General features: G+C 38.9%; 2 long non-coding RNA genes across 4 annotated transcripts; both read left to right on the top strand.

Annotated features, from left to right (window-relative positions):
• The first annotated feature begins 8,055 nt into the window (after nt 1–8,055).
• LOC311430013 lies at nt 8,056–34,142 on the top strand. Of its 2 annotated transcripts, XR_014688498.1 has the most exons (5): nt 8,056–8,159; nt 12,686–12,852; nt 24,799–24,940; nt 30,675–30,721; nt 33,294–34,142. It is a non-coding gene; the product is annotated as an uncharacterized lncRNA (long non-coding RNA). The 2 variants fall into 2 exon arrangements; XR_014688499.1 differs by lacking the exons at nt 8,056–8,159; nt 12,686–12,852 and adding an exon at nt 23,173–23,346.
• Nucleotides 34,143–55,617: 21,475 nt separating this feature from the next.
• LOC311444531 lies at nt 55,618–287,889 on the top strand. 2 transcript variants are annotated; one of them, XR_014697924.1, is made up of 9 exons: nt 55,618–56,070; nt 61,309–61,477; nt 71,588–71,807; nt 103,490–103,586; nt 257,907–257,978; nt 269,810–269,932; nt 275,094–275,221; nt 284,909–285,062; nt 286,995–287,889. It is a non-coding gene; the product is annotated as an uncharacterized lncRNA (long non-coding RNA). The 2 variants fall into 2 exon arrangements; XR_014697925.1 differs by lacking the exon at nt 55,618–56,070 and adding an exon at nt 59,462–59,688.
• The last annotated feature ends 469 nt before the right edge of the window (nt 287,890–288,358 follow it).

Here is a 288,358-nt window from a genome sequence, read left to right as displayed (position 1 = left end):
CTGATTTTTTATTTTTAATCAGACAACACATCTGGGTATGCTCAGTAACTGATATTTTTGCAGTAATCTTTTTGGAATTGGGCATATAAAAGTTGGGAGACAAATTTTGCAGTATGTCAGCTAAAGCATCCTCCTCTTCCATTCAAATATCTGTTTAGTAGTAGTGAAAAAAATCTCTAATTGCCTCTTTCTAATTTAAAATGGCCTGTAGTTTATTTTCCTCCTCTTCTCCCACTTAGAGCAGCTGTGGTCTATTAGGCTCTCATCCCTCCCTGCCTTTGCGCTCAATGGCTCCGTTATGATGGGGGGCTTCCAAGAAGTAGCACTGCCTCCTTTTCACAGCACCTGAAAAGAAATCCTGTTCTACGGGGCTTAAGCTTTGCTTCCATTTACGTGATTGTAAATGCAGAACAACTGCAAAGGAGTTCCTGTCACTGTATTTATACTGGGGTAGGAAGGTGGTCAAAAAAAAGCCCAAGATTGCCATTTAATCTCTTTAATCTCTATACACTCTGTAAGTTTCATTGTCAGGGTGATATTCTCCTTCAGGTTGATTTTAGCCAATAATCTGAGGCTATTGCTGTTGTAATCATTCCTGTTCCGTGACTTCATTGTTGCATGCTTTGTTTCATCATTGAATATTTTTGTGGACAGGATGTCTTTAGGATAAATTGTTTTCATTTAATATAAAGTATTCCCAGATCTTTACTTTTTCAGGCTATATGCAGTCTGTATTTTGAATACTTCTTTTCTTTCTTTCTTTTTCTTTATATTGCATCGACTAATGTCTTATTATAGGAATAAAGTTGTGTAGTTTAGCTTTGTCCCCTTCTGATTGAACCCCTGCTGTAATATCTAGTGGGTTTCATACATCTCTTCTCAGCACTAGGCCTACATCTGCATAATATATATTTACCATTAAAATGTTAATATTAAATATTGATTAAAACACACCGTTGTCTGAAGTGTGTGTGTCCCAGCACAGCAATTCTCTAGTGCCTGCATGTAAGTACTTGTATTTTTATTTCACAGTCTTCTGCAATGAAATCCTGATGGTCACTTATGATGAATTATTTTAATTGCACCATGATTTGTAACACGACGTTGCTTTAAATCCCACATCCAAATAGAGGTCTCTTGCTCTGCAGAGTCTCTGATAGAAATGTAGGCATTTGTTCCACCGAGTAATGGGGTAAGATCAAAACATCCAGAACAAATCAATATTAGAGACAGTCCAACATCACCTGGAGATATGCTCTTCACTGGAAAAGGCAACATGAAATGAGTCACCCTTTGGGTGGCTTTCTTTTCCCTTGTTTATTGGATGTGCTCTGACCTCAGAGCTGCTGTTGTTGTTTGTTCACTTGTTTGTCTGACTTTGGGATTCTTTTATCTGTGATTAGAAGATGGAGATTATTGTCATAAGCCCTAAATGGCTAAAGGTGAGTTACCCCTCAGGGTAGAATTTAGCAGGCTACAGTGGCTGGAGACAAGGAGGTTTGTCTTTTCCACAAAGGGATGGATGCAGCCAGAACAACGTGAAACAACACTTTCATTTGGGCTCTAGCTAAGAAATGAGAAGCGGTCATATTAGTTAGACCAAATGGCTTGAATCAATTTTAATGCGGCTTTCATCTTGTTTTGCTGCAGGCAGACCCTCTATGAGTGTTTCAGTTCCCAGCACCAATGCAGAACACGCACCTGTCTCCTCTTCCTGGAAAACAAGAGGTCAGGCTGGGATGCAGACATAAAAACTCCTCTTCCCTGCACCACTGCTCTCCTGAAAGCAGTTTGGTTTTCTTCTCGTTTTTTCACATTCCACACGAAAACTTAGTTTAGACAGGTTTTTTATTTTGCTTGATCACTCTGTGTGTGTTCCGTTTTTTTGTTTTTGTTTTAATAGCTGTGCCTAGTGATTTTTGCCTCAATCTAATTAATGCATTTGTAAGGTGCTAGCTATTGTAATAAATAAATAGATGGCAACCAGCAGTGTTGCTGTAGGAGAAGAGATGAGGCTTGCTATTTCCACAAGCAGCTCTTGTTTGTTACTTCAGGCTATAAATTGAGCATAGGGATTAACATACAAGATGAGATCAGCATTTGAGATGCTCCGGTATTCTCTCTCCTTACACCCTTGTAAGTCTGGACACTTCACAGGCGATCCAAAATGCCTGTGGTGATTATAAAGTGATGTGGGCTTCAGTGTTTTTGTTGTTGTTGTTTTTTTCTAACCTCAGTGATAAAGGTTGACTAATTATCTGAAAAACATATGGTTTATGGCCCGTCAAACTTATGGAGATTGTGTTTTTATTTTCTTATTTATTTTGCTTATTTTTAGCGTCCTTTTGGATGTTCTTGAGAACCACAGAGAGAGATCTATTTTTAATACCCTCACTGGGTATTAAAGGTGTGTTTGGTGGAAGAAGTATTTTGCTTCCAAAAGTCTGCATGCTGTTATTTGTAACTGGAATATTAAAAACAACAGGCTTAGAAATATTTCAAAGTTCTCTAGAGAATGGAGCCTGATTCTGGAGGCTGATGGCCAGATTTTGCTACCAGGTATGAAATAAATCAGGAGTAATTCCATTGAATGCAGGGCCATTACTCCAGCATAACCAGGAGCAGAATGCGACCCTCAGTTTAATTCCTGAAATGGCATCTGGATTTATTGGAGCTATGCACCTCTGCAGGACCTTTCCTGCCTTTGCTGCAGTGGCAGCTTGATGTAAATCAGATTTCCTTGCAGCTGGGAAGAGTGTTGATTATATATGAAGCTCTAATAATGTTTTCTGGAGTTTTGTGTTCCTGGGACCAGCTTAGGCGTTCAGCAACCTTATCCTTCTGCCTGTGACCCGAAGTAAGAGAGAAGTGTTTTACAGTAGTAATAAAGAGATTACATTAGATTAAGTTATTTTCAGTAGCTATATCAGGAAGATTGAGAGTCAATTATCCTGGTCAGGTTCATCTTTAGGACACAAGCAAAGAAGAGGGCTGAGTCATTTATATAGTACTAGAAAAAAAGATTTAAAGATACTGTGTTTGCACTAACTACTTGGACCTTATCAGAGGGGATAACTCTTAGTTAGGTCACTGCTCATATTTTGGGAGCTGAAGTCAGTCTCTTTTGGAGCGCTCCTTGATCTCTTGGTCTGTCTTGCTCAGCAGAAATAAAACAGGCTGTGTGGCTTTCATCACCTGTGGGAGCGAATATTTGGTAGGAAAAACAGCACTGAGGCTCCCAATAGTATTCCTGGGCTGTGTTTTGCAAATTTCTTGTACGTTGTGAACTCTGCTTTGGCTGATTTCAGAAAACTTTCCAATGTACTCCGCTGACCCTGAAGGCACTCTCGCAGATGCATGTAAGTTGTGTATATACAATTTCCTTAAGGGAAGATTATAGCTCTTTTTTTTTTTTTTTCCTTTTTTTTTTTTTTCTTTTTTTTTTTTTTTTTTAAAAATAATAATTACAAGGCTTGGAAGACTAGATTTCCAAAAGTAACTTTTGCTATTTAAGAGCCCTGGCTTTTTTCAGTGGAGGACAAATGTGTACTGCTATATCTATCACTTTTTTTTTTTTTTTTTTCTGCAGAGGGAAATGTTGCATGAAGAGAGGCCATATGCAACGACATGTCAATCTGCTACCTATTTTTAAATATTCACATAACCCCTACTTATTGGAAAGAAAGATGTCTATTCTGAGAAAGTGACAGCTGAATCAGTAACCTCTGCCTCTCACAATTACAAGAAGCTGATGATCAGCTGGCGGATGGGACTGTGCAGTTGGAAGGTAAGACTTGTGAAGTGCTGCGGATGTAAACTCACTGAAGAGCTTCTCAGTATGTGCCCTGGTTACTCTGTCCACGAGACTTTGTCTGTGTTTTGGCACCCTTTAGTTATCTTGTCAGGCAGCAGCTTCCTTCTCTGCATTCCTCTGTGCTTTTATTGCATTTTTTGTATGTTAAAATTTTGCCCTCTTTGGAGCACTGAACTGTTCTCAATCAAAGTGATGTGGAGTGTTTGATTTCTATTTGACAGAATGATAGAAATACAAATCCTTCCAGGATGCAGTGACGTCAGGGAAGCATTATTATGTTTTCAGCAGCTTATGATGTGCCTGGAAACATACATAATTTTTCTTTTCTACTCCTTTTCCTTCCTTACTGGAGATAGTAAGGCACTTATGAATTGGGTTGTTTATAGCGAGGAGATTTCAGTCAAGTTTTACTTCCTCTTCGCCTTGTGTGAATTGGCAGGTGGCTGCCTTTATATACTGTCTTCTGGCACAACTTAAAATGGTCTGATTATCCAAAGCATGAACCTAACAAGTGTAACCATCACTTGATCTGTCATTCTGAAGTGAGCATGTCTAATTACAACTCAATGTTTTATTCTGGTAGCATTGATTCACCAGAACTGATAGCATTTCGGTAAGCAGTACCTCTGTCTTCAGTCTCTCTACTCAACAGCCACTTCATCTTAGCAGTAGCTGTTGAACTCCTAAGGTAGCTGCCCTTGAAAACTTAAGGGAGGGGGCAACAACCCTCTAAAACTGGCATTAACTTTACTTGGGAGCATCTCACTGGTTTTGGTGAGCCTCGGTGAAATTCATCTACAACTACACCTGATGGGGAAAAGTCATGGAGTGGTTCAGGGTGTTTTTCTGTTGAGATCCAGAACCAGAATGTGATTTACCCCTGCTCTGCTTCTGTCCAGCCAGGCTGCTCTGTTAGCTGCACTTAGCAGTCGGTGTGGCATCCTATTAATATGTTTACCTGGTTCTGTTCCTAGCTGTTGTAAATCAGAAGTTGTTTCGCTGAACTTCTTACTTGAGCTGTGTGATACCAGTGCAGATGAGGAAAGGATTCTGCCTATTACATGGTCTCATTGGATGTCAGCAACAAATTCCTGTTTGTTGGCATATAAGTACCCCAAATTAAGCTGCAACTTGAGTGAGAATTTCTTTAAACAGCTTTACTGATTAACAAACAATATCAAGAAAGAGCAAAGATTCCCCCGAATTTTTGGTGTTTCTCTGAAGATATTGTGAGGGAACAGGTGACAGAGAATGGTTTCTCCTGCCTTTGAAAGGGCTTTGGTGTACCTGAGACAACTGGCTGCCCGTAACAGTGGATGGCAGACCCACTGCACTCCCAGGTAGTCTGAAAAGGCTGGGTGCCTCTGCAAGCTCATTTCTGGCAAGAGGTAAAAAAGGTCTCATTCTTTTAAGTACCTGTCCTGTTGTCTAGCACTGATTCGCAAGGCTGCTCTCTCTTCTGCCCATTTTCTTCCACTACTGAAGCGTGGAGCCTTGTTTAGGGAATTTTCTTCCCTTTCTTCACCACTGAGTTGTTTAGCTGGCTGTCAGAGCAGAGCTGTTCCTCTGCTCAAGACAAATCAAATAGAGGTAAAACAGCAAAATTAGGAGACTGCTGTCTGACATTCGGGTGGTGGCAGGGTGCTTCAAACTCCTGGCATGACTATGCAGGGTTAAAAGAGCTTAAACTTAAAAACAATGAAATGTGCATGCTTCAGAGGCTTGCTATCTACTTATCCTGTCTGTGAGGAATTAATAAGTTAGAAGCATTCAGCTCGGAGTGGTGGCTTGGTTGCATGCCTTTCATTATGTAGCTGAAGCATGAGGAGACTGTAGGTTGATGTATTTTGCACAGACTGCATCTTATGGACAGGCAGACTTTTCTTTTGATGCACTTTCTTTAATCCTCTGCACTCCAACTCATCCAGCAGGTGATAAACTGTACTTGTCTGTTGTGGTAAAAATATTATGCTTTCATGTGCTGACTTACCACTGAGGTCTCCAAATGTTTTGTCAACCTTTTGAGTAAGATGTTGTGAAGTAAATGTCTTTATCCTTACTTCCTACTTAAAACAAATGGAGGAAGAATTGGATGAATTGATTTGGCCAAGGTCAGTGTGTGAGTTACAAGGCCTAGAGCTTTATTTGGCACCCATTTATAATTATACATAGCAGTAACTCTTTCAAAATGTTTTTTTTTTTTTTTTTTTTTTTTTTTTTTTTTTTTAAGAGATTATCACCATCTTCATTTTAATGCCAATTTTTGTTTGTTTGTTTGTTTTTAAGAAAAGCAGCAGGGAGATTTTCAAAGAACCTCCATGCATCTAATTCCCCGATTGCTGGATTCCTCAGCAGTTTCTTGATTCCATCCTTACATGTCTTCTGACTTCCCATCTTTCTCCATCTTCTTCCCCTCGGCCCTGATTTTTCACTCCTACCATCCAGTCCATCTCTCATTCCTCTGTAGCTTACAGAAAACAAAAGAAGCAGGATAACTAACTATAATGTTTTAGTGCTTGTCCTTTCCTGGCTGTCTTTGCTCTTCTCTGAGGACTTCCTAGTGTATGTGGAAAAGAGGCCAAGGCAGGGGAGTAAGGAAACATGCAGGCGCAATTTCCTTGCCAGCCGAACCCAGTGATTTTGGATGACTGGAAGCCAATTACTATGGATTCTCTTTCGGTTTGCCAAAGTGCTTTGGCTGAGTTCAAATATCTGTGTCTAGTTTCTAGTCCCAAATGGGGAGCATAACAGATTTAGAAAATCTGCATATTAAAAAAAAAAAAAAAAATTACAAGACATACACAGATAATTCATGAAGGTAATTTTGAAGTGCCATAGGCTTCTGTATTTATTGCAGACAATTCCATAGCTGATGTTTCATGAATTTTTAGTGTTGATGTAACAGTTTTCAACCTTTAAAGCAACTTTAGGAATAAAATAGTATCTTAAACCACCTCCAGAATACACATTCAGTAATAAAATAAACAAAATTTTCACCTATAGAAGAGGGAAGTACTTTAGCTATTCCATACTGGAAGAACACAGTTTGTGGTGGAAGGTGTTTTGCTACTCCTGTCATAGGCAGAAACATAAAAAGGCAGAAATGAGTAGCTCCCTCAAAATGAAGGTGGCCTGCACGACACGGGTTCGATAAACTGCCCAACTGGTAAGAAGGAATTGATAGGTGCAGGATATTTTATGACAACAATGTTCTGGTGTGCCTGTAGTGAGAAATGTAAGCATCTTAAACGCGAAGGTAATGTTGCTTAAATAATTTGTGTGTTTCTGCATGTATCTGTTCGCACAGCAGCAGCTGTTATTGAAACTGATGTTAGATATTTCTGGTGTTTTCATTTGGGGTAGGGTTTTACTACTTGTAATTTTTTGATATGATGGCATTAGATGTTTCTCAAGCATGTGCCAAAACAAGCAACCTGATAATTGCTTTTTTGCTTTTCCATTGTTCTGTGCTATGGTAACTGCTTTAATGCTTTGTGTGTTTGCACTGACTCATTTTTCTTTCTTTTTTTTTTTTTTTTTTTTTTTTTTTTAGCATAAAAGTTACAGCCATCTGATAGAGCACACTTGCATCATTCAGCAAGGCTTTGCACCAGTATTCCTTGCACAGCATTTCTGAATTAATATTTATATAGCTTTGATCATCTAAAATAGTCTTGTACCTATGTATTTTTGCTCAACAAGATACTAGAAGAACACTATTACAGTCGAGAAAAACAAACAACTTGGTGTTCCTGGAAGTAAAATATTTATAGAGAAAAAGCAGGTGTGAAGTCCACTGGCAATTCTTAAAGCAGCGAATGAAACACATAAAGCAGATGAGTTTCACCACTATCTCTGGATGCTGTTCAGGGGTGCTGCTGACAGCAGTAATACTCTAAGTGCTCGTGGCTGTGTTTTGCCAGAAGGTGGGAGCTCCCCATGTTCTGCTTGGTGTGCACTCCCAGCCTGTGCAAGGTCCTCAGAACAGTCCCCTGCCAGAGCCCTCGTATTACAGCTGGGCTTTTCTTCAGGAATTGTGGCTTCTAGGTGCAGAGTTCAGTGCTGCTGCTGCCGCCTCTTTCTGTCTTCTGTATTCCCAGACAGGATGCTCCTGTGGTCATAGGTTAACTGAGTGGCTGTCTCTGCACATGGGGAATCGTGGAAACCGTGGAGGTGTTGGCATGCTGTTGCATGTGTGAAGCACAGCCACCGGGAGGTGGGGAGGACTGGCCTGAGCACCAGTTTTCATTCTTGAAATATCAGTCTGGAGAGAGCCTCAGCTTTATGTCCTGAGGCCAAATTTTGTTCTGGCTGAATTCGTGCAGCTTCATTGGCGTCAAAAGAGGTATGCAGATAGGTGCCAGAATGGGATCTGATATCTACAGTCATATCACATTAATATTAGATATGTGTTGTCTATTAGAGTATACTCAGAAGTTATTTTCCATCTGATTGAAACCTTAGAAAATGCTAGACTTTGAATATTCTGTGATGGATTTAATAACACTTGATCATCAAATGTCTTCTCTCAAATGCTAATCAAGGCAGAAGAAAAAGTAAAGCAGACATGTCTACAAATTAGTCTGTATGAAGAAATCTGTTCAATTAATAAAACTGGAAAAGAATCTAGGAATGTGGGATGAATCAAGAGGAATGACAAATTCTTCACCTCCTCATCACTGGTTTATGTGTTGTTAAAGTCATGGGGAAGGTGGCTATTAGGTGAGATGAATACTTTGCTGGATCTTTCCCTGGTCTTTGCTCTATGGAGATATCAGCATTAGAAGAGATTTGGATCAGATCTGCTTATGAGAGATGGAAGTGAAAATACTTAAGGCAGTCTGGGGGTGCAACAACCAACAGATCTTCATCACTTCTGTCCCCTGACAAGCAAAGCTAGTTCACCTAAAATAAGAGAGAAGAGCAGCAGCTTGTGAGTTCAGCTTATTAGGTGGTGAGTGATGCTCACACAGGAGGGCTGGGGAGCACACACCAGGCCTCCAGCCTCCACAACAGTGAACTGAAAGGATCCCATCTGCAGGTAGCTGGAACGTTGAGGAGGAAAGGTCTGCCCCTCCAGTCTGTGTTCTTGGCATAGGGTCTTGTTGGGTACAGGCTTTGTATTTATTTGGGTCATTGGCAGATTTCCCCCAGAGAGAGCAGATCGATCTTAAAAATCCACTTGAGAACAGCAAATGCGTGGCACTGAGCTCCCATCTGCTCCCTTACACAGCAATGTACAGCTCTACAGCAATGTTCTGCACTGCTGTATTAACACAGCTGAAAACCGTAATGGATGGGCCAATGACTACAGGGTGGTGGTAGCTGTTTTTAACAAGCACTTATGTGCTTAACGTGATGTAATTGTTAACAAAAGATGTCTACACAGAAATAAATCCACTTACTAAAGTGTCTGGGAGAACTGGCCAAAAAAGAAATACGATTTTCAACAAAGCTGCTTTTTTTTTGTTTTTTTTTTTTTTTTTGTTCTTCAGAAAGCAGATCTGCTTAGCAGACTCAAACCTCCTCAAAGAATAGCTTAAAATAGTAAATGCCCTCCCCGTATAGACAGAAAATTTCTACTAGAAGTCATTGACTGAGCTAGCACCCAAAGGACATAAATTTGATGTACATTTCCTTCTTTGTCATTTAAGAGCATCTCTTTCTATGTTAAACTGGGGTAGCTGATACAGAAATTACTCTGATCTATTTTTCTAGCTCCATCTATCACTTCAGACATGACAAGGAGTTCAGGCTAGCAGTGCTTGGAGGAAGGGAAGTACAAGATTTGAAGATCATAACCCTGTCACATTACAGTTCATGGTGAGGTTGGCCATTTATACAAATTCATTCAGATGCTCCTTTCAAGACATATTTACTGTATCATACAAAACTGGCCTACAAAATGCTTGCTCAGAGCAAGATCAGAAGATTATGTATATCTTCCCCTGGGATACTTACAGAAAACAATCCTATGGGCAAACAGAAGATTTGTTTTCTGGCTTATTGCAGTATAAACGAAAAAAGCTATATATAATAAGAAAAAAAAAAAAAAGGATAATGTATATTTGTAAAATTTGAAATGGTGTTTGCTATTTCAACAGAAAATTTCACTACTTCTCACTTCAAACTTAAGTTTTGGTTAGTGGTGATGAAAAAATGATGTATGAAAATGGAAAATCAGTGTTTACTATAAGATCAGCAAAGCCTTACAGAGCATTCAATCTTATGCAAAAATAAGACACCGATAAACTTAGCAAAAATACGTGATGAAAAGTGATGCATATATATACATTAAAATGTGCTTTCCAGTTGCAGAAGAACTGTCATAAATTCAAATTCTGCCTTTGAGTTTAGGATCAGACCTTTAATCTTAAGCCAGAATTTGAGCCATACAATTTGAATGAAATGATTCCTCAGTAAAATGATTACATTTTACTGATAGTCGTCGGAATCATCCAGTTAAAGATGCCAGCAAAGGGGATTAGTATCACAGTGATGAAAAGTAATGATGGTGCTGTGTCTGGGTCCAGGTGCCTTCAGAGAAATTTATTTTATTTTTATTTTTTTTTAAAAAAAGGCCAGGAAAAAAAAAAAAGAATAATAACAAAACCCTGTTGATTAATGTAGGTGAAATGTTGGCTGAGTCGAGCAGATCAAACATTGATTCTAAAGGCAACAGAATGTTGTCAATAGTAAACATGCTGGGAAATCCGTTTCCAAAAGTTTCATTACCAATGAAGGGTTGACATGGGTATAGCAGTTCTTGCTAAAATGTGTTATTTATCTTCAGTGGTTCCTTGCACACTGGAAGGAAGCTCCAGTTCTCTCTTTCTTTTGGCATAACTGGATTATTGCAAGAATTAATCTGTCTAGGATTTTGTATTATTTATGTGAATCAATACACCATATTTCTTAAAACCAGAGAGTACAGCAGAGCTGGTTATAAACCTTATTAAAATTCTGACCATTGTCATCAATTGGCAATTCATAAAATGATCTGTTAAAAAATCATAACCTGTAGTCTGTTGTGTCAAGAACGTTCCCCTGTTAGATCCATGCAATTTCAGTACAGCTTTTTCTTTTGTCTGTTCATATGCAGGCATAACAGTTAACGAGTGATAATTTGTAAACAAGAATATGTATTGTGCAGATAAATAGACTCCCACTGTTGAACAAGTCCTTAGCAGTTTGCATTAAAAATAAATACAGATTGGAAACTGGAATACAATATTTATTTTAACAGCAGGACTTTATCACTGGTAGCGTTCCCTGATGTTTTCAGGATTAAATAAGCGGTTTTTAAAATAGATTCAGTAGTCCAGAAGTTTGAAACAGTTTAAAACTTTTGTTAATAACAAAGGGAAAGATGATAACAATCAGCAGTTCTTCACAATATCAGGAAATAGCATCTGCATTAACTGACCGAGAATTGCCAGTTACGTGCAGTCACAGGTCTGTTTACCCACTGACAATTGCAGACATAACAAGTGAAAGAAAGTAGTCACAAAGATTTCCACTAATATCAGTACGCTGAAAAATACTGGGGAAAAGGTCTTTCTTCAAGACACAAAACAGATCTGGAGTCCATACTCTATTAAAAATTCAGAGGAAAGAAGTGTAGCTATCATTACGATGTTAAATATTTCCAGTATGTACTTTTCATTAATTCAGTAAGTGCTTAAAAAAAAACTTGTCAAAAGTTCCAAAAATTGTGAAGTTTTCTTTACTTTCCTGAGAGTATCACATCATTAAACTTGCCTTCAACAGCTATTCTCAAATTCTAGACTCAGTCCTGTTTCCCCCACTTTCGTTGATGTGCATTAGGTGAGAGAAAATATGATGTTCAAGGGATCAGTACTGGTGAACAAAACAGTTAAGCTCCAAGTTCTAGATTCGAGCCAAGCTTAGACCATAGTGGTCTTGTGAAGAGCTATCAAATAGTAATGAGAAAAGCAAGAACAGAGTGAGAAATGTTCGCAAATATTCTTTTGAATAAAATTGTAGATTTACTTTCCTGTTTGATCCACTTTTGCTTTTAAAGCATTATAGTTAAAAAAAAAAAAAAAAAAAAAGTGAGAAAAATGAAAGCACTGGAAGCACTTGGGCAAGAACAAGTTTGACTATGTCCTGAGTTCATAGTGATTGTACACTGTCAACCCACCTATTTAAGCATGCTTTGTCTTGCTCAGGCATCTAGTTAAGTCATTCTGTGATTTGGGCTACTTGTCATACAGCAAGAATGTTAAAGTCTGAATACCTCAAATATTTTGGGGGGAGGTCATGTATTGCAATGGGTTTTTGAAATAGGTTCTGTCTCCATGCGCTGAATGGAGGCAGAATTCAGGGTGACTGACCAAAAGCAAAGCAACATCAAAGGAGTAAATCCACTGAGTAAGTTCCCCATTGCTGCATCCACCCCTGCATTAAGGAGATTGAGTACATTTCTTTGGAAAAAAAGTTAAGAGGAATACTTGAAATTTCATTAAACTCATATTCTACACAAACTCCAGTAACTCAGATATGGTAGTACTTTTAATTTGCACTGTCTGACCTTGTGAGGGAATAGGGTATAGCTGCTGTTCTCCTGTACCTTTTTATACTTATCAAAAAGGCACTGCAACCTTTTATATCAGTATTTGTTCTTTGACCAAAATTTTTCATTCTGGAAAGAAAAAAAAAAGGGGGGGGGGGGGGGGGGGCGGGGGGGGGGAGCAGTTTTTAACCAGCTCACTTTACTGCAGTGCAAAGTCCTGAGATATGTATCTTGGAAGTTGTAGGGCTAATGGAATTTAGCAACATGAGAATTGTTCAAAATTTGGCCATTCTTATCAGAACACACCTAATTGCAAGCCTATGTCTTACAAACAGGAGACATAACTTACTGCAGAAGTGAAGATTTTTCCTGGGAAACCTCCTAAAGAAATCTCTGCTGCTTCCCAGTTGAGAGCTATTCTACAACACCAAAATCATTCCAGAAGGTTTAGAGTTGTAATTTGTCAGACCGCAGTTGCTCAACAGAAAAGGAATGAGTCAAGGTAAGTCAGAGCAGCTGACTGGGATCCCACATGCTTCAACCTTTCTTACTATAAGGTGACTTCTGGAAGTAATAACGTTGGAATGGGACTTTTCACATCCTGTTTATCATTTGCCTAATAGTTTGTCATTTATATGTGCTACTAAGGACGTGCATATGCTTAACATACCTGCCTATGGCTTACAAAATGTTAATTTTGGTGAAAGCACACTTCCCAGGCATCTTTTTATCTCCATTTCACACTGAACAGTCAGGGTAAATTCAGGCTTAACAAAATTGTTCGAGGGGCATTGACGTTAAAGATCTGCCCAGAAAACTTTGTTTTGGAGTGTAGCTGAGCAGTGAGTGTTGGGTTGCCCACTGACCATGGGGTTGACCAGAAGCTTGCAGCAGGACAGGACAGGACAGAGAAACTGAGTAGTTCAGTGTGGAAGAGATGGATTTGGAAGGACTCTAAGTCTCAGCTTTGCACAAAGCGTGGGGGACTGAAAGCAGGGAACTGCATGCAATTGTTCTGGTCAGGTCTTCCTGACTGTGGCTGTGCTTTGATTTTTCTGAAGGAAGTGTAATTGAGCTATGCTCAGGTGCAGGGCATTAGGAGACAGCTGGGCAAGGCATCAAAAGGGGCCTCCTAGCCTGTGAGCTGCATGTACCTAGCTCTGCTTGCCTGGGATATGCTGGAGGTAGGCCTGAGTCCAGCCAGGTACTTGGCTGATCCCAACCTTGCTTTGCTGACTTAACAGCCTGACCTTAGGCCTGCCTTATCACAAGACTTGCCTGTTGATTGGGCTCAGTAGATGTTCATTACAGTCATTGAACCTACTCTGCTTGTCTTGTTTGGCTGCTGTGGCTTTTGGCACCTGCTGATTAGGTCTCAGCATCAAACCGTGTGTTCCTGGTTGAGCAGTGGCCCCCACCACAGCCTGGTGAAATGAAGCACAGTGAGTAGGAGATAACATGTTTGAGGAAGAATGAGATCAGTTTTTGAGAGGCTAGAAACAGTTGTATTACAAAGCTATTTTGTGGAGAAATAGATTTTCTCTGCCCAAGAAATTTGCCACAAGGGATGATAGAAATAATCCTATTAACGTGAAGCCTCATAGGCCAACAGAACTTTAAAAGACCGGGTGTCCGTGGAGGCAGACGCATCATAACTGGGTGGGCTTGGACACGAGGTATTGACTTGGGTAGTGACAAGGCAGGACTTCATCTAAAACCAGCAGAAATGTTTCTGCTAACACGAGTGAGGGGAGGATTTTACCCTCTAGAATTCAGCAGATGCATATGTTTTCAGAAGGCTAAACTATAAGGCTTTCTCTTTTGTTCTTACTATTGCCATAGTAAAGTGCAACATATGGTTAAATTTTCTGTTGGAATATGTTAACGAAGCAGACACTTGCGATAATTATACTTCTTTATCCAAACTCCCTGATTTGGCAAGTTGATCTATCAGCATTCTGGGGGATTGCGAAATTTATTTATTTATCTTTTTTCCTTAGTGCTCATCGTATATGAAATATTTCGATTGGTTGGCAGAAAGTGCAGTTAAACATTTCAGAATGTTTAATTCTGAATTAAACATTCAGAACTTTTGAAGATGTTCCTTTCCTTTTTTTGTTGTTGAAGTTCTTTTTTTGAGCGATGTGTGCACTCTTTTGATTTTATTTATTTAATGATAGCACAAATAAGTTTAATGCTTCATTTAGATGATGCCAGCTGTCCATTGTGAATGTAAATGATGAGCCAGTGGAACTGTGTGGTTGCCTTGAACAAACATGTGAAAATGTGTTGTTGCACATTGTGCAGGTGTCTCTGTTGTGGGAATCTCTTTACGCAGAGGGTATTTAGTTGCTATGTTGTACAGCTGGTCAAAGAATGCCTTTAGGCAATTTAAAAGTTTCCACAGGAAATGAAATGCTTTCATGGAGTTTGCTGCAAAACATTATTTTGTAAAATCTGGATAATTTTGACAGTCATCGTCTTAGACTCATAATGAGATCTCTTCCTCTTGTATTCAGTTTCCTCTTCTTTTCTTCTTTTTATGATGTTTATACAGTACACTTCAGAGTTTTTTTTTAAGCAGGGATAGACTATTTTTTTCCCCACAGGGCAGGATGAATGCAGACAGTGTCTTTTAGTTTGTGGCTGGAAACCATACAGAGGGATACTAGGGAAAAGGTGGTGTGGACTCTCTATGGTGTGAAGATAGTGAATGAAAAAAAAAAAAAAAAAGGTGTTGTCAATTCTGCTCAAATCTGTGGTTCAGGTGGACCTTGCTGCAGTCCAGAAAGCTTTCCAGCTTGTCGCTGCTGGTTGTGGAAGGTTTGCTCTTTTTCTCCTCCCTGTTTGTGATTACTTTTCAGTCCAGTCATGATTTATCTTTATTGCTACAGGACTATTGTACTGCTTAATACTATCTGTCTAAGAAGACTGGCCTAGTCCATGGAGCATAGACTGTGGACTCAGTCAGTCTAGCTGCGCTTCATCTGTGGATTTTTTGTCTTAACACCAGTGATTTAGTCATTCATTCATTAAAGAAACATGGAAGCTCTCGGTGTTTGTTTGTTTTCTCTGAGTGATACTGTGACAATTAGCTGTCAGCTTTGGGTTACACCATTCCAGGGGCTGATAACCCACGAAATGGACAAAATGTAGGCCTTTGATCTGCTTGGGATGTGCAATTTTCTTTTGCTGCTGTCAGGTCCCCTCTTTGTCTGTCCATATTATCAAAAAGGCTGGAAATAATTTTTTTAATCTTTATGGAAATGTCAGGTTTTCAGCACAACCTAGTCCTAGGAAGAAAACATAAATTTGCGATAAGGTGTAAGTGACCAAGGACATGCTTTTAATGTAAAATCACTTTGTGAAGCTTGACTATAGTCATTGCCTGTATACTTAAGTACTAACGAAAATGAATTGCTTGCACTCTTACCCATAGTGTCGTTACAAAGTGAATGCTACTTCTTTCCATAATGCTTTGTACTCCACAAAATACTTTATTTATTTATTTATTTATTTATTTTTCCTAAAAGCCCTTTCTAGACTCCTATTCAAAGGATGCTTGGAACATGGCAGTTTAAAAGACATATGATACCAAATAGTAAGGGGGTTCTGCAGAGTAGGATTTCTGTTACTCTAGTGGGAAATGTACACTCAACTAATTACAAATGCACTCAGAGGACTGCAGATTAAAGTAACAGTATGTTCTTTCCAGCTCCAATTTCATCAGAATAATTAAATACACCTTCAAATCCTTTTGTATTCAGCAAACTACTAAGTATGTTCTTAAGAGCCATTGAGTTCCTAGCATCTTAAATGCATTCTTGAAGTTAAATGTATTTAATAGGAAGAAGTTTGAATAGAAAGAAATCTGAAATAAATGCCTGAGTTCCTCACAGTCAAAGCTCTCAAGCAACTTAACTGAGAGCAAGTTGCTTAATGAGAAGAGTGCAAAGCATGAAATCTTAGTGACTGAGATGAAAAGAAGTTCCCCAAATAAGTAGCACTGTCAAAACTTTAAATACTAAAAAAACTTCTCCGTCCGTCTTTAGTCTAACTCTAGTGGCAAAACATGAGCCATTTGAAGGAACTGTAAGAGGAGAGAAGGCTGACGTAAGGAAGAGGCAGTAACTGTGTCAAATTGTTTAACTTCTGATGTAAGAAAGCATAGGACTGCACAGGGATATTTTCTTTAGCATCATCATTCAGTGTGTAATTTAATGGCATACGTTTTATGTTGGTGCCCTTTGACTGAAACCCAATGATTCAGTTCAAAATAGAGCAGCATTTGAAAGCTCACAATATTAAAATTCAAACTGAATACAAGAAAGGTGAGGCATCCAGTTGGGTGATATAGATGACTTCCCACATAACCTCAGGTTTGGAATGCAGTATATTTCTGTGAGTGAAGGCTACAAAGAAAAGGAAAATCCCTACATTTGCGTGGAACCTAATGAACTCTGACTGGAAATACCAAGCTAAGATGGGGAGAGTTTGTGGGAGCTGCACTTAATTCCCAGGGGTGTTAAGGAGGAGAGGAAACATCACTCTCTCTCTCCAAAGTGGTTCTAGTTCAGTATGAAAGCCCAGCTTGACCTTGCCTCATGTGGGGAAATAAGATGACATAAGCAGGATTTTCAGTGTATTGTAAGGCACTCAGACACTCAGATACGTGAGGAAGAGAAAGGTTATGCAAATTAATTCTTTTTTTTTTTTGACTTTTTTTTTTTTTTTTTTTTAGAGTGCTGACACAAAACACTGATGAGATTTGTTGGGGGGTGTTTTAAATTAGAAACTTGGGAAGAGTTGACAGTTGATGAAGGGTACTGAGGTCACCCGAAGACATCTGGCAGGACTGTCAGTCACTAATGCAAAGGCAATTTTGCCAAGTTTAGGATAGGACAGAAAATAGAGCTGTGCTGGAGAAGGAATAGCTGGAGGTCAGAGTTGAATTCTTGAAAAGTAGCAAGGTTGCAGATGTGAACGACATCAAATTAGGCACAGGGCTAAAAGTACATTGTTTAAATTCTGGATTGCTCAAGTGCACATGCTTACAAGTCTGTTTAATTTCTGAGTTTAAGCATACACAGCAAAATTTACAGGGAAAAAAAGTAGCAGTGACACAATTTGAAGGGTATGTTGATTAGAGGCTTCCAGCAGACAGTGAACGTAACTACCCCTATTTATTGGGACCTCTGGTTTTAGGATACTGTTTTTCTTTTATCCCCCTGCTGATTTTCTACTTTCAGGAACACTAAGTCCATGTGCATGATATCTTTAATTTCTTGCTATCACCTTTCCTGGCTCCTAGCACAGGCTTTGCTGATAGCTTACTGGTGAGGGTTGGTGATAGAGATTTTGAAAATATCCAGAGAGGGTAGATGCATTTAGAAGTATAGGCAGTATTCTTGATTTTTTTCATTGCTACACTGACTTCAGTGGTGCAGTAGAATTTCTTTATACCAGCTGAGGACCTACCTGTGTAGGAACAGCTGGTCTGAAAAGTATCTTAAGAACAGACCTTTATGAAGTGTTGTATGAACACAGATAAACCAACCCTTTCCCTGGTACAACCTGACACAGAAAATGACATTTAGGAAAGTAAGAAAAAAAAGAAAGCTGTGATCTAAACACTGGAGTGTATTCTTTGAGCAGAACTACAGGTGCTTTTTTTTCTTTTCTTTAAAACTAAAATGGCATGTTCTGAAGTGCTCTTCCTGACTCATTAGTCTTAGCCTGGTGATACGGTCAGTTGTTCATAGTACTGCAATTCATCACTGGAGAACTGTATGCAGCTTGAGATGGGCCTGACCTAAAACACAGATCTGAGCACTTGCACATTTTGGGGAAGAGAGGCATCTGGCACAGCCTTCAGCACTGAATGCTGTCTTTATTGTGAGCTCAGGTAAACTTCAGATCCAAATCCCCCAGTGCTTTAGGGAAGCAGAATCTGGGCTTCAAAAGGCTTGTCCCTTCAAAGTGCTGGGCCATGGCAGCAGAGAACGAAATGGATAAAGAAACCATGCTGATAATAAAGCCCTTTGCTTTTATACACAAACACCTTGGAATTTGATCTAGCTAAAAACTTTGACGTGGCTACATACAATATTTCTGCAAAAGAACCCTCGCTGAGTGATTGTGCATTGCCACTTCTTAGGGGAGCAGAATTCTTGGCTACATGACAAACCTTGATACTCACAAGGACAGTCCAAAAAACGTAGACTATAGTGTGGGTGGGGAATAACTATAAAAGATTGGAGTGACATCGTAAGTGAGATTTTTTGGAATGTTCTCATTATGTCAGGACTAGTTATTCGCTTTCTAGAGGAAATGCTTACCACTTGGTTATATTAAAGCAAGGTTTTAGGTGGTATTAGCATGTTACTCTGGAGATAGCCATGCTAGCTTTCTGAAGAGTTTGTTGAAATTCTAAGTGCTAAACATTATAAATAATCTGTAAAAACTACATGTGAGTACTCTTACAGAATTTGATGATCTTCTAGCTTTATAAGCAAAGGACAAAAACATGGAATTTGTTAATGTACAAGTGACTTGAGGGCTTAGTTCTTGCTGTTTTTTCATCTTAGAATAGCTGGCTTGTTTAGGCCACCTGATTGCAAGTGCAATTTCAGTTACCTCTGAAAAGCCTGCTGAAGTCACTGGGGACTGGATGCACCAAGAATGGCTCTTGACCCTTATTGTTTAGAATGGCGCAAATCCTCAGGAAGTAAGGTACTACTTGGTAAAAGTTTCATACATGCAGAACTGCTAATGCACCCGTTCTCCAGATCTTTACCCTCACCATTTTCATGGGCTGCAGTTTAGTGGTAGTGACATAACATGCTGCTTGCAGGCCTTGTTGCCTTTTCAGGAATCATATCATAGCCTGTTACAGAGTTCCTCTTGCCTGGTCCTCCAAGCCTGTCCTATTGCCAATTCCCCTTCTGTTTCAAATTGCAAGTTGTTTATTCATGGTTATGTAGAGATTTTGGTTACCAATAAAATAAACCAATATCATGGTTTATTCATGTAAATTAGGTGGACTGTTTGCACTTTTGCCATGTACATGAATTGGGCCTGAATTCCTTAGTAATTTGCCCCAGTACGACTTGACAGAGGGTTGTGGTTTTCTTTGTTTTTTGTTGTTCTTGTTGTTTCAGCATTGTTTCCACTGAAGAGAAGTGAATAAATGTCCATAACAAAAAACTCAACCCCAAGCCAATTGGAGCTTTTTTTGTTTCCCTTTAGTCTGATAAGGAAGTCCAGACTAGTTTTTAGAGCTATTTTCCTCTGGAACTGCTAGATTTAGGCCCTATTCATATATATATATTGAGGTATCCTGAGTTAGGTTATTAGCATAGAATAAGAAAGTCCAGCATTATTGAAGAGTTTTCCACTTGTGCTATCTTGAATATTACTGCAGGCTTATCCCTACATTTATACATTTCATACCTCTGCAGTCAGGACTACTTCTAAAAAGAAGTCGTCTCTGGTAGGTCTTTAATTTTAGGTGAAATAAAAGTATAGGTGATGTAGCAAGGATAACTTGATCGTTAGCTTTCCAAACGCCCTGGAAGCTAAGCCATCAAATGTGCAGTAATTCATTCCTAGAAAATGAATTTAAGAAGTTTCTGTGTCTCCCAAGCTTAGCTGTTGGTACTCAGACTAGTAGATGAGCTTGTAAGAAGTGAAAATACCTGTCAGTATGTATGTATATAATATTTATATTGTGTGTATATACATATATTTAGTTTTATGTCGCACTTTTAATTGTCATCATTGATTAAACAATAAGACTTCATGGATTAATTTAGTAGCAAGCACAAAAGGTTTTTTGTTCCCATGATTAAGTGTTTGACTGGCATTTGAACGTATTCTTTTAAAGGTTTTAATATTTTTGGGGTGCTATTCACAGAACACAGTTCTATATTCTGAGGCATTTGTGCTTGCCTTTTCACTATATTGTAATGAAAAGGCTCAAAACAGAATTGATTAACAGGAAGCCTTTTCAAGGTACAGTGCAAGTCTTGCAAGGGATTTAGGTGCTTCCTTAACTCACGTGCCATAACAAAGCACTTCCCTGGTGATTTGTCCACAGTCACGTAGGAGCTCTAGGAAAGTACCTGACAGTGAGCTAGGAAGACCTGAATCTCACACTGGAGTTTTAATCAACAAAAGCATCCCTGCTTGTATTGTTTCATTGTGCAGTGACTTGTAATTACAACTTGTGTTGAACAGAAGTACACAAGCAGTAGGATAGAAGCTCTTGTATCTTGGTAAGTTAGGGTGAAGCAACCTAAGGACCTCATTTCGGAAAGAGTAGTCTGCTTGATGATAGTTTTCCTGCTTTTTAGGTGATAAGCCATTGCCTACAAATCATTTATATACCTGTAAAGAATACATCTTAGTAGTATGGCTGTGTGCATTTGGAGTTATAAACATGACTGTGTACTGTATGGGAAGCTGTTTAGGAACCTTATGTGTGTGTTATCCCTGTGTGTAATGTCGAAGTGAATCCATGCAAGTAAGGTTATTGGTAGTGGACAGTTGAAAAATCATGAAGAGAGGAAGAAGTCAAATTTCTCTTTAGGTAATAACAACCCTCAGCTTGCCTTAGAACTGGCAGTGCTTGCACTTCTAGTCTTTAGTGCTGATCTGGGCTGTGGTGCTGCATAATAAAGAATTAAAAAAGAAAAAAGAAAGTCTTTTCCTATGACTTCCAGAATGTGTGTGCCAACAAGTGTGTGAATGTTAAACTTGATAGATTAGGAACGCGGGTATGTGCGCCACTAGCCATGCATGGTATGAATGTTAATACTCCTTGTTTCTATTTTTGACTTGTATTGCAAAGTGTGTAAAGGAAGGTGCATGGTGTGCTTCCAGGTGCTGCACTAAGGTGTTGTTTTGTACACTGTGCCTGCTTAAGGCATAACTGGAAAGGGTAACTGATACAATTCACTTGGGATTTGGCATTTATCTGGTACCATAACATGTCAGTGCTATAAGAGGTCTAAAGCCTTATGAGCTGTAGAAGTGTTCAGATTTGTGAGACCAGAGTTCATTAATACTCTTTTTCTGTTGTGTTCCATAGTCCAGTGATTTGTGATTCCCCCAAGAAGTGTACAGACCAAATGGCTCCATATACAGGAAAAGTCTTGTAAAAAGAAAAACCTGGACCTGAAGCTGCAAGGCTGTATGGTTTTGGGAGGAAAAGGTGGGGGAAGGTTGGTCCTGTTGCTGTTTTGTTCAACACAAAGGTTCAATTTCCTTGACAAATGATGGACACAGCCTCCAAAATTGGAACTCTGATCCCAGAGGGGCCCTGTGTTATTATAACATAAAGAATGGTTATTAAACTGTCAGAGGGTTAATAGTTTCATCTTAATAATCTTGATAGATGGTGCACATTTCACCAGTGCTCCAAAAGCCCACAATGAGCTTTAAAATATTTTACTATTGGCTTGCCCTTCATTTCCCAATGAAGTCTAAGGAGAACTCTTCTTGCTAATAAATTCTTTATCATAACTTAGCTGGTTTTCCCCTTATAGAAGGGAAATATATCCTTTGCTGTGCTTCCTGATTAATCGTTCTAATTTTATCAGGAAAATTAAATTCTCTTCTTTATCTTGGAAGTTATTTAAAGAGGTCTGAGCAAAATCCCAGCCCATGAGCCTGATGACTACTTTGCATAAGCATCTCTACGCTTTATTAACTTATTACTTTTTAAGTGATTTCTGTCTGAAGGATTCCCTTCAACTTTGAGGGCCATTTGTCTTCTATTCTCAGGATTTCAGGATGACAAATGGGATGTCAGATATGACTTACCCTGAGATGTTAAAGGAGTCATATAGGATAGCTCTTACCCCATACCTCAACATGTTCTGTAGGATGTAACCTCTGAAACTGGCCAATTTTGATGACCAAAATAAATATCTGAATAGCTTTACAATGGGAGAAGTAGCTATACTCTAAACTAAAGTAGTTCTTAAAATATGTTGATCATTCAATGAAAAAAAAAAAAACACAACACTAATAAGATGTGTATATATAAATATGCATGGGAGTTGATCCCAGTCATGGAAATTCTAGCATTTAAGGAAAAAAAAAAAAAAAAAAAGATTAAATAAAGGAGTGTCTCAGTAATTTGAAACAATACAAGCCAGTACTAAGCTTTTCTTAGTCTTGTATCATGTTCCCGGGTGTGCAGAGCTAATGAAGACAGACAAACATCTCCATTTGAATATACTTATTGTAGTTTCCACAACTTGTATATGCTGAATCCAGAAATCAGGTGGATAGTCTCTGCTAATTGACTTCCTCTGTTCTATCCTCATCATTGACAAAAAGGATGACAGTTTGCAGTGAGGTAGAACTATAAAGGATATAAAACTTCATGCTTTAGGTCATAAGCCGATTTGCAATTGTGTGTGTTAAGGAAGACATTTCCCATATGGTTATATTCGTGTGAAATCACACTTCTTGTATAGAACCTATTGTGCCTTTTGGGAATTACTATTTTCAGAGATGAGATATGGGTCTGGTGTGGCAGTTTTGATACTAGGGAGTTACCTTTTTCCTGACAATGATGCCTACACGCAGCTTCTGAACAAGATAGGAGATACTGGTGAGGTGAATCAAACATCATGCTTCTGGGATTAGCTGGAAATGTTTTTGTTGTTGTTTTTTCCTTCAATCTCTAGGTTTGTGTTCTTATTATTTTTACTACAATTTTGACATCCACAGCCTGCTGATGATTTCAGGGCAATTTCTAGAGCTAGCAGCCTTCTGCTGTTTTATACAGAATTGCCATGGTATTCGGAAGAATTCATCAGTAAGAGAACATTAACTTGGGATGGCTGATACTGGAAGGTACTGCTGGAATTCATCTTGTCGAACCCCCCTGCTCAAATAGGACCACCTACAGCAGGCTGCCCAGGACTGTGTCCAGATGTTTTTTTGAGAGTCCCTAAGGATGGAGACTCCACAACCTCTGTGGGTAAGCTGTGCCATTGCTCAGTTACCCAGTAAAGAAGTCAACACAGTACAGAAGTGTTTCCTTATGTTCAGAGGGAATTTCCTGTATTCTCCTTGTACCCATTGCCTCTTTTCCTGTCACTGGGTGCCACTGAAAAGAGCCTGGTATCATCATCATCATTACACCCTACCTCCAGGTGTTAATATCCATTGATAAGATCCACCTTGAGCCTTCTTTTCTCCAAGGTTGGGCAGTCCAAGCTCTCTTAGCTTTTCCTCATAATACTCCAGGTGCTTCAGCCACTGGATCATCTTAGTGGCTGCCTCCAATATGTCCCCAGAGCTGCTTTCCAGCTGGTCAGCCCCTAGCATGTCCTAGTGCCCTAGGGACTGAGCCTCCACAGGAGCAGGAAATTCCTCCATAGGTGCAGGAGAGCTACTCACTGGTAGTTGACCGTTTTTTTCTACTCTTTGTGCAATGTATTCAAGAATAATTTGCTTTCTACTAAAGCAGATTAGGTTATGACAATAATGCAGATAACAGCATACTGTAAGGTAATTTAAGCTATAACGTTTGGAATAAGATACTAAAACACCTGTGAAAACCTTTTATTGATTGCCTTAAAGGGATCTCAGAATAAAACATAGCTACAGAAAAGAAAAACAGGAAATGCGAATGCTACAAAGTTCTGTTCTTAGAGGCTCCTCATACATGGTTCACTGCTTACTTTTAAGTTTTAATACTTCACAATCAATTAAGCACTCAATGTTTGTACATAACCATTTGAAATGCATGCATTTACCAGATTAAATTTGTACTAAAGCATGAAAAAGTCTCTCCATCTTTTTTATGAATAAGTATGAATTAGATTCAGTAGTCAGGCATAGCTATATATGATATTAAGCTTGAGGAGAATATGGTGTAGGAATGGCCACGGTGCTGCCACCCTTATCTTTAAATGCATTGAAATATCTGAAACCTCACAAAGTCTCGAGCAGCATCTTATGGTAAAAGAAGAAACAAAATAACATGTCTTTTGTCCTTCACTGTCAACATGATGACTCATAAGCATTCTTTTTCTTTGCATCTTCCTCCTATTAAAATCATTCTGTCTGAGCAAAATGACCTGTGACAGATGACAAATACAGTATAGTTCATGGACAAAAATAACACTCTAAATTGGATATATTGTGAGAGCGTTGTAACCTGCTATGCTGAAGCTTAACTGAAATGCAAAAGACATTTTTCTTCATTCTGGCACATATTCTCTACGGCATGACTTTCCATGCACTTGATTTAATTAAGTGCAGGATGAGTCTTCCTTGTATTCAACTCTTCTGGTTGAAAGGTTGGTTTCTGCGACTTTATATGGAAAATAGCAGCAGCAGGAACTGACTGGTTAAATGTGTGACTGCAGATCAGACTCAATACTGCAATACGTGTAATGTAAACTTCCTGGCTTTGTTGTTTCAGTCCCTGAAGTTTTGGAGATGCTTCAAGCTTCCATCTTCAGTGTGGAAACTGGTTGCTTGCCTCTGCAAAGCCCAGGCAGCAGCAGAATCTTGATCTAGGACACAACATAAATGCTTGAATGCTATCCTGTTGTGGAATGATGGTAAGTTTCTTTACCATTAAGAAAGGAAACTGAAGAAGAAAGGACACATGAAGTCTTCAAATGTATAAAAAGCCTCTGTGAAGAGGGAAGTGGTAAGTCTGTTCTTTGTACTCATGTTGGGTAATTTGGGAAAAAGTAGGATTTATACTGCTTCAAAAAAGATTGGTTTACACGCTAGGCAAAAGCTACACACTAACCTCCAAAGGGTTTTGGAGGTAGTGTTTTTTCTAATGGTAAGGTTTTTGGAGCAAATTGTGCAAGAAACTTTTGATTTCTCCATCAAAGGGGATATATAAAGAATGGGTTAGAAAGCCTGTCATGAATGGTCTAAATACAGTGGTCCTGTGTTGGGACTATGGGAGTTGGAGTCACAGATTTCTTAAGGTCCCTTTTTGCTGTATTGTGCTATAAACTTGTACCATCTTCTGAGTTGGGCACATGTTAAGTTTGCTGCCATTTGCACTTTTCTTCATGTAAAGCAATGTTTTGCTCCTTCACGGAGTAGGTAACAAGTCCTTCCTTATGAAGCCACCTTTTATTCTGTTGTAGTATGTTAATTTGATTCCAATCTGCCATTTGTTAGAGCACTTTGAGAAACCTGTTGTTTTATCATCTCCTGTGTTAGTTTGAATCCCTGACTTTTGTAGCCCTTCTTCTGCAGTTGAAGTGTTATTTATGGTACCTTTTAGTAATTAATAGATATCAGGCATTCAGGGGTGGGGCTTTTTTCTTTGTTAGTGAGTTCTTATTTTCATGTGATAAAGGTCTCCAGCTCTGGAATTCATTTTCTCTGAATCTCATGTTCTTTTCACCAAGACTATATTTGATGGCCAGTGCTGCATGGCTCACAGCTCTGTTGGTCAGTGGTTTGTGTAAATTTTATTTTTCGTGTGTGAGGAAAAGGTTTTATGTCCTAGGGGAGATAAATTCTCTGTTATGTTGGCACAGTCTCTATTCTCCAGTGGTTATCTCCTGCTTCAGAGGTTTGAGGGAGCTGTAAAGGCTGTCTAACTGCCTGGCTCAAGGTCCTCTCAGAGGGAGGAAACTTCAGGCATTAGAGTCCATCCAGCCATTTTGTGTCACTTGGGCTCAGGTCAGCACGGGCAGCAGAAAGAGACTATGTACAAGCATAACTTAGGGCAGCTTCAAAGGTCTGAATATTGGAAAGGGTACATAAACCACACTCTGTCTCCCTCCTGGGACTGACTGCAACTCAAATAAATGCAAAGTATTTTTGATTGAGTACTCTGATATTTGTGAGGATATAATAGCCTTAGACCTTGATGAACAGTTTGTAATATCATGGTTGCCTCAAGATGTAGCACTCTTTGGGTTTGTCACTGTGCCGTTAATTTATTGGGAACTTTCCAGATGTAGAAGTAGTAGTCAGTGGGGAAGCCATTCCTGAAAACAGGAGTGGCACTATTGATGCATCTTAGTGGCCCATCCTGTGCCCATGGTATTCAGCATCTATGGCCATCATCTGGAAACAAACACACCTTATGGCTCATTAAAAGCTTGTAGGGTGACTCAAAGGGCATTATAATGTTAAATTATACACATATTTTTTGAGGATAAATAGCAATCTTTCAGATCTTGATCACTGACTAGCTACATGTAAGTCCCATTCATATGATTCATATTCAAATGATAGGGATTTCAAATCAGCCAAGAGTGAAGAAACAAATTTAGAAACAGTGGATGGCAGCGATAGCTTTGAAATGGGGAGCCGTATCTTCACAAGTGGAAATTGTTTAGGTCAAGAATATCAAGTCTTCAGTGCAAGATTGTGTCCAAAAGGCCTGCTGAGATCTGGAGTTGTTGAAAAAGGTATTGAGGAGAAGGAGAGAAAAAAACAGGATTTTATCTCTGTAGGGCATTGGCAAAGCCTCTGTTGATTGAAGTACTTAGTTCTGATAACTGTATTTTATGATTTAATGTTAAAAATTATGGCCAGTGTAGAAAACAGGCTCCAAAGTCATCCACAAGACTCTTAGCAATGTGAAATGGAAAGCCAGTTAATTCTGTGTAGGTATCAAAAAGATGACGGAGATGATTTGATTGCAAAATATAAGTGCCTTCAAGGAGAGAAAGTACTGGGTACTAAGGGGCTCTTCAGACCGGCATAGAAAGATGCAGAAATCAGCAGCTGGAGGCTGATGCTGGGCAAACTCTGATGTAGGCATGAGGCAGTTTTAGCTGTGTGTGTGCCACCTCTGGTGCTAGCTCCCTGAGGAAGAGTTTTTAGGTGCTGTGTTTTAAATCAACACTCGGTGCCTCTCTGGAAGACATCCTTGAGCCATGCAAAAGTTATTTGGCTTGATTAATGGGTAACTGCATAAAACGTAGTGGCATGTGGTATATAGGAGGTCATGCAAAATGACTGTGGTGGTCTTGTGTGCCTCTAAGCCCTATCAATAAGCGTTTAAGTTAAACTCAAGCTCTGATCTTTCATTCTGTAGACTGATAGGTTGTTTGTATTTCATTTTATTCTCTAGTACAAGCCTTACTTTGTGGGCTCCAATATTTATATACATGAATTGAGGAGAGGTGACTGCAGTTGCTTGTCGCTGAACCACATTATGGTTTGCGTTTGTGATCAAGACAGCCTGACCTGTGACTGCTTGCTCAAGGACTGATGTGTCCTTGTCGGTTTTTGCTCCTATCCAGTGCTGTGGCTGTAAGCACCACACAGTCCAGCCCGCCGTGTTTGGGGCGAGTCAGCTCTGCCAGCTTTAATCACTCAAGTTAGCCTCGTGAAGAGAAAGGAGCAGAAAATACCACTCAGCAAGGCGGTGAGGCCATGAAATTGTGTTAAGCCACACTCCCGAAAACGGCTGGATTTGCTATTTTAGTGTCAGTGTCTAAATGTTTTTGAAATTGCAATTTTCATGTGCTGCTATGTGTAAAGGTGACCGCTCTGTGTTGGGCCCCCGGCAGCCGGCTCCAGACAGCTAATCAGCTTGATTCATTTGGCAGGGTGGTCGCTCAGCACCTCCTCTGCAGCCATACAGCAGGATGGAGCTCCTCACTGATATGCAAGGATATAATGGCACCTACTGGAAATGCAGAACTTCCTGAAGACACATGAGGGTTTAATTTTTGTGGCAGCAATATATTTAACGGGGTACAAAGATTGTAACCCTTATTTGACTTGCCAGCAGCCATTCAGGGATAGAAAGTGTGTTGTCACTTGAGAAATCCTGAATTCCTGCTGGAGAGACCGGCCTGAATGAATGCATTTGTGCAGCGAAGTCTCTCTCTATTTCACTTCCATCGTGTTTTTAAAATTGCAGCACTGAACGAAGTAAGGTTTGCGATGTTTGGGTGTTTGTTGCCGAGTTTGGCCACATGATGGCACACATCAGTCAAATGAACATTACAGTATCATCGGAGGAGCTCCTGTGAATGGAGAGGAATTAAGGCTCATACTCAGGGCTGTAGTGCTCAGGTTTGTGGTCCCTAGCCATCCCTATCAGCAGTTTTAATCTACAATTTACCAAAATCAGTAAGGGGCAGTGGTGGTGTCTTAGCCACAAGCAGAAGATACCCGGCGAGGGGTGGAACTAAAGGGGTGGGAAGCACAGGAAAAAAGCTTATCTGGAGGAGATAATAAATAAATATTTAAATAAATAAAAAGGCACCAGGTAGCAAGAAAACTTTTTTTTTTTTTTTTTTTTTTTTTTTTTTTTTTTTTTTTTCTGGATGTGCTGTTTTATTTTGCCTTGTTTTGGTCTTCACTTCAGAGGACTGGTATGAACACCTAGGAACTGGGGGAAAGGTTTATTTTTCCAACATATAGATGAGAAATAATGTGTTGTACTTGCTTTATGAGATGTCAGGTGGGAAATTTTTTTCTTAAATGGTCTTCTGCTAAATAATGTTCCTTGCCTCCCTGATGACAACCATTGCTGTGGAGATGGCTGGTGAATACATCTAAGAATACTGTATGATTGAAGTGGTCTAGCATGTTATCAGTAAGTCAAATAGTATTTAATGATAATCAGTCTCAAAACGTTACTATGAAATTTATACTTAGTTTGTTACAGCCTCAGTGGTGTTAGTTCCTGCATAATGCATTCATTGCTGCTCTCTCTGAAGAGAGTAGCACAACAATTAATAAAACAGCACAACTTTATTGGTAGTGTAGCTTTCAAGTCAGTTTATATCTATATCTATATCTATATCTATATCATCTATATCTATATCTATATCTATATCTATAAACATATATATATAAACATATCTATATATAGATATATAGATATATATAGATATGTTTAACTTTCTTAAAGGAGAACTCAGTTGAATAGAAAATGCATAAATGCATTATTTCACATTAATTCTAAAGGTAACAGCCGAAGACCAGTAGCCTATGTAGCAATGCTGCATAACCATATAACAAAAATCATAGTCACAGCTCCAAAAAGCTTGGAGTTAAAGACCAAACAGCCATGGGGTTATAGGAAATACATTCAAGGGCTGTAGCAAGCTCTGTGGGCTCTTGCATTTTGCTGTGCTGCGAATATTAGAGGACAAAATGAGATGAATATAAAAAATAGTTATAAGGATATTTGCAGAGGTGACTGTAAGGAAGCCCTCCATTTTCCATTCAGTTTCACCACAGTATGTGCTACCTGGCTTGACAAGGATAAAGAAGGGCACCTGAAACTGAAGGAAGAATTGGACTGGGATTTTCAAAGGTTAGACTAATTGCTGGGAGCTGGCAATCTTAATATTGCTGTTCTCTACCTCCCACCATCACCCAGTAGCTTTAAAACCCTCCTCACCAGAAGGATCAAATCACTTCATTTCCAGTTCACTTCTTGTAGTGGCAAGGGAGGGGGATATCCTAGCCCCGATGCCTGTCTCGTGGGGGCCAGCTCCCTGCATTGCCATCCAAAACACAGAGCTTTCTGCGTGGCCATTGGGAGAATTCTCTTAGGCCTTTTTGAACAATGTTGTGCCTTTATTAATCACAATTTCATGCATGTATTTCTGTTGTTAAGCACATCAGCAAAATGAAGGAAATACAAAACAAAACACAAAAACCCCAAGGCCTCAGCAAGTTCTTCATTCATAAGACAAAATGCAGTCAGATACCTGAGGTCAATATGAAAATTCCCAACCTTCAAAAAAGCATTTGACATCCCAGTTAGTAAACAAACCCTGCATTCTTTGTGACACCAAGTTTTGGTGTGGTGTGTTCTGCCTTGCTCCCGCTCCCTCTCCTGGTTCTTTTCTCTCTTCTCCTCCTGCCCTGTAGCTGGCAAGCGTGTTCAGAGGCCGACACGGCAACACCCATGCCTCTTTCAAGTTCAGCGCATTTGTTAGGCATCTGAGAGGGTTGCTTTACTGCCCTTGGGTACCCAGTCACGCAACATGAGAGATGCAGGAGTTCACGGCCTGCTGAGTACTTAGCTGCTGCACTTTCCTAAGTGAAGGCAACCAGTGAGCAAGTACAGCAATTAGAAATAAAAGAAAATATTTTTCTGTGGGGAATGTTTATTGACCCCAGAGCTGTTACTTAAAATGAGGAAAAAACAAAACAAAACAAAACAAAACAAAAAAAAACACAACACAAAACTGTCTCTGTAGAGAGGGGATTTTTTTTTTTTTTTTTAAAAAAAGCAAATATGCTTTCCTCCATCAAATTCATTGTATCATACAGAGAAAACACCATGGTTTGAACTCATGCTTTTCAATCTAACTTTTCTAACTTTATTTCTTACAGTTAAGTGTCATAAAAAAGGAGTTTTGAAAATGACATCCGAATTCCTAGTAGGTATCTCAATCTGTGTTTGTCATGCTTTTCCTTGTAAAGAATTTTGTAAAAATAAATAAGTAAAATCCACCAGCTTTTATATATATGTGTGTGTATATATGTGGCCTGGATTGCAGTCAAAATAGTTTTTCAAATGAGATGTTCAGTGCAAATCACATGCTCAGGATTTTATCTGTTTTGGCATTTGGACAAAACACAGGCCAAATGCTCAATCTTGTAAAAATCCCTTGGGGTTTTGACTGAACACAGATGGTAAAGACCTTGGTTTTACATCTTACCCAATTAAATTGCCTTGGGTCCCTGGCTGCCATATGAAGATACTCCATTAATTTGTATCCAAAGAAATGATATATTCCTAATAGGCTTCTCTCTGGTACCACTTCTGAAATAGTCAAGAACAGGAACTAAGTTTCATTATGGTATTTGTCATTGGGTAATCCATGTTGAGGTCTGTACTGTGTTGCTTGATGAATATATAGATGAGACCTCAAGTGAAACTAGAGTCATATCAAGTTCTGTGCTCTTGCTTAAGAATATCTGGAATCTGTAATTAAGTTTCAGATCTGGTATTTGCATAGGAGATTAATGCGGTTTGATGCATTTCATTTTGATGGTTGACATGTCACTTTAGATAGAAGTATGATGACTGGGTAAAATAGAAGGACTTCTAGAAACATTACTCAGGCTGGAAATGATGGAAGGATGCAAAAGAACAGCTTAGGTATATTCAAGCTTGCAAGGAAGGACATGTAGTGCTGAGACTGGGAGAGCCCAGAAGCTTTACTGTGAGACTAGAAAGGGTGTCCAAACAGCAAAGGAAGGCTTTAATCTCAGGGAAGTGTTCTTATTTGAGCTCTTTCAGTCTCAGTCTGCAGGGTGGCTGTGGAATCAACCAGTCCACTACCGAGCTCAGTATTTTATGTCTGAATTAGTTATTGTCTCATGGTATCCTGTCTGGCAAGGCAATGCTTCAGCTGCTGTGTTGGGCCTGCTGGCTTTTACTGGATTGTAAAGCAGGAAAGTCTCAGGAGCAGCCTACGAGGAAACCAAAACCCAGCGCTTGGTGGCTCCAAGTGGCCTACAAAACCTTACCGACCACTGTGGCAAGTAGCACTGTGTGTGCGCCTTTGGAAATGACTCTCATCTTCTTTCTCTGGCTCCACTCCAGTGGCATCATGACTTAGGCATGTGGCAGTGGGTCCAAGAGCGCATGGGGAGCTCTGTCCCTGGTGTTTTATTCCTGGGAACGCCAAGCACATGCCCAATGCCAGCTTGAGAAAGATCCTGCAGACGAGTCCTGTGGTACCTCAAGTCAACTCACAGATGCAGCCCATAATGTACAGTAATGCAAATCAAGTTGTTGAGCTCTGGTTTGGCTTCAGTTATTAAGTGAACTTCCTTTATTTCAGATTGTTCCCAAGACTCCTTTTCCCTTCATACCCTTAAAAAGTGATCACATTATTCTTGGGTTGTTGCTTATGGGCTTGAATGGAATTTAAACTGCCTGGCTGACAATGATGAATGAATCAACTCCAAATCCCTTGATGTGGATCAGCTATATAGCATAGCAATAATATTGTTGTTTAACATTTATATTGAAGTAATACCATAAGGAATCTCAGCCATTCAGGGACCTATTTTGTTAAGCACTGAATAAAGCACATAGCAAAACAACAAGTCTTGTTCTGAAGACAAGACTGTCTAAAAGACAAGATGTACCAGTAGAAAGAGACAAACAAAAAAAGACAAGGAGTGGAATGATATAAATGACAGTTGCATCTTTACAGAGCTTTACAGACCGTGTGTGCTGTTTAATTTTCTTGCATGGTTGATCTGCCATGTTGACTCTGGATCTTTCTCAGCTCTTTCCCCTTTCATCTTCTTTACCTGTGCTGTTAAACTCTTAAATCTCTTTTTTAAAAAAATAAAAATATAAAAATAAAGAATTAGATATTTTTTCACATATATATATATTGAAATATATATATATATTGAAATATATATATATTGAAAACATGAAGGAAATTCCCCACTGAACTTTACTATTACCTTTGGGCCATACTCTTTTAGTTGGCTTTCTGTACCTCAAATCCATATTCAGGCTTACTTGAACTAGTTCTTTTATGTAAGATGTTTGTGAAGCACCCTGTCAAATTCATTAATGAGATCCAACTGTACTGAAACTGCCTTGTTCCCTTCCTCGCACACTTGGTAATGTTTTCAAAATTGTAATTAGGCTTGTCTGGAAAGATTCCTTTTTTTATTTTTATTTTTTTTCCCCACCTTTTCAACTAACTCATCCTTGTTGATGTTCATCATTCCCTGTGTCCTGCAGGGGGAGGGGATTTAAATCACTCAGCTGATTGGCCTTTTTCTCTGGCAGACCAGTGCCACCAACCTTAGCAAGAGCAGATGCAGACCTTTTGTTTCAATAGTAGAGTTTTGTTGACTGCTTTTGAATGTCCCACCTCCCACCCTGGTTGTACAGTGATACAAAAATGTCTTAAAAACAGATACAACTTTAAAATACTCTGTTAACTCTTGTGTTGATATTTTCTCTCCACATAGACAAACTTCATGAATGCACTCCCATGAGCATGAAGATACTACAAATATGTAAGAGAACACTGGGGCTCTAGGGCCATAATTCTGGAAATTCCTACATAGAGGTCCTGTGTACAGGATTACTTTGTTTCTCTGTACCCTGTGTATGTTGTGACACAAAGCTCAGTTGGGTGGTCCCATGATGGTGTGTGCTGTGGTATCTCTGACTTGGGAACCTTGGGGCCTGTAGGAGCTCCTGGAGCTGAATGAGCTCCACTGGCATGTGCTCTGCTCCTGGGTCGGACAGTATCTGATTTGCCTGTCGCATCGCCTGCAAGTCCTTCATGTCTCAGTTTTGTCTTTCTTGGAAGATGTAATGAGAACGTGCAGCCTCCAGACGCTGAGGAGAACCACACCAGAGCTGGAAATTAAAATGTCTACAGTGAAAACCATCCACCTATGTAATTAGCTTTTTTTAAGGAAACTTGACTGGACTAAAAAATGTGCATAAGATGACTTGAAGACACATGGAAAACAAAATGCAGCCTCCTCCTGACCTGGAAACAGAGAAGATTTCCATCACTGGTATGACCAGGCCTTTTTGTAGCTGCTTTCTCATGAAGCAGTTAGATATGGTCTAGTCACAGGATACAAATACACAAATGTTACTTTTTGGAATGCATTCTTCTACCCTGGATGGCTTGTACCATGTTATTTAACATTATTTCTGTTACATTGTGAGCCTGTACTGTACTAAGCTGTAAGCATTACTCAACTGTTGTCAAATAGAAACAGTTTCGGGTGCTAACTTTAAATGCCCAAGGAAAATGAGTGAAGTATATATACCTAAAATACATGAATAATTCCAAACAATATTTTGTGTGTGTGTGTGTGTGCATGTGAAGAAGATACAAAAAGACCATACCTTGCCCTGAAATGACATAATAATTGGGGTTACTGACGGATTATTGTGTATTTTCTGACATGACATTAGATTAAAATTATTTAATATTACTTGAAAGCAGGGTAACGCCTTGTCAAAGGCCTCAGACTACCCTTCTTGCACTGTACTGCCCTCTGTTTAGCTGCAGAATAAATACAGGTTTGACCATTTTAGCATCTTCCTGCACTGGGGTTGTACCCGTTTAAATGTGCTTTGGTTATTGATAACTTTCTGGAGGCAGATGTGTTTCTGGATTAGCTACGGAGAGCAGTGTGTCTCTATAAAGTAATTACAGGATTGCTGCTCAGCCAATTGGATTCTGGGGCAATTCAAACAGAAATTGTATACACATGTAAAGAAGGCTATTATGTGGCTGGATTGCATTAAAGGGAAAAGCCAAAAGCAGTGGATAAAACTGAGCAAAGGAACATGAAAGAATAGTGAGAAAAATAAATATATATGCCAATAAATTGCGAAAACTGGTTGCTGTGATTATGTGAGCAGTATGTCAAAACACATTTTGAAAAATGATGATATGCCATTCTTGTGAAGACTGCAGTATTGAAGAAAAATGAAATAATGGGAGAAAGGGATAAAATCCAAATGCAGTCTCATTTCTTAAAGCATATATTGTGTCCTGCATGTCCAAGTCCGACAGTGTAGTCTTCTCACAGATGCCTTTTGGCCACCATAGGCCTTAGTCAGGAAAACATGCAGTAACATTTGACAAAATGTGCAGGAAGGGGAAATCTTTTTGTAGTTTATTGAATGATTGATGGGAATTTAAATCCAGTTCAGAAAAGCAGTTATGTTCTTGAATCATTTCTTGGCTAGCGTGCTAATAAAAATGCACTGTATAGTGCTATTGCTGAATTTCAACCAATTTAATAACGAAAAGTTGCTTACTGAGGAACAAAAGGGATTCCTCCATGAGATGGATATCTGATAGAAATTACAGTCACAAAGGATTGAGCCTTGCTTGTATTTGCTAAGTAGAGGAAAACGTTACAAAAGCTTTACTGATTTCAGAGGCAAGTGAAAGATGTGAGAGGCATTACTTCTTGACTTAAAGTGAGATTTAGGTATGGGGGGAATTTAAATGTATTATCAGTCCTAAATAGTGAGCAATCCCACCCCCTCCCCCCCCCCCCAAAAAAAAAAAGAGAAAAAAAAAGATTTTTTGAGATTGTCTTCTCGTTGAAAAATTGTAATCAACATAATTTAGGCTTCACAGTGCCTAAGTTACATCTAAGGATGCAAATGTAACCTCCATTGTCACTCAGACAGACTAGATGATGTAGTGTCTTGGTTTATGGAAAGGATCTTCAAGGGTGATGTCCTTGAAGCAGAATGGTCATCTGCTATGGGCAGAAGGTCATCATGAATGAACAGGGAACTCCTCACCAAGTTCAGAGGCACAAAGCAAGCCCACAGAGGATATAAATGGGCATGGAAGCATGGGAGAGATGCTGCCTGAAAATACAGGGGTAAAGCTAGCAAAGCCCAAATTTAGCAGCAGCTGAAAGTAGCGTGAGACAGGAAGGAAGGGCTGCTACAACTGCAGTGGAAGCAATAGGAAGGTGAAGGGAAGGAAACATGAAGCCACTTCTCTGTGGGGCAGGAGACCTAGTGATGAGCAGAGGGAAAAGATGAGGTACTTAATGCTTTTTTTTTTTTTTTTTTTTTTTTTTGGTCTCAGTTTTTACTGCTTTGTCCTCTGTTTTCTAAGGTCACTGAGCCTACTGTGTGTTGGAATGAAGCATTACATCCAGCAGCAGACAGAGCTAGGAAACACAAGCCAACAGGATGTACAGAAGTCCATACGACCAGACAGGTTGCATCGCAGGTAGCTGAAAGACCTGGCCAATGTCATCAGGAGGATGCTGTCTACTATGGTGGAAAGACCATGGTGATTACGGAAGCTTCCTGCTTGCTGGATGAAGTTAAATTTCAGACCTGTTGTCAGGAAGGGCAGGACAGGAGAATCTGAGGAGCTCTAGGCTGGTCAGCCTAACTTCAGGTCCTGGGAAGATGATGGAGCAAATCCCCCTGGAAGCCGTTCCCAGGCACACAAAGAATGAGATGGTAACTGGAAACAGCCACTGAAGACTTACCAAGGGCAAATCATGTCTGGCCCAAATGCCTCCCACAATGAGATGAGCAGTTCTGTCATTTACTTTGACATTAGCAATGCCTTTGGCACAATCTCTGGTATCGTTGTAAACAAACCAGTGAGATACAGACTGCGCAAGTGAGTGATAAAGTGGTTGAAAGCTCGGTTGACTCAAAATGTTGTGATCAATGACACAAATTGATCAAAAAATGACACTGCTGATTGCTGGTGGCATCTCTCAGGCATTGATAATGATGCCAGTGCTGTTTCACCTCTCTATTTACAAACCGGAGGGTGAAATACTGCGCACTCTTAGTAAATGTACGGTAGTAAGTTGGGGTGAGTGTTTGCTGTGCTGGCGGGCCCAGCTCCCTTTCAGAGGGACCTCAGCAGGCTGGATGAATGGTCTGGCTGGTACCTCCAGCAGTTCAGCACAAGTCAGTCCCACATCCAGCCCCCAGGCTGAAATGACTCCATGACAAAGTACAGGCTGAGCTTAGAGCAGAGAGAACACCTTTGGAGAAAAAGCCCTGGGGTCCATATGGGCAGCAGGTCAAACACATTAGCTTCCCCTGATTAGCTGTTTGGCACTGGTGAGACAGCACCTGGAGCACTGTGCCTGGTTTGGGGCTGCCTGGTACCAGAGATACTGAGTGAGCCCAGCAGCGGGTTTTTGCTGGTCAGGGGCTGAAGCACGTGGGGACAGGAGGAGATGCTGTGAGAGTGGGGCTTGTCTAGCCTGGAGAAGGGTGGGCTGAGGAGAGGGAGCCCTTAGAGCTGCCTGTGTCCATCTGATGGGAGGAACGGGATGAGAGACAACAGGCAGAAATGGGAGCACAGAAAGGTCAAAGTCGATATTAAGGATTTATTATTATTATTATTATTATTATTATTATTATTATTATTATTATTATTATTATTATTATTCACCATGAAGAAGGAGAAACACTGGAATAGGTTGCCTGGAGAGGTTGTTTTCTTCATGTCATGATTACCATATACTCCATGGCTTGTTTTAATGTACCCTTTGTCCTTGCAGAATACTTCAGCTTTATCCTTCTGAAATTTCTACGGGGAAGAGAGCATTTTGCTGTCATTAACAGCACTATGAGAATGATAGGGTTCTGAACAGAAAATGCAGTAGAATGGACAGGCAGGGAATGAGGCTGAACACTTTAATATCAGGATTTTCTAATGGATTGCCTGAAATGCTTTGCAACTGTGGAAAGGTACGTCCCTAAAGACAGAAAGCCCCTCCTCAGGGAGTAGAATTCACCTGGAAAAGAGTTTTCAAATATTTCTGTTGCACAGAAGTCCTCCTGTCCCCACTCCTTCCTCCCACCCCCAGCTGGAAACGATTTTTCTTCCTATTCAGAATTAGCTACCAAGTGTAGAATCCTGACCTCGTCAAAGCCACTAGATAACAGTATAGTGAGATCTTCACTCTGCCTTTGGGAAGTCTTGAAATATTTTTCAAAATGAGATGAAGTTATAAAAGGTGAAAACATATACAGCAATTCCTGTTAGTGGCTTCATGGTAGAAGGCCACTCAGGCTAATGACTGATAAAAATGTATACCTGGTATGTGTACAAAGATACGCGCATGCCCACATGTACAGATGTGTTCAAAAGGGCTGCCCTGATACACTGGACTCCAGCTTTGGCGAACTCTGGTCGGGGTACAGCCCTACACAGGAGGAAGTATAAGAGAAGAACCTAGAAACTCAGGCAATATCACTTGGTTTTGATGGATGTGTTTTTTAAGGGCACTGTTGTACATATGGTAATAGTTTTTTCTTATCCTCTGACAGTGAGTTTCTGCAACACAAATCTGTCATCTCTTCTGTCTGCTTAATTTTGCAGATGTGTTGAAGTACCTCAAATAAATGAGTAATCAGAGAACCACAGGATTTGCAAGATAAAGTGGGTGCTTACCTGTTTCGTTTGCCATCTGCTTTACTTTGAACTAAATACCAGTGTATTCAGTCCAAAACAACAGTGTGTATTTCTTTTATTATCTGCGCTGCCTGGTTCATATTTAATCAGATTTTTGTTATTTTATTACAGCTCTTTACTGATATGAATTAGGTAATTAAAAGTCCTCTAGAAAAAATTTAACACCTGTTCTGTGCCTTAAATATTGCTCACAAAACTCAGAAAGCTGTGAAACTTTATTTTACCGAACAGATCATTATTATTGTAATGTGAAGTGTTACACATTCTTTGCACTTCTGTTTTCTGAGGAAGCTGTTGAAGTCTGAGGGAAAGCTGGCTGCTGCTGGCTCTAATTGTTACAAATTATGTGAATATTATTGCAGCAACAGAAAGGAAAAATCCCCCTTTTTTAAATTCTTTTTTCTTTTTTTTTTCTTTTTTTTTTTTTTTTTTCCTTATTTATTTATTTATGTGTGTGAAAGTGATGTTTCCATGTTTAAACAAAGAGTTGTTAGTGACTAGTTTTTAAACTGATAATTTCAATTGGCTTTACTCCATCAACCACAAGGAAAATACCTGGTGACTGCTTAATCCCAGCCAACACTTGTTAACCTTTTGGCCTTCATGGCAACTATCAGCAGGCACCAAGTCAGTAGTACTAATAAACTGGCATTAAAACTTCCACCTGCTAATAACATCTTATTGCTTTTCAGTATTAAATAAAAGGAAATGATCTGGTTAATTACAGTCAAAGAAATTTTGCAATGGTATGCTGCCTTGGATGGTGGTAATAATAATGGAATGTTTCGAGGGTCGTGGCTACATGGACTGATGGCTATAAAGGTAAGCTAGAATGACAGTAGCTATACCGTGGTGGCTCTTTGCCTGTAGCAAATGTGAATTATTTTTAAGAAAAGATAAACTAGGGATATTTTCAAAAATATGCATAGGCAGTTTTAAGCAAAATCGTATATAATGTTTGATTGATTTTATCGTTGATGCTCCTCTTAATCACTTCACTTTACTGATATTTCTTAGCTTGGTGGCAGTGGTGGTGTTGTGTTATGATTCTTTTTTTTTTTTTTTAACCCTGTTTGTAAAAAGGCTGAGTACTAATCATTTATTCCACCCTAAATGAAGCTGCAGCAGTGCAACTTAGTTAAACTTTACAAAACCAGGGTCAGTTCAGCTGAAGTTCTGCTTTCTTGGACTTGTCAGCTCATTTTCAATGTTCCTTCACCCTCTCCTTCTGGCTGAGCACAAAGGCTGGTCCTCTGAAGCCTAGGTCCCCTGAAACTAGCACATGCACACCAAAACTTTTCCTTATGTCGTTTGTAATACTTCATTGTGGTTACATGTTACAGGCTGAAGAGGGTGTAAGAGGGCCTGTTACTATCCTGGTTTCCTCACAGAAGAGGACCCCTCTTGAGAAAGGCACTGATGAACCGTTATATTTAAGGAAGTCTCATGTGGGATGTAGGCTGAGTTAGCAATTCATTGTTTCCAGATGTTCGTGCTTCTTTGCTTCATCTTCTAATTCCTACCCAGATACTTTAAATATTCTAGGACAAAATTACCTGGATGTTGAGTCGCCAATAACACAGCTCTTTTTCCCTGGAGATCTGATCTTCATTTTGACATGGGAAATACACATACCACTTCCTTTATCATGTTGTAAGTGAAAGATGCTATGCCCTACTGATAGGTGTTCTTCTTATATATTCCAAAGTGGTAAGCTTTGCATTTTATTTTATTTTATTTTTTTTTTTAAAGCAGGAAATTATTTCATTTTGATATTACAGTCTGTCCAAATTCCAATAGTTTTAATACCTTGAAATATACAGAGATCCATCAAAATTAAGATTACCCTTTTAAAAAGAGGTGTAATGCAGCAGTACTTTGCTCTTAATTATCTGGTGGGATGTTTAATATGTGGGAGTGTTTATACCAACAAGCTCATGAATAGCAAAATAAAAGGAACAGGGAGCATATAATATCCATTGCACTGGCCACAGACCAGCGAGTTAATGGGTTACACAATGTTCTATTGTCCTGTGACTTCCAGAGAAAGAAGGACCCAGGTGGAGGAACTATGAAGTCAAGGGAATCTTGTTTCCTGTCAACCCTGTTTCATGAACTTAACTCTTGTATTTTTTTTCTCCTGTGAGCTCTGGCTGGGTTGTCAGCATTATGCAACATTACTGTGGCAGACTGTTGAGAGGCAATAACTTCAAAGACAGTAAATCTTTAAAAGGACAGAGGAAAACACTAATTCTATACATGCTGTTTGAGTGTTCATAGTGTTTTTTTGTTTTTTGTTTTTTTTTTTTTTCCTTTCATTCTGTTTTGCAGAAAAAATGTTGTTGGGAATACTTACACAACTGCCATCCTGCTTTTAAAAAGAAAAGGAATTTCTCAGCTTCTCCTTTATTATTTTTCTCTTTCTTGATCAAGAGGTAGGCAAGTTATGTTTCTGTCAGGGGCCTGTTTTAAAAGCATCTGGTGAACTGTGTGGACAGGCGAATAAAAAGCCATGATAAACTATTTAATATGAAATATATTAAATATATAATTATATATATATTAATATAAAATGTATATTTTGTAAGGGATGATTTCCAGCGAGCGGAGTCATTGCATGATGCACATCTTGTTGCTAAAGATCATCAGGTTACGACAGGTAAGTCAAACAAACATTATGATTTACCGACATCTGCAAGTGTTCTAAATAAGTTGTCTCAATTTTGCAGGGTTAGTTGTGTGCCTGTGGCTTAATGAAGTTTTTAATTGTTTCAGTCAATATCAGTGAATGAAGATATACTACTCTGAACAGTGCTCTGGTGTGTGGTCTCAGCCTGCTGATTTCAGTAAAACAAACAAACAAACAACTTTGCAGCTACAAAACTGCAAGTCTGTGCATTTTTGTATGACTCATTTTAGGAAATCAGTTATACAATTGTTGTTTTGCATGACACATCCTCTCATATTTATGTTTCATTTGTGAGAAAACTTCTAGTTTGCCTGTATGGCCACATGCCCTCCTTCTTAGTCCTATAATATCAGTAACACAGACAAAACTTGAAATCAGACTTCGTGAGATTGTATCTGCTGTGCTTGACTCTACCTTTCTTTCTGGGTCTTGTATAGCTTTATCCTACTTAAAGCCTTTTCAGTGGAGAGGCAACTTGTTTATTCCCTTTGTGTGCTTTTGCCCTGATGTTTCCAGAGGTAGGAAAGACTTTGGAGAAAGTAATATGGCACAAATCTAAGTGGAGATGAAGGGAAATTAAGTGTCTGTCTGTCATTGGTAGTGACAAAAAATTGTAGAGGTGTAGCTTCGGAGCATTGCTCTTCACTTACATGAAGTATATCACTTTCTGCTTACATGTACCTGAACCAACCTTCCCAGGAGATACAACCTCCGGTATAAACTTTGCCGATGAGCTAATACAGTTTTTCTTAATAAAACATTTCAGACACTTTGCAATCAGGTTTAATAATAGGTTTGGAAAAAAGTAACTACAATGATGTTTATAGCCTAGAGACACAGAAAAGAAAAATGTTTCAGTGCTGGTATGATGGCTTGACTTTAGAGGGTCACTGAAATCAGACTAGGTGTCAAATCTTAGAAAAGGGCAATGTTTTGAACCTGCTGTTTGAACTGATATTTAGCAACAAACTTTCCCAAAGGAGAACTCTCTGCTATGAGAGACTTGATTGTTTGGGAGACAATTGTTCCAACAATGTGCTTACAGATGGTTGCTTTTCTTTCTGAAAAGGAGGGGGGAAAAGCAGCACACTCAATGGATCAGGAAATGAAAAAAAGATATTTTGAGGACTTAGAGTTGTAGGGTTTGTTTGGTATTTTTTGTGTTGCATAGTTTTTGCTAAGACTTATGACAAGAAGGCAGAGAGAATGGATGCCTGGTCACTGAAAGTGAACATAACTTCTGAGCTGGAAATGCAAAATCCTGGGCCAAACAGATGGTTTCTTTGATGGGACTGAATACAGAACTAGTCTTGCAAGGGATTTTTTTTTTTTTGGAATCGAAGCCAAAGGCATGAATATATGAGGAAATAGCTGGTTATATGGCAATGTGTTAGGGCATAGTAACAGACTGTACGTGGAATAATAATTGGATTGGTCAAATGCCTTTCATGCCTGAGGCATGTACTCCAAAGCACTCAAATTGCAGCTAGTTAAATGCCTGTAGCATAGCATCCAGGCAGTCAAACAAAACCTTGCTACAGAAAATTTTACAAAACACAACTTTGAGCAGTTTCCCCCAGAGAGTGTCATAGGATCTTCTTCTAGCTGATGTGATGTGGCTGTTGCTCCTTCAGACCCATGTGACACAAAACTTAGCTCTAGCTGGAACTTAAGAATGGGTGTGTTTGGGGTTTTGTTTTGGTTTTGGATTGGTTTTGATTCTGCTACTAACTGACCTGTTTAAAGGGGTCAATAAGTGACATAAAATCTGCTCCTCTTTATGTGAGATAAGGTGCCTCCTATATTCTGCTCTGAAACTCAGAGAACCTAAATGCTGCTTGACTCATCAGGCTTTGCCACAGGAGCTGTGGAAGCTCGTCCACCTCAGTTTCACCAAAAGCAAGATCTGGGGAAACAAAATCTGTGCTTTCTTGCTGCAGCTGACTCCCAAGTTCAGGCTCTACTGTAAGAATGACAGAAGTGCTGGTGGTGCTTGGGAACTGTCATCAAAAATGTATTATGGGGGGAGTGTCTCATATTTTACCAAGCTTAGGCTCAGGTCACACATTTGCCAGATAAACCCCAAGAAATTAATCTCTGAACACCCTCCCACAAGCTGGGGAGTCATCAGAGAGGAGCAGGAACAGGGCCAGGGCCAGGCCAGGCTGTGGCCCTGTAAGTGACCTGTCTCTGTGAGGCCCATGGTGGGCAGGGCTGTGGGAGCTAGAGCCTCGCCTTGCTGGGGCAGGGGCTGATGGCACTGGAGATGAGACGGGGTCCTGGGCCCTGGGTGTGGTGACGGAGGGAGACAGCCAGAGCTAGAAGTGCTGTCAGGGCCCTGACAGGCATTTGTTGTCCTCTGGTACAAAGACAAATCTGGTTCAGGATCCTCTGTGTCACTCAAGGCCTCTGCCCAGGAGGCCTCTCTTTAAGAAAAGGTTTCCACTGAGATTTATAAACTCTTCTTTAACACATGTTTTTCTCCCTATCTATGAGCACTGTTGGTCAGAGGAATGCGCTTTCTCTGAACTTTGAACTGCAGCTCCATTACTACAAGGCAGTGTTGATGGTTACTTTAGGGCTGTGTTCCTGTGTGATGGCAGATGCAAATGTCCTGTCATGATACAGATCTTAATCTTTTCAGGAATCATATAATGGTTTGGGTTGGAAGAGATCACTTAATTCCACCCCACTGACATGGTAAGGGACACCTCCCACCAGAGCAGGTTGCCCAAAACCCCATCCAGTCTGGCCTTGAACACCTCCAGGGATAGGGCATCCACAGCTTCTCTGGGCAGCCTGTGCCAGGGCCTCACCACCCTCTGAGTGGAGAATTTCCTCCTAAACTCTAATCTAAATCTCCTCCTTTTAGTTTAAAGACGTTCCCCCTTGTTCTGTCGTTGTCTGCCCAAGCAAAAAGTTGTTCTCTATCCTTTATTAAGCCCCCTTTAAGTATTGAAAAATCTACAATAAGGTCACCCGTGAGCCTTTTCTTCAGGCTGAACAGTCCCAGCTCTCTCAGTCTTTCTTATGAAAATGGTTCCTGTGCTGAGATGGTGGGGTGAACAGCCTTATTTCTTCAAGGGCTTGGTGGGATGCACTGAAGAGAGAAAGGGAATATTTCTCATTTTTGACAGGCAGCTTAGCCATAACTGCAATGCCATTATGTGCTGTATCATTTGCCCTGGACATTAAATATGAACATTTCTAGTAAGCACAGGTCATCTAAGGAGCTTGCTCTCAGAGCAGTCTTCAGTTCTTACTGGTTTCATTAGCCTTTGTGAACATCTTGCTTTCTGTTAGATTTTCCAGTATTAGTCTTTTGCCAAGCTGATCTTGTTTTATGTTAGTTATAGTCTCAAGCCCGTGGAATTCTCAGTCTTTGTCTAAAACTATCTCAATGCATAGTTATCACAGTGGACTATGCAGAGCAGGGATTCTCTTATACAAGGAATTAAATCTAGAAGCTGTAGTACCTGGGACTAAAGAAATACTAAAGAGCAATCTTCACTGACGGTCTCTGGCAGGCAATTGCAGTTCTGCTTTCTGTATGTTCTTTTATTTGCACTGCCAAAGATAGACATCAAGGCAGGAAGGCTACCATGAATCTGAAGTGAACATGTATGAGCATGCTGATGGATTAATATGTGTGAAAGACACGTGGCTTCTCTTGCAGAAGGAAACACTTTTTTTTTTTTTTTTTTGTTTTTCTTCCTCCTGCAACATTGCCTATAATTGCCGTGGGAGGAGAGGGGAGAAAGTCTTATATATAAAGTTCCTAGAGCACTGCTCAGTATCCAGTGTGGATTTTCAACACTAATTTTAGGCTATTGCTTGCTGAGTTAGAATGTGGGTAGCTGTGTGCACTTAGAAGCCACAGAAGTCCATAAGGACAGCAAATAGTCACATTCCAGGAGGGAAATTGTGCTGTCCCCCTGCCTCTCCTCATGGAAGAGTTTTAGAATTTTCTTCCCTTCACTGCTACCCCACATTCAATCTATTTTTGTCAACAATATTTGAAGCCACAGTGGACATGGGCTTTTGGCTACTGCTGACAATTTTATATTGATGCAGTTAGATGCTCTCCTTGTAAACATTGGCCCATCCAAAGCAGAACTAATGCAACCAATTCTTCTGCTTGCCAATGTACAGATTGTTCCTCAAGTAAAGATCAGTCTTGAGTAGTGGGACATAAATGTCATGCTGTGTTATGATGGCTGGGGAGTAGATCTGAAAATGAAATGCTATCTGAAATTATTTATCCAAAACAGCTCATTTTTCTGTTGATAATCTTGAGGAGCTACGTAATGAATTTGCAAAATGAAAAACATAGTTTAAAAACATCAACCTTGTTCTTTGGCCCTTTATGCTAATCAATATAGTTTTAGCAACCTTCTGTACCATGTGTAGCAAAATTCTGTACTGAAGAGACAGGTAAGATATTGCTTACATTTTCATTATGAGAAGGTTATGATAGACTCTTATTTTTACATTAAGTGCATCTTGTATATTTTTAAGAGGGTTGAGAAGGTATGGGAAAGTTGCTTTAAAACTGTTCAATAGCATAATCTTTGCCCGAGTTTATATGTTTAAACAAAGCAGGGCACTTAAAAAATGTGTCTTTTAAAATTTTTAAAATTCTTAAAATTCTTTTTAAAATCTTAAAATTCTGTGCTCCTGATTTCCCTCCTGCTACAGGTATTCCTGCTAGACCTAGAACAATGCTATGACTGCTTGATCTTGCTCAGAACTTAGCTACACCAAAAGGCTCATTTCTCACATATTTACTCAAATTTGCTACCCTTTTGCCTTGGTTACAGCTTCATTATTGAAAATAAGCTCTTAAAATTCCCAAGCTGAAATAATTCTGGGGAGAACAACTGGGAGTCAGTGAAATTTAGAGGTAGCAATAGGAGAGCATATAAAGGCTCTGCTGAGGACCTTAAAAGAGAATGGTGAAGCCTTCAGATACAAATAATGTGTCTGTATTACATCCTGTATGCTGAAGTGCATCTATACATACATTTCTTGACTAAGTTTCTTGACTTTTAAACTTCTGTCCATTAACCAGCTGCTTCATTTCTGGCAGAGCCATCTTGGGTGTATGTCCCAGTACAAACACTGGAAAAGATTCTGCCTCAAGAGAACCCAGCTTTACCTCTGAGCAGATAAAGAAGTGTGGGAGGAGACCACTAGCAAAAATTTAGGGTATGTCGCTGATTTTTGTAGAAGCCTATAAACATGCCCCTTATCTGGTACCAAAACATGAATCGCTTGTCACTGTTTCTGCTGCAGTTTTCATTTCCTTTGCAAGTGACGTATAAGCATCATTTGAGAAGAAACTGCTGTTGTTTTGTTTCAGTTATAAGACAAGAGTCAATTTTTATAGAAAAATTCCAACTCTTTGAAATTTATCAACAGAGTGGGTGACAAGTCAGTCTGTGGGAGGAAAAAATAATTATGCCCAAAAATGTGCTGACATCCTATCACAGATGACTAGTATTATGCAGTCTTTCATAGCTTTTAAAGCATTGCTTGGCTTTGCAATGTGCATGTTTTCCAGGAGTCTAATTTTAAATAATTTTGTTTGTTTTGGTGCTTTAAGTTCTTGTGAGTTCACTCTAGATAATATCTCCTCACCAAAATTCCTGTATACATTGTGGCCACTGTACATATTTAGGTAACAAAAGTCTTTTGAATACAATTTGAAAAATTATCTGATTCTGCTTTAAGAAACCACCCACCTTCCAGAACCTTTGAACTGCATGAAACAGAAAAGAACAAATCTTTGACAAGTTGTAATGGTGAAGGTTAATTTTGAAGCAGTATGTGTGTTTACTGCTTCTTAAGGGAGTATCTCGCTGCTTTGCATGCTACTTAGTTGTTTCTGGAGTTGAAGAAACACTGCTTAAAAGGATTAATTTGGCAGGCACTCCTGAGACTTTGGAAGGTAAACAACTGTTTCTTTACTGTCAATACGGCAATTAAGGTCCAGAAGATTAAAAAAAAAAAAGAAAGTAAATGCAGTTTTGGCTCCTACAGTAGACCGATGGCTTAGTGATGCTTTGCATATTTAATGAGGTGCCTTAATGATTCTGGAGCAGCAAAATCCAGATCAGAAGTGAAAATTTGCATATTAGTGGACTGCAGAGTGAGTTATGTGATGTCCAGAGTTAGGCAGGCAGGGTTTCTTACTCTCAAGATTGGTATCAGATTGGTTTGGCAAATGACATTTCCTTCAAATACCAGGGATGTGCTGCAGGTGTCCAGCTGTCTGAAGGTTTTCTTCTTTGCCCTCTTCTAATAACATCCTTACCAAAACTTCCTTCCAGTACTGGTTTTGTGTATAAAGAGAATGAGGAGTCTTCCCAGTGAAGTTATTAAAATTGGTTAAAGCAGCATTACCGCAATTTAAATTGTGAATTTCAGAGATACTGAGGCAGTCCAGAGTGACAAAATATGTCAATCCCTTTGCAGCCATTAAGACTGATGGGCCATCTTCATTCTTAGCCGTTTTGTTCACTGCATAATGCACAAAGTAGCCTTAAGTTAGGCCTTAACATCCCTGGTGTTTATTTTCTCCTAGTCTCTTCTTTTGGATAGCACATTTATCCTTAAGGGGGTGACTGTCATGTGTCTTCAAATATAACTTCAGAGTATTAATTCCACTGTCTTTCTCAAGTGGGTGGGCATTTAGAGGAGGCTTAATTTGAATTTGGAGATTAAAAATGTCTAAAATCAATTCAGAATGCTGTATATGTGATACTATAGTTGATGAAACTGGCAGGGTTACCTGCACATAGTGGGAAGGCAGCTCTCCTTTCACAATTTTCTTCCCCACCTATCCCACCACCTCAATGCTGTTTCTAATCACAAGTCTGTTTTGCTTCAAAGTTGGAGTAGGAAGAGATGATCCTTTGAAGAAGCAGAGCAATGGAGAAGCAGGTTTTGAACAAGATCCTAATATGCACCTTAGGGAGCTGTTCATACCTTTATTTTGGCACACCACCACTTCTAAAGTGGCAGTGCTAGTTTCAACTCCTCTGGATTTTCTTCATGACAAATTCAGGGAGAAATAAGTATGTTTGCTCTACTAGCTAAGTGAGGAATTTAATCCGTTCTGCCTTGCCTTCATTTACCTGCCCTGCTCTATCAATTCTACCACATTGAAGAGCAATTTAAAGAAAGGCTGCCATAGTGCCAGGACAGCTCAGTTGTTTTCCAGAATGGTTGATGGAAAACTAGCTCATACTGCAGAGCTCTCTTCCTATGGAGGTGCAATCTCCTGTCCTAATAGTGATACCACCAGGAAAAAAGTTGGATGTGCACAAGTTAATGGACACAAATTGGATGCATCCAGGATTGCTGAGTTATGCTGTTTATTATCTACGAAAGGTCATAGTGACTGGGGGAGGTTCCTGGTAGCTGAATCACAGAATCACAGAATTTCTAGGTTGGAAGAGACCTCAAGATCATCGAGTCCAACCTCTGACCTAACGCTAACAATCCCCACTAAACCATATCCCTAAGCTCTATGTCTAAACGTCTTTTAAAGACATCCAGGGATGGTGACTCCACCACTTCCCTGGGCAGCCTGTTCCAGTGTCCAACAACCCTTTTGGATGAAAGCAAACTTCATGATAATTGTGAAAGGAGGAGGATCTGGTGGGCTACAGGCCTGTCAGCCTCACCTTAATCCCCGTCAAGATGATGGAGCAAATCCTCTGCCTTTCAGAGGCTGGAATGGGCTGACAGGGGCCTCCTACAGCTTTCAGCAGAGCCACGCCAGCCACGTCCTGTGGCATGTTAGCAGGAGCGAGGGCAGCAATCTTTCCCCTCTTTAGCACCAGTGAGACTGCAGCTGGAGCACGGTGCCCAGTTGGGGGCATCCCCTCACAGATGCTAAGGTACAGGGGTGAGTCCAGTGATGGGTCGCTGCTGGTTGGGGTGGTGGAGATGGAGTCAGGCTCTGGTGTTACTGGGGTAGCACATGAGAAATAGCACACGTTATGATGTGGGAACTTCAGATGGATATTAGGAAACATCCTAGCTGTGGCAGGGCTATATGCTCACTGTGTATCCTGACTCTTAGTTATTCTTTTACATTTGGTTCTGCTTGTCAGAGCCGGCAGCTGGGTTAGAAATGCATCCCTCTTTGTTTGGATACTACTGGTTATTCTACATACACAGATTTATCTGTGCATTTCTGATTTTACATTTGTGACTTTCAGTAAGGTTGAATTAGACACCTGTTTTCCCCTTCCCTGCTGACACCCTCTCCCTTCCCCTCCCCCCCTGTCGTGGTTTCGCTCGAGTGGGCAGCCGAGCTCCACCACAGCCGCTCTCTCACTCCCCCTCCTCAAAGAGGAATGGGGAGAAAATATGTGAAAGGGGCTCAAGGATTGAGATAAGGACTAGAAAATCACGCAATAATTATTGTAACGGGCAAAACAGACTCGGCATAAGGAGATAGTAAGATTTATTGCCTACAACTAACAAGCGAGAGAAGTGAGAAAACAAAGGAAAAAAAAAAAACAAAAGCACCTTCCCCCCCATCCACCCTCTTCCACCTCCTCCCCCCAAGCGGCGCAGGGGAACAGGGGAATGGGGGTTATGGTCAGTCTACAGCGCTTCTTCTCTGCCGCTCCTTCTCGGTCACTCTCGTCCCCTGTGCTGTGGGGTCCCACCCACGGGATACAGTCCTTGATGAACTGATCCGGCGTGGGCTTCCCACAGGCAGCAGCTCTTCCAGAACTGCTCCAGATATGGGTCCGTACCACGGGGTCCATCCCTCAGGAGAAAACTGCTCTAACCTGGGTCCCCCACGGGCAGCAGCTCCTGCCGGGTCACCTGCTCCTGCGTGGGCTCCTCTCCACGGGCCACAGGTCCAGCCCAGAATCTGCTCCGGCAGGGGTCTTCCACAGGCGGCAGCCTCCATCGGTGCAGGGCCACCTGCTCCACCGTGGTCTCCTCCACGGGCTGCAGCGTGGAACCCTGCTCCACCGTGGTACTCCATGGGCTGCAGGGGGACATCCTGCTTCACCATGGTCCTCACCACAGGCCGCAGGGGACTTCTGCTCCGGCGCCTGGAGCACCTCTCCCCCTCCTTCTACACTAACCTTGGTGCAAGGCTGTTCTCTCACTCCCTTGACTCTCCCGGCTGCTGTGTGGCGCAGCGTTTTTTCCCTGTCTTAAATATGCTCTCACAGAGGCGCAAAACAACATCGCTTATTGGCTCGGATCTGGAAAACAATGGGGCCCTTCCCAAACATGGGGCAGCTTCTAGATCTTTCTCACAGAAACCACCCCTATGGCTCCCTGCTACCAAAACCTTGCCACGTAAACCCACTACACCGCCCCCCCCCCCCAAATGTATAACTTTTGTTCTATATCCTTTCTCTCTCTAAAATCCTGCAGCAACTGTGCAGGGTACTCTTTGAACACTGGTTTTTGCAGGGTTTTTTGTTTTTGTTTTGTTTTGTCTGGTTTTTTGCGTCTTTAATTTCATTTCCAAAATGTTCCCTGGGAGGAATGTTTTGGTTTGGAGCTTTAATCTTTATTTGTGTATGTGATTTCTACCAATATAGTTGTGTGAGGAGTGTGATCATCTTCCCTCTTACCCATTCAACTTTTTATCCACACAGTTAAACTGTTTTCATAATAATTCCTAGTGGATATATTCTGCCATTCCTGTGTGAGGAATCTTTTATGTGCAGTTTTGCATATTTTAACTGCACTCACCCTTTTATGGATCCACCTATGTATTTTAACCTTACTGAATTGCTTGGGCTCTTTGGCTGTCACTTTTAGACAAAATCAAAAATGGGATTTATTTTTCCAAATAATTGGTTTTGAAGCAGCAACTTTTAGCAACTCTCAAAGTATAGGAACAAAATGGCCACCTATCATCTTCCTTATGTTCATCCATAGGCTTCTTTATTATATTTATTTTTATTTTTTTCTTCTTGGAAGCAAAAGCTTTGAAGACAAACATACACCTCCATTGTAGCTGTTGGCTACATAAAAACAGTTGTCCTGGACAAATGCTCTTGAAACTGAGATTTTAGTGACCATTAGGAAAGGCAGCTGAGGTTTACAGCCCTGCTTTATTAAGGTGTCACTCTAAAGTGAGTCTAAAAACTCACTTATCTAAAATGTAAAAGACAAGCAGTTAATGAAAGAGGTTGCACCAAGTATGTTATTTCTTTGTGAAGGCACTTACAGAAAAGAATGCACTTGATATTCAAGTGAAGGCACTTACACAAATAATGTTTGGACTGCTCTGAAAAGACATGGACTTCATTACAAAAAAAAAGTTATTGTAAATCTTGTATACATGAAATCATTTTTTTTTCCCCTCATCTAAAGTATCCTGGTTCACTTATTCTGGGTTCTTTCAACTTAATTGCTCTTCCCAGTGTATAAAGTCACAGTTTGCAATTTCTACTCAAGACCCATGCAGAAACACGACATTCCTTACTACCCCGTGTGATCCCTGCACTTGGCTGTGTGAAAGCCACTGCACTGGTTCTCTGAAATAGTAATGCTGAAGTGGAAAAGACAGTGACAGTGCAGCAAAGAAAAAGACAAGTCCATGTTTGCCTCCAGTGAAGTGTTCAGAGCGCTTCATTCTGCCCTCTTGGTGTTGATATGCTTTGCCTTAACTACCTTTTCCGCTAGTGTTTTCTACATTCCCTATTGGGAAACTACAGCAAAGAGAATCTTTCACATGGTGTGTGAAGATCCAGAAACTCATTATGGTAGCAGCCCCGCAAGGCAGTGCTGGGAATCAAACTGTGAAATTGCAATTCCTGAAGGGCAGTATACAGGGCGACATGTTACTGTAGCTTTCCAATGGACTGAGCCGCCCAGTCATCACAACAAATGATGCTAAATCCCAGCAGCTACCCTGTATTTATTCTGTAATTTATGCTCCAGGGGATATAATCACAGACCAAAATTCCTTAAGAGAAGTTTCCCTGCAAAGTTCAGCCTTAACAGAGCAACAACCTTTCCTTCTATGGGCAGTTAATACAAAGGCAGGGTTGTGGGTTGTTGTTTTCTTATGGTTTTCTTGTCCCCTCCTTCTTTCCCCCATGTCCTTTTGAGTCTTTCAGACCAATAAAGAAAGTAATTTAACTACATTGCAGTTCAGGAAATTGTTACTTGACATCAATACTTACAGAAACAGATCCTGCAAATAAATGTAGAGAGTTGAATGAGCTCCACACCTATGTATTCGGTGGTAATCCATGCAGGGTGACATGCGACATTGCAGGTGTGTGAAGATGCATCATGAGCACAACATGTAATGCATATATTTTAAATTCATTTATACATTAATTTGAAGCAATGTAAAAAATGTTTCTTATGGGGGTCTCCACCAAACATTAGAAATATTCATAGATTCAAAGAAGAATTAATTATCGAGAAGCTATAAATGATGGGGGGTAAATGTAAAGGTTCAATACCCCTTTTCCTTACAGAGTTTAAATAACATATAGATACTGTTCTTGTGGGTAAGTCCAACTTCTTCATGTGTCACACAGTTCTTGCATGTAGTTTTGGCATGGCCCATTTATTAATAGCTAAAAACACATTCTCCTGTACAAACATTCATACAGAGCTGGCAAGGGTAATGTCAGTTCAGATGTGTTTGTGCTCCTGTTGTACTAGGGCAGTGCAGGTTTCAAACAAACTGAGTCTGTGAATATTTTAGCTGATAAATTCTAGTGCATCCTTACCGGGGATGAATGATCCTTGAAATGTTTATAGTTTGGCCAAAGTTTGAATTAGATACTCCCTGCAAAATGGCAAGCCTCTCTTCCATTGCAATGGCTACCTGAACCTTTCAAAGTGTTTTAGCCTGTATGGATGCCTGAAAAACATGATTCTCTTTAAAACAAATGCAGGTAAGTTTAATAACAGGGACACAATACTAACACAGGCAACTTTAATTACTCGTGCTAGTAAAATACATATATATGTATATGTGTTCAGAAAATGCTGACCTGACTTCCAGTTCATCCCCTGTGGCTTAGTCTTGGATCTGCACCTTATTTATGGATGGGTCTGCTGATTTCAGTGGTGGTGTTACAGAAAGCAAAGCTTGGTGTAGGTTTCTGGCACTATGTGCCAGAAGAGACTATTACTGCATTTCTTTCTTCAGAAATTGTTTTCTTATTCAAAGCCCTTGGAAATAGCCTCCTTTACAGTTAGTGTCCTAGCTTTGCTTTACTCCAGAGCTAAATTTATTTCAAAAGGCTGAAAGAAGTTTTTAGTTACTGGCTAAACTTATTCATATCTTTTGGTCCTTTTCCTAACAATGAAGTGCTCCAAATTGCATCCCAAGGGAAAAATGCTGAGGAGTGGACATAGTATATTGATAACTGCTATGGAAGATTCATGATTCTTTCTGTTACATAAAAATGGGTCCAAATCTTCTTCCTTTTATAGTCAATGCCACTACAAGAAAAATGGTCATATTTTAATTTGTTAATTCCTGAACCTGTGTTAAAAGTGTTTTCAGGGAAGGAAAAGTAAACAAAGTTGGTAAAGCTATGAAAAAAAAGCTGTAGTTCTCTGGAGGCCTCTTGGATGACAAAGGTGTTACAGGATTCTGGGAATGCAATTAGGACAGTTAGAAAAATCAAAATAAAGAATGGACTTTTAATTGTACATGTAATTAACCACTGAAGCTATCCGTCTAGGGACATGACAGATCTGTCATCATTTTTTTCGTCTTTGAATTCAGCCATCTTGTGCAGAAAGACTATAGACTGTAATGAACTCTTCTGATCTAGTAATCTGTAAAAGTCCTAGCTGGATACCATTGAAACATGCTGTGAAGGTGACAGGAGACACCTGACAGACTGGTCAAAACTGCATTTTAAAGAGTGAAATTTTAATAGGGAAAAAGCCTGTAAATAGAATGCATACTAAAGTGTGTGGTGAAAAGTAAAGCTATGAAATCTTCTAATTTAATTTAAAGGCTACTCCTTCCATGCATTTCAATTTATCTAGCAGATAGTATTAATATAGAAATTGTGTAGTTATTAGTTTTTAGTACCATAAAATGCAACTGAATACACTGTATGTTTCACTGGTAATTGGAAAACATTAGTTAGGATGTGTTGCTAGGGAATTATGTATCAGCTATTGTGCCAAAACTCAGAGATTGCAGGAGGAGCAGTGACACTGACTAGTTTGGGGAAAGGCTGTTTCACGAATTAGCCTGTAAGATGCAGGTATTTTGCTGCTGCTGTTTTCTAGCTGGAAATGAAGCAGCTTGAAAGATTAATTAGAATTGAAGAAGATAGGGGGTTCTCTGCAGGCAGCACATGGCAGGCTTCTTTTTGGATATCAGGTGCTTTTGCAGTTTTGGATCGGAAGTAGATTTAAGCTTGTAATTGCTCAGCTTTTGAGGAGTTTGTTGGTTCAAGATTTCCTGTATTTGAAGTGTTATGGTATAAAGATATTTTGCCTCAGCTATTAGCACAGTTAGACTCTGCTTAGCAGTGATTGTCAGAGGTCTTCGTCTTTCAGAATATGCGCTGAAAGTGCTGAATATTAGGTTGCCTATGGTGTATCATATAATTGTGCTGTTGTAGCACTGATGAAAGTTAAGAGTGTGGAAATAGTGAGGTATAATTATAAGTATGGTATGTTTTGTTATTGTAGTTTAATTCCTGTGAAACTTCTCTTTCATCCCAGAAAAAGTGTCTCTCACTATGCTTGAGAAAGCTTCCGAGATTCTCATGTGTTTATATGGACGTTTAGGTAAAATGTGCACCACAGCAGAAGGAATTCAATCTTTCAGTATTGTTTTTTGCCCTTTTCACCAATTTCTCCTCCCATAGAACCAAGTTTAAAATAGCAGGGTCCCAGCCACCTGTTTCTGGCTGTGATGAAGAGCAGCTGCATGGCAAGCATGAGCCAGTCCCTGAAGGAAGGGGCAAAACAAATGATAAGGTGCGAAGCCAATCGTTCTTATATATTCAACTGATCAGAGTTTCTGTTTAATGGTTTTGTTTTGTTTGTTTTCATATTCACTTTGGAGACCTGTGTATTGTAAGGCAACTGTTGAGGAATTGTTTTTTGCTTTTTTACAGAAGTTGCCCAGTGGCTGCCCTTCACTAGCTGCCAGGCACCCGCCTGGCCACACTCTCACTCTTCCCCTCCCCAGCAGGGCAGGGGGAGAACACAAGATGAAACAGCCCACAGGGCAAGATAAGGTTAATTTATTGCCAATTTCAATAGACTTGGATGTTGAGAAAAACAGGCAAGCCTAATGCCCCTCTTCTCCCCAGACTCAACTTCACCCCTTTCATCCGGCCTCCTCTACCTCCCTGCAAAGCCGTGCATGGGGATGGGAGGCTGCAGTCAGTCTTTAACAGCTCCTCTCTGCTGTTTCTTCCAAATTATTTTCCCCCTGTTCTGGTGTGGATCCTCCACGTGGGCTGCAGTTCTTCAGGAAAAACCTGCTCCAGCTGGGGTCATTCATGAGGCACAGCTCCTTCAGGGTGTGTCCACCTGAGCAGGTCATCATGGTCTCCTCCATGGCCTGCCTAGGAACCTCTGCTCCAGCACCTGGGGCATCTCCTCCCCTTCTCATCTTCTTTTCCCCTTGATGTCTGTGAGGCCATTTCTGATGCTGTTCCTCTCACTCCTTGCTGCCATGTGGGACTGGAGCCATCTGGGTAGTCCCTGCTGTGCCTCACACCTTGCAGGCGTGCAGGCATGCAGTCTTGCAGGCCCCTGCCGCCACATGGGCACCATGATGCCCTAACCTGGTGTTGCTGCAAGGCCTTTCCTGTTAGCAAAGCCAGGTGTTTTTGTTATATATTTTGTTTTTAAAGGAAATCAGTAATGGATATAAGGCATGGATGCCTTTAATTTTTGCCTGTTGAAACCATGCATCGTCATTTTCTGTCAAGTGTTGCTGCCAAACCCCTCAGTGGGGTGAATTTTAACACTCATGGTGGAAGATCTGGGATTGGTTTCAGTCTCTTCAGTGCTTGTTCTCTGCATCATCGTGAAGATCAGTGGCACAATCCACATGGATACATGCCTTCCATGGTAACTGCTCTGTGGCCAAAAGGTATTTCCATGCCTTCACCCCCACCACTGTCCCCAAGGTAGGTGCCAACAGTGGTTTCAGAAAAGGAGAGCTTGACCAGTCTGTTCTCTTGGAATATTATGCAGATAATGTACTGCAAATGTTGTTTTAGCCTTGTAAATATATGTTCTGCAGATCTGCATCTCACCTCTTGTGAGAGTGACAGTGTTTAATGCACAGAGCTGAGACGCTTCTCTGGGAAAGGGTGGCATGAACATGCAAAGTCACCCAAGCTCCAGGCTATATCTGTAAAAAGGGATAGGGCACTGGGGAGCTCCATTCATCAGTGCTGAATTCCTGAAGGTGAAAGAACCAGCCTTTAAATAAAATGAAGGGGCCTTCACGACTAAAGGAACCGAAGAAAACACGCTAGTTGCCTGACAGTCCTAAATGTGATGAAAATCGTCCACTGTAGTGGATACTACTGTAAATCTTTGTCTACCTGACAGATTTACATCTACTAGCTTCCATAAAATTCACTGTTAATGGCACAACACCTATTAAGCTGAGGTATTTCTAGGTATACTATATCATTGTATTTTACTGTAGAGTTTACATTATTCCTAGCATTTCAGTGCTTACATTATGAGGTGATTCAGACTGAAAATACAGTAACTTTTTCTGGCTTCTCAAGGACAAGCTTTTATTTTTGAGAAGCCATTCAGAAATGACAGGCAAAATATTGGAAATAATAAGGCTGAAAAATAGCATACACCAGAATGGCTGAGATTTATTGAGACACACATTTGGCTACTTTACGGGGGCATTAATAAGGTGCCAACCAGATTCTTGTGTTTTGTTAGCTGCATTTGTGCCTTCATGTGCATGTATGTGTTTTTTTTTTTTTTTTTTTCCCCCTCCTTCTTCTTGTATGTCCAAATAACAATTGGAGGACTTCATTGAGAAGGTTGTAAATGAATTATGTGATGTATATTGACGTGAAAGTAATGTTAACAGTTTGGAAAGATACTTTTTCTTCAAGAATCCCTCCCTGCCTCAGCGTAAAATATGAGCTGATATAACTGAAAGCACATGCTACCAGCCAGTATCCTGTGCTGAAAATTTCTGAGTGGATACTGGAAGATCCTGAGAGAGTACAAGTTGATCAGTGATCAAGGGCATCCACTCTATATGTGAACAGGAGCTGTGGCATCAGTTACATACTGAATTGGTGGCTAGCTTGATTCAGCTTTCATCTGAGTTTAGCAGAGCAAGTACCAGAAATGAAAGGATAACCTCTCAAAAAGTAAGCTCGGTGTACTGGAGACTGCTTCCCTGGTATTTGGACAGCATCAGTGCTACTGAAAATGAGAAGAGCCAGTCTCAACCTTCAGAAGTTTATAAAACCCATATGCTATTGTGAGTTTTTGGAAAAGAGTTTGTTTCTTTAGTTCAGACTCTTGTAATGTGGTATTGCTTTCTAAGATTGCCAATGTGCTCTTAGCTTTTCTTGTGAAACTAATCCTGCATTCTGTGTGCCATAGTTCATACATACGTTACATGAGAATGGATCAAAGACTTGAGCTGAAGGAACAAAATATGACACCTCTTTCCATCCCTCCATCCCCTACCCCACCCCCCCCACCCCCCCCCAAAAAAAAAAAAAGCATGAGTTTGGCTGTTTCATTCATAACTTACAAACAGATAGAATTTTAGAAATTTACTTCATGTTTCAATGTTATTCTCCTTTGCAAAAATCTGTGATTTCCAAACAAAGTAGAAATGGGGAACATTTTTGCTGTAGTAAAATTTCCAACTTAAAAGCTTCAGTGGGCAATTCTTGACAAGGCCCCCTTGTGTTGCCTTTGTTCTTGGAGTTAAGTCTGGACAGTGACTAGTCTGTGCCTCAGTATTGGTGTTTCCTTTATGGTCCCTGCTGTTGAGGCCCATGGCTTATTCTGTTGACTGATTGCTGAGCCTCCTTTTTCTCTATTGGCCCACATGCCAATCATGCTTGTTTATTCATTTTATATTAAATAGTGTTATTCTAAGAATTAGCTTAAGGTTAAATGTAACTACTCATGTTTTGTCTGGATTACCAGTTTCTAAGTGAAAGACACTAATGTCCATCATAAGTTTAATTAATAGAAATCAGATCAAAACCAGTTATTATCACCTGCTATTATCATTTCTTAATTCCTTTGTGTTTTTTCACTCTTGGAAATAAAAGGTTTTTTTGTACCATTTTAGCTGATCAGCTTTTTTTTTTTTTATTATTATTTTTCTTGAGTAAGCAGCATTTGTTGCTGCATCCCACCCCCACCCCCCTTTTTATTTTTATTTTATTTTTTTTCAAACACTGTTCAGCTATCCTTCCAGCAGGATCTGGGAACTGGAAAGAAGCCCCATAAGAAAATGAATGTGTATTGGAGGGCAGCAACAGCAAAACAGCAATTTTGGGCAAATGGAGCCTCATATTTAGAGTGTGACGGCTGTTTCCCAAGTGCAATGCTCCAACACAAAAAGTAAATGTTATGTTTTCTTCTCACAAAAGCTGGCATACATAGGCTACGTCTATCATAAGGTTTCACCTCTTAATTCAAAAGGAAAGCTCACTGAGCATAAAGAGTGGGCATACTATAACAAGAGAAGCCTAAAGGTCAGAGCAAAAATGAATGCAATAATAACTGTAGTATTGTCACCTATGCACAGACAGGCTTTTGCATGACTTAAGATAAAAATCACATCCCAAAGTGCTATGCAACAGTGGGGGGGAGTCTCCTGCTGGCCCCAGAGGATAGTGTGTGGGCAAAAGCAATGAAGAAGAATTGACACCAAGATGCTGCATCAGGGGTAAGATTTTCCAAATTTGGGTCTGAATCCCTCACCTGGCAAAGTTGCATAAAATCTGCAGACAGTTTGAAAATTGGAGCATATGGAGACGGGGACCACATTCCATGGTGCCAGCTAATGAAAATATGCAGTGTGAAATGAGCTAACATGGATGTCCCATATACTAGAGAGATTATATTCTTCCTTTGGGGAGTTCAATCACTAACAAATTACAAGTTTAATTTACTTGTAGCAATGACCTTGGGAAAGATTATTTGCTCTGCTCTTCTGATAAAACTAATCTAGACATCGTGGAGGTGTGGTTTAGGATTTCTTAATCTTTAAGTCGTTATTGGTGAACTCATCAATCTGTGAACTATTTCAAAGCCATTCACAAAAGGGTCCAAGAAAGCAGGCCTGTTAACAAGAAGTTTAAATCCACTATTCTGGTTTCATTCCTCCACTGGAGAACTTTTGGAAGTCCAAATATTGGACTATGGCAAGTTCTTTGACCACTTGCCTTGCTGATTACAGTAGCCTCAAAGCATTAAGCAGCAGCAGCTGCCAGTAGCCCTGAAGGGGTCATTCCTCAAAGCCAGCTGAGTGAACTTGCATCGTGGCTGCAGTCTGGTCAGCTTATGCCTAAGATGGGCTGAAGCAGGACGTTGAGTCCTGTAGCTGCTCTGCTATGGGGCAATGCTCAGATACTACCTCCCAGGGAGGTTTGGTATAAAACCAGCACCTGGTGCTGCTGCGAAGGGTCCTGCTGAGGTCCTGGTGTGCAAGGAACACTAGTGAGAAGGAGCACTACTTAGGAAGTATTAAAAAGTGAGTTGCTGGCTTCTTCTATTTTTTAACTGATCTTTTTTTCTTTGCCGTTAGAGTGAAATTTAAGATGACTGGAGACATTCCTTGATAAGTAATAATATTTAGCTTTTTTTTTTTTTTTTTTTTTTCTGGCAGAAATCCAAGAGCACCACTGCATGGAGCTCCACAACCATGCTATCATTATTATTGTGCAATTACACTGATAGTAATTGTGCTCTATTTTACAAGTAGGGACTTTGAAAAGTGGAAAGGGAACAATGTGTTCAAATAGCATAATGGGCATTGGTGAATGAGAGTATAGTCTGTATCTCTTGAATTTGAATTGATGCTTTATTCAGTAACACCTCCTCTTTGCCCCCCTTACTCCCTTTGCACCCAGTTTTGTACAAGTTGCCAGTTCTTTATGGCAGTTACTGTGTGGATTATTTACTTGGCATCATCTGTTCCTCCCCATATCTGCTCTCCTTGTGCTTGCACTGGGAGAACACGAGTCTGATTCTGTTCTGACCTTTCAGTAAATTAACTTACTTCTGCCTGTGTTTGCCTTCCTTGAGACACGTACCTGGTTACCTTTTCAATTACCTTCTTTTCTATTCACATGATTTTTTTCTTAAAATGTATAACTCTGGTATCTCCCAGCACCCTCTTTTGAATCCATCCTACTTTGTGAACAGAGATCCTTCTGAAGATGGGCTAGCTCTGAGCAAGGTGCATCTCAGCAGCATTAGAGCCAGACTTAACTGTCTGAATATGAAATACTTTTTAGTCTGAGCTGCATCATCCTTAGAGAAATAGTAAAACTGCCTTTACTTGCAATTAGCTGGAAAACAGGTGTCTGTAACTTCACTTATCTGCCTTAATGAAAGGAAGAGGAGAAGCAAGGAGAAGGAAGATGAAATATGTGTAAAGAAAAAAAAGGAAAAGAAGAAAATCCTTTTTCTCCAGTATGTGAGGCATACTGTGTTTTATCTCTTTGTTTATGCTGCATTGCTGTCATCGGGAAGAATATATTTTGAAACAAGAAAATCCTGCCTCTATGAAGTACAAAAGTGATTTTTTCTCTTTGTGTGTTTGTATTTAGAGTCCTATATAGAAAATCTCTGAGGTCAAATTCTTTTTCCTAGTTTATTTTTGATTTGTCTCATGTGCCTAATTTCTTTTGAGACTACAAAGAAATAATTTAAGACAATTACAAGGCAAATACTGAGTACCAGTGAGGAGACAACATAGGCAGACAGTCCTATTGGATCATGCTGTCAAAGGACTCAGCAAATATGGGATTTAGTGCTTTTGTTGAAACAGACTTCTCCGTGACCTTGAATAGGTCATTCAGTTTCTTTGTGCTTTAGATCCCTGCTTGTCAAACCGATAATAGTACTTTCCCATTTGCAAGGCTGTTGTGAGTATAAATGCAATTAAATAATGTAGGATGCCATCAAAGTGGTGACATTAAAGAAAGTAAATGCAATTAAGCTCAGGGTTAATTCTTCTCACAGTCATATACGTATAAATTGAGAGTTGCTGGTTAATAATGCGTGGCAAAAATCAGCACTTCAAGACCTGTTTGCCCCCAAACCTGGGTAAACTACCTTGTTTTACCCCTCCTTTGTTTATTTACAGATATGAAACTGTACATCTTCGCCCTTCTGGATCAGTGATGTATTTGCACAGTTGGGGAAAAGCAGATGAAGAACAGCTAGCTTTGGGGCTCTTAAACCGCAATGTATATGTACAATGTAGGCAATTCCCAGCTTGTCTGGGACACTGCTTGTCCTAGTGGAGTACTGCTGTAAGTATACACAAAGCACATTGAATTTTTTTTGTTGTGCGTGGTTTCCCCCCCCCACCATCAGTCCCATTTGCCTGTTCTTTCCCCCTGCAGTATGCTATGGCATGCAACTAATGGGAAGCTACAACTTTTCACAATTTGGTGGGACTTGACCATTGCTAGCTGACAGACCACTGGTTTTGATAGCACAGTTTCCTGCCTTTGGAGAAAAGGATTCTGGAGTGGGGCAAATTATTTATTTCTACCATAGAATGTTTATTTGCATAGCATAGAACATAACAAGATTTATTTGTTGAGCTGAATCCCTCAGGTATAGTATAAATATAATCACAAGAACATATAAATATATCTATACTATGTTATTGGGCCTTTGGCACCACAAACCTTATTTCCCTGACTGTGAAAATAAATGTTTCGGAACAGAAATAAATCATTAATTTCTACTGTTGACTCAAAACAGTAGGGAAGGAAATATGTAGGTTGTTGGCCCAGAAGATGATTGGTCCACTGTCTTGGAACATCACAGTGCAATTGGTCTGTCCCAAATGGTATTTGCAGACAATTTTAGTTCTCACAGAAAGGTGGAGATAGGACTTCTGACATAGTAAGATCATAGGTAAAATATACTTCTAAATGAATACTTTGTTGAATTAATTCTACTTCTTAAAATAGTGGACCTTGGGTTTTCCAAACTGAGACTTAAGAATTCTAGAGCTCTCTTAAAAGGTGCGGGTGTTTTGTTTTGTATTTTGAATTGTCCAGTGAGTAAAGGGGATGCGTGTAGCTTTCTTCATCATTGTCATACAAATTCTTCTGGCAGGTGATGTCTGAAAATGACATCTGTTGCAGTGTGAGCTCTTTGGAAATGTTTCATCTACTAGCACAACAACCAGGAATCTGAGAGGAAGGGAATTCTTTCCATGTGTGTGCTGTATGTGTTGGTTTCTTTTTTCTTTGCCATATAGGAAAGGCTTTGATACAAAAGAGCCATTGAAGGTTCTGTTGTCCTTGCACAACTTTGTGGTCGACTGAATCAACCTAGGGTTGTCTGAGTTCTGATAAAAGAAGGGTTAACATGATACTAGTGTTAACAGTGAATTGGTTCATATTATAGGACAGACTGTCTTGGGAAAGCTGGGACTAACCTTGGTCCAAGTTGTCTCACTTTTCATATTTGCCTCCCTACAACATGAAACCTATTTTATCTTTGGAGACTGTATGTTGTTTGAGGCAGGGACTCTCTTCACCAAATTTATCCAAATTTCCTGGTGTGGCTTAGATCTTGCTTGATTTAGACCACCATGAGAAGGAATTTACAGCCTGTGGATTGGTTTGTTTGTAAATATTAAAGCCCAAATGTCTTCCACAAACCAGCAGGTCTGACTTAGTGTATAGCTTAGTAACTGTGTTGCAGAAGTCTTGTGGCCTGCTTTTGAGCATAGTAACTTGGCTCAATTAGGTGATCTTTAAAACTATGACAACAACAACAACAAAACAGAACAAAGGACACCAACCCTCCCTCCTCCCTGACAACAAAAAAAAAAAAAAAAAAAAAGAAAAAACTGATATTGATTATATTGATTCAGAGATTTGCAATAAAAGAGAAGCTGCTTTAAACAGTATTTTGCTGTGATTGATTGTGCTTGCAGCTTGAGATTTGAGCCTTATTTCTCATCTATGTTTATCTAGTTTGAACTTGAAGTCTTGAACATTGTTCATCCTTTTGTCTTTTAGACTGAAGAGGACCGTGCCATCAGATTAGATAATAGTAACATAAAAGTTCCCCCATTCATCTGCTTTTAACTTTCTCTTTGAAAAGCAAAATAAATTGTATTAGTCTAATCTCATCTTTTTAATGTATGTTTCTTTTTATGGCTCTCAGAACCTTGTCCAAACGTTTATTATCTGCCTTGAAGGCTTGGAGCCAGTTGACCTACTATTTAATTCCAACTCTTTCAGAAGTCTTGCATATAGAACACTTAATAGGAAGCAGTGAATGAGAACCATCAAGTATAGAATGCAAATATGACTAACTGTTTAGCCATATATGAGTAACAGACAGCGTACTTCTGCTCAGCTTGCCTAAAGCTAGAATGAAGTTATGGAGAAGGAAATTCTGGAGATAAAGAGACAGATGAGTCAAGGTTTTCTGTAGCTAAAAGGTCAGAAGAAACAGCCTCACAGCTACATAGGCAATGAATATAACTTTTACCCTTAGTGCAACCCTATTTCAATATAAATAAACTATCGTACTGATCATCTCATATTAAGGTATTTTATATTATAAATGAAGATAGTAAAAGAGGGGTCTCTGTAGATTACAAGAACTTCTTAAAATATTGTTGCTGAACTTGGGTAAACCAGATGAGAATTTTTAGAAAAAAAACAACATGATTTTCCTGTAAGAGTTTCTTCATAATGGTCTTTCCACCTAACTTAATTATGAATGTTCTTATTTTCATTCTGCACCCGGAGAATCATAATTTGGACACAGCTCCTGTCCATCATGGTAATACGTTTGTTTATTGTTTTATATTACATTTGTATGTACTCATTGTAGTACATGACAAAGCTGTTAAGTAGATTTTTTTTGTTTGCTACTGTGAAAGCCTACTTCCTTTAGAGTGGATGCCTACCACTCTCATTACTTCCCAGCTACCATGTTAAGGATTAACAGGCAAGATGGATGCAGATCTTCAGATGCACCATTGCTCTTGGAGTTTCCCAGACTCTTTTTCATCTTTGCTCTTGGGGGAGTACTTAGGAAAGCCGACACCAGCTTATATCCCCATTCTTCAAGTGCAATAAAAAGGAAACTGGGGTTGTGCCAGAAGAATGAAAGCTTCTGAAGTTATTCTGAATCCTCTGTGGAAGCAGAACTGTAGTGTGCATGAGTCTCCTAGGCTGAAGGCATTGTTAAAATGCCTTCTCTTAGTATTTAACCTGACATTTTTCTGTGCAGACCTATTGGTTGTGTCCCAGTTTACAAAGCTATCTCAGGTGCTGTGAATTAGTGTCTTCACCTTCCCAATCTTTCTCCTTTGCCAACTTTGCTATCTGTGATCTGGAAGAAAATAAAGTCACTACTGATAAAGTTAATTAGCAGCAGAACAGTCCTTGCAGAGATTTTTCTGGAAACACAGCTGTTCAGTGTTGTTTCTATACTTACATGAATGGTTCAGTCCTTTCAGACAACTGTCAGCAGGTTTTTGAAGTGCTTTTTTTTCCCTTCTGGGCAGGACAGTTTGTGCCAGAAGAGCATGCTGGAACCTATTGCACTGCTTTCTTTTCATACGACTAGCCCTTTAGTAATCAAAAGGAGGGAAAACAACTTAATTATGGAAACATAAGTGTGTTTTATCAAAGCATTTCCTAAGAAAACAAATGCTAGCACTGTGACAAACAGTGTCTAATTTGTCTGTACTGAGGTTTTACCTTGCCAGGTCAGGTGGCATTCCCTGGAGCACAGACAGGCTGGTCTGTCCCTGGAGGAGATACTGAGCATGGAAAGAGCAGGAGTTTCCTAAGAACATCATGGAAGTGGGATCTTGTCTTTCATAAGCCACAATAAAAAAGCTAAATATTCTAGGTGATACTGTATAGAAACCTAGCTTTTGTTTTAAAATGGTACAGTTCTCTCTGGGCAATTCACAGTATGAGATAGTTTCTGCAGCCTCCAAACTTGTGCTGTTTCAACATCCCATCACAACTGCTTTCAAGAGTCCCTGGGTAGTTTATTCTCTTTCCCTCCATCTCCTCCCAGTGCTTTCTCTTGACTTCTGTGAGTACTTTTAAGGCTGAAATTTGAGCAGACAATTTTGAAAACAAGTGGCAGTGTACCTGGCCAGTGGAATGGATCTTTATATAACAGAGGCCTCCGAACCTATAAAGGCCTGGAAAGCGCTAATCAGATTTCCTGGATTCTTTGCATCCATTATGCATATAAGGTCTGGGGCTTTTTGTTTAAGTTGTTTAATCGGTAACTGCTGTACTGAGTGGCATATTTTTCCTAACTTGTTAGAGCACTGTCTTATTTATTCATAAAGATTTGTTCTTTCTTCTTTGTTTGCTGTGTGTACCATTGATGAATTTTAAATGCAGGGTTATGAAAGCAGAAAGAAACAGCTCTGTTGTAAATAGCTTTTATGCTTAAATGCAGCTTTTAATTTTTTAAAATGTGAGATGGTTTTGGAAATAGTTTCTAAACAATTACAGCCTGACATTCATACATAGTTAACAAAAAGCTAACGCCAGATTTTGACAGCTGATACCAGTTCAAGCAGAATTATATCAATGTTGCTTCTTAATTGGTATAAGCCCATTCAGGCAGAGAAATTATATAAGGACATATGGGTAATGCACTCAGAAGACACTAGTAATAAATGCATGTGGTCTACGAGTGGAGAACAACACAACTTATTTTGGAGTGGATACTTGCTTGTGTGTGTTTAGTGACTTCATCCAAAGTGTTCAGAGGTTTCCACAGTTGGAAGCTGACACGCTAATGTTGTGGCTCCAGAGTCTGCCTCTTCACAAGAGTGAATCTTGGTTGTTTGCAGTATATTCTGATGTTTGTGCAGACTTTAGCTTTCAAATACGACTGGATTAATAAACTGGGACAAGTGTATCTAGGTGAAGTGAGAACAGATCTGTCTACCTCTAAGCTTTGTGGCAGCTATGAAATTTTAATTCAATTGTTAAATGCATATCTACATATTACAACCAAGCAACAGGATAGATATATGAGTAGATGCTTGTTTAATTTTCAAGAGTATGATTTCTCATTGCTAAGCACATTTTATGTATATCTAAATACAACAACTGGAAATTAATTGGTTGATATCTCTTTCTTACAAGACTACAAATGTTGTTATTATTATTCCATGTAGTTAACATCCTGTTTTGCAAAAGGTATCAATGAATTCCTTGTTGCTCAAAGGTTCGTTTGATTAAAGTAGGTGCTTAAATCTCATCAATTTCAGACATTTCAGTGGGTTCTCAACATTTATCAAAAATTCTCAACAGGAACACTCCCAGAAATCGGTTTTAAGAGTGCATTTATATCTTTTTGTGTATGCCACAGTCCGAAGTATCTGCTGTTATAAATGAGTGAAAATAGTTAGATTAAGCACACTCATACCAGCAGGAAATCTGATCTAGGATTTACAGTGATGAGCAAATAGGGGTATTTGTTTGAGTTTGTTTGACAGGACTGGTCTAATGTTGCTGCCCAAGGGTAGGAAAGCATAAATACCTCAACAGTGGTAGAGATGTTGTTTGACCGTGCTTGATTTTTTTCAAAACAAGCCTCAAGAGTAAAGAGAACAATTTGAACAAGCCCGTGTATTTTGGTGTAATGTACTCATTTTAGCAGGCAGATTAATCATATAACTAATTTTGAGGCTTGAGTGTCAACTAGCAAATACCAGTACACAGTACCTTCTGCATAGTCACAGTTAAGACCGTTTGCTTGACATTTTCTTCACGTAATATCGAGAACATTCCCCAATAATGGGGATAGTTTGTGAATATTTCACAACACAAAAGCACACCCAAATTTACTAGAGTCAGTATTTGGAGAACGCTGTTTGACCAGCTCTAACAAAAATAATCAATGATATTATTTGAACAGAAGCATGTTTTTAAGAAAAGATATCCTGTGTCAATAAGGGCGGCATTTAGATTTTGTATGTGCACAGAATTAGGTATATTGTGTAGTTTTCCATTTATGCAGCTCTGGCTGGAATATTTTTTCATGTTGATTGCATCAAAGTACAGGCCAGCAACCATGTATTTTGGTTCTGGCTCATCTGCCTATAAGCCCATTGAACTATTTCCAAAATAAAGAACAAGGATAAACAGCATTTCAGTGATAGCCACATAATTGTATTATCAACTGCAAATACTCAAAAGCAAGAGTTTAGCTGGATGTCTTTTTAGGAGATCCATATGACTGTATTGTATTAGATTTTGGCCAGTTTACTAGAACTTCATTGCATATGAGTTTTAAACCTCAGCCATCGTTGGATTTGTCTGGTGTGTGTGTGAAAGAGAAATGCTTATGTCTTCAGTAGCATTTAATTTTTTACTTATACATTGTAAAATTTTATGAACCAGAGCTGTAATACAACACTGCAGTGCACAGCCCATTGGTATTGCTGTAATCATTCAATTGAGAGACCTGTGTGGGCATGATTCAATAGGTAATGGACTGTATCAGTTCAGCCTGACTGTTGGGATTTTATTGCTCTACCCACCTTTGTGACAGCTGCTTATTAGTGTGCAGTGCTTTAGAGAAGTCAGAATAGGAAATGAGCTCTCCGGTATTTCCACATTATACTGTGTGGATTGGTATTTTGGTAGATAGGGGAGGTCTTCACCCTCCCTCCTTCCCCCTCCCTGCACTGTGAATTTCCAATTCTCAGGTTTGGGCAGGTTCTGTCTGCCAGACCAAACATGTTAGAAAGCCCATCATCTTACTTTGATTAACGCTAATAGGATTTGTGACCGTAAAGCACCATGCAGTGAGTTGAGAGTTTATGCCAAAGGGTTTTTTTTTCTTTCTTCTATTGCTTTATGTATTATCTTTCATCAGCAGGCAACAGATTTCTTTCCGCATAGTTGAAGGAATCAACATCAGCAGGGGGTAAGAAGGTGTCTTCATCAAATTAAATTCATTTACTTTCACGTGTGCATGTAACCATTTCTCTGCACTGACCGTGAAATACGGTAATGGGTGCAGAGCCTGTCAGCTCTAGGCCATCCGTTTAAATTGGGCCCAAGCTGGCAAGGATCATCAGTCTTTATTCTCTGTTGGTCGTACAGGACACGGTGTGGAATTGACTTGGCAAGTGCAGCCCACTGTCTCTGGGAGTGTGGTCCGTGTCATTGAAATAAATATGTCGGGTCAGCTTGCTTCCCACACGTGTTGTCTTAATGGAGATGAAAGATTTAAAGCCTGATCCTAAGCCCACTGAAATTACATGGAGGATCTTTTCTTTCAGTGGACGTTAAAGCAGGTGCAAGAAATGCAAGCAGTCTGAGTAATCCTGAGAGATGTATATAGAGGATGGCTAACCTGTGATATTAGTGTTGATGTCATCATTCATGTTTTTCTGTCAAAAAACACTGAGACAACTTGAGTAGAAGATGATGCCATCCTCAAAGCTCTGCTTTACTGAGAATAAATACACAGCTTTTGCGCAGTGCTGTTTTTGTCTTCATTAACAAGACATGCCTTTAAAGTATTTCTTACAAATATTTAAAAGATTTATTTTGCTCTAGGCCTGTGCTCAATTAAAAATCATTTATTATTTATTGCTAGAAAATAAGGAATTTCCAACAAGGAAGTTCCAACAAATTATTAAGCATTTGAAAAGTTCCTATCTACATTGAACTAACCTTACATTGTCTTTATGTGCAGGAAGGGTAAGTGGAAGCTAACAGATATCCCGCAGCCTTATTTTCATTTCAAAGACTGGTCTTCCATGTCATGTGTGATGTGCTGCCATTATTACAAGAGGCAGATTAGGCAGTCATCTTAATGAAATGGGAATAAGATGAATGCAGAAGTATCAGATGCTGTGGGGGCATACTCCACTAAGCAAAGTATTTGCAGTACCCATTAGGCAGGATGTAAGTCAATAGAGTACGTGAACAGAAGGTGCTATATATTGTTGTTCTTAGAAAATTTGGTGTAATTGCCTTTATTATTAAAATGGATGACTTCTTTTATATCTGAGTGCTCTCTTCTCCTCTGCCTTTCTTGTTCCCTGTAGTAAATGCGACCTGATTTATAGTTGCATATAAAAACTGCAAATCACGTAGCTGTCCAGGATACAGTTACTGTGAAGAGGTGTAAATGGTAGTAAAAAGGAGGAAATCAGCCCTGTGAGCTGTATCCATGGACATGCACTTTTTTCCAGATATACCAATTAATTTGGCATACTGTAGTTGAAGTAGGGGGTCTAGCAAGATTTCCAGTACCCCACATTTTACTACGATTTAGGAAGTAAGCATATTAAATCACTCTTCCACACCAACTTGACTCACAACTGATAATGGCTGTTGTGGTGCTCTGGAGCAGCCTTAAATCCAGCATCTGCAGCCCTCAGCAGGGGCTGTGATACATGGCTTCTGGCCTGAAGCTTTCTTGGAGTCCTCAAGCTGGAGGTGAAGGTCCAAAATCTTGTGGTTCCTTGTGTCTGGAGAGAGAGCAACTCTTTCTAAGCAAAATACAACACCTCCTCACATGTGCACAGCACCCTCAGCTTAGATCGTCTGCCACCTGGTTAACAGACAAGGAAAGTAAGACTGCTGCGTATTTAAAATGGCTGCAGGAGCGGTGTGTGTTTCATGGATGTCTGGCTGAAGCCCCAGTTTGGTGCAGCTACCAGTCAAATGGGGACATCTGTACCAAATCAGCCCCCGAATAACAGCAGTCAGGCAGACAAGTGACTGCTTCGTGGCTGTTTTCATTCAGAGATACTACTCTGTGAAGGAAAGACAAGGATTTTTTTTTTTTTTTCCTCTCCAGTTCTGTATTTCAAGTCAGTAGAAAATGAATGTTAAAAGATGTGGTCAACTCTACTTTTCTGTTGGTTTTCCTAAGATTTCTTTTAACTTTAGTAAAATTTCTAAAAATGAGTTCAATGTGAGTGTTGTTACTGAATCATTGCATTAGGATGTGTTAGGCATTTCAGCCTTAGCCTTCTCATTTCCCTGTGCTGCTGACTTCTTTCTACCTGCTGGGTGGTGCTCTGCTCTTGTCTCCACCTGCCCATTAGCCTCCTTTAATTCCACCTGGATTGATCATCGGCTCTCTCTTGTTTGAACTAACTGGGGACTCCTGCACAAACACACTGTTTATAGGACCTTTGATGGAAAGCGTAGAAGTTTGAATAGAGAGAGTTCTTGATGTTCTTTTGGAGGACTGATGTTTTATATCCTATATGCACCAGACAAAAAAGCTTTAACTATAAGGATGCAGTCAACTTTCCACATGATCAATCCTAATTTAACACACACACAGAGTAAACTTCTTCAAGCATTTAAGAAGTCTGCAGGCAACTTTCTTCTCTTCAGGGTTATTATGAGATCCTGTGTTGGAGATTTATATTTGTTTAGCGTAACATTTCTTACACTCTGAAGCTGACCTCACATCCCATCCAGCCCCTCAGAGTGCAGACACAAGCACTTCTGGGTGAGAATAAATTTGCAATGGGTGAAAAAGGCAGCAGGCAGAATTCCTTCCCCTTGTTCTGTTTGTACCTATCAAAGCAGGAGCCTCTCCCTTCATCCTCTTATTTCCTTCTAATTGAGTAAGTATAGAAGCTATGTTTTTACTTAAAAAACAACAACAAAAAAAAAAAAACTTATAAATTTGAGCAAAACTGTCATCTGCGTCCCTTCAGGGCTTATATGTCTGAAAATCTAAGGGTATGTGCTTTGCTCATAGTAGAGAGATTATCAATACTGATACTAATGTAACCCTGTCATGATGCTACTGTTTTGCTTTTCTGTTGTCAAAAAGACATAGATAAAATGGTAGGGTATTTATACAGTATTCCTGCATCTCCAGCAATTACAATTCCTTAGGATGTTCTGTCTTTCACTGTTCAACTGCTTTTTCTTTTGTTTATGTTCCCTTTTGTATCTTCCTAAACCTCTCAGCCTTTAGCAATGTTAGGAGTTATGAAGTGTCACAAGGGAGACTGAATACTTTTTGTTCCTAGCGGCAAATGAGTTGATATCCAAGGCAGACAGACTCTTCCGATTAATTGCAGAGTTGTATTTTAAAGGATGGAGACGAGTCTGTCCATAGTGCATGCTGACTTTAGTTAATCAGTTCATTAATTTGAGGGTGTATTTTGGAGCATAGGGATTTAGGGGAAAAAAAGGGTTCTGATTCCACTTGCACCATCAGAAAATCCAGGGATCTCTAGAGTTCTCAATTACTTTTTTCCTGTAATGCCAATACAAAAATAATATACAAAACTTACTGAGAAACTACGTATTCATCTTGCTCAACGTGACATCAGCTGTTTTATATTTTAATATCAGGTAAGGTACTGCAAATATGTACTAATTCTCTTCTCTGCTTGGTTTCAGATTTATGCAACATAAAGTATCTTACCAAAACTGAGGGACCAGGTGTGCCTTACTGACAGCAGATTGATAGCAGGTGCTGCCCCACACTTCTTAAATAGTAAAAAGGCTCACTGGAATTGTGATTGGGAAGAGAGCTGTGAGTCCACCTCAGAAGCAGAGAGATGCAGATAATGACTCACCTTCCAGAACTGAAGAGAGACAGAACATTGTGGGATCCAAGGTAAGAGCAAAGATGCGTCTAACAGAGGGTTAGGTGTGTGTTCTGCTTGGGAAAGTTAAGGAAGTATGTGCGCTGTGTGGGCTTTTGCTGTTTACGTCTAGCACAAGGAAGCTGCTCCATGGCTGTGTGATACCAGTCTTGAGGGAACTGGTGTCTGGCTACAGGTATCTCATGCAGAAGGAACATGGTGATTGAGTCTTAAGGGTACCTGTTGGAATGGATTAGGATTACAGGCAGGTTATGTCAAGAATTTAGAGGAACACAAGAAAAGCGAATGGTTGTAGAGGTGCCCCAGGCATGAACTCTTATCTAGCTTTTGGAGTGGGCTGTGCATTTCAATTTACTGCTAAATTATGCTAGCTAAAGCCCTGTTCTTACCAGGTGACCTGAACAATGGCTTCTGTTTGCTTATCTGTGATGGTGTGCTGTTTTTTGGCAGGGATAAAGTTAACTTTCTTAATATATTGTATGGTGTTATATTTTGGATTTGTGATGAAAACAATGTCGATAACACACCAGTGTTTTAATTGCTACTGAGCAGTGTTTATATGGCATCATGGTCTTTCCTTACGCTGCTCTGCCATCAAGGAGGTTGGGGTAGGTGCAGAAGAAGCTGGGAGGTGATGCCACCAGGACAGCTGCCCCTCACTGACCAGAGGGGTGTCCCATACTGTATGACTTTGTGCTCAACAATAAATACAGGGGGAAGGTTGCCAGGCCTGCTATGGCTTGGGGATCAGTCAGCTGGTGGTACGCAATTGCATTGTACATGACTTGTTGACTTGTTTTTTCTTTCTTTGTTTCCAACTTTTTTTTTTTAATTTATTAAATTTCAATGCATGATTTTTCTAAATTTTGCCTCTTGATTATCTTCACTTATCCCACTGGTTGGAGTGAGTCAGTGGCTGTGTGGGGCTTGGCTGCCCGCTGATTTTAATCCATAGCAGGTGTTCTCTAGAGAATTATATCATTGTGGCTTATGCAATTCATTAGCTTATTTTGCTCTTAAATGTCTGCATTTTCATTGCTGTGGGTCTAAATTATGTTTCTTGCTTTCTGATATCCCCTAAAAATCTTCATTTAAGTTCAAGTGTGGAAAATCCCAAATACTTGAATTGTGAATTACACTTCAGAGGGGTTGGATAAACTTAATGTTTGCCCTTCACTCTTTTGACTTGTTTAAAGATCTCTAGTCGGAGCCATAAGTGGTTGCATGGTGCACTGAGTAGTCAACCTTCCCCTCTGGGAACAGATATCGGGGGGAAAACTTAAAGCAGCAGAAGCCGATAGAGAACAAAGCCACCTGGCAGCTCTGAGGGATGTTCTGGATTTAGCTGCTGAGAGTTTTAGGTGTTTGGCTCTGCTGAGAACTGTGTGTAGCTAGCAAACTCCATCTGTGCTGCACAACTACCAGGGGCCTGTGCAGGTAATGCCCATGCATTAGGGTTACTGACAAGTCTCCCTGTAGAAACAGCAGGCTGGAATTGAGCCAAATGCAGATCCAGAAAATTTGTAGAAGCTGTGGAAAGATGGTTTGAAAACTGATAACATGTTTAAGTATCTAATGCATTCTTTAATCTATAGTTGCAATCTTCTGTCCATAGGCACTTTCTAGCTGTTCTGTATATGAGAACATAGCTTGTTCTGATAATGCATCAATTTATATAATAAAATTAGCAACTAGAACCCTGCTGTTAATATTCTAGATAACATGCATGCCATGTTTTGCACTTATGTGTTAAGATGGTGATTGTCTTATTATTTTCCATATATGCTTACAGAAATTTAAATGAGGATTAAATATCAAATATATTTATTTGCCTCTTTCATTAAAATAATTGTTGGTTATATTGATTTTTATTGGTATCACATTATTAAATATGAATTGCTGAATTCTTGTAGGTGAATCTGACATTTTAAATGTTGGTGCCTTGAAATACAGTTAAATTTACTTTCTTATGGTTGTTGCTTTCTCTGAGTGCTCTGGTATCGTGTGTCTCCTGTATTTAAACAAATCTGTCACTGAACCATGAAATTTGTATTAGACATAAAAGCATAGATATTGATATGTTATGCTAATGCTGTCCCACTTAGTTAATCCATGGTTTGATTTAATATTGACAGTTACCATGTATGTTGTAAAAGGAATATACAATAGCTATTTTTTGTTGTTGGTATACATAGAATAGAATCTAAATTATAAATTGAAATCTTCGTAGGTGTGAAATCTAGATTTGAAAAAAAGCAAGGGGATTCCAAATCCAAAGTGATTTGGAAAAAAAAAGTTTGTGACTAATGAAAGCCTGTGAAACTTCCCTACCTCCTAAGCCCCCAGAAATGAACAATAAAGGGGAAACGTAGGCAGTAGCCAAAATGCTGCTTCTTATGAGCTTCAATGGGAAAGGATGCATCATATCTCTAATTCCTGTGAATTTCCACAGCAGGGAATTAATGTCTGAAGGTATATATAGATTTCTCTCTACTGTGTTCAGAGCAGTATTTTAGGATGCACACATCACTGAGCTGGTTTTCTTTGCCCTCGCTTATTTTTTTTTTTTTCCCCTGTCCTCATGTTTGTAGTTTGAAGTGGGAGAAACACATATACAGTGAGGTGCTCCTTGTGCAGTAGGTGTGTAAACACAGATGGAACTGAGAAGTTTAACATGTGAGAAGCTCCTCAGTCATATTGCTCTGTTTCATTGACACTTCTGCACATTGGTACTCATTTCTTAACTTTCTGCAGTAAAAAAGAGGCAGTGGTAGGCAAACATCTCTGGAGGTTCTAACTCTTATTCAAGTATGGAAAAACAGATCCTACAAATTTTCAAATCCCCTATTTATCAACTTTATTCAGTCCTGAAAATATTGCAGACATATTGCATGCTGGGCAGTCAGAACGCTTCCATGTTGTAGACCCAGTGATATAATAACTGTTTCAAAACATTGTTTCATTTTAAGTGTAGAAGATGGGCTGTGTAATATCAATGAATACGCTATATAATACCCTAATGAAGAGGGAGAAGGGGAAGGAAGTGACCTGTCAGTAACTTTTTTTTTTTTTTTTTTTTTTATGAGCATGCAGAGACCAAATAAAGGAATCATTATATCTCACCACAACTGCTCTGTTATTTGTGGCTCATATGCAGCATCTGAGGGTGAATTTCAGCATCTCTGAATTTCTCTCTTCAGGAAAATTTTTAGTGTAGCTGGATTGTCTGTTCCCTGACTCCACTCCTTTCTCCTTATGCTTCTTAAAATCTGCTTTGTAATTGACTTTCTCTGTCAGCTTGAACAGCACAAACACTGAAAGTCATAGGAAATAGATTCCAGTAGGAGATCTTGGCTGCACAGTCATGGTTGAAAAACCTGACTGAGCTGTAGAAGGAAAATCACATAATAAATCATCACTAAAGGAAGAGGCTATGCTTCATTGCAGCTGTATGTACTTAATGGTGGATCACTGGAGCCACAGAAAATCTTGTACATCCTGTGAAGGCATGCAAACTCATCAGGGTGCTTGGGAGAGGAGCTTCCATTTTTGATCTAGCAAGCAGTTAACTTCTTGAAGACAGTAGTTGGGAGTACCTGGAAACATCCAAGGTTACTACTGTTTCAGATTAGCATCTCTGCTAGGGGTGACCACAAGTACTGTACTGAGCAACATCACCTTTCTTTATTGCTTGCTCCATGCAGAGTGTGGCACTAAAGAGTTCATACATTCCAGAAAACGACGTAACTGTTCCAGAATAGTGTGGCTTTGTGACTTTCATGAGATCCTTGTTATGAGCATGATGTAGAAGCACGGAAGTTAGGACATCAGCTGTGGAAAGTGCAGTCCTCCCTTTCCCCAAGGCAGTTTTTTCATATTGGTATTGCTGTTTGCCACAGCTGGTGGTATTTGGAAAAGTTGAGTTCAAGTCTTTAAACCATTTTGGCATGGGAGTGAAAAAGGATTTTTCCTCTTTTGTTAGAGAACTTGTACAACTATTGTAATTGCATGCCTGTCTAGATCCCTGTGTCTTGAAGCGCAATATTGGAAGGCTGTGGAAGAATAAATTTCTTTCCTTTCTTCAGCAAGGAAAAGGTGTGTCGTGTGGCAAGACATTCTGTTTGCTTATTACCTAGCTTGCTGAATTCTGGAAGTGGTTTTTCCTTCTGTGCTTGTGGAGGTTTCCTGGAGCAAGCATGCTCACTTCCTAGCAGTTTGTGCACAAGTATGTACTGTTTTTAATTGGTCTTTGGCTTGGAAGCATGAGTGTGAGAAGCTGGAGCAGCAAGGTGAAGGTGGAATTGCAACGAGTGCTGTGCAAGTCCATTGTAGCTATTGGAATGGCTTCACAGCATCCATACATGCAGCTGTTCTCTGAAGAAGCCCCTCTTAACATAAAGTACTTAAAGCTGGATTACAAAATGCCCTGTCTCTTTCCTCTAGTTAAACTTAAATTAAAAATGATCTCTGAAAGTTTTAGTTGCCCTTCATTAAATCTGTCTTGATATTTTATGTGTATGTATACATCTGTTTTTTCCCTATATATTAACCTCAATAAGTTTGCCTTCTAGAACAAGTGATGATAATCTTCCCTTTGCATTATTTTTTCCTGAGAAGAAACTGTATGTAGAAAGGGAAGCCATTTATGTTTAGGCTTGCTCTATTCAAGAAAGCTATGAAAAGAGCTATGAACATCCCATTGTGATCTGTGATCTGTGATTACTATTATTTTGTCTATTTTTCTTCAGAAGGAGAAGCTTAAATGTTTTTGTTTGGTTGTTTTTTGTCTATTTACTCTTCCCACTGCTTTCCCCAGTAGCCATTGCTGTTATGTTGGGGAGGAAGAGATCTTGATGTGATGTTTCAGCTGCTGTGGGGATTTTTTTGAATCCTACTTGTTGCTTGCTAAATATACATGTGATCCCTAGTGTGTTTACATGAAGGTACTGTGTCCATGCTAGGTCATAGTTTACCTATAGGTAGCTATGATGACTGACTCATCCAGCTTTGGTGAGAAGGTTATCAAATGAATATGCAAGCAAAAATTGATTTATATTCTGAGAGGATATCTGATAATAAGTGATTAGGAGCTATGGATCCTTATAGTTAAGGATCCTCCCTTTTTTTTTCCATAATTTCCATCACTCCTCAGGTGAAATTTGGGCTTGTGTACTTAGGCAAAACTCTCATATTGAACAAACTCCCTAATTCTTATGCAATTTAGGATTTAGGAAAAGTTTAATTGCTTGTTCATTTATTTGGCTTTCATTTATCTGCAGAAATGCAGTGTAACTGAAGTTTTTATTGTGAGGCTGGTGCTTCATTGACCAAAATAGAGATAGCATCCTTGTTTTGACTCCTGGCACCTGAAACAGAGGCCTCCTTTGTTCCCTTCACCCCCTCCGTGTTTATGGCAGATGGGTCAATCTTCTAAAAATGAGCATCTAACAGGATTTTTTTATTATTTTTTTTTTTTTAGGGGGGAAAGGGAAAGAGGGGGGAGGAATAAATAGGTTACCATCTACTTTCTCTACAGTGTGTGCCTCTGAGAACAGTGACTTGATATATGCAGCTGCCTGTGCAACAGCAGTCAGCACAATTAGTGTGTGTTGTGTTTTTTTTTTTCCTTTGTTTGGTGAGCACTTACAGGTCTTTCTAAGAAATATAAACACAAGGGTATACTTTCAGATAGTGGAAGAAATACAAAGAAAAATATTGAGAGCCCCCAGTAGGGCAGTGTGGTAGGTCATGGAGTATGGTATTACTGTACCATAGTCCAGTCATGAATCAATTTCAGATTTGTCCCTTCGGTGCAGTGCATCTTACTGATAACACTTGCTCTCCTTCTTCCTGTGCATCTTCCCTCCCTCCCACTCTCCTTTCAACTCAGCTCTGGTGTCTGTAGGGCTAACAATGAGGAATATATTACCACAAGTCTTTGGTATCTGATCACTGACTGTCTTAAACCACTTGCATAGAACAGGTGGGGGGGGGGGGTAAAATTCCCTTGTCTTTTTGCCTTTTTTTTTTTTTTTGGTGGGAGGGAAGTGTCTGATAAATCTCCAAAGCCCTCATTGTCTGTCTGAAGTCAAGCAAGTGTTTTGCTTTGAAAACTTTTATTCGCAGCTTGGTGCATCAGCGTAACTCAGCTCAACTACTGGAATGAGCTCAGGAGCACTTGCCGTGTGGGAGAGGCTGAGGGGAACTGGACTTCTTCAGCATGGTGGGGAGGTGGCTTTAGGAGTGTATAACAGCAACCTTGGAGGCTGACTCTTCATAGCATTGTATGGTAGGAAAATGAGAGGCAATGGACACAAAGCAAGAAGTTTGGGATGGATGCAAAAAGGAACATTTTTGCCCCACTGCCTCAGCATTCTTGGGGGTAAGTTATGTAGTCTCCAGCCTTAGAGCATTTTAAAATCAAACTGTGTCAAGACCTGAGTAACCTACTCTGATCCCATGGATGGCAGGCGGTTGGTCTGGAGACTTCTGACCTGAACTATCCTATGATTCACTTTTTCTTAACAGAAAATGGAAGCAGATCTTAGCTATCAGACTAGATTAGAAGAGTGAAATCAGGAATTAGTTAATAGATGTTAAATATGAGAGTTTTATTATTTACATTTTTTTTTTTTTCTGGTACCGTTCGGAGAGTTCACAGCTGCAACTGGCCATTGCAATGGTGGTGAAATAGAATAACACTTTGTAGGAAGTGTCTGCTTGACAGACCACGGAAAGTCTTTCTTGTTCTGTAGTCCCTGAAAATGTTCCACATCGCTTATGGACTTTCCTCCAGTGTTTCTATTTTCACCTTGTGCACCTTGCTCTGCGCTTTTGACACTTGAAGAATGGTACTCACATATTTGAACTCGGTGCAGCATAGCACCAATCACTCCTCTGCCATGTGCAAGTTATGAAGGGTTGCAGAGGGGTAGCAAGGATTTTTTTATTATTACAACAGCAGGTGACACAACAGTTTGTCAGACTGCCACCTTTGAGGACTTTGGTGCTCAAGGATTATTTTATTTATTTTTTTTTAAACTTGGTGCAACACTTGATTAAGAATGCTATTAATGTGTAGGAGAAATATGTTAATCTCATGCAATTCTCGTTCTATCTCTGCCACTGGAGATGGGGAGAGGAATGCTGGATGAACAAGGAATAGTTGAGATTATGCTTCTTCAAAATGGGGAATGCTTAAAAAGTTGTGTCTGCACTTCACTTTGGAAAGCTGTTTTCCTCTGCTTAACTAACCAAGTTAAAATAGAACAGTATTACTGAACTCGGTATTAAAATGTTATTGCTGAAATTAATTTTAATGATAAATCGATAGAGAGCATTTACTAGAGTACCTAATGGATCTCATATCAGTAAGTGCTACTAATGACTTCTAGCACTTCAAAGGGAAAAATGCTGTGTGCAAAATTATATTCGATGGTCAAAATAAATAAGAAAGGAACTAGTGTTTTAGAGGAAAACCATGCATTATTTTCCATGAGGCAATGACTTGGCTCAAATCTACTAAGTTGCATGGCTTCTTCCTTAAGAAGAGGGTTTATCTTTGCGTTTATGTACAACTTTTGATTTGGGTTGTTAACGTTGAAGAGGTTTTGGGTTTTGCTCTTTAATAACACAAAGTGTTGGGTTCAATTCAGATGACTGACGTGTAGGAAAAAGGAAAAATACCAAAACTGCGTTGTCTGGTAGATGTGTTTAACACAGTATATCAAGACATTTAACTTTTATGAGCACTTTTTAAAAAAGAATTTTTAACTTTCAACCTGAACAGATCTCAAACAGCATAATGCGAACATTTGTTTCCACAAGATTTTTTTTTCTGAAGAATTTAACAAGACTTGGTGCTCAACAGGAGAGAGCAGCATAATTTTATTCTTTGTTTAATGGCAGCCGTGTTCAAGCCTGAGGTTTCTAAGTGCTACCACATAACAAATGATAAATAACGGGACCAAAGAAGGCACTAATATCAGCAGGAATATAGGCTGTCTCTCCTGCAGTAGAGGTGCATGCCTGTTCTTTTATTGTAGTCTTCTCACTGTTTTTATGCCCTGGCTTATTTCAGAACTGTTCTTTCTGCACATCAGTTACTGAGGAACTGTTTGCTATCTTGTTTTTACCACCCAGTTATAATTCTTCTGAAAGGAGACTTCATTGTCACAGGGTGTGGAACAATTCCTGTTGAAACTCTCCCTAAGCAAGCTTCAAGACCTGTGGTAACAATGATTTCTGTTGCTTCTAATCATTGTTGCTGTGAGAATGTCTTAGGAAATTTCTTTGCACAAAGACAACATATATGATAGACAGCAGCACACCTTTGAGTTGTGCTCTTGCTGACTTCAGATAAGACAGTTTTACTTAAGCCTCATTGATGTTGTCTCATGCTAGGACAGATAATATAAAAATTACTCACAGGTGGCAGGCGTGGCTGGGCTCAACCAGATAATCAGTAAAAACCCCAAACCCCAGCACACTGGATGCTAAATTCTTCTCTGTGTCCGCTGTCCCCATTGATGGTAATATCTTCCAGACGCAAGCTGTTACACCACGATGTGCGTAGCCATGGCTGTAATAATGACCTGAGCTGAGGAAGAAATATTTTTTCCTGAACTTTTTCACTTCAAAGTCTAAGGAGACAGCTGGATCTGTCCTGGCCCTTTCTCCTGAGAAGAAGGGTTTTGGATAGAATCTAGCTGTAAGAAACTGAACCCAGAATTGAAATGCAGGCTCTGAAAAGCCCATATGTCCTTGCTGACTGTTTTCCTAGATACCCTTGAATTAGAAGTGATAACACTCTATCTGTCTCAAATCTAGCTCCTTCGTATCCTTAAAAACAACAACAAAACAGCCAGGTTTGGGTTTGAGGACAGAAAAACAACTGCAACCACGAATCGCTGTGTTGTATCATGGTATTGCCCTGGTGACACTTGCTTCCTACTGCAGGAGAAAATGTAAGAAGGAGGTTCTGCTCTGTATAGATATATTTAGATTCTAATTTTCCATCTAAGCACAACTGTGATGTATGTGTATATGCATAGATCTTTCTCCCGTGGACTCTGTTCTGCAAAGGGAGGGTTTGTGTAAGTTCTTTGTGCTCTCTTGCTGTACTGAAATTGAAACTATTTTTCCCAGGCTGGCACTTTTTTTTTTTTTTTTTTTTTTTTTCAAGGTTCTTAAGGGATTTGGGGCCAGAGGATAGTCATCATCTTCCAGACCACGGGAATGTAATAGCCACCACTGGAAGGGTATCAGTAATGTTTTAACTTTCCCAACACCTACAAAACTTTGAAGCAGATGTTAATTGCTAAGTGGTATAGCACAAAAGTGGAAAATAACTTCATTTCTGCTTTAGTTTTTGCTGATTGCCTGTCAGTGATTTTGCTGCTGCTTTGATGTCTGAATATTAAAATTACCTTGAGAGGCACACAGTGTCTTATCTACCTAACTGTTCTTGAATGATGATCTGGTATTTGTAATGGCAAGAAGCCAAATTTTTCAGACTTTATTTCATCTCTGCTCTCTATTGCTCCAAACGGTAAGCAGTTCTGAGGAGGTGTCATGTTTCTGAACCTTCAGTAAGCAGCTAAAGAATCAGATCCTGCGCTGTTCTTTTGAATAGACAAAAGTCAAGTTCAACTCGTCATCTTTGTAGGGTAGGTTCAACTGAGGCAACCTCAACCTGAAGATGTGACTTGGAAAGGGAAGGTGCCCTGGAGCCTAGCTATCTGCAGTCCAGTGTCTTTCATTTAGTACTGGCTATTTCTGCTGGCTTCTGGAAAAGCTGTGAGCTTCCTGTCACAGGCAAGAGCCAGACATACTGATAAGAGAAGCTTGTACATCTAAGCACCAGTAGATTATCTGAATTTTAAAGAAGTGATGTTTGATATTCACTATTTCTTCTTTCTCTTCCTGCTGCTGCCCTCCACTAAAAATTCAAGGATTTCTGATTTATATTGAGACCAGACTCATAATGTAAATAGGGCAAGATATTTTTTTTTCCTGTGGATTGCATTAGATACACTTATGCTACAGAGCTTCAAAACAGGAACAAAAAGCCTAAACCTTTGATTTTTCAATATGAGTCTGCACCTTCTAGAGCTAGTTTGTCAAGTTTAGCTGGCATAGAAATCCTAGGTCAGCAGGAGAGGAAAAAAAAAACAGTGTAATGTCTTTCCGCTGCTTAGTTTCTGCAAGTACTTAATCTTTTAGGCATCTGCATTTGTAGACATTATATTTTAGAAGTATTTCTTCATGTGTGATTTCTGTGCTTTAGCCCCCTTCTCCCGCAAACCCAAGAGAAACGGTATGTATCATTTCTGTAGCAATGCAGCCGAGGAGTGCTATGCTGCTCTGAGAGCATGTAGAGCTCTCTTATAAATTCCGGCAGTAGCTACATCAGCAAAATGTGTTTTAAAACACTTCATTAATAATAACTGGTGTCTTTAAACCTTAGGTTAGTCAATTATGCTTGACAGTAGTTGAATATCATTAAGTGATTTTAGAGAATCAATCATCTAAGGAGAGAGGAGAGAGAATCAGTTTAATTTTTTTGTAAGTAATTACCCTGTTTTAAAAAAAAAAAAAAAAGATATGAGAAGGAGAGGTGGGATGGACTGAGAGCTCTCAATCCACTGCTGTAAATCAATGGTAACTTTAAAGAAGCTGGAGTTGTAGTTCTATAGCTAAAACTTGTGGGCTAAAAATTCTGCTCTCAAAACCCATTTCAGCACTGTGGCTAGCTCTGTTTCATTTGAGAATAAAACATTTCAGTCCTCTTCACATGAATTTAGCTGTCTGGTGGATCTGCTCAGTGTGTGTTTCTGTGGTGTCCCTAACTATATGCATCCCCTTTGTGTTTTCTCCTGTAGAAGCAGGGCAAATTTACTTGGTGACATCAGAAATAAGAACCACCTGCCACCTCTCATCCCCCCCCCCCTCAAAACAAACAAAAAAACAACACATGTTGCTTCTCTGCAGCCTAATACCATTAAATAAAATAGGAAGCAATTATACATCTTGGGGGGCAGCTTGTCTCAGTAACAAAAACAATATTGCAGCACTTGGTGACCTGTAATTTATTAGTGCGTAAAGGTGGGTACAACAAGTGGAAAGCAATTTCTGTCCCACATCACATCTGTGATGGTGCTGACCCTTCTGGTCATGTGTCAATGGGCACCACGGGGCATTGCTCTGCTTGCCTGGCTGGCACACAAGGTCACAGCTGCAGACCCAGCCCCAACACCTTCCACTGCAGCCCAGACTTTCATAGTGTCAGGCACCTCGGTCAGCGATCCCCTGCCATCTGGCTCCCTGTCCCAAATGTGTTACAGTAGGAGTGTTTTTTGTAACAGGTGCCTAAATTCATCTATTGTTTCCCAGCATATACTGTATTATCAAGAGACCAGCAGATGCAGTATATATCTCATTTATTTGGGTGGTGCATTTGGATAGACTTCCCACTATAACCCTTATATCTACAAAAATTTGAATGCAAAATATGGCTTTTTTTTTTTCTTTCTACTTGCTGACATTCCAGGCACAGTTTTTGGCAGAGGGTGCTGCAGGAAAGCTTTCAGAGCAGGCAGGCCATCTGTGGGGATGGGAATCAGCTGCTGAGACAAGAGTGGGCAGAGATTTTAATATGATGCTCATTTTCTCAGGACTAAATCAACAGCTGTCTCTCCTTTACTTTTGAAGCTTGCCTGATGACTTTGTGAATCTAGCTTTTTCTTTTTTTTACCCCTCTCTTCTGTGGGTGCTTTCTAAGATAGGCTAAACAGTTTCCCTGTACACCCTTTGTCAGATGACTGCATCTCTTTAAATAATGACCTCAGTTTTTGAGGGACCAAGAATAAAACCATGGTGCAAGGATAGCAAGTTTCTCTAAAATAAATTGTAACCATATAAAATTACTGATGGATGTGGTATTTGCTGGCAAGAGATACACGAGTTTGTATTCTGGTTTATACTGAAACATGACTAATGCTTCCAAGAGCACTAAGAATAAGCACTGATGTTCAAAATTGGATTTGTATTTCATAAGTGCTTCTTGCCTCTACTTCAGATTTTGAAGTTGTCCAAGTTTTAGTGGACTGTTTTTTGGGTGAGACTATTTTTCATTCTCTGTTTAGCAAGTGATGCACACATTTTATTCAGCATTTTGTTTGAGAACTTAATCCTCCGTCCTCCCCCAGCAGTTGCTATTTTTCTTTTCTTAGCCTTGTACATTTGTTGCCTTGGAGTAGTTATTTGTCTTATAGTGCTGCATATTTGTGCTGGAAACTGTGCTGGGGAAAGAGATGGTGTGATGACACCATTCTGATGTGATCCCTGTAGTGCTATGTGGTGGAAGGGCACGCATGCAGCTTAGGCTGGAAGAGTGCCAAAAGCAGTGTCCTTTCTGCATATTGATTAACAAGGGGAATAGACAGATATCAAGTGTTTGAAACAGGCATGCTATTTTTTTCCTTGAGATGGGATTTGTTTTACATAAAAGCTGAAATTATTTTTAAGTTCTACAAAAGACATCAAATCTTATTACCTGTTACCTTTCTGGTGTACTCTTGCTTTGCGTGTATGAACTTTAAAACAGCTTGAGCTGATTTCTGACTCCTGGATCCTTGCTTTGTCTTATGTTTACAGACAGAGGTTAAGATCTTTGGTCTATAAAGCCTTCCCTGGCGAGAAGAGTTAACTGCATCCCTGTAAAGCCTTAAAAATTCACTTGGCAGTGTGTTTTCCATCCAGGTCATTCAGAGGAGAGGAGACTATTTAAAATGTACTGCCACTCGCCAGGGGATTTCACAGGGATGCTAAGCATGCTTTACAGAGCTTGTCTTTGAACCACAGGTGTTTGGTATGTGGCCTGTGTTATGGCAGGTCAGAGCCACGGGGATTTTTGAGTCTTCTGTTGCTGAGAATTAATGACATAATGCCTGATTTTTAAATGGGTGGAATTTATGGTCTTGTCCAGGAAGGGGACAGGGCAAGGCAACTGCCCATATGAGAGCATGGTGTGCCGAGGGTGGTATAAAAGGGAACTCATGAACCCGATGGAGCATTTTACTTGTTGGTGAGACCTGGGAGTTTAATTTTTGGAGAGTACCAGGCCCTCACTGCAAAAGAAGGTAGGATCACAGAATCACAGAATTTCTAGGTTGGAAGAGACCTCAAGGTCATCGAGTCCAACCTCTGACCTAACGCTAACAGTCCCCACTAAACCATATCCCTAAGCTCTACATCTAAACGTCTTTTGAAGACTTCCAGGGATGGTGACTCCACCACTTCCCTGGATCCTCTCTTTGTAGAGGTAACTATTGCTTTCCTCTGCTATTTGTGTGCTCCACCAGTGCTTGGCCACACAGGACGTGCCCAATTTTGTGATTGCCATTGTCTGATTAGACTGGACAAAAATCACTCTAGACTAAGGTTGCCTTTCTGTAACAACCTGCAGACAGGTTCTGCTCCTTGCTCACTCTGCAGCTCCCTCCAGGGGGGCCAGGTATGTTCCCTATACCTCCTCAGAGGCTTTGGAGAGTGTCAGTCTCAATGCGTATCTAAATACATGTATTATTAAAATGTAGAATTATATTGGAAGTGTCATCTGTTGAGACGGCTTTTTTTTTTTTTTTTTTTTGAACTCTGTTTGAGCCACTGGAAAGTCTGTGGTTACTTCTGGTGGAGTCTTGCATAATGTCTGTTTCACACAATGCTTTTATCTCTAGATAACCTGGGCCGCTGTAGCTGCTTCCCTATCCCATGATGAACTGCAGTCCTCAGTAAAGCAAAACATCCCAACAGTTTGTTTTCTGGGCCACTGGCTTTGTGTTACTATTCATGTCCTAGAACTGTTTTTTGTGAGAATTGTGAAAGAAATGCGATGAAAACGTGTTCTAGTGACTGTGTCTGTGGTGGTAAACCAGGGCTGAAGTCTGGGCTCATTCGGCATGGAAAAAGGACGGCCTTGTGAGGACCTAACAGTAGCCTGTCCACGTATATCAAGCAGATGGGTCCCAGCTGTTCATAGCAGGAGGATGAGAGACAGGCAGAATCTGAAATGAGAGGTTCAGATGGGATATAAGGAAAAATTGCCCCCTGCCATGAGGACCATCGGGCAGCTATGCAAGCTTCAGCCTTGGAGGGCTTCAAGACTGGACTGGATCAAGCCCTGAGCAACCTGGTCGGATACTGTGACTGACCCTGCACTGAGCTGGAGTTATGCTAGAGGCCTCCTGAGGTCCCTTACAAGCTGAATTCCGTTGTCATCTTATTAGTCACAGGCCTTCCTCTGAGGACAACATGAGGCACCTGGCTTGCTAGCCTGTGTGGTTTGGTTTCCATGGTTTGTGAGGGGGAGTCCATGTGGCCCCCTTTGGGAAATCAGACTGCCTAGACAGTGTAGTGTGGCCTCCCAGTGGGATGCAGCCCATCGCGCCACCAGTGTGGGGTCGGGCAGCAGCAGGGCTGCCATGTTGCTGCGCTGCCGCCTGAGGTGGCCTGGGGAGGTGAGCCCCTGGAAGGCAGCTGGGGGCAGCTGGTTACAGGAGGGTGCTTAGAAATAAATGTAGAGGTGTGTGGTAACATTTGTACCTGTCTAGTTTTGTGGTCTCTGTCGTGTTGTTGATATCGACCCTGAAACATATATTCTGCTTCCTGCTTAATTACATGTCACTAATAAATCAGTAAGCCCCTTTGATCCTGCTGTGATTTAATCCTGTGAGCTGAGCAGGTTTTATTTTTTTCCCGAGACAGTCACTTTCTTCTTGATTGCTGCATTTTGACCAGTTTGGTTGCATCAGTGTCAGAGCATTTCGGTGGTTCTGCTCATACGGTTTTCTTCAGTGAGCACCCCCAAAACAGTTGAAGGATGACAAATTCTGGAGGCTAAGCTAGACTATTGATCTTTTAAAGAAGTGAAAAATTTTGCCATATGGGAAGAGCAAGTATCTGCAAGCAAAAAACCCCTTTATTCTGTGTTGTGTCCTTGTAGGAGAGGGTCTTTCCACTGTTTTCTCTCTGTCCAATTACTTGGTAGTGACTGTTCAGCACTGCAGATGTCACAGCGTGAAGATGCAAGGGGACTGGACTTTGTCTGCTTCTTGCGGAACTCTTCCAGTCTAGATCAATACAGTAGCATCCAAGTGAATGAGTCGGACTTTCTCCCTTCCTGTGTCATCTGTGCTCAGGGAAAGTTTAATGCACCTCTTTACCTGATCCATTTGCAAGTAAAGAGGCAGCCTTTTTCTGTAGTGACCAGCTGCATCTTTTTAGGGGAGTATGACATGGACTAAATTAAAAGTATAAATCATATGCCATCTGTCAGTGCTATTTTATTTTTTCTCTCTGAAATATATTTTTCTCAAATCATTTTTTGCCATGTAGGGAGAGGAGAGAAAAAACCTGACCTACTTTTAGAGGAATTGTGGAATGAACAAACTTGTTTATGCATATGTCCCCCCTCATAAACAAGCAAATGTTGAAAAGTTGATTTTGCTCTTGTTCTCCCTAAGCTGAGGTTTTTCTGAGCTATTTCTAATTCTTCCACTGTAATTTTTATGTGGCATTGTTTCTATTGATTAGCACAATATGGCTTTACAGCTTCCAAAGTAACCAGACTTCTGCTGCAATCTGAAATGACTGATTTGTAGATGAAGCATAAACTAAAATCTTTTTCTATCACAAAGTCTTTGCAGTGTTGCAGGAGGAGCATTTGTTCTTCTGTGAGCTGTGGTTTTATATGGATATGCTGTTCTATACTTGTACTCAGAGTAATTCTTCAGTGTGTCAGAATTAACCTCATCTTTGGAATGGTGTGCTGAGGCGCATTCAGCAGTTACAGCACTTGCAAAATACTCTGATTCCAATGAAATGAGTAACATAACTTCCAGTTAATAAAATTACTTTAAGTTTTAGCCCCCGTTAAGAGGCTTGTATAAATATCATCTACCTAAAGTGTTATATTGCTCTATTTTATAATTTCTTATTCTTAGATGAAATCAAAGAAAAAAGACTTACTGCTATTTATTGATTTTATTTTTTAATGGTTGTTGACTTAAAGGTTTGAAAATAATGACTCTGGAGCTCACTTTTTTTTAGAACAGATTTGTGATTTTTGTGACTTCTGATTTCTGCACCCTTAGGGCTTTGACTTTTCCAGCTGTCTATAACAGAGGGCTAAAACCATTTCCATACTGAAACAGATTCTCGCATAGCTATGTCAGTCAGCACCTGAGGATGAAGAGAAATGCCAAATTTTGCAAGTCTTTCAGTGAGAGTCTGAGCTGGTAGCGTTCTGTTCAGTGTAGATCATTTGTGCCAGCCTATTTAGCCTGAGGGTTGAACATATTATTTCAAAAAGGACACAGGGCTCAAAATCAATACCTTGGGGCCAACCTGCTGCCCTGCTATGCTCCCTGGGCTTGATCCTCCTCCCATTCAAGCTGCTGAGAAAATTCCCAGTGACTTGAATAGTGTGAGATCAAACCTTTTATGTTCAGTTCTTTCTCATTCTTGTGTAGAATTTTGCTGAAACGGATTGCTGTATCTAGCCTTTTTGAAGTTTCAAAAAGGTTTTTTTTTGTTGTTGTTGTTTTTGTTTTTTTTTGTTCCATCAAGTATGGGTTAGCATGATTTCTTAGACTCAAATATGTCAAAAAGGATTAACTTCTCCTCTGAGAGTGGAATCCAAGAAATCTATTCTGAATGCATGAAGGACTATCACTTGTCATAAGAGGGGTAAAACTACCCACAAAGTTTCCTTTAGCATAGACCACAGCTTTAGTGTCAGAATGTTTCATATCAGCTCCTGTAAAATGTCCTTGGAGAAACTATAGCATATAGTCTGTCCTGGTGTTGTGAGTACACAAATCTGTATGCCAGTGATGGCAGGAGTAATAAATTACAGGAATCATTTTGTGCTCTGCAATAGTCAATCGTAATTTAGTTTAATAGGAGGAGGAAAATATTTTATTACCATGAAACAGCTTGCTCAGTACCTCTGTCTATTCATGTGAGAAGATGCAATCTGGATCATTGTACGCATGTAGACGGAACAGCACTTACCAAAACACCAGCACTTGTGAATGGTAGTTGATGCAGATTGCTCTGGAAGCTTGCTGCTTGCCAAACTGGCATGTATGTGGCAGATTTTGCTGAGCTGTTCTGTTCTTTCTGTTTGAAACTCTTGTGAACTACATAAGGAATGAATCTCAGCTCTTGATAGGTGGTGGAGTGGAAGATCCAATTCTGAAACTGCCTGTGTGATAAATGTTGGCATACTCCACCTGTCTAGGTGAAGACTGCAGCAATTTTATTCATGCCTTTCAACTAACATTTGTGTTAAAACAAGATGTTGTGCCCTTGATTTCCTCCGCATTCATCCATTCCCTGGCAATGTTCGTATTTCGATCTCTATCTTAGAGCATTTCTTTAATACCCTTCTGTAATGCTCATCTATTCTTTCAGAGTGAACAGAATAAAACTCCTTAACGCTTGGGTTAATTAAATCACTGGCCAATTTTCTGCATGATAATGGAGTAGTCCTTACATCATAGTTTTCAAATGCCAGTGTCTGCTGCTGGGGCTTATATAGCCAAACCATTTCTTGATACATAAAAAGCCTTCTGGGATGCAGTGAACTTTGCATTTGTAAATTGAAAAGGTTTTGGATTTGCATAGGACATCTTGCAAATAGTCTTCTATTCAAAATTGTTTGGAGACTAAACAAACAATGAAAGGTGTTTGTATTAACATAGCTCAAACTGGACCAAATTCCTTCATCACCTGATTTAAGACTTTTAGTGAAAAGAAAAAAGTTCTTTGGTCTACATGTGCTATTCAGAAACATCGCATCTATGAAAAGAAAGGCTAGGTTCAACTGACTTTCCAATACTAGCTCATGGGATGTTACCAGATAACCGTATGTTTCATTTCATTTGTCCATAAAGTGCTGAAAATATTCTCAAAAGATGTTTAGGGAATGTGTAGCTCTCTTTCAGATAGAAGGTGATGAGGAAAAATATGAAAACAAAATCAACAAGACATCTTGACTGAGAGGGGATCTTATCAATGTTTACAAATAATGTTAAGTGTGGGAGACAGAGGGATTTAGCCAACCTCTTTTCAGTGGTTTATGGGGACAGGACAAGGGGCAATAGCCACAAAACAGAGCACAGGAAGTTCCACACAAACATGTGAAAGAACTTCTTCACGGTGAGGGTGACGGAGCGCTGGAACAGGCTGCACAGGGAGTTTGTGGAGTCTCCTTGTCTGGAGATATTCAAAGCCCATCTGGACGCCTACCTGGGCAACTTGCTCTAGGGAACCTGCTTTGGCAGGGAGCTTGGACCCAATGATCTCTTGAGGTCCCTTCCAACCCCTACAATTCTGTGATCTCCTTTGCACTGCTTTTACTTCCGTCGTGTGGATGTTCAGTAAAGGGTGCACATTCAGGCTGGTGTACCTGACCATACCATGCTGCCCTCTACACTGTCTTCTTCGTTGTCCAAGGAGCAGCACTGCTTAAGCATGTAGTGTCTATTTTAATTCCTGAGCTAAACTGTTACTTGCTTTTGGCTGCAGAGCTTTTAGTACGGGGGTGCTATAGTCACAGTTAACAGGAAGAGTTTTCTACTGGCAGTTTGGCAATTTCCTATGTCCCTGCATCCTGACATCTTTGCATGATTACTCCTTCCTCCTCCGTACATTCTGCTTAGAAGTGCTTTTATTATTTGTCTCAATCCTTCGCTTTTCTTCCATGTTATTGCAGACTGCCAACATGTAGCATGCTGCCAAATGAGCTAGCTGCAAAAAGAAGCATATGGAAAGCCTTGTGAAAACAGAGGGAATAATCTCAAGACTACAGTTTTAACAACTGTACTAACAGTATGTACTGCTACAAAGCTTTTGTGAAGTAGCTGTCTTCACCAGGGAGAGATCAGCCTTGGCTCTAGTGCTAGGAATGAATGAAATTCTTTGAGCAGTGTGACCAGGGTCTTAGCATGCAGAAGGTCCTGTCTTGCTCTGTTGTTTAGCTGAACTCAGCAAAATGCCTGACTACAACTCACACCCAGAAAACAGCTTGCTTTCCACATGGAAGGAATTTGAAGAATGTCTTATCAGAGCTTTCAAAATTGCAGTCCTATCTAATTGCTGCCCTATCTACTTAGCAATGTGTTTCAGAAAATGTCCTTGGGAAATTCAGGTGATGTATCTTGAGATAAAAACCCAAGTGATCCCTGTTAAACAGAGGAATAAGAAAATGTAAAGACTATTGCAAAGTTCTGATAGCTTTTTTTGGGGGGGGAGAGGTGGGGGGGGGGGGACGAATGTGGTTTGGTGAAGCAATAAGTACTGCAATCACTATTTCAGAAAGTCAGGCGTTCTGTAGGGTGTAGTAGGCTGCTTAAATAATTCTGTTAGTCAAACTTAGTGACTTCTAGTTTCTTTTTTCTGTTCAACTGCTATGGTCATCTAGAGATACTCAGGAAGTGTTGAGAATGTGACATTTTATAGATTTTGTTGTCACTTTTTCATTTTGTTTTCAAATTGGAACTGCAGTGACTGGGATATGAATTTTCCATAGCTGCTTCAAAAATGTCTTTTCCATGACTACATCAATAGAAAGTGTTGCTTATCAATATCTGTGCCTCAAATATTTGATTACATGTTGATAGTGAAACGTTGGTTCTGTTTTTTCTCTAACTATATGGCTTGTTTGACAGCTAGTATTTTCTATGGCTACATCTACCTACTACATATATTCTCTCTGCAAGCTCAGTGTATTGAAAACTGCCCAAGGCTGTTCAATGGTCATTGCTTTTCAAATAGTATATAAATTATAAATATTTTTTACCGTCAAGGAGATCAGACACTGGAGCAGGTACCCAAATAGATTTGAAACATCAGTTCTTGGAGACGTTCAAAACTTGACTGGACAAAGCCCTGAGCAACCTGTTATAATTAGACATGCCTTGAGCTGGGGCACTGGCCTGGGTGATCTCCAGAGGACCCTTCCCAACTGAGTTTATTTGTGACAACTGAGGGTCAGGGTAAGACCTTATAAGCTGCAGCAGAGAGGGTAGGAAGTCCTTTAAAGCAAAAGTGCTGTCATTGAATGTAACTTCTTCCACCAGGCTGCTCTTGTTTGAATAGAGCTTTATGCTTTTCTGGTATCCCCACCTTGCAGTATCTCAATAATAAACCAATTCTCCTTCTAGTTGGCTTTGTTCGGCTTCTCTTTTTCTTCTTTGAATCAAACAAATGTGGACAGTGATAATTTTGATTTTTCACAACCTGATGTTCTTGGCAGCTCAGGAGAGAGGCGGTTTTAGTTGGCAGGTTGCTGTTCAAAGCATGTGAAGCTCAGACATTAGAGAGTGCTGATAAAAACGAGTAAAATCCAATTAAACAATAGAAAACAGAGCAGGCATGTTTGGCTGGCAGTGAGAGTTCCACAGAGGTCGGTGCTCTGACCTATTCTATTTCCAGCCAACTTCAATGACCTAGATGTGGGAAATAAACTAATTGAATTTGCTGATGCCACAAAATCAAAAATTGAGGTCACTGCTGAACAGCAGGTAAAATTCAGAAAGGATTTAGATCTGCTATTTAAGTAGTCTCAGAGAGAGCAAATGAAATTGTATGTCTACAAGTGGAAAGTAATACACATTTGGCTTCAAAATAAATTCATGAATGCGAATTAATGGGATTGAACTAGAGTGGGAGAAAATTGAAAGCGACTTTGAAGTAATAGCTTACACGCGGTGCTGTCAGGCCACGCGACAAGGTGGTGCGGTGCGCCTTCGAATGTCAAAGAGAAGATCCCTTAAACTTCTTTAGTATTTAAAAAAAGAGCCTCAAGAGAGCAAGTAAGCCTCAGCAGTGTGGTGATAAGTGCAATGCCATGAATAACCTTTCCTTCTTTGCCTAGTGGGAAGGCTCTAGTTTACTATTAGTCAATGGGGTGTCTGTAAGAACACAAAGAACAAGTAAAAAAAAAAAAAAAAGTGTATGTCTTACTGGGGAGAGAGGAAAATCTCATTGGGGAATTATATCGAGGACAGTTTCTTCTTGAGATATTGTTGGAGGTGCTTCTGGAGGGATGGAGCAATTCTCTAATTTAAAAAAAAAAAAAAAAAAACAACAACAACAAAAAACAACACTGTAACAGTGGAAACTGCTGTAATTTGGAGCCGTTGTCTTTCAGGTCAAAGATAAACCACAGATTTCTAGAAACTCACTATAAATCATTTTCTTTCCATCTCTGAAAAATACTGTTTCTTGGACACGCAAATGCTGTAGCTTACTCGTCTGTATGCACCTAATACCTCTTTTGTCTCTCTTTTGTCGAATATATCGACAATATCGAAGCAAAGCAGAGCACTCGAGGTAAGGTCTATTCCTAACGAGCAAAACCAGTGTTATTCTCCCAGTTCTACTCTTGCTCTGTGCCCTCTGACAGTAACCTGTTTCCATCAGGGCTTGGCACAGCACTGGCACTTCCTAATGGGTTCCTGAAGCCCCTGTCAATGGTCAACAGCATGCTAAAAGCCTGATGCTCCTGACGTGCTTCTGACGTGTTTATATATGGTTGTTACATTTTTGTTTGTTTTTGAAGTAATGTGTTACAGCTCATAAAATTCAAGCTACTTCCTTGGTTCCTCAGCACTATCTGAAGAACTATCTCTCTGGCTGCCATATCACACAGAATCACAGAATCACAGAATTTTCTAGGTTGGAAGAGACCTCAAGGTCATCGAGTCCAACCTCCAACCTAACGCTAACAGCCCTCCACTAAACCATATCCCTAATATCAGTACAATTGCAGCCTTTACAGTTGATGAAGTTTCATATTAAAGTGATTTAGGTTTTTGTCCCTTCTGTCTTGATTGGAAATTTGTACCAGAGTATCATTGTTCTAGTAAGTAGGAAATGTCTTCAGGTACTAGTGTATTTTTTGGTTTTATTCTGTTGTTGGAGATGCCTTAACCTAATCTACTGAGTTAAATAATTCCCTCACTTTCGTTTGCTTCTTTAGTGACGTTTACCTAGTTGATGGGTTTATAAGTGCAGTTATTCCCCCTCTGTTATATTATGAAATTAAGTAAATGAGAGATTAAATCTTTTCATTCCTTCTTTACATCTTCCTGGTTTCTTCTGGGAATATGGGCAGCTGGAACTCCATGTGCTTCTCCAGGTGAGGCTCACCAGCACTTTGGGCAGTAGGTTATTTCTGAGAAAAGTGAGACCTTGGTAGTGATTTTGTGGTTGTCTCTGTCACTGCATCACATAGATAATTGCTGGAAAAATCTATGAAGCAGTTTTTTGGGGGTCCTAAACCTCAGTTTTTTCCACTTAAGTGCTTGCTGTTTTGCTGAAGTTTGTGGTTACAGTTGTGATTTTGCATTTAGAGGTTTGATTAAAAAAAATAATAATAATAAATCCTATTCCAGTCTTTGTGGTTGTTCCATCTATTGTGTGCAGTGTTCTGCCTGTGTCTGTTCATTACTTCCAGCTTTGTCTCAAAATGTTTTTTTACTTTGGTGCCCAGGTCAAGCACTGGTGGAAGCATTAAGTGACCTGTCCTTTCTTTCTATCTCTTTTTGATGATCGCCGCCTCTTCCTAGACTGATGTTTCCATTCATCACAGGGTTTCTGAGCCCCTTGTTTTTCTAGGGCACAAACACTTCTGTGGATGGGTTTACTCAGGATTGCTGTTCTGTGTGGTTTGCCAGACCTGAGGTAAAGCTGCTGACCATCTTTTGCCATTGTGTTTGAGAGAAGGATGCAGGTAAAATTCAAATGCCTGGTGAGCTTCAGGAAAGCAGAAAATTGATATACATCATATTCCTTCGTATCTGTTGCTATAATAACAGGCAGTAACACACTTTATAAGCTGTCAGGCACTTCATCAAAGATTATGTGATGTTGTGAAAGTTAGCTGTAAATTTTCTCTTCGTTTTTTTTTTTTCTTTTTTCCATGCAGAGCTTCAGTAGCGTATGTTTTAATCGGAGCTTTTAGCAGTGGAAACATTGCATGCCATGCATTGAATTCCTCACATGCCTGAATTCTTTACATCTGAACAGTTCAGGTTCAGGTTGCACATGCAATATTCATCTCGTATCATGGTGAAGAGAACAAAATGTTTGTGTTGCTGATGAACAACTCAAGCATGTCTGTTTTGAAATAAATGCTGCAAATCAAGGACACAGAATAAGTAATAGGCTCTTGAATTATGATACTTTGTTAGCCCTTTAGGATACGGTAGGCCTGTCAGCAATTACCTGTGGAAATCCCAGATGATTGCATCTGTTGTTCTGAAGTAACAATTGAACCTTGGGTCCAGTTGTTGACTTGGTCCTCTCTTGTATATGTGGTAGACTGATATGTTAGGTTTCTGAAGCCTTTGCAGAATATCCTTTCCAGATATTAATTGCCTGTTCTATTTTAATCTCTACCATGGAAAGAGTTTAATTCCTATTTCCTTGGGTTTCATCACTGTTTATATGATAGTTTTAGACTTTAATTGAATTTTAAATGTCAGTGGCTCCATCTGACCTGATCTCCAGTAGTATTTCTCAGTTTTTGAAGTGTAATCCAATCTCACAGAAGTGAGGCAAAATTCTGATTTAAAAACAGATCAGTGTCCTTTTTGCATGAGAGAATGGAACTTAGTTATGTAGAAGAGGTAATTAAACTCAAGAGCATCTCAGAGCACTGTTACTTGCTCTCTGTCCAGTCAGTCAAAAAAAAATTTCTCAGATGTTAATGTTAATATTCTCCATCTCCAGGTGTTTGTTGTTAGATGAGCAAATCTAGAGGCTAACTAGCTTTCTGTCTTCACAGCAAACAGTACATCACCTATCCAATTTGATGTGTGTAACTTGATAAGAATAATTCACCCATTTTCTGATAAGTAATTAGTTGAATTTTAACTTGTCATATTTTTATTAATATTTATTTGGATATGTCATTTTTGTCTGTGATAAGGAATAGTGGTAGGGAAGATCTGTCTCTCCCCATTTCCTTCTGCCCCTGTCCCCGCTTCTTTGATCATTTGCAGTAGTAGACTGAGGAAAGCTTCCCTTGGAGAAAAGTAAAAAGAGTTGCAGCAGGTCATGTGGACTGATATGCCAGAAAAACCTTCTTCCTTAAAGAGAAGAAAAAGTGTGTGTGTATGTATACATTCATGTGTGTGAATCTAATTATTTAGGAGATGTGAAATAGGCTGAAAACTTTAGCGTCCTTGTTACCATTGAGGGGTGAAGGGCTTTAAGCTGTTTCCTGTTGAATTGGTATGTGGCATAAAAATATGGTTATATAACCATCATGGTAACATCACTTTGATCCGAAGTGGACTCCGTACACAATTATTTTACATGTGCCTTTCAATTACTGCATTCTCTGTTAATTTATTAAGTGCATTTTATGGATGTAATCAATGGGACCAAGCAGCCAGCTCCTACCTCAGCAACCTCAGTTGTGCCTTGGGGCATAGTACTGCACGATATGAGCCAAGCGGATTTTCTGCTTGTGTTCTTCAGGGTCATTTGTGAGCTGGAAATGTTCTGCTAGAACAAAAGATGAGCCTGCAATATAGTTTCCATGTAGAAGAGTATTAGCTTTTCCAGGAATGTAGGAGCCAGTCTTTTTTCATTGAAAATACTCAGTTTGCCCAGTTTACCCTTCAGTTGCTAGCACTGCTGTGTTTACTATATCTGTTAAGTACCAGGGGCAGTTCTGTTACTCTTCTAATATTATTAAGGGAAATAATACAAGTAGGCTGATCCTTCATCCCTTCTTCTGAGACCGATCCTCAGAGCACAAGTTGAAGTGATTTGTTTCTGTCTTCCAGGTAATTATGCTCTAAAGTACCAGTCATATGCACCTTGCTGTTATAGATCTTTGGATTATTATTTCTTCTTTGTGAAGTGTGTTGTGCCCAGAGATATGGTGTATATACAGTTTAAGAACAAATTAATACTTAAACAGCGCGTTAACATTAATGTTCTTCTTACGTTGTGAAGTACTTTTAAATTCCCTTTGGAATAGTTGCGAATGCAGTTTGTACACAAATGCATTTGGTGTTGCTGTAGAACAAATAAGTGTAATTTTATTCCAAATGTGCTTTGGCTACTGTTAAAGAACGTAGCTTCTAAAGAATAAAATAGGTGAGGGGTGATGGCCTATATGGTGTTTGTGTGTATTCATTCAGATTTGGGGCAGAAAGTAAATGTATTCCTCACTAGCCTTATGAGTACTACATATATTCCCCTTAAAATACCCTGGTGTTGCAAGATGAAAGGTGTAAGCTGCTATAATATTCCTTCTGAAAGAAGGCTCAGACTTTTCTGTTAAAGAGTAGGGTTTCTCAGGACCATACTGAGAAATATTCCTAGTGTGATATTATCAGATATAAACACTTTTTTCATTTATGTGAAGGATACAAAAAGAAATCAAGACTTGTTCTGCACTGTTTTCCTAATGCTGTATTTGTGATCAAAAAAGAGGCTCTGCAAATGCAAAGGTAGCCTAAAATTGTAAACATTATTCACCTTTTTCTCCCCCTTTCGTCTTCCCAGAATAACTGCTAACAAGCAATCAAAATAGCTTTATGTACCCAGTCCATTGGAAGTTGTGGAGGAAGGGAAGGCACAAGCAAATTTATTTTATACTGCCCTTTTGTTTTAAGAGTTCAGTCACTTCAATCCACTTGGGTCATCTGGAGAATTTTGCAATGCATATATCTTTCTAAATTCCTTTCGTCTGCAGGTTTTTTTTGGAAGATAAGGATGTTGACCCACCACACTCTGCAAATTCTTTATAGTTTTGATTTTGCACTCTTTCCTTCCCGCACATACCCTGCCTGGATCTAATGTTGTGGTTCTGGTTTAGACTTGATCCATTTCCCTTTGCTGTGCACAAACTGTGGAAAGCTTTGAGCTGCTAATTCTTTTGGTGTCACTTTTGATACTATGAACAGATTTTTGCATTTGCAATAAAGCTATAGTTGAAGGCAAAATTTTGTGTATTCCATGGTATGCTTTCCTTAAAACTACCATAATAAATTTGGGTATCACAGCTTTTAAAAAACAAAAAAACAAACTGCACTCTTCTCTTGTTGAAGCTCCCTGAAAGGTTTGTATTCCAGGAGGCACAGGCGATTTAACACTGAGTACTGCCCTTTCTCTTTTTTCTACCCCCCTCTCCCCTTCCACTTACATTGCGCTGTGAACCAGCATGTATCTCGGTTTCTAAATGATACACTCTTAAATGTGGGTACAGATGTTTCAACTTCAGTTACTACCTGCAAATGCACTGTCCTGAGAAGTTGTCTTATTGCTTGTGTTTGCTGTTTAAAGAAGGTAATTACAGATGTGTGTGTGCAAGGGCTTGTAACATTAGGTTTCTGGCAGCCTCGGATCACTTCAGCAGCAGATGACAGCAGCAAACAGTAACAGGTAGTGTATTTACAGGTCATGCTTTTGGATTTTAATTTTTGGGCCACAGTTCGGAACGCTTCTTAATAAGATCCTGCACTACTTCTTGGTTATAAATGCTGTTGTAACAAATTTGAGGCATCAGAAAACATCCCATTACAATTGTGGTGCAAATAAACCAAGCATTTCATAGTGCACTTCTGTGAACACTCCTCTTTCTGTGAAATTTTCTTAGATCTGACATTAAGTTATGACTTCATCGATTGGTATTAAAAATTATGGGCTTAAGTATGAAGAAATGTATTTTAAATGGATGAAATGGTATACCTTGACTTCAACACTTATAAATGCAAACATTATCTCTTGAGAGGGTGTCGTCTTCGATTCTTTCTGAATCCCTGGAAGTCAATGAATATTACAAAGGCCAAGTATCTCTTGATCTTGATCCAGAAGGACTGGTGGAGGACGTGATCGTCGGGAGCTGTCTAGGGCAGAGTGACCACGCAATGGTGGAGTTCACTATTCTTGGCGAGGCCAGGAAGGGGACCAGTAAAACCGCTGTATTGGACTTTCGGAGGGCTGACTTTGAGCTGCTCAGGACATTGGTTGGTGGAGTCCCTTGGGAGGCGGTTCTGAAGGGCAGAGGGGTCCAGGAAGGCTGGGCGCTCTTCAAGAGGGAAGTCTTAATGGCGCAGGAACGGTCTGTTCCCACGTGCCCAAAGACGAGCTGGCGGGGAAGAAGACCGGCCTGGCTCAACAGAGAATTGTGGCTTGATCTTAGGAGGAAAAAGAGGGTTTATAAGCTTTGGAAAAGTGGGCAGGCCACTAAGGAGGACTTTAAAGAAGTAGTGAGGCTGTGCAGGGACAAAATTAGGAAGGCCAAAGCTCATCTGGAGCTCAATCTGGCTACTGCCGTTAAAGATAACAAAAAACGTTTCTATAAATACATCAACACAAAAAGGAGGACTAAGGAGAATCTCCATCCTTTACTGGATGCGGGGGGAAACTTAGTTACAAGAGATGAGGAAAAGGCGGAGGTGCTCAATGCCTTCTTTGCCTCAGTCTTTAGCGGCAATACCGGATGTTCTCTGGATACCCAGTACCCTGAGCTGGTGGAAGGGGATGGGGAGCAGGATGTGGCCCTCATTATCCATGAAGAACTGGTTGGTGACCTACTACGGCACTTAGATGTGCACAAGTCGATGGGGCCAGATGGGATCCACCCAAGGGTACTGAGGGAACTGGCAGAGGAGCTGGCCAAGCCGCTGTCCATCATTTATCAACAGTCCTGGCTATCGGGGGAGGTCCCAATCAACTGGCGGCTAGCAAACGTGACGCCCATCTACAAGAAGGGCCGGAGGGCAGACCCAGGAAACTACAGGCCTGTCAGTTTGACCTCAGTGCCAGGAAAGCTCATGGAGCAGATCCTCCTGAGAGTCATCATGCAGCACTTGAAGGGGAAGCAGGCGATCAGGCCCAGTCAGCATGGCTTTATGAAAGGCAGGTCATGCCTGACGAACCTGATCTCCTTCTATGACAGAGTGACGCGCTGGGTGGATGAGGGAAAGGCTGTGGATGTGGTCTACCTTGACTTCAGCAAGGCTTTTGACACCGTCTCCCACAGCATTCTCCTCAAGAAACTGGCTGCTCTTGGCTTGGACTGGCGCACGCTTCGTTGGGTTAGAAACTGGCTGGATAGCCGGGCCCAAAGAGTCGTGGTGAATGGAGCCAAGTCCAGTTGGAGGCCAGTCACTAGTGGCGTCCCCCAGGGCTCGGTGCTGGGGCCGGTCCTCTTTAATATCTTCATCGATTGATCTGGACGAGGGCATCGAGTGCACCCTCAGTAAGATCGCAGATGACACCAAGTTAGGTGCGTGTGTCGATCTGCTTGAGGGTAGGAAAGCTCTGCAGGAGGATCTGGATAGGCTGCACCGATGGGCTGAGGTCAACTGCACGAAGTTTAACAAGGCCAAGTGCCGGGTCCTGCACCTGGGGCGCAATAACCCCAAGCAGAGCTACAGGCTGGGAGAGGAATGGTTGGAAAGCTGCCAGGCAGAGAAGGACCTGGGAGTGATGGTGGACAGTCGGCTGAATATGAGCCAGCAGTGTGCTCAGGTGGCCAAGAAGGCCAACGGCATCCTGGCTTGTATCAGGAACAGCGTGACCAGCAGGGCTAGGGAGGTGATCGTCCCCCTGTACTCAGCTCTGGTGAGGCCGCACCTCGAGTACTGTGTTCAGTTTTGGGCCCCTCGCTACAAGAAGGACATCGAGGTGCTTGAGCGGGTGCAGAGAAGGGCGACGAAGCTGGTGAGGGGCCTGGAGAACAAGTCCTACGAGGAGCGGCTGAGGGAGCTGGGCTTGTTCAGCCTGGAGAAGAGGAGGCTCAGGGGTGACCTTATTGCTCTTTACAGATACCTTAAAGGAGGCTGTAGAGAGGTGGGGGTTGGCCTGTTCTCCCACGTGCCTGGTGACAGGACGAGGGGGAATGGGCTTAAGTTGAGCCAGGGGAGTTTTAGGTTAGATGTTAGGAAGAACTTCTTTACAGAAAGGGTTGTGAGGCATTGGAACAGGCTGCCCAGGGAAGTGGTGGAGTCACCATCCCTGGAAGTCTTCAAAAGACGCTTAGATGTAGAGCTTAGGGATATGGTTTAGTGGAGGGCTGTTAGCGTTAGGTTGGAGGTTGGACTCGATGACCTTGAGGTCTCTTCCAACCTAGAAAATTCTGTGATTCTGTGATTCTGTGATTCTGTGATCTCAAGTGTGATAGAAAGATAGAATTTGGAAGTTGTATCGCATTTACTTTTCTGACAGCACTGTGAATAAGGAAGTGTCTTTTCCGGTTTCTTCTATTTTATTCCTTATATCTTGAAAACCACAGTCTAGAATGAATGAAAAATTGTTGTGACTCATGGGTTGATTTGGAGAACTGTAAATCTGGAATTCATCGAGTTTATTCAATTTGTGGGAAATGCTGCCAAATATTCTTATGGAAGTAGCTGTGTTTGTTATCCCACTTGACTCTTTCCTCTTTCTATTTCAGTTACCAGATATATTTGTATCAGAGCAGACTTGATGTACGGGAGGTGTTCAGCAGTTCTTCTCACTGAGTTGTTTCTTAATCTGTTTGGTCTCAGTCCAGTCATCAGGAATGATACCTATTTGAGCTTTAGCAGATTCGTTCCTCACTCTTGTTTTTTTTTTTTTTTTTTTTTTTTATGTACTTGCACCTCACCTCCTACTCCCAGCTAATCTTTTGGTTGCTTTTCTCATCCTTTTTCTTCTTCCCATCTCACCCCTGGAGGAGCTGTGACTTGCAGGGTTCTTGCCCTTTCTTTGAAGGGGAATCCCCAGGCTTTCAGGAGCTGCTTCAGCATAGAGATGGGTAATTTAGAAAAGCGAAACAAAACTAACTATGAACGGTTAATGTGGAAATTGTCCTTCTAACATCTGAAACTGTCAGTATTAACATCTGGAATGGAATAATTGGGGAGTATGTTCAGCTGTCTTGATTCCTTTCTGCCTTTTAAATAATTACTTTGCTCTTGCTCGTCTACTCAGCTTTTACATGAGATTCATAGAATGATACAGATAAGTTGGAAAAGACCTTCAAGATCAAGTCATAAATACTTGTGTATACTGCGTGTATATCTCCATATATACATGTATTATATTTCATTGTATGTATTCACATTGCAGCAGAGAAATAAGTTAAATAGAGAAAACAAAGTATTGCACCCTGTTTCAAAAGGAGAAAACTTTCCACGTGAAGTGCATTCTTGCTGTTCAGTGTGTGGGGATCACTTTTAGCCTTCTCCATTTTTTTTTTCCTGGCCTTATGTAAATAAAACAAGAAAAAAGGGAAGGAGAGGGAAGATGTTGAGGCAGGACAAAGGTGAAAAGGATGATTTCAACTACTGGCAGTAAATATTATAACTTCTGTATCATATTTTGTGATATCTAGAAATGTATATTTGTAAATTTTTTTTGCTTTCTGAGACAACTTTTTGGCTCATCTAAACAGATTTTGTTGTTGTTGTTGTTTATTTACTGGTTACTTCTTACCTTATGATTCCTTGTTCTCTTCCTGCTTTATGTAATATATCAACAGATTTTACATTTTTACCCAACTTGCGTAGGCAAATGCATCCTCTTGTTTTGCTCCTTAAACTATTCTGTATGAGGTAAAGAATTTGTACCAAAAGTTCTATCGATTTCAAGAATGACAGTCCCTGTCTACTGCCACCCTACAGAAGACAAAGATGCCATGTAGAAAATAGTGACTTTTTTTTTTTTTTTTTTTTTTTTTGCTTTTATCCATCAGATATAAGTCAATTTTGGCAGAAATGGTATTTTTAAATCCAAACAGTTCTGCTAAAATGGTGAAATACAGCAGTGGCTGCTAATGATGTGCAATGGCAGTGTGGTGTCTTACAGCTTATTCCACATGAGCTGTGCTGTTGCTGATCCTCAGGAGTTTTCTGTGTGTATCAAGGAAAGTTGCTATATTTTAATCCCTGCTGTTTTTACCATTGGTTACATAGCAGACCACCACTGCCAGGTTTATGCTGTATGTTTTTTGTTTGTTTGTTTTTTTATGGTTGCACTTTTTTTTTGTTTAAGCCTAGATTTTTTTTATTTTTTTTTTTATCCACTAAAAAGGCTATAGGTGACTCTTCCTGTTTCAAAACCTGTGTGTATGTTTTATTTCAAATGTAACTGAGCGTGGTATTTTATTCTGAATCTGGACTGAGAAATAATTTAGTTTTCACAGTTTTAGAAAAGAAAATGATGAGGCATTCATTCAAGAAGCAGAACATAAAATAGAAGTACTTCATCTCAAGCCATTCTTCTTTCAAGCCTAATGTCAAAGTTGAAAGAGTAGTTTCTCCTACAGGAAACCATGTTTTCTTTGTGGTCATAAATATCAGTGGTTTGGAACCTTTTCAATTCTCTAGCACCATAAAAATGATGAAATGAGACAAAAGAAGAATTTTCCATTTAAACTGGTGCAGTATTGGTAAAATAAACATGAGTTGTAATGCTCCTGGGTTATCTTATCAGTGATGTTTCTACTTGACACATTACTGAGTACCACAATCTTCTAACTATGGTCAGATAGATTTGAAAATATTTTCCAATAAATATAAAGGCCAATGTCAAATGTTCTTCTACAGGTTGTAAATAAAGATGAGTGAAAAACAATACCAGCAATCACGTGTATGTAAATTTCTCTTTTCAGCCTGCTTGACACAGTACTGCCGAGCAAAGGCTGATGGAGCAGAGCAGACTGAGGCTGAGTGCAGTGCAGTCGTGCTAAATTCCCTGCATCGATGCATGTGAGTAAGTTCCTGCCTCTGTTGTGAAATAATTATAAGCATTTTCTCCAAAGTCTTTGGTTGTTACAATTGGTTAATGTACTTCTTTCTTTTTTTCCCTCCACTTAGTCAAGCCAATCCTTTGATAGAGGCTTCTAAAAATCAAATAATATTTGATTACAATGAATTAGCCTTTCATGGGTGATAACTACATCAAGGTTGGGGGTGGGGTTACATGCCCTATTAAAAGGGATTGTGCCTACTGTTGTGGTTTAACCCAGCTGGCAGCAAAACACCACACAGCCATTGCTTCACCCTCCCCCCTCCCTCTGGGATGGGGGAAAGAAGTGGGAAAGTGAGGCCTGTGAGTTGAGATAAAGACAGTTTATTAAGACAGGAAAATAATAATAAAAATAATAATAACAATACTGATGATGATGATAGTACTACTACTGTGTACAAACAAGTGATGCACAATGCAATTGCTCACTACCCGCTGACCGATGCCCAGCCTAACCCCGAGCAGTCCAGCCCTCCTCCCCCTGGCTAGCCACCCCTATATGTTCAGCATGATGTCAGATGGTATGGAATACCCCTTTGGCTAGTTTGGGTCACCTGTCCTGGATCTGTCCCCTCCCAGCTCTTGCTGCACCCCTAGCCTGCCCGTTGGCAGGACAGAGTGAGAAGCTGAAATGTCCTTGGCTTGGTGTAAGCACTGCTCTGCAACAGTTCAAACACCAGCATGTTATCAGCACTGTTCTCATCCTAAGCCAAAACATAGCATTCTACCAGCTACTAGGAAGAAAATTAACTCTGTCCTAACCAAAATCAGGACACCTACCAAACAGCAGTCTGGATAGGGAGATGCTAAACATCCATCCTTTCTACTTGACACCAGGGAAAAAGCGAAGATGAGGACAAATGACATCTAGTTGCATAAGTCATCATGCTAGAAGCTCAACACACAGTGATGTGAGGCACCCTATCCCTTGCATGGTAGTATTGAGTGTGCTCTTTTTAAAGAGAATCAGTTATCCTATTTTACTGAGGGAGGAATTGGTGCAGTAAAGAAAGCTTAGAAATAGAGATTTGGCCAAGAACATCTGGGGGCTGCTGATTAAACTGGCAGAATACTCCATGTTTCCAGAGGTGCAGCACAGTGCTCTTACAGAAAATACCACCCCCTAAAAAAAAAAAAAAATCCTACCAGTGAAAAGATACTTGATGCAGCTGATACTACTAAAACGTTATGGAGACCCTCTCATAACAATTATTAAAATAAATGTGAGATACCCAGTTAAAGTGGAGCAGGGAGAGTGCTCTGAAGTTCAGTAGTCTCCATTCAAGGGAGTATTAGGTGCTGCAGTTAATTCTAGTGAAAGTGAATGAATTAGTCTAGAGATTACCATTCCTATGTAGGCTTGGTACTAACAAATTTGAGTATTTGGCAAGGAAAAAAAAGGATGGCAGTATTACCTGACACTTGCAGAATTTTCTGGCGTAACTAATACATAAAATTAGTGATGGATAGATTCATAACACTAAGTTTCCTTTGCTCTCCAAGCCATGTGAACTTGATGAACAAAGCTGAAGTAGGGTAATGCAATGTCTGCTACAATCTCAATCTTTGTATAGCATTATGGGTAGAACTACCCAAATACAATTTTATAATTGAATCGATTATGCCAATTTTTAATTCAGTATTCTAAATCTAATTTTCTCTACTGCCCAAAGGCATTCTTTCCAATGTTAAAGCCAACCCAGAGCCCAAGAGTGAAGGTGAGAGGTGTGAATTTTATGTAAAATTTTACTTCAGAATCTTTAACGTTTTATTAGTTCTTCCATCAAACTAAACAAACAAACAAAAAAATCCAATACTGTTTTGCAATTACATAATTATGTCTTCAGTTGGAAATCACCTGGAGCCAGTCACAAAGACGATTTTTTATTTGAAGAAGTTGTAGCTTTTTGACCAGTTTGCCTTGTTTTATGATCTCCAAAGGCAAAGAGGTGGAAAAAAATTGGGGATAGTGCTTTTCTCTTCCTTCATTTATTTATAATAAATTCTTTAAATACAATTTCAGAATCAGTCCCAGGTCTTACTGAATAATAAATATGCTTTAAAATGCCTTTTTTTTTTTTTTTTTCATTTTATATACATTTTAGTTTACTCTCCATTGACTTCTGAAAAATCAGCATAATTAAAAAAGCTGGAAATGCACATGTTAGGTCACTAGCCCGTACTTAAATATCACCTGCTGTGCTTTGTTCCTTACTGGAATTATAGGAAGCTGCTGTTTAATTAGGATGCTGGCTAAACAGTACATCGTAAATTAAGCTAATTGATTTCAGCAATGGTTTAAATCTCATGAAATTTCAGGTTTTGCAAACCTTGCAGGCTATTTTCAGATCTGAGAATTCATTAAAGTAAACTATAGTTGTGTATTGAGTTTTCTTTTTTATTTGCATGCCTACCTGCTGGGTGCTAGGGACTGTGTTGTGCTTTGGTGACCCTGTCCTATCCCATCTGTATGAGGATTTGTTAAGAAAGTGCTTTGACTTAAGCAGTGCTGCCCAATGGTAGGTGAAGTTGAGGGCTAGTGCCATACTGTACGCCATACTGTATGCCATACTGTATGCTGTTCAATATTTTAGCCCTTCTCAATTACCAATATATCCATAAATGGACTAAAACAACTAAAGCATGGTATATGGTGTGCCTTACCTAATGCTCAAACAGAAATTCTGTGCCCCCGATACTCATTGTTTGCTATTATGTGTTGTGCTCCCATGATAGTGACAAAGCTATCTTACAACTGGGGAAATGCTAAGGCATGACTACCTGTCCCTCTCTCTAACAATGCTTTGGGAAAAGCTCTGTTTCTGGCTTGATTCACAAGATAGGTTTCATTTCTTGGTTCACACTATGATATGGAAGAAAACTTGCATTTGCAGCTGACTTTTTCATTCAATTGTTACAGAACTGTAAACCCATAGCAGACGTGAGATTTGGGAAGCATTGGAGTTAGGAAGCCTGTTTCGTTTTATGCAGAACCCTAAGGACGCAGGCTAGGATTGCTGCAACTTTTGGTTGCACAAAAGCAGTACCTCTGTGCCTCTGCCATGTGGGAGACTGCATTGTTGTGTGTGGCTTTTACCTGCTGTTAAGAGCAGACAAAACAACCACTGCTGAATGCTCAGTGCTTCCTGGCCATGTCCTCTTCTCTGTGAGGGGGGGGGGGGAAGAGAGTAGATAGCAAAAGACAATCTGTGATGGACAGTATTTTTAGCCAAATGCCTCAGAAGATGCTCATGGCCTGATCTGTGAATGCTGTTGTGCATGTTCTGTTGTTAGTTTTGATCTGTTTGCCTTTATTTATAAAAACTACTTATTTTGTTTCATAGTGGCTGATGAAAATGTAGCACCCTGAAAAATATCCTCTATTTCATAGTGGCAAGAAGAGTTAAGAGTGTTTAAAGCCAATCCTTTTTGTTTAATTGCTAATGGTAGAAAAGCATTGGAAAGCCTTTCAACTGTGAATAACAACTTTATTTATTTATTTTTTTCATAAAATCAGTAACTACAAAACCTGTACTCAACATCAAGAACGTTGGTACACAGCAGGCGTACTCTTCCATATTTCATTTTCTTCTGGAGGCCACACAGAAATAATTGTCTGCTATCACTGTGAGCCAAATCAAAACTGAACTGAAGCTGAGCGAGAGTTACCTGATTGGCAAATAACTGTTATCACACATGAATGGGCTAAAGATGTCCCAGGAAGAGCCCAGACAATTTATGAGCCCTAGAATGGTCAGGTCAGAAAAGAGCCTGCAACCTTTAAGTAATGGCAAAATAACATCCACTGTGCTACAACTTTTATATTTGCTTGTTTAGAGAAAGCAGAGGAAAACTACAAGTATTAAATACGTTTTTTTTCTTTTTTTTCTGTTTTATATATATATAAATATATATATATATTTATAATATAATATAATATATAATGTAATATATAATATAATATATATTATATATAATATATATAATATAATATATAATATAATATATTTATATATAAATATATATATTTATATATATATTTTATATATATGATATATATATAAATATATATATAATATATATATAATATATAATTATATAATAAAATATAATTATTATATATATATATATAAAGCTCTATTCTATGTTGGAGACATAAAATCATAGTAATACGTTTCTTATTTTGAAATTCTTCTAAAGCATTGCAATTGTTTTAAGGGGTTGTAGCAATACATTTTTGTGTTTCTTCACTCAGTGCTTTTGGGGTGATAATAAATAACCAGATTAATACCAAGCTGTAGTTGTAAACCTCATCTTTCAGTGCACCCACCTCCAGCTGAATGTAATCTTCTTATCACTGTGTCTGGATAGCGACAGAATGTTAAATGGGAATTGGTGTTCAAGGTTGCATTTGCCATCAACTTTTAATTTGAAGGGTTCTTAAATCTGCAAAAGTGAGCAGTTTTTCAAATTGATTTGGATGAACCAGCTCCAAGTTAATAGTTGGGAAATATTTAATAGTTTGGGCATTTTACCATCACATGCAATTTCATTTCCTGTTCCATCTTGCTGTGTTCCAAGTGCCTGCTTCACCAGTTCAATCGCTATTGAAGCATTCAGAAAACTGGGTTGACTTGGAGGATGGGTTTAGTGTTTTTTTCTTGTGCTATTTTAGTTTCAGATTTTATTATATTGCCCTTGATAATACTTTAAATATTTTTTCACTGTTTTATACTATATTGGAGAATTGTTTTTTTTCCCCTTCTGTTGTACAGTCACAGTCAAGTTTGAGCTTATACTTTTAAACATAGCTGCTTTCAGGGCAGAAGAGTTTGAAGTACTCCTTCCTGTCACAGAATGCAGTCTTGTTTAATGATAAAAAAAGGTTATTTCAGGAAGTTTAAGAAATGCATAGAGTGTGAGGCAATAGAACGGTGGCTCCTGTTATCGTGCTTATATTAAGAATGTCTTCAGAACAGGCACTTCTGCTTTCATATCAAAAGTAAAAGTTTACTATCATTTATTCACTGAAACATTTTAGTTCTGTGGGTTGTTTTTAAATGGTCTTTGAAGTTTACAAAATTTCAAGAGGTATAACGTTCCATGAATATTAATATTTTAGATGCAAAGAAGCCTAAGAAACCATAATTCACAGAAAGAAATCCAGGAAGTTTAATTCTTAATGCTTCTAAGAATCTTCAGCATCTGAAAGAGTAAATTATTTAATTAGATGGCTATATATATATATGTATATATAGATGAGGAGTCAGCTGGGGAGGGGGGAGCTGTGTTCAAAATCAGCAGAAAACTGTATCTCACAATGAAGAATAGACTTAATTCAAAACCTGTGTGGAGGTTGCAAGAATAGCCTTTCTGCCTTTGCATATACTTTCTCTCTCTGCATTGAGAACAAATGTCAGGACTGTAAAATGCTTTTGGGTAGATGAACGCATACATTATGGAAGGGGCTTTCTTCCCATTACAGTGTGAAAATGCATCTCATCAACTGTTTGCATCTTTAATAGCTTGAATTGCATTGGGTAGTGTGATCTCATTACAAAGTACTGCTCTTTTATTGTCCTTTAGAATATGCAATAGCACCGATAACAGGCTTTTTCTTATATTGTAGGCTTCTTCTGGCAGTCTTTTGCCAATGTAGACTTTGGTTAACAAAATATTGAAATGGATTTCTTCCTGAAATGTAGTTGGATAAACTTAGTTGTATAGAGATGATATTTTTTTCTGTGACGCATATTATATACAGAATTAATTAAGGTACTTGTGTAAAGGATGAATTTTAGTCTATTTTGTAACATCTATCTACTGATTGACATTGCAAATAGTACATTTACATGGATGTGAGCAGAGTTTTGTTTCCACTCCGTTCTGACAGGATGTACTTTCCAGAACAAACCAAGCCACAGGTGTGTGGGTCACCTTGCAGATTTAGGGAGAACAGTGGGAATTTCATGCAGTCGGTAGCTAAGTCACATTACATGTTTTTGATTCTTCATGTTGTGATTTCCACAATATCTCTTCTTTTTTTTTGTGTTATCACACAAAATGGCATATCAGCTACTGTTGTGTACTTACTGTTTTTCTTCCCTATTATTAACGTAGAAGATGTTCTGTGCCAAATACCTAACAGGTTCCCTAAGGGAGTTTCCCCTCGCATGCCTCCATTAGTTACTAAGTACATCTGTCTTTGCTATCCCAATAAGAAATAACTTTGCTAAGTTCACTTTATAGTTTCAGTGATGTACAAGAGGACAGCATTGCTTTTCAGCTCCCAGCAGGTGACCACCTGCTTTCACTATTCTTTTCTAATTTTGTTGCAATCAGAAATTCAAGCCTTTCTGCAAACAACAGAACAGACCTTGGTTTGCTGTGACTCTTCCCTATGTGTATTTTCTACTAGCTAGTAAAGAGGTTGAGCTTACCACTGTAGCTTTTTTCTCTGAGCACTTATTGTAGTCTTTTCTCTGCTTCTAGTCTATATTTATGAAAAAATAATAATAACAACAAACAAACAAAAAAAAATAAAAAATCACTGAAATCTTTGCAGCATTTCTGCCAAGTTTAGTTGAAAATGTACTAGGATTTCCAAATTATTTTAAGATAAATGGATTAAATGAATACCAGAGGATGCATTGATTATATAAATGTCTTTTATATGCGACAATTGCCTGGAGAAAAGTACTCTTGAGTACTCTTGTTATATTTTGTTGTTTGCTTTGCTGAGCTTACCTGTGAGTTACCTGCACAGATGTATTGAAGACTTCTGCTGTTTGAGAGATCGCTGCCTGCTTTTAATGAAGGCTTGTAATCGTTTCTAGTTTTCTTTAGATAAAGTGAGACAAATAGTGTCTTTGTTTTGTCATCTTTAAAGGTAAATCCACTGGTATTATAGTGTTTCAGATGTTTAGGTAAATCATAATTTGAGGGATGGTGAACACTTTGAACGCTGACCTTATTCGCTGTTTCACTGGTATCCTTTGTACAGCAGACTGAAGAGCCTCTGTAGACATGCTGTCCTATAATACAATACTCTGGTACCGAAAGAAAAAGCAAAATAGACTGTAGCAAGAGCTACAAGCAGAGCTTACAAAAGCCTCTTTTCTTCATTATCTCCAAGCATAATTTGGCCTTATTTTTCACCAAAGTGTAAATGACGGTCTGTGTTAAACTCTCTTCTTGTTGGTAGTCCAAAGATGAACTGATCTTAAATGGACATTTTGGTTAACGAAACATCTTGAAGTAGCTTTTCTTCACCTTTGACATAGACTATGGAGACATATACATTGCTGAATTCAAAAGTATCTGAATGCATTTGAATATTTTAATTTTTAAAGTTTGTATGATGCAATGATTTCTGGAACAAAACAAAAAATTGATATTCTAGGTGATGCTACTTTTTTTTTTTTTCCTTCCAAAATGTTCTCCTTTAGATTTCATGGCATGATCCTTTTTTTTTGTGTGTGTGTGAGAGAGATTAGTATGAGCTGTGGAAAATTCACTAAAGCAAATCAAACTCACATTTTGGTGGGAAGAAGATTTTGGAGATAAGTTTCTGGCAGGATGGTAAAATGGAACGTGGCATTTTGGCCTAGCAAAGATATTGCTTCCTTTTTCTGTCAGCTTCTTGTTTTCTTTCAATTAATTTATTTTTCTTTGAGCAGTGAATAACTCATTTCTATTATCCACCTGCAAGTGGCCCTTTGGAAGATGGTTGAATTACTCCTGGCTTGTAAAGAGCAAGCTGTGTTTTGTCACTTTTACCATAAGCACTATTTCCTTCAGCCTTGTTTTCATTCTAGCTTTATTACTATTTACAAGCATTCATCTGCACAGCTGTCATTTAATGGAAATGAAGAACTGAGGACTTGTTTGCCAGGGGCACATAAAGAAGACTCAGTCATAGTTTGTGCGTGTGCATACGCTTTACCACTTTTCTTTCTCCTGTATTACTGTGTTGGTTCATTGAGGTCAACAAGGAAGAAACTAATTTCAAAAAATCATTTCAAACTGGTTGACTTTTTGATCCCATAGTAGATTTTGGTTGAGAAATTTCTTAAGTACCCAGCAAAATATTTTTCTTTTGTTTGAGAAACTACAGTAAACTGAAGAAAAAAAAGTGGGTACAATGCATGTTCCTGATGAATACGTTTGCTAATTATGTCTAATTACTCAAAATTGAAACATGTTAGCTCTAGGTAATTATTTTAATCTTATAATTTCAACTACTTCCAAGTTCTATTCAAACTTAAATGGAAAGTTTTCTGTAGCACTTCAGTGTTTTACCAATCCTTTTTTACTTGTTTGTTCATTATTTCTGTACGTGATTTCCCCACCCCTTCAGGGTTAATTCACATAATATTTGGAAAGGAGGTCTGAAGATCACCCAGTCTAACCCCACTGCTTTGTCAGGGTGAGGTAGAGCAGGTTGCCATGGGCTGTATCCAGTCAGGCTTTTGGGTATTTCTGATGATAGACTCCGGAGACTCGCTAAGTAGTCTGTTCCAGTGTTTAACCACCCTCACAATAAATAAAGTTTACTTAAGTTCTGATTAAATTTCATGTATTTCAGTTTGTGCTGTTGCCTCTTGTTCTGTCACTGGGCACTGATGAGAAGAGTGCTGACTCTTCTTCATTCCCTTTCCTCAGGTATTTGTTGATAAGATCCCCTTCTGCCTCCCAGACTTCTCTTTACAGGCTGAACATCCCAGTTCTCTCAGCCTTTCATGACGCAAAAAATGCTCTGGATGCTGTCTGGAAAATGCAAAAATTTTAGTTTTGTGGAGCAGAACATACAGTTAATTTAGATACTTGTGATTTAAATTTTTATTCATTTTTAATTATGCCTTCATAGGTGACGCTTTCCAGATGGAGCAGTAAAATAAGTATGCCCCAAAGGTCTGAGTGTTTGAATATCACCCAGTCAGTAGCTCTCTAATAAAAAGGACGTGTTGAGATAAATAAACTTGTGCTTCTGTATGTTTTTGTCCTTTGTAAGGGCAATAAAAGTGGACAAGTTATGATGCCCTTAACTTACAGAACTAATATCTGGAATGCAAGAAGGTTACCTTACTTGCCCAAAAGCTGTTGAGACGGAAGTGGTGGTAGTATAAAGAGAACTGCTTGCAAATATATGTATTCACATATAGCAGCAGGAATTGTGTCTTTACTCAAAAGTCCCTGAGCCAGCTGAAAAGGAAGAACTTTATTATCTAATTGTACACTTTGGATCAGCTTGACTGTAGGGTTAAAAAAAAGTTTGAGCTGTGTTTATTAGGGAGTCTGCTGTTTCTTAAGCAATGAAATCAGACAAAAAATATTGTACTTTTATATATCAGGTAATCAGTTACTTTTGAGAATGTAACCAGCTGATCATAGATGCTATCATTAGCTCAAATTAGGATCCAATTAAGGAAAATTGTCTGTTCAGACCATATTTCAGCTTTGTGGCATTCACTCCTGCAGGAGGTCACACAGAGACAAATACTTGTGTTTTGAAGAGGGCTGATAATACTATGATTGGTGACATTTCTTAAGTGAGATAAAATCAGTTGTTATGCTTTGAGATGAAGTGATAATGGGGTTGAAATTCAATCCTGATAACCTGAGAGTGTTTACTGTGTGGGGTTAATTGTAGGAAGTTCCCAGGTACAATATTTTCCTCTGTTTATAGGGGGTAACAAATTTGAATTTTTTGGGGGAAAAAGTTACTTTTGAGACTGGCATTTTATTTTATTCATCAGGATGAAAATGAGTCATTTTAAGTCTCTATGGGAAGCTGGAGGAGGGTGGAGTGAGGGACGGTTGGACTAGCTCAGGAACCCACCCCAAACTCATTTAATTTCCTCAAAGATGATGGCACCTTCTAATGATACTTAATTTACAAACTCTAGATTAAAATTTCAGAAATTAAAAAAAAAAAAAAAAAAAAAAGGTCTGCCTATTGAAAAGGTCTGCATATTGAAAAATTGTGATTTGAAAGAACAGATTATTTTGAACTTATTTCTTAAGGAATCTTGCAAACAAAAAATTATTCCTTCCAGGTTGGTGCTTCATGCAATTAAATGTTCATTCTCTTTCTCCTTTTTTCCCTCTCCCCCAGTTCTTTCCTCTCTCTGAGCTGATGTTGTGACAGAATAATGTCAGTAAATTGCATCAAATCATGACAAGGTGATATCTGAATGCAGAATAGTCTTTGTCAGAATTATTTCAGGTGGCTCTTTTAATCTCTGACTGGTAGCATTTTATGATTGATAGTTGTTGCTTTGAGGTTTGTTGATGAGTTGAGTCACCCAAAAAGTTTGGTCTGTTTCTTGACCAGGTGACTGCTCATGTACTTCTGGCACAAATACTGACTGAAGAGGCTTGGAATTGAACTTTTGAGAGATTTGTGCCAGCAGGCAGACTTATCACGGGAACCAAAGGAGCTGATTTCTCCCATCACCACCTCTTAGAGTGACAGGCACTCTCACAGTTTTGTGATTCATATTGCAACTTCCTCTACCCTTGGTCAGGAAAGCACAGTCACTGCAATGCTGTAATGAAGTGTGCTGAAACGCATGTTGGGATTCAGTATGATGACTTGAAGATGGTTATTAACAGCAAAGGTTCCAGCTTTGCTGATGACTATAAAACGAAGCCTATTTCTCTTGTTTACAACATATTGCCTTCCACTTAGGTTTTTAGATGTAATTAAATACATTGACTTTGATTTGTAATGCTTTATGGACTTTATGTTCTGGCTGCATGAGATGTAGGTTGATTCCATAAGGCACTGTCTGTACAGGTCTCATCAACGTGGAGTGTCTCATGGCAATCCTGAAACCACAGCAGATGACAGGAGAGCCAGAGCTGGGAGGGGTTTTTCAACTACAGACTTGTATCTTGTCTTTTGTTGTTTTAAAAGGTACTTGAGATGACATCTGTGTTCTCTTCCCCTTCAAAAAATGTAGGCAAAATAAGGCTTAGAGTAAAAGACTATTTATTAAACAAGGTCTGGTCCCTTTTGATCCAAGCAACTATCAACCACGGGGTATTGGCTGTCCTTTTCTTTTGCAGAGGAACTGATTCATCCACAGAAGCTAACAAATGCCAGGCTCAGAATAAAAAGTCAACTACTAGCAGTGCTTTTTCAGCATGTGGAATGCCTTGCTTCAGGATGTGGGCACTGAATGTTTCCAAGAGTTTAAGGACAGACAAGACAAATCCATGACTCAGACATCTCCTGAGGTCTGTGAAAATACCTAACCATAAATTGGTAGAGGTGGACGAGTACTTTGAGGAAACATTAGTACGTTTTGTGTCCTTTCTAGATGTCTCTCTAAGCATCAACTTCTGCCTACTGTCAGAGGCAGGCTATTGGGTTAAAAAGGTCTTTGTTTAACACACCGGTGCTCTTGTAATCCATCAAGGCTTCAGCCTGCTCATTTTGCAGGCTATATTAAAAATAGCGTGGTCTTGTAGCCAGAACCATCACTTCAGGGAAAAAAATGTAGGAATCCACTCTTCAAGCATGCCTCTATTTTATTTTATTTTTATTTTATTTTTATTTTTTTTTTTTTCAGCTATCTTATTCCATAATAACCGGATTTTAATTTATATCATGTGCCTGGCATGATGATTGCTTCATGAAATGTCCATTTTCAGTTGTCTCCAAATACCCATAAATCAAAGGCATATTTTGTTGTTATCTATCAGTTTTTCCCAGCATAATAGTAAATATGGAATAGTCCTTGTAATGTTGTTTTCTATCTATGGCATACTGGAAACAGTATGAAAAAAAATTGTTGTTTTTTTTTTTGTTTTTTTTTTTTGTTTTTTCTGGATGGGGTAAGCTACACCTTTTCTTTGTGTGAGGTTGAAATGGAGAAAATAAGTGTATAAATTCCCACTCAGTTTACATCTCCTGATCACCTATTTGGTGTAGGCCATTGCAGGAGAGCCAGAACAAATTATGCATGGTTTAAAAACTAAATTTTTAGCTGTCTGTAAGTAGTTGTCATGACCTATGCATGATAAGATTAGCTGGGACTTTTTGTATTTAAAAGCTTTCTGATAAGCATTATCCAGGAATCTAAATATAGAAGCAAATAAAAACGATTGTCCGTTTCCACTAGGAACAGTTTTCTAAACAGAAACGTACCATTAGTGAAGCCAGCATGTAATGTTTAAGTAGCAGTTCAATTATAGTGGATTTGGACTTTTAAAGCAGTGTATTTCCAGCTAAACCACAGTATGTCTATGTAGCCTTATTACAAAGGCTTAGTCCCTTCCAGCGCCGCCCTTCCCCTGCCCTCCCTGCCTCTTTGTAACGGGAAGGCTTCACTGTGTGGGAGCAATGTTCCCCCTCTGCCCTGTAAGCATTAATCTCCTGTGGGTGAGACAACTGCTTTTAGCTTTGGTAAACTTAAAAATAAGACTCTCTGATGAAGACTGTAGAGGTTTTGGTAAGTGACAGCAATCTCTCTCCTGAGAAGGCTTACAGCCAGAGGGAAGGGAGAGACACTGCAGTGCTGCCCTGCTTTCTTGTGCCCGCTTGTGTACCCCGTGCTCCTGGGCAAAAATGTTGTTTGCCAAAGATCTGACAACCACCAAGTCACCCCTCTGAGAGGGCTGAGAGGAGATGGGGGATGATGCCTGTCTCGGGTTGTCTGGCTGCCACTTGAGCAGTCTGGTGCAGGCTCCCTTCATCAGCCGAGTGTTGGCTTCTCGCCCTTGCATTGCAAGACAAAAACATGTGGAGACCTCTGCAATCCCATGCAGGGTTATACCAGTCTGCTTTTCTTTAGAGTGGTCACTGCCTAGCACAGTTTGTTTTTGCTGTGTGCCTACATACCATTTCACACACCTTTAGTTGCTTTTCCCTCCTTACAGTCCCTGGCAATCACTTTGGTGTGACGTACACCTGCTGGCCAGGCAGCTAAGTGCTGTGTTTTCTTTGACCTTGCTGCAGTAACTTAAAGCTTTGCCACATAAATAAAGCATTGGTTTCACTCAATTATTTGCTATAGTGGTGTCTGCATAGCTAATATACACTTTAAAAAACGAGATCTTTGGAAGCAGCCATTAAGTTTTAGCATTTACCCCTAGTATGAATGCATAAGGAGTTCATATTAGAAACTGCAATTCACTTCTTTTAGAAACTGACTTGGTAATCTTAGGGTGTTTCTCCTTCCTGGGAGGTGTGTAGTAGAACCCTTCTGCAGAAAATAGCAGAATCTACTTTAACTTAACAAAAGACAAGCAAATTTTATCCAGAAATGGTATTAGAAAATTTCTGATGTAGTGACAAGCCAAACAACCGTTATGAGAAGGAAAAATGTTGTAGTGTACGCTGTACATGAAATAAAAATAGTTTTTTTCAACATCTTGCAAAAAAACAGTTATGAGTAGGAAGCAACGGGGTGACCCAAAATAAGTGTATGGAGGTTTGGTGCCCCTGGCTGGTATAAACAGATGCCAGAAAACTTCTTTGAAAAATGCTATTTTTTTAGTATATGAGCCCAGTTAGTGCATAGAGCCTGGTGAACAGGTTTTGAAATACTTCTGCATCCATTTCCACATGTTACGAAAATGCTTAACAAATTAAACTTCTGTGCCCACAGAAAGAAAGTAGTGGCTGAAGCGGCCCCTGAGGGGTATGGCTCTAGGGGTTCTGACATCCTGTGAGCTGTGCTTCTTGGAGGTGAGAAGAAAATGGGCTTTTTTTCTAGCAAAATTATTCATCAGCCACTTTCTTCTGATTCTAAAAGAAAATTGGACTGAATTTAGAAAAACCTAAATATTTACAACAAAGCTTTTCCTTACAGTTTCAGATTCCCGTCCAAATTTTTTCCAGTCTGAGGAAGACTGCAGTATTTGTCACCCTCTTTCTTTACTTGTTGATGTAAAAAATGAAAAAAAAAAAAAAGGAAGAAAAAAAAAAGGCAACATGCTCTGTAAAGGCAAAAATAGAAAGTCTGTATTTTGCAATCTGAAGAGAAATTGGCCTCTAACTTCATATATTTGTAGTTTCAAAAAAGTCATACATACATTTTGAAAAATAAAAAATTAACCTTCTTTGAGAAGCGTGGAGCTTTGCACAGGGCTTATTTTAGATATCTCTGTCATAGTTCTTCAGGAAAAGTAAAGGCAAAATAAAATTCAAGCATTACATCAATGTAAGGCTAGAGTTCGATGTCAAAAATATTTTTTTTATTCATACAGTTGCACACTCAATAACAACACAAATTGGGGTTGCTGAAAAATGTTTTTTGCTTTTTTTTTTTTTTTTTTCTCCAGATGTTAGGAAGTGAAGTGAGATTCCTACACCAAACTTCACACAGTTGTGCTTTCCTTCAGTTCAATCTCCCATCCAAAGTTGATAGTACAAAACAGAAGGGCTATAAAAAGTAATTTCATGTATTGTCCAAGTTGCTCTTCTCTGAGGAATTAAAATACTCTCAAACCTTCCCCATCTATTTATATGATGCTATTTTAATTGCATGTCAGTGGCTTGGAAAAGGGCGGGTGACGAATTGCGCCCACAGGAGCTTTTGGCACATAATTTTTTGGACTTTCAATTTGATGCAGCTCACTCGAGGCAATAAACATGACATTCCTGGAAAAGGAGTGTATTACAGTCAACTTGATGTCACGATTATTAATCCCCAGTCAATCACAGGACTTCAGGACTTTCTGTGACAAACTAAATTTATTAAATAAATAAAAATTAAAGGCAAGCAAACATTTAGCCTCCCCACTGTTCTCCCATCCAGCTCCAAATCTCAAAACAGTACAGTGTACTTGCAGGTGTTATACAATTTGAGCACAGACAATACAGGTATAATTACAGTTTATTTATCTCTTAAGGAGAAAGTAATGTGCAGTAAAAGACTATTTATTTATTTATTTATTTTTATTTATTTATTTTTTTTCAACCAAGGGAGAGTGAAATATCATGACTTTACTGGCAGGAATGATCTTGCTGAACACAGGAGAGAGTACTGGAATAGTTAAAACAAAGGATAAGGAATCCAAGATTTTTATCTGTCATCGCTCTTTTAACTGATTTATTCTATTTTACAAGTCTTTTCCAAATAAATGCCTTGTTTGCCTTATGTCATAATGTGTTTTGTAGTGATGTGCACACACATTGTTTTTATGCTGAACTCCAGAAGCATGTGAAAATCACTTGCTTTTGGGCTTGTAACTAAAATCCCATGCTGCCCTTATTTGTTGTGCATTTAGCTGGTGAACTTGTTCATGTCTGTCTGATGAAACTAGAAGCACCTATAGGTAACTGTACAAACTGAGTCTTGTGCAGAGGGTTATTTTAACTCATCAGTTTTACTCAGAGTCAGATGCAGCTTCCAGGGACCACGTTTCTTTCCAGGGAAGATCAGACAGCAATGCAAACTTTACCTTCTCTGCAGGTAGATATATAAAAAACAAAACAAAACAAAAATGTTCTGTCTAGTGCTTTCCTATTCCTGTCTCCCCATGAAATTTTTCAGGCTAATTTATCTGAAGATTGAATGGGGTCTCAACTTAAACTGAGCAAATCTTCACTGGCAGCTGCAGCTGATGAAACTTTCTTTTTATATGAATATCTCTAACTTGCAGTGTTTTCTGTTTTTCTTCTATTCCCTCTCCCCTCTCCCCCACCCAAAAAAAAAGTGTCTGTGTGTATAGTGAATGTTTTCTTCTAACACTGCTGATTTCCCCTGTGAAGTTATTAGAGTTAATAATAAATAAATACAATAAATGAACAAACAAAAAACAAACAAAAACACCATAATAATTATCAGTTTTATAAAAATTCACAATTTCATATACACATCCCAAATTCTGCTTACTGATCTGTATCTGACTCCTTTTGATAGTTGGCCTTCCTTTGTACACCCCTCTTTAAAGGGGGGGAGAGCAAGACAGGAAACTTTCCCTTCTGGGATGCATGAAGCCTTGATCAGTCAGTTCTTGATGTCTCCCTTTTTAAGGCAGAAGCCTTGGGACTTGGATTTCTTAGGCTTCATTTGAGCTCTGGACCTGTTGATAAGGTTGCAAGCTTGCTCATTGCACAAGTGCCGCTGCACGGCTCAGTACAGCTACCCAAGCAGTTTACTGTTTTCCTTGATAGGAAGGACCAGCTGGCATTTATAATAATTTCCCTGTGAGTGACCCACAGCAGTCAGCTTTGACATGCAATAAAATTAATCAACTGCCCTACTTCCCGCATCCTTGGGTAGTGGGAGGATGGGCCAAATGAATCTTGGTTTGTCTTCATGAAGAGTGATCTCAGGAAAGGTAATTGACCTTTCTGATACAATTATTAAATGTCTGGTCAAACCTCAGTCTGATAAACAGGCGCTAGACATACAGAGTTCATTATACAGAAATGTGCTGAAGTGGAAGCCTTTCAGTTAGGGTACAAGGGTACTGTACTGATCCATGACTGTGCACTTAATTCTCTTTTATCCAACATTAGTTTTGGTTAAGGGGTAAAAGAGTCACACTGAGTGAGTTTCAAGGCAGAACAGGACAGACAATCCTTGTCTTGCACTGAGGGGGTGGGATATGCAGAAAGTGCAAGAGGAAGGAGTACGTTTAATTCCAGGTAACCCAAAAGAGGAAATAATCCTTCTTCTCTTTTCTGTGCTTTGATGCTGATAAGTAAATGCTCTGGTGTGTTCCGTTTTGTTTAGTTTTGTTCTAGTGTTGTGACCCTGCCAGGTTCTCGCATGAAGGGAAGCTGCTTAAATGATTCCCAGCAGTTGGGATGGTCCTTTGCTTATTGCTTTTGGAAATGAAAAATATGGCCTGACTTTTCTTTAACTGCTGCCAGATATTAAGCTGTCATCCTCCCAGTGTTTATTCAGCGCACGTTTTCAGCAAAGTGCAGAATGTCACAACTAACTGATGATCGATCCAGAATGCCACAAATGCCTTGAGTGAATAACACCCTTACCAGTAAATATGGAGGGTCTTAATCTGACCTTCCTTACATTGATTTTATAGTTCTATTGCCTTCTGTGAGGGTACTTCTCATTTATATTGGGAGATCAGAATCAAACCAGATGCTTCTGTTTAGAAGATAATGCTATCAGTTTGGCAACTCTTTTAAAAATAAAACTAGCAAATTAATTCTTCTATATTCCTTGTTCCCCTTTAGGTTAAATTCAGTCGTGAAAGGTAAATATACTTTATGGCTGTATTAAAGAGGTTATAACTGATGGCTAATGCAGTTCTTACAGGTCAGTCTTTGGACCTTTTTGCTCATGTCTTTTAGCAAATTTGGGAAACAGATGCATACAGTAACTTGCTCTGACACACCAGGTGTGGAATTTAAATGCATGTAACTTTTAATTATATGTGGCACCTGACCAAAGCCTGGTCATGGAAGATCTGGTGGGGATACAATCTTAGAAGGTGGCTTCTGTTCTAAGGAGTTCATGTCCTGAAGCTTGCTTGTCCATGTGTATTGATAAGGGTAAATCTAGAGCAGAAACCAATCGAATACTGTATTCTGCAGATGCAGAGCCTGGAAAAAGTGCAATTTAGGATAAAGCTTGATCACTTGAATTTGGAAGCAGAAGGTGGGAAAATGTTTCATAAGGAAAAAGGCGCAGTAGCTCCTCATGAGGAAGGAAATTGTGGGAGTCGAATCTTATCTGTTCACATGTATTTCTGTGAAAGAAACTACGGAGATAAACGGGGCTAATTTTTATGGCTTCCTATGCAGACGGCTATCTTGATCTTGCCAGCCCTCTGCATGCCCTACATTGGGAGTTTCATGCGATCCTCAATTTTCTCTTACAATCCAAATGCTGCCAGAGAATAGCTGATATATTACTCTTGCCCTATACTGGTCTTAAAACAATTTTCCTCTCCCTGTGTGAATCTCTTCTGGTAATGTTTTATTCCATGAAGGCTTTTACTTACAGGCACAAATTGGTTGTGTAATCTCCCCTCATACACGCACACATTGTTTTTCTTCCTGCCGTTTTTTTATGACAAGTCCCTTATTTGTTTGTTTGCTTCTAAATTGATAGCTGAAATGTCTTTGTCTGAGAACAGTATCCAGATTTTAATTTCCACTAAATATTCTAACTAATCCTGCAGAAAGGGTAATTTTTCTGGCATTAGAAATCACCTCTCTGATCTCCAGTGATCAAAATCACTGTCATCTAACTACTCTTGTAATTTAATCATATTCTTTGTGGGAGAGGGGATCCTTATTTGATTTTGCTCAATGAATTCTTCAAATGCTATGAACAACAAATTGTGACTTCTGAAATTTGTAGCCTTCACCTACTATGTAAAATGTGCTGTCAGATTCGGCAGAACTGGTTAATTATCCAGGTAAATATTTGGCTAGTATCGGTACCCAATAAAAAGAAGCTACTGTTGCAGATAGTTCACAAAATGCTCTCTCCTTGCAAGAAACAAATGTTTTAATAGAGACTAAGACAAACACACTACAAAAATGGTGAAGCTCTGTTTTATTAAAAGAAAAAAATCCCTAATCAAAACCAATCAAAGCAGGTGCATCTAAAAAACAAGGGAATTTTGAGTTTTGTGACTGGCATGTATGAGATAACAATGGGTGATCCTTATTTTATGATTGCCAATGTTACTTGAATAACAAGAAAAATCAAAATGTAGGCTTGGAAGTACTTCTTGTGATTATTACAATGACTTAAAGCATTGCCCTAACCTCTGTAGAGCCTGAAGAAGGATGGGCTCTCATGGGCTTTCTAATGGTCTGGTCATGCACTTCTGTAGCACACGAGGCACTCTACAATACCTTGAGGGAGTATGATACAACTTAGTGTTAATTATGCACTATTTGGAAGTATTCCATGGGCTTTGAAGGAGGTAGAATTTCATCCACAAAGTTTAATGGAAGTTATAAAGTAAGTAATCTCTCTGAGATGGTGATCTCTTTTCATTTCAATGACAAAAGCCTTCATTAACAAGGAATAAAGGTTGACTTCCTTCTTCCAGTCCTTCTAGGACTTCAACTTCAGCAAAATTCAATTATTTGTTGTCTCCAGTCTCCATCTGAATTCAGTTTTCAGCTGAACTAGTAGTGCAAAACATAACTAGCTGCATTGTATGAAAGAGAGATCAAGTCAGATAAAATTTCAGCTGGGTAGAAGCTGGTAAGGTGTTTAGAAATGCTAGGTGGCAGAGACTGAAGGATGATCGAAGGGCTCCTGACCACCCCGAGGTATGTTTTATTGTAGTATTCTGTTAGAAGATAAAGTTGGGATGTAATTAGGCATGGTTTGTCAGTAGCAAGGTCAGGGATATGTATATATATGTAATGGAAAACCAAAAATGTTATGTGATATTGTTGCCTTATTTGTGAAATTAACAGTCCTTTGTGGAGATGGGATTTTAAAGCATGATGAGTGAGGTTCTGGACAATGATCTGTATATCTTCATACATTTACTGGAAAAGTACTTAAAGCAATGCTGCATTTTGATCTGGGATGTGTGAATCAGTTCAGAAATTGAGTATGACTGTTAGTCTTACACTTTTGCAGAATAACCAAGTCCTCTGGTTGCACTTGGTCATCTTTCCTTTACTGAGTTGTAATTGCAGACTTGCAGCTGGACTGTTCTGTACAAATGAAGAATGTGGTGTGATTTCCTAGTGATTCCCCCTACCTATTTGTATTGTCAAAGTGGAATATCGAGATTATGATTATTCACTGAGTTATGATTGTACAAGTAAGAAAATCTCAGATATAATGATGTAGATACAGAATATCTATATACACTGCATTCCAAAGCATTCTATGCTTTGCATTCAACAGCATAGCTACTTGAGTATCTGGTCATTTTGGTAACTGTAGGCATGACAAAAAAGCTTTTTTTTTCCCCTCACCATGAGCTTTACATCTCGCACAATGTTTTTAGTTTCCATCTTTTTCAGTTTACCTTCTTTGCCTTGTAAACTTAGTTTTCTAGGAGTGACTGTCATGTGGAAACTCTCCTTGCTGTCTGAGAAGTGACTGTTGCTGAAAAGAGGCATGGACCTGAAGCTGGTATTTCCTAGTCCCCCGGCAAACCAAGCTCAGCTCCAGAAGGTGTTCATCAGTGCGTTGAGTCAGTAATGGGCTAAATTGTAGATGTTCCTCTCCTAAGAGGAGCAGCTGAGGGAACTGGGGTTGTTTAGACTGGAGAAAAGGAAGATCAGGGAAGACCTTATTGCTCTCTAAAACTACCTGAAAGGAAGTTGTGGGGAGCTGGAAGTCAGCCTCTTCTTGCAAATAACTAGTGAAAAGACTAGAGGGAATGGCCTCAAGTGGCACCAGGAGAGTATTAGCTTGGAAATTACGAGACATTTTTTCTCAGATAAAGCAGTCAGGAGTGGGAACAGATTGCCCATGGAGGTAGTGACGTCACTGTCCCTGTGCATGTTTAAGGAAAGGTTGGACGTGGTGCTTAGGGAATGTGGTTTAGTGGGTGACATTGGTGGTAGGGTGATGGTTGGATCAGATGATCTTGGAGGTCTTTTCCAACCTTAACGATTCTGTGATTATGTTCCTCAGGTTTGTGTCAAACTACATAAAAGGGGCTCAGCCCAAAATCCAATTCACTTTTAGAGCATTGGAGCAGAGAGCTCTGATGTTGGTTTTAGCCAACAGCTCTTTAAGTGCTGCAAGTACATTTCCCAAATGCTACAGATACACTGTTAGCAGGCTGTTGTTTAGAAGATGTTACCTCTGTTGATTGACCCAGAATTTGCCTCCATCTTTTTATGCATCATTTAAAAACTCCAATATCCACATAGTGTAGTTATTTCACTGTAAATTTGGCAAAAAACATCAGCTTTCTGAAATGTTTTTTCAAGCCATCCCCAACTCTACTGTGTGTTATCAAATCCATTTTAATTAAAGCTCAGTTTCAGTTGATAGCCTCAAGCCATAAACTCCATAACTCAATTCTTCTCTTGACCATGTTGAACAGATTCCAGCTGAATGTTGAGCTTAGTATAAATCTGCAGAGATTTTCTGAAGCTGTTCAGAGGCTGTTTCTTTGTACTATTACTTCTTTCTGAAAAAATGTAAAAGCAGAAGGTGTAATCATGTGTTTTTACACAACTGAAGCAAAAACTTTGCTAAAAAAAAAAAATTACTCTGAGCTACTTAAAGTATTTATGTCCACATCAATAATGTACTTTTTCATAGAGCGAAACAGATAGTCCTTTGAGTGAATAGATGGGACTGAGTTACTACTTCTTATTAGTTTTGGAGGTAACAAACAAATTTACTTATAGTGCTAGGCATTTTATATAGAACTTAAAATGAAAAAAAAAATCTGTCTTGCTGGAAAACAGAAAGTTAGATATCAAATAAAGATATAGTTATTTTTTCAGAATAGTGAAGAAGTAGTTGATGACCATTTTCAGGAACACAAAGAGCAAGGTATTTGGGAAAACCCAGCTTAGATTCATCAAGGGCATATAATGGCTGACCAATCTGGTTGCCTTCTGTAATGAGTGGTGGTGTTGACAAGGCATTGAACAACGTATGCTGTTTACCCTGCCTCTAGCAAAGGACTGGCTAATTGCTAGTGGTATTTCGTTGGGGGTGTTGGATATACCGATGCTAATACCATATAATTACTTCATTAACAACCTGGATGATGAGATAGAGGTGTGCTCATAGCACATCCATGATAGCTACTGAACTGGGGGGATGTGCTTGACGTGCTGGAGCGTGGGGCTGCTCTTCAAAGGGACTTGGGCTGGAGGAACAGGCTGGCATGTAAGGACAGTATTTTGGTATAGGCAAGCACCATGTCAGGTCCCTGGGCTGGGGTGACCTTGCACAGCACCGTGGACTGGGCTTGCAGCAGAGAAAGCAGATTTGGAGGAAAGGAGCTAGGGGTCATGGGGAGAGCGAGGTGAACCCAAGTCAGCAGTGTGCCCTTGGGCAATGACAGCAACAGCATGCTGGGCTGCATTACTGTTTTTATGTTCCCTTTGGTGCTTAGGAGATTGCATGTGGTCTGGTGGCTGTTCCAAGTTACAGTCTAGTCCTTCAAATGTTTGGAAATGGCTTTGAGGAGGATTTGCCCCATTACTGTGATAGGCACAGGAGCTGGGCTTCCACGAGATCCTCCTCTGAATGATGTGAGATGGGGTTAGCAGCTGTTACATAGTGTGTACAGGAAATCAGTAAAAGGTGGGTGAATTTCGTTTGGTTTATGGTAGACTTAAAGTGGGTGACATCTTATTGTGACACAATGATGCTATGCTGATTTACCCATTAACAGTCTGCTTCCTTTGTACAGGAACTGTAAAGGTAATTCTTGTCTTGCTCAATATTAATGCTGCCAGTGTAGCTCAAGAAAAAGTCTCAAAAGCAAACAGACAAAATCACCCAAGCAAAAATCTCACTTGGAAGGTGAACTGAAATGTGGGGGAAAAAAACATAAATTAAAGAAGTACTGATGTTTTATGGCCAAATATAAATTACTGTTTTGCAATAGCTGTTAAAGTTACTTGCAAAATATATCCAATTTCTGAGTAATTTTAATACCATTTTATTTTTTTTAATAGATTTATGTATGCAAGTAGGTATTTTACAAATGATCCTGGCATGGAAATGTACTGTACTAGGACATAGGTAAGGATGTAATTAAGATCTTGTCTTTAAAGTTTGTGAATATCCCTGCTCATCAATCTTAGGAAGAGATCTACAAAATAGTCTTGCCAGTGTTTGAAGCATATGCCAGAAAATGAAGTGGGAGGCAAGATATGGAGTTAGGTTTGATGTTTTCTTTTCTAGTCTATATGTTTTCCACAGATCTTGAGTTCTGTGCATTCCACTGTGAATAACTGTTACTTTAAAGGCTAGTCATCCTTCTAATTGTAATCTTCTCTTCCAAATGGTTGTTGGCTCGCCATTATTTCTGCTACTCTAATTCCAGAGAAGTTCAACTTTTTGTTGTGCTTTCAGCAAAAATTTTATATCATGTTGTTGTCTTTGACTTCCTTTTGCATAGACTCTAAGCTAAATGATAGTTTATGTGTGTGTGTGTGTTTGTGTTCCTGGAATACCATGAAGTAACATACAGCTTTCTATCCTCTCGTGCCTTCAGTACTAGCATAATGGCATGCTAATACACTTGGGTTTATCATCCTCTCTGTGCAGGTGAAAAAATAAAACTAGGCAAGTGGGAAATTCTTTAGGAAAACCCCATTTGGTTCCTGGCACCCTTGCATCTTCAGAGTCTGGTTTTCACTGTTAACCTTTTCAAGCACGACTGTAGAGATATTAACAGACAATCAAATACTAACCTCTGTCTACATAAATGAATTATCAGGATGGCAACCAGTAAAATAACTGTAAAACAGTTATTTAGTTTCTGGAATGGGGCAAGTTTCATGCTGTGAATAACTGTATATATATATAGCTTGTTTCTGCCCAGATTACTCGCATACCAATTTGCTGATTTGTGCTATGGAATAATTATCAGCATACCAGAACTTCAAGAAAGATGCATTGTTTTTCTTCAGTAACCAGTTCAGAAACTGTTGAAGTGCATTTTTAAGCTGTTTTTATGGAATACGTTCCATAAAAAAGGAAAATAATTTCAAGGACTAATTCTGCTAAACAACTGAAAAACCCCTCATTGATGTACCTGTGAGTACTAAAATTCAGTATGTGCTGGTTAATTTTGATTAAGTAGATTAAAAAAAAAAAAAAAAAAGTTGAACTATTACCTTGATAGGTAACAAAATATCTTAAACTTCATTTTGATATAAAACATTTGCATTTGTCATTAAGCATGTACATTCTATCAATACTTTTTAATATTTGTGTTAAATTTATTGTTGAATTTTTTGTCAATTAATATTTATTTTCTCAGAATATATGGAAAATCAATACATGCAAAGCAGCTGAAGTAAATTATGCCAGCTCACATTCAGTGACAATTTTAGAAATGATTTGGCAATTCTAGTGGTTACCCTTTCTTGAAATAGGATCCTGTTCCGATTCATCCCTTGTAGCACCTTCCTGATGTCAGAGGAGCTGCCAGAGCAAGGAGCTGCCCTATGCTTTTGCATTGCTGTTACTCAAAGACCTGGTTATGGCTAACTCAAGCTTCTAGCGCTAGTGATGCAAAGCTCCCTGTTGACCCAGGGGAAGTCAGTCCACAAATTCACAGTCCTATTGTCTGTCCTAAGAACAACTCACCTCACCTGTAGCTTTTCCTCTTGGCTCTCACCAGAACAGAAGTGCTTTCCCCTATGTGGTAAGCAGGCATGCCTTCATTGAACCCGAGACTAGAGATTGAATGGTGCCAGGGCATGCCTGTTTTGTAATGGGCAGGTCTGTGTTCGTTAACTCAGTAGCCTCTACCTATTGAGATACATTGCAGAAGAGAGGAGCTGTGGTATGAAGCTTTCAAGGGTCTTTCTAAAAGGGTATGTAGCTTCTCCTGTCTTAAAGCCAGACGTCATTGCTTTACTACTCCAGAGTTCATGGTACAGGTGCAGGGAGGCACTGGAAGTAATCCTTTCTGACAAGGCTATCCTGTCGCATGTGGAAAGTGTTTCACCAAAAAATAGATACAGTCTGAAATTTCCATTTGATTACATTTGATTGATTATGCTTTCACTTGGCAATATTAGTCAATAAGTGCTGCCTTGTTAGAAAAGCATCATGTGCTCTAAAACAAGCAACACAAGCAACTTTGTCTCTTCAAGTAATGATTTTGTGCTCTGTGAAAATGAACAGCTGTTCTCTAGACACCTGATCAACCAGCCCTGCATTACATCGTGCTGGCAGAAAGTTTTTTTTACTTTTCTGTTCTCCTACCAGTTCTCTTATCATTTGCCTTGATGATGAATATCCGTGCTAAACAGGAAAGTGGTGTTGTGTGAGCAAGGCAGGAAGCCACACGTGCTGTGGCTGCTGCATCATCCTCAGGTGGGCTGCACTCAGTTACCAAGATAATTTGGTTGTTGTTTAAATAATAGCTTTCTCCCAACCTATCAGTAACCAGAAATTGCTAAAATTCAGTTAGCATACATAACACCTGTGTTTCCCTTAGTGAGCTCTAGTCAACGCTTGATGAAAGCTGAGACATCTCTGGGTGTAGTCCAGGCAGTTTATGGCTCTATTTTGTGAATAAATATGCCAGTTTTTAACTATATGTTCCTGCATTTTCTCCCAGTCCCTTCTATTCAAGTACTTATAAGCATGATTTTAAAACTCACTTCTGACAGAGAGTAAGACTTATTTGCAAGCTGTTTCACTTAATTTTCCTTGTGCTGGGACACCTCCATCCGAAATGCTGCTTTAGCAGAATTACAAGTAGCAGGGCTAAATGGGCTTTAGTCTCAGAAGAGCTTTGGTGAATGAGGTCATCTTAGCTTCTGCTGTGAATTAACCATATTTCACTGTCATGTGATCAGAGGCATCACCTTGACCAAACAAATGCTGTAGAAGAAATAGCAACATCTTAATCATCTTCTTGTGAAGAGGATGCTCAGGAGAGGAGTCTCAGAAAAGCACAGTGCTTCTGCCTTTGGTGAGCTTCCGTGCTCTAAGCAGAGAAGCTGAAAGTTAGAAGGGGCTAAAAATTCAGCCCACCTGCTCTGGGGGTTCAAATATCTCATGCCTGAAGGGTGTACTCTTGGGAAATAAGGTAGCAGGTAATATGACTATGTGCAGATACAAAATGGTTTCATGAACTTAAATGTATTATCCAGTGTGTTATACCCGATGGCTCTTCATCAACGAAAATGGTTTATAAAGCAGATGACACGTATCTCAGTTATTTATGAATAGATGAATCTTTAATTATCAGATCAAGTTTCTTCATAAGTCTTCATATTTAGTTTGCTGTTACCATTGTCAGATGTTCTTGGGGGGGAAAAAAAAAGGCCAGGTTACCCCAAATCATGAGATTTGAAACAAAAAACGCGTGCTTTTTTTTTCTTGGTTTCTTGGGTTGAGACCAAGAAACTTGTTCTGCTAAATATGTTGCAGAATCTTTTGGCCATAGCAACTGAAACGTCAGGTAGGCAAGCTTTCCGAAGCTGAGACTGGCATTGCTGAATTGGTGATCCTCGTCTTTGTAACACACAGGAAGGAATTACTGATTGAGAACTGTGTCCAATAAGGTTGCCCATTGTTAATTGTAACTTCTACCACATGTATTCTGCTCAGAACTTCTGCAATGAACCAAAACCTGGGATTAATGATGTCCAAAGTTACTTTTAAATCCTAATCTTAGTATCCTGTGTCTGTAAGAATGTAAGAGGAGATTTTTTTCTTTTTTTTTTTTTTTTTTTCTTTCAGAATTAGGTCTAAGGCACCATTCTACTATGATGAGCATCAATGCTATAGTTAAATAAAAAACAACTTGTCTTGCATCCTTATGAGATTATCACGGTGTTCATAAATGTTGCCCATGTCTAAGCAGGGGAATATTCAGGGGAATTTAATCTGCTAAAGGGGATTAAGTTGCACTGATTCAAGAACAATTTACCTCTAAATGGAAGGAACATGTAAAAGTTTAATGCTCTTTAACTAGTGCTCTGATTGCCTTCACATCTTCAGATTATTTTTCCCTATCTCCATGTTTAACCATATAACTACAGTTGTTAGGGTGGGCTTTTTGACAGCACTGACCCAGCTCAAACTTGCTGCTACTCACTGACTGCTGGTGGCACTGAGGCTGGCTTACCCAAGCACTTTTAGAGAGCCTGTTTCCCTACCATTACTGTACGTTGCCAGTACCACCAGAAGGGAGTCAGGATTCCCAGTGCTCCTGCATAGCATAGTGGTACTATACCTTGGGGTTGAAGGGGCTGGCTGTGTTTTTTTGTTTTGTTTTGTTTTATTATTATTTTTATTTATTATTTATTCTTTTTTTTTTTTTAATGTATGGCCATGGTTTATGTACTATCTTAAAACCATCTGAGTCTGTCTATTCTCTAATGCAATAATAATACTTACTAGTGTGCATACGTGTATAGCCTGAAATGTTTTCTCCCAAGCTTCTTTCATCAGTCTTCATCCATGCTGTGAATTCTGGGTAATTTAGGGATGGAGAAACTGGTGCCACTTTGAGCTGGTGTTTTCCCCTTGCATTGAGGGATTTAGCAGAATTTTGTGCCCTGCTCTCTTCTTCATTGACAACACTCCAATGCTGTTCAGCATTTTCATCCCTCCTTCTAAGCTTCTCTTAAAACAACTTTTTTTCCTTGCTTTTGTGAGACTTGAGATGCAACTCCTCAAAAAGGAACTTAATTGTAATCACTCCATGATAACAGTGGGTATATCTCCAGGTGCATAGCTAGCAAGGGCTAGAGGACAGTGTGGCACATGAGTACTCTGAGTGAATATTGCTAATGGGGGCAGGGGGAGGCATATTTCATCTATCCTCGTGGAAAATATAATGAGAATCTACCTCTATTGTTTCTTATTTTTTGTACAGTTGCACATTGCATGGTCTGAGCAATGCATCGTTCTTGTATCTAACACACCAGTTTATTGTAATCTGAATTCATGGGAAAAAAATGACTTCAGTTGTTGACAGTTTGTAAAACAAAATGTTATGTCCTGAGATGAGGGAGACAGAAATATTATAATGATGTTAACAAGAAAAGGTTGTTGTGTGTTATGCTATTTCTTAGTAAGATCTGTGGGGTAGTGAATGGTTACATATTGCACGTGCTGCCTCAGGGAGGATGGAGGTCACTGTTGGGCTGTGATTAGCCAATTCCAACTAAAACTGTCTTAATTTACTTCATTTGAGTTAATTGTTCTAAGGCCAAAAGTTTGAATAATTTTCACTTAGTAATCTGAATTACAGAAGAGGCAAATAAGTCTAAAGGTTTGCCAAGTATGATTTATTTTCACATTTGTGGTGCTTAATGGTTTTTGTAAATTTCAATTTGTGGTAGATAATTTATATCAGCTTCAATTTACATCAATTTTGCTAGTGCATGGGTGTCTCTTTATGGTTAAGGGAATTAATAATCTGAAATTACCAGACACTCGTATTAATCAAGTGTCTTATTACAAGGAGAATGACTCTTATTATCATACATATAAGACCAAAAGAAACACTAATTGCTTTCGTTTGGTGCAATTATTCAGTAGTTATCTAGACAATGACAGTCTAGGCAGGCCTTTTTCTGTGTTATACCTCTTTTATCATTCAGGTGATAACATTCATGGAAGTTGCCCTTCTTGTCTAAGCTTGGGCAGCTCTAATTAGGTTTGTACTACAAACATTTTAATAATTTTATTAATATCTATATAAGTGTTTGAATCTGATCACACAAATTTTTTTAGCTGGATTGTAAATTGGAAGAGAATCTAAGGCATTTTATTTGTTTTTGCCTTTATTTTTGTGTTTCTAAAACTGTAGCAGTTGTCTATCATTTATTTCTTCTTTTACATCAATAATGGAATACTACAGAGAAATGACAAAATACAGTTCAAATTAGGTAGCCTAGTGCATGTTTACTCTTCCAGATTCAAGTTTTCCATCCCACATGCACAGTGATTACTGCTTGCTTGATTTAGTTGTTTTCACATAAAAGGGCCTGGATTTTGTTACTAAGGATGCAACTTGCAAAAGTTTTCTATCTCTTCTAAAAACAGAATAACCCAATTTCCTATAAAGGATTCTGGTAATGTGGTATAGCAACCATTTTCTATGTTAAAACCAGCTATAAATGGAACCATTTACAGTGGTTTGCTGCATTAGCTGAAGAAGTGATAATGGAAGTACTTTGAGCATCAGTAGTTACAACATGTGCGTATAGCTGTGTTATGTGCACTGAGTGCTAATACAGGTACTGCCTAGAACTCGCACTTCTTCTCATCACACTTAGTTGTTTAGAAAGTTTTTTCATGGAAAAATAATTGGAGTGAGGGGAGGGAAAGAGGGGGAAGGCAAGCTTACTTTGTTTAATAGGCATACCCTTTCCCAAAATACAATGTACTTGTGCTGTTTTTATATTAACACTTATTTAAATAGGACAATTTTCTCTCTTTTATTCCTACAAGAGAAGAGAAAAAGGAGATGGAGAAAGGCAATAAATCCATCCCTCAACTCATGCAATGTATTTCTTTAAACAAAAATTGAACATTTTCCAAAAAATACATCTAGCAATTTTGATGAACCAGTCCAATATGTATGGTTTTAAGTGCTTGTCTGCAGCACAGCCATCTTCTGTGCTACGCTTCATGTTTTCAAGAAGGCATTTTACATGAAAATATATCGTGTTATTATTTTTCTACTAATGTTTTTCCCTACAAATTAATTTAGACTGTTATACCTGTATATTAAAATAATCAATACACAAAAGTAATTTGAAGACCTTTAATATTTAGATGTATGTTTAATATCTTTTCTTCTGCCATATCCCTGGGAAAACCAGTTAACTGAAAAATCCTGAATCAATTGCATCAATCTGTTTCCTAACTGTAACAAGAAACTTTAGTCCAACATACAGAAGAAAATATTAATGTTTCTAATATTCCCTTGTTTTAAAAAGACTTGGTTTCTGTATTTTTTTTTTCAGTCCAAAAGTTAGTTTCTAACAAGTTGAATTAGTTTTTAATAACATAGTCATGTTAGAAATCAGAACTTTGGGACTTTTTTCCGTCCGCTTACCTCCGTTTATTTATTTTATGTATTTTTGTTTTGTTTTGTTTTAGAGCACAGTATTTCATATACATGGTTCATTCTGACCCTGATTCTATGCATAGCACTTGGTTTTCCATTTCTGGGTCTTAATTCAGCCAAACTGGTTGCTGCTATTCTAATTCAAATTAGTATAGAGAGCTTTTGATTGTTAGTGTTTTAATATGTTCTCATCTTTTTCCTAATGTCCTGGATTAGAATAAATCTAGATGATCCTAAAAACCTGAAATAAGCTTGCTACTCATGGAAGTATTAGATGAAAAATGATGTTCTTTTACTGAAACATAAGGCACGAGTAACCTCCCGACTGATTTTTCTATAGCTCATTACCAGATATATCCAATGTCACAATCTCCCTGAATAACTTAACAGGCAACTGTATATTGGAATATGTGGAATGCGTTTACTTTTTCTTTCTGAAAACTTCATGTCAACATAATTGCTATTTATCGTTCCATTTGAGAACATCTTTCCAATTACAACTACTTAAGTACTTGGAGGAATCTTGCCAGTTATGCCTCCTCCCTGCTCTGCTGCATCTTCCCTTTTACAGAATAAATAAAGTCAGTTCTTCTAGCCTCCCTGCAGAGGTCATGTTTTCCAAACCTCTGTCTCTTGGTTCTTCTCCAAACGCAGTCACATTTATCCTTGTCCCCCTAGCAGCACTGTTCCCAGAGCTGGATACAGTGAATGCTCCAGGTGAGGTCAAACAGCCAGTTTTGTCCTGTCATGCGTATCCAGAAGACAAAATAAAATCTGTGCTGTGTGCTGACAAGGTCCCTGTGTTATTACATGCTTTACTTAATCAACAGCAATTCTTACATCTTTTTCCTGTAATGCTGATCTAAAATAATAATATTTAATTTTATGCTAGTGATATTTTTTTCTAGTATCTCAGGGACAGTGACCCGCAGAACCCAATTTAAAATGCCCCAGTTTGAGTGACGTAGTGATGACTATTTGTTTTGCTGTACGTGCCTTACACCATACCTCTGTAGGCACCAGTAGTCTTCAAACATACTAACTTGTAGATGGTGCAAAATGCTACCAAAGGAGCAAAATATATATATATGTACCTGGGGGAGATGTGAGCTGCTGTGCCTGCATGTGCCTGCATGTGCCTTTCAGTCTTACAGTTTAGGGCAAGCAATCCTCATTTCCTTCCAGAAACTTTCTGGGTCAGTTCCGTGCCCTCTGGAGACTGCATGCCACCAGTTAATGTACCTGGGACCTAGATAGTTACGAAAGATGGTTAATGAGAATGCTACACAATGTTTGTGTCAGAAGACTAGATGAAGTTGTTCCTGCCCTCTGAACTATTCAACCTATGTGTTCAAAAAAATGAACTGGATTGATGTGTTATCCCTTACTTATTATTTGTGTTGTTTTTTTTTTTGTTTTTTTTTTTTTTTTTTTTCTATTTTAAGCATTTAGAAAACTTGCTTGAGTTTCTTTATAAATTCAGAAGTTAAACCTTTTTTTTTTTTTTTTTTTTTTTTTTTTTGTGTCTCACTTAAGGCTAGGTGTTTGTCCATCAATTCTTTGGGAGCTTAACCCTTTTCTATAACTTCTCAGAGCAGCTCCTAGTGGTCCAAAGATCAGTTTCACTATTTACCAACTTAGATATACCTAACCTGTCTAAATATTCTCTAGACTATTCGTTGCATTTTGGATTGCATTTCTTGGTCCTTATTGTTAATAGTAATTGTGCCTTGCATTTGTTCACTGCTCAACTTTTAGTAAAAAAGTAAAGGAAAAAAGCTATTTAACACTTCAGCCCGTGTCACCCACTATGTGCTCACCTTACATGCCAAGTCATGGACTTGTACTTTCCTTCATTTTTCTCTTATGTGTTAGGTATTTATAAAACATTCTATTACCACCTTTCATGTCCTCTGCTAGTTGTGATTCATGCAATGTGTGAGCCTTTCTGGTTGTGGCTGTGCAATTGTATCATTTTCTTTCTCATCATTAACATGCCCTTCTTTCAAGTCTTTGTACCATCAGCCTTGATCATTGGGAGAGTCCTATTGCATTGACATGTTGAAAAAATTTAGAGATGTTTTAGAGGTTATGTACTTGCTTTCTAGCCCTGTCTGGGCAAAGCATTCTGTTGCTGCAGTTGCAGATTTTGCATGTTCCTTATCTATCATGGTGTGAATAGAGTCATATGTATGTAAAAGCACATACTAGTTTTAGGTGGCTTATCAATGTAAAGGTGGGATAAGCTGTGCAAGCACCAAGTAATTTTATACCAGTCTGCATGCATTACAATTTGTATTCTTTTCCCTTTTTTGAAAGAATAAAACTAATTTTAAACTGAACTAAGTTTTCAAGCTAAACCATGTCTTTGATTTTAAACAGTAAAGGACCAACTATTTTTCATGCATGTCCATGAAATTGCTGTTGATATTGGTAACAGACCTACAAGGACTTTTCTGTCAGCAGAGCTGTTTAAGGCATGGAGGACAAAATGGTTCTGAATCCTTTGGTCGTCCCAGTTCAAGGCTGACTTGGACCAAATCCAGAGAAATCCTAGGATTCGGATTTCTATAGCTTTCTTACAGTAAACATAATTTTCTAAAGTCTTTAGGTTTGCAGCAGTGTGGTCAAAAAGAGGTCATCTGGGTTGCAGAAATCTTCTGATTGTGTTCTGATCCTGTAGGAAAACAATGTCATCTAACAGCAGGTAAAGAGGGTTGCCATCTTGCATTACTATAAGTATTTATTCACATGAAAGACTGAAGTTGAGAGAGTGCCCGTCAACTTAAGTGTTGTGAGGGAGCTGATACTGTTGGAGGCCAAGTGCAAAACAGTCTCTAAAGCTCTCACCTATCTCTGATGTCCTTTGGTTTTCTGTTGCTAAAGGAGATAGGTTGTGAATGTTTTTCATGTTTTGAGTTTCATTGCACCAATATACATTAGCAACCCAGAGGTGCTGCTTTTCTTGCAGGTCACAAAGAATATTTTCCCCAGATTCTATATATGATTTTTAAATCAACAAACAAGTCTTCAAAGCTTTTATTTTCAATTCCTGGCTTACTAAAACAGCTGACTGAATTTACAGAAGAATCATTATTAGAAGAACTGATATCAATGAAAACCTTTACGAGAAGGGGTAGAGCCTAAACTGGTTAGGGGACAAGAACTGCACCCATCAGGCTGTGATATATGAGTCAGTAATGCTTGGCGATAGCCCCACAGTGCATACAGCTAAGCTGTCAACCCTTCTTTAAGGGTGGCTACATTTGCCATGCTTCATCTGACAAAATGTATTTGGTGTTTAATTTAAAGCTCTGCTCTAGTAATAGAAAAGGGCTCTTAATACTGCATTAGTGAGAAAGCACTGAGCATCTAGTTCAATAAAATAGATTTTTTTTCCTACTTTACAAATAAGATGAGAAAGTAGATAATGTGCTATTTACAACTTTTGTTATATGAATAGAAAGTCTACCCTGGCAAATGCTTGCTTTACATTTCCTTTGTTAAATGAATGGAAGGTACCTAGAACTTTTCATTATTTTAAAGATTCATCTACAGATGGTCACGGTGGAAACTCTGCCAGGTTATTCTCAAGTTTTTCAAGTTCTTTTTGCTAACAAGCACTGCTAGTAATAAGAAAGATCATGGGATCAGCATGTAGTTGCAACCAGTAATCCTTCTGATGCAAAAGGAGCAAATTATTTTGTAGTGTAGGATAACGAGGAAGGAAGGAAGGGCTTCTGAGTTGAGTACCAGTTTCCTGTAAAAGAAAAGCTGTTGAAAACAATGCTCATCTCTAACGGTGCAAGGTGCGTGTTTGCTGTTAAACCTGCAGTGCTGCAACAGTAGTCAAAGTATAACCTCCACCACATTTCTGAGACAAGACTATTGATATTAATGAGTCTGTGCTGATGTCAATAGAATATGCTCTTGTGTAGATCTTGATATAAAGAGGTGGCCTTTTAAATTGAAATTGAAGCACCCGGAAATACATTTCTGTGACACGTTCAGGTAAAAGGAAAAGTGTTTTTTAATAAAGGCATTTGTATCACGTGTTCATACACATGCAAGAACGTGTGAGAATCTTGACACCTACACAAGAGTTAGAAGAGTTGTTTAAAAATTTATTTGGACTACTTGATGACAGGTTGCAACATCTCTTCAAATTGTCTGAGTTATTAGAGGAGCTGTTAATTTTATGGTCTTTATAGGTTCATTAGTGATTAGGACTTCAAGATATAATATTGGGTGGGTATCACCTCATGGGATGGTTTCTTTATATGCAAAAAGAGTATCTCCACTTTGCAAAGCATTCACTTTAATGCACTGAATGAAGGTTCACTTTGATCAGAGATTCTTTTCTTACTGGTGCAAAGTGGAGAGTTGCACTCTCCACTGTCAGGTTCCATAATCACAGAGAAATAATGCCATGGGCAGAAAAAATAGAAGACTTTTTCTCCTTTCACACCTTTTATAAACTTCCTTGTGTAGGGACCTAGAGAACTACTTTTGTCTGATTTAATAAGTCTTTGTCCAAGCTATCTCGCGTTATCTGTACAAGTTTGTCGAAGTGATAAAAAGAAGTTGCAGCAGTGTAGTAGAAGGTGTATGACTGAACTGCATAAATGTGAAGATACTTCATAAAAGCTTCAAATCCCTATTTCTAATTTTTTGTTTTTGTCTAGCACTTGTAAGCGGGGCATAATTTTGGGATTGTGGGTGAGGTTGTGATTTCTAATCCCGTGTTTGTCTGTCCTGCCTTTAGTTTAGTCTGTGTGTTCCTTTTGTCATTTTTTCCTGCTGTTGCACATACAAATGCATGCACACTCATGTGTTTCTGTTGTCTTGTGCCTGCAATTCATTTTAGTATTCTTTATAAGGAGCTTGAAATAGATCTTTTGCCTAAATTTTCCAGTTTCTGCTTCCCAAATAAAATGGCAGGTAAAGGCTTGTGATGAAGAAACTATAGGACCTGCCTCTTTTAAGGGACACTTATAAATAGGAATAACTTAGCACTTAATGTTCAAAATTTCAAGGTAGAAGTCAGAAGTGGGCAGAGAAGATGGCACAAAGTCCCAAGCACCAGAACAGAAGATGTAGATAGGTGCAAATCATATTGGATATATTAGTCTTACAGGGTAACAGTGACAGTCCTGTGTATTAATTATGACAGACACTGTACTGCTAAGGGAAGGGCAGACAGCATTGTATCCTATGTGATGCTTTCTTTCACTTTCTTGGAGTAGTCACAGTGGAGAAACAGTGCTGTGAGAGCAGTTGCTGGTGTCAGGACAGTTTTTTGTGGTACTGACCCTACAGCACAGATGATATTGAGACTTCTTTTGCATGCCCTGCACGAAGTGTGTGGTTTGCTGAAGTCATCCCATAAGCTGAGCTGAAGTAAGCTTTCTGGCATCGCACTGTGCAAGCTTTGCAATTAGAGGGCGTGTGGATCCTTGAAAAGTGCTCTCTTTCCTAGCCTTGGGCAGTGCTGGCTAGCCAAGCTAGTGCATCCACATGAGGAAATAATGTTTTGTGCTTTGCAGTCAGTCCCAAATTCCAGCTGTGGTCAGTGCCACAGTTTGGTCTTGTGCTCCTCAACCTTTCTAGTAGGCACCAATTAAAATGGTTGGACAAGCACATACATTCAGGGCAGAATCCTATGCTTGACCTGGCCCGGGTCCCCATGGTGACCAGGATTTGGGCACCAGTTGGATGAGGTTTTAACTGATCCTTAAGGTTTTAGCAACCAAAGCTCACTCATTGGCCAGCATTAGCCGTTGACCAGGAGCACGATACCACTGTAATTCCACAAAGACAATAGAGCTGAGTTTTGAGTTTTTAGAAAATAAAAACACCTTTGAACACTAGAAAAATGCTTGCTTGCACATCTTGGACTAATTATTTGCGTGCTAGCTTTTTTTCCTATTCCTGATAGCCATGGGAAATTAATCAACTCCATGGAGTTCCTTACTAATTTTTTTTCTCTCACTCCTTAGAAATCATGTTTTTATCCACCAAATGTTACACATTTTCTCTCTGGAATTCCACTCTATTTACAAGCCAAACATTACAGTTCAGAATAGCCTGAGGTACAACTTCCTAGCAAAACAAAACAAACAAACAAAAAAACACTTGCTTTGTCCTTTAAAGGTTGGTAAATGGTGCTATGCAATGCTATTGCCTGCCTTCCTGCCTCAATACCATAAAGCAAATGCATAAATATCACACAGATGGGACACAATTCTTATAAAATTAATATTGTACTGGGATTCCTCAGACTCACTGGGGGAGAAAGCATGCCCTAAATTCTCTCTTGCTCTTTGTTTGAGGTGAAGTTGATGTATATGCAGGGTGAATAAGTTGTCCTTGTCAAAATAAGTTGAGGTACTTCAGTATGGCTATACATGGTTGCAACTTTTTCATACTTTATTGATTGCAAGCCTATTCAATCTACATATAACATTTTTCAAGAAAACCTCTTCACACTTTCTTCCACGTGTCCATTTATTCCTTTATTTTATTTTTCTACTCTGCTGAAGAAATGGTATCTGGAGGAGGTGACTGGAATACTTCCCTCCCCCACCCCCACCCCCAAAGTGATACAAGAACATTTAACTTATTCTTGCCCTTATATTCAGAAACAAAATGGAAATAAAATAATGGAAAGGGAGAAAAAGATGCTTAAACAGTTTTAGTTAGTTCATGAAAATTTGGGGAAAAGTCTCAAAATCCTTGTCCCAGGAGGAGTCATCACTAGAGTTCATTGTACAAAAGAAAGAAAATGGAAAGGGAGAAAATCCCCACTGCTAAATATTTTTAAAGAAAAATTTTATGTGTTTGTGTGTGACAGAACAACCCATGGTTTAGATTTGCAGTGCAAAATGTCTGGCATCAGTAGGGCTCTTTGGGCACCCAGTCTCTTGGTATAAAGTGTGCCCTGATGCCCCAGGAGAGAGGGGTAGAGGCCATTTTTGGTGATCCTCATGCTTGCTGTTGTAAAGTGTAGAAAGATGCCACCAGAGTTTTTTAGATGCATCCCTGCCATGATGCATCGTCTCCCTGCTGCCCTGCACCTCACCGCTGGACCTGTCTCAGCCCAGCAAGGCCAAGGGCCTGGCAATGGCACCTATCCCAAGCATAGCATTGTCCAGGCTGTCAGCTCTTCCCCAGCGCCTTGTGGCTTGGCCAAAACCAGTTTCTAGTCCCTTTTCTGCAGCACCGTGGCTGTAGATTGTCCCTGCACTTGGGACCACAGAAAAAATTTCCTCTGGAGTCCTCCATCACCACAGTATGCTGCCCTTGCATATCGACCTTTGTGTCCAGGAGCCAGCTGTCTGGCTCTGTCCTAGAGCAGAGTTGCATACCCTTGATGTGGCTGAAAGGTTGTAGGGCCAAGGGCACTTGGCCTTGGAGTATCTAAGGGCAAGCTGAGTCCCTCCTCCTGTTGCAGAGGGACCCTGAAGTCCCAGTGATGTTGTCCTGTGCAGGTTCATGTGAGAGAGATGGCCCCCTAAGGCCTCTCATCTCAGACAGATGGCAAAAGGAAGGGATTTTCTGGTTGATTGCTTCTTAATTTCCTCTCCGTTATTTCAGACCCAATTGTGCAGTTGCCTGTGGACCCAAGCATGCAGAGCCACTCCTGTTCAGTTCCTCAGGATATGTTTTGCTTTTCACCTTGAGAGATAATGAGACAGCACCCTGAGAGCTACTGCCCCAAACCACCCCAGACTTAGAAAAACTGAGATATCATCCAACTTAAATTTTATTTTATTTAAGGGGGGATGGAGCATAAATCAAAATGTCTTTCCTTAACCCTTTGTAGCCATTTCCATGTGTCACTGAAGGTGATCTTATTGCTTATGGGCCTGCTCAGTCTTTTCAGGTGGTATTGTGGAGGACTTGATTATAAGTCTTGTACTACCTGGCAAGAGAAATCAGCGGGTTCTGCAAAGCCAGTGGAGTCTGAAAATGATCCACGTGATCCTAATGTAGACCCAGTATCAACAGACTTCTGGTATTGATGGTATCTAGAATTAAGATGCATTATTCAGATCCTGATTTGCAGTTGTTTGATTTGCTTGCTTACTAACAGTGTACGTGCCCCTGGGACTCCCAGATTCCTTCCAAGTCTACAGTCTCTGTGAAAATTTCTGAAAATATTCTGTCTGCAGCAGGGATGACTTCAAGCAAGTGAGCAATATAGGTGCACATTTGGGAAGTTTGTCTGATGCATAGCTCATGGATTCTTTCACTTTTCCTGCAGTTGAATTTCACATCTTTAAAAAAATAAAATGAAATCTTATAAATAAATCTTATTCTCATGTTGAATATAATTGTGTATAGTATGTTAATTAGTGCACTAAGTGGATTGGATTATATCAGGGCTCTATTCCCAGCTGTGCTGTTGTCATACAGTGTGATTTAGAAGAAGGAACTCTTCGCTTTTTCCTACATGTCCTTTTCCCCTATTTGCCCTTGTCAAGCTCACATGCAAATTGTTCATGAGCTTTGCAGTAACTGGGAATACTCTTCAAGGTTCTGGTGCACCAGCTCAAAAATATTGTGTTAATGTGTGAATACTAAGGGCTTGTTAATTCCCCTTTTAATGTTCTGAAAGAAACCTATTTGTTAGTCATTTTTTTTGCAGCACTCAGTGTATGATTTAATCAAGGCACTTGGTCAGAGTACCAGCCTGGTTTTTGGCAGTGCTAGATGTGGTATGCTGTCTTCTCTGTGGAGCTAACTCCTATTATTTAAACAAACAAAAAAAACCTTTACACATTTCATATAACTGGGACTCCTTTATTGAGCCAGGCACAAAGTAGACTTTTTATTTATATTTGCAGGACAGAAGGATATTACAAATAGTATATCATTGGGTTAAAACACATCAACACTTTATAATATGTTTCAGGTTGTGACAGAGGAGTGAGGATTGTCAATTGAAAATCTTATTACAATATCACTGAAATGCTTTTTTTCCTTTTTTTAAAACAAACCATTGTCAAGTGCCCTCTTCATTCCCTATCCATTCTATTCTAAGAGTGTCAGTCAAGATTAAAAATTTCTGTTCTACCAAATCCAGTTAGTTCCTACAGAAAGCTTGTTTTTGAAGAAACCCTTTTCCAGCAGAATAAATGACTAATCGTAGGGTTTTCTTGAGCTTTTACATACCCCTTAACTCTCTCGTGGTTTGTACTCTAGTTGCCCATGCTATTCAGCCATACAGCTGGAGCCAGCCTAACATAGAACCTGTGGACTTTTCACCTGGACTGTTGATTTCCCTTTTGAGCATTTAAAGAGGTCCAGTCAAAATGAAATTTTATGGAAGGATGATTATGCAGAGAGATTTGCACCAGAGGCAGTCCAGAAAATCTTGGTTTTCTCATCTCTTCCAAAAGGGAGAAGTCTTCAAGAAGCAGGCTTTAGACAAATGAACTGCCAGAAGTGTAAATATCAGGATAGAAGGGCAGAACCACAACTGTTATAAATCTATTTAAGCTTTATTGATTTCTGCCCTGCCTCCCCCTCCCAGCTGAGGATGTGGACCAATATACTTAACATCCATTAGTGGTAAGTTTAAACAAAACTAAATAAAAGCTCAGAAACACACTTATAGTTTCTAAAATTTCAACCCCCTCAGCACTTTATTTTTATGCATTTGATGCACCCGTGTTTTATTAATGTCCTTCCTGTGGTATTTTATGCACTTCGGGGTACTTCTGAAGAAGATAGCAACTGTCTCTTCAGAGCATTAAAGAAAATATAAAAATTAAAATCTGACCACATGCAAGACTTCAATGGTGTATGTAACTGCAAACAACATTCCTGTTGTACAGGGATGGTTCGGACTCAAAGGTTCAATTTTCTCAGAAGTATTATGGTATTTGTTAACACTAAAATGATTTCTGTTCTTTGTTAAAGTTCATGTGTCTGCACAGCAATAGTTGACAGGAAAGGTTAGATATCCCTTTTTTCTAGATCAGTTTAAATGTTGAGAGACAATTGTTTTGCTGTTACCCAGAATACATACATGTGAAATAGCTACGATTTACAAACCTGAGTAAATGCTAACACTGCAGTTTTCACTTTTAGATGAACTACAGTGTTGAAAATGGTACATAAATTTAGTCACCAAATCCATACTTAGGCACCTGACATTCAGGATAGGAAGAGCTGACTGAAAATCAGATTATTTTTACATATATTATACAACTTTAAGAATTTTGATTAGCATATGTGGAATTACCTGTATACTGTTAAGTATAATTACAAGGACGAGCTATGTTTCTTCCAAGTCAGCCTTGTTAAACTCTCATGGTTTTCAGTCTGTGGAAATGTTAAGAAATATGATCTGGATGCAGACTATGAAAAAGCTGTTTTTCTAGTCTCTTTGCATGATGCTTTGCAGACTGAAAGAATCTGCAAAGGGGGAAAAAACACTACTAGAGACTAGCTTGCTAGCATAAGAAATGGTAAAAATGAAAAGGGAGTAGAATGAATGGTAGCAATGAACACATTGCAGAAAATAAAAAGGTATTCTTTTGTAGGAGGGGAAATTTAGCTGTAGGGCCATCTGAGGATGAAGGAGCTGTTTGCAGAAAAAACTGCAGAAGAGAAGAAACCATGCACTGAACAAAGAAATCTGGACTATTAAGATAGGTTTGCTCTAAGTACAAAAACCAGTCAAGGTTGACAAAGAAATTGAGGCAGAGCACTGAAAACTTTTATTATTTGCATTTCTTGTACTATGTATGTCAGTGACTGGAGTTTTGGAACCTTTATAGTCTTTGCATCACTTTATGTCAAACATTCTGTGCCTTTAAACAGGAGAACTAGCCTGTCAGCAGGTCTGCATGTTTGAGGAAAAAATATGCTTAAATAACAGGGTGGACATGGGGTTCAGGAGAGATCCTGGAGCTCCTGACAGATGGGATTTCAGGTACACTTTCCAAAAACAATAAAGATTTGTGCTCATAAAGTGAGCCAGAGAAATTAAGCTAGTGCTGTAGGCATTTTCAGGAGACCAAACCCAGGGGGTGAGCTTCAGTTACAGGATGTACATTTGAGCTATATAACCCAAGGTTTGTCTTTTAAAATTGTTTTTGCACAACTATCTATTTTGGTTTTGTTTATGTTTTTGCATAACTATCTATTTGTAACTCTCCAAGTTATGAGTTATTTGGAGATATTTACAAATGAATTTCAATAAAATCTCTGCATTTCTGAAGTACATATGTGCAAAATACATAAAAATTCTTTAGGAGACACAGGGCAGATGCTCTGCATTGACGATGACTGCAAAGCCAAGCCATGAGATTCACACAAGCAAAGGGCCATTAGTTGCTTTGGTTTCTTCAGAGATTTACTGTAGATTTCAGAGTATATTTTAATGGCAGATTCATCGTGTCCATTACAGTAGTACTTTCCTTTGCGTTTATTGTTTACATAATTATTATGCAATTAATCATTTAAAGATAATTTGTGAGACTTAAAATATTAAAAACATCTAATTACTGTATACATTTTTATTTCTGTACTGCTATAACTTGCTTCAGTATGTATTTAGATTTAGGAAATGATAATATACAAATATTTAAAATCAGTAAGTATGTATGTGTGTATGATCGGCAAATAACTGGAATTATAACCATGAACATTATAATTTATTAAAGACTCTATACAGACTCTTCCATCTTCCTCTTCTGTCTCTTCTGGAGGGGAATTCTTTGTAAGGCTTGCTCTACTTGACGAAAAAAACAATAGCTGTTGAGAAAAATTGACTGTTACTCTGGTGTATTAGTGACATTGTTTTGTGGTTGCTGACTCACAGAATGGTTATCCTGAAATGATATTGAAATGATATTATGGAACATTTACCGCCCTGGGTGAACAGTTGTGATACAGCTGAAGTTACTTTGGAAGAGCATTCCCTCTGAAGACAATCTGTATGAAAGACCTACTTTCTAATAGTTGTTGTGGAAGGCAGAGGTGACCAGGGTGGGTATTTTCAACCACAGAACCAAGTTATGGTGCTTGATTTTATTTTGTACTGTTGTGTGATGTGGAGAGTGTTGGCAGTAATACTACGTTACCATTGTAAATGCCTGTAGACTGGAAGTCTTGCTCCAGGTGAAAGAAAAACTACTTTCTGTTGTCCCACTACCTACTGAAAATACCTGTCTTCCTTGTTAATCTAAAAATTCCAGTGCCTTAATCTTTAACAACTAGATTGTTAACAACTACGTATTCTGATTTTTTGTTTGTTTCGCACTTCTCATGGCAGAATCCCAGCAGTTAAAGTCTAAACTGCAACAGAACTGGGCAAGTACTCCAAAATACCGTTTGGGAACATTCCACTTCTGAATATTTCTTCACTTTGAACACATTTAATAATGCTAGTGCTTGCTTTTACATAAGTGTACATACCTAAACAGTGGTTGTGTATACTGTCATTTTGTAACTCTTGCCTTTGTTCAAGTGCATCTGGAAAGTTGTTCATTTATACAGCATTTTCTTGTCATTCACACCTGAAGTTAAAAACTTGCTTTTTATGATTTTTTTTTTTGCTCGCTTTGTCTAAGGATAGGAACAGGAGTGGTGCATACACTGCATAGTTCTCCTGAAAAAATATGTTTTGCTTTTTTTTTTTTTTTTTTTTTTTTTTTTTTTTAATGAAGGAGAGGTCTCATCACTACTAAAATCTGCTCAACATCTCATGAGTTACTTTGGGAAATATTGTTTTTTTTTTCATTAAGTCTTGGAGACAACCCCAGAAGACTGTAGACTGTTCAGTGTTTGTAGATTCCAGTGTTTGTAGCTGTAATTTGCTGAGCTGGGCAGTTTGTTTCCCTGCCTTGTATTGCATTATGTCCTTTATGCAATAGCAAGGCATGGGTGAAGTATCGCCAGGATGATCTCAGGAATTACTTCACAAGGTTCAAGGCATGGGAGACTCAGGCCCATGCTTTGTAATTGTTCCTCACTAATTGCTTTCCTAATGCACCATTGTCTTCAGTTCTCCAGTTGTCTCTCTTTATACTGGCTAATTTGCCATTTTTCTTCCTGATCTTCCACTGCAGCAAAGAAGCAAGCTATCTACTGATGCATAATCATGGACGCACTGTTGGCTTGTTACAAAACAAAATGTTATGTTAAAACGAGAGATGTCTGTGGTGAGTCTCGCGTATCTTTATCTTTAAAGCACATCACGGACTCAGCAGCACTACTACCAGTGCCTGCTATGTTATTAATGCTACTCTAATTAGGCCAATCAGTTTTAATTAGTATACTGTCATGTAACAATCTCATAAAATACTTTGTGTAAGAAAATTGATCTGGCTCTAATGCTAATTAGTTTGCTAGACTCCCTGCCTTATAAATGGGAATTGATTGCTTCTCTTCAGCTCCTCCTTTCTTTTTCAGTAATTCTCCCATAAACTCTGTATTCTCTTCCAGTTTCTTTCATGATTTTTTTTGTGTGTCCCTGTGTCTCCCTCAATTAATTCTGCCCATTACTCCATCTCTAGTGCAACCTGAAAAGAACAGGGTTTTATCACTTGTCAGAGTGAACCTTCCTCAGTTAAATTTTTTCCTCTCAGGAATTTGCAAGATCAGAGACCCATAAGCCTAAGTACTGTCTCAGAGCTAGAGCTGACAAGGTTAGGCCCAGGTCAGCCCACTAGTAAATCAAAGCCAGTGAGGAGCTAAGGCTGTGGCTGGAATCAGAGATTTATGAAGACAGTAACATTAACATTACAAAAGAAGTATTTTATTGTCTTTCACATGGGACTTGTTTACTGGTAGTAACACACAGAAGACTGAAACAATAAGGTTAATAAATGGGTGAGTGAGCAACAGATAAATCAAATACTCCTTGATACTCTTTGAAATTAGGATTAATTTGGTTAATTGTGAACATAGCAATAGTGCGTAAAAAGTTGGAAAATTCTGTCTCTGTACATTTACAGTGTTCTGGTTCAGTTATGCTGTCTGGCTTTTAATATAAACTAAATTAGCAGGCAGAGGCAAAGCTGACTGCTAAAATTGTATCCTGTTTGATGCCCTGTTTTCAAATAATCATGAAAATCACCTCTTTGGGATATTGGGGGGAGGAATGAAGAAATGAAAGAAATGTGGGGAAAAAAAAAAAAAAGAATGCTTTTTAAAAAAAATATTTTCACGTGTTGACTAAAACTAATATAAAGTTATGTGCTAAAGCATATCTAGGTATCACAGGTGAAAATGGATCTAGAGTCGATATAAACAGTCTGATGTGCTATGTTGGCATTCCATATGGGTATTCATGCCTGGATATCTCAAGGATCTTTTGTTATCAGTTGTCTCCACTGTGGGAGAAGTATTTATGATTTAATATTGAAGTCTGAAAATTACATGCCAGGTACTGTGCACATGAGTGCAGGAAGGATGTCTTTGCAGCACATGCTTTCACTGGAATTCGCTGAAAGTATGGCTGACTTGTTAGTGTTTCCAAAGGCAATCATCTTAAACTTGGCTATGTGATCGTATTATATCTGTACATAAGTCTGTTGTGGAAGGACCTTCTTAGTGCATTAGACACATGCACGCATAAGTTGTCTTTTCATGGGCATCTTTATGCCTGTGCTTCTGCTGTTGCAGTACAGATGATGGAAATGAAGCAGGAGAAGAAACTCTGGTTATTGAGTGATCAGTCATAGTCCATTTTTACTTATAGTGACATTTATCATGTTCAAAGGTGAAGTTTTCCACCTACTGTTTAATGAAATAAAAATCTAAAGGCTGATATAATTTGATGAATGTGTCTGTGACAGAGAAATACTCAGAGACATTATGTATGATGTCAGATTAAATTAGTAAATTGACCAAAAATATAGGAAATATATTTTTCTTAGCCTTCAACTTATTCTTTGTTCATTAGAAGTATATATATTTTTATATATATTTTAACCTGCGGCTACCTGCTTAGACATGTCACTGCTTCATGTAGCTCTCTGACAGTAATACAGTAATAGATTTATTTATTTATTTATTTATTTATTTATTTATTTATTTATTTATTTATTTTGGTGGATGCATGAATGTGCCTTTCCTTATTTGGGTTCCTGAAAGACTTTGTCATTTAGAAAGGAGGGTTTCTTTAATACACGTTTTCGTCATGTTACATGGTGTCTTTAAGCATTTTATTTTCCTATATTAGCAGAATATTGCAAATGATACTGGAGATGGTTTTTAAGGTGTGCATTCACTGACAACTGAAAATAAATGAGCTATTTGAACTCAGCTAAAATAAATTTGTAGAGTTTGTAACAACAGACTTGACCATGACAGTCTTTCTCTCTCGTTAAATAATTACTCTCTCATCAGCATCATCTTTCTTTTCAAGTTCCAGCAGAGTTGCTGAAGGAGCAATTTGGAAAAACCTTTGCTAGCATGAAATGTCTAAAATAGTTGTTACTAAGTTGATTTGATTACATCAAGATCTTTATTTCCTCTCCATCAGGACACATCTCTATTCCCTACAGGTTCTGAAGGGTGATTATCAATTCCCAGCATATCCTACCTCTGAATATTCAAATACCTTCAAGGGTTATGCTGAAAATATGCTGATTTATATTAGTCTGCAAATTGTGAGATGACCCTAGGCACAGGAGAGATAATGTCTCTGGTCGTAAAAAGGAGGGGGCATACTAAGACATTGCTTATTCATTGTCTTGTGTGATGAAAGTTTCCCACACCCAGTTTGTCCAGGAGGAAAAGTTTATTGCTGCACGAGGAGGAAAGGAGTGCAGGAGGAAAAAGGGTGTTGCTGCATGCTCTCCTGACATGTTTCATCCCAGAGGTATTTCAGTGCTGCTACATATGACCAAGAATGGTCAAATTTTGCCAACTATTGCTGAATGTGACTCTTACCTGTGTGAAAAGAAGTGTTAAACTTGGATATCACTGTGTAGTAACTGTCAGCAAATTTTGATTTTGACCACAGGATATCATTAAAAATATTTTCCCTGCTGTGCCATATGAGGCTTAATTAAATATTTGTTCAAACCCTCCATGTTTCCCCAAATGAAAGGATGTAGTATGAATATATTAGTATAATTTGGATAAATGAACCTCTGAAATTCTCCAGTGCTCAGAAGTACAAATTGGACTTTGAAAGCATTTTCATCAGGGATTTCATCAACTGAGATTGCAGATGTCACCAGGGCATGCCTGGACTTCACAGAAACTGTAATAAGTGTATGTGGTCTTTGCAGCTGGCAAATACTTCTCTACTGGGTTTTTACCCAGGCTGACCTTTGGGCATCTTCTGAATCCTGGTTTGGGTCTCTGCTCTTAAGTCATGGGCCCACCTGCCATCAGGGTGAAGAATATTGTCCTTTTGATGGCCTTGTGCTCCATGTTGTCTTCCTGTCCTGTTTTCCTTGTGACATCCTCCAGTTTCATTAACAAAACTGTTTCCACAGATAGATTGGTCTACCCAGGAGATCCATATAGTGTATGAGTGAAGCCATAGATTTGTGTAATCTCTCCTGCTAATTAAAAAGAGCAAAGGTAGAAAGTACTAACAAAGGAAAGGCTAGCCTCCTGCCTACGGATGCAAAAAATACAGACACACACAGAAACACATGCTATTTGTATATGCACATCTTTTTAAATGAAAGCAAAGCAGGACAGTGCAGAGAAACAAATCCCCTTTTTACTTGAAATAAGAAAATGATAAGGTGCGCAGAGCTTGTGAGGTTTTTGTTACTAGCTATGTATGCTAATTTGCACAAGAGTTTGATTTTTCACAAATATTTGGTAATGTGTTTCATGGCAAAACATACTGGCTTCTCAGTTTGAATATTGTACACCTATGTTTTTTTCTAAAATACCTCATTTACTTAAGACCTTTTTAAAATAAGGAATGATCTCATGATGAAGTGAAATGGAGATTTTTATTGATCTACAGCATGTTTGCCCAGAACAGGTCAGAAGGAGGGAGGGGGAAAGAAGAGACAAAAATAAAACCTTGGGCTAACGTTCAACAATGCTGATGTGGTGACAAAGATAGAGTGACTGACTCTTTGAATACAGATGTTAGGCTGCGGAGGATGCTAAATTCTGTTAGTGTGAAAATAACCTGTGAGTATCCTGCGCCTGAAGCTCTCCTTAGCTCCAGATTGACTGCTGATAGTATTTTCTATATATATGCTCCAATATCTGTCTAATCTTTCTGTCTAATGGATATAGCAAAAATTGCACCGCCAGCTAGCAAAAGAAAAAAAAAGTCATATCTCCTTACTGCAATGTCATTAAAGGGTCGTATTTAGAGTTATGATATAGCTCTGAACTGTGACTTTATCAAAATGTAAAGGACTTGTGCAGAATGCTAAAAACAACAGATCAGCTGAGCACAAATGAATTTGCTGCCATTGTGATGTCTGGCTGGGTCATCGCTGATGTCATAATTCTGCCATTTAATGAAATATTCACAGGTTTCAAGTTCAAACAGGGAACCTGAGCAGAGCAGAACAATTCCTCATTTGGGCATCCAGATCAATCCTGGGATGCGTAAATGCTGGGGAAGAAGGGGCAGGGGGCCTTCCCTGCTGTAGGGCTAACGTGCTGCCTGGGGGCTGAATCTGTCAGCTGCCTGCGCTGGGGCTTGGATCGTGCCTCGAAGTGGGATGTGAATACCAGTCTTTTATAAAAGAGAAAGAGGAGACAGAAGAAAATTCGTTTAAAAACAGCATCTGAACAAATGGGAATAGGCGACTACTTTGTTTTGGAGAGAAGTAGGTTGTTGCTGCTCTGACAGCAGGAGGGAGTGGAGTTGCTCAAAAATGGAGGAGAATGGCTTACAAAAGAAAGGGGAGAATGGGATTCAATTGCTGCTTCGGCAAGTGCAAAACATTTGTATTGTTACAGCAGTGGGGAGGCCAGGGAGCAAACATGTTGCTCTATTCTGTTGCTGATTTTATTTCATCCTTTCTTCAATAAGAAAGAATTGCTGTTAAGAGCAGTATCAGTAGTTGCTCAAGCTGGCACATAAAATGTCTTTACTTCTTTCAGTTTTGATTCCAGATGAGCTGGTTTAGAGGTAATACTGATAAAGGCCTTGAGAAAAGTAAACCAGAAACTTTGGGGGCAGGTTGAGTCCATATCTAGCTGGGAACTGACCTCGAGGCTGCGGGGCAGATGCTCAGCACAGATGGCATTTTCCATCTGAAATCACCCGCTGCGGAACAAGGAGCCGGAGACACCTTCTGTAGCATCCAGTTTATGCCTTAATCTCTTTTTCTTGGTTCCCCAGAAAAGAGAGAATTTATATTTAGTAGGTGTTGGCAGATACTGATTTAACAAGAGGGAGAATCTTAGGCTATAATTCTGCACTGCAGCAATATTTTTTGTCATTTTGGCATTAAATTTTTTCCTTCCTCTGGCAGCATACTGTGTTCCCTAGGATGCAGCATGCCCTGTGTCTGTTAACTTCTTGTGGGCTGTCCTATTAAACACATCAAGAAAATGTTCTTTGATCAACACAAACAAAAATCCTACCTAAAGAGTTGTTTTTCAGCCTGGGTCATTTAATTAACCTGATTTAAAACAGGTTGTAGCAGTGCAATTCAAGGACTGATTCAGTGCTGAGTAGGTCCAGGAATGAGTAGCCAGGGCAAATTAGTCTTAATTAAGGCTAATTTAGGCTTAAAATTAATCACATTACTGCAGTTTCCATACCATGAAACTTCAGTCTCAAAGGTCACATTTCTGATCAGTTGAAAAAGGTCTGGTGTAACAATTGGGGTTAGTATAGGTGATTGCATTGCTTCATAAAAATGCAAAACTGCTTGAAGAGGTAATTTGGAAATGATCATTAGTGCAAAGTGAAACTACCAAAATATTTGAGCTTATTTGGGTCACCCATAATTTAACTGGAGCTGACCCAATTAAGAGATCTTGTTGACTGAAGTCTAATGGTCAAGAGCTTTTTGTACTCCAGCATGTGGTGCCATTAAATCAGTTTTCTGTTAATGGCAGAGAAATATGGAGAACAGATCACTGGCTGTTTCATTAACTTTACCATGAGCTGAGTAAAGAAGACTTCATTGAGTCCTGCGTGACCAGTGTCCACCACGAAAACTGTGCTTACTCAGTGTAAGGAAAGACAGCAATCTCGTGAGTACAGCTCAGTGCATCTTGGTCCCACAACATTCTCAGTATATTCAGAATTCTTTCTGTGTCTCTAATGAGACAAAGAAAGTGAATAGGATGGCTATTTTGCTCTGTGCTTGCATAATTTGCTCTCATTCAGAATGCTGTCTTTGTATTCCTATCCCCTTCATCATTTCTGTTCCGGATTCATTCAGTTCAATCTTTTATTTAATCAGGTACACTAATCCTTGGGGCTTTTTCTTTTTATACCAAGATAGCCTCACTCACACTGCAATCAAACTTTCACTGAATTTGGCATTTTTAGAATGTTAAAAGCAAAGATGGTTATAAGCATAACATATATATATATATATTTAAATATTTTAGTTAGAAATTCAGATTACACTTGTTTGTTTGTTTGTTTGTTTAACCGTTATAGGCAAGACATGGAAGCATAACATAGCTGGATTCTTGTGTGTTTGTGTTTCATGATAGGGAAAAACAACAAAATTCAAGTGTATGTTGTGCAGCTCTTCTCCAATAAACCTCATGCAAATAAATTTAAATGTTTGTATGCAGGCCCTCTGACTGCCACTTGTCCAGAAAATGATAAATACCCAGAGTACTGGCAATAAAATGTCAAAGTTATAAAGGACATTACTCTTATGAAAACTTGCATTTGGAAGAGGAGAATAAATTACATCCTCATGGTCATAATTGGAAAAAGAGACTGCATCTATTACTACATTAAAATAACATAATAACATCTTTGTCTTAATATTCGCTAGACAATATTTTTTTTTTTTTTTTTTTTCCTTTCCTGTCTAGTAAGACAGAACATTAAAAGCAATTCTCTTTTCAGGGAGTGAAGCTGTTACTAGCCTACATTTTCAGTTGCTCAGTGCTAGAATGTGAGATATAGGTACAAAACTATATATATATGATGAATATAGAAAGAGAAAAAAAAAAAAAAAAAGAAAGCCTAGTCTAGAACCTATGTAACTTAGAGGCTAATATCTCCAACTGCATGAAGATGTAGATTAGGGTCCTTTTGAACATGGCTTTACAACTTTTCTGTCATCTAAATAATGTCACCACTTCAGTGCTTTGTATATGGCTGTCATTCAATATGGAAATAATCCCACGTACTTCACCAGTGTCCTTCCTCTTTGTCTTTGAATGGTGCTGAGCCCCTTGCTGAAGTTCATGTATACACACTTGCGGTTCTCTTATACGTTTCTTTCTATGCAATCTTGTAAAGATGAATCTCAAAGCCATGCTATGCCTGGGAAGGGGCCCCACTGCAGATGGTTGGTATTGAAGGCCAGAGAGAGAATGGAGCCTAAGTCAGGGACGCGGCTCCAGTTTTTAAAATGAACTTGATATGCATGAACATCCAAGTGTAGCTTACGCTCATCCCCAGATGAAATCATTCCCTAACTCCCAGCAGAGAATTATTTGAGCCCTTTGGTTGCAGACCAGTTGTGAATACGGATCTTCTCAGCAGATCAGATAAAATTAATGTCTTTCTGTGTCAACTCTATCATGCTTGAGCAAAAGCTTAAACATCCTGTTGTTTGACACTACACAGTAGTGCTTACCTCTTTCTCTCATATGGCTGAGATCCCCCATTATTAAAATGTTTGCTTCACTTTATTTCTTTGTTTCTTTTTCCAGCTTTAGATTTATGAGCCAGTGTAAGCTTTTCTGACTGTTTCTGAATGGGATTCATGTCTACGTCATGCTCACAGCATCCAACAAATCACTCATTTCACAATGTTCATTACTATCACTAGATGAGTATTCTTCATTTTTTTTGTACATCCCTCCCACTTTACTGTAGTAATTTGAAGGATTTTGCACGCCGTTTTCAAACAAGGGGAATTTATTTTCATTTGGTTTGAAATGTGGATTCAATCAGTTCTAATTTTTTGTCACCACGGCATTTAAAGCTGTGAAAGCCACCTGCATGGTAAAGTGAGGGCCAGTTTTCAGGTTCTGTTTTTTTTGGAACAGTTGATTTTTGCCTTGAGGAAGGAGGATGGACTAACTAACCTAGTGATGTCCCTTCCAGCCCTATTTTCTTTGATTTCTGTGATTAGCTGAATGTCTGGGGGGGGGGAAATATATTTTATTTTCATATCATATGCTTGGGATTCAGCAATGGTTTATTTGCTTGGAATTATTTGTGTTTTAGCTAAACAACTTGCATTTCATTTCATGGTGAAGCTCCTCCTTTGAATGCAGGCTCTTGTGGTGAGGCAGTAGTGCTAGATGATAATGAGAAATGGCTGCATTTAAAATATCACTTATGGAGAGAAAATGTGCACAAAAACAAAAAACAAAAACAACTATATATATATATATATATTTTTTTTTTTTTTTTTCTTAGAGAAAGAAAAGCAGATCTTCAGCTTTTCCCTTGGGCACATCTCTGTCTAGATTTGGGAAGACCACAGCCTTTCCTGTGTCAATCTGTCTCCTTATGTGGGAGATGGGAGACCCCTAGAGAGATGAACATCTCAAGACTCTTAACTATTTAATATTCCTTCTGATGTCTGAGTTGGTAGCCAGATAACATTAGCTTGCATTTTCTCTGAGGCACACTCATGGCAATTTTTCTCTTCAATTTCTGGGGTGTAACTTGATGGTTGAGTTTGGCATGTTCTCTCTCTAGGAGAAGGACATCTGTGGTGGTGTGTGAAAGAGCCTTCTAGCCCAATTTCACATCCCTCCTATGGCCCATGCCAGATGCCTAGGGAAGGATGCGGGAAACAAACTGTGTCTTTTTCTTGGCACGTCTCTTAATTTCCACCTATCAGCAGAAATGAATGTTACATCCCCATTTTCTTTCAACCACCCATGGTAAAAGTTAGAGCAGGTGTTTGTGTTTGTTTTACCTATTTATGATGTTACGTTCTAAACACACATTTAAGACATTTGTTTTTGTGATTCTAACTGCAGTGCTTGTGGATGCTGGTTTGGTAGCATAAGTGCCAGACTTTTGGGAAGGTCCCAGAAGTCAAAGTGTAGTGTCTTACACCTGGCTTTGTCGGTATGCCTGAGAGAGCCCATGAGCGCTGTACTCTCACAAAGAGACCTGGGCTGCTCAGGACTTGTCTATAGAGTGCAGATGTCTTCCTGGGAATTGTGTGAAGCAGGACACTCCATTTTTTTTTTTTTTTTTTGTTTCTTTTCTATTAATGATCTTAATTTGTTCTTAGCTACTGTCCTAGATCTTTATTTATTTTTAAAAATTTCTGCCACAGCTACCTTATTCTTGTGTTTTATACTTTCATTTTGTTTCAGATTTGCCTTTCACAAACAACATTTTTTTCAGAATCAGAATACATGTATAATGCTTTATTCTTCTATGTACAGTGTCTTGTTTTTCAGCTACAAATCATGCTCAGAATATGCCCTAGTTCTTGGTGTCACCAGGAAATGTAATTAATGTGATCTTGCACTCTTTCTACATCCTTCAAATGACAAAAAGCAGTTTCTGCAGGGAGAGTCAGTAAATATCTTATTGCAACCTGATATCCTACTGTTTAACAGTTATTTTACACCTAGAGTTCTTTGAGCAGCTCGTAGTTTGGGTCTTAAGTTTGTTTGAAATAGCCTTTCAGTAAAGATTTTGTGACTTCAGTGAAGGGGCAGAATAATTACATGGTCTTTGCTTCTTTTTGTTATTCCCTCCACTGGCTCCTCCTTATTGTGTTCAGATGAACTTACCCTCAGGTGTTCAAAACCATCCCTAGCTTAGTCCCTGCATCTCTCATATGTGCAGCCCTTGCTGCATGCCTCTGTGGCCTGCTGTAAGGCAAAAGACAAAGATGAAGGAAAGGAGCCGCTATCTAAGATGCGGCAATCCCAAGTTCTGTCACATCCATGAGAGTAATGACCTTGTGAAGGCTGCCTGTATTTTTATTTGGCAATCAGTGTTGCAGGTGGGTGATGTTTTTGATAACAAATGAGCCAGTAAGGCACCTTCCTTTCGGAGACACTTTGAAGAAAAAATTTAACCTTCAAAGAAAACCTTTCCCTTTGCAGGTTTACCAATGAGGAATTTGGGTTGTTTAGTGGCCGCAGCTGTATTATACTTCTGATATGAAGAAGTGGCTCTAGAACTGAATCTAGAACCAGCTCTGGAATGCACTCTGGGATCTCTGGAGAGCCTTCCTGGAAGCATGGCCCAGTTGTAGTACCACTTGCTGTGAGAATTGTGAAGGTGTTTCATACTTCATAGCATGAAACTTGGCAGAGATGCTCTCAGCCAGAAAGCCCAGCAGGGGCTGGTAATAGCAGAAAGCAGGTGGGAAGGATGCCCTTGCTCCTTACTGCCCACTCGGGTCTTCCTTGAACATTTTGTCATCATGTGATGCTGGGCTGCTCTTGCTTCATATGTCAGAAACTGCTTACAGCTAAGGTGGAAGATACTTAACCAACTTAGTAGAGTAAAGGCAGACAAGTATTAGTAATGATCATTTTTTTTTTGTCTTTCTGATTAGTAGTAAAGCAAAATGGAGCCTGTTGCCATTGACTTGGACATGCTGCCTTGTCTTGCTGCAGTTTGGAAGAACACATTTCTCCCTGTGTTTCTAATACTTGTGTTCCAACCACCCATATTCTGAATTGAGCACAAAAGAAAAAAAAGACCAAAACTCTCCTTCCTATTGTTTCTTGATAAGTATACGTATATAAAGCTTATGTATTTCCATTCATTCCAGCAAAACATCTGAGTTTTCCAACCTAGAAAGGCCTTACAAGAAACATTTTTTTTTTCTTAATTTGATTAAGTTTATGCCATAATTCAAGAACTCTACCACTTTTCTTTGCAGCTATTACACTAATGTTTGTGAGATGTTTCCTCATTCTGTTACTGAATCGCTTCTTTACATGAGTGCAACTCCCAGGTGGGCCACTACACTGGTTCTTTTAATTGCATTTTATTTACTTTTGCTACAGAATTATCATTTTGCTTTCATCAACACTTATGAGTAATTTAATACTTACAAACTAAATTCATTAAGATCAAAGCACTGACTGTAGTGCTTGTTCTATGCCTTCATTTCTATGGCAGTTTTAGCCTTTAGGTTAAAAACACCTAATTATATTCTCTGCAGGAAAATTATATATTGACCTTATTGGTAGGTTTGCCATTTTGTGAGATCTCTTTACTTGTTCAGTAGAAAAAGACAATTTTATTCACTATTAGCACAGTGTAAAGATCACATGAGGTGGCTTTAGGAAGCAGCTATGGAGAAGTATCCTATCCCTTTGTTATCTAGTCTGAAAACCTACTTGTGCTGAATGTGGTACACAGAGTTCATCAACTGTGAGTGGTTCCTTGGAATCACAGAATCACAGAATTTTCTAGGTTGGAAGAGACCTCAAGGTCATCGAGTCCAACCTCCAACCTAACGCTAACAGCCCTCCACTAAACCATATCCCTAAGCTCTACATCTAAACGTCTTTTGAAGACTTCCAGGGATGGTGACTCCACCACTTCCCTGGGCAGCCTGTTCCAGTGCCTCACAACCCTTTCAGTGAAGAAGTTCTTCCTAACATCTAACCTAAAACTCCCCTGGCTCAACTTAAGCCCATTCCCCCTCGTCCTGTCACCAGGCACATGGGAGAACAGGCCAACCCCCACCTCGCTACAGCCTCCCTTGAGGTACCTAAAAAGAGCGATAAGGTCGCCCCTGAGCCTCCTCTTCTCCAGGCTGAACAAGCCCAGCTCCCTCAGCCGCTCCTCGTAGGACTTGTTCTCCAGGCCCCTCACCAGCTTCGTCGCCCTTCTCTGCACCCGCTCAAGCACCTCCATGTCCTTCTTGTAGCGAGGGGCCCAAAACTGAACACAGTACTCGAGGTGCGGCCTCACCAGAGCCGAGTACAGGGGGACGATCACCTCCCTAGCCCTGCTGGTCACGCTGTTCCTGATACAAGCCAGGATGCCGTTGGCCTTCTTGGCCACCTGAGCACACTGCTGGCTCATATTCAGCCGACTATCCACCATCACTCCCAGGTCCTTCAACTTTTTACTCAGGCAGATAATGATAGGTTGATAGCAGTATGTTTTTAAACTAAAAGAGGAGATTTAGATTAGGTATTAAGAGGAAATTCTTCACTCAGAGGGTGGTGAGGCACAAGCTGCTCAGATAGGCTGTGGATGCCCCATGCCTGTAGGTGTTGAAGGCCAGGCTGGATGGGACCTTGGCAACCTGCTCTGGTGGGAGGTGTCCCTGCCCATGGTAGGGGGTTGGAAGTGGATGGTCTGTAAGGCCTCTTCCAACCCAAACCATTCTATGATGATATTTAAGGTGGAAAGCACTGGATCAAGCAGAAAATAGTGCAAAACTGGATAGCTGGCACACTGATAGAACTAAGATGGGATGTTGAAAAAATCAATGCTCTTGTGTAAGTACTATGGTACTGAATATTTTAAGTGGTTCTGGTTTGCCCTCCTGCTTACGTTGTTGGCTTTCGAATAAAGGTGAATAAAGCTCTACTGCATAAAGTCATTCCTGTTCCCCAGCTATTGGTTTTATGCTTGCTGTAGATGTCCTTTGCTCAAGAAGTGGCTATTTGAAGGAAATGGTGGATTTGCTGAAACTAATCCCAGTGTTTGAAAGTCAGCACTTCGGGTTGTGTGTACCAATGGGTACTTGAGGGTCTGTGGGCATATGGAAAATGATGTGCTTTTAGACATGTTGGAAATGAATTCAGTGAATGACAGATCCAGAGCAGTAGCACTGTGTATGAGCATCCAATGGGAAAAGAAAGACTAGTTAAATTATAAATGAGAATGACCGTTTGACTTGAGAACAAAATAAGCTGACAAAGCAGCCCATAAATACATGGTCAGAAGTGAAGGGAATGAGCTTGTACTTCCTTATAGTTGTCTTCAGAAAACATTCTTTAGCACATACTCCCAAAGGATAAAATAACAACAATAAAAAAATCAATATTGAGACAGCCATGGATCCATTTTGGATGGTAAGCCACCTGGAATAGGAAGGAGAAAAAGAAGGTTTGGTATCTTGGCTGCCAAGGGAGAAACAGAACCAGCTATTTTGTTGGTACAGCAGAAGAGATTTTCATTGTATGTAGAAAAAATGAAACTAACAAAGACACAGAGGACCATAGATAAGAGGGAGAGCTGCCAGGACACTGAAAGAAGGTAGCTATTTGGCAGTGATACAGATTTTCTTTTGATTGTCACTGAAAAACATACTCTGACATGGAACATAAGTCCTTTCAGTGAAGACATTAACACAGCATTTGCAGGGAAACTTAGAAGGCTGAATGCTATCCACACCTACCAGCTGTGTTGCAAAGGGAGCAATGCCATCTCTTTTACATAATGGCAAATGAGGCACTGGACAGCTTTAATAGGGGAAATAATCCATCTTTGAGTGGTACTGAACAAGGTTTCACAGACCTTGGACAAATTGAACATTGCTTGAAACCATGCATTCATCTGCTGGCTGCTGTTCCCCCTACCTGTTTCTCGTGTTCACTGAAGTCCGGCTTGCAAACTTCTTGCCAGTGGTCACAGCTAGCACTGTCCTGTTTGTTGCTGTATCAGGCTGCAGCATGTGAATGCCTGTTGTGAGGTTTTCCCATTATTGCAATTAGCTGTGAGAACCATAACTTGGGGTGACCCACTCAGTTGAAGCTCTTAGAAAATATTTTAATGCCACTGCATCTCTTTAGAAGTATGGGCACAAAGTAGCAGGTGACTTGCTGGCTGTAATGGGGTATTTCTTTGCTCAAGTCCCCAGGGACCTTCTGAAGTCCCTTCCAACCTGATTTATTGTGTGATCGAAAGTTTGTAGTCATACTTCCGTACCAGACGCATTCCTTAGAGTGGTACCATTGGAAAGGAATGGGTTGTCCTCATGGCCACTGAACAAGGGATAAGTTTCATCTTGAGTTCCCTTCTTTTTGTGTTTGGCAGCATAGCTGATCCCTTAATTTAAAAAAAAAATATGGAGGGGGGGGGAGGGGAATAAGAGAAAAAAAGTCTATCCATTTGGAGAATGTAGCTCTGTTAAAGGCATGACTCTGATTGTTACATACAACAAAAGATCTGTTCCATCTTCATCCATTGAAGGCTTGTTTTTATTGGGAAGCTGTTTGCTTCATGTCTGTGGCACAGGGCACATCTGGTGTTGCTCTAGCGTGACTTTCTTTGGGACTAGGGGAGATTCCTAGTGATGTGGACATGTCTCCTTGGCAGACCAGTTTCCTCAGTACAACCCAGCATCAACTCTCAGTTGCAGCCTCAGCTTGATGTGAATGGATGGCAGCACCTTTGAAGGCACAGGTTGGAACAGCATTGCCAAGAACAGTTCTGTTCTTGTTCTGCAGTTGCTTTGTTCTGTAGTTGCCAGGGCCAACTGCAGGGTTAAAGAATATCTGACTTTCTGGAACATCTTTATATGGACCTAATTTTGAGTTTTCCAGTCTATGACTGCTTTATTCTGGAAAGTTTTCATGTCACTACTATGTTGGCTGGAAGACTTATTTTTGTAACTGATGTAATTGGATTAATAAAAGTCCTAATGTAACTGCAGTTCAACAGTATAAAACATGCTTTATTCCCTAATAGCTCACTTCAGTTTTTAGATCAACTTACTTTGATCTAAGATTATTTACATCAATTTCAGTTTGCCCTTGTGGAGGGTAAGAGAAGAGGGAAGAAGGAATATTACTTTAACTCTGATGGCTAAGTTAAAGCAAATCCTCACCCTTCCTAAAAGCAATACCTTACATGCTGAATTAGAAACCCTATTAATGTATCAGCCACATTAAAAAACAAAACCAAACAGCTAGGCAATTGATTATTTTTTGGGGCATCTCCCAGCAGGTTGAGCAGCTCCCATAACTCATTCTGCTGACAGGTCTAATTGACTTTGTTTAGCAAATATAAAATGATTTCACCCGAGCACTTTGCCAAGCAACCCACCAGTCTAACCTGCTAATAGTGTCTGTCTGGATTTAAATGTAGGTATAAAGCCAAAAAATTTGTAAGTATGCTACAAAAGCCTGGATGGCAAAAACAGTAGACAGCCTTTGCATAATTGCTTCTGTGCTAGGCCTTTGTTTTTGAAAAACATGTTGAGCACACGTGTTCACGACAACACAAATAATCGCAACCTTATCCAGGAGGATGACGTGAGCACAAAAGCCTCATAGGAACTGAGCCTCTGCATGAGTGCAGTGCAGGTGAGGCTCATTGTAACAGCCCAGTTGTCTCTGCTGCCTTCCTTTATGAAGAGCACAAAGGCAATTCATTCATTTAGGCTGCTGATGGACACCAGCGGGGAGAAAGGGTAACAGCATTATCTGTTAGGGTGTTGGTTTGGCAGACAGTGGATTGTGTTTTCATCTGGAGGCTGCCAAGTCCTGACAGAGCCCAGGTTTCAGGCTTCAGTCTGCCACTGGCAGCAAACAAGGATTCCTGTGAAGAGGTGCTTGCAAAGGGTCAAATGCTGTGCCAAGAGCATCTCTTTTATGTCCATCATTACAGTTTCTGTGTTTTATGAGATAAATATTTAGTGACAGATATGAAGGAAAGAAACATAAACATGTTTAGATCGTAGCTTGGTATTTCAAATACTTCCCTCTCCAATCCCCAAAAACCAACCAAATGAAAAACCCTCAAACCCCCAAACCCGGGAAATTTCTTCTTGGAGAGAGAGATGTAGTTGCCAAAGTAAGGCAAGACTGCATGAGGTACTGCAGGTATTACAAAGATGTGCTTGACTGGAAATGGGCCACTTTCTTGGACCAAAGTGGGTGCACAAGGGTAGAAGCGAGGCAATTCCATAGATTTGTCCTTCTCTTTGAGAACCCGCCTTGCTGCATTACCCTGGTAATTTGCTCTAGAAGTTGGATGCTGTTCTTGTTGACTAATATTTCTGCACTTACTATATTCTGTGGTGCTTTATGTGTCTGTTAAGAAACCTAATGTCATATGATGCCTTAGCCAGTGTCCCAGCTTTAACAAAACTACACACAATTTGCTTGGAGGTTGTGGTCCTTACAGTCTTTTATTCTATAAAAGAGCCCATGCAGGACTGAGCAGCACTGTTTGTCAGAAAGCAGGCAGCAGAGCTGTCTCACCTGGGTCAGTCACTTGTACAGTTCAATGGCAAGAGTTGGGAATGCCTTTTTTTTTGTTGTTCTTTTTTTTAATGTTACAGGCAAATATTTATTGTCCAAGATTGAAGTTATGAACATTGTGTTTAATATCCCTGATTATTTAACATTGGACGACCATATCATACATGTATTAGAGCTCGTCCTAGCGAAGGCCTGTATGACATTGCCATGTGGTGTTGCACCTTGACTTGTAGCTGTGCCAGGTATGGCTGCACTGTGGGGGTTTGTCTGGGTTTTATGTTTTGTTTTATAAACCATCATGCTTGCAGGTAGCTTCATAATAACTGACTGCAAAATAAAATAGTGGCATGTGAATATTGGCAGTTATGATGAGGGAGTTTTTCTTGTAGTTGAACGTTATAAAGGCATGAGAACTAAGTTTTATACAGCAATTCTACATATGTTTATGGTGTATATATATTGTATCTAACCATTTACTGTTTGTTGGTCCTGCTTTGAGTCTACTTCGGTTAGCACTAAAATTATGTATTAACTCAAACCATGTACCCCTCAATCAGTAATTAAAAAATCAAAGTTGCTCATGATTGCGTGAATCCAATGGGACTTGTATCACAAATAAACCCTTGATCTTAAATTTGGCATTTACTGAATATGTGCAGCCACTTCTGCTTTCTTTTATGTACTTTTCAAATCTTGTGTTAATACGTTACTTAGTAGAAAACTATTTCCTACTGGTTTTATGTTTCTTTATTTCTGCAATGTGAGTGTGACTCTTGGATGTATGGCCTTAGTCTTCACAGAAGACAAAGTGCCTTTGAAATGGGAAGTACAAGTACACTACAGCTCCTGGGAGAACTACTCTGGCTTTCCCTTTTTTGTAAAGGTCGTTGCAAATTGGGAAGTTTCATTCACATCCCGCATGTTTTGTGCCACCATCTACAGTCCCTAGTTGGTAAATAAAAAGAGCAAATTTTGAAGAGAGAGAGCTGTACAGGTGAACTATATGAACTTACCCAGGCAGAAGGTTCAGGCACGTCTTTGGCTGCAGTATGTTTTTTTCATCAATTTTGCAGTAGATGCATTTCTAAGCTATTCATGACTTGGGTACAAAGTATGACAAATAATATACTTGATGAGAGATCACAGGGATAATATAGGAAAAGGGAGACAAAATGCATGATGACTATTTCTAGGTTGATGGATAGGCTGCTAAATTTGGACATAGTGAGTGGAGTCAAGAACTAAAATTATGCTTGGCCAAAAGATGCAAGTGAACCTGATTTGTTTCTACAACTTAAGCGCCATAGTACCTCTTTATGCATTTAGGAAAAAAGTTGTTAACATGTAATTACTATAAAGAATCCATGTTTGCAGGTCATCAGCTGAAAGAAAAGGAAGGAAGGAAGGAAGAAGTCAGAATGTCTTCATAAAGAAAAAGGGGTTTTAGAAATCTCTACTGTACGTGAGAAACAGACATTTTCAGAAACTTTGTTCTGCATTCAATATTTTTTTCTCTCCAGGAAGAGCATCTAAGAAGTTGCCACAATGCCTTTATGCAAGTGATCAAGAAATAAACCTTTATGTTTTTTTCTATAGTGTTGCTCACACATTAATTTAAAGGATAGGAGAGGCATTTTCTCTTTTTCACTTTCTCTTCTGTGACCTACATATATATTATACGTAGAAATACACATGAGCAAGAGGGTGCATGAAGAGAGGAGGTAAGAATTTTTGTGCAATGATGTTTAGGTATAAAAAGCTGCTTCTACTGTAAAATGTATTAAGAGTTTTTTCTTCCAATGATAGCAATTAGGCTTCCTTCTAACAAGACAAAAACCTGCCAGCTCAGGGTAGCAAGTCACCCCTCTGAATTTAGAAGCTCATCAGCTCTGTTATGTTTGTGTTATTTTGGGATATATTTCTGAGTTGTAGCTCAACTATATTTGTCCTGTGGGAGTTATTTCACTGAGGGTAGAGTACCTGTTCTTTTCTCCTTCTTTATGTTTCAGCCACAGAGATCAAAAGGTTTACTGGTTACTACCATGCCTTTGTCCTGGTGCCTTACAAACAGGGAAGAAGCATGAAAGGGATCTTTGTGCCTTACAGAGAAATACAATAAGCTGAAGGAGGAGCTGAGTTAATGCTGATATGCAGCACGAACAACTAAAATACTAGGAAAAAAGCATCATGCATCCTCTATTCTTTACTTTCTATTTTCTTGCTATTAGACAGATGTCCCTCTTTTTTTTTTTTTTTTTTTGTAATTGTAACCCAGGGTTCAAAATACTTACATACCAGGTTTAAAAATGTAGTGAGAACATGTTTATAGGTTCTACCAGCTTCTTTTCTTTATCATGTGCTACTTCAAAGAAGCTATGTGTGAGTCTTAAAGAAAAAAGGGATATATTCTATGCATAAACTTTATTCCTTCCTTCATTAGTATCCCCTCTCCTGCCTTGTGGGGCTAGCTCTTCAGGCAGAATGCTTTGTTTTAATGATAGTTTCCCAGAACGAGTCCTCTCCACACTGACAGTGCTGTATCTGATGCTAGCTTCAGCCTAAAACAAGTTCTTGCCGTAGAAGCTAAGCCAGAGATTCAAACAGACACAAGCCTGAGTTTTTCAGGAACATACTGAATGGAGGTAAAGACCTCAAACCTGCAAGGCTTTCCTCTGCCTTGTGGAGCCAAATCACTGTTTAGGCAGGCAGCTTTTGAAGCCTGGCTCAGCAACCTTGTACAGGCTGGTAAGGAGCAGCTGTATCCCTGGCTCTGTTCTGAGCACCCTAAGCCTTGCTGTCTGTGCTCCCCCAAATCCTGCCCAGCAGGGGACAAACACATACTCAGGCCAGCAGGTCAGGGCTGAAGCAGTTCTGCTGCTGCAATCCCTTGCTCCCTGTCAGTTTTCCACCAGCTTTGCCCCATCCTTTGACAACAGCTCCCTGGCCACCTCCTCGCCCGCGGTGGGAGAAGGGGAGGGATAGGTGCTTCGCAGGCGTAGTGGTTCAAATACAGTTCAAATCTGACTTGGTAGGTTTGACTTAGGCTTTCTTCCAGGCAGATCTTTTATTTTGGTATCACCCTCTGAAAATAGATTTGGGAGTCCATCCCCTCATCACCTACTAAAATGGAAGTAATTTAGCACAAGCGGAGCTTGCAGGATCTAACCCTGTGGCTTTCATCTACATTATGTTCAAGTAGATGTACTACCTATTTAAGCATACGAGTCTATAAAACATGCACTTCCTTCCCTCAGCATGATGTATGGCAGCTCCCAGGACTACATTCAGTGTGCATCACAAATCAAATTTCTAGACAACCAGATCTGTTCCTACTTCACTTGGTTATGAACCAGTAATTCATTTTTCAATAACTTTCACACAGATTATGCTTTTTTTTTTAATATTACCAAGAAGTGGGGGAGCTAGAATCAAAACCTAATTCAGAATTTACAGCAAATAAAAATAACAGCTTTTTTTCCCCTTTCTTTCATCATTGATATTTTTAGTCAATAATACTCATAAAAGTAAGTATCTGAATAAGAATTTATCTCACAGCTTGAGGCATATGCGGCAGATGTAGCTCTAGACCAGTTTCTCTCACCTGTCACCACCTTGTTAGTGCCAAGAAACAAGCATTAGGAAACAACTCATCTTAACCTCTTTGGGCAGCTGATTTAGTTGTAGGAGTGATGCAATGGGCACGCAAATGCCTGTTTCTTTCCAGTGACCACAGTGGCAGTCCAAGCAGATAACCTCAGGCAGTGATATGCACGTGGAAGAAAGCTTTTTAAAACACAACTGCTTCTTTGCAACTTGCACAGTCTTGCTGGCACTGCAGCTGCCCTGATAGTCACCTCCTGCACCGGACAGGGACCTACATGTAAATGTGTACGCCTACTGACAGATCATTTGCTTTACATTTCTGATAACAATTGTTTAGATTCTTGCTTATTTGATATTTTTATCTGAGAAAGTAAAGGAGAAAAAATGACAATGAACAGGTTAATAGTTCATCATTCACTTTAAATATGCATTTTTTCTGTAACTAGAATAAGACTAGGAAACATCCAATAATTTTTTTTGCTTCAAAACAAATATAGAGTATAATTGAAGGGTAATAGACTTCAAAATGTTTTTTTCAGGCACTATTATGGTAAAATTCCTAGAAAGTAAATATGTTTTTGTCTTCTGAGGGTCTCAAATGTATTCCAGGAAAGACTTTATTCCTCAAAGAATAAAAATATTTCTCCATTCAACTAGGCTTAAAAGTGTTTCCCTCAGGAAGACAAACTTCTGCCCAGTTTTAAGATTTCTGTTCAAGACCCATTAGATCTGAATATGTTAGCTTATCAATTTCCCATCTGTGAGTACTATAATTCACTGCTCACCCTTGCTTACTCGATTTCTTATATGTGTGATGTGATATTTTATTTGGATGGTGATTAATGACCCCTCATTGTTTTAATGAAATGTTTAAACCAACAACAAATGGCACTGAAACACTACTTGAATTTCAAGCTTATCTGTTCTAGCTCAGGCCTCAGGCTTCTACCTCACAAGATAAAATCATTATTAGTCCATAGAGCTCTGCAGAAATACTGTTGCATGTATACAGCAGCTGCAGGCATATTTTGGCTTAGGCCACTGTTCTTAAATGTATTTGTTAAATGGGAATTTGGGTGCCTGTGTAGATTAGGATATATGAAACAAGGGATATCCTGTTTTTTCTAATTGAGAAAAAAAAATGTATAACAGCAGCACTGGCATGGTACCCACTTGATGGGTTCTGAATTGCATAGAGTTAGAGCTTCCTACTACAGTGCTTGTAAGCTCTGCAAGCCCCTGCCTTCAGGTTTCAGTCCTTTGAAGCACTGCGGGACTAAACCTGAACTCCCCTAATCAGCAGAGCAGGAGATCCTTCGCAGCTCTGCTCCTGAAGTGGGTTATAGGAAAGAGAGAGATGTGTATATATATTTATTCCATAACAAATTGAAGCTAACATTGCAATCTGTCTGTGGTGGCAGGGGTGTGCACTTTTGCTATGGTGTCAACAGTATTAGTTCTGTGCATCATGACTGAGTTTGTATCAGAGAAGCCTGAATTCTTTGTCATTGAATTTAATGTGCTGTTTTTATTATTATTATTATTACTATTATTTTTTTATTATTCTTTTTTTTTTTTTTTTTAATAGGAAATAATTAAACTAATTCAACCAGAGCAAGTGGGTGTTTTCAGCTGTTCCATGCAAAGCAGAACAGCCCAGGACAGTTGTAATGGGTTAGTTGCTTTCTGTATCATTGCAGAGTGACAGGTTCAGATTCTCCAAGAAAAGACAGAGGACTCGAACCAATATCTCTGCTATTCTAAACTGATGTATGAATGGGCTGAAGGCAAGAATGGCACTAGAAGTTGTGTTTGGGAGGAAAGAGAGTAAATTCAAAGCTTTGGTTTGGTGCTAAGGGCAAGAAACTCTCCGTAGCCCAGGTGCAGCAGAGAGGTAAATCCTTTTAAAGATTTTACTGAAGGATGTCCGCTTGCAGAGCTGTAAATGTAAATTGCACAAACAAAAATGAATCATTCTTTGTTTTAGGAGCTGCTAATAATAAACACTAATTAATAATAAAAACATGGATCAAGTGAAGTTAATATACATACCCATCAGTAGAACTTGCATTTAAAACAGTGAACTAGACAAAGAGAAAATGTACTTAGGCATCAAGGTCACTTTCGTTCAAGAAGTTTGCTAAATTTTCTAGGTCATTGGGGAAATAATTACAGTCAGTGGGAAGAAAAAACAAAGAAGCTAGTGCTTGCAAGCCCAGATGGGCAGGCACTGAATGGCAGTGAAGGGGCAAATAGCAGTAAGGTGTTTGCCAATAATGTAATACAAAGCTTGTATCATACTGAACAAAGGTTGAGATTATTGGCATTTGAAACACATTCATCACCAGTATCCATTTGGGGGAAGATTGCATCAATAGTACTTGCCCTTGCTTTATTTCCAGTCTTTGGTGACTTGAGCTTGGCTGCTGAGCTAGACGGTGACTCCTCTGTCTCCCAGCAGAATTCAAGTCTTATATGCAGCTCAGTTATGAGATTCTGTGCAGTCTGTCCAACTTTATGAGGATCCTGCTGCAACTTGGAAAAAGAAGTCTCTTTGGACCATGCTGTATTATCAAAACTACACAGCTGAACATTTGCATTGCTCCTCTGAATGCCCAGAGGATAAGGAAAGCTGAAAGTCTAGGCCATGTATTTTGCCATTTTCCTTTTCAGAAATAAGTTGAGCCTTTGAAAGCAGGTAGGAGGAACAAGCACATTGATTTAATTTTAATGATGTCTGTGTATCTAAGTTGCCCAGGCAATTTTGAAAATGCTAATGAATATTCAATGTAAGTGTAGGTCTTGGGAGTGAGAGGGCAATGCTCATTGCCTTCCTGGGGCATCCAGTGCCCCTTTGTGAAACCACACCTGCTTCTGTCCGTTTTTAATAAAAACTGCTGAGTTTGCAGGTCCATAGGTGTTGCACATCAGTGCTGCTACAGCTGTATTCATGATGCTGTGTCCTGCACCAAACCCCTTTAGGTGTTTGCATCCAGCTGCTATCCATGAGAAGGGGATGTGCAGGCCAGGCTTACTGCGCTCAGGAGGCGAAGTGCTGAGAATAGGTCTCTGCAGCTCCTGCTTGTGCACGCTGAGTCTTATTGAAATCCTCCAGCAGCACTTGGAAACCCTTCCCTTCCCCTGAGTGACAACTGGACTGAGCTGTGCTGAGCAGAGCTGCCCAGTTCCTCAGGTGTCTGTCTCCCACCTATACCTGCCCACCTGTTAAAATATCAAATGTTCTAGTAACAACAATCGTGTGGCTCTCTTTGCTTCTCCTGAACATCTGCAGAGCGTTTCTGGCACAGCATGGAAGAGCATTATCTTGGTTTACAGCTTATCTTGTTCTAACAACATCAGAAATACCAGCCATCAGTATGCTCCCTCTTGAGAGCAAACCAATCACAGGTGTGTCAGCTGGCTACAATTATATTCACAGGCTTGTACTCATCTTGTGTCAGCTCATCATAACTGCAAATCCGTGTATTTTTAAAATTATTTATTGCCATAAGGATGAGCCAGATGACCTAATCAGTCTGGGTTTTATGATTCATATGAAGTATAGTAACTGATGTTAGTCAGAAAAGAAACGTCTGAGGCTTTGAACCAATTTCCATTAAAATGTTTTTCATATTATGACATTTATTTCATGAAGCATTAACTTCATTTTCTGCAGACTATTTTAATATTTAGAGTTAAAGGTTTTTCTCTCATTTTCGCATTACTAGATAACTATAATAATGCAGAATATATCATAAAGTTTACAGAGGGATGTAAGTCTGAAACAATGTCACAGCTCAAAAATAGAAATGAAACACAATCCAAAGAGCAAACTGTCAATGAAAATTGGTAGAAATTGTATATATATGTAAATTACAAAAACTAATCTACCGAGATTCGTAGGGCAAATAACTCCAGCTACTATTACTTGGCACCAAATAGAAACATTTCATTGAAAGTGTTGCTGCTGGAGAAATGAACTGATGAACATAAATTGAACATAAATGGCTGCAGGCAAACTGGAGTACCAAACAGAGAAGGAACAGAAAGAAAATAAGGGTGAGTGTTTGTATACGTACGTATGTAAAAGTATGTCTATGTACATGGAGCTTTATATACATGCAAGGATCTACAAGTCCCAGGAGCAGTTTGGATTTAACACCCTCACCAGGGATGGAGTTGCATACATGCCTCAGGTGGTAAAGCCCATCCAGATCAGGGTCCTGATGCTGGTCGGGATGGGACATGGTGTACTGTCAGAGATCAAAGGATCTGAAGGATGAAATTAGGCTCTGAATTGCATGCACAGCTAATTGATTGATTCATTATACTGGGTAGCTAAACAAGTTCTTATGCAAAGTCTTAGGCCAACATCTGGTACTATTTTTATATTATATAAAATATTATATATAATATTATGCTTTAAATGCAGAATTTCCCCATTAATTCTAACAGTGTTGGGGAAAACTGAGGTTGATGCCTTATCCCCCACTCTCCTCCCATTCCTTGCTGTATTTCTAGCTGTAGCCGCTTCTTTGAATGAGAGCCTTTCCCTGAGGATACCCAGTAGTAAACATTAAAAATTTCATTTGTATATACATATGCACACATTAACACCCCTCTTCCTCCCACACGTGTAGATGACATAAATCATTCCATGCAGTTTCCTAGAAACCATACTACAGATGTGGTATTTAAGAGTGAATATGGCTAACGTTTATTAGACTTGAACTGTATTGTGGGTAATTGTCCAGTAATAACCTTTGGTAAATTATATGAAGACTTTACTTTACTTAACAGGGAACGCAGGCTCCCCAAACTCTAATATTATCATCATTCAAGATAATGAGCAACACAAACTATTCTATTACCAATCTAAAAGCAATAAATGTCAAAGTAAAGAACTATGCAATATTCTGGACTGGAAGAACAAAGGACAAAAGTAATGATAATGCCTTTTTATATTTGCAGTCTATTATATCATGCATAACAAATGACCCTGTAATTGTAGACAGTGTTATTTTAACAGGTTGTAAAGAGAAAATAGTGGGGGTGGGAAGGGAGTGTTTTGAATGGTGCCCTGACAAATGTAGAGCTGGTAAATTAAAAACCCTGGTGTTTTTTTTTGTTTGTTTTTTTTTTTTTTTTTTTAAATATATATTTGGTTGTTTTTATTGCTTGTTGAATTTTGTTCTGGTGAGGATATTGCTGTATTCTGAGGCTGTTTTGTTTTTCACACTGATCACTCATGGTTCTGCAATATGACACCAAGATCCTTGTTTGACAAGCTGATGGTTTTAATAACGACTTCATGATAGCCTAAATTTTGCCCTGAGACAAACATAAGGAAGGATGAAAATACATTTTAAAACACAGGTTATTGATTTTAAGGATATTCTTAATTTGGGCATTTGTAGAACATCCAGAGATCACAAAGCATTTGGACATTCATTACAAAGCGGAGGGTTAGAAGACAGCAATGGGTTCTTTGTGTACTGCTGTGTGCAGTGTGCTGGAGCTATAGATTTCAGGTACGTGTGGACTTGTACCACAACTTTGCTTTGAGCTATCTCAGTCCAAGTTATTTATTTATTTTTTTTTAAATAAAAATAAAAGCTAGTCAGCTACTTGACCAGCATTTTGGGTCAATTTTGAATGTTTGGGGGTCAGGTAAAGTGCCTGAAAGTCAGGGAACTTCAGTTATCTCTTCACAGAGGGAAATTCTCACTTTCTTGCATTTAATCTCCAAGAACCAAGGAATGTAAACTTTTGGCAGAACCAACATTCCCTTAGTTTGCATGCACATCACATCAGCATGCTAAGGGCTGCAAAGCAAAGCATTTATTAAAATAAATATTTAAATGGTAATATTCTCTGTGTGCTTGAAAAACTTTATTCATGCAGTTTGATACTAAGGATGCAATTAGCAGAAGTGGTGATGTTACTTTATATTTGCATGGTCAGATTCTGCTTCCACGTAGACCTGAAGTAAATCCAGCCATCCTGCACTTTCTCTTGATCTGTGCTTGTGGGCAGGACAGCAGGACTTAGCTGTAGGGGGAAAAGGGAGAGTTCTTTGTCTGGAAAGGGACCCTTTGCTGACATTACGTTGCCTTATAGCTTATGTAATTCTTTATACCTTCCCTGAAGTGGTTATTTTACATCCTGCCTTGTACAACCAAAAAATATTCCATCAGATATAAGGTCTTTAAGGGTCAAGCCCTGTGGGATTTCATTAGGTGAAATTCTGTTTTGACTTGCACTGGTGCTTTTTTATCAGCTGACATACAGACCACAAACAACAAATATGTTAAACTAAACTAACCTTGCTTGTATTATCTTTACTGAGTTGGTTTAATAAGTTGTCTTTAGTGTGTGTTTGCTGTTCATAGGTCATGTTACTTTGCAATCTCAAAAATTAATTCATGGAAGTACTTGTCAGATAGGAAACAAGCCCTCAGAACAAAGCTGTAAAATTTAAATTTTTTCTTACCACTGCCTAACACAAGTCATAGGAAAAAAACAAACAAACAAAATACAAACAAATAATAATAATAAATAAATAATAATAAAAAAAAAAAACAAGCAGTTATTTTACATATCTCTTTCCTTCTCAGAGAAAACAAATGATTAAACTTCTCAATATTTGCATTTTCCCCATCAGTATACATCCCAACCTGTCAACCGCATGGTAGGGGGTGGCAGTGCCTGTCATAGCTCTGCTTTTGGAAAAGATCAGAACCTGAGCTTCCTGATGGCACAACTAGGCTGCATTTCCCATAGCAGATCTGAAAAAGATGTTCCCCCTGAGAGCGAGTCTGGAACTTACCTGAAAATAGCTGTATAAATAATGAACACAACTTGCTTTGTGTTTTATTTTTGTTCCTTCTTCCTCATATCTAAATGTGTGTCATGCATGTATCTATATGCTCATCTGTTTCTGTTTGTCTGTAATTTTATGAGGCAGCATCTGTGAGTAGCACTTTTGTATAATAACATGGATATAAGTGAAATCTACAGTTGGGTTTAAGGACTGTGTTCAGTAGGCAGAGGAGTCTTGGATGACTGTAGTTGCTATGGATTGACTACTACATAGCTGAGATGCACAGAGATTTAGCAAAAAGTTTGTCAAGATTACTGTCCTCTTTTCTTGGGTTATTAAAGAAAAGAAATTGAGCTAATTTTGGTCTGAAAAAATTATTCACATATACAACAGAATTGCCTTTCAGCTCAGTACCGACTCCCTATCCCAAATGGCATTTGGTTGCTCATCAAACTGTCAGGCTCAGAAGCTGGTTCGGGAAGAACATATGCGGATACATCCTCAGACAAGAGCATAAATGCTCATGCTGCCACTGAGCTGCAAGCTAGTGAAGTGACTATGTTCAAGGTAGTCAGTGTGAAGTAACGATACAAAATATTTGTAATAGCTTATGTGTGTTGGGTTTTAGCTTCTGATGATACATTGTTGAAAGTGAGTGGGGAAGCTGTGTGAATGTTACAAGCATCAGGCCGAAGGCAGGAGTGCGAGGCTTCAAATGGTACATCTGAGGCACTGGAAGATTTGGGAAGAAGTGGAAATACCTAGAGTCTTCTCCTGTGGGAGGAAACAAAACAAAACAACAACAACAACAAAAAAGCAGCATGAGTAGACTATTGCTAATCCATCTTTCAGCCTGTTTGACACGGCACAAATGAGATTTTGCACATCACTAGTAAGACTATAACATAAGACTTTGCACAAAGTAATTTACAATATTATTTACCCTTCCTAGAATACCTCTGAAAGGCTTAGGGGTTAAAGATTGCTTCCAAGTCACCAAACAAATTAATAGTAACATTATTGTAGCCTGGGAGAACTTTACTATTTTCAGTCCTGTTCTGCGTAGCAATGCTCGCTCATTAAATCTCAGCCATTTTGTGCTGGATTTCAATATGAGCAGGGAAGCAGTCACTGGAATATCCGTTCCACTCGTTGTGCTTGCAAATTTCTGATAAATCAGTGTTTCACCTTTCCAACCTCCCACTGTACTCAGGAAATAGTGGAAAATCGCTCTCAGTAGTTCGCCATGTTGATCATAAGCTGGTCCCAATAATTATGCCTCTGACTAGCTGTCCTGAAATTAATGCAAGTTTATTCATGCAGACGTGAGAGGCACTATTGGAATTCATTTTTACAGAGGCAAATTGGTTGCTCTTGGTGCTTATCTTATCACAGCATGGTACACAACCAATCACCACAGAAAGTAACTACTCTTCTTAAACCTGTTTTCTGCAGTTTACTTTATCCACATTTAAAAATCAATATGTAAGCATCTCTTATACACATTTGTGTCACAGAGTACAGGTTTGTCAAACTGAAGAAAAGTAAAGTGGCACAACTTTAACTTGTACTTTTTCCCTAAAAGAGGTTTGAGTTAATTCTTCTAAGCAATAAGATAGCTTCTATCTGTGAATATGCTATAGTTAAGTCCATTTATGCCAAGCAAACTTTCTAAGCCAACATTTTTCCTACCTGTACTTCTGCAAAGCTTAAAAACCTTCAGTAGTCAGCAGATATATACTAATTTTCTGCATGTAGTGCATAATTGTGATGAATAGTGCTTGAAGATGACAAATTCTGCCTAATTGCCTGTATCTTTTACTAAACATTTCTAGTTATCTTCTTGCATCAATAATAAGAAAGTGTTGGTGGGAAAAAAAAAAAAAAAAAAACAAACTTGTGTTTTTCTTTCATCAGCAACAATACTAAGCCATAGAATATTTTTATTTTTCAGTTTCCTATATTATATAAGTAGACAGTACTGTGCATTTTAGCAGAGAATGGTTGAATAAAGAGGCAATGCCAACAGGAGCACATTCCTGTCTCTCCCTGTAGCAGGTCCCAGCGAGTGTTAGGGAACATCAATGAAGACAGTTTGAGTGATTTGTCCATAAAGTGTAATTTTTCTTTTGGCTTAGGCTATTTGTACAGTAAGTTTAAAACAAAACAAAACAAAAACAAACAAAAAAACTGCAAGCCTAGAGGTACAGCTAATCAGCAAACTGAATTGTCTTCAGGGAGATGGCTGCATTTTGAGAAGTTGTTCTGATCTAGAGTTCCTCTTCACCCATTTAATCTCCCAGAAATAACCTGTAAACAAAAATTTAGGATTGAAGACAGTTGATCTATTTTAATGTGACAATGTTTTGCAAGTTATATCAAAGCAATATATTTGTGCATTATTTTGTACCTGCAAGTAGCCATCATAACACATGAAAGGTCAATATTTCATCCTGTACTGAAATAAGCATGCTGCTATGCAGTGCTTACTTTTCAGATAAGGGTGATTTTGATCAAAGAGCCTACTTGATCAGTTTTCCAAATATGTTTCCCACACAGAGGCCCGACACCAGGAGGTGAAAACCTTTTGGACTTAATTAGTTTTAGTGATTAGTATTCTGCCTGTTCTTACCTACAGAACATCTTTAAACTCTTTGTGCCACTGGTGTATGACAGTGACCACCACTGGTTAACTGTGCTGTCTAATCTTTCTGTTATGGAAAAGGTAAAATACTACGCATTTTGTCCAACTACATGTTTATTAATTAATTAGTAATGCAGTAATTAGGAGACATTGTAGTCAGTACTAGTAAATTGCTAACAAGGACTGTTGAAAAGAAGTGAAAGAACTGTCAGAAGCACATCCTATGCCTGTTGTATGCACCATAATGTACTGCTTCCTTGTGCTGACTTCTGGGCAAGGTTTGCATCGTTCCTCTCAGCAGGACTTCCCCACCTCCAAGCTTCACCCTGGGTTTCCACCCAGGCAAATTAAGGCAAGGTCTGAAGATCTGGAATAATTAAACAAAGGTTTCCTATAGTCATGTCATCCAGGTGATCCTAAATCCAGAGCAAAAGCTGTCCTATTAGAAGGGTGTATTAGAAGGATTTTTCTCTCTGGGAGGGATCCTACTGTAGTACTTAACCTGCATGAACCCCCCTTTTATTACCAGTCAAGTTCGCCGGGGAAATTTTCGATTAAAAATATTTTTTTTTTTTTGGTGAAAATGTTTCTGATGGTTGAGAAATTAGATTCATCTAAACCAGTCTAGATGTGGGCTGGCTAGTATACAAATATGACTTCTAGCATCTGCGAACCCAGCGTGTGCTGCAGTGTGGTCAGTGCTGCTCCGTGGGCGATCCTAGATAGAAGGCTTTAAGAAAGCCCACACAAACCATCTAAAGAGCTGTTCTTCCTCTTATCCCTGTGCAACTGGCCATGCATTTTACACTTTAATGGAGGACTCCTGGGGTTGCTGATACATCGCGAGGGTAAAGGACTCAAGTTGGCAAGGAATGGCACAGAATGAGATACAGTGCAGGGTCTTGTGGGACTTCCATGCTTTCAAATAATCCCGTCACATATACTTCAGAAGGAAGTGCTAATTAAAAGTAAAAAAGTGTGTGTGATATTTGCAAAGCTGTTATCCAAAGTTGTACTGCTGCAGCTGTTATACACAGCAATTAGTCATAGTTCAATGAGAAAATAAGATACCTGAGGCCTGCACTTCTGAAAGTACAACCGCCTCCCCCACACTTCTCCTCCTCCAAAAAGCAGTCACTGAGTACCTGCAATGCAGTAGAGGAAAAAGTATTTATCATTGCAGCAGGTGCGTGAGGACTTTGTTGTTGTAGTTTTGCTTTGATTCAAATTCATCATTGAACTGCTTTTCAAGCTTTTAAAAGTGACAGTGTCAGTAGAGCTTTTGGTGTGGAGCACAGGGGAAGGTGAGGTGAGATGTTATATATAGATGCTCTTTGCATGGCTCACATTAATATGTCTCTTCATATGACATACTGCCATAGGTTCCTACCCTACTGGGATTTTTGTCAGTAAAATTGAAGGAAGAGTATGAAAGGTGCATCTTGTGAATGTAATGTAATAATAGAAGATCCTGCTGAGATAAGGAGCTAATTCACTGAACATTTTTGAGATTTACCCCCCCAAAAAAACAACAACAACAACAAACAACCAATACATTTCTTTTTATAATGATAGTACCTACCTTCAGATGGTCTATATGCCCATGGCTTTGGTATATATCTTTGTATTAAACACTACCTAACAATTATAATTACTTTGGCTTTACTCTGTAGTGATGGCTGTATTTGTTGTTGTTTTGTTTTGTTTTTGTTTTGCTTTTATTCCCAGTATATAGAGAGTTTAAGTAACTTAAAAATGTGAAGTGTTAATTATCATAAGTACAATATCAAATTTTATTGTCAGGCTTCATCCAAACCAAGATTTCCTCTGTAGTATTTCACACTTGCTGTCTGCAGTGTAGAGCTGTGATAAGGCTCTGGATCAATAAAAGACTCTTGGCCACCAGCAGCCTGCAGGAATTCTTTCTGTTTCAATGTTACTAAAAATTACAAGAAATCTATTTAAAAAGTAGCATCATTACTGGAAAAAAAATGCTAATATTAGGAAAAATAAAATGAATGATATTTTTCAACATTGTTTTTGTGCTGTTACCTGTCTTAAAACTTGAACTATAACTTATAGTGCTGCAGTGAATTTTTAGGGGCACTCAAGATCAGCACTCTCCACTGATCTTTCCACAGAAGGTGCAGAAAGGGGTAGAAAAACAGCGATGGTACAGCAGTTCCTTAACAGCTGTTTCACAGTTTTGAAGTACAGAAGGAAAATGTCCTTTGAAAAATGTTTTGAAACCCCGTGTTTGATAGTGACCTACCTTAGCAATGCTGATTTTTTTTAAACGTTCACTTTTTGTTACTGTGTACTTACTGTGGGCTTGGCAACATTTCTTGGTCCTTATTCTTGCTTATTGGATTCCCCTTTTCTTCATGTTCTTCTCTTTCCTTTTCAAATATTTTGCTGTGTAAGTAAATGAGACAGGCAGTTCTTCCACAAACAGGGACCCAGGCCATAGGGAAAACAAGTGACCTCTCCAGAAAGACCCTGAGTTTTCCATATTCTGGTACACTTTGCTGCTAGACAGTCTTCTATTTCCACATGCATAAAATGCATTATAGAACTCCTACATAGATGGATAGGAGAGTACCTATGTGATGCTGTTTTTATTAATATAGACTTTAGGACTAGATGTACCAGATTTTTTTTTTTTTTTTTAAGCTGTAAAGAGCTTATGGGATGCTGTTCATGAACAGCATTTCAAAGCACTATATGCATGATTAGGGCTGGGTGAATTCTTCATCCCAAAGAACACTTACTGTGAATTTATGGTCCTCATTTCCTACAAGGGTTCTAGCTCTTGTTACACTTACTGAATAGAGCAGGATGCTGGTTTCCAAGGGCTCTCTGTGTCTGGGTTACAGGGTTCACCTATGAAATTCGTATGCTGAATCTTTTGTTTTCCCTCCAAGATGATGGGAAACGTTGTTCCCTCAGGAACAACACCGAGGTTCCTCCTGCCTACTTGCTCTGACTGGTCAGCTGGAGCAGAGGAGAGGTTTCTGAAGGCGTGACCTTTCCCCACAAGCAAATATCTTGCATCAGAATAGTTCACAAGCGATCAGTTTGTTACTCATACACTTCAGCAATTCACTGGTGCTGTTTTGATCTGGGCTAACTTTGGTTTTATGAATATTACTCACTGTAATCTTAGCCTCCTCTTGAGGGAACCATTTTTTTGTTGTTGTTGTTACTGGCTTCCAGTGTTTGCAAACCAACCTGACCTTATGTAGAGGTAGTAATGTGCCTTTCTGTGGATGATTTGATTCATGCATGTATGTGGGTAGTGAGCTATTGCATGTTTCCTGCTGCACAGACATCTAATGGTGTGTCTCTGACAGCCTCCAGCAGGGCCCTTAGCCAGGCTGTGGGAACACCACTGCTGGCTGCCCTGGGAGCTGTCAGTGCTGCACGGGGAAGGCGTTCTTCTCTTCTTCTTGTTTTGCTCAGCAATGCTCATTTCTCACACCATGGGGTTACCTGTTTAAATAATTTGGCTTTGGCTTTTTTTTTTTTTTTTTTTTTTTTTTTTTTTTTTTTTTGGGGAAGGCAAGTATTTTACATGAGAAAGAATTGTTAGCGTTGGTTCTGCTGTCACTGCAGGGAAGTGAGCTCTCACACTTGAATCATGCTTCTTGAGCTCTGTGTTATACGGAAATTCCTTTTCCTGGAAAAACTAAAAAGTTCCTGGCTTTCATATTTGCAGAGATATGTTTACAGTGCAAGACAAGTATGATCTAAAAAGTCTAAATACAAAAAATATGGCAAAGAAAATAGAAACATTTACTTCAAGACTTCAAGAGAATGATTATATAGTGGCTGTGGTCTGTATTTGTGAGACTTGTGAATATGTTTTTTCTTTCCACTATCTTCACAAACCATCACCAAGGAGGTCTGAACCATGTTTGGGTCCCAAGACACTGTGCTTGGGTGCTAATACAGAATCACAGAATCACAGAATTTCCTAGGTTGGAAGAGACCTCAAGGTCATCGAGTCCAACCTCCAACCTAACGCTAACAGCCCTCCACTAAACCATATCCCTAAGCTCTACATCTAAACGTCTTTTGAAGACTTCCAGGGATAAAATACGATGAAGATTATTTTCTTTAAAAAAAAAAAAATATATATATATATATATATACACACACACACACACACATTTTTATTTTTTTTTTTAAATACATTCATTTCCAAAATTCGTGAAAGTTTGGGGACTGCTACATCTTTACTAATGATCTGTTTCTTTTACCCAGACTCTGAAATGCCAAGGAGAAACAATTAAATGAAACCATTGGACTCACTTATGTTTAAATTCTTCTTAATATTCAAACAGATCAATTTGCTGCATGTAGTAATTATTTTATATGAACTTTAAAGGTCTGGGTCTGGGTTTTGTTTGGCTGTTTTTTCCCCTCAGCATTGCTCAGTCTACTAAAAATCTTAAATGGAATGTAAGCAGATCCTTAATATAAAAACTTAAAGCAAACAAACAAAAACAAAACCAAACAAAACAACAAAAAAAAGAGGACAGCTATAGTCCTGGTACTTTGAGTAAGACTAATAAACTGAACACAGATTGCCATCAAAGAAGGGAAAATTGCTCTGTGCTTAAACTTCGTATTCTCTAGGGAGCAGAAGCTGCTTCATAGCATCAAAAAAGGCTATTTCTTCCCCATATGATGCAGAATATTCAAATTGTCCTAGAGAATTTATGTACCTTTTAAAATTTATTTAGCTTCTTCATAAAAAAGATTTTATAACCTCTCTCTTGTAAGTAGCAGCACCTCTGGAGATGTTGCTACATGAACGTGGAGTATGTATTCTCCCACAGACAAGGCAAATGTTTTGTACACGAGAATTTCAGCTATGTCTATGAGCCACTGTGGTTACAGTAATACTACTTTGACATTCTTTAGCCAAATCTGTACTTATGGGTACCATGTCTTGTAAGAACTGCAATTCAATCAGGGAAAGAATGGAAAGGAATGACAGGAATTCTGGGGGCCAGGACGTGGAATAAAATCTTCAACTTTACAGAAGATCAAGTGACTTTTGAAAACCTGAAAGAATAGAAAAAGGCTTTCTATTGCTTTCAGTGGAAGACTGTGTGATAAGTTATAAAGGGGTATTCAGCCAGCTAGCTGAAAAAGACCATAGGTTCTATTCATCCTGTTCATCACCAAAAGTTAAAGCTGCAGCAGCAGGAAATTCACTTTTCTTTCTTGTTTTATCTTAGCAGAGATGACACCTGAGCTGCAATACTGGAGACATGAATTTTATTTCTGTCTTCTTCCCCTGGCCTACCACGGAGAGATCTTATGTGACCTGTTTCTTTACTTCCTCTGTCTTGTTAACTAATATCCAGGAAAATGTCATCTCCTACTGTATTTAATATAACACCATCTTACAAAGTGATTCTGATCTCAGTTGATGCCTCTACACATTGCTCTAATATAAACGATAAAGAAAGTAAGGATAATCCCCAAATCATGAAGTCATCTGTCCTCTGACTCGCAATGACTCTGCAGAGCCCCGATCCCCTCACAGGTTTGATAAAACTGTGGGGACTGACATGCAGGGAGTAATCTGTGTGCAGGAGGGAAGGAAAATGACATAATGAAAGCAGGGCTGAATGGCTTCATGTCACTGCAGGTATTTCAAATGAGGTAGCATGTTTCAGCAAATAAGCCTCTCTGACCGTATTAGTGTTAAAACTGCTGTAATAGGTACAGAAAAAAAAAAGTCTCTACTTATGTCTTTTTTTCTTCTTTTCTTAAATTAAAGCAATGCCTCAATGTCTCTACCTGCACACTGTAAAATTAACAAAATCACTTATGTGTCTGAATGCAAGCAAAATCAGCTGTATTCCTTAACACTTTTTCTTTTCTTCAGATAGCCTTCCAAAGCTGAGCCTTTTCTCTTCTTCGGGTAGCCTTCATTGCCTCTGAAATTATAGATTTTCCTTAGTTTGGTCTTTCTGTTTTCCTTGTTAAACTATTTCAAATAAATATTTTACATGAAATGAGGAATAAGAAACAGGGAGGATGTGGCCTACTTTGCTTCCCGTTAAAAGAAGATATTTTCAGTAATTCCTAACAGGTTTTCCTGAAATGTCCTTTCTAGCATTTCTCTCTTCCCTAAGATCTCTTTATATTTTATATTTGTGGAGAATTTGAAGTTGGCCTGAGATGTAGATTTGTCACTTCACTCCATAAAGTGATATGAACTCAGTGTGCAGAAATATATTTGCTCAGAACATAGAAATGGATTATGTGTGGGAGGGTTAAATGAGTGTTTCAGATAAGCTTTTACTGTCTCTAGGTAGGCAAAAAACTAGATATTGTGAAGTAGTTGACTTAAAACTCAGATTTTTTTTCCTGTTGTACCTCACAGTATATGGAAGCTATAAATGAGAGCAGACGTATTTTGTCCTGGAGGTAGTACTCTATTTAAACTAGCGGATAAGGTTAATCACAGTGCATATGATAAGACAGGTTGTCTGATGTTTGTAATGCCCCCTTATCATCTTGAAACTTTACTGAAATAGTGACAATTATTTATTTATTGCTCAGAATGGAAGTTTGAAGCAAAGTCTGTAAAAACATGTTTACCATTTTAACCAAGGTGCAGCGACTGAGTTAAAGCCAGGCCCCCACTTTAGAGTATACTTTTATCCACAGGAAGATTGTACTGTACCAGGGACAGAAGTATCATTTATTTTTTCACAGGGATTTTACTTTTTTTTTTTTTTTTTTTTTTTTGGATCAAAATCTTAAAATATGGAAATTATCTATAAAATGCAAAACTATTTATATAGAACTGTGGTACCACTTGCAAATGTTATGTTCATCTTATTCCCAAATGACTTTTTATATCCTCCCAAATTTTAAAATCTTAAGAATGGTATCTTAAACTGCCCTATCTGAATCTAAGCCACAAGTTACAAAAGGAGAGATCTAAACCCCTTACAGTATTTTGTTTTATCTTTCACAGTAAGAAGTAGTATAACATTTAAATGACAGTGATGTTTCTAAGTTGAACTGATGACCTACACCTCTTCTCTTTTCCTTTTTTCTCTTTTTTTGTTTTTAAACAATAGTTCCTTTATTAAAAATCCAGAATGTCATCATTCTCTTTTTCACTTTTTCTCTTTCCCTCTTGCCTTTATCTGCTACAAAGATTCTTTCTCCACTCCCTGTGCTTTCTTCTTCAGACCTCTCTTTCATTCTGCACCCACAGCCTTTTATTTTTCTGTGGTGGCCATCTCCTGCTTTGCCCCTTGACAAGTTTTTGGGCATTGAGGATGCCATCTTTCCTCAGCACAGTGCCCAGATTTACCTGCGTGTTGCTGCTGGATATAGGGAGTCTTATTGCAAAAAAGCAATTTTTCTGCTTCATGAGCAGCAAGTGGCTTTATCCCACCCTACAAAAAAAGGAGTATACACCTGAAAGCAGCCAGCTGGGTATGGGGACCTGAAAAAGTTGCTGGTCCCCATGGGGACCAGTCTTGCTAGCAAAACAGTGTAAATTCACTGGGCCTGCAGGCACTTCTATACTTGCTTTGCAAAGGTATTTTTGTAGCTGCTGTCAAATTATAGGGAACTATTTCTGCCAAAATGAGAATGTTTGGACTGTGCTCTTAAATATAGGTCTCTGTTCTGAAGAAATAAGATGTAATTTATTTTTTTTTATACCAAGAGTTGGAACAGAGATGAGAATAATAACTTTCAAAGTAGCACTTCTTACAAAGTGTTTCTCATTTATTTTTTTTCCTCGATGCATGACAGGAGAAAATCCTAATGACGTCATAGAACTTGGATCTAGGAAAAGCTAAATTTCACAAGACAGCAAATATTTTATTGGAAATATTTGCTGTCTTCTGAAAATGTGGAATTCATATTTCATTTGATTGTTCTTCTTTACAAGAACATCAGTGAAAGAAATATACCTATTTGCTAACTTGACTTGGAGCATAATGTAAATAATTAGCTTAGCATTGCCTTAGGAGACATGCTTAAAAATGCCAGCAAAATGGGTGTGATGTAAGGATTTTGATCCTGTCCTAAAGCTTCTGCATGGTTCAGTTTCAAGAAAAGAAAGCCTGCTTCCTGCAGGCCTGATGCTCTTATCAGGAATGAGATCTGCTGACAAACCAAGCATCTCTCTGGAGAGTGACAAGCTCTGCTGAATGCCAGCAGCGTTTTTTGTTTGTTTTTTTAAATACAAGTCCTGAACTTTACTGTATTGTTGAGGGAAGCCACAAATGTTGGACTTCTGCCATTTGAGGATTTTGCAATCCACAGTCTCTGCCAAACTCTTACTGGAACAGGGCACTGAGTAGGAGTTGGGTATGATAGCTGTCAAGGCTTAGTTTGCCACCAACACTATTTTACAATGTACTGTTAATGAGTGTAGTTGTTTGATAAAGAGATTTCTGAGCTAGCACACAACCAGAGAAACTCACATAAAACTGCAGCATAAGAACTGATTAATTCAGAAATCACATGGATAGTATTTGTTGCATATGTCATCTTGATTGGGATTGGTTTTCCTGCAGAGCATGAGCAGGTGTGTCTTCAGTGATGGTGTTATTTTCCAGGGAAGTGTCTGATGTAAACGAAACTAGAAGTGATCAAATTCTTATGAAGAGAACTTTTGTATGCTTCCTTCCAGAAATGAAAGGGAGTATTCTCCCTTATTATTCTGGGGACATTTCATCATGTTATCTACAAGTGGCAATTAATAATTAAATTTTTGAGAAGGGCGCACACAGAAGAAGACGCACCAGTGTTCCTCGCTATATACCAAGTACGAAGAGCTCAGTTCTATGAGCAATAAACCAATGGCTTGTTTGAAATATAAACATGCAGGCCAAAAAGTGTTGACTTTGGTGTGAGCTACATAGAAAGAATTAAATAGAAAAAGTTCAGCTCTATCTTATATAAGTCTGCACTGTCTGCAATACTCTCTATAACCTAGCAAGGTTTGTTTGTTGTTTTACCTTATTTCTGTAAAGGCCTCAATGTTATTACAAAATATACTAGCAATTGCCTTCACCGCATTTTTGAAAGGTTGTTGCAAACTTTTGTCTTTTCAGTTCAATTCATTCTTGTGTGTTTGCATGGTGGTTTGTTGATTTTTGTTTCTGTTTGTGAGTCCTCCTTTTCTCTTTCAGGTTACGGTTCCTGTTCCCACATTTCTTCTCATGCCCCACTGCAGGGGAGGAAAGGTACTCCGGACTCTGCAGCCCGGCAAGCCATCAGCCAGGCAGGGAGATACATGTTGGCTCAGCCCAGGCCTGTGAAGGGCTAGGCAGGGTAGTAGCATTCAACATGGAAAGCAGTAATTGCTGATTTTCAAATTTTAGACTGGAAGAAATGCTTGTGTCTATGTGAATAATATATATGCGTGTATGCAGGCATACACAGATATGTATGTATGCGTATACCTACCTATACAAATATGTATACAGGGAGAACTGTAAAGGCACTTGGGCAGGGCTTAAAGAGCAAGTTCAGATAATCTTTCCCGAACTGGATCTGTAGCTCTGGCAGAGCAGTAGCCACAGCAGAAGTCCCTGCAGCATTGCTGACCTGTCAGAGCATGGACAATCACTCCTCAGACGTTGTTAGCTGGGATGTGTTTCTTGCCCTGACATTAAACAGGCCTCCCCACTGGAGGCCCTGTCAGAGACGTCTAGCACTTACTGCTATTGCCTGCACTTGGGCTGTTTGTACAAAGCTTAGCATACTTATTTTTGTATCTGGAGGAAACTGTGGTGGTGGTGGTGGGAGGCTTTTAAATGAAAATGAGTGTCTGTCTGGGATAGGTCACTGGGGTCCACCATATGCCTCATGGGCTGCACCAGGGCATGGTGACCTGGCAGCCTGATCCAATCCCCACTTTGGGGCTGGGGCAGTCCCCCACAGGAAGTGCCCAGGGTTTGTCCTGGAGCTGGCAGGGGATGTCCCCGGCTCATAGTCCCTGTAGCAGCAGCCCAGTCTTCAGCTTTGCAGGGCTGTGCTGTCCCAGCCCTGGGTGAGGCTTACCGGGAGGCCTGTCCCACGCAGAGCTATGAGTAGTGGTTTACAGTGATGGCGTTGTCTGTGTGGTTGGCTTGTTACTGAGATCTCAGAGGATGAAACCCCAAAATAAGTGTGTCTTAGTCTATTCTCAGATCTGGAACATAACACACCTTTTATACCTTTTCAAAGCACCCAGCCAGCTCATCTGAACTCAGTTTGTGCCATGCCCATCAGCGGTCTGGCAGAAACACTGCTTTGTATTAACTTTGCTCAGACTGAGCAGAATAATCTATTTCTGTTAGTACAGAAGAGCATGCAAACTATTCAGTGGTGATAGCCCTTGGTGTCAGACTTTTTCTGCAGTCCAGGCAGAGCTACACTTTATAAAATCAGCCCACTGGATATTATAGAATATAAATGCACAAGAAGTAGAATGGTAACAAAGTTATGGTGACCAAATAATTCAGAATGCAAAACCTATTTTTCCATAGAAGTTTCTCCTTGCTGCCAGAATACCATATCTTGGCTACTGAGTTAGAAAAAGTGAATGGAAGATGACTAGGAAATGATAATAGTTGGGTAAATGTCATCTTTACCTTGACTTTGTATTTCCATTTAGAAACAGTATTAATATTCAAAGAAGATAACCCTATCACTTAGGGTATTAAAAAGCAATTTAAGTATAAAAAGGCTGAAAATGTTCATTATTTTAGTTTTACTCTGCACTAAGGATATGTTTTAGCAGTGGACTTGGTACTATTAGGTGATGTTTGGATTTGATCTCAAAGATCTTTTCCAACCTAGATGATTCTGTAATTCTAATAGCATAACAGCTGTTTTGTAATTCTGGTTCTTGTAGCTTTTACTTTGATACATTATGGATATAAGAAAGTCAGTATTTTGCCTAGCTTTTGCCTCAACAGACAAGAAAACATAGGGGAAAGGGAGAGGATGTTCCCCTAAGAGTAGGGCCCTGGATCCTTTGGAAAATGACTCTGAAAAGGTGGGAAGACTCTATAGCCCCTATATAAAATAAACAGCATTTTCAGTTTGCCTACTGTGATATCTTTATTTCCACAAACGCTGAATTTAAGACAAAATAAAAAATAAAAAATAAAGAAATTTAAAGAATTTAAAGAATAGGGGAGGAAACATATCCAAACAGCTACCGTGAATACAAGAGATGATGTTTACAGCAGTTGTGCATTTCACTGGGGGATGGGAGGTTGTGAAGGTAGCTAGGAATGTATTTATTCTATTCTGACATGGTTGAATAAAAGAAATAAAGATAGAGGTGCTGGGCCTACTTTCAGTCCTTTGGACTAAGGAAATAATGATTACCTTCAGCAGTGTACCCCGCATGAGGTTTGATGGTTCTCTTTAGGTTCTCCTATAACTTGTTGCTTCTAGGTTTTTGCTTGAGAGTGTGGAAAAGTAGTATTTCAAAATGGAGCTAATTTGACATTTCTAGAAGAGCAGCCTTTTGTGAGATGTTTTGATTACATGGCAGAGCAGCTTCTGTAAAGAGCTATTTGGCTAAGGAGAGCTTTTTAACTCCAAACAGGGATAAAAAATACAAAATGACTACTCAAGTATAACAAGAACAAGATAAATAGTCTTAACAAGCCCTGTGGGATACAGACCATTAGCTGAAATCCCCATGTACATGTATATATGTGCCACACAACTTCAACATCGTCGATGTTGGGAGGGTGGGAGGTGAAATAGGATATAAATATTTCCTAGTTCTGCTCTTCAATTTGTGCCAGGGTACACTTTCCTCTTGTAAAGTGTTACTTTTTAAGTATGATAAAAGAGGTGGCAGCTGTGGAGGTGTACAAGGGATACTTGTATACGTTATGCATAACAACATATGTTTATGCATGTTTCTTTGTGGGCTTGTGCTAGCTCCTGCTATCAATCTTCATTTACATAATTGTGATCTGGAGGGATGTCTGGTGTCTGTTGCTCGATTCACAGGTCACTACGTTATCCTCCTCAGACTCTTTAAATTGCTGTGTCTGGTCTGTTTTCCATTTTAGAAAAGCATCTCTTTTTTTGCTAGAAGGTACATATTTAAGAAGGCAGAATGGTTCAGTATGTCTGGAGGAAGGAATATAGGGCTGTTGGTGATACAAGTCTGTCTGAATTTTCTCCCTTTTCCAAATATTTTATTCATGCAGGTAGGGACAGTGATGAAAAGAGCACTGGAATGATTTTTTTATTTTTATTTTTGAACGTAATTTGAGTTCTTTGTTTTTTATTTATTTGTAGTCATCAACTTGAAAAATTAAATCTAACAAAATGTATCTAACTATTTTCAAATTACAGGAGTAGTTAAAGAGATACAGAAAAATGAGATCCTGCAACAACTAGAAATTTTGTTTTGTAATATTGCTAAAAGGATGTGTTTTGGAGAAAATTGGTTGAAACCTTCTTAAATATAAGTAACCAGATTAATCTGAATGCACATCTGTAACTTTAGATATTGACAATATTAAAATATGCGTATTGCACACAAACAAACTAATTCTACCTCCATGAGTTCTCAGTATTTCTCTTTCAGTATGGAACTGAAAGAGAAACACAGGCTTTCAGTTTTGTAGTACTTAAAATCAAACAGTCTAAAACCATTAAAGGAAAAGGGTTTTTCTCGCTAGGTCACATTAATATTTTCTCAAATAAAATAACAGTTACTTCAGCATTCAGTTATCATTCCTAAATATTAAAAGGAATATATTCAAATGAATATCAGACCTTCGGTTCCAGCACCCTGTTTCTAGTAGGAGTCAAAAACAGATGCTAGGGGAAGAAGAAAAGAATATGGTGATCAGTCAGTGATCTTTCCCTTGTAAGCTTGCCCAGCCTTTGTCAGTGTGCACCTGAGAACCCTTGATGACTTTCTCTAATTTATTTGCCCCACTGCGTATTGAACCTACAGTTCAGATAGTATGTGAACTATCTTGTGTTCTAGAGTTGAACTCTGTGTTGCATACACAGTTGCGTAGCAACTCTTTTGGTTTGTTATAAAGCTGCTACTTGCTCCCTTGATTGGGTGCACAGCTAGCTGTCACTCTAAACCAACCCATGGTTAAATGACCTCTTAATTCCCAAAGTCTGCCAAAAAATCTGTTCCTTGCAAGTGCAGTAGAAATTAATGTAAAAATTATGTATTCACGTTGGAAACTATGCCTCTGAGGTATTGTCACATGTAGCAGAACTCAGACCCGGAATCATACATGTAAATACATGTATTCAAATACATGTTATATTTTTGTACCTTTTCTCCAAAAACCAGAATGTCACATCTTTTACTCATATTATTCTCTAAGTTTTCTACAACTCTGCATCCTATTCCAATTCCTGTTACACTATTGCAGTGCTTTTGCTCTTTTCGTCTGGCGCTCTGTTTCTGATCTCTCAAAATATTCAGAATAGAAAGAAGGTAAAGGAAGCTGGGAGTGAGCTGGTTAGGAGAAGGAGAAGTTTACAGAAAATTAATTTCCCTTTCATTTAATCTTTTATCCTCTATGAAAAAAAAAAAGTCAGTGTTGTACAGTAAAGCAGTGTTTGGGTCACAGTTTGCTTTTCATTTTGTGTATTTCTGCAGTAAGAGAATTCTTACCGCCAGTATTTGTCATGCAGGATGACTGCTCTAAAATTTGACTATGAAAGCATCGTTGGGATTAAAATGTATCTTTAAGGGATTATTTTTTTTAAAATGCATATTGCTGTTTGAAAAAAAGTGATGTGTGGCTGCCCCCTGGAAACTGAAATTCATTTTTTTTTTTTAATTTAATTTTTTAGCTGTTTTGCTGTTGTTTTTTTTTTTTTTTTTTTTTTTTTTTTTTTTTTTTCCCCCGTTAGCAAATATAGGCCCCTCAAGATAAAAGCAAAAGGTTAAATGAACTCCATTGGATATTCCAAATGTTATTTCCTGGTTATCTTTTAGATTAGTTTTTCTGTGTATTGTTAGAAAAAGTGATAAGTCATAGGCACAAAGAATTAAATTTATGAGGAAAAGCCATATAGAAGATTCATATACAGAAAGCCTTACACAGCATTATAATGTGCACATCTGTGGAGCTATGATCAATAACAACCTCTTTTCAAAGAATTTGGCTGTCCTTTGAAGTTAACATCAGATCTTTTTCCTCAATAGAATACCAAAAGGATAAAACAAAATGAGGAAATAGCCTCCCAGGTGCTGTTTTGATATCCCACTTGTGGGCATCTCCTTGGTAATACCATCCAAATTAGATAGGAACAACACAAATCTATATGAACTTGATAAATGCTGCAATTATGGATTGATTTCTTCAGCAGGCCTTTTACACGTCGTTAATGGCTGTGGTCGAAAGAGGCTTACCTCACAATTTTTGGTCAACCGTAATTCATGTTCTGGCATTTCTTTAGAGTTGATTGACTCTTGCCTGTAACTATGGCTTACATACTTTTTACACCCCAGGTTTAATGTGTCTCTACGTGATCCAGTTACACAATGCAGGCAAGCTCACAACAATAAATTTCACCTTTACAGCAGTGCAACTTTATGTGCCCCATATGCACATCCATAATTTGCTGGAAGTCTTGAAGTCTCACAACAAGGCAGCACCGATTCTTTGAAAATAATGAATTCTGTCTTCTGAACTTGCTTAATGTAGTTAAGATATAGGATATAGGAGCAGAAATCTGAGGAATGGGATTATTGCATTACTGCCTAGACTCATTTCACTGACTTCAGCATTCTAACAGTGTTCTGCATCTTCCCTAAGCTAATGATATGTTTTTTTTTTTTCCCTTTTTTCTTATTTGCTTATTTCCTCCCCCCCCCCCCGCCCCTCTCTATACAAGTGAGAGATGTCAGTGGAGGCATTTACTCTCCTTCAGCAGTGGAGGGATCCTAAATGAACAGCTTTCACCAGACTAACCGCTCTTCCACCACACCTTGGATAAATTTCTTGCAGAAAAATATCACTGGGAAGGAACTGGGAGACAACTGGATTGGGGTGGGGGGGGGGGGGGGGGGGCGGGGGAGGGAGGGAAGAGAGTGAGAAGGAGAAAGGAGGAGCAAACATTTATGGTAAAATGTCTGCTCATCTATTCTCTTCATACATTAATATGATGAAGAGGAGCTTTCTCAGTGTCAATTTGTAAACATCTTTTGTCCCTTGAACTGGCTGGCTTGCTCTCAGCCTCAGTCAAATGAAAGACTTGCTTTTGTGTGTGTGCAGAACTGGAAGTCTTTCTTTCAAGAAGTCTTTCTCCCTGGCAGAACCTGAAGCGTTGAACGGCTCTCCACTATCACTGATGTATTTTGGCTAAAAATGATGCTTGTGATGCTTGAGAAGTTGTCCAAAAACTACATCAGAATAGAGGAGTTCACCACTCACAAGGGACTCACACAAGGATAATACTGATGATAACCTGCATCCTCTTTATATGTGAAAATGTCACCTTACAAAGGGAGGTGAGAGCTTTTGAGTAAATGAGCTCTGCAAACTCCTGACTCCTAGTTTGTGCAGAGCTGACATTTTGAGAGCACAGGGCATGGAGATTTTCAGGGCTTAAGAGTTCTCATCAGATTCTTGTCATTTTAAAGAACCTCGTAAAATGAGATTATATTAAAAGACAAAAATATCAGAGCTAAACAACAAGAAGCTCAGTGTAATTTTGCCTTTTAAGATGAGTTGCTTCCTGGAGGGGGGGGGGGAACAAACCAAAAACACACAAAAGGCAGATATACAAAGTGAGACACTGTAAGTATCTTTAAATAATACAGAAACATTTAGGAGCTTAGCTTCTGGGATACTGGGGAATAAAGCAACAAGTGAAACATGAGCAGCTCCAGAATTCATGGATCATTCTCTTTCAGGTGATAGCATCCTTATTAAGAAAATAATAATAAAGAAGTATGGAAGTACAGTATTCAGCTGGCAGTACTATACTGCTGTAATTTCCATTACAGAAATTAATCAAAAGGCCGTGTGGAAATTACAAAGAGCAGGAAAAAAAAAAAAAAAGAGCATACAGGATTGAGAAATTAGATGAGAATATAGTGCACTTTGTATCACTAGTTATTGAAGGTTTGTGTCCATAAACTCATTACCTTCCTTTGCAGCAAAAACTGCACAAAGCACAACATAAATTTTGTATCTGTTTGGTGAAGATTTCACCTGCTCAGACAGGAGGATAGAAATTGAGTTTTCTTTTATTTGGGGATTTCAGTTTATTTTCTATTACAGAGTCTGCTGTTATTTTGATAATGTGAAGTGAGTGCAGGAGAGTCCATCGTTCAAACAGCTGTGGTTTAAATGATCAAGAAAAACATAAAGGAAATCTTAGTAAACCCCTTTTCTTATTTACAAAATAGGGGTTTGCCAAATCAGTTTGGTGGTGTGTAGTAAGATTTGGAAACTCCTAGTCATGTAATGATCCAAGACTGGAACTTCTTTGAGATGCATTCTTCAAAAATACGTGTTTTTTGTTTCACTTCTAGCATGTCTACCCTATACATTTGAGGTCAGAGTCAGGTATCAATTTTATTTGTATTGGGAGTACATTTATATCTGGTGAGTCCTTCATCTTTGTAGACAACACAAAAGTTGTAACATTCCCTCTTTTCAACTAAAGGTGAGAATATAACCTCATCAGCTATGGCAGGATACCATAATATAGTGAAGAAAAATGAGATCATGGAATATATGGGTAACACATAATAGAGAACTATAATTGCTGTGTACATAGATAAATTCCCTTATTTAGCGCACTCCTTATATGTGTACGTATATATATGTATGTATGTATTTTACATTTAGTGGCTCTAAAAGTGACTTTCCTTGAGATCAGTATTTAGTGTCTAATTAACAAAAGACTGAAGTACAGCTCTGTCAAAAGCATCCCCTAGTTTTGATGTGTCTACAAGGAAAGGGCATTTGGTAAAATACGTATTGATTTCCTTGGAGCAAATATGCAATTGTCTGAAATGATAATTCTTTACAAGGAAGCTACTGGGAAACTGCTTGATTCTGTATCTGAGGTGTAGGTTCGATACCATCCATCTTACAGCAGGGCTTGGAGCAGCCAAGCCTTGAAGTTGTAATGCATTGACCCTTCATTCTCTCAGCGATTGCTGCAAACAAATTGCAGGAGGTCTGATAGGTTTAGCTTGTTGCAGGTTAAAGATCAATGTTCAATGAACATATACGGCAGGCAGGCTAGCTTCTCTCTTATTCCCATTAATTTTGAAAAAGGGTTGTGTGCAGGTGAATTGTCTGGCTTATGTGAGAATCCATAACAAGTTGGAGCAGAAGTCCAGATGTAGTTAAGAGACACTTCAATAATACAAAGAAGATGTCTGATGAAGACAACTTTTTCTTCAGTCTACTTCAGTGTGGGATCAAAAGAGCTTTGCATAAGCAGAATTTGTACATCACTTTCTAATGGGAGAGAGAAGAGTGAAAAGGGGTATTTTCGAGGAAATTAGACTCATAAGAATGATGGAGAGAAGAGAAGACAGTTTAGACAAACATAGGGAGGGGTGAATTATTTTGGTAGTTTTTTTTTTTTTTTTTTTTTTTTTTTTAAGTTACTCTCAACCCATCTGAATTTGTTTAATTCAGTTCTGTCAGCAAGTATTAGCAGTGCTATCTGCTGCTTTTCCCACTGCCTGTATTCTCCACAGATCCATTGGGGTGCAAGGGTCTCAGGTTTTCAGAACTCCTGTGTTCTGTAACACTTCTCTTCTGGTGCTGTACAATCGTCCCACTACACAGCTAGAAGTTGCACGTTTCACCTACAAGAAGCCTGAAAAATCATAGCTGTAAGCAAAGAGAAAAACTTTCACTCATCTCTGACTTGTATAAATTGAAATGAATTCTGTCTCCTGTCTGCAGCTGTGATTCACCTTTCCATTCTCCTAGGTTTACTTCCCACCCTCCCCCTCTTACACAGTAGCTATCTTACTCATTTTCAGCCCTCTGGAAAGGTAAAGGCTTCATCTTCTGTTTTCTTCTAAAACAATAGCTGCAGTTCCTCTGTGTATCCCCTTTTTGTATCCAATGTAATTTTTCTTGCATTACTTTCTCAGAAGCGTTATTAGATATATCTCGATCTGTTTTGGTTTCTAGCTCAGTTTTTTTTTTTTTTTTTTTTTTTTTAACTGATCCAGCTCTATTGAAGCAAACCAGGTATTTCCTGTTAACCACTCTAAAAATGTAATTTACTTATTTTCACTAATGACCAGTAAGTAGGAAATTAAGTTCCATTATTCTGCAGGTGGTTTTGGTGGTGGTGGGCTGGTGTGTTGTTTTTTTTTGTTTGCTTGTTTTTTTTTTTTTTTTTTTTCTTATTTGTTGATATATATACATCTATATGTATTTCAGATTTAATTTAAACAGAATTTAGTTTTCTAAGGGTAAAATAATAGCCCTTCATTTTGGGTGATTTACCTTGCAAGTCTCTCTCATTTCTAGCTATCTGCTTGTCGTGGTTCCGTTCGAGTGGGCAGCCGAGCTCCACCACAGCCGCTCTCTCACTCCCCCTCCTCAAAGAGGAATGGGGAGAAAATATGTGAAAAGGGCTCAAGGGTTGAGATAAGGACGAGAAAATCATACAATAATTATTGTAACGGGCAAAACAGACTCGGCATAAGGAGATAGTAAGATATATTGCCTATTACTAACAAGCGAGAGAAGTGAGAAAACAAAGGAAAAAAAAAAACAAAAGCACCTTCCCCCCCCATCCACCCTCTTCCACCTCCTCCCCCCGAGTGGCGCAGGGGAACGGGGGAATGGGGTTATGGTCAGTCTACAGCACTTCTTCTCTGCCGCTCCTTCTTGGTCACTCTCGTCCCCTGTGCTGTGGGGTCCCACCCACGGGATGCAGTCCTTGATGAACTGATCCGGCGTAGGCTTCCCACAGGCAGCAGCTCTTTCAGAACTGCTCCAGATATGGGTCCGTACCACGGGGTCCATCCCTCAGGAGAAAACTGCTCCAACCTGGCTCCCCTATGGGCAGCAGCTCCTGCCAGGTCACCTGCTCCTGCGTGGTCTCCTCTCCACGGGCTACAGGTCCGGCCCGGAATCTGCTCCAGCAGGGGTCTTCCACAGGCGGCAGCCTCTGTCGGTGCAGGGCCACCTGCTCCACCATGGTGTCCTCCACAGGCTGCAGCATGGAACCCTGCTCCACCGTGGTACTCCATGGGCTGCAGGGGGACATCCTGCTTCACCATGGTCCTCACCACAGGCCGCAGGGGACTTCTGCTCCGGCGCCTGGAGCACCTCTCCCCCTCCTTCTTCACTGACCTTGGCACCTGCAAGGCTGTTTTCTCATTCCCTTGACTCTCCCGGCTGCTGTGTGGCACAGCGTTTCTTTCCGTCTTAAATATGCTCTCACAGAGGCGCAAAACAACATCACTTATTGGCTCAGCTCTGGAAAACAATGGGGCCCTTCCCAAACATGGGGCAGCTTCTAGATCTTTCTCACAGAAACCACCCCTATGGCTCCCTGCTACCAAAACCTTGCCACGTAAACCCACTACACTGCTTTAGTATATCTTATATGTAACTGCAGAATTAGATACAGAAGTTTGATTTGCTTTGGTTTTCTACTGCTGCTTTTATTGACAGGTAGGAAAAAAAGGCATCGGCCTTACTGTGAAAAGAGAAGAGCTACATTTTCTAACTATCATAGTGATGAAAGTTTGGTGATATACCATACAGTTATCCAGAATATTATTACCAGGAGAGACTGAGAGAGAAAGGTACAAACCAAGAGAGATGCTGGGTGAAACAAACCGGTCGGTTCACAGGTACTATCCTGAGTTGGTGAAACAAGTTTTTATCTACAATCATCTTAACTGTCTGAAAAATACAGAGCTGTAATGCTCTGTATTTTTCAGCAGACTGCAAGCAGCTGCCTTGCAGTCTGCTGAATTGTCTCCAGCTTGCTGATTTACATCGAACAGAATTTGGTGCTCTAAGGATGTTTGATAGCCCTGTAGCACTGGTGATTTCAGGTTATGATGTTTTTCTTCTTTCTATTTACCTTCTGTAATACCTGTCATGTTTATCTGTGAAATTAGTTTGGGGGGGGGGGGGGGAGGAGGGTTGGGGGGTTGCACACATCTCAGTGCACTCGTGGTCCATTATCTGTCTGCCCCAACACCCCACAAATTGATCTCTTAACACCTTCAGTTTATCTTAGGTACACTGATATTTCAAGACATAGCTCAGTAATTACCTGCAATTCATCAAAAAATGTTTTCATATATATTGAAAAAACGCTAACACTAGTTGAAAGCACTGGGAAACTGCTTTCGTGGAAGCAATCTGTTATGTAAATTTCTTTGTAAAAATCCAGCAGGGATCAAGATTGGAAAATAACTTTTTTTTTTTCTTTTTTTTCTTTTTCTCTTTTTTTCTTTTTAAGGTTTATTATTTTTTAACTCCAACCCAACACCTTTCTTTCTCAAGTGTCAATCTCTTCCCTTTTCCGAGGCATGTTTTCCTGGCGCTGGCACTGTCTCTCTAGGTTGCATAGCTTGCTTTATTGTGTCTGAAGTAACATGGAGGAGGAGATGAAGTATTGTGCTAGCTGGGTATGCTGTAACGGGGTGATTTACACCTTTCTCTTCAAAGTGTTTCTCATATGCCAAGATCAGACAGAGACTAGTTGAATTGCTGACATCTAGTGAATTAATAGCTGCAGGATAGCAGATGGCTGTTCAAGCCACTTCATGTTTGTGCTTTAGAGAGCTGTAAATGCACATGGCTGTGCTCATCATCTGTTGTAGGGTGGCCTTACTACAGAGCAATAGCAACACGTAGCCTGATAAGTAATAGTAAATAGTAACACGTACCCTGATAAGGGCCAATTTTACTCTTGACTTACTTCTTGGTGCTTTATTAAAATCAATTTGTTCTGGCAGGTCAGTTCTTAAAATAGATCCACAGTAGGTTCCACCTTCTTCAAGACATTTCTTATTGCTGGGGAACTCATAAATCGAAACTGGATTAGTTCAAACAGTGCATGAGCTATGTAGCATAGCCTCTGTGAACTGAATGCAAAATTTTGAAACAATTTTTTTGAAGAGAGAGCAACTTGCATTGCTTTCCTGTCAAATATGTATGTACTAAACACGTAAAGAGATTGTGCTGTTTTCTGTCTGGCAGATTAACATGTCATTAGCACATGTATTTTTTATGTCACTGTGTCACCTGGATACAACTGTCGATGGACAGCACAGCTTAATGCAATGGCAAAGTGGTCAGTGTTACTGTATTGCCCAACTGGCACAAACTTTTTTTTTTTTTTTTTTTTTTTTTTTTTTTTTTTTGTAACCAGGTACCTTTCCTGCTTTTTCACAAACAAAAGATTTCTGGGCATATAACATCTCAATTACTGGCTGATACTGCCTTATTTTCTGAGAAGATTTCAGAACAAGGTGTGTATTGTCAATTCCTGCTACAATCAGATCTTCTCCCTGCTCTTTTTCCCTGGCAGTGGGAATTCTTGCACATAATTCTGGCCAGCAGACTGGGCTAGCAAAGTGTAGTCTTTTACAACACAACAAATTATTTTTTGTGCTGCTGCATAGGTCAAGTCATATTGTTTTCAAAAGATATTCTCAAAACTAAGTGTTTCACCTCTATTAGGTGTCATTTTTCTCCTGTTGGCCTCAGTCTCTGGAGCGGAGACTACTGATTATGACAAAGTCGAAGTTTTGGTGGTTGTAAGGTGCTAACTGCAGTTTAGCTCCTATTGCTAATTTCACTTCAGCCCATCTCCCTAGTCTGTTCCTCTATGACATCAGCTTGAGATAGTTTTTGTTCCTAGGATGTTCCTCCCTTTCTGCCTGACAGGGATCAGAATGAAAGGACGTTCCTTCATCTGTTCATTCATTACTTATTGCTTGTCTTAAAAAGGTCAAGAGCCAGTGACCAACTCCAAAACAATAGAGTTGTAAGACCTTGAAAATAAAAGTTTTGTTTTGACCTGTCACATGATTTCTCTTAAAGCCCCTATCTCAGCATGATTTTAAGGGCATATGATAGAAAACTGGCCCTTCAGTGCACGGAAGAGTGCAATTTTAACTGCTCAGCACAAGGCTTCAGTTATTTTCTCCTACTTAGCAGATGTCACCATCTCTTCTTCTGCTCACAAACATCTGTCAGACTCGGGTCTCCCCCATTCATCACAGTTGCTCAGTTCCTCCAGACGTGGCCCTGCTTGCACACACCTTGTCTGCAGCACAGCACTGCTCTCACTGTGGCTGTTAGCAACATCTTGAACTGCAGAGGTAGCGTGCGGTGGAAAGGAGAAGGTTTCACCAGTGTCCTTATATCTTCTTTCAGAACAACATAAATTAACTCAGTAGAGATTCTTGGTGCCCGAGCCTAACTCAGGGCTTCTAATGCGATGTTCATTAAAGGGCTATGTTCTTCAGTGAAATTTTGGTATGTTTCTGGTCTCAGAGCTTCAGCCATGACTAATCTCCTTCCCATCTCATGCATGCCCTCTCCTTCTCCATCCCACCCCATTATTCCTAGCTGTTCCACTGCACTGCTTTGGACATTTGTAAACCCACCTCTTACACTGTGAATTCCCTTCCCCTTTCTAACTTTCTCTCATCTCTCTTTGCCCCATATTCATTTGTGTTCATCTTTCTCTCTTCTATGTCTAGCCTGCTTTATGACCTTACTTTCCTCCTTAGACTCCTCCTCTGCCTAGTCTTACCCCACAAAGGTCTTAATGCAGACATCTCTTCCTCCTCCTCTTCCTTCTGTGTTGCTTCTCAGTACACGCTCAGTCATGCCGCGTTTAATTTTGTACCTCAAAGCATTTGTGTTGGCTGAGGTGCTCTGCTTTTAGGTACAATAGCAGATCCTGGCCTTCTTTACACACGGCAGGCACAGCGTTGCTTCTGTTTTCATCTGTGTCAGTGTAATGTGGATGATTTTGAGATTTCCAGTAATATCAGCGATGGCTGCTTTTAAACCTCTTTCAGTGCTGGTTCACTTAACTTTTTGACTTTTTTTAATTTATTTTTTTCTAGCATTCTGCTCTTTTTGTTTCTCTGTTTTACTGTTTCTTCTTTCTTCTTTGCTCTGCCTGCTGGAGCATTGTGTAATCATTATTGGAAAGATAAAGCAACTGAAATGTTAGAAGTATAGATACGGTTCTAAAGAGAAAATTATCAAAGGTTTATGAAACATACAGATCTACTGGTTTAATATTTTCATATTGTGTTCTTTGTTAGTTTGACAGCAATTTATTTTATTTTATTTTATTTTTAACCACTAGGAAAAGGAAACTAGTAACTATTAAGAAGGACAAAAAAAAAAAAAAAAGGAGCAAATGCTTGTTCTTGAAAATAAGCGTATGCACACGTGCACAAATCTGGTTGATAAACTTCAAAAGTAATTTTGGTAATTGCAAAGGTGTGTTGTGTTTTACAGAAGATAATGTTTTTTACCTGTAAGTTTGATAGTACATTACTGCAGCTATGCAAAACTCTAGAAGAGGGAAAACTTTATTCCAACTTTTTTTTTTTTTTTAATTTACTCAAAGACATTAAATTGCTTTATTATTTCTAAAACTGGCTAGTGTAGGTTAGAGAGAGAAATGGAGAAGAAAGAAAGAAACCTACTCTAGATACTAAAAGACAAGGGCATGCTCTATATTGTAAGGACTTTTTATTGTGATTACACAATATAATTTTTACTAGGGTTTTTTTTCTGACTTTCCTCTCATATAAGAGGTTTTACTTGGATTAGTAAACCAATGTTCTGATCCCATCTGCTGCTTTTATCTTTATTGTCTATGTTCCACTGACAGCTAAAACATTCTTCCCAGAGAAACATGCCAAATTATATCTAAGCTTTTGAATGTGTCATTCTGTCTTTGGCTGCTAGCCAAAGGTATGTGTATAAATTTCATCAGTAGTTGAAACACCTTGATGATACCTTTTTTTGTTCTGCTTTTTTTTTTTTTTTTCAGCATTTCAAATACAATCCAGTTCTATGCATCTTTCAGGGAAAATCATGATTTTTCTTTTTGGAAAAATACTCCTTTTGGGAACACAGACTTTCTAAATTTTTAGCCCAATTGATTGGCATGTCAATTTGTTTAGAGTTAAAAAGTCCTTGAGGAACTTCCTGGGCTTTCTAAAATTAAGATTGCAGCATGTGTATTTTCACAGTTCTAATTAATCCATAAGTTCCATTACTTTAGAGAGCTATCAAGTAATTTTTTTAATAGCGGAATAATGATACGAATTTATATAAATATTATTATATGTGACAGACATAATGATGATTGTAATAAGTACGTATATCTTTTGGATCATTTGTTTTCCATGCTGGTTGATTTCTTAGTAAATTCAAAATTCAACTGAAATCCTGTAGTAAGCTATTAGTTCATCACTCTAGTGTCATCCGTTATTGTCCTGCTGCCAGAGAGAGAGGCTTTGACAAAAACTGCAGCACTCCAGCAATGGGAAATCCCTTTCTACACAACAGAGTTGTCAGAACCTTGTGTCTTAAGACAAACAACTTAATAAGATTACAAAACCATATAATGTGATCTGCTCCAGCTGTGGAAGCAGACCAAGCATCATCATGTAAAGGTTACAGGAGGGTGTTTCCTTGGAAGCACAGTGTTGTTGTGAAATGTACCTTGTGAAGCGCTCCCTCTCTCAAAACATTCTGTGCTAAAATGCAAAGGCAAATCCAGATTCTCCAGTACATAACCATTCAGATATTTTGCTCTCATCTCATCTCTTCTAGAATTCACCCCCAAAAACTTCACTTCAGTTTTCTGCATTGTGCCTGTAGCGTAAGTTGCTTTTCTGCTAAAAAATACCCTCAGACCACCAACACCGTGGTTCTATCAGAGCATCTTTCCCATCTTAGTGTGTACGCTTTCCTTTGTAACTGTTTGTTTACATACACCATCAGATTATTTCTGCGTACCTATTTTTTACTCACAGAATCACAGAATTGTCTAGGTTGGAAGAGACCTCAAGATCATCAAGTCCAACCTCTGACCTAACACTAACAAGTCCTCCACTAAACCATATCGCTAAGTTCAACATCTAAACGTCTTTTAAAGACCTCCAGGGATGGTGACTCCACCACTTCCCTGGGCAGCCCATTCCAATGCCTCACAACCCTCTCAGTAACTCAGTAAAGAAGTTCTTCCTAATATCCAACCTAAAACACACCTGGCACAACTTTAGCCCATTCCCCCTCATCCTATCACCAGGCACGTGGGAGAAAAGACCAACCCCCACCTTGCTACAGCCTCCTTTAATGTACTTATAAAGAGCGATAAGGTCATCCCTGAGCCTACTTTTCTCCGAGCTGAACAAATCCAGCTCCCTCAGCCACTCCTCGTAGGACTTGTTCTCCAGACCCTTCACCAGCTTGGTCACCCTTCTCTGCACCCTTTCGAGCACCTCGATGTCCTTCTTGTAGCGAGGGGCCCAAAACTGAACACAGTACTCGAGGTGCGGCCTCACCAGAGCCGAGTACAGGGGGACAATCACTTCCCTAGACCTGCTGGCCACACTGCTTCTTATACAAGCCAGGATGCCATTGGCCTTCTTGGCCACCTGAGCACACTGCTGGCTCATATTCAGCCACCTATCCACCAATACTCCCAGATCCTTCTCATCCTGGCAGCTTTCCAACCACTCATCTCCCAGCCTTTAGCTCAGCTTGGGGTTATTGCACCCCAGGTGCAGGACCCGGCACTTGGCCTTGTTGAACTTCATACAGTTGACCTCAGCCCATCGGTGCAGCCTATCCAGATTTTCCTGCAGAGCCTTCCTACCCTTGAGCAGATCGACACACACACCTAACTTGGTGTCATCTGCGAACTTACTGAGGGTGCACTCGATGCCCTCGTCCAGATCATCGATGAAGATATTAAAGAGGACCGGCCCCAGCACCGAGCCCTGGGGAACACCACTAGTGACCTGCCTCCAACTGGATTTGACTCCATTCAACACGACTCTTTGGGCCTGGCTATCCAGCCAGTTTTTAACCCAATGAACCATACGCCAGTCCAAGCCAAGAGCAGCCAGTTTCTTGAGGAGAATGCTGTGGGAAATGGTGTCAAAAGCCTTGCTGAAGTCAAGGTAGACCACATCCACAGCCTTTCCCTCATCCACCCAGCACGTCACTTTGTCATAGAAGGAGATCAGGTTCGTCAAGCAGGATCTGCCTTTCATAAACCCATGCTGACTGGGCCTGAGATCACCTGGTTGCCCTGTAAGCACCGCGTGATGACACTCAAGATAATCTGCTCCATGAGTTTCCCTGGCACTGAGGTCAAACTGATAGTCCTATAGTTTCCCTGGTCTGCTCTCTGACTCTTCTTTAAAAGGTGTTTGTTTTTTTTTTTTTTTTTTCCTGTCAATCTCACGAAGTCAAATTTTCATTTTAGAATAGAAGAGTAAAGCCAACTTCTATGGCCTATACTAACAGTATATTACAGACTGCATATTTTTCAACTGTGTAATCTCAGAAAATCTTGATGTGAAGATTTTTGTGATAAGGAATCTAGCATATTCACTTTTTAGCTATCAGATCTCATTTGCCTTTTAGCTCACCTAAAAGAGTTTCTTCCTGTTAAACACCTCTTCAGTGTTTAGGTGCTCATGGTTTGTGATAAAGTTGCACTTGAACCTTTGCTTTGATAAAGTGCACTTTGTAGCTTAAACTTCTTCTTATGGAACTGCAAGGCAATGTGGGGTAGGGCTTTGCAGGCATGTCTAAGGATATTCCTTAAAACTTAAGTGATTTTCAACTCTTTTCTAAGGTCTTTTCAGTTATACTGTTCCCTTTTGTTTCACATTCCAGCTGTCTGCTCAACTAATACGCAGGAGAATATAGAAGATATTTCCCTGCCTTTTGAAGCATACATTGTTGTCTTTTTATATATCATAGGATTCAGTAGTCTGCTGTTCAGCAGGCAGAGGCTTGCAAACAAATAGTGTTACTTTCAGGGATTATATCATGTCCAAAGTTAGGTCTTCACTTAGTGGGTTTAAAAAAAAAAAAAAGATAAAATTCTGGTGCTTAGAAAATCTCAGTCCTATAACCTTAGTACTATAGTTTGAGAAGTCAGTACTTAAAGACAACATTAAAAGTTTTCCTAGAGGTAGAACTTTGCCAGTCTGTGTGCACAATTTCTTTGGCCTAATTTTTCAATGTTCAAACTTATGCTATCAGTAGTTGTTTATAAGGGGAAGGTCAGCAATAATTAAACAGTCCTAAAATGTAACATTAAACAGAGAACATATAAATAAAGTACCCTTTAGATTTTAGAAGTTCTTTGGGGCGTGTTAGTAGTTCAATAACTGGTAACCTGTGCAGTATGAAGCACAACTCTTCTGTTTTCTCTTAAGATTAATTAGCTTTGTAGCATATTAATCAAACCAGGTTGGGAAGAAAAATCAGAATGCGTATTCCTGCGTGGTTCTCAGACATCTCATTTGTTTAATGGAGCCATTTGGATAATTAAGATCAGTACAGGTAATTTAGCTAAAGTGCAATCTACAGGAAAGATTATCTAGCAATTTACTTGTGTTTATCTCAGTTTTTTTGTCTTGTTTTTCTTCCTAGTTATTTATACACATAGTTCAGTAGTTTAAAAGGCTGCTTCTTTTCTGAAGTGCATGTACATGGAACATGGGAATGGGAAATATTCCTTTGTACTGACAAAACTATGCTAGGTTGTTTGCCTCTAGGAAAGCCCCCTCAAAGTGAGTAGGCTAAAGTGGATCCCATCTGTATCCCTGAAAAACCTCCTCTTTTGACTTGCATCTGAAAAAACAGAGTTCATCTCAGTGTTGGACTCATAGCTATGTGAGGTCCTACACTCCCTGACACCTTTTTCTTTCTTTTTTTTTTCCTTTTTTTTTTTTTTTTTTTAATTTTCTTTCTTCTTTTCTGTAAGAGGAGTGGTATTAGACTGACAAATGATTATGCTGCTACTATTATTGATAAGCATGGGAGAAAGTTGTGTTAATGGGCTATTTGGGGCTGCACCTACAAAGAGCAAGGATGGGCTGCAGTTGAAATTTCAGGCACCCACTTGGAATAAGACAGTCAATACAGTCCTTTATACGTGGCTTAGCTCTCTAATGGGCTCAGGTACAATTGTTTTCTTTAAATATATGTATCTATGTATGTATATTTCCGTTGGATTAATTTTGGTTGCATGCTACCTTAAACAGCTAACACAAGCGGTCAATCTGTCTTGTGTTCACAGATTTTCCCTATAATCAGTGGTGAGATACAAATTCTTTTAGAGTTTAGTCTTGTTTGATGACCTGAACAGGTCTCCAGAAAAGCATCTTTTCTTTTTCCTATTTAGATGGGAAATAGGCTAGTCTGCCATCTAATTTATATGTTAAATTGCTCGGTGTGAGTATCTCCTTTTATATTGTATGCCCTTATTCCTAAGGAGAAGCTCTCCACACTAACAGCATATCCATAAATTCAGCAGCATTGGCCGTTGGCTAAAATACCCATCATGAGTATCAGTAGTAGCATCTGGCCCATGACAGATTTGAGTTGCAAGAAACTCCCAGCAGCGAGCTGTATTTCATTAGGGGTAGACTCAGTCACTGTGCATTTTTTGCATTTGGGGGAAAAAAAATAAAAATGCTACAGCAGTGTGTGCAGTAAGGCAAAAATTCATTTCATTACTTCTGGAAGTGTAGTTTTATAAAGCTTGCCATTACCAACCAGCACACTGCGTCTGACCAAATATTAGTAGCTTTGAAAATCATATGAAAACATTTTGCATGAATTGGACGTTAACGTTAAAATGAAATTGAATTGTGTGATTTGACTACTTGCTGAAATATGGATATATTAATGGTCCAATAATTAACATCTTAGAACTGCTTGTACTAAGCATCTCTGACACTGAATGAGATGATTGAAAAAGCCACTGTGTTTTGAAATATGGCATATTAATAAATTAGAGGAGAGATTAAAAAACATTGCAGTCCACAGAGCACACCGTTCCAGCACACTCAGGTATTACATTAGTAGCTTCATCTTTCAAAATTAGCAAACGCACCTTGCAAGGCAGGGATTTGAGACGGTACATACGGATCTGTTATTCCAGTTCAGAAATTCAAAACCTACTCAAGCTAATGGATCCATAAAAGCTATTAGCTCGAGGCTTGCTGCTGCAATTCTGAGTATTTGAACAGAATTTTTTTAATGGTCTGTTATTAAATGTATTGTATACAGCTGTTTGTTTGCCTTTCCAAGGTTCAGAAGTTGTTTACGCTGCTGCAAAGAAGAGAAAATTGCTCACACGGTACTGGCAGGCAAATTGTTTTGTTAAGTTGGAAGCTAATATTCCTAGAAATGGTACCTGCTAAATATCTGCTTGTGTAATCTTTACCCCAATACTACTTAATAATGCAGTGATTTAGTGCAACAAGTGATGGCAGTGCATCTATGCTGGGAAGATTTCTGTGGGACTATTATTCGTAGTAGTCAGTACTTACAGATGCAGCAGTAAGTGCTGGCAAGATTAGCTCTTTATATTTTAAGTGTAATCAGAGTCAGATGGGATACTGGGCACCTCTTAGTGTTTCCAGAGTGCTGTTCATTCGATGCTTCTCAGAGAGGAGAGCTCAGCTGCCTAGAGATCATATATCAAGCACGAGGCAATAACAGAAAATCCAACTAGTGGCTAGGGATGTGCATTTGGGCTGTTAAATGAGGGAAAAAAAAAAAAAAAAAAAAAAAACAACAACAACAACAACAACAAAACACATCAAGCTTGGCACTGGGGGTGTATGTTTGGGCTGCAAAGCATCAGTCACTGTGGAAGTAATAAAGATATAACTGACAGCAGTTCTCTGTCTCTCTGTGCATGCATATATGCTTAAGCTTGGACGGTGACACAAGTGGGCTATGATTACAGCTGTGACATTCGTGCTGCCTTAGTAACAATGTCAGCACTTCCATTTAAAACCACTATATTCACAAGTTTTTAACTCTGCCAGATAAAATAGCTAGGAGCTTTGGAGCAATTTTTTTCTCCTCTTTAATAAAACTCAACCAAGGTTTTACAAGATAAGTGTAATTCACTTCCCCCACCCCCCCCAACTGCATTGTCCTTCAGCATGTATTGAGTTGGATGCCTTGATATCTACAAAACGCAAGTTTTAAAATATTTTATGTGGGTATTATGCATTTAGGGCACATCACTGATGTTCTTTAGGCAAAAGTAAAAATGGAAAAAGGAGTAGTAATAGTATATTTTAAGTCAAGGTATAGGCTTTATATTAGCTGCCTCAAAAAAGGTGTTGTCCAGCATTGGAGATATGTGTTCAGTGGAGTTATGAACTCTTTCTAATAGCCACACATTATTGCAGTATTAACTGCTGTGCAGTGACACTACATGACCCAGTATTCAAGCATAAATTGAACAAAATGCAACGTGATTTCAGATGCTCACCCCTATGAACGTGCCTTACCATCTTTGATTTTTGTTTTAGTGCTCAGATGTGTAGCAGCACAGAGATTGAAGTAAATGTTTCTTCTCTGAAGAACTTCCTCAGCTGATTGAAAGGTGTGGTGAAAACACACAAGACTGTAAGAAATGTAAACAATTCAGGTTTGTAGGCTCTACTTCGTGTTATTAGAGTTTTAATAGGGAGTTGCCTTTTTTTTTTTTCCCTCAATAGTGTATTTTTTTATCAGATAACTGGAAATGTATGATATTTAATATCTGTAAGGTAAACAGTCAAAGACTGAGGAAGTGTGCAAAAGTCTGAATTAGGCAGGCTAATGTGTGCCTTACTACAACCAGGTAAATATCAGACAAACATTTAAGTTCTGCCAGTAGAAATTGGTTCCGAAACAAAAATGAGTTACGCTGATCATGCCAGCAGTCTTTTATGCCGGCATTGTTTTGGATACCCACTTCTGTTCCCAGCTGGAACTGGGAACTACAAAGACAGAGAGTAATTAAAAGTAATGAAGAAGCTGGAAAAATAAACTTTGGTGGGTTGTCTGCTGGTTTAGGTTCTGCTTGGTGATTTCTGCTTTTGTTTTGCTCTTTGGTCATGGTGCTCACATGTAAGGAGCATGCAATCTTTCTAAGAAGTGCTCCACTACAGAAGGCAAGTCAAGCCCTGTGCTCTGAAATAACTCTCACTAGCTTGGGAAATGGACTGCCACATTACAGAAGGTAGATTGGTGAACATTTTTGGTTAATGCTCAGTAGTACTCAAAAGCCAAAATATGATAGTTGCCAAAAAATAAGCCTAGAGGAGCATGTGCTATAGAAGTACATGTCAAGTACTGAGATGGCTAGGGAGGATTTGCCAACATGGGAAAGAGACAGTGGTGTTTGTAGCGGTGATAGAAGCACATCAAATTATGATAAGCACCAAGAACTGGAATTAAGAAATAATTATTCATTGTTTCTCACAATGGTGTTGTAGAGACGGTGTATGAATCAGTCAGCTGGAAGGCTCAAACACACAGCATGTGATACAAGAGAACCCAGCTGTCTCAGGGTGTGGAGGCTCAAAGTTTGCATAGGTTCAAATGCCTTCATGGAAAAGAAGGCAAGTTATGAAGGCAGTTAAACTCAGCCTTGCCTCCACAGACCTTCAGGAAATTCTGAACAGATTTACAGATGCTGCCAAAGATGGGAGGAGTATCTTACGCTGTTCCCAAGGCATCTGACATCCCTCTCCTTTTGTGTGTGTTGGCCAGAAAGTAGTGCTCTTAAGTGGAGTCCCAGTGAGGACTGATGCTGGTTAATCAGTCACTTGGTTATGGCCAGCATTGATTTCACAGATGTCCAGAAGGAGAGGGATTTCAATGTGATTTAGTAGGAGTATGGACACTTGATTTTGGCAAATACTTCAACAGTTCTCATGCGTGGCTTTGGCTGTTGCCCATACATTTCTACTTGGCAAGCAAATTACGTCCAGATATTCACCTGGGCAAAAATTACCCAGCACATAAATCATTCTGTCGATCATGTTCTTACCATCTCCCTAATACTTACTGCTTGCCTTCTCAGGTCTGAGGGCCTAGCGAGCTCCCTTTCTGTGATAATGCAAAGCTTTGCTGATGCCATGACCCATAAAAATATTTCTTTCTTAATCAATGTCTGTAACTCTGTCTGTCATTCATACTACTAGCAGATTTTCTCCTATTTTGGGGGCAGGGGAAAAAGTCTAGAGATGACAGCAATCACTGTGGCTTGCAAACATGTCAGTTACTGTGACAACTAGGCCTTACTTATTCTGTATATTTTGATGCAGTGCTAAGAAGTTTAAAATAGACTTCTCTCCCCCCCCTCCCCCCAGCATAGACTTAAATTTGATCAATTTTGAAGCCTTGTGTGTGATTGGAATGTGTGTCAAAAAGCAAGGAATATAATAGGCTGAGGGTTCGTGCGATAAAGTGCTACAGGTGTGTGAGTTATAGTGTAGGCATAACTAGAGAGGCTAAACTGAGAAGAAATCCTAGTCAAGAAGGTGCCAGGAAATCAGACACATTGAATTTATGCCGTAGGAAGCCATGGACTCCACATCTGCTCTGAAAATGAATTTCCCACTTTTCTGGGGCCCAGCAGCTCTCCCTAAAGCGAGTGGTAATAGAAGGGGCAGCTCCACTCCCTGCCACCTAGCTGCTGACTTGCAAATTGCAAGTGAGTAAATAGGAAGTGCAGAACAGGTAATATAGAAGGAAAAGAAAGGGGAAAGCAGGAGCAGAAAAGTCAGGCTTACCTTTACAGCCTTTTCAGGCTTTCTACAGAAAACAGCGGCTACAAGAGGAAGGAACAGCAGGGTAATTATCCTACAGCAGAGGAAAAAGGGCCTTAAGGCAGACAGAAATCTGGGCTGGGGATGTCCATGCGGAATAAATGAAGTAAAACCATCATTTTTCAAGGAAATGTCAATATTTTGAAACATAGGAGAACAATTCCAATTTGAAGAACAACCTAGTGCATCACATCTCTGATTCTCTGATTCAACTCTGACTCAGTTTGAACTGTGTGACCAGAATCATATGACACAGTCCCTGTTTAGATCAAATTATTTTCTTAACTAAATATGGAGTAATTGGCTGGAGGTGAGCAGCAAATATCATCTAAGAATGTTGTAGTGTGTGTAGCTTTAACTGCACTACTTGCTTCGGTGCTCCATGTTTTTCTTCTAAGACAGAGTACAGAAATCATACATGCAGGACTTCACCAACTGTCCCCAAAAATAATAACAAAAAAGTTAGAAATGGAAACGGCATTAATAAAACTTAATCCTGGGCCAGTTTTCTAAATAAGTAGTTCAACTTGTTAGTTCTTGCCCACATTTTGCTACAGTGATGCTGGTGACTTATGGCTGGAAAAAGCTTTGTAATTCATGCAGATAGAAAAGAGAGTCTAACACTAACTAGGTATGGAGATCAATTAGTTAAGTTTTAATGACAAACATGTTTAGTAAATTTGTACAATGATTTACGAGGAGACAGGAGAGCCAAGTGTCAGGCCCTCTCAAGGATTTACACACCTTTTTTTGGCTGTACACCTATACATATAATGTACCTCTCTGAATTAGGTAATCGTGCTGCCCTGTAGCAGCTTACTGCCTTCAGATGTTGTCAGCTTTGTTACTGGTCATGATAGTTTCAGTACCCATAAGCTGTGGAAGAATAAACCATTTTATCTTCTACCATTGCTGATTTACTTCAGGCCCCTGCTCTCTCAGAGTTTGAAACTGGGTGGGTTACACCTGGATCTCTTTTGACTTCCTCCACTCAAGTGTTGAATCCATTGCAGAGCTCAAATGATCCTGAGATGCATCCACGTGGGACGTTTTTATTAACAATGAAAAATTAAATAAGGACACTATTCTGTACATAAAAACATGACCTTCTGGATATTTTCCAAGAGTAGCTCTCAGTCTCAGATTACTCTTGCATTTCAAATTATTAAATAAAGCTGAAGCATGAGTGGGTTTAGTGCCAAGTAGGCTTTGAAGACTGAGAAGGGATAATTTGGAAGGATGGACTTCAGTAAGTGAGGCAGATGTCCCTAGGCTTTCTGTTTTGGACTGTGGAGGGAGCCTTGACTCTCCTGAAAGAGGATTGAGAGCAGAAGCTGAAGTATCAGGGCTCTGAATTGCCTGAGGGAGGATGAAAGATTGGAGGGTGGAGGGGAGTTTCTCTTTTGACTGCACAAGAAAAGGAGCCCATAAGCTTTCTGTCTGCTTATAAGTGTCTTGAAGTTTTTCACTGGCCCTTGGAGCTGTTAATACACCTGAAAGTCTTTGAGAATGATTGAATCTGGGGACCGTCCTGATACCTCTCAGCTGAGAGAGAAATTGCTGTTACAGTCGTTCTGCTATAAACAGAGTGGAACACCTGGTTTGTTAACTAAAGACAAGGTTTCTTTTCAGGTTGCATGTGAATATAAGTCAATATCCTTTCTGGTGTTTAATCCATTTCATATTGAAAGCATTATACCAGGTTAGTTTTGCACAAATCTCATTGTGTTTTCAGAAGGAAGGCTTCATAGGGTTACTGTGAGAAAAATAAATGCAAATAAGAGTCTGTGTTTTGCTGATGGTTATAAATTCCTTTGCCTTTTAGTGGCATAGCTGGAGAATTGGGTTAAGCTTCTGGGCATGAGCACAGTAGGTTTCTGTGTTTATTCTGTATAATCTAGTTTTCCTTCTCTTTTTAATCTTTGCTTGCTTGCCAGGCTTTCCTTTGCAGCCTCCTTTCTACTGCTGCATGCTGTTTTTTTTTTTTTCTCTCTCATGTTTTCTGAAGCTTAGACATGAAAGGACAATGAAATGGATGTTTTAATCAATTAACTGTAGCTTGATCAAAGTTTCATTCTTCCTTGTTGTTGTTTATAGTTCTTATTTACAATAGCTTCTAGTTGGGCTTCTGATTCATGTGGTGTGACAAAGTCACTCTTGCATAGTACAGCAAGCTAAGAGTCTAAAAACTGTAATTGATCAAGGCCTTGCTTTAATCGCAGATCATGTCAGAACCCTGAGCAGCAGCTCGGCTTTCCTTGTGGTCTAATGCTGAAGGCAGAATGGGAGTGTGCTGGCATAGCAAAATACACACCAAGCAGCAAATACACAGAACATTCCTGAATGTCCATACCCTGGCCCTTTATTCAGTTCTTTTTGCTTTCAGAGGCCACCGGCTCTCTTTTATTCCTTTTAAAAGGGAATAGCAAACACCTTCACTCTATCTTGTCAAGAGTTTGTTTATCCTTTCTGACTCATGAGAAGTAACTATCCAAACCTGTTAGAAGTATATACAAAAAATAAAGTCTCGTTTTATATATGAGGCTGTTACGGCCTGCTTGTGGTCGCTTAGGTTGTTTGGCTGTCTTAAGTGCTGGGGTAACTTTTTTCCCTTTTCTCCTCACCTCTGTCTCTTTAAGGGTGCTACTTGCCTTAGACACCTTTTTTTTTTTTTTTTTTTCCTTTTATTTGAGTACTAACAACAACAACAACAATAAAATCCTATAGTAGCCTACCCAAGCAATTCAGACTTCAAATTATTTATTTATTTATTTTTAAGTTCTGTGTATCTGTGATTTGCAGAAAGGATGTGAAATCTGGGAATAAAGATGTGTTTGGGTCAGGTACATCCCTCAGGAAGTCTGACTGACTAAGGATAAGTTGAATATGTTTGGAAAACCTGCTTCTTGTACGTAGCCAGGAAAGCCTTTTGTATTCAATGGCTGATTTTAATTGAATTATATCTTCATTGAACATAGCCTGACCATGTTTGAGATCAAGCTGTGGGGAAAATATGGGCTTTCAACTGCTGGTGGAAGCTGATGCTGGTCATATCAGCATCATGAGCACCTGAGAGAAGACCAAGAGAGCTTTCCTGTTGCTACCCTGGTTCCTCTTTCCCATGTTGTGAGTTAGGCAACATCAGGGAAGAAGTTGATTTGATTGCAAGGGACACTGCAACAGTTGGATATATGTCAAATCACTGGGGAGAGAGGAGAAGTGAAGGGAAAGAAGTAGTGGCTTGTGTCAAAGTGAACTGGCAGTTTTGAGGACAGGAAAAAAAGAAATTGGAAATGTACCGGATAATCAGTAGATTTTACAGCTGCTGGTCCACAGGCAATTAGTGTGAATGTCTTGTACAGTAGTGGTGTCATGCAGAGGAGCTTACCATTTGAGCTCAGGAGCTTGGGTTTCTTGGAAGTGTCTCCAAAATGGCTGAAGGTCATGCTCTGAAATAAGATGTGAGTGAGGTTCAGGAATGGCTTTTCAATCAAAGTAGTGGAGTCAAAGCTCCTGGCTGCCCCTTCATAGCAGGCTCTTAGAGTTCAAGCAGAGATTCAGTTGGGGGCTTCATGGGTCGTCTTAGAAGGACCTTCCTCTCCCATATCCCAGTGCTATTTAGGAAACTTGACCTGCACATGCAGCATTAGTGACAACCATGTATTCATGCCGATCCCTTTATATGGAAAATAAATTATAAGTTTTGCTCTTCGGATTTCTACATATATATAAATACAAGTAAGGAAGAAATGTGTCTGTTTTGTTTTCTGCGTGTTTTTTCCAATCCATTTTCCCCAGTGGCAATGGTTAATGAGAAAGATCATTTTATTAATTAAACATTCAAAACAATGCAGTTTGTTGCTGCCAGCCACTTGTTTGGAATAATCTTCTATGCATCATAACCTTCTGTCTCTGTGTTTAATTGCTTTCCACCCCCCCCCCCCCTTCACTATCTCTTGAGCACTCTTTCAAAAATCTCTGCTGACCTTTCATGCTGCTTTTGCATTTCATGTAATTTCAGTTAAGAAATGTTTAATTACTAAAATAATCACTTTTGCTTTTAATCTGTTTATGCTTTTCTGCCTGGCTCTTGTACTTCCCATGTAATTCTTACTGATTACAATGATGCGTGTGTTAAGGTAAGAGATGATCTCCTACACTTCTTAGGGAAGGGCTCCTTCATAATTATAGGTCATCCTTTAGTCTAACAGACATTTTAATCAAGCACCCGCCAAGACAATTTCATCTTCTGATCGTCAGATTTGGGCTATTCTTTGGGCATTTCAATGTTTTATCTTGTTATTTTTTGCCATTCACTGACTCATCTCATGGAATCAGATTTGGGGCCATAAAAAGCAGATGTGAAGCCAGATACAAGAGCACTTGCCTAACTCTAAGTGAATGATCCCACTAATAACATCAATGGGGACATCACCTTGCTATCAAGAGGAGCATTGCAAATGGAGGCAATAAGTTGGTAGAAATAAGCAGACTAAGTATTTGCACCATTCAGGTTGAAGTACCAATGCATGCCATCATGTTCAGCTCATCTCACTAGGTTCCCTGTTTCATGAGTGAAGAGGCTCACCCAGAGAGTGACCAAGGCTGCCTAAGCTAGGCATTGTCCTTGTGAAGAGAACCTGGGGAAAGCAACTGCAGCTCCTTTAGCTCGGCTTGTAAATACTAACCCAGCCCTGCTTTTGCAGGCTTGCCTTATTGTCTCTGAGAGGAGTCACTCACGTGGAGCCTGATCCAAGCCCTCTGCAGGCAAAAGAGAGTCTTCCTACAGCCTCCTGTATGCATGGGGCTTGAGGCAGATTGACTGGGACAAATCCTACATGTCTTTACACTCATCTCTGATGAAGAGAGTTACCTCAGATTTACAGCTTTGTCACTGTCAGCAGAAGGTGGCTCTCTGATATTAACATACTGGTGACAAAGGAGCTCACCGAATGAAGTCCATCAGAGTAGATGGATGTGAAGGAGATTAATTATACATGACAGAGTTGAGTTGCCATATCTGGAATAAAACAGATTTAACTCCCCTGGATTTACTGTGGTTACGCTTTTAACTGCTACTCAATTTCTCAGAATTTCTAGGTTGGAAGAGACCTCAAGATCATCGAGTCCAACCTCTGACTTTACAGTAACAGTCCTCCACTAAACCATAATTTGATCAACCAAAGTAAATAGGTTTTCAATTAGGGCTTTTTTTTTTTTTTTTTTTTTTTTTCCCAGTCTTGTCAGAGATAAGAAAAAATGATGATGAAAAAATTATGAAACTAATTGGGATGCCTTCCTCTCCATCTGCTCCTCTGCTCAAGAACCCAGCTGTTCCTACCCACATCAGTTAGCTAGCAGTCTTTAAGCACTACCATTACATGGATTTCAGCATAATGCATGTTTTCTGGATTCATCTGCAGAAGCAAGGAAATATGTTCTCAGTGCAGGACTGCAGTGTTAGAGCAATCTTCGATTTACTGACCAGTTGAATTTGCTCTCCCCATTCCTCATACTGCTGCTGCTGCAGTGGCACTTATATGACAACCTCTCCTTCTCTGCTCCCTCAGCAGGAGGAGGCGGCTGCTGCTGCTCCCCGCCTGGGACTGTGAAGATCTTGTGGGTTTTCCATGCTATACTACTACTAAAGCCATGACAGCCACCACGGTTTAAGATAAATATGTATCAAAACCAGTTCTTTACCTTTAAATAAGCTTCTTTTACATAACTGGTATCTCTCGTCATTCCACCCACCCCTTTTAAAAGTGATTTTTGTTGTTGTTGTTGTGAGTTTACTGAAAGCCTAATATGTTATATTCATCCAAGCACAGATTTTTAGCCCCAAGACCTCAACATTATACAGAAGTGAAAAAGAAGCATATTTAGACATCTAGCCCTGCATAATCAGCAAAGTCCTCAAATTCCTATACAGTACATAATTTGAATCAGTGAGTTTTCTGAAGAGGTGTATTTGTCTTCTGCATTTTGTTACCTTTCCTCCCACATAGGCACACTCTTTTTAACCTTCTGAGCTCTGGTCATTTTTTTCTCTAAGAAAGAACAAAGTCTGTGAAATGAGCAAGGTACCTAATCATGCATTCCTGTTAGTAGGAACAGCAAAGCTATGCAAGTTTTAAAAGATGGGAGCAATCCTCATTATCTCTTTTCTGTGCCGAGAAGTAACAACAGATACATGACTGAAAACCCAGAAAATGCTTGGCAGAGACTGAGGCACTGCAAAGAGGAGCAAGGTGCAACATCCAGCCTGGTATGAGGTGGGCAGCTGAGGAAGTAAGGGGGTTTGTGTGAAGGTGCTGGACTAGGTGCCAGTCTGAGAGAGAGGACCAATCCTGAATAAACACAAAAGTAAGTGGGGAAATTTGTTCCCACTCAGTGTTTTTTTTTCTTTTTTTCTTTTTTTCTTTTTTTTTTTATGTCTGTTTCATTCTGAGTTGCCTACAATTTTTAAGAAGTCAGGCATTACCCGTATTCTTAAGAATTTTCTTAGCATCTTGTGACATGAGTCCCTGACTCATTGGAGAGAGAGTACAGAAGAGAACTGCGTGGACACTGACTTCCTCTATACTGCAATAGCTGATCTGACCCTGCTGTAGAGTGTGGTGAATCTTCTAATGAGCTTTAGCTAATTGATCACCTCTGGAGTATAACTGTGGAGCAATGTGGTAGGGAGTTTTGGGTCTCTCAGGGTAGACATTTCTTTATGCCTCTTGTCAAGGCTATGACTAAATGTGACAAATTAGCTTTCAGTTTTGCAGCTTATTTACAGTTGAGCTTAATTAGAGCCAGAATTTTTGAGGTATTTTGATGTACCGGTACCTGGGATGTAATTTCAGTAGGCAGAATTGCTTGTAGCATATTATGCTTACTGAGGTTATTTTCTCACAGTAAATAAAAAAAAAAAAAGTTTGAAAACTAAGTTTGTTAGGCAGCAAAAGAAACTGGTTGGCCTTGGCAGAAAAGAAGCCATGATCCCCTTGTGAAGTTATTAGCTTCCTGTAATTTAGCTTGTAGAAATGGATTTTCATAATGTTTAATGCTACTGTTCATTTAGTGCGTCTTTGTTTACCACTGAGGACGGTCTACATTTTGTTTTAGATCTCATCTTGGGTAGTCTAAAAGTGATTATGGAGTAGTAATACAGCAGCAGGCTGATGAAGCAGCATTATTACTTCCATGATATGTAGAACCATGATGATCTTGGTCGCACTTATTTCCCTGTGCGAAGAAAACAAAGATCTGCCTACCCTCAAGTACAACCTTAATTAAAATGATGTGTGTTGAAAATTATTGTCAGCAGGCAAAGAAGCACAAAAATGCTGGGCGAAGGAAAATCCTCCAGGTCTGTGAACTTGTATGTACTTCAGTGGTAGATGCTCTGTGAGGTGTCTGCCAGGTAGATGTAAAAGAGATGACTAGGGAGCAGAGGGATCCATACTTGTCTTCCTGTGTTCCGAGAGCTTTTCTAAGCCATCCCATAAAAATAAAGTCCAACAGAGAGAACAAGGTCATATGAGAGGTGCAGCAGAAACCCAAGTCTTGACACCACAGTTACAGAATCACAGAATTTTCTAGGTTGGAAGAGACCTCAAGATCATCGAGTCCAACCTCTGACCTAACACTAACAGTCCCCACTAAACCATTTCCCTAAGCTCTACATCTAAACGTCTTTTGAAGACTTCCAGGGATGGTGACTCCACCACTTCCCTGGGCAGCCTGTTCCAGTGCCTCACAACCCTTTCAGTGAAGAAGTTCTTCCTAACATCTAACCTAAATCTCCCCTGGCTCAACTTAAGCCCATTCCCCCTCGTCCTGTCACCAGGCACATGGGAGAACAGGCCAACCCCCACCTCGCTACAGCCTCCCTTGAGGTACCTAAAAAGAGCGATAAGGTCGCCCCTGAGCCTCCTCTTCTCCAGGCTGAACAAGCCCAGCTCCCTCAGCCGCTTCTTGTAGGACTTGTTCTCCAGGAAGAGATAATGCGTCTTATACAGCCCACTGCAGCAGTTCTTTGTTAAAAGGAAGTTATTTGAAAGTATAGTACTGCAAGTGACTGGACCAAGAGACAAATTCATTTGCATGTCTAGTCAAGTCCTTAAATTGTCATTTTTATGTTTCATGCCAGTACGTAAAGCACTGTGCTAAATGTGAATGTTTTGTTCAGAGGGAATAGCATTAAAGCTGAAGAGCTCCTTTTGTATGGGAAAAGATGGTTGTTTACTACCTGATTAACTTAGTCATAGCTACTGTAGGACTGGATTGATTTTTTTTGTTTTTCAAGTTTCTTTTTGTCATTCTCATTGGGACTATACAAAGAGAACATCTGATTTGTTGATATTTCTGATTTTGCATATCCACATGACTTTGACCTCCTCAGAGGAAATGCCAGAAATCTTCTGAGTCTGTCTAGCTGTCGTGGTTTAACCCGGCTGGCAGCTAAATACCACGCAGCCGTTCGCTCACCCTCCCCCCTCCCTCTCTGGGACAGGGGAGAGAAATGGAAAGTGAAGCCCGTGAGTTGAGATAAAGACAGTTTAATAAGACAGGAAAATAATAATAACAAAATAATAATAACAATAATAATAATAATAATAATGTTACAATGGTGATAATAGGAAAGTAATAATAATATGTACAAACAAGTGATGCACAATGCAATTGCTCACCACCCGCTGACCGATGCCCAGCCTAACCCCGAGCAGTCCGGCCCCCTCCCCCCGGCTAGCCACCCCTATATATTGTTTAGCATGACGTCAGATGGTATGGAATACCCCTTTGGCTAGTTTGGGTCACCTGTCCTGGGTCTGTCCCCTCCCAGCTCTTACTGCACCCCCAGCCTGCCTGTTGGCAGGACAGAGCAAAAGGCTGAGATGTCCTTGGCTTGGTATAAGCACTGCTCTGCAACAATTAAAACATCGGGGTGTTATCAGCACTCTTCTCATCCTAAGCCAAAACACAGCATTCCACCAGCTACTAGGAAGAAAATTAATTCTGTTCTAACTGAAACCAGGACACTAGCCCACTGAAATATTTGGTAGAAGATGTCTGTCTGTTTGTTGACAAACAATGTCAACAAGAAGCAAGTAGATCATAATGTAGTATTTTTAGAATGTGGTCAGTTTAGATTCACTTGTAGATGTTGTTTATGGTAAGAACTGTCATGACTCTTCCATACAAGACAGGTAAACATTTGCACTGATGGTTAGTTGTTCATTTTTCTAGGTCACTGCCTGATTTTCATGTATGACTGCTATTGAACTGAAGAAGTTAAATTAGATGCGTAAGGCACAATTTGAGCGTTCAATCGAATTTAGGTAAAAAATGAGGCTATGAAGTCTCCAATGTGTTTATGTAAACCTGTCGTCTGTCCAATGTTGTCAAAAGGGAGAATACTTCCCACTAGGGGGAAAAAAAGTCACTATCTCACTTAGTGGGATTTCCCAGGCTTCTGAAAATCCAGCACATCCAATTTGTTAGCTAAGCACTCCTGTTCTGTTAGATTTACAGCAATTTATTTTCAGTGTCAGTAACAGCATCATCATTACTGGGAGATCCAACTGTACCGAATGTTACGTTAATAAATCATCAACCCTGAAAATCAATACTCCAATGAATTGAATCAAATGAAAGTGTTTCTGTTGCACAGTTTCACCCACAAAGTCGAAACCTCTGCTGTCCAAGTTCATAAAATTTCCATCAGCTGGCTAGGCCAGAGCCATCAGACCCAGCTCCCCAGACTCAATGTCAGACAAACCGTATCAGCTGATGGATTATTTTTTTTCTCATGTCAACCCATCAATGTGTCTGTGATATTATGTTATGATATTTGCTTCCTCTGAAATGACGTGAATTGCTACTTTATTTCATAGCCTGAAAAGATACTGGAGATTAGGTCTGACCTGCCCTTTCCTCTTTTAGAGCCCTAGCTATTCTTTCCCAGTGGCATGTTTCCTCTTCTACCTCTTTCTGAATTTACCCATGCAGAGAAGCTAAGAACTCTATTTTGCCAAGTTTGCTTATCAATTAAGTATGGAGCATATTGAAATCTAAATACCTGTAGAAACATGCTTGCCATTTGTGACAAGGCTTTTACATGCTCACCTTTGAGTAGGTAGAACATCTTTCCTTTCAGGAAAAAAAGTATGTGTTTTGTGGTTGTTACATTTACCTGTTTAGTTCTCCTGTATCAAAGTCTGGTGGAATTGGTGGAACTGGATTTTCATTCTGGCATTATTCTTACACGTGATAAGAAAAAAAATCTTTTGTGATAGAGAATTTTTCACCGTGGGTAGGTAGGCCTTCTGCCACAAATATAAATAAAGTTAGTTCCTTATGAAACTCAAGGATGGCTACTCTAAGTCTAGCACTAAGGCCGAATCCAAATAAACTAGCTAAGCAAGAATGAAAACACGTTACTTTTCTGATGTGATAATGGAGAGTTTCCTTTCCTGCTTTCATCATTATTAAAAGCAGTCTAAACCTTATAGCATGTTTGGATATGCTACTCAAGGAGTTCCTACAGTCATAGTAACTGGAAGCTCTTGTAAAATAAATCCAATGATTTCAACCGTTTCTTAAAGTGAATGCAAGTATTCATGTTGTATTGCCCTCAGTGTAGTGATACCATGACTTTATCGATCAAGGACTGTTTCACGTTATGAAGAATATCCAGCCAGCATTTCTTTCTCTGTACTCCATGTCTTTCTTCTTTTCTGCCTCTAAACATTTCATTTATATCTACTATTGTTTTCAGCAAGAGTACTAATCCAATTCTGAATCTAAAACCATAGACAGAGAAATGATTTGTTGTTGTTGTTGTTCTCCTGGGATCAGTTTTCCAGCTTTGGTTTTAATTTGACAGGAAGTAACAGGAAGTTTGGGGAATGGTTTTCACTAATTCAGAATTACTCAGAAATGCTGAATGCAGAATGCTCAGAAATACTGATTTTTTTGATCGACTGGTGCTTGCTTGCTTGCGGTCTGTCTCTATGCCCAGAACTCCTAACAATGCTCAAGTAGCTAAGAAGAGGCTGGATTCGTCAGCTAACGGTGCTTGTTTTATTTTAGTATTTCTGCTTTCTTGTACTCAGCTATCAACTCATTGCAATGTCTTTAAAGCATAAACTCTTGAATACTCTGGTGTTGCATGAATGTGCTTGGTGCAACTGAGGGAAAGTTGAGGAATCCTTCACTGTTTGTACTGTGGTGGTGTTAATAATCATATATGGCATCTTTTTCTTCCACTTCTGTGTGTTTTGCCTCATGAGTTCTTTGTATCAGACCAACCACAGTAGCTTCAAATTTTAATTTCACCTACTTTTTCCTAATTGCTGCAGCATTTTGAATCAAACTGTATCCTTTTATTTTATGGTTTTTATCCTGCTTATGGTGAATAGAGTGAGTGAACTCTTTCTGCCTTGAAGATAGGCAATGAGAAGCACACAAACTCATGTCCAAATAAAAATGTGATAGACTGTTTTGTACGTGTCACAGTCAATATCTCTGCTCACAGGGACAGGGATACCTACAGCATCTACAGATTCCATCGGTGCAGGCACACCCATTCTTCACCACCTGCCTCATCCCCAGTGCCAAGCCTTCCCCATCTGATACCCTGAAGGCTTCCTCACTCCCTCCATCATCCTGCTTGTTCCTACTGGCCATTGTGCCTTCTGGCCATGCTGTGATGGAGAAAGCTGCCCTAGGGCTATATGAACATTAAAGAGGTGCCGTGAGGCACTGGAGCCTTGCAGGTTTATACAGTTGTCACTGGACATGAGAACTCTGTGAACTTGATAGAGTTTGCCTTAGGGCTGTGTGGGTTTAAGGGCTTTACAGGATTTTAGGATATAAAAATGCTTTTAATAACTATGTAATTCACCTTCAAATCTTAATGGATAAAAAAATAGCCATGCAAAATCCAATAAAAATCTTCAAGTTGACCAGCTACGGTACATTAATATAAAATCATGTATTTCTTCCTAAAATTTTATTTGAGACATAAGTCTGTCTGCACAACACTTCCTATCAACATGTAGATTTATTTGATGCAATTCAAATGCAGCAGTATAATTGAGAGGATAAAACTCTGTTTCTATAACAGGGTAGTAGCAATCTAAAGTAAAGATTATTTTGGAAAAAAAAAAAAGAAAAGTGAAACCCTTATACCTTAAAAATAAATAAATAAAAAAAAAATAAACAGAACGCTGTGTTTATTTTCTTCTTAACCCACATCTGTAGTATGCATTTTGGCTTTGATATTTCCCAGGATAGCAACTATCACAGTTATTGTCCAATGGCGAGTTAGAGAAGAGATCATTAAATAATCTTTGGTACTAATTAAATTTAGAGGTTAGTTTAACCCAAGCTAAGGAGATGGAGATCATCAGTTGATGATGTGTCTGAGGACCAGAGTACTCTTGCAAATTAACTCTGGTCAGGAGTGTTATGTTAGAATAAAGCCGTGGCTCAATATGACCTACTGTGGCTGCTGAATTGCAGTACTGTATCTGTATATCACAGCTGCTAGCATTTCTTGATCTGTACTCATACTGCTGTTACTTTCTTATTGGTAAAGATTTGATTTAGAGAGGCATTATTTCCAAACACCATGAAGTTAAGAGTACAAAGGAACAGAGGTCATTTATGTTATTTAGACAGAGACCATCTCAAGCTCATTACAAATCGAAGAAAATAAATGTGCCCCTTTCTTCTAAGTGTTTTGGGCAAAGGAACCAAGTATGATCAAAGAAAATCAACTATCAATGGTTAATTATAAGAATTGGGTTAAGATTGCATTGATTGATGAGTCTGGTTTCTGGATACTCAGACAAAGCAGAGAGCTTTGTTACCTTGGACAAGTAAATACAGGAAATGAGTTTCAGTTTTTAACAATAACATTTTCACACATTCCAAGGGAAAAAGGGGTCCTGTTTCAAAGCCATACAAGAAATATTTTGGTAATAAGTTTTCTGAGGAGTTATTACTTGTTACCTCAGAAATGCCACAGAAAAAAAAAATAAAATCAAACAGTACATAAGATGATGTAAAAAATCACCAGCATACTTTCACCTCAAAGAAACACTTCTGTGCTTTTTTTCCACATGCTGAAAAGGAAACCCTATAGTCAATTATGATCAAAGAGATCTTAGATCTTTAGCTCTCTCCAATAAGGAGCTGATTTTATTTACCTGCTCTTCCAGTGTAGGAGGTAGTAATGAAATAAAGCTGCAATTGAGGAATTCTGTCACACATAGCCTTTATGTCCTACTTTTTGAGCAGTTATAAATGCATAGCAGGCTTTCTTTATTGTCCAAGGCAGCTTGGTTTCTGTAAGAGCCTTCGATGAGGGACTTTGAAAAAAAAAATATATATATATGCTGGCTGAAATACAAATATACTTTTGCCTATTACATTTGGATTTCAGTTCTTTTATATATATATATATATATATGTATATATAAAGGTGCAATACAGACGTTTCTATAATTCTAAATATGAATTTGGAATTCAGGTTTTCTTTAGAGGGAGAGAAGCAGAGAGGAAAGCAAGAGGAAAGGTGACCTTAAAGGTTTTTTGATAAACCAGGTACCATATAACCGCTTTGTCTTTTGAAATTTTGGAGGTATATGTTAAAGATGTCTGTCTTTGTAGGAGGCACAGAGTTAATTGCTCACTGAAGGAGCGCCACCATGGGGTGTTTGCTTTCAACCAATAGTTCTTAAGACTGCAGTCTCTTATAGCTTTGCACACAATTAGAAGTCAAAAAATACCATCAAGCAAAGAAATCATGAATATTCAAGTATTTCTAATGTCATATCAGAAAAATGGTATGGGATATTACAGTAAAATTAACATTTATGCCACTCTGTTCCTCAATCTGCTAATGAAACCTGTAGGTAAGCACAGACTTACGGGAAGGAGAAAACTGCCTTGCACTGCCAGCAAAGCTGTGATAGGAAAAGGGTATAAATCTTCATGAACAAAGTATTCTGTTCCTGTCCCTGACTTTCTGAGGCCTTCCTCTCTTGGCAGTCTGATCTCATCTCTACTTGCTTCCTTCAGGCAGGCAAAATGGCAAGAATCTGAAGAACCTAAAAGCCCTCATACAGTACCAGAAACTCTTCCACCAGCATGGCCCTGCTCCTAGGACACTTCTGACTAGTGGGGAAAGGGTGTTTGTGAAAGCACTATCAAAACATTGACTGTACATCTTTCCAGTGATGCTACTAGTTAAATCATATGTGTATCTCCTGCTAAAACCCAAGACAATTTCAGGTACAGATTCCTAAAGAAAAAAAAAAATGCAAATCTTGCAATAGGAGAAGCATGAGAAATTAAATTTGAATGTAGAGTTCTTAAGATACATTAATGTCCCCCACAAGACAACTCTTTTCATGGTGTCTTTTAAACACAGGAGATAGCTTGTCTGGTTAAGATTATTCACAACTGACTATTTATGAATTCTTTGTATTAACCAGGATTAAAGCAGAGCATTCAACTTGTCTTTGGAAGAGTCACTTTGCACATTCACTGACTTTTACAAAGCTCTCAGAGTAGTTGAAGTAACTATTACTTTTTTGTTTCCTCCTCTGCTGCCTTCTTCCTTTCTGCACTTTTCTTTAACAGAGGCACATCTGTTATCTTGATACTTTTCCCCATTTGATTAAGGTTTCCTACAATATGGTCTGTAACAAGTGTGGTTAGTTTCCCAGTAATTGTTTAAAAATAAATAAATGTTAAAAGTTTCGGTCGCACTTCTTTATCTTATTATGCTGTACTTCTGTCTATTCATTTCAGAAATCAGCAGTAGCACTATTAGATCCCATATACTCTTTTCCCTATCTGATATGGCAAAGTATGTTTCTTCTCTCTTGAGGGAGTGGGTTAAACTGGACTCTAGATGTGGCAAGAGAAGGGGAAATGTGCAAACTGGCATTGACTTAAGGGAATGCAAGTGGTTTGGAAGGTCCAGAAAAAAGAAATTGATTTTAATTATTATTTTATTATTATTATTATTATTTCCCCACAGCACCTCATTTAATATTAGACAGACATATTTCTGAGGAGGACAACGTCATGCTAAATAAAGCAGATATATCTAGATGTAGTTTCCAAGCTACAAATGTGCGCAGACACAGGAGATCCAGAACTTAATGTGTCAAGGACTCATTTAGTAATGTTGCCAGATGCAGTAGCTAAGGATTAGCACTCGTTACGCAGGGTTTTTCTGCTGAGAGATGGCTTTTAGAGCTGGATGGAAACCAGGTTCCTTTGGGTGCCTGGAGGACTACCATTCCCAACTTTTCTCTCTCTTTTATTTTATTTTGTTTTGTTTTGTTTTGTTTTGTTTTGTTTTTTGGATTTTCTGTTGGCCCATAAGAGTCCTGGATACTGCAGCTGCTCAGTGAAATTATTGCATTTGTCAAAGCCATTGCTTCCAGCAGCTGCAAAACTAAGGCTGTCAGCTGCAAAGACCAAATGGAGAGTTTTGTGTCTGCAGGGTTATAAGCAAGGGTATGTCTGTCCTTGAGTCATGGACTTCACAGTTTTCACCGTTTGGTGCTCTGGAGCAAATCCCTCATGATTCCCTCCTGCCATTGATTTGAATGAAACATTTCAGTGATCTAGTGTTTTCTGTCAGATCTTTGTTTTGCCAGGGAATTGCAACCAGCTCTAGCAACTAAATTACCGTCAATCTTGTGAAATGTTTATAATGCTTTTCTAAAATGTTTGTGACATTTAATCTCTGAAATACAAAGATAATAGAAGGGGGAGGTCTCACGTGCCATTGCAATTATTTGGCATAGATAAAACAGAAAAGTTTCAACAGCTACTGCTTTTATATATATATATATATATATATATATATATATATATATATATATATACACATATATATTTAGATTCCTTCCACTTCTCAGAATGCTTCACTTTTTCTTCCTTCATGTTAAGAAGTTATAGTCAGAAAAGTTATAAAAGTTATGTTCAGAGAACTAGGTTTTGTGAAACTTTATTGAAACTGCAAAAAAGATACAGATTTTTATCTTCAGTTCACAAAAGCTACATAGTCAGGAAAGCAAGAAGTTGTGCGTGGCTTCTAAGTTAGCACTATGCAAACTCACCTGCTATGTGGAAAATTATGAGAGTATATCTTAGAATAATTATTTATATAGAAGCTTCATCCCCTTTCATTGGAAAAAAATGAGTTAGTTTGGGGTCTTTCAGTTTTGAAGCAAATAAAGACAATTGAGTCTCAGGCCTTCCACAAACTATTCTGATTTTTTCTGCTAACCTAAATAGATATTAATGCTTTTCCACTGCTGAGTCTGTATGCAACATGCACCACAGTGCATATGATTTCACACTTTCTAGGTACTCAGTTGAAGACATTTCTTTCCATACAGGCAAGGGCATTGATTCTGCAGCTGGAAGAAACAATGTAAAAGGAAGCTGTAGTTTGAGGATTAATCAGCTTTAGGAGGGGTTGTCTGAGGGTACATGAGGAATTCATACCTCTTTGAAACTATGGTTTTGTGTAATAATAAGATAAATGCAATATCACAAGTAGTGTGACATACAGTATTCCTGTTTGGGCAAGCAGAGAGAATTGTAAAAGTCACAGAAGTGTAAATATTCATTTCTTTGGTACTAATGAGCAGTAGACTTGGCCTGGAGAGTTTGTATCATGGAAGCAAGTTCAGATAATTCATTTTTATAGCTCTTGTGGTTGGTAGGTAAGTTAATTTATGAGTTCTGATAGACAAGTTTCAGCTTTGTATAACATTTTTACAGTGACAGTGATTCACAAAGCTGTCTTTTTTTTGACCAAACATTTCTGTCTAATTTGGAAAACTTTTCTTGGCACTTTATATGTATGAATTCATCCACTATCAGCTCCTGTCAAACTTAGGGGTTTACTTATCAAGTAATGAAGTCTCAGGAATAGATGTAGTGACCAACTAGCTTATTAGAAAACCAGGCTGATGGCAGTGAATGAGGAAGAAGTATTGGTATGGAAATCTTCAGGGAAAGGTGGCTGATTTGACAATACAGGGGATCACAGAAGGTCCTTCTTTTCCGTTTCTGTGCAAGGCTAAATACAGCCTCAGTCCTTCCAGTTTCTGGGTGCAGTGTTAAGAACACTCTTGCGAGCACTGATTCTGAGTGGAGGAGACTTTAGCCCCTCTTCACTTTCTTCTGTGTTTCCACACTACCTTGGGATTTGAGAAATGTAATACACCTAGGCACACGTCCTAGTCACAGTGTGGAGTGAAGGTGTACTGTCCCTTTTCTATGGAGGCACAATTGCTGTGATGTGTCAGGACCTTCTTTGCATAATTTCACAGTGAAAGAAAAGCAGAAAATCTCCCACATTTCATTAAATATGCCTCTCCCCATTTCTGATGTACAGAGTATCAATGAGAGGATCCCATCTTCTTGAAACCATTTTTAATATTACTTGCATACACACAGAAATTACAATTCAATTCTCATGGAACCTAATCTGTTGCACCAGCTTTAGTTAGTTCGTTGCAGTAGTGATATTCCCAATTTACAGGTTGGTGAGCTCTGAATCAATTATTCTGTACGAAGGAAGGTTTTACAAACACAAAGAATTTTCAGTAACTGTGGTAACATTTTATGATAATTTGAAGAGGGAAATGGTTGGGTCTTAGTTACTGCTTTTCTGTTTTAATTTTCAATAACTCAAGAGATGCTACTCCATTCACCTGGTAGTAGCTCACTTTTAACTTTAGGATGACAAAGATCTGCATGCAAGATGCAAAAAGTTAGCAACTCAGGCCCACTAGGTCTCAGAAAAGCCCTAAGAGATCTATAGTATGCACACAGCTAATACAAACCTGTTTAAATAATGCTTTAATTACGTGTTAATTATTTATTCATTAAATTGTTTATCCTCATGTTTCATCAAGTCTCAGGTGTCCCTGTCTAGAAGCCACAGTTCTTTCAGTGTCTGAGAAGTCTTCTGGCAGTGTTGCACTGTTGCATGACTGCATTTAAGCCAAAGTTTGGTAAGATGACACTATTGTCTAGAGGAGGAGGCCTTTGAAATTTCTCCACATCCAAATCTGTGAACTTTAAAACTTATACCGTAGATGCAAACTCAATGTATAATTAAGGAGCAAGTGAAGTTTACTTGATCAGATTGTATTTAATTTTCAAGTAGTAGTAGATATGAAAAAGAATGAGTCTCAGAGACACTGAGCAGAGGCGAAGGTGACAGTAACCTAAGAATGGTAGGTGGCCTTTTAAGAGCTTTTTTTTTTTTTTTTTTTTCTTCCCTAAACATGAACAGATTAAGCTCATCCTGAAGGTCCTTCAGCGTGTTAGTGCCAATTGCTGTTGTGCCTCAGCATTGCATAATCAAACTAGTCTTGTTCTGAAACGTTGCTAATCATGCGGTATCACTGTGCCTTCTAAACTGTGTACTGAACGCTTGTCTATAATCTGTAAATAATAAGTGGGTTTTGCACCACTGACCAAATCAAGCTTGTGTTCCTCCCACTGGGTCCTTTTTTCATTCTTTCTTGTACTGCTTTCTCTTTTTAAAGTGTAATATGCAAAAGATGCTGGGACATTAGCGTAGTAGGTTACCTTGTTTTTCTGTATAGTCAGCACCTGAAGCAGTATGTTTTGAAATAGCATTAACTTCTGTGTGTTCAGAATTTAAAAGCATCTACTGCTCTTACCTTTTTATTGTTAGCACACAATCTCCAGGCTACCATTTCTTTTAATACAGGTTATTAAATAAGAAGGCCAGAGTAAAATCTTGGAAACTGAGCTTTACTCAAAAAACTGCCATTTTGAATTTTCCCCCATTATTGCCTATATTTACGCCCTGCCACGTTAAATTTGGTACAAATCAGGAGTCAAAGATGTGAAAATAATAATGCATTTTAGTTTATAAACATCAATTGAAATCTTTGAAAAGAGTTTGTTGTTTCAAGGTTTGTGGGTTTTTGTTTTTATTTTTTTTATTATTATTATTTTATAGAACACCCTGGCAATCAGATCTATGTATTTTGTTCATTAATTAGCAAGCAAGGTTTTTCATGACCATGATAACTTCATTTCTGGGCTAGAACAAGGTTGTTTATGTAGTCTGTAAAACTGCACCTGTCTCTTGCAGAGACCCAGTGGGTCCATGATAAAACTGTTCATTTGTTCTCTACTGGGTCTTCTTACAGATTTAATATTTCTTCTTCTTTACTACCGTAAGCTACCGTTTACTGTGATTTCCTGTGAGTATTTCCTCCTTCTGAAAGAGGCACAGGAGTGATTGCTGCCATGATGTTAAGCAGGCAGATCTTTAAGGAGCAGAAACTGGTGCCAATGGCATCCTGTCAGCATACACGCGACATCTGCATGGACCTGCAATGATATTCAGGGACATCCCGGAGTCCTGGGTAAGCTGGCCCATAAATTCTTGTGTGCTTTCTTACCAGAATGGGTTTGCAGGCATTCTTCTCACCCCTATTACATGATAGACAGATGGCTGTTTATGGAAGGTTCAGATTCGCTTCATTTCCTCTACCTTAAGTTTTATGAACGTCTGCAGGTTTTTAATTGCTTGACAAGCAGGATGTTGTAAACAACCCATATTTTATGCATATATGAAATGTAATCATGAGTTTAATGACTTTATTGATTGATGGCCTTGAAAAGTTGAATAGGGAGGATGAGAAGATATGAGACTTGGTAGGAATGGATAGCTTCTTTGTGATACTTGAAGAAATTTGGAGTCTTTGCAGTATGTTTTACGTGTCCAAAGAGATTCCTTGAAGTGAATCAGATCTGTGACTGCTCTCCAATGAGCCCTAAGTTGTTGGTGAACACAGCAGCAGAGCAGCAGCCCTAGCTTTCAATGACGGAGCTCCTAAGAGAGGTGTCAGAGGTGATGCTTGTTTTTTTTTTTTTTTTTTTTTTTATTGTCATGTCAACAGTGGCCTTTTGCCATGTTTTATCATATAATTATAATTCTCTTCAGTTTTCTTTGGAAGGCTACCTAGTTATCAAACTGTGGCTGACTGATATAGTCATGACCTGTCAGAGGGAAGTCCAGGAGAGCTCTAAGCCCTTTGCCTGTACCTCAGAGGATGGTAAAGGTTCAGTCCCAGGAGCCCTAAGCATGTTCTATTTCTGCAAAGGGTGAGAAGCAGATTAGCTTGTGTTGTAACTTATACTACTTGTAAATCACAGGACTGTGGTTCATTTATAGACAATTCACAGGCTATGTATCTGAAAATATGAATGCCAGGGCTGGTCACATAAACAAGAGTTTTGTACTGTACAGCTGCTTAGAATGAGAGCTGAGTGGAAATGCTAGAAAATTACATCTATCAGTTTTGGCAAGTGTAGATGGAGGAAGTAACTAGGGTATTTTCATCTGCTCTCGAGCAAAGGATTCTGACATCTCTCTCAAATCTCCATAGAGAGACCTGTCCTTGCTGAAAACTGAGAACCAACTGAGAGCTCCTTTGAAAATGTCATAAAATCCCAAGTGGGGTTTCTTAAGCCATGTCCCTAGATAGTCTGAAACACAAGAAGCATGATGGACTTGCATTTTAAACCTTTCAGTCCCTTTTGATGTTTTGGGTGGGGAAGAAGTGACTTGTTTGTTTAAACCAGTCCTATGTAAGAAGAATTGTTTAAGTTTGAATACAGATAGTTTCCTGAGGTCAGTCTATTTTTCAGGCTTCAGTGAGACTGCCTACAGGCATTGCAGTTATGTGCCTCTTGGTAGTAAATAAACGGCGTTCTTCTGCCATTCAGGTGACCCTTCATACTTGTATTAATGCATTTCAGTGCAGAGGGAAGCAATGCTGAATTCACTTACCAAGGGGTAACTAAGGAGATGTGTTTAGGACGGCAGAGTGAGTACAACTAAGTACAGCAGTTAGATGTGAACATCTTACTCTTTTCTCAGCAGAAGTGTAAGAAAGCTGACTTTTTTTTCCCTCCAGAATTAGTTTCCTATGTTTCATCATCCTGCAAACCCAGCAATTGTTCCTTTTCAGTTACTAGGATGGTTTTGTTGGGAGGAGGAGGGAGGAAAGGAAAGGGAAAGGCAAAGAAAAAAAGGTTCAAGTTGGTTTAAGAGTATAGCATAATTGCATTCTCTAAAAACCCTTTTATTCCATGACAGTCTATTGTTTTGTCAGAGAACTTCACTAACTTTAAAGAGATCTGTGCTTAACTGCAGGTGGTTTTTTTTTTTTTTTTTTCGTTGCTTAGAAGTATTATCTTTTCAAAAGAGATTTACCTACTATTAAGTTGCTTTAGTCTTTTTTTATTCACATTTAGTACAATTGGAAAAAAAAATAGGAGGATGAGTGTACCTTCATGCTTTAGGTGAACAAAACCTGTGTTCACTATTCCATTGAAAAATTGTCTTCAGCAGAGCACCTATTTGGCAGTTTTGGAATGCAAATGTAGCAGATTAAAAACATTTGGTCCTAGTGCCCTTTTCATTCCATTAAGAGCTAACGTGCATAATTATAAGAGCAAATGTGCAGTAGGCAATCATGTAAATACCAATAAAGGTTTCTTAGTAGCAAAGCTGATTTCATGTAAATAACTCATCTTCATCTGTTTTAATTAAAAAAAAAAAGTCTAATTACAGACAGCAGATTACATTCATCAGCATGTTCAGATGAATGCTGGTATATGTCAGCCAGAAATAAATAAATAAGAGGGAAATAATCTATATAAAGAAATCCAAAAATAGTGTCAGATAACAAGAGTCAATTCAAAATACTGGCACTGAGGATGTACTGCTGGGTTCGTCCCAGCCAGTTAGAGAGTGAAAATGCGTCCAATTAAAAAAAGAAAGGAAAAGAAATCTACATTTGGAAGAGTATAAGAAATTCCAAATGCAAGCACATGTGACTGGCTGCCATCAGATCACATCATGAAGCCTTGTCCCCGGGTTTGAGGAAGGTCACCACCAGGGAAGGAAAGGAGAAGGGCCCCTTCCTTCTTTCCTGGGACCCAGTGCAGCAAAAATCATGTGTGCAACCACATACTGATATCCAGTACTGAGGACCTGAAGAAAAGGCTTACCCTGGGTAATGCAGATTTTCAGGTATTTAAAAGAAATAATAATGAAGTAGCAGCAAAGAGATTTTGATGATTTAAAAAACAAACAAACAAACAAACAAACAAACAAAAAAAAACACGAAAGAAAAAAAAGGAATTTTCCAGTTACTCAAAGACAAGAAAAAATATTTCAAATAAGAGTGGACTAAACATTAATTAAGCAGATTGTCTAATTCCTATTCTTGTAAAATAATATGTAATGAATAGATCAAGACAATTTTCTTTTTTTCCCAAGGTGGATTAAGATCCCCTTAAGAACAGATAAGAATTGGCTTTTACACTTTAAATGGTGTATTTTTTCATGCTGTCCTTTGAAGAAAAGATTTATGCGATCACATTGTCTGTTCATCTCCTGCTCCAATAAACTTTTGACCTCACTATCCATTTTAATCCAAATTTGACAAAGGATTAGAGATTTCAAAGCCTTTACCATGTGCTTTAAAAAAAAAAAAAAATCAAACAAGGATGGCAAAGAAGAAGGGAGAAGATCGTGAGCTGTGAATTTGATGCCATTGTTAAGCATGAGAGAATCTTAAGTGAATGAGCAGAGCGCTTCTCAAGTTCCAAAACTCTCATGATTTTGCTGGTCTTTTACTATACATACTATTAAGGAGAGGTGAAAATCCAACAAACTATTCCAAAAAATACCGTGAACATGTATGTTAATGAGATTTTTTAAAAAGCGTACGTGTTTTTGCTGCAGCAACTGTGGTTGATATTAGGTCGCATTCAACAGAACTTAGAGTTTCTCAGTTCACCTCTAGCACTGTCCAAGGGGAAAGGTTGTGGAAGCGTCATGTTCAAATTCCTCTTTCATTTTGGTTCAAACCAGGTGTTTTCCCTACACATGTTAAGTTACCTGGCTTTCTAGGCTGTAAAGTCTGTCTCAGCACTAATGAGCATTTAATTGTTCACTGGGGATAGAATAGTTGAAAGGTACAATATGCAACTGTCTCCCTAGCTCCATGGGTACAGCATCACAGGAAGCAGCCTGAAATTGCTGACAGGATATCACAAAAGAAATCTAGATTTTTATTTTTATTTATTTATTTTTTCTAAAGTGGTACAGAAGTTTAGAATTTCACAGAAGAAGGAAACCATTACCAAAAAATGGCAACTCTACATTCAGCTGTATCTCAAGAGTTAGTATCTTTATCAAACATTGGAAAGGAAGAAAAACTTGTGCATTTGCACTCCCTGAGTGGTCACACCTGAAGAGTGTGCATGTGTGCATGCATACGTGTTTGTGTGATGCAGCTGCCAATGAGAGGAAGTTGTGTTAGACTGTTTTAGGAGACAAGAAAAAATGCTGAGCTAGATAAGATGCAATTAAAGGTGTAAGCAGTAGCCTAGGGGTGTAAGCTCTAATGGGGAGCTTCTTGGCACATCTGGGAGATAGTAGTAATTGGGGGAAATTACCAAAGGGGAAAATTTCAGATATCAAGAAAAAATGTGTGATGATCAGATGAACAGAAGCCTCTCTGGGAGGCCATAGCTGAGTCTGTGTTGTTCAAATTATGCCAGACTGCAATGGAAAAACAAAACAAAACAAAAACTTTCAATCAGGGCCGTGGAACAGGTTACTCTTTTAAATCTTCTTCCCAGGTATTATTATCTTCAGCCATATGTCACCCTTCATTTTTTCCACACAAAACAGTTGGTTTAACATTATTTAGGAAGTAGATGGTTGTTCAGTAGAGTGATTGCTCTGGTAGACTCATGGACTGTTCTTAGGAACTCTGGGAAAAGATACAACTTGCTAAACACATTGCAGGTTCACTCTCTTAGGTGGGTTTGTTATCAGTGGCAAGGAGAAGCTGTGCTTTCTGATTTCAGTCACTGTCTTCTTTTAAAGTCATAACCCTTCTTCCCCTACCCAAATAGGTTCTGGCACACTGAGATTCATATTTGTGGTTAAGTGCAGGTGTATCTACAATACACTTGCATGCCTCCTTCCTTGCAAAGTAAAAGTTTTCTTGTAGTGCCCATGAATCTGAGAGCCATTTCAGTGGGACAGACTGAGAGTTACACTCTACTGTGTAGCAAGATCAAATGGTTTTATCTTTGAAAATGAAGTCATACAAAAGCACAGCAGTGTAGTTCTTCTGTGCTTCATAGTTTTGCTTTACTTTCAGCAGAATCCTGTTTACAGCAAGCAATGGATTGAAAAGAGTATCTAGCTGAGATCAGCACCTTCAGTGCTTGCTTGCAGACCAGCCTCCTGGCTGATGGATGGAGTACAAGTTTCCTTAAAGGTTCAATAAGAAGGACTTAAATTGATGTCTTCACCCCTGTGGTACCTTTTGGAACATTCAGCTGAAAAAATAAAATATGGCTTCCTATTCTAGAAAGCATACAAAGTACATACATCTGATCCAGATTTTAGAACTAACATTTCATTAACACAGTGACAAAATACACTGTGTCTTTAAAGGCGTCATCTGGAAGAGTAAACACAAATGAAAATTGTTTAGACATTGCTGAAAAGTTAGAGCTAAGTGGTCAGAGCTGGAAACAATGTTACCCTAAAATTCTGGGCTCACCAGGCTTTCAGTTTTGGCAAGAGGTGTCAAAATTTCTCAAGGAGAGAAAGGAAGTTAAGACAAGGTTTTAGCTTGCTGGCAGAGTTTTCACATCAACCTTTCCTTGAATTATTTGCTAGAAATATGAGGACTTTCTTTAAGGCTTGAGTTAGCAAGTCAGTATGCTGTAAGCACAAATGTATTGTGGATAGCGGTGAAATGAATCTTTTGACTTACTTAAAATAGCATCATAGTTATTCCCTAGGAGGGGAAAAATAAGAGCTGACTCTCAAAAATATAAAATAAAAATAAAAAAGCCATCAGCATGTTCTGCAAATATATTTGAGAAATGTCCAATATAATAACCATAAACATCCTGTGCAAATATAGGGTTGCAATCCTAGCAAAACAGCCTAAATGCTAAAACCATAGTACAGATGAAAAAAATCAATTTCCATTTTTCCCCATGAGTATACAGCTATAGTGAGTGCTGTCTCTCAGTACCTATCACCTTTCAGAGCTAGCTTGTGTGGGCAAGGGCGGATGAGGAATGTGCTTTGCCAGTAAGCTGCACATTACAGGCATTTAAAAACACCAAGGATGAGATTTATCTCATTCATCTAGCTAGCTGTCAGTAAAAAGGCAGTTCTATTTTTATGTTTTACAAATCAGATCTTGTAAGAGCTGACAATCACTTACCTGCCTAAGGAACCTTATGGCATTTGGTTTGTTCTCAAGAGTACACAAAGAGCAAACAGTGAACAAAACACAGGGGAAGGTGCATTTAAGGGGGATGCCAACATGGAACCCGTGGACCCTTCCAAAAAGCACCATTTTGCCTCGGTCAGTAGCACTTTGTTGTACCACATACCACCTTTAATTAAGTACATGAACTGTGTCTAATGATGTAGTAGTTTACTGTTTGAGCAAATAGTCTTGCAGCAACTGTTGGACTCAAATTGAGCAAAACATATCAACATAACTCCTACGTAAACATCCCTCTACCCAAAGGACTTTTCTTTTTTTATAGATCTCAGGCATCAGAAAGGTACCAACTATCATCAAGCAGTAATGGGCTGTGAGTCCAGTACTAGCCCCTCACACTTGTGACCCTACTGGATAGGTTTTCAGCCAAATCAGATTTAGTGTTCTTTGACTGCCTCTCAGCTGTGAGTCTACTGTCTACTTCTAGGTGAGATGAATCATGCATTTTAAATGCCAATTTCACCCCACTGAAGAAGTCATATTATATATATATATATTCTCTATACAAACAAAAACAAGGATGATCTGTTCAAATGCAGATGTCTTCATTTGGACTATGTAGAGTTAAATAAACAGACTCCTGTTCCCACATGCTACAAAACCAAAAAATATATTCCTTTAGCTATGGATTCAAATGTATAGTGTCCACAAATGTTGGATTTACAAATCTTTTAATACAAGTGTGAGCTCAATTTGAATATTAAGTCAGTTATTTTATAGTCTAAATGGTAATGGCACTCTTCCAAAAGTCTGTCCCTCCCTAGGAATGCTGAGCCCATCAGAAAACTTAATTGCACTGATACATCTAAGTCTGCATAGCTTGAGAAAAGCACCAACTGCACAAAGGACAGAAGTACTAAATAAAAGCTCATTTGATCGATTGCTATTGATTGTTGGAGATATATCTGAACAATTATCTCCTCTTAAACAAGAAGCTGATCAATACAAGCAGATAAATTTAACACTGAATAACTTTGAAGACACTAAAAAAATATTTAATAGACATGTCTGGAAGAAATGTGTCTCTTTCACATTACAAAGAACAACTTCAACAGAAACAGCCATGGTTGTGAAGAGCTACATTTGCTCTTGCTTACGAAGGGACCAATGATATGGGAATTAATGCATCTTGGCTGAGGCTGATAATAAAATATCCATGTGTTAACCAGGATGGACAGTTCTGGCAAGGTTCACTTTCTCTGTTCATTTTCAAAACTTCAAGAGAGTTTCAGGCACATTCTCCATTGATCATCGTTATACTATTGAAATCAATGGTTTGTCACCAGTGGCTCTCTGTTGATGCATTACTTTTTCTCCATCTCAGACAGAAGGTTTGATTTCTTCTTGTTCAAAATCATTTCAGAAAGGCTATATAATTTATCTGTTTTTATTACTTAAGCATTTTTCCTCTTTTCTTTGGAAAAGCCATACCAGAAAAGAAAAAAATAAATCAAAATCTCTCTTCTCAAAGTGATCCTTCACATCCATCTATAGATGTGTTCCAGTCTTAGGATATATTTTATATGGAGGCCTTTTTTAAATGGAGCATATATCACACAGTAGAATAAAAATCAAAGAGTGCGGGGGAAAGCAATAAATAAAACCACAAAGGACTTATACCCAAGCTAACAGGCAGAGGTGGGAATATCAAGATATGATAGTGATCTGGATCTGAAAGTTCATGATTGCTTGAGATTGCTCATTCTTAACTTTTAACATTCATGTCTTTTTCTTCTTCTTTTTTTTTTTTTTTTTTTTTAATTATTATTAATATTGTTTTTTCTTCCATTCTTGAGAAACTTCCAGGGTATAGCATATCAAAAAGGCATTTTACATTACTTGAGTTATAAATTTCATCCAGATTTTTCTCTCAGGATGCATGCACTTCATAAAGTGAAACAAATGAAGCGTACCCCAGCACCCATCAAATTCTGTCTAGATCAAATTGAAGTCCAGACATAGGCTCAATTATTATTAAAATGGGTTTGCTTATTAGAAAATGGCACATAGTGTTTACACTTTGCTTTCTGCTCTTACTGACTTCTCCAATTTATACTGAAGATTAAGGATATGCAAATATGAAATGTCCCATCAGAAATGCTTTCTGTGTAATTTATTTACAGATAAATGATAAACTAATACTGAAAGTCATATGAACATTCATTAATACTGTATTGTTTTTTATTTACTCAGTAAACAAATTGTAGTGCCAGATTTGTAATTCATAGTCTCATTTCATAGATCATAGTCTTCTGTCGAGATGCATCCACATTACCAACAATAGTATTCCTTTTCTCTAGAACATCTGCTTGTTTGTAGGATTTGTTTATTTGGTCAGTCTTTTTTTTTTTCTTTTTTTTTTCTCATCTCACCCAGAACTTCCCACAGGTAAAATAGTTACTTTAAAATGAAGTCATTCCATGAGAATCTGAATAAGGGTCTCTCAGCTACTCTAATGATAGATCAGTCTGTCAACATTTTTTTTTGAGAAGTTTTGGTTATTCATTTGGTTATTATTTGGTTCAGCCTGAAGAGAAGGCTCTGGGTTGACATTATTGCAGATTTTCAGTACTTAAAGGAGGCTTATAAAAAAGATGGAAAAACAACTTTTTGCTTGGGCAGATAATGGTAAGACAAGTGGGAATGGCTTTAAAATAAAAGAGGGGAGATTTAGATTAGAGGCTAGGAAGAAATTCACGCAGAGGGTAGTGAGGTCCTGGAACAGGTTGTCCAGAGAAGCTGTGGATGCCCCATTCCTGGAATTGTTCAAGGCCAGGCTGGGTGGGGCTTTTGGCAACCTGGTCTGGTGGGAGGTGTCCCTGTCCATGGCAGGGGGTTTGAATGAGGTGATCTTTTAAGGTGCCTTCCAACCCAAGCCATTCTAGGATTAACCTGTATCTTGTCAGGCACTGTTTTCTCTGAGTTGTTTCTTCCAAGCAATCTTTGTGTCACTAGCTCATTCCTGCTACCTTTTCAAAGCAGACAAAAAGGTTCTCCTAGGACCCTAAAGGAAACACAACTAAGGAGGAAACCTCTAATTTTACTGTAGTCTGGAATAATTAAATGCTGCTAATGGTTACTCCTCTGAAAATGAATATCAATGTGCTGCTAAGAATCTTAGGGGTCAGAGTCCTCAGCTGAAGTAAGCAGCATTCAATGTGCAAGTGCTTCCTGTAAGTTGTCCATTCTGCTTATATTTCTCTTTTCTGGGGGGCATATTTAAGTTTTTTGGAATTGGAAACATTTAATTCAAGTTGTAATAGAAAAAAAGAGATGTATTTATTCTAATGAAAACAAATAATTTTCACAGTAGATATTTACACATAATTAACACAGCCTTTTCCAAACTTTCTCTCTAAAACTCAGGGAACTTTACCTTTCTTTTAAGTGTCCAATAAGAAACCACAAAATTAAAATGTAGCTTAGATATGTGATCTTCTTTTTGTTTTATTTTAATGGACAGGTTACCCTGTTATGCCAATGGAATTAGTGGAAGTCTGTCCTTAGGCTTACTGGGACTAAATCGGTCAGGGCACACGTCTGATTTCAAGACGGGCTCACAGAATGTCTCAGTAAGGACATTGTCAGGCATCCCACTGACTCTTACTCCATTCAAAAGCTGGATGGTTGCTGGCTGCACTGTGTTATTGTGCTTGTAAACGAGGTGAAATATAGCATACACTTTATCAAAATTATGTGAGCTTCTGATGGCATAAAACAGTACTATACTCAACATTAAAAACTGATTTCTGTCTGTGTTGCAAGAGCAAGTCAGGAATACATTTCATCTATCCTGACCTGTTTTCATAAAAATGTTTTAAAGTACATTAAAGGTCTGCTATAGAGTGGAGTTACTACCTTCATCTGTACTTGACTAATCAAGGATATCCCCACTTTAGTCACAATGTAGCCAAATATAAATGTTTACTTGTAGTAAATTTTGCCTTCATTAGGAGTTCATGAGATTTTTGAAGATATTCTACTCTGTTAAGTCATGCTTTCATGAAGTATTCCCCCTGTATTCGGCGTGGACAAGATTGCTTTTGTATTGAATTAGAGACTGTTCCATGCACTCCTTTCTTTGGTATTTACTCCTATCAGTAATTTGTTTCTGATCTATTCTTATTTTATCATTGTGAAGTGATAAACACTGGCTTTGCTGCCAGCGATTCCATTTGTGTATGAATTCTTTCACTTTGTAAGTTTGATTTATGACTTGCTGTTGAACCTATTCATTTTATCTTGTGCTAACTGTGAATTTGAGATAGAGCTGTACTAATTTGTCATCTTTTGCTACATAAAGCCTTCTCCTCCACACTTCCCTTTCATTTGTTGCAAAATGCATAGCCTACAGACTGTCCACTGTGCCAGCTAATGACAGTTAATGAAGCTAATGAATAGATCTGATGTTTGTGTGTGCAAATAAAATTCTTCATCATAATGGCCATGCTGAATTTAAACTTCGAGGGAATTCCTAAATGAGAGGAAATATAAAGGGACTTAATAAGCCATGTGAGCACCATTTTCCAGTTTTGCCTGGCTGGAAAAATACCCAGCATCAAGAGAACAAATTCACCCTAAACTCCATTACATGTTTTTCTTCTTTTAATATGTTTGATGTAAAACTGTATTCAGACTCTTTGAAAAGAGTTAAAAAATTTGGTCACCCTAAAACCTTTTCCTACATAATTAAGATCAGTTGCTAAAAATAATAAACATGAAAATATGAAAAAATGTTTTTTACAGCCCTATTTATTATATCTGAATGTAAATGCAGTCAAAAGTAGTTAGGCAATAGCTGCATTAAAAAGAAACGCAACCTCTAAGATGTGATTTAAAACACTGTTTATATCCTTATCATCAGCTGTAGAGTAAGCATTATTTTTCTAAATTCATTCTTCCAGGAGTGTGTTCCTTTGTGTTACCTTCTGTCTTTATCAATCCCAAGAAAATTAATTCCATGGTTTATTTTCTGATTACTTATTTGGACAGGCTTTACTATCAGCCTTGTTACTTAGATAATAATAAGATAGTAAATTTAGTCATAGACATGCATGAGAGATTGAGTGTAAGGAATACTAGCCTAGAGCTAGCTAGGATCATATTAACGTCAATTTATTTAATTCAGTACAGTTTAATAGCAACAGAAGTTTTAGCAACTTTTTGTTTGTTTGTTTGTTTGTTAATACATGTATTAAGATGCCCTTACCTTGTCCCAGGGAAGGTCTTTGCTCAGGTGTTTACTTAAGGAGGTGTATTCCAGTTTGGATTGCGGACTTGAGTAATCATCAGATATGTGCCACATGAGAGGAGGTGGTATAGGATTGCCCACAATCAAATGAGCCATGAAAAGTGAACAAACAAACAAACAAACAAAACAAAACAAAAAAACTATAAGAGATGAATATGAAGGAAAGTGGAAAGCAAGAAACTTTCCAGGACAGAAGGCAGGAGGAAAAAGATTAAAATAAAAGAAATTAGTTCTTCTAACTTTAAAGATTCTGTGGGAGGAAGGAAAAAAACAAAAACAAATGTTGATGTAACTGAAAGCTACTGAAATTGAAGTGGCTTTGGTATTAGGATGTTCATGAGCAGTTCCATAACCCTGGAGACCAGCACTTTCAGAAGTGCCACAGTTGCCACCTTGCCACAGTTCTGCTATGGGCAAAAATTCTCTTTAAAAGCAAGGATCAGACCACAACAGGGTCAGGCAAACAGTTGTTTGTTACTGCTCCTTTCCTGACGCGGCTTTCGGTGTTTCAAAAGCTTTAACGTGGGATAAAGAATTGTTGGAATTGACTAAAAGTTTTTCAAAGTTAGGCAATAGTCAGGAAAAGTAAGGAAGGACAAACAAAATGAAGAACAGAAGTATTGGTCCATTCATCTCAAAATCAGAAATAATTATCAATATTTTATAACTTTAAACTCCGTTAGAAAACATTTTATAGAAATAGAAGTCCTTGAGAAAGCTTTGCTTGATAAGCAGGCACGCAATTAAGGAAAACAGTTTGTTACAGTAACAGCTCATTATTGACCCTTTTATTGAACATACAAGTCTCAGAAGTACTATATATTTAATGGTATTTTACAGAGTTATAAAGTGGGCAGAGGAAGTGATACATAAAATCTGCTTTTCATTTTTAGGTTGAAATACTACCCATTCAGTTTATGAAAAAAAAAAAAAAAAAACAAAAAACATTTTTGTTTATGTTGTATGTAAGGTCTTTGCCCTTTGTTGAACACCAGCAAATGTTAAGAAATAGGAAAGTATTTGCAGCTTTCCAGCTCTGTTCCAGATTTCCTCTTCACTGCATGCAGACAGTGAACAGACTTCCCTGCTACTTGTCAAAAAAAAAAAAAAAAAAAAAAAAACAGATTGTGAAGGTTGTAGGGTCCTTGCTGAATCCTTCTTGTGCTCTAAAAAGGGGCTGAAGGGAAAGCTCTTAACCCAGAGACATCTGTAGGTGGAAGAGGCATCAGAGAGTAAAAACTGGAGAGTGAAAAACTCTACATGGTGTCTTGTCTTTAAAATCAGGTTGAGGCCATTCTTGAAGAGTCTTGCCAGAACGTTGCTGTGCCTTTTAACATACGTCCCTCATTATACACTGATGCAAAAGTCTGTACTTGATGACCATGAAACTCTCTAGCTCTGTACTCAACAGCCACGCACCATTATCAAACTACTGTTGAAAATCAAATGTTAAGAAAAGAAACAAGACCCAGAAAAACAGTCTTTCCAGTTTCTGCAAAAGAGTTCAGCGCATCATGATGACCTTCTCTAAAGCACAAAGTGTGCGTTTCTGTTCCCAGGCATCACACATTAGAAAAGCATTACAATCAGGGATGGTTTAATTGGGTTAGGTTTTGCCTAGGTCTAACACAGACATGTTCACTATGTGTTTAGTTGAAACAGCCATGCTAGGTTTTTCAGTTGCACCAGCGAAGCCCCAGGGGAGCAAAGAGGCTTGTGCATGTTTGAACAGGATTTTCTGCAAGGTAAGGGAACAAGGCTGATTGGATCTGACAGTGCCCAGTGGGGACAGGGTAAATTCACGGACAGAAGTAGAATTTGAGGTTTAGTCACAGAATAAACAAAGACTGTGTCTTAAAGCACCTATCTGTCTTTCAGTGCGACAGGTCCCCAGAGATGCTTCCCTTCACTTTTGTTAATCACATGCAAAGGATCAGAGTCAGACAAGCAGATAACCAATCTTTGCTGGCCACAAACTAATGCCTTCAAGGTCTGTGGTGCAGTTGCTTCTCCAGCAAATCTGTTAAGCTTATTCTCAGATTCCCTTTATTGGCATTTAGTTCATTGCTACTATCTGTTGGATTATCTGTTATTTTTTTTCCCAATTAATGCAATCATTAACACTCTGTGTTGGGTTTGAAGGGCATTAGGATATTTTTGCATCCTGCATGTTTCAGGACAATATTAACCATAAACGGTCTGAGTGCAGATGGAGATTTCTTTTTCCAGACTTAACATTATCCTTTTTTTTTTTTTCCTATTTTTTTTCCTTTTTTTTTTTTTTCCTTTTTTTTTTTTTTTCTTTTTTTTTTTCAATTAGGGTCAGGTATCTTACACATCTTGTTAGTATTACAGAGATGCTTTCTGTCTCTGCCAGTAGTGCTGGATCAGGACCACAGAAAGGAAGAGAAGCATCTAACATGATAATGAGCAACTCCACAAATAAGTCCTGACCTTTCTTTAAGTGTTGGCATGTGTCCCACAGCCAGTCTGTCCAGAGCAGGTTGCAGAGTTGTCAGAGAAAAGATGTCAAGAGCTGATCCCGTTTTGCCATTGCCCAAATTTTTACTTCCATCATTGATGATAAGTAAAAAGAGGTGAGAGGTAGGATAAAGTCTAGTTTGGGGAAGGGAGAAGGCTGCAACAAAAACTGGAAAAATACTAGACAAAATTTTACTGAAATCTTCCACCTTGTGGAGGCTGCTTAGTCTCCCTCTATAGTACTTAAATCTATTTTTCTATGAAGTCAAATATCTCAGGTCTGATTTACCCTTCCTGAACATATTATAGGATGGCACAGACCCATGTATGCATGTGCCATAAGAACAATACAACAGTATAAGAAAGAGTCTGAAATGCCTGATAACACAAATTTTATATTGGATCCTTACTATTTATTCATTTTTCTATTGGACAAGTTCCCTTCTTCTGCACTCTCCTTTCTTGATGGCAGTGTAAGATATGTTGAGTTTCTGCATCCATTAATGTGCCAAGAGGTGACAAATAGGATATTACCAAGCAAGACCACACTTAATGATCACATTAATGTAGAGTCTTGAGCTCAACGTAATAGTATAATAAAATTTACTTCCTAGCACAGCTGCCTTTCATCATGACTGTAGTCCTGAACAGCAACCACTTACTGGCATGAGGTCCCACTGCCACAGGGGCTCCTTTGGGAACCTGGGAGTAGCCATGTGTCTCCTCCCAGACAACCACAAGCCTCTTCAGTATATTTGCCTCCCAAAGTGTAAAATTGTAGGAGGGAAAGCACATGCAAGGTTTGTCTCCTGAGCTTCCAGGAGGTGAGCTACAGCTGTAGCACAGGAGCCATAATGAGGTTAGCCTGTACACAAGCCTTGACACCTCTGCTCCTCTATATGGCTGCCTCTATATGGCTTGCCAGGCAAGCTTGTGTCTAGAGTGTGTGGTTGTGGTGGTTTTACCCAGATGGGTAGCTGAGCTTTGCCACAACCACTCACTCACTCCTCCTTCTCAAAGGGAAAGAGGGAGAAAATGTGATCGAAAGGGCTTGAGGATTGAGATAAGGACAGGGAGATCATCTACCAATTATCATCATGGGCAAAACAGACCCAGCATAAGGATATTAATGTAATTAATTACCTACTACTAACAAACTAGAGCAGGGAGAAACTTAAAGCAAACCAAAAACACCTTCCTACCCATCCACCCTCTTTCACCTCCCCCCGTGTAGTGCAGGGGAACAGGGAACGGGGTTGCGGTCAATCCCTGATGCTTGTCTCCACCACTCCTTCAGGGTCATTCTCTGCCTCTGCTTCACGTGGGGTCCCTCCCACGGGATGCCATCCTTCCTGAACTGAGTCTGCAGGGGCTGCCCACAGGCAGCAGATTTTCAAGCACTGCTCCCACACGGCTCTGTACCCTGGGGTCCATCCCGCAGGAGCAAACTGCTACAACATGGGTCCCCCACAGGTGGGCGGCAGCTCCCCCCAGACTCCATGCTCCTGTGGTGGCTCTCCATGGGCTGCAGTCTCCTCCATGCTACATCCACCTGCTCCACCAGGGGCTCCTCCATGGGCTGCAGCATGGAGATCTGCTCCATGTGGGACCCATGGGCTGCCCCTTATCTAACATGGGGTAGGTTCTGGATCCTTCTCATAGAGGCCACACCCGCTACCAAAACCTTGCCATGTAAACCCAATACTGTGGTCTGGAAAGGTCTGACTGGGCTTGCAAGTTCTGCCATGGTTCTAGCAGATTTGTGGATTTTGGTTTTCTGTCACTGTGGAGAAAACTGCTATCCTCATTGGCATATTTTCCGTAGTCATAACAGCAGTTCTCCCTCCTTGACTCTTATTTCAGAAGATGAGTTAAGAAAGCATTTAAGAGCTTTAATGAGGACAATAAATGATCCCAATGGAACTGATATGCAAATCTTTTTTTTAGTACCTTGCTGAATCGTGTTCTCAAGTCTCATTTCTAACCACTGCTGTAGAAACATGCTTTTCCTGCCACTAACCACTTCCCTACACCAAAGAGATTTCATTTGAGAACAACTAATGCTCTCCCAGTAACCTACTGAGTACTCCAGTTGAACATTTTTGTGCTTAGTAAATATGCTAGTCAGTTGCTAAGAAGAGTAATGAATCCTTAAGTGTACATAAGAATGATTTATGGCATAATGTGAATTTACAGCCCATTACGGGAAATAATTACATTCCACTAATTACAAAATTTAATAGTCACTCCGGTCTAGGAAACAGCAGTATGAGCAAGCAGATTTGCAGCCATGCACTCAGAAGAGAGAACTACAGGAGGAGCAGTTAGCTGAAAATCAGTTTGCCATTTAACCCTAGCTCAACTCAGAGATCTAATTCATGAGAAAGTTGTTACTGCATTATTTTTTTCCAGTCAACTTTTCTAAAAACTTGGAGGAAATGGAATCATTATGGAGACTGACTAGAAATGTATTAAGATACTTGTTTCATCAATCTTCTTGTCCAGCATGTGTCTGATAAGAGTTCTTTGGGAGGAACAGCAAGACCTTTACCCACAGTGTGGGTGGTTTTGTAATGGGTATACAATAAAATACTATGGGGTGCAAAACTGTTCCTTTTGCACATACCATTGCTCACTCTGGGTGAGCAATGTAGAATTTGCTTCTTTGAACTGTAGGAAAGATTAGTAACTGTCAGAATCAGTTTTTGTAAATGTGGAGAATAAAGCCTACCACGTCTGCTCTGAGATTTTCAGCTGAAAAGTAGACAGTCTTTGTTTTACTCTTTGATACTTGATTCACCTGTCAGGCTCTTGACAAGGCTTCACACAGTGGTGTGGTCTGCAGTCTACACATGTGAGATATGGAACCTAGGAGGCAGAGACTTTATGTTAGGATGTGTTTAATGAAACAGAAAAATCGACAACGCCAATTTTGGTTTGAGAGTATAGCATCTAATGTGAAGTGGAGCATATTAACTGAAAAAGAGGTATTTGATCCAGCTTGTGTTATATCTAGGGAACTGAAAGTGTTGGAACAAAAAAAGCCACCCACTGTACGTATGTGAAATGTTCTGTCTAACCTTCATAGTGACTCTCGTGGGTTTTAAGAATAGCCTTTTGATAAATTATTCATTCTGTATTGGACTCGGGAAAGTAAAACCATCTTTCACTGTCCCTAAAAAGTTCGAACTTAACAAGATTCAGATGGGAAGAGCAGATTGTAAGCAAATTGTCAGTCAGTGGGCATATAATGAAAGTGTGTGGCAAAACTGTTATTTTGGGATGTGTGCATGTTCCAGAAGAGATGTTAAATGATAATACTGTCCAGAGTTGATGAATTTTTTGGGAGAATAAGATAACTGCAGGAGCACAGTCAGTTAAGTAAGGGCTCATTTAAACACGACTATAGTTTTTTCTTCTCTAACTTTACAAATACACATAAGTGTGAAACCAGAAATGCAATACTTCAGCTAGTAGTGGATACCAGATGCTCCTTTCACATTCACAGGGTTGAAAATGATGCTCTTGATCTTACCAAGACAGAGCAGAAAAGAAGCATAGTTTCTTTCAAAAGCAAGACTATATAAAATCTTTCTATGTATTTAAAGTCATAAGCATAGTGTTAAATCATAAGCTTCTCAATTGTTTTTTTTTTCAAACAGCTGATCTGGAATTAACTGGTACCACTTTTGTTTCACCCCCGACTCCATTGTTCTGAATTTTTAACTTAGGTCTGTCTCCATTTTGAATCGTATGGTAAAGCTGAAGAAAAGTACAAGTGGAATCACCTTGATTTACTACGGAGACAGTCCATAATAATTTGAGATATTTGTTTGGTTTATGGCTTTGTTTGTTTGTATTTGATACTGCTTCTTTAAACCATATGAAGGTAGAAGTATACATGTTTTCTTTGTCAGAAGGAGAGATATTGTCTTGATATTTTTGTGAAAAGAATACCTACCTATCAAAAAAGTGAAACAATTTCTGTTTTGTTCATGTCTATAAATGGCATGGGTCTAACTTTGGAGGAGTTGCAAGCAGGTGAAAGTAGCATCAGGTCCACAATGTGAGTATGTACTACCTTCCACGTCCAAATTGTCTTTTCAGAAGTTGGTGTATTCTTTGCTCTTGATTTGGCATTCTCTGTCACCTGCCGCTTGACTAACCTGTTTGTCATAAAGTTATCAGTAAAGCAGGGATGACAGATTAGATAGTTATTCCTATTCTGTCAGGTCCCAGGATTTACAGATTCTCTGTGAAAAATGCATTAACTTCCTTTTCTAGCCGCTAATCCATATGCAGATTTAGAATGCTGCACTTTTCCTTCTGTGCTGTCTGGCTTTGTATATTTTGTATGTTGGTTGATTTTTTATTTTTTTTTAAGGAGCCTTTAAAAAAATAGTGAAGTAAAAATGATGCATAGAAACCAGAAGCATATTCAGTTATAAGATGGCACTTGAACTTCTGTTTTGGAAATACGTTTTTTTTTTTAATACAAACATCTTTCCAGGATTAAAATCACAAGCCAGAAGTTGTTTGATTTCTACCTCTGTTTACAAAGGGGTATTTTTTTTTTTCTGTCTGTAGCAAATTGCAATATACTTGAGAACAAACAAACAAACAAACAAACAAAAAAATTGTTGCTATTAAATAAATAATTCTTGCATTTAAATAAATATTTGCAAAACAAAGAGGCCTGAGCCTGAGTTTTTCAAAATAGCTGGAATGTAATGAGTCTTGGTCTACATTCTGGCCTGAGATTAGCAGTTCGCAGCTACTCAGCCTTTGAAATTCAGATTGTAACAACAGCATGAAAGGTCATGTAAGAAGCTTGTTACAGTATTGGGTAACCTTGCCACTGAATTTCTTCTAAAACTTCATTTTGGCATGCCAAAGTTTTGAGTGGTTGATATTGAACTCTTTATATTCCTTTTAGTGCTCTGTGCAATAAATTTTACTTTCTCCTTTTGGCTCATTGCACAGTGGCTCTTACAGGTGTGGCTATACTCACAGCCAGACTTTTAGAAGCCTTTGCTGATAGCATACTATCAAACTAGCGTTCAATATTACAGCAGTATGCACACATTATTATTAATAAAATATTAATTAGTTGCACTTATGAGAATTACTCTTTTGTTTATATGATCTTATTCCTTGAACTCTACCACAAATGTAATCATAGCCACAGGTCTTCAAGTACTATTATAATATATGTTACCAGCACGTACTTCTAGTCAAGAATTGTTTGACATCAATCTCATATGTAAAAGTTCTTTGTGCTGTGTTGTGGTGAGACTCAGAGTCTCTGAAGCTCCTTGCATACACATATTTGTGCACACATACACACACAACAAATAGCACAGAATATGTAAGTTTTTGGAGGTGATTATAGAGTTATATTAATTTGGGACAGAGATTTAGCTGATTTAGAGAGCTCCTTTTTCATTTTATATTTATTGGAATGTATAAGGGTTTTGATGTGTAAACGATCAGTGTAGTAATTTACTGTAAATTTGCAACTTATTTCATACACTTTCTGAGGTAATTGCACCTGGGAAAACATGTCCTTACATAGTATGCATCCTTAAGTAACGAAGGTAAAAATGGAGTGTTGCTCCATGGGGTGAAGGCAGATGTATAATGGCTTAGAGAAGAATTTTAGAGGGGTTTGAAGTTAATCTTCTCTTTTATTGCCCATAAAGTCATATACCCCAAGAACCATCCTGTAAGGTCTCCTTATTTATGAAACATTAAATTATGTATTTGCAAATACACTACCTACACAGAAGCGGATTTGCTTTTACCCTTTCCTGAGGTCACAAACTCAACCAAACTGAACCTTCAGTAGACCTGAGAAAATTCATTCTTGGTGCTCATTCAACTTTACTTTAAGAATAGAAGTGAAATTATTAGCTAGTTTCATATATACTTCCAGGCAAGCAGCAGATGGTCAGTATAACTGCACTCTACTGCTAAATAAAATGGATTCAAGGACTGTTTTCTTGTGGCTAGATCAATGATGTCAAAATAACTGCAGGTTCTCTAGCCCAAGTATTTGTATGTTATTAAAGTATACAGTATTTGTATATACATGTGTGTGATCATTTCAGTCCAAGGTGATGTTTTCATGGCATGAAACTGAGACACTACATCTGTGCATAGATGTGTGTGTAGGCAACTAACTTCTGTCTCTGGGCAACAACAGTTTGGGCAACTTTTAGCATAAAGCAGTTTCTGTGAGGAGCTGAATACAAAGCTATTTTTGTATTTATGAATGCACACAGTCACTAACTATGACTAATGAGCTACTAGGCTAAGCATTAATATGCTCATCATCGCCTGATGAAATGCCTGATGGGGCTTTACCAGCCAGGCATTTGTCAATCAGGTGGTGATGGGTCAGTCTCCTTTGCTTCTTAGAACGAGCTGATCCTCTGTTGTTCCTGAATTTATATCTTCTGAGGCTCTACTTTTTTTTTTTTTTTTTTTTTTCCTTATAGCTCTATACATTTTTGTATATGTATTTTTCCTCTTGTATTCTTTAGCTGCTCACTGCTTTCTGAAAACTTAGGCAGCTTTGTTTTTATCTCATGCAACCTCACCTTATGTACTTTTTCACACCTTTATATATTTTTTTTCTCAGTAAAAGAGAACTAAGATCATGCAGCTACCTGGCATGAAGGTGGATGTTGAATCACAGACCCTGAATCACTGGTTGAAGATTTGGGGGTACAAAGTATGTTGAGATACTGTTGAAGAGTGGTGTGTGGTAAAGGGAGCTAACCCTGGTGCTGTCTTGTCCACACAATGGGAATTGCCTCTAGCACGTCTCTAGAAGCCTGGCAGAAAGTATCTGAAGGCTAGTGCACTTTGCAGGCTGTTAAAATGGTTCCAGTTTGGAGAAGCAGCTTATTTCTTTTGTAGATTGAAGCCTTTATTTTCCAGGGTGCAGCTATAGCTGCAATTGCATGCTGTCCTGTAAACTTAAAAATAGAAGATAGTTTATTTTACACCGAGAATTTCTGAGTGATATTTACTTCAATTTGAGAAATGCTAACCTGTGTGCTGTTAAATGTGTGTGCTGTAATTGGATTATTACCTCATAACGTTTTCAAATTCTCCCTCCTGTCAGTTGACACATGCAGCAGGAAATATTTTTCAGCTATCCTTTCTCAGATACCCTGCTCTTGCAACCTGAAATGTATGTATACAAGCTATCGATTGTCTCAAAAATCCATTATTACTAGGTAGATCTCAGTAGCATTACAGCTGTAGTTGACATGCAGATGATGGATTGTGCTCATTAAACACTGATCTTTTAATGGTGTCCCAAACTTTCGGGGATTAAAATTAGGATTCAGATTTGGGAACAAAGGAAGACTGGAAAGAGTAAAGCTTTCCATGGCTCAGAACTACGGTGACTAAGGCATGAATTCTTCTCTAATGTTTCTGAAGGTTTGGGTGCTCCTTTGCTTTCAGCTGCTCTGGCAGGGAAAGTTACAGATCTCTTTGTTGTTCTACAGAGTGTGTCTTTCACATATAGCAGCATGGAAGAAACTTCTGCAAGTCAGGTTAAAACTTGTAAGGGTGAATTAATTGAGTTCCTTATTGCTGTGTTAGGGATTCTGCTCTAAATTTTCTTACTAGTTAGGTGGTTTTGTTTGTTTGTTTGTTTGTTTGTTTTTATATATTACATTGAAGCTTGCAGTGTAAATGTATTTTAAATGATTAACTGACCTTTCTTTAGTGTGGGGTAGGATTTTTAAATTATGATTTTTGCAGAAAGGAAAAAAAATGGTTCTAGCCCTGAATGGAGTTTTGAGGGATGAATTGTTATTTCCTCAAATCTTGTTTGTGCTGGTGAATTGTGTCCTCATGAATTTACCTGAACTGGCACAGTGCCCCCAACACACTCAGGTATCTCATGGGAGAAGAAGTCTAGCTGGAGACCCCAGCTCCCTGGGGAGAACTTGCACACGAGGCACTTAAACTGCAGCTCTGATGATGCACTGCAGTGCCACAGTGCCAGCCGTTGGATCATGTTAATGTCAGGTAACCTGGTTTTGACTGAAAAATGTCAGCATTGCATCCAGCATCAGAGGTTGTTTTTTTTTTTTTTTTTTATAGTTGATAACCTGAGGGCTTTGGAAAGACTTAACCATTTTAAATTTAGTTTTATTCTACCACTGTGATGTGATACCACTTCCTTGCACAGTGTTGCTGCACTGTTCTTGAGGCACTTTTATAAGCCACTGTAGCTGGACTTCAGACAGAGTAAGCTGTAATGAAAGCTTATTTTGGACACAATGCCAGCAGAGCAAAGGAAAAAATGCAATTTTCTTTCAGTCTTTTAAAGGAAATCCACTGAGTGGGACTTTTTTCCTTCCTGATTTACTGCTATGTTTGGTTCTCTGTAAATCATGATAGGCCAGCTCTGTTTCAAAACTAGGCACTCACTGACCCTTCCTAGCTGGAGGGGCAGGTAAGGCACCTGATGCGGAATGAGGGAGGCTGTGTGCTCCGCATGACATGAACTGAGTGAGCATTTGTCGTGGGCCAGGGTGGAAGGAGACCCTTGTAAATGATCCAGTGCTCCTAAGGTATGTGACATGTCTGTGAGTGGATGGCCATCTGCACACAAACAGCTTTCAGTGCTTAGGGAGCACCAGGTAAAGGCTGGATATAACCAAGCCACACACAGTAGCTTATATAGTTGAAAAATTTTTAGATTCAATCACTGGCTGAAGCTTTCCCTCGTGTAGGTATAAACACATCCTGATATTCTGGCTAATTGAGGGGTTGACAGCTCTGTGTTTAGACTCCAGTAAAATCTCTTTCTTTATCCTCCTGAATACACCTTATGAAAGTGTCTTCATCTGTATAGCATTACCTGCCAGGCAAGGTACTCTAACATTCCCTCTTTTTCCCTTGAGATGCATTTTCCCCTTAAAGGGACATGGAGGACAAGGTATCAGAGCTATGCTTAAAACGCCACACTTCATAAGCACGATATGCTTTGATAACCTCTCTCCCAGCACCTTTCTCAATTGAATGGTCATCAAGCCCCTGTCAGAAAGCCCCCCTTCAGCACAAGGCGTGCCTTCTCACAGCAGGCGCTCCAGCCTTGACGTGGAGGAAATAACAGCTTGCCACCTATTCAGAGGTAGAGTCACCTTGGAGGATCCGTGCTACCTACCTTTATTTTTCTTCCTTGAAAATACTGTCTTGTTGCACATAAGCTTATTATATATATATATATATGTATTTTTCTCCGAATGACTAGCAAGCCACAATTTTGTTTCACTTACCATGCTGTCAGAAAGGGAAATAGTTTGGATGCAAATCTTAACCTTAAACCGTGTTGAAACAAAATGAAATAGTACCAAACAGGAACAGCAAATTAAAAAAAAAAAAAAAAAAAAAAAAAAAAAGGCTAAAAAAGTGACTGTCCTGTGCAGTAAAGTTATATATATATTTATCTAGAGTAGTTATACAGATATTATCAAATGCTAACTTTATTTAGCTTTTGATTCCTTTCTACTTGTGAATTATGTAAAGCTTTATCCAAAACTTTGACTTTAAACAGGGAAGGCTAAAAATAGAATTTAAATTTGTAATTCAAGCTTACAATTTAACAAGAGTCTAAGCTTTTTGCAGGCATCATATTTCAGGGTAAAGAAAAAAGCTCAATGCTTATTTTAAAAAAGGCAAGTGTTATTTTCAGTTAGTGAGTTGAGTTATCTTTATCCTGGATTATGGGACTACTAGCTCCCACTCCTCATTGACAGCCATGCCATGTAATAGCAAAAGAGTTTTCCCACTTTCTCAACTCCTCAGACATTTCTCAACTTTAAATTACTCTCTGAATTGAAATACTTGAATGAACTGACACAGAAAAAAATCTACCTGTAAAGCGAGTCTTTCTGCAAAGAAGCTGTGGCTGTAAAAAGTTGGTTCTGTTCTTCTAACTGTTTAAGCTGCCTGCTTGTATTAGAAACCACTGTCTCTAGGACTGAACTGGTTCAAAAATCCTTAAAGGCCAACAAGTACTACCTGAATTATTTAATTTTTAGAGAATAGAGTGAGTAACAGGTAAGGTTAAAAAAAAAAAAAAAAGTTTTATAATTTTTGAAATTAGCCTGATAAATGTATGTCAAATGAAATCATTTGTTTTTAAACAAAGCCATGTAAATTATAAATATTGCTTGTATTAAAACTAAATGTTTCTTTAACAAAGCTTTCTTCAGAAATAGGTCCCATACTGTAATGGCATATCCATGTTATACTTCTACACTGTCACCCAAAAACATCATTATTTTCAGCCCAGTGGCATCCATTTTTGAAGAATTTGGAAAACCATCTTCACACAAAGAAAGTGGTTTATATACATACATATATATAAAAAGATATAAAAAACAAAACAAAACAGAAACCTACAATTCTATTTAAATTAATCCTACAGGAAGACTAAAGTACACAAACTCTACCTGAAAGGTGCTGATGCTTTTATTTTAAATTTAGATGAACCTTTGCATAGCAATACCGTTAACGGATTAACATTGCATAATGAAGTAGTAGCGTTTTGCAGTGCAGCAGAGTCATAGCCTCTATAGTGAACGATCGCTATGGTTACTGAGGATGGTATGCACTGTATGTATGCTGGAGAGGTTATGACAGTAAAGCAAGAAGTCATAGGAATTAGTGAGCTCTTCATTATTATTATTATAATGGCTCCCCAATGGGCAATGTGCAGTACTCTGCACATTTCAGTACTCTGAAAAGTATTTAGTGTGAGCACGCTGCTACCTCTCCCCCAAGGTTAATAATTCATCTATATACACGTGAAGTACCAGAAGGCCCTAGTCTATACTAAACTAAGCAATTTCACTTTGTATCTTCTTTGCTTTATAGAAAAGCTTCTTGATAAAAATGTGCTAGCTAAATTGAGGCTACGTTCTTTTTCTCTTTGAGTGACTGGCATGAGATAGGAAAGAAGAAAGAATCATGAAAGACCTCCCTGAAGGAGAAAAATATTTAAAGTGAAAATGACAGTTGGAGAAGTAAAGTTTAGGAAAAAACAAAACAAAAACAAACAAACAAAAATGAAGCAAAAATAGCTTTCTTTGCCATCACTGACCACACAGTTCATGCCATTCTGAACAACAGTGTCGGACCTTTCTGAGCTCTCCTTCAAGCTTAATGTTGCAGATACTTTTGGAACTAAGGTGAAGTAAAAAGAGGTCATGTGCTAAGAAAATTCACTTGCATAAATTCAACAAATTTTTCCTAGTGAAACTCTTTTCAGCATTTTAGCCTCATCATCTCTGAGACCTGCAGGACACGGGACCAGGAATAAGCTCAAAATAAATGGAATAATTCAGTATCCTCAACCTTAACACTTCAAAGATCATGACTGATTCTCCCTCCTCCGCTATTCTCTGCATACTGCAACACCATTATTTTTTATGTAGTGGTATTCTGTTGTTTGTTTGTTTTATTTTTTTCCCCAGCTAAATGTGTGGACTCCTGTATTTGCTTTCACAGCAATTTAGTTCCAAAATGTATTCAGTTCATTGGTCTGGAAATGCTTTTTTTTTTTTTTTTTTTTTTTTTTTAATTAAATAATGTCAGCAGAGACCCTCACAAGCATGTGGGAAACAAATAACTTTCAGGAGACGTAGAATAATCTACCTGTGAGACTGCCACATCACTCATGGAATGGCTCCTTTGTATTTCCTACAATGTCTTGAAGCAGTAAAGGATTTGCCTTGCTTTTATTTTTCACATTAAGTCTTAAACACCAGATCTGTTTATTCTTACATTGAAGTGTTTGCCTTTTCCCAGTTACAGTGGATGTGTGTGTTTGTGAGGTGAAATCAAAGCAGGAGCAGCCATGATCTGAGATAGCAGGGTGTCGGGGTGCAGTCCCTGGGCTAGTTGCTGTTGAGCCTTAGGAAGGACTTCACAAGGAAGATGTTTCTTTTACCAGGAAGTTTTAAAGCAGAAGGTTGGTTTAGCCAGCTAAGCTCAGACGGGCATGATAACAACAGAGCAGTAGGTGGTTATTAAAAGATTTATAACAAGGTTAAGTAGCGGTAGTAAACGTGTTAAGCACAAATTCCTGTTTCTCCTGCATCTGTTAGGTTTCTGTAGCTGCAGTAGCAAAAACAAAAGCAGCAGAAATATTTAGGATGAACCAGGGAAAATAATCTCATTATCTACCAAAAATGGTGGTACTTCTGGAGTAAGTATTGCAGACATTTATATCAGGCTATCCCTAATTACTTTGTTAGTACTCATTTCAAGTATATCAACAGAGGACACTCCTCCCCCCCCCTCCCCCCCCCCCCCCCCCCGATGAATTTTAAAATCACTCAAATGTTGATTTAAAGCAATCCAAATAGAACAATTCATTTTCAAAGGTAAAGCAGGCTGGGCAGTGTACTTTAGCAAAACCCACGTTTTGTAGAGGTAGAGCATAGTAAATATAGCAAAACACAGAGGAAAATATGTTATTGAGTCAAAAGATGTAGTTTGAGGTCTCCTATCAATCATCAGGACAGATACTTCAAGTTTTTTGGTGCTGAAGTTATGAATTATAATAGAAAGCACCAACAACATAATAAAATCCCCCTAAGAGAATGGTCTCTTTCAACCCTTATAACCAGAGTGATTCTGTTTTCATAAGTGGGTGGTGGAAACTCTATAAAACATTTTGGTCATATCTCGCAGAGAAGCAGTCAATGTTTTCTGACACAATCATTCCAGATGTCCTTGTCAGAAGTTAATGTCTGGGTTACCATATTATAAAAATCCTGAGATCAGAAATAAGCCATAGAAACAGGGATAATGTAAATGTTTCTCATACCATTTTTCTTCAAAAGTCAGTCTTTCTCTGAAAAATACTGCAGTTTATAAAGGTAATAAAGGTAATAAATTATGGTTAAGGGACTGACTTAAATCTGCAATTTCCTTTCTTTTGCTATTACTAAATCCCAAAAGGCAGTAACTTCTTTTCTACCTAGGTGTTGTCACTTGCCTTATTTCATACTGCTCATCACAGCTGCACTCACTCTGGAGTACAGTAATCAGAAATACACGCGACTTCTATGCCTAAGATGGAAGTCAGTGCCAATCATCTCTGTCCAGAAATTGAAAACTGAATTTCAAACTGAAGCAAATTCACAAGCTTCCAGGCAGAAATTTTGTGGCTTGAAGCCTCCAGCTCCTTTCTTGCTGCTGGTCTCATTGGAAGCAGAAAGCTGTCCCTTCCTCCTTCCAGGGGCTTCTGCATTCCTAGCAACTCCTGTGTCTGCTTTCCACAAGCTCATCACTCTTCCCACCTTTTCTGTTAGGAAAGGCATAGGGTGGCAATTATTTAATTTTTAGATTTTTGTAGTGGTGGGATTCTGGTTGGTGTGTGAGGAGAAGCACTGGACACGATTCTTGGTGGAGACTGGTGGGAAGAGGCGTAGAGGCAGCCATGCATCCTCCCAATGGAAGCTCTGCAAGGGTTCATTTAACATCCCTTAAAGCATGTCTGTAGTAGCTGGGCTAATTACCTCTTACATACAAATCTGTCTAATTTTGGACTGAAAGAGCATTTTGTAGAGGCCTAAGAAAAAAAAATTGCTGCTTGACTGCATGGAAGAAGTGTGACAAGGCAAGGCTGTCTGCTAAAATTTAAACCTTGGAGGTGAAGAGGAGGGCTTCCTCCAGACTGAAAAAGAAGCTGTAAATAGAAGAATGGCACACATTTATAGAAGTATAATATTGCTGAATGCAGGAAAAGATCCGTGACAATGAGATTTATTATGCTGTGTGGCAGTCTCCTGGGGGAAGATGTGAAAGCCCCGATCTTTTAGTGCAATTTGAAGCACACTGAACAAAAGAAGATGTATTGCATGGAAAAGTCTTGCTTTGACAGGAAGATAAAACAGATGGACCGATAGATCCTTTACAACTGCAAATCTCTGATTCTCTGGCTTGGAGGTCCCTGTTGCTTAATTAGTTCCATTAGTTTCAGTTGAACTGTTATGATGTGATAGTTATTGTGCAAAGTTAAATCAATAGACATGTGTCTGTACCACACTGTAGTCTACATTGTATGGAGTAGGAAAAAGATGGGGAATTCACTGGCTATGTAAAATTTTCACCTTTGAAATTTAAGAACAAAAGGGAAACTGCTAAAATGTAAAAAGTGGTACACTATCTCATATGCAGCAAGGTTATACTGGAGAACATAAAACCTTGCAGCTATGCTAGCCAGTATCACTGGGTTGTGGTATCACTCCTTGGAGAGAAATTACAGTTAGCATAGTGGATATCATAAATAGTATGCCAATTGCTGACCACCAGTTTCCAGGGAGGAAAATGTGGTGAGCGTATAAACAACCATGACTTTAACATGGACTTAACTACTATATAGTGTTTCTAATAAATACAAATTAATGTATAGTGGCTGAGCAAGTTTATTAATATGGTAATTGTAGTTCAGTAATCTAATGTGCAATAGCTCTGTTTAGTCCCTGTTTTAATTTCCAGTGGAAAACTTCAGGGGAACTTAATGATCATATGTCACTGTAGTGAGATCTTTATGAAATACTGAGAGTCTGCTGAGTTCCAGCTCTCCATTTCATTGAGCTTCAGCTCAGGCCAGTGAGGACTCTACTGCTTACTATCTGGACAACGAAGGCAGGCACAAGCTCTGTTTCAGACTACAACAGGAAGACCACCATCAATAGAAACTCCTTATCTCTACACCTCTCCCCTTTCTTTTTTTTTTTTTTTTTTTTTTTTTTTTCCTCCTCCCTCTCTCACTGTGTGTAAAGAACAAAATGACCTCAACACACCTTTTTGATTCTGAGGCTCCTCAATCAACAGGGCTTTGCATCAGGAGAAGATGGTAACTGGTGTTAACAGTCCTCAGGTCTGTTTGGTACCTGGCTTCTCAGTTGGGATAAGTACAAGGATGGTTTTGATGATGTGAACACATCCACAAACTGATAATTGGATTTACTTCTATATATTTGGAGATTTCTTTAATATTCTAGACTACCTACTTCATTGCATAGTTCTGTTCTTCACAAGTACTGACAGGACAACTATATTATTCTACTTCCATGGAAAGGAGAAGATAGAGAAAGCAGAGTGTATCCGTCTCAAATTTGGGTTGAGATTTGGTTTCTTTTCTTGTTTGGTGCACATTTCTTGTGGAACCCATGGTCAGCCTGTGTTAGGTCTTCTAATAAGGTACATTTAATGGCTACTGCAGGGCTCTGTGTTTCTGAAACTTTTCAGTAACTTTTCATTACTTGAAAAACACCTAGAGTACTTGCAAATAAGAAACAGTATTATAAGGTTCTCTATCAGGTTTAGTCACATCACTTAGACCTTACACTGTTGTACAGATGTAGCTTGTCTGAATTACAGGTCATAGATTCCTACTGTCCTATAGAATTAGTTTATTGATGATTATGTTTTAAAAAGTGACTTAGACAAATAATGCAGAAACTGAGCTTTCTTAAGGTCACAAATTTTGCCGTTCTTGCTCTCAGAAAAGATTTATTTCATTCACCCATTTGTGAGTCAGTATAATCATTGTAAAAAAACTTTCAATATTTAAAAAGTTTTCGTTTAAAAACTTGGATTTTCAGCCTTGCATTCTCATCACATTTAACATGCCATGAGAATTCAATATATCAGTGGATACAGATCTTTCATGAATGTAAGTTATTTTTCCTTATAACTTAATTGCCCAGATCATTTTGATGCTTCAAGGCAATGTTTGAGCAGCTGTGAAAAAAAATTTGCATGTCCACAGAGTACGATATTGTACACAGTACAGGCATCTGCAGGGAAACCAGCCTGTCTGAATGTACTTACAGCCCTGCTCAATTAAATAAGGTATGTATCTATTCTACAAAAATACACTATTCCACAACAACTTAAACAGCTTTCCAAGATGGATTGGTATGTAAGGAGATAACCTGCTTACTTATCTTTGGGCTTCATGCCAAAGGGATCTGAATATTACAAACCATCTAATATCTTTTACAATGTTTGGAAGGTTAGAATGGCATCCAGTTTGAACAGTTGTTTGGAGAAAGATGCCAAATTTTGTCTTGGTGACATAAAATGCCCTAGCACAAAGAAAGAACAGTACTAAAACTGGAGGAAGAAGAGATAAACTGAGACCTCTATCAACAGGAAAAAATGACATCTCTTTTCATTTACTGCAGGCGCTGTGTTTGACAACTCTTAGCCTCTGGAAGATGCTCTTTTTAAGGCAACCTGTTCTTAACTTTAATTAGGTAAGTGGCATATCCTGTTCTAGATAGGTTATTCATACCTAGTTCACGTATTTGATTTGTGTCAGTATGTCAAGCAGAGGCCAGACACCTTTAATAGGAGACAGTAGAGATATATAAAGTGAATCAAAGCTTTACTCTTACTACTCTTACACCTGCTTCTAACAGGCTATCCTGCAAAAATGGAGGTGCCCTAGATTGAGCTGCTGAACAGTTTTAAGAATCAGTGCAGGCTTCTTGCCCAATTCTATTTAGCTGAGGTCATGGACACACATCATCCCCCAGCCACACGTGTTTGCTGACAAGGCACCATAAGCTTTCTTTCAGCCTAACACCATTTCCCTGAATCTGGTTGACATTACAGCAGGTGTAACAGGTCCTGTGAGCGCACTCTACTTCCTTTAATTGAAGAAGAGCTGCATTACTTTAAATGGTCAAATGAAAAAGTTTTGCTGATACCAGCAAATTTTCATGTCTGCATGGAAGGGAAGGGGAAGAGAGGGAGAGGGAAATTCCCCACTTTTTTCAGTACTGTACATCCCCAGTAAGCTGAATTGAGCTCCAACAAGGGGCACTCCTAGAGACTGTAAATGGCAATAATCTGAGGTATTCTACGTGACAAGGTTGAAGTACTCCCTGCACACAGCAGTCATCACTCATTTTTTCTGTGCTGCTCCCTTCTCTACTGGTTCTGTTCACAAAGGCTGCAAAACTTTCAAAGATGGCAAAAAAACAGTTCTAGAGCCAAATGGTAGAAGGAAATAAAGATAAAAGAGATGAAATAACCAAAGTGGCATAAAAGGTACAGATAAAGATGGATATTACTTCTGCAATGTAAACAAATGTAACTTCCATTTGCATCTAATAAAACAATTGACTAGCCCAAGGAAACATAAATGGCTCAACAAAAAGTATATCCTTTATGAGGGATGGAATTTGTAGTAGGAAAGTAAGCATTTCACTTCTTTGTTCATAACATTATTTTTGGTGACTCCAAATTTATTTAGACTTCTGTAAATTATGATTTTTTCCAAACGCTTTGTAGAAAGGAAGATAAGTAACTTTCTTTTATTCTTGTAGCTGAAAAAATTGGCTTACCTCCACTTGCAATATTTCCAGCTTTTTTCCATTTATATTACTTTCTGTTTCATATGCTTCTGACCATATTTACCATAATTGCCAAACACCAGTGCGATATATTAAATGAATCTTGAAAACCATCTATTTTTTATATTTTTTTTTGAGCTAACATTACAACTTTTGGGTCTGATAGTTCTTAAAATTACTTTGTTTTCGAAAGCATAAGGAAATATTTTAAAGTACTATAGACACTTCATTTCTATTGTTCTTTCAGTGAGTATTATGTTTTTAAATATTTAATAATATTAAATTGATACTGGTTTTGATGACATGCAACATTTTCCAAATAGTGCTTTTTCTATTTATCCTTATAGCTTTTGAGAAAGTATACAGAAACCAAGGCAAAATGGACTCCAGTTTTGGTGTCTCCATTTTTGACACTCTTTTCTGATCCATGCTAAGTAGGTTAATTCATTTTGTTTCAGAACATTATTGTGAATGGTAGCATGTCATTAAATAACCTTACACATCAGAAACAATGAGAATAATGGTATTGCCTTTACAAACACTATTGTCTTGACACTTCACAGATTATATTTGCAGAGGTACTATGGTTTTGGTGCTTTCAGGATGTTCTAAACACGGTGTTAAATGAAAGCATTTCAATTCAATTCTCCTAAATAATTCTTCAGATATTTTTCAGCAGTTGAAAAAGTAAATTAAAACGCATGAATTTTGCTGTACGTTGGGCTACTATCTGTGCTGAAGAACAGAAGCTCTGCCTTCTGGTTTTGACTAGGCAGAGTGGGAGTTTCATTTGCAGCAAGAAGTCTACAAAGCCAGAAAATAGATACAGCATAGCAAATAATGTTAATAAAAATGAGTGAAAGTGTATGGAAGTAAAATTTAGAACTATCATCTAAGGTTATGTGAAAAACAATAGCATAGCATGCTAATTATACAGGAAGTAGCAATAAAAAGGTTACCTCTTTTTATTGTAAATGGCTTTTGTCTAGTCAAATATCCAAAAGAAAAGAGAAATCCACTTAGGAATACCAAGCATTTAATGTTAACAAAGCCACATCTGCAGTACTGTAGAGTACAATATACATTTTAAGAAATATCTGGTAAATGAGAAAGGAGTGGAAAAAAGGGTGAAAATGGATGGCTGTCTGCTGAAGGAGCTAATTAATAGCACAGCCTGTTAGGAAAATATAAGCAAAAATAATGTGACCTAAGGAAGATTTAAAAAAATAAAAGGATTAATGTTAACGATAAGCTTGCTCAACAAATAATTCTCCTTTGAAAACTGTTTTCTAGAGTGCTTAGTGAACACTGAATACTTAGCAGCTCTCTGAAACCTGCTGGTCGGAGTGTCATGAAGTCATTTTGGTGTGCACAGCAGATTGATTAAGTGATTGATCAAGCTGAGAACTGAACTCTGGTGTCCAAAATCATATGTACTTTGTTATCAAGAAAATTATCTTGTATAAAGCTGTGTGCTACCATGTCCAAAATGCTTTAAATGCTTATTCAATCCTGCATGTCTTTATTCTACACTGCAATTTAAAAGACAGATCATCCTCCTGACCCATCTGAACAGGGTATGTTTATCATCCAGCACTCTGCAACTTACAGTCCTTTTTCTGAGACATTTCAGTGACACCATTATAAAGAAAACAGGAAATAAAGCATGTGCATTCATTAACTATTTGTCAGCTTACAAATGGAATTTCTGCCATTTGGAATTATGTGAAAAAAAAAACAAAACAAAACAAAACAAAATTCAGGAATGCAGAGGAAATGAAGAACTCAACCTCATTTTGGCAAACACATGCTCATGTTTATTTATTCTTCTTTACATAATGTAACAGGGATGTAGACAAAGCAGTGACATTTAATGCCTTCTTCGCCTCTACCTTTAACTCTGATAATGGGCCCTGGAACCCCAGAGCCCTGAGTTGGAGGACCATGACTGAGGTAATGATGAACAGCCAGACAACCCCGAACTTTTCCAGGATTTGCTGCTCCAGCTGGATGCATGTAAGTCTATTGGGCCTGATCAGATTCAATCCAGGGTACTCAGAGAGCTGGCTGATACACCGCTCGTAATTATTTTTCAATGATCTTGGGAATCTGGATAGGTCTCAGTCAACTATAAACTGGCAAATGTCCCAGTTTTGAAGAAGGGCAAGAAAGAAGACCCTGGCAATTAAAGGCGTGTCAGTCTCACTTCAGTGTGTGGTAAAATTATGGAGAAGATTATTCTGTGAGTTATTAAAAAACACCTGAAATACAACGCAGTCATTGGTCACAGCCAACATAAATTTACAAGGGGAATTCCTTTTTAACGAAATTAATTTCCTTTTATGACAAGGTTACCCACAGAGTTGACCAATGCAAGCCAGTAGATGTAATATTTTTGTTTTTCAGCAAGGCTTTCCATACTGTTTCTCACAGTATCCTTCTGGACAAAATGTCTGTCATACAGCTAGATAAATGTATAATGTGATGGGTGAACAATTGGCTGATGAGTCAAGGATTATAGTAAATGGAATTACATCAGGCTGGCGGCCAGTCAGTGCGGTTCCCCGGGGCTCCATTTTAAGTCTAGTTTTCTTTAATGTTTTCATAAATGTATGGATGTAGGACTTGAAGGCATACTATGTTTGCAGTTAACACTAACTTGGGAGGAGCTGTTGACTCTCTCAAGGGAGGAGAGACTTTACAGAGAGATCTTGACAGATTAGAGGGCTGTAAAAGCACCAACTGTTTGAAGTTTAACAAGGAAAAGTGCTGGGTCCTGCACCTGGGGTGGGGCAACCGTTGCTATATGTACAGACTGGGGGACGAGAGGCTGGAGACCAGCCCCACAAAAAGGGATTTGGGGGTTCTGGTTGGCAGCAAGTTGAATATGAGCCAGCAGTGTGCCCTGGCAGCCAGGAGGGCCAGCCCTACCCTGGGGTGCATCAGGCACAGCGCTGCTAGCTGGTGAGGGAAAGGACTGTCCCACTCTGCTCTGTGCTGCTACAGCCTCACCTTGAGCACTGCATGCAGTTTGGGGAGCTACAGTATAAGAAAGATATAAAACTATCAGAGAGTGCCTAAAGGAGGGCTACAAGGATGGTGAAGTGCATAGAGGGCAAGATGTATGAGGAGCAGCTGAAGTCCCTTGGTTTGTTCAGCCCAGAGCAGAGGCGGCTGAGGGGAGGCCTCATGGCGGCCAGAAGCTCCCTCACGAGAGGAGCGGAGGGGCAGGCGCTGAGCTCTGCTCTCTGGGGACAGCAACAGGACCTGAGGGAACAGCATGGGGCTGGGACAGGGAAGGGTCAGACCGGGTGTTAGGGAAAGGTTCTGCACCCAGAGGATGGTTGGGCACTGGGACAGGCTCCCCAGGGCAGTGATTATTTCATTGAGCCTGATGGAGTTCAGGAAGCATTTGAACAATGTGCTCAGATACAGGGTTTGATTTTGGGGTGGTCCTGTATGAAGCCAGGAGTTGAACTTGATGATCCTTGTGATCCCTTCCTGACCAGGATAGTCAGTGATTCTAAGGAACCCCTGAAAACTCTTCCGTGCTTCCAATTTCAGACTAATTTTTTCTAACTTTGTAAGTTTCATAAAGCTCCAGCTATAAATTATAGACAGTTGGTAAATGATTCAAAGCAGTTCAGGTAATTATTGCTCATGTATCATAGAACGGTCAGTAGCATGCAACATTAAGCTGAGTATAATCATGTATCATAATTGGCTAATTCCTTGTACTCTTTCCTTTCCTTCTTTAAATAAGCTACTCGCATGTGTACTTCTTCATAAAATCTATCAGCTAATAATTAACATGCTATGGAAATATAGATCACATTTTGTATTAAAGTTTCATTTTCCATGAAATCTAATTTCTTATTTCTTATGAAGAAAACACAACTGTCTACTTAGTGGGACATCACAATATATATTTTTATTTTAGCAAGCGTGACATGTTTGATTATAGGAAGTCAAACATGCTGTCTTTGTGCCAAAAATTAATAGACCTTTCTGTTTCATTTCTTTTTCAAGAAGATATTTTACCTTTTAGTGCATGGGAACCTTGCATGTTTTCACAATGTATAAGAAAAGGTGCAAAAAGAAAACCTTCATATGCAGGTAAAATTTCTTGTATCCACAAGAGCCGCTTGAATGCTCCTTCTGCATTTACTTTTAACCAGAACAGATTGAAAATGTTAGCCCTGAAGTAAACAGATGGTGTCAATAATGACTGATACTCACTGGAGTTCTATAAACACACGCATATTAATAGGCCGTCAAACAGCCCATATTGTAATCAAATGATACAAGTTACCTACAGGAATAAAACATGAGTAAGACCAAAGTGTTTTAGAGTCCAAGTGCCTAAAATTGGTCTTTTCATTGCATACTCTTCTAATGTAGCTTGTTTGGGTTTGGTTTGGATTGTTTTCAATGTTTTTAATAATCATGTAACAGTAAGGTTACATTAACGTGCCAACTGCTCTGAATGTTACCAAGTCTTTAAAGAGTACCACCCCCAAACCAATGTCATGTCTGTGCTGACAGATACAGAGTGTTGGGCAAGTGAAACTTATGCATTAGCATCCCTGCCTACGTAATGACTCTATTCTAATAAACATTAAGATACGGAAATAGACCGATTCCCATTCTATTTACAGCTTGTTCACCTCATACTCTAGATGTCAGATTTCTAAAAAGGAGTCAAACAGTCTGTTTTTATGGAAGCCTTTAGGACAGTGCAGCGAGAGAACTCATGGTAAGCCATGGAGGCCCTAGTTCATGCATGTCACTGAAGTGGATGGACATGCATGTGCTGTTTGGTAAGGCACTAGTTACTGAGTCAGTAGTTACTTAAACAATGAAGTCATTTGACAGTGTTTTAGGAAAGGCAGCTGCTAAATTAAATTAATTTATAAATTGATCCATGAGAATGTTTTAAAATATATCTCATTTAGGATTCTGTTGTCTCAACTGATGTGACAAGTCCTGATTGCTAAATGAGATCTCCTTCCCTCTCACAAGTATAGAAAAAACACTTGCTATTTTGATACAATTAAGATAATGACTGCATAAAAGCCTACATGAAAATATAGATTATGATCAGTGATTTTCATTATTAACACAATTCTGTGTAACTAACATTTGCCTAGATTCCCAGCACCACAGTCCTGCTGCTTACCATTCATAAAGCTAACCTATGTCAGCAGACAGACTCATTCTGCAGCACAAGGTTATATATGATATTCAAAGACAGGATATAAGAGAACCTCTATGTATATATGCATTTTGGATGTGTTAAAGCTGCACTGTAATCAGAGATGTAACAGAGTTTAGATTTTCATGCGGGATTAATACAGTAGGATATGTCTTGATAGCACAGTTGATAATGGATACAGAAAATTCTTTGCTGATACCTACTTAATTTCTATCGAGTGGATTCTGTTTAATAAGTGCACAGACTGATACCTGTGGACTAAATACTTCAGTATTCTTCTTTTTGTGAAAGTGTGGGGACGTGTGTAAAATTAGATGCTACCAAAACAGAACTCAATGCTTAAGTCTTAGTTTCCAACTTAAAAAGTTATAAATGACTTCACAAGAGGCTAGACAATGGAGTATTCCAGATAGTCAGATCAAATGACTTGCATAGTGAATGCATGAAGTAGAAGAGCTTAATTTGATTCTTAGTACTTTTATTCAAATGAACATAATCTCTGTTTTAAGCAGTCTCAGTGGTTGTATGTGCTGATTGCTGAAATAATCTGATTTATATAGAAAAGAAGCACTGGCTGAAGCTTAACAACATCAAATCTTATTTCAAAAGACATCTTTGTACAAGCTCACAACACCATGCTCCTGTCTTTACCTTAACATCAGTTTTCTGAAGTTCAGAAATATAATCTCCCACTGCTAATTGGTTATATGTGCTTTTTACTACTTGGATTATATGAATTACCTAATCTTATTATTTTTTGACAGAACCAAGGATTTACTGTCAAAAACAGTAAATCTTTAAAACTCCTTGAAAAGCATGATACAGTGGGGAAAAAAAAAAAAAAAAAAAAAAAAAAAAGTTCTTTAATGATCCTAATACAAAAACAGAATTTGGAAATGATCAGTCCTTCCAATTTTTAAGTATCTACCTCATGTGGTGCTTGGGGACATGGTTTAGTGGTAGACTTGGCAGTACTAGGTTAACAGTTGGACTTGATGGTACTAAAGGTCTTTTCCAACCTAAATGATACTATGTTTATATGATAATATGAATTAGCTTCTATATAGCAGTGCATCTTCTTTGTTTTTATAGAAGTGATTACATGAATTAATAAGTACCTCTCTATGTTCTTGCTCTTCAATGTATTTAAACCCTGTGATTTTTTGAGGATCTCATTCTTTTCAATATAATTCAGAGGTTTCGGTTATCGTTTTCTAGAACATTTCTTCAACTTTCTGGGCAAAGGCAAGCTGGGCAGGGAGGTTTACTTTAATTTATCCACTGGAAAGGCTGCACTATAATTTAAGCCCAGTGCTAAGAACATTAATTCTCAATATTCATTAAAAATTCCCTGCAGGTAATGAGTCAAATGTCTGCCAGCTAGGGTTTTTAATCCAGTGATAGCATGATTTTTGCCTTTCTGTCTGAAACAGACTGTGCAGATTTCATTCAAAGACTGACAGTTCACTATCAGACATCCACAGCAGTGATGAGTTCACTGAAGAACCTATATGGAAGAGCAAATACTGATGAAGTACTAGGTAAATCTAGGATATGAAGCTAAATGAACTCTTGTAACAGACATTGCTCATTTTAATTTCCCTTTCTTAAATTTGATTTTACAATTTCCCTTTATAATGTAGTAAAAGGGAGGTATTTTCCAGATTTTATTTTATTACACATTTTCCATATTATTAGGGCATTGGGTAGAACTAATTCCTTCATCTACTGTTTTTCCTTCATTTTCTTCTGATGCATAAATAAAAGAATTCAGAACATACGTAATTCCCACTTCTAAGTGTCAAATATTTTAAGTATTTACTAGTGTTTCATCTCATATTACTGTGTGCTTAGAACTGTCATGTATATTCTGCTTTTCTACTCCAGTTAAATCAATTACTACAAAAAAGAAAAAGCTGTATATGTTTCCATGGGTATCACTTAAGATTCAATATTCAAGAAAACATAATTTTGGTTCAATATATATTAGGTAATGTAAGGATATATAGTCTTTGAGGAAAAAATGGAATTATAATTTTCCAGTTAAAATAACATATTAGATCAGCACAGTGTTAAATTAAAGGACCAAGCCAAAGAAAAATCATTTGAAGTTCCTGGATGTATATATTACTGCATACATAAACTGTAGACATGGTATATTGATCTATATTGGCCTAGAGGCTGACAAGAAATTTTGGGAACAAAACTAAAGGTCTTGGATATCAGCTAAGTTCAACTGACATACTAGAAATTGTCTGAAATGGTGGCTCAGCGATCTGGATAAACTTAGAGTCATCAGCACAAAATGCTTTTGGTTCAGAGTGAAATTGATGAGGAAGAACTTCCATACTGAGATATTTTTTTTTTCTATTTGTAGCAGGTGGTGCATAGGTCAGTGACATTTTTAAGCACAAGACTCATGTTCCCTTAAAACTAATTAAATATTAATTCTGGAAAAGTTGCATTACCTTTTACGTGCCTCTGACTGAGCTGGATCAATTCTAACTGTTTTTCTTCTTCGCCTTACTTCCAAGCAAAAGGTTGGCTTGGAATAAATTCATCCACTTGGGTAAGACCTTTCTACCCACCACTTTCTTTCCCACCACCTTTTAATTTCTGAGACTGCCAAAACCTGTCCTGGAAGAGAGACTTGGGTAGTAAATGTTAAGCATGCCTCACTGTTCTTGCTCCTATGAGATTTTGACTGTTTTTTGAATGAAGGTCTGCCACCTTCATTCCCGAAAGTGTTGTAGTCATTTGTAGTTGTACTCAGGCACAGCTATTTCATTTCTGTCCCATCTTTCCTGGAGAACATTGGTTTTATATGTGCCATTGAAAACAAGGTGAATCTCACTGTGGTTCTTAGATTATAGTTACTTTGTTAATGCATAGTAAAAGCATTTTAAAGATTCAAAATAGTTCAATATCTCTGTACTAGGCAATGGTATCTGTCACTTTTTTTTTTTTTTTTTTTCCCTCTGAATTATGCAAAGAGGTTCCAGTCAGGATTGGGAATCCATTGCACAAGTATTTTGAAAAATTGTACGTGACCTGAAAAAAACTAATTATAAAGTTTTGGGGCCATTTCCTAAGTTAAGGAAATAATTATCTGAGGCAAAAACCTCAGGGTATTTGTCTTACCTCTGTGTCACATTTCCCTATATGTTCATTCAAAGTGTATCTTACAGCTTTCTTCTTTTTAATGCTAGGGTTTGCTTTCTTTTATATTTTTTCTACAAACATTTCACTGTGCACATATTGTACTTACCTCAATCTAAGATTTTGAGGCATGGTACTTTCATGCTTTGTAAGAATTTCCAGAGGTTTATTTTGAACCTTGTTATTTTGATAGTTCTTTATTCTGTCAGCAGTGACTGGAATAGGATGGTACTCAGGGGAAACAGAGGTATGCACCACTACAAAGTCTGTGTATTTTCTGAGATCCCTTATGCTGGGGTTATGACTGTCTCTAAATAGACTTGTCTAACTTCACATTCTGTCAGTCATTCAAAATAAAAGATCTACATTCAGTCTTCATTCAGTCCCTAGGAGAAACCAGACCAGACATCCTAAAAAAATAAATGTAGGAAATTGCACTGTGTTGTGCCGCTTAAGTCTGAAAAAGGATAGAAAATCCATAGCTTTGTATTGTTTTTCTTCTTTCTGTGCAGAGATGGGCCTTCTGTATGCAGTACTATCAGCACGTGCAGCTTCCCCAAAATGCTGTTGGCCAAATTCATCCTTAGTGCAAGGCCACCAATTATTGGAGACTCACTTTGGATTAATGTGATACTATACCTAAAACCGATAATAGTAATAATAGATGTTAGGGTCCCATAGTGAAGTCATACTGTTTTCTCGGACAAAGAAATCATGTGTAGATGGTAAAAGTTAAAACAGAGTAAATTACATGACTAAATAGACAAGGAACTGTCTTTGCCCCAGAGGACTGACAGCAAGATTGATTTTACCAAAAGCAAACATGAAGTCACTTTTGTTTTCCTTCTGTTCATTATACATTGACTATAGTAGGGACAGGAATTTTACTGTGTCTCCTTCCACGCAGTAGGTGCAAAGGAGGAACAAGGCCAAGATGCTCCATGGATTGTTGCTCCAGCAAATCCAACAGATCTCAGAACTCATCTCTATGTGTTTTAGCCCATGACAAACTAGTACCACGTTATGTTGCATGGGTACACATGCAGAGTACCCATTTCTTCCTCAAACATGGGCTACTGAGTAAAGACCATCTGCTATTAAATAATACCATATCAAAATAAAATTTGAGCATATTTTAACTGTTCTCTCAAGACAGAAAAAGGGTAATAGTTCCCCAGGTGCCAGTGGCCTGACCCAAATCCAGCTGAGGAGATGTCTTAAGATCTGATTATCTTCACATCAGCTGGATAGAAGAGCTCCATCCTGTTCAGTGTCTGATGCAAGAAAGATTGAATTAAGGTGAGCAAGGATTTTGGGAAAAAAAAGAATTTCCTAAAGGAGAGCAAACTGAGGGAAAAGGATAAGGTTAGCTTGGTAAGCTTTTTAAAAGCTACCTCACAGTTGAATCCTCATCGCAGTAACCATCAGTGAGCACAACAGAGAATATTACCATTATCATTTTCTGTGTACTGAACAGGTAATGCTGTTTTAAAGTGATCTTTGCATAGGCTTATTGCCAGATGACACTGGGAAGTTATTGCTTTGTTCATGTTTGACTGGGACTGTTTTTCTCCTTTATTTTTTGCTGGAGAGTCTCACTGGCTTATTATGTATGAACATTTTCCTGCATGCCCTTCCAAGAAGCATGGGAGCCTTGTGCTTATTGTCTTCCTGTCTGTATGTCTCTTCTTAAAGGTTTCTCTCAGTGAAAAGCATATCAATAGCTGTCACATTATTTCCATCTAATTCATTTCTGGCCCATACTTGCGAATCTATGCTTTCTCACTAGAAAATAAATTGCAAAATCACTGACCTAGCAAAACAGTCAGGAGCTGAATAAGGGGTAAAGCGGAAAAGAAAAAAAAAAAAAAAAAAAAAAAAAAGTGACTTATAAGTTAAGAAAAAGAAATAAAATGTACAGTTTCAAACTGTTATTAGGAACCAAAGGCTCTAGATTGTCATATGGGTGTGGTGTTGCTCAGTTTACATGGTCAGCACATTTATGTGCATGCTTTTGTGTACCAAGCCAAACACATTCCAACTCCCTGTTGGCAGTTCAGGTCTCCATCACCTATATCCTAATACAGATTTACAGCCCCACTGTAAAGCTTTGCACAAATGTGATGCAACAAAGCTTCTAAAAGTGTTTTTCCTTCACCTGATGAACACACCACTGACAGAATTTGAAAGGCTTTTGGGCACAATTTGTAGTAACACTCAAACATCCTGTAGCTTTGCTATTTATAGCCCTGTATGGGCAGCTGTACAAGCTGCCTGCCCTGCTTACAGCTGGGCAAGCTTTTTGGCCTCCTACTTATGTCCACCTGAGCCTTCTCTGCTTGTTGGCTTCCAGGCAGCTTTTGGGAGCTAATGGAAAACAAAGAATGGAAAACAAAGTCTTGAGAGAAGAGAGGGAAAAGAACGGAGAGCTGGCCTACTAAAGAACAGCAGAAACCTGGGCAGCTGTAATCCTGAGGTAAGGGTCAATTCTGCTCCTCCCTCTTCTCTCCTAAGCTGAGCATAAGGCACTGGCCTCACTCCTTTGCTGGCTGAAGGCTCCAAAATGAGTTTACGTAAACAGAGAGGAACATAGGCTAAATACAAGGCTCCCAAAGCTGCTAACCAGGAGCTTCCATCTGACAGGTGTATCTGCATGATAGCAGGCACGGGCTGCTTGAACCAGTTGCAAGGCAGCACCAAGCTATATTATCTGCCACAGCTGAGAGACCCACTGTGGAACAGCAAGTTCAGGCAAATACTTGCAATTTACCTGCAGTCTAGAGACATGAACTGAATTGGGAAAAATAACATTGTCTTTGAAATAGTCACATTTCAGTGAGTGAGAACTTTCACCCATCTCTCTCTATAAACACAGGGTTAAGAGGCTAACCTTTTGAAATTCAGAGGATGCTAAATATTTTCTGCGAAGAGTGACAGATGTTTACATGTTTATTATCCTGTATTTTTAGCTTACTTGTTGACAAGCCTCAAAATAAAAAATAAATAAATAAATAAATCAAAACAAAACAACAACAACAAAAACACATTTTGCATGTTAGTCCACATTTAAAAGATACTTGCTTTAGCCTCTGTTTTACTGTGTGTATGATCCTCATTTCACACAAGCTCAGTTTTCTTTATCTATTCCCTCCTCCAGAACTTTGAGCCTGTTTTAGCAGTGTTGCTACTAATCACTCCTTTCTATAAAGACACCATCTCCCAGAGGATGTTGAATTATGGGAAGAAGTAAATACCACTACTTGGAAAACTGTTTAGAGAAGCAGAGTGATTTTTAAAGTGATTACTGGTAATACTGAGTGTTGAGCAACTATAGGGTTTATCATCTAAATTACTTTTAACTTACATTCCAGGTCATTCACAAAGTCTAAATCTAATACTGCTTTGTCTTCTATGTCTGAAACATGTTATACAACTTAAAGCATGTATTTAATTTTGCTTAATTTAATTTAATTTAATTTTGCTGGGTTAAGAGTGTATTCTGCCTAGTGAAAGAATAGACTTTACCATGGGAAGAGAGCTTCTTAAACAGAAAAACAATGCTTTGGTTCTCAGACATTCTTACTGTCTTCAAACTGAAATGCCATGATGGCGTATGTGTTTGTAATTAGATGCTATTTCTAACCTGTTTTCTATCATTCTCAAAATTTCAATTCCTGAGATAGGACCTTCAGTGAGTTAAGTGTGAACTGCGAACAGCTTGCCTCTGTGCAATGCTTTTATCAAATAAGACCATAAGTCTTCTGGTTGATAGATATGGTACCCCACATATCTTCCTGTTCTAGTGAAGGTTACTCAGTCAACTAATTTTAATGCTATTTTGAAGTAGAAGAAACTACACTTTTTCCACTTGAAAGCTGTCTCAGATATTTTACATTTGAAGTGATCAGTTCCTCTGAGTTGATTCACTTTCCAGTATTTATGGTTGGTGTTTTCTTTTCCCTTCCTTTTAGGACTATTCAAAAGAGAACTGTTCTGCTTTTACTCAGTCAGTTTCTAATCAACAGCACTATCAAATTCTCACAGAAGGCACCAATCAGGCATTTTTTCTGTATTGAAATTAGTTGCTAGCAGCAGTTTAATATCTTTTTAAGGTAGTGGCTTAAAGCAGAAGAGACAGACAGAGACAAAGAGATTGCAAAACAGCAAAAGGACATTTTGCCATGCAAAATAACCTTCACATGTAGTGAATATGGGAAATGTGGCTGCACAGTAGTGTGAAGCTTTTCTATTATACTTGCAACATCAATGACTAGAAAGAAATTCAGAAAATAGATAACTGAAAGTATATAATTTTTGAAGGACAGTGTCTTTAATCTTAGCTTAACAGTGAGACTTTTTATAGTTTCAGACTAACTTAACTAAATGGGAGAAGGTAGAATAGAGAAAACAAGATGGCAATGAAGCTGAGAACAGACTGCATAGTGATTTAGACGAGTCCCCCAAGCAACATTAGCCTGTAGGTCTGTGGTGTCTTATTGGTAATAAGGATTCATAATAGATTGGATCCCACGATGTCACATGTTGTGTGTTGCAGGCACTACACAGTGTTGCAGTTGAGTACAAATAAAATCTAACAAAGTATGTGGGACTTGTGTGCCTGGCTTTGTAGGATGTTGAAATGCTGATCGATTCCTTCCATTACAGTGAAGATGTCAGGTGGAATGATTTGGGGGGGAGATGCAAGTGGTATCTCGTTCAAGGGTGGGATCTCTGTTATGCAAATCTGACAGGGTAATTTCATCTGTTTTCATGTGGTCTGGAGTTTAGATCCTTTTTACCTCTCAATTATGTGTATATATGCAGCATGGCACGGCTGTATGACCCAAGCCACAGTGCCAAGTACCATTGAGACCATTACATAATTGTTAGCTGTAATATGTAAAGAAGACAGGTTTACACAATTAAACAAGGCTTTTGACACCATTTCATCACCTTGTATACTGTGTGCATACATTTAATGTGGTTGAATGCTCCTTCTGAGATGAATGTGCTACTTCCGTGCCTACACATGGAGGATAAACCTTGCTTGGATCATGGTTCTTAAAGGTGGATTATAAAAAAAAAAATTAAAAAAAAAATTATTATAATTAGAGAGAGAAGTGGGCACTGGGCCTAGTGATTAAAAGTTCATTTTCTGTAAACTAAGAACTGTAGTCATCAACATGTACTCTAGCCATGCATTATTCTCTGTCATTTATCCAAACACATTTTTAAAATAATCCCCCTTTTTATAAACATGTATGTGTACACGATTTGTTACTCCAATTGCTCTAATTGCATCTAATCTAGTCAAATTCATTTTTATTAAGGTTCATACTGTGAGACTAATGAACCTAAAGCACTGGAATCATTCTCATTACACATGGTTTGATATGTTTACTGAATCTGCACTGTCTCATGCCCAGAAGAAAACAGCAACAATGACAAAAATTACCATGATTCAAAACGCATCTTCTCTGTCACTTCCCCTACAGGAAATATTTTAAATTGATTGTGTTTTAACAGGGAAATGTAAGCAATATTTCCACTACAGAATTTTAATATGAAAGAATGTCTGACTAATGAAGAGTGTTTTAAAGGGTTATGAAACTAGAAGGAGAAAAGCCAGCTGAGGTGATGGACAGCTAGGTAATACAGGCAGCTGATATACCCATAAAATTGATGTATCCAGAAGCTTAAGAAATGATCGGTGCCTGGCTGACAGACACTAGTCCTTTCATATTTTTTCCCGGTGGCCTGTAAACAGGAAACAATCTTCTAGAAATCATTCATAAGGTCACTCTTCCCTTGTTCACTCCCCTTCCAAACATGTTCTTCCATGACACATGCAAGTACCTGGTCAGCAAACAACAAAGAGACTGAGTGGACTTGGACTGTGTAGGGGATACATATGTAGAGAGGAACTTAGTTTTATTTCAATCTCTACTAGTCTTCACGACAAAATACACCTATTCTTTGAGGTACTTCCAAATACGTAACAAAATAAAGTAAAAGAAAGTCATGCTTTTCCACTACATTCATCCTGGACTCTTTGCTCAACAGCCCAAGGAAATAGATCTTGCTGTGTGATGGTGAACAAACTTTTTGAGCTTCAGGGAGATGTTTGACTTCTCACTCCAAAGAAGGCAAAATAAGACAAACCAGACTTAAAGACTGAAAACCACTGTCAAAACATATCTTAGCCAGTCTTTTCCCCAATCAGGGGGATGCACACTTATCCCACCTCTGTACCACCACTCTCTTTTGAAATGGGAGCACAGACAGGGTACACAAGGCCAGAATTTCTGAATGAAAGCTCGTCCATGAGTAGCAAAATAAATTTTACCACATAACCTATGAGAAAGGGTTCCTTCTTGTGACAATGACGTTGCTGTATCTGGCAGAACAAATAAAGACCTCTCCTAACTCTGTCCTCTTGGTGCCTCCAATACAATATAATTTTTATTTTTTTTCTGTGTCTTTAAAATTGTGATAAAAGCTATCAAAATAGCTAATCTCTCCACCTGCCCTAAGGGAATGGCTTTTATATCACATTTAGAGTTGGGCAAAACGCAGAAACACTTTTCCATCACAATTTTCATTGACTTTTTCATGATAGTTTTTCAGCCATTTTTAGCCACTGATAATTATGCATCATCTAACACAAATACCTCAATAAAGTATTCCAGATAACTCCTCAGTAATGAGAATACATAAATCCCTTGCTCAATAGGCTATGCAATCAGTTCACCACCACCACCCCAAAAAAACACCAACATTTATAATACTGCAGTCTCTATGACAATCCATTTAAAGTGGAATTTGTTAATGTTGGATGAGATCCTCTACTTCAGTAAATCAACATTCCTTGAAATCAATTAAATAACTCTGAATAGCACAAGATGGATGTTAGTCTGATGCTTTTTGTAAACAGGGGTTCCTTTTGATGAGTTTTGTTTTTGTAGTTGCATCTATTGTAAGTTTATTTAAATAAGTTTCTTTCTTTCTTCAAGAAAATTTTACTTGTATAAAATATATGAAATGGCAAAATATTACTTCTTTCCATTTTCAGGAGATAAAAGTATAAAGGTTTTACTTGCATGGTTTGTGTTACTCAGTTCCCCTCTCATATTTGGGTAGGAATGAGTAAGAGAAGATTTAAAATACTGACTCTACTAAGAGGTGGTCCTCTGATCTCCCTGACTGGGGACCTAGTCTGGCTCACAGTCAACTGTGGTGGAGGGGAAGAGATAGGTCTTCTACTGAGTGAGGACACTGATTTCAGTTCTGGAGCTGAGACTCCTTGCAGGTTGTACAGTTTAAGCATGGTCTTTATGTTCTATCTCATCTTTTTCCCCTACTGCCAGCTACAGTACTCAATCTCACTTCACTTTGTTGAAACGTTAATGTTCTCTCTTTGGGTAGCACATGGCGATTTTTCAGTAGACTGTACATTTTTCTGGCACAGGCTGATTCACTGCTCATCTTTCAGAGCTGTAAGTCCAAGAAAAGACTTAATTTCATTAAGTCCTTAAACAAATGCTAAAACCGTGACAGGTAGGATATGTCTTGATAAGGGCAAGGAAAAAGGTATCTTTGAGTGATGACCTTTTAATTTCTCATGTCCTGTGATTAAGCCTCAGGAAGAAGATGAACATTGGAAGAAGCTGGAATAAAGAATCTGGAGTGTTGTCACTTGGCATTCTGTATTTAGCATTTTCCATTTACTGTGCTAATGAAGTGCATGTAACAAGAACCTCTATAGGTAAGTAAAAATAGCAGTGAAGGTTTGGTTTTGATATTTTTGACACATAGTCTGGTATCAGATCTAATATACATATCCCAAAATACATCACAATATGTCCCACAGCATGTGAAATTAATAACATAATGCTTTCTTTTGTTAGCCCTCTATGTATGGAGGGTTACAAAATTGCCTTGTGTATGTGGGTTTTCAAATAAAATTTCCAATTTCTAGATCCACTGCTTTGTCTCCTCAAGTTCAAAAGACAGCCAAAAGCAGGGAGAAATGACTCCATGGAGTTGAACCTCTGTACTCATTATGATCTGGTTAGGAAGCACCTGCTATTCACCAGCTTAGAAAACAATTTGAAATTCTAGTAAGTCTCAGCAAGCACCTAACAAAGAACATCAGGAAGCTAGGCAGCTAGCCAGTTTCGTATGCCTCATCTCTCAGGATTTTGCTCTCATGCTCTCCCCCACTACCACATACTGCTTTTTTTTTTTTTTTTGCTTTTTTTTTTTCCTGCTTTTCCTTCTATATTTGAAGTAAGTGGAAAAATGCTACTGTTTAAAATGTCTCCTATATATTTTCTAGAATGGAGATTTTAATGCTTTTTAATGACAGAAATTATGTAGCAAGACATGGCTTAGGAATAAAAGAATGTGCTAATATAGAAAGCCAAGTCAGATTTTCCTTTCAAAGGAGCAAACACGTAAGTATTAGTGAAAAATGTGCTTGGGCCAAATTAGGTTGAAAGCCTGGCACATGATATAAAGACTCAAAGCACATCATTTGCAGCTTTCCTAAGGTATTCATTGTAGCAACAATGTGAAATTAACTTCAATTGTATGCAATTTTGGAAATGCTTTATGATGATGATCCTTTCAGCATTTCTAACTTCTTAGGAGATATTTTTGTTAGTTTACAATTTCAATTTTCTAATAATCGAGCTCAGCAGAGAGAAACGTTAAATATGATGTAAATTCATGCTTTTTGGCTATCACAATTATGGACATGTTAGCAGAAAGAGATGTTATCTGTGAGTTCATGAATGTTCACAAAAGCTACATTTGGTACTGTTTTAAAAACACTGTTGAAACAGGCTCAGGCTAAGCTTTCTGACATCCCTGGATCTATAAGGCCAAATCTTTGCAAGTTCAGCTGAGCCTTTCATCATTCCTAAGGATTAGATGCACAAAGTTTCAAACTTTGGGACCTGTCAAAGTGTCAAAGGTTTTCACTTAGAGGTGGGAAGGCTACACTTTTGCAGCCAGTGTTTAGTTTTAACATCTCCAAATTTGGATCTTTCTTTGGTTTCAAGCAGTAGGGTTTGGATATGCTTGTAGTAGTGATGGTTTGAAAATTTTAACTTTTAACTCATCCTGTAACTTCATGAAGGATTCAAGAGAATGAGAATCCATTCACTTTTTTTTTTTTTTTTTTTTTTTTTCTCCCTGTATGTGTTGATTTACCTAAATGTTACAACTCCATACCACTACCATGCAATGTCTACCACTTTGGCTTTCTCTTGCCACTGCAGATCTGGGTGTGTGGTTCTGTTTTGATGAAATGCAGAAACCAAATTACATTAAGCCAGTAATGGCAACTGTGTGAATACCCATGAAAGAGAATGTCTAATTCAACCAACATATTGAAAACACATACAAGAGGAAAAATAAATCCAATACTCTGAGTGTTAACCATAGATTGAACAATGAAGTGAGAAGGTTTGACTTCATGATGTGTACTGATGTGGGAAATTAAATTGGTCAGGGTGGCTCCAGGGAGCAAACAATATTTTTCCTTAAGGGTATATAAAATGTCATCTTTTCATCCAAAAAATGCTAATACATTGCTTCTCTGTTAGCATTTTGTATTTAATATTAACCTGCAATTTATTGCAAGCAAAAAAAGAAAAAGTATACTGCACTCTAACGTGTCTGGAAAGCCAAGTGTTGTGTCTATATCTGAATAAGCACAGGACTGAACTTCCTTATTAACTTAGCCAATCCAAATGATCTGCAGCGTTCAAGCATTATACTTGATTCCTTGTTACAGTGACAGCAGACAGCAAGTACACAGTAGTGCTGCACTTGCTACGATTGTGCATATGCCCATGTGGTGCACTGTTTCAGAAGAGGTCAAATGTAGTGATTGACCAGGAATATTTATTTATTTATTTATTTATTTATTTATTTATTTATTTATTTATTTATTTTAACCCAGTGACATACAGTTTGTAGTCTCAGAATGCAAGGATTACCAGACCCTGGCACATTAGCTATACTAATGGCAGAGGGTGCCACATGGGCCATGAACTTACCTCAAGTATATATCAAGATTAGTGTACTGTGTTCAAGCAAGATTAAAATATGTAACATATTTGAGTTTGGTAGGGAATTTCAATTCTCTATCAGTCTATTAGCAAACATTGGCTCTCCTGTGTAGTGGATTGTCTGGTCAGCTTCTTACAGCTATTCAGGGTAGTTTTATTAACGGGCTTTCCCAGGAATATAGAATTCCTCATCCTTCCTCTTTTCCTGAGACACGTTACAGTTGAGATTTGGGTCTTTCACTACTGGTTGAATGAGTATTTGGAAGTGTTCTGTGACTTGCAAAGTACCTTAGTCTGTGAAGTTGCTTCTGAATTATATGTATATATAGCCCAGTTGTCCATATCTGCAGGGGACAGGACTCAATGATCCAAGTAATTGTTTCCAATCCAGTGTTCTCTAGCATCCAAAAGTACAAATTAGACGGTAGATGAAGGATGGCATCTATCTAGCTGAAAGCAGTCACACACACTGTAGGTGAGTGCCTACATTTTAGCTGATCAGCCCGTGATCTCTATATGATGAACGAATATAAACAGGCAATTCTGAGGTACTGTTCAACTCACCTAAAGGATATAGATAAGATACTTGTATGAGTTGCACCCTGAAATCAGGACATTTACTCCACAGGAAGTTAAGGACATGCAGGTCAGATGTAGATAGCTAGATAGCTACAACATGAAGTTAGATGGAATTATTTCAGCTAGTGATACTTGGTTGAAATAAAAATAAAACATGTAAAAATAACTCCTGTGCTGTTTACTGGCAAAATACCAACTGGAAGACTATATCTAGTTGGTTTTTTTTTTGATATTACACTTCAAGAAAGGTGTGGACTAATTGTAGAAAGTCTACAGATGAGTGAGAATGATTAAAGTCTTTAAAACCAAGAACTATACAGAACGACTAAGTGAAAGCTAAATACAGATTGAAGGAGAAAGAGACAGGCAAAGCAAAACAGAAGAAAAAATATATTAATTTTCCTCAGGTATATGACAAATCATTATAGAGATGGCATTACCCTTACCCTGTTCTCTTACTACACCAAGTCCCATTTCTGCCTCTGTCCCCTTCTGCTGCAGCAAAAGGCAAAAGCTTGGTTCATGAATAGAAGCAGTAAATGTGTTTGGGACTCTGCCAAGATCTCAGTCATGGCTTCACCATGCCGGGGCAACTAGAAGATGTATAACCCAGCCTACTAGTGGGACATCAGAAATGACTTGCATTCAGACTAAATCATTTTTTTGCTATTTTGCACACTTCTGTTAGAAAGCTCAAGGAATTATGAAACAGATGAATTTTGCTGCTGTTTCTCAGTCTTTTCAGGTGCTGCAGCAACTTCTTATGTTGAATATTTAACCACCTCACTTTTATAGATCCCAATTTACTGATTTCTGACAACTTTCCTTTCTCTCTCACCCTTTCATCATTCAAGATGTAAGACAGGTAAGACAGAAGTGTGGAGAAAAAAAAAATCAGTCAGCATGCATTAGGAGCCCACAGAAATGCAAAATGAGAGAGTAGGAAAAATATGCAAATAAGCATGTTTGACTCCTTGCCGCTAGTATGCAAGACAGAGTGAAAACAGCCTGAAGCTCCTCAAATTGAATAGGAGGATTTGTTAGAGGACTGTGGCTGGGTGACTGAAAGGGGGACATTTAGTGAGGCCTGTAGCTAGCTAACCTTATTTTGTGAAAACATCTGCATATTTTTAAAGCCCATTTTAAGCCTGATGTTCTGAGTATATAATTGAATAGTGTTTTTGTTGTTGTTTCTATATCCTAAGAAAATTGCTGTTAGACCATCCCTCCTTGAGCATAACCTTGGAGACCTTTCAGACCCTTCTCTGTGAGTTTTCCAACAGTCTGAGTGATGTGGAATCTGCCTTCCCATATTGTCTCCACTCCTAAATATGACACAATCTGTCCCACCCTTCCCTGTCCCTTCTTGAGCACAGGACCCAGAACCTCCTTCTGGTCTCATGGTGTGTCATTGGACCTGTGGTGTCTTCCCATTACTATCGTGTCACAGACATTGACAGCTCAGAAAATTCTGCTGTTGCTATGGGATTTGGCCTGACCTACAGTGCCTCGGCTGGTACTGTGTGGGACCAGAAGTTACAGAAAGGTTATCATGCCCAGATAAGTCTCTCCAAGCCTTCTCAGCTGAAACTTCCAAATCATTTAATCTGATGGCAGATGTGCTCTTTGTCATGCAACCAGTGAGGGTGATTCCTTCCTGTGTTTCGTTAATGTCAGTAAATATATAACGTAGTCCTGGTTTCTGTGGCTACAATACAGGCATACCTTTCTAATTTCCAAAATCCTCTACCCATTTGCTTCAGGAATGTGTACAATAACTCTTCAACCTTATTTTAAGATTAAATAGGAAAGTTGCACTTTTTAAACTCACATAGCATAAAGAATGAGAAAAGTTGCCTGTCATTCATTTTAATGAAGATTGAGATGGCTGTAGCACACAATCACCAAATTTAATGAAGTAATTACTTTTCAAATTGATTTCTAATTCTCTACAAAAAAAAAAAAAAAAAGTTCCCATTGTTATTAATGAGATAGTAATAATTAACAGTACCTACAAATTAGAATTATTCTTCTCATGCTATATTGCATGCTTTGAGATGTTGTACAAATTTGCTGCATTTTTAATGTGGTAACTGATTCTGAGTTGAATAAAACTCAAACCATTCATTCCTTTCTGTTGATGTTATCATCTTCCAATATCAGTTTATACTGTCTTCCCCCTAGTCTTCTGTGTTCCTGCTGCTGACACTCTGGAAAAAGCCCTCTCTGTCGCTGTGGACAGCATGGTGAAAACATCTGCTGACATGCACAATGATAAGAAAAGCAAGCAAAATATTCATCTCTGTAAGGCCAGAAAAGATTGCTGAAAATATTCAAGGATCACTAATCACTTCAGTGATATGTTGTCAAAACTGTCTTTAGTTCATTGTGTAAATACACGACTGTCATATTGAGCATTTCTGTTAGAGAGATGTCATGTACTTCAAGATGCAGCCTGACTTTACCTATAAGTTCACATCTAAAAGCTGCAGTTTGAAGGAGTGATAGTATCTCCAGTTAAATCCATTGGTAGAACTAGGAAGGTGAACAAGTTCCTGAGCAGGCAATCATCTGCAGTTGTAGGCTAAAAAAAGTTATAGGACGATGATAATGGCTGAGTATGGAAAGGCTTCCTCTTTCACTTTTGCACTTGGAGGTGAATAAATGAATTAGTGAGTGCATTTTAAACAACTTCTCTTATTTTGTTTTAAGTTTGCACCTTCCTCTGGCATGTCTGATGCTGCTGGCTGATCTAGGGGGACTGATGTGTGCAGGAAAGTCCTGTGAACTCCATTTCCATTGTGTGGTTTGTTTGAGCAAGCGTACCTGCAGCAGGCTGACTGAGTGTCAGCCTACCCCATGGGAGCTGCGGTTCTGCCCAGGGAGTTTCTTCCAATCCAAACCAATCTCTGTGTACAATCAACTATGGGATCTTTTTGTCCATTCCTATTCTGTTATTTTATACCACAGGAGCTCAGTTCAGTAGCAGTGATGGACATTTATTTGTCCAATTACGTTGCTGTGGAATGATGCTTATTCTGCGTTGAAAGTAAATTTAATTGATTTAAAGTCTAAAGCACGGAAGGAAAGTGTTACACTTTTTTTTTTTTTTTTTTTTTTTTTTCCCCTCTTTCTCTCTCCTCTCTCTCAGGCACAATGTTATGCCAATTGCAGGTTGGATGAAATGCAGGATATAGGCACTATAAGTCTCTTCAAGAGATACCAGGCTTTGTTTCGGCAGCTTTCCTTTCCCTGCAGTATTACACATTTGTGTTACCTGTCTGGCACTTCTCTTTGGGCAAAGACTTGACTTTTTGCACTAGCTGATCTTGTCTGATATTCAGTCATCTGTGTCACAGTGTCCTTTCATGCTAGCTGAATTATACTTTTGAGTCTTCTTGTCAAATTATAACATCAAACAGACATAGGCTCTCCAGAAACCAGTCATCTTCCCAAGGGAAGATATCTTCCTCAGTCATGTCAGAATCTTCCCAATATCCAGAACAACATGTTAATATGACACTCTCACCTTTTACTTGAAACATGAGTTTTCTTTTAATCTTCATTGTCAAAATTCAAACTGAAATCCAAAAATGGGTTAAAGGCTTAGATATTAAAAAATAGCCCAATATACTTACCATTTTAAAATGTCAAGAATTTTCAAGACTAAGAACTTGTTGTCTAAACACCTAGGTTTGGCAATACTGGAAAAAACAAACAAACAAACAAACAAAACAAATGGACTTCTTCCACACAGATTTGTTAGAAAATAAATGTTCTGAAGCCAGAGTGTCCATTCATTTCCCCCCTCCCTCCCCCCTCCCCAATGAAAAGAGTTAATGTGCCACTCTCCTTCATTATCATCAGAAGTTAGCATATCATATAATAACAGGTCAATGAACTAAACACATTCCAATTAATCACTTCAGGGTTACTTGATTGAGCATGTAGTTAATTCCTTTAATAGATCAATGAACGTTGGGTTAGAAAGCTAAGTTAAGCTTTTGGAGAACTGCAGGCTGGAATTCAGGGAAAAGGAAAGCCACTTGAAACCACTGCACTAGAAGGAGCAACTGCATTGCTCTTTTCCAACAAGTTTTGCATGTTTGGCATTGCAAATACTTGCTGCCTCTTGACTTTGATGCTACTACTTTAGGAAAAATCACTTGGTCTGCAATAATTAATGTTATGATATTTTCACCACAATACCACGTTAACTGTAATCTATACAACTGAGATTAGGAATCATTTCCTAAAGCGACAGAGAACCAGGTTCTGCTGCAGTCTTGACAGCTTTATAGGCACAATCGGATCACAGAAGGTCACACTGAAATCCTGCCAGCACAGGCAGAGCCTTAGCCATGTAAGCTGTGATTGTGGCCTTAGCTCTTTGGCTAGCCAAAGCACTGGTTGGATTGGATTGTGGTTTCTTTGCCCAGAACACTGACCTGGACAAAGGACTCAGCCCTAAGACCAGCCCCAGGGGAAATCCTGGTGTGGAGGAGAGGTTCAGTCACCTTCAGACACTGCAATTTATGGGGAAGCTTGGGATTGTATTAAAGAAGGGAATCATGGTGAACTCCTGCTTAGCTTCTTTTATCTCCTACTCTAGGATAGACTACTGTGAACCAGTGCAGAGACTAGCTCTGGTTTGTGAGGAAAAAAGGCTATTTTGTTATCATGGTGCCTTACAGCTTCAAATCAAGAAGGAAAAGTGGCATATAATGGAGGCGTACTTGCCCTCCTTTCAGCTTCACAGCAGCTTCTGAGACAAAGGAAAGTGACTAAAGTGGCAGCTTTAAAGCATGTCACTTCATTTAAAGGTGTTATTATGCAAGTAACCTTTTCTGAAATCAGCTAGTACCTGCATGACTCTCAAGTCAGCCGCTATGGCATTGGCTGTTCTCTATGTAACTCCAAAGGGGTGCCAATGTGCACAAATCTGCCAGGCACCATGTTTCCAATGCTGACAAAAGTCCAGGTGTGTGGTGAGAGCTGCTGATCGACAGAGCTGGTCATTCCATTCCCACCAGCAGGTGGGCCATGCTGGGGGACATCTGCCATCAGGGGAGAGCTGTGTAGCTTGCAAAAGAGAAGGCTTGGGGGGATCTTAGCTGCAGATGTAAGCACCTGATGGGGCAGTAAAGAAGATGGATCCAGGCTTTCTTCTCGTCTCAGGGGTACACAGTGAATGTACAAGAGGCACAGTGGGTACAAGCTGAAATATAAGAAATTTCATTTAGATGCATTTTTTTTATAGTTCTTACTTTTTTGCGTTATCAGACAGTGAGAGTGATCAAGCAGCAGAATGTGTTGTCCAGATGGTTTGCAGACTTTCCAGCCTTGGAAATTGTCAAAATGTTACTGGACATTGTCCTCGGCAATCTGCTCTGAGTGACCCTGCTTGAGCAGGGAGGTTGGTTTAGATGATCTCCAGAGGTCTCTTCCTACCTCAGCTTTTCTCTAACTCTGTCATACTGTGAAATAAATTAAAATAACTATAGTAATTTTAAAAGTAAATGGCTATTTAGAAGCCTTAAAAAAGAATGGTAGCAGGTAAATTTCTTAAGGATAGTTCAAAAGATTTTATTTTTGTTTCCCTTTTTCTGCCTACCTTTTAACAACAGGGACAAAACACGAAAGAAAGAAAAAGGAAAGAACTCAATGGTTTGCACTGGTTTTTTTGAATATATATTTTGTCTAATCATAGGATTCTTTTTAACTGAAACAATAATTAGCAATTGCCTTTTTTTTTTTTTTTTTTTAATTTGAAGAAACTGAAGAAGCACCATTCTAGATTAGGGCATTATTTTTTTTTCAGAGAGATTCCCTGAAGATGATTTCTGTCAAAGGGATGGAGAGCCCACAGACCGAAGTTAACCCCCCAGAATAAATCTGTCATGCCACTCCCCAGTACATAGCCTGTAAGCCCCTTGGTGATCCTCAAGAGACAGACTATTTTCTCTTGCACACAATGACACAGATATTCCCATATCACATGGTGAGACAAAATATTTGTTAATTATAGGTTTCTCCTATGATGTGGTCAGTACCCATAGGGGAATTTCTTGGGCCCTACACTCTACCATGTGAGCACACCATTTTAAAGCAAGGTGCAGATAAACAGGGTCTCAGAGACGTGAGGTCCTCTACATGCTGCTTCCTGCCACTTGTTGCATCCTGGTTCCACAGGAGACAAGTAGGCTTGAAGGATCATATTCATCTGACCAAATGCAAACATGCTAAGTTTATGCTGATGACACTGAACTGTAACTCTAGATGTAAAAATACCTCCAGTTTGAATATCTTAAGTCAGTTTTTTTGATTTTTAAAGTTGGTAGAGGGAAATACAGGATTTATGGAGTATGAGTCCTCTCATCTTGAGATGGATCAGACGACCATCCTCCCTACCACTATTTCTTTGCAAACGGAGAGCAGTATAAAGAGTTCACAAGTTGTTGTCTGCTTTATGGACAGATGCCCTGACACATTTGGTGAGGTGAATCCCAGTAAAAAAGAAAACTGTGAATGGCATTGAATTTAAAAACAAATATTTGCCTAGCACATAAAGCATTCCAAGGAGAAAGAAAATACATCTTTCATATTACTGGAGAGGACTAAAACATGTAGAAATTGGCGATGCTGGGAACATGTGTCTCACCAATTCCCTTGAGATCTCCTGCTCATTTCCCCCTTCTGTGTCACTAACCTAATTCATCGGATGTGAATACATTTTGCTAATTCAAGAGAAAGAAAATGGCAGACTCTTACAGTTAAATTTACCCTGCTTGTAGGCTTTCCAAGGCATGGAAACGTCGTGACATATATTACTGGTATTGCAGATTAAAGTGGCTGTGAGGGAGCTATACGATTGTTCTTCTGTACAAAAGTGTGTCTTCAGAGCTGTGCAGGAAAGCATAAAAGGTTGGGCAATGATCAGTCTCTCAGGTAAGAAGATAAATATTCAGTCTTTTTCCTTTTCTAATTGCACTTAGCATCTGTATTTATTTATTCAAGAATGGCTCTTTGGGAGCTTGTTCTAGCCCCTTTGATAAACAAATGGGGTTCTGTTTCCTTTTTTAGAAACTAATTATGCATTTTGGGAAAGGAGGAGGATGCATCTTAAAAGAAAACAACTTAAAAGAGCAAAGAGAGCATGATGGAAAGTGCATACTTAAAAACACTAGTGTCTGTTTTGCAGATTTGTAAAAGCTATGAAAAATAGAGGCTGGCCAAACCATTTTGCATTTCGGCCTCCATTTCATTAGCTTCTGGGTTACATGGCCTTCCCTGGGGTACCTGATGCTCAAGGCACAGGAAAAGACACCTCCATTTATCTTTCTGCAGTCAGAAGAGAGTCACTGTGCTTATTCCTTCAGCATCCAGGCACCAAGAACTGCAGAGAAACTGCAGCCAAGCACATTCCAAGCACCCCCAGCAATTTTCAGCTCTCCTGGTATCTTGGTCATTTTCCGAAGGGGTATTGCATCAGTTCTTTTTAAAAGCAGAAGTACTTCTTGAGAACATCTTGGGGAAAGAAAAACAACAACAACAAAAAAAAATCTGGGGAAGAACACAGATTTTAGTAAGAAAGAGAAAGACAAATGGCTAAAAAGGAATTTAAGAAGTGATATTCATGAACTAGGGTTCATTTTCAAACACTCTCAGAAGTCTATGTAATTATTAAGGACTTGGTGTTAATTTACCTACTCTCCATTCATTTCCACTGATCATGCTCACTTAGAGGCCAGGATGGAAGACAAGTAGCTAAATGTGCCTAAGGGAAAGTGCCTGTGGAAATTGCTCTTTCAAGTAGGTGGAGGTGGGGAGGAACAAAGGAGAAGTGTAAGGTTATCACATGAAACTGCTAGTGAAACCTTATGGGTTGTTTTCAAGTCATCTTTCAGAGTAGATACCAAATAGTTTATATCAAGATCAGAATACAAAGTGCACACACATTAAAAAAAAAAAAAAAAAAAAAAAAGTGTGAGAGAGACCCTACAGTTATCTCTGAATTATATATTCATATATGTGTGTATATGTATGTATGTATGTACTTCTTACATATTAGTGTGGGCATATAAGCACATAAATAGCTGGAAAACTAAGAGGACCACCACCAGACAGCAGAAGAAATGCCTAGCCCTGAAGCTGTGGGAGAGTAGCAGTTGCTGTTGCAGCAGTCCCACAGCAGCATCCGCAGGGTGAAATCCCAGGCCTTTGCCCAGGATAGACACAGGCTGGCTGCCCGTGATCTCTCGCAGCTTTCCATTGCTTGAGTGTTTCCACTGGCATGAGTCTTGCTAAAAAACATGCAGTTTTCCTGCTCAGCCAAGAAGATGCCCAATATGAAGTTAGGTCATTGGCAGGTGTATGTTACAGCTATTGACTTTACACCATCACAATGAATTTGCAACCCCTGAGGACAAAAGCTTTTGACTTTTTGCTATAAAATTAAGTAGTTTTATATAATGTCTTGTAGAAAATGTATGTGTAGTGGGCAATATCTGCAGTTCTTATGGAATGATCTGAATTAGAGTAATTCAGCTATTTCAAGCATCTTTATTCTGCAGTATAAAGAAGATTTCTGCAGCTGCGATACATTGGATAGAAAGAGAAAAATATTCCTGTGCCTTGGTAAGAGGGGAAAACATGGGTTAAAAAGTCATTGAACTTGCCAGTCCTCTCCCCTGTTACACACACAGCAGAGAAAAGGCATTTCTAAGAGGAGCTTAAAATAAGAGCTCTTCAGTGATAAATTATTAAAGTGCAGATTGTTAGGCTGGAATTCTAATAACTATAATTTGAAGTCATCTGTCTGACACAGTTCATTCTATCATTAAATTCTTTCTAAAAATTGTTATGTTCTTCAAAAAACAGATAAAGTGCTAAACGGATGGGATGGAAGGAAAGGAACGTGTAATGAAATCTGTCCTTCAGACGCGCTCAGCCCCAGGGCTGCCTGGGCTGCGTGTGCGCAGTGTGCAAGCTAACCAAACGTATGGAGGAACCGACAAGCCCTGCATGCATCACATTCTGTGTCACTGCCGCAGCCGTCACTGGAGGAATGCAGGAGGCAGCAGCCTTCGAGACAGGAAAGGACTGGACAGCAGGTAGAAAGAAAAGTAGCAGGAAGGAGGCAACTATGTGAAGGCTTTAGGCAAGCAGAGTATGATTTGTAATTAAGGTCTAATAAAGGATGTGACACACTTAGTATCTCCGGCGGTAGGAAATGCTGCCACCTAATAAGATATTACTGTAGAGCTTGTACTAATTGATGTTATAAGGGATCAAGAGAGTGACTTCATTTCTTGCATCTAGGTGACTTTTGACAGCATTCATTAATGCTGAGCTACTACTGCAGTCATGTTTCAGAATGAAAATTATAATTAGCCCAAGGAACAGTATGAGTGAAAACAAAAGAATTTATAGAGCCATATACACACGGGCATATGTACACTCCAACACATGCTGTGCATACAAATAGTTTTGTACGATGGTTTTTAATGTATCCCACTTTGTTTCAGCTCTTTTCAATCGTGTGGGAATGTGTTTTCTTCCTACTCAGCTAATCACACAATCCACATACTCACCCTCAAACTCTACAAGCTATGATAATAAAATACAGATCTGCTATGGTTTTTGGAAATATTTTACCTACATTTGCAGTGTTCTCAGACAAGTAAACCAGAGAACAGGTATAATTTTGCATAAAAACTTTGTGCAACTGGAATCACAATAATAAAGACAGTTTGTTGACTATAAATCATTTAAATACTGTGTTTGTTTATGTATCACAAACAAAGACAGTCAGAAATGATAAATCAAATGCAGAAGAAGAAAAGCCTCCGTGATAACAATTATAATAGGAACAGAAGGTCAATTCGGAGCAATTTCTGCCCTGGTAAAATACTAAAGCCTTCAGAAATCAGTTCATATCTGATGCTGGAGGCAGGTGTCTTGCAAGGATTGTGAGATGAGTATGTCTGCCAACAAGTGTAGAAACAAACGGTACAAATGTTACTTTATCAAATGGCTCATTTACAGAAAGTTTAAAACATCAGCAAGGCAACTAACCCCTTTGAAAACAAAACCTTTGAAAGTAAGAAAACTTTTTGCTTATAGAAGGGAAAAGTTGGTAACATAAGAAATACGTACTGCCTATTACATATAAAATATGTAACAGGTAATGAGTTTATAGTAGTTTGAGTTATATTAGCTTTTGAAACAGCAGGATTGCACAT

Source organism: Aythya ferina (genome assembly GCF_964211825.1).
Source record: "Aythya ferina genome assembly, chromosome: 1".
Classification (NCBI taxonomy): domain Eukaryota; kingdom Metazoa; phylum Chordata; class Aves; order Anseriformes; family Anatidae; genus Aythya; species Aythya ferina.
The sequence above is the reverse complement of the archived record's forward strand: the minus strand, read 5'-3'. Positions and strand labels throughout refer to the sequence as shown.